The following is a 244,995-nucleotide window of genomic DNA, read 5'->3' as shown; positions in this document are numbered from 1 at the left end:
CATAGTTCCCAACAATCATGAGAGCCATCTACCGGTGACTCTGGTTCGCTTTCCTCTAAAAGTAGCTGTGAACCCTGTCTTGTAGATTGCCTATTGGACAATGACCTGGAGCACCCTATCTGGAGCTGGTCACACTTGGAGCTTTTGGGATTGCCTTAATGGGTCTGTATGACCACAAGGTCCATGGCTGCCTGGGTAGGGAGTCAAGGGCATCTGGAGCCTAGAACAATGTCCTAGATGGCTTTCAAGAAGGAGAAAGGCAAGGAGCATGGGAAACAAGTCCCTGTAATTCCCATAGTTGAGGTTGACTTGGCACCTGAGAAGGATACCTTTGAACCAACCGGGGAGCACATTGCCCCCCTGGGTGACCTGTCTGAGCTTGTGAAGGTGGGCCTACCAGGGAGTCATTTTGCAAAGCTCAGAGAGATTGCCCAACTCTAGAGGGCTTTGAGGAGACAAGCAGAGATCACCTGATATATTTGGAGAATGACCTCCTATATACTGAGCCTAAGGCTTCAGGATCTGGGCCATCCCATCTACTGGTGGTCAACCAGTAAAACAGGGCCTCCCTACTGGATTTGGCTCATGACACTCCTAGTAGGGCATCTGGGGCAAGGCAAGACCTTCGTAAGGCTTGTAGTCCACTTCTATTGGCTGCAGGTGAAGAAGGCCTCAGATGCATTTTTTAGGTCCTGTCCCACCTGCCAGCCCAATTGGAAGCCATGGAAAACCCTCACGGCTGCGGTGGCTCCATTACCTTTCATGGGTGTTCTTTTTGAGAGGGTAGGCATCAACATTGTGAGACCCCTTGGACCTCAAGACAGGTTTATGCAACAGATTCATTCTGCCGTCAGTGGATCATGCCACTCGCTACCCAGTGGCAATTCCTGTGTTCGATGGCTGCACCTGTGGTGGCCAGGGTCCTTATGGGAATGTTTTTATCTGTGTGGGGTTCCCCAAAGAGGTAGTTTCAGACAAACAACTTACTTAATGTCAGCATACTTGAAGCTCATGTGGGATGAGTGTGGGGTAACTTAGAAATTCTCCACACCCTATCAACCCCAAATCAACGGTCTTCAGGAGAGATTCAATAAGACCTTGGAAGGCAAGATAATAGACCTACCTGAGCCCATGAGGTGTAAGTGAGACATCCTCCCTCCATGTCTTCTCTTTGCCTACAGGAAGGTGTCACAGAGTGAGTAGGGTTTAGCTCTTATGAACTCCTCAATGACCAGCTTTTCAGGGGACCTCTAGCCTTGTAAAAGAAGAGCAATAGCAAGATCCAAGGAAACCCCCTCAGGATGTGGACACTACATCCTGGACTTCTGCAACCAGATGCACTGCTTCTGCAAAAAAGGTGAAAAGAAACCTTGAGGCCAGTCAAGAAGTTATGAAACTCTGGTATGAATAGAAGGCCAGTCTGGTAGTTTCAGCCTGGTGAGAAACTGTGGGTTATGGAGCCTATGGAACTCGTGTTTGCTGGATAGGCCCGTATGAGGTGAAGGAGCGGATGGGGGAGTCCATCTACCCAAAGAAACCCCTTAAAGGTGCTCCATGTGAACCTCCTCAACCCCCACTTTGAGAGTTCCGAAATGAGCATGCTTCTGGTAATGGATGAAATAGTGGAAGAGGATATTGAGACTCTCCCTAACCTCCTGTCTGCCCAGGAACAGGATGGGTCAGTGGTCGGTCTCAACCTCTCCTCTATACTGACCCCAAAGCAGCAGAGTGACTGTCGCTAATTACTGGGACAGATTGCTTCTCTGTTCAGCTCGCACCCATGCTCTCACACACCTGTGCAACCATGGCATAGATACTGGACACATCAGGCAAACAATGACAAGAACCTCTGTAGGGACCTATATTGCTTTTAACATTGAATGAATCTCAAACATTAATAAGAAAGATGCCAGAAAATAAGCTACACATTATTATCAAAACATATATATTTTATTAATCTTTTTTGTTTTCTAAGAAAAGTGTTTTTAAGGACATTTATAGGACTGTGCTTATCATTTTGGTTTCACAAGAGAATTCATTGCTTTTACATACATTTTTTTCCCCTTTTTTTAAACATTCATATACAAAAAAGGCGTGCCCTCTCATAAAAGTTAATCCTAAACAATCATACACACATACTTACAAACCAATCATACTGTTTCTATTGGTTTAAAAAGACATACCTATCTACATAAACAACAGGGTCTAATTCATACAGAACATGGGACTAACATTAATGGCAACTCTAAGGTGTGCTATATAAGATGGTATTGGGACAATTCCTCTAGTTAAGTTGGAATTCACTAGTTTGTGTCCAAAACAATAGGTGTTGAGCCGACGTACGTTTTGGTGAGTGTCACCTTCCTCAGGGCCATAGACAATATATACATATACATAAACACAACATAGGTAATATTAAAGAGATCGAGGGCGCAATACAATTTTCTGAAAATAGAGAGAAAAAAACATTTATGAGTTCCAACATCTCTTCGCATTTTTACCTTTTTGACAATGTAGCTAATTGGCATCTACAAAATACATGAGTACATTTTCTTAATAAAGAGGGGCTCATAGTTGGCCATGGACATGAGGATGGCCATGGTCTAAAGGAGTTCAAGTCGAGAGCAACCAGTGTGAGGAGAGTAAAAGAGGAGCAAAATAAACAAGTTCCCAATCATAAAGTGCACCCTGTGTTTTGGCATTTTATTTACAGAAAACATGCAGTGCTGATAAGTTAAATTAAAGTGCAGTTGTGTCACCAAGACATACGGAAAAACGTATACCTATGGTATAGACGGTCTCAGCATGAATTGTATTGAGGGGCGGATGCTGGGCGTTCTTTTTGAGGCATAAGCTGAGAAAAAACATGGATTGTATGTAATTATTTATATAGTTCCCAAGTGGGGTTCGTGGTGAAATTTTACTATATTTGTCGCGTTTGTTACCTTGATTTTAAAGATGAAAACTCTTAGTTTTCTAAAGTGGCGATCCGTATGGATAGGAACCTCTATCGTTCTCTGTATAGGAATAAGTGCAGGAACTAATAAATAAATGCAGTTTTACCCGCTGACCGAGGAATTATTGGTAAGTCTACGACTTAAGGAGTACCTGGTTATTTAGAAATAGCTTTTCAGTGTTTAAAATTTGCCAGCCTTTCCTTTTTCCCGTTTTCCTATAATGAGATAACAGAGATTTCAATATAGCATGTGGTTATCTCTTGACATGCTGCGTTGGAAATTGCACGCCTACCCCTGCTGAGTAACCTAGTATTTTATTTTCGGGGCCATTGTATTTAATTATTTATTTACGGTGATTGCCCGCCCTGACTGCTTTTGACCAACTTAGAAAAGGTTGTGTGCCGTGAGGTCACGGTGAGTGGGCTTGTTTTATAATTATCATCATAAAAAAACGGCTAACGATACGATTGCATGCAGTTATGACGAGTAGGCAGCCCAATTCGATTTCATGTCTTACCTAATATTGAAGGTCTGGCGCCGTAATCAGGGATTCCAACGACTCAGCCTGGTATGGAACATATTTGCAACGTATTGTAGGGATATCCAATGTGACCTAAAATAAAAATTTCGGGAATGAAGCACAACGCTGGAAGTAACTGTACAAATTTCGACCTGGGTATCAGGTTCGAAAAACCAAGGGGTTGACTTTTCGCGCTTTTTAAAAAAATTTTAGAGTGTGCCGGTATAAGGCTCTACTTTGCTTAGAGATTGCTTTTGCTAAGCCCAGTTTTATTGGCAGAGGTGCGAGCTAGCGGGAGCAGGGCGAGGTTTCGATATCTTCTTACCTTGTGTACAGGTAGATGTAGTCGTAACCGGGGTTTCTTTAGGAAAAAATCCTTGAGTGGGGGATAGCTGCCTCGAGGGTCAGTTTTAAAAGCAAGCCTATAATTGCGAGCAGGTGGGTGCTCATAACCATAAAGGTAGGACTCATATTGTGCATGTATTGCGAAATCGCTAGACATAGATGACGGACTTGAGGTATTCATAACAAAAACGCGGTTGCCATATTGGAATGGGTTTTAATGGCATAATTTTAAACTGAGAAATCCGACGAAAAGTGGGGTACTATGTGGAAACAATTCGGGATATTATAATGAACTGTATTCTACAGGCACAGATTTTGTGGAAGTTTGCAGTATGGTAAAAACAGAATCCCACCACTCCTATGTAATATAGGGTGTGTATATGAAATGATAGCTCACGTTTTATGGAGAAGTCATGCTTTTCTTTACAGTGTCACTATCCAGGATATTTCTTCGTTGTGTCCAAAACGGACTGTGTCCAAAAAGTGAATCCAAAAGGTCTCTCGTTTTTTGCGGAAAATCGTCGCATCTTTTCCTGGGGGTGTGTGGACCCGTTCTAGAATCTGCCATCGCAGATCTTTCTCATTGTGACCATATTGGATGCAATGTGGTACCATGGGGGCATTTGTTTTTTTGGTTCTAATTGCAGATTTGTGTTCAGAGAATCTCGTGCGGAATTCTCTGTACGTCTCACCTATATATCCTATGTCACACGGACATTTGTTAAGGTATATGGTGTTTGTAGTTCTGCAGTTGGTCATTTCTTTTAAGCTTCCTTGTTTTTGGCCATAACTCCATTTCTCTCCTGGGATTATCTGGTCACATGCATGGCAATTGCCACATTTGTGGTTGCCTTTTGGTAGTGGGTTTCCATCTATGGTTTTCTGTTTGTTTCTTTCCTTATTTTTCCACCTACTGTGGACCAGTTTATCACGGAGATTTTGATTTCTCCTGAAGGCCAAAATCGGTTTGCTTAATTTGTTTTCCTGGTCATTGATGTTCAGAATTTTCCAATTGCTATGGATCACCTTCCTGATCTTATTGTTCATGGTGGAGTGGTTTAAGACACATACAAGTTTTTGTTCCTGGGGTTTTGGGGTTGGATTTAATAGCATATCCCTGTTGAAGTATTTCGCTCTTTTCATGGAATTTCGTATGAGGCGTTTGGGATATCCTCTTGCTAATAACCTTTCTGTTAGTTGGTTGGCATGTGTCATGAAGTCTTTAATAGATGTGCAATTTCTTTTAATTCGTAAGAATTCCCCGAAAGGAATGGAGTCCTTTTGGCAATTGGGATAATAGCTGCCATGTTCCAGAATGGTGTTCTTGGCTGTCGGTTTCCGATATAGGTCGACTGTCAGTTCTCCTTCAGTGTGTCTTATCCAAATGTCTAGGAATTCCACTTTGTCTGGTGAAAAGTTGTGGGTGAATTTCAGATTCTCGTCCGCCAGGTTGAGCCATTCAATGAATTCTCTTAAAAGATCTTCTGTTCCCGACCAGATGAAAAAAATACTGTCTATAAAACGATGGGGAGGAATTTGCTGTATCTACAAGATATGGTGCAACTGCACTGTAAGAGTGATTGTTTTTGTGCAGCACCACAAAAACAATCACAAGAATTGTTTTCCTCCTTCTTTGTGTGCTGCAGAAAGCAGCACACAAAGAAAAAGGGGAAAAATTGGAGAACTAAAGATATTTCTCCTCGTTGTGCATCCCTTGCACCTCCCCTGGGGAGGCATAGTAATCTGGCACATTCCCAGGTTTATGAAACCTTGTTAGTCTGGGAGTACATCAGGTTCCATGGATGTTGCATCAGACTTTCCACAGCAAAACCCATGCAGAGTAATGAGAAAAAGGAACTGTATTTACAATGTCACAAAAAGCCATGCAGGGTAACTTTACGTGGCCTTGTAAATATGGACAGGCACTGCGCCACATCCACACTGGCAGCACAATGGGCTTGTGAATATTTCCCTTTGAATGCATGCATATTCCAGCCATGGGTTGCATTGGTGTAGTGTTACATAGATGGGATACTGTTTCCAGAGAGGGAACATTTTCTTCATGATCTGTGTGCCTGTAGTAATATAAAGAAACTGTTTCCTCACTTCAGTGGTTAACCTCTCATGTAAAATTATTATACTTGTAGCTGTTTAGAACTAATTTGATTACCAGAAAGGTTAATTTAGCGTTCCAACTCTTAAGGTCATCAACTTGAGTATCGATATATTTGATAATAGTAATGTTTGGTTATTTACCAGACTTAGATATGGAAAAAACAGGCACAAAGAGGAATACAAATAATGTTATTAGTATTAATATCTCCTTCAGACCAAACTCATAGAGTGCTGTGGAGCAAGTATAAGAGTACACATACTTTTTGCCATGTCTCATAAATTCTCCAGATAGATGTTTTCAAAAATGAAGAGATGTTGTAAACCTAAAATGGCACACCTGAACTGCACTCAGCATTCACAATTTTTTGCCTTTTAGCCTTGAAAGAAATACATTTTGAAACACTTTGCGAGAAATGTGTCTTTTGAAATTGTAAACTATTTGTGTATTTTAAGTTTTATTCAATAATATTTAATTTGAAAAACATTGAAAATAGATATAGATTACTCAAGCAGGTCGATTTCCAATTCCATTTGAAGTTCAACCAATTGTTTGGCTAGATTTAGATCACAGAAATGGGAAGTTGTGGTCAGGATTAAGTTTGGAATGAGTAAGTTTCATAACTATCTACGGGGACAATTCTGATGATGGTGAGACTGCCACCGAATGCCCGTCGTGGCGGTCCCACCGCCATCGGATCCATGTAATCTGCCCTTCATATTATCATGTCGGGCAGATGGTTGGCGGTCATAAAGACCAACCGAAATGCATCTAGTGGGCACCTTGAGCCTGCTTGTGCATTGGTGGGGAATTATATCCCTACAAGAGTGGTGGTGCTTTCCATGTACCGCCATAGGGATTATGATGTCCCTATCCGCTCACCGTTCTATGGAGGGGTAACCAACCATGGAAAGGGAGGAGGAAAGGGACTTTGGTGGCCCGTAGTGGGCCCCCATGCCCCCGGCCCTAAACTGTGGGCCTGGAGCCTGCTACATGGTGCAGGTATTTGTCAGGTGTCCCCATTTTGAATTGCAGCGGGTGCGGTTGCCAGCAGCACCCGGTGCAATGCAAAAGATAGGCATTGCAACTGCAGTGGTTGCAGTCACATCCTAATGCCTCTGTTGGGACTGCCGACAGCCTGTTGGGATGTCCCATTTCCGAGAGGGAGGCGGGTGGACATAAGTCAGCCTGCCATCCTAATCAGCCTCTAAATTATTCTTAACAAATGTTTTTAAAACTAAAAGTTTCAAAACATTTTTTTTATAGTAATTGTCTTGTACTTTTAGCCTAATACTGTTCCTTTAAGCTGAGCAAATATTTACTGTTCTGTATTTTTTTTTTTTTTTTTTAAGGTCCGGCATCGGTACAGAAATAAAAAAACAGGTTGAAATAATTCACGTCCACCATTGTAACAGTAAGTTTGAAGATTTTGGGTTAGTGTGGAATTGTATCAAAGCAACACTTCTTTCTGGTACCTTCATGAGATTTATGAGGGCCCACTCATGCCATAAAAATGACAACTTAGAAAACCATGGTAGATGGGCACTTCCACCAACAATTCTGTCCTGCTCGTGATGCTAGCTGAATGTATTTCCTAGTCTGATTGATATTTGTCATGGCGCAATGCATTACACTTCTACAGTCACGATGTCATTTGCCAGAGACTTTAATGGTGAACAGCAGGCAAGGGCTTTGTTGTGTTCGTATTTTTTTTTAATGTTGTCCATTTGCACCCCTTTACAAACTTCCTGATTTCCTTAATTTGTAATGCCCCTTTACATTTTTGTTTCGGCCAAAGGAGTGAGCATGGGAAGCAGTGCGCCACCTCCACTGTACTTTTATGTTTTGTCCTCGGGGAATTGGGTTTCTTGGGCCTATAAATGGCTTGGGGCCAGATCACGCACCCCTTCCCCTGAAAAAATAACATGGCACCAAGGATGGGGTCCCTGAGGGCCTGTAAAAGGCTCGGGAAAAAGGGCACGCAACAAAGGGGTTTGTAACTGTCACCTGAATCCCCGGATAGCATTATAGGACATTAACACCTGTTCCTTGTTATGTATTTTTTATATTACATGATTGTTAATCGATTTTAGTGGATGTTAGAAGGATTTAGAGCATTTGTTTGAGACTTCAAATATATTTACACTGTTTTAATAAATGAGTGTTTTTGTTCGGAATAACTTTCAAATATTTAAAATGTGTTTTATTCTATAATGTGTTTTTATTATAAAACACATTTTGAATGCAAAATGCATTGTAAGGGAACTAAAATAAAGCTTTCTAAAATGTATTTTTGCTTTGTAGTACATTGACAGTATAAAGTAGATTATAATGAGACACATATAAAGAAAGAACATTAAATGCAATGTGGGGCGATGTAACTTTATGCTGACAGGGCCATATGCTCTATGTGGGTTTTTCTAAACACTGTGGCATTTGCTTGCATCCAGGATGGGCCTGCAAAAGTGAGCTTGTCAGGTGTGCTGAATAATGGTCTAAGAGCAGGACTGTCCTTGTGAAAGGTTATTACTTTTATCAACACTGAAAGAAATACAAAATGCTGTGTTTAACTTGTTTATTTGTTTAGGGAAACCAAATATCCTACAAATGTATTTATCACTGTGGAGTATGGGAAATTATTCATGGTTAGACATTGTTTCTGTAAAATATAAGCTTTGAACCCACTGGCAAACATTCAAGTATAGGGGCAGAACTAGAAGGGGGAATTGTTGTTTTACCTGCTCGCCGGACGCCTTGAAGGGGACTTGCTGAGCCTGCCAGACACCTTGAGCCTGCTGCCGGTCTCCTGTTGCCGGTCTCCCTCCCGCCGCCGCAGCTTCCAGCCATCAGCGTGGTGGCAGGGAGGAGGGGGACTACAGGTCCCGGGAGCATACGAGGCGGAAGCTGGTACCGCCCATCCTGCGCCCGGAGGCGCTATAAGCCAAGCAGACCCCCCGCATCGCGGGATCGCACGCGGGACTGTGAGCGGGCCACGCCGGGCTAAGCCCGGGCAAAGGGCGGGCCCTCTGTGGTCCTCCGTGGCCACCCTTTTAAGCAGCAGCTGTCAGTAAGGTGAGCCCAAAGTACACTATGGGGAAACAAAACACTAGTACTATCACTCAGGCCTCTGAAGGTCTTAGTGTCCTCCCGCCCACCTTCGAAAGTATGCTGGAAAATGCCTTCAATTTGGTCACTACCGAAATTGCAAATACAGAAAGGAGAATGTCAATGGGTCTTACAAGCTCGTACTTAGAGCACGAGCAAATCCCTTCAAACAATGCTTTGCCGCTTTCCCCTGTGGTGACAATTATAAAACTCACTTCGCTGGCCAATTTACCTGTAGTTCAATCTGGGGGGAGTAGCTCTATTACCATCACTGATTCACAGCAAGATCCCGTTGTCCTAGCAGCTACCCCTTCTTCGACCCTGAGCAACAAGACTGTTGGAGAAAAAAGGAAAAGAGGCCCTTTGAAGCAAACTTTAAATAAGAGGAAACAACCCCCACGTAATAAGGGTCAACCCACCCCTCAGAGCATGTGGACTAGAGGGAAAACATTATCTGGAGGCGGAACTGATAATGAGTCTCTGCATTTAGCTGAGGGCAACATTGTTACAGTCCTCCCTAAAGAAGGACACAACTCGGCGTGTACACAGACTGAGCCCATAACTGAGAACGTCACTCAGGATAAGCGGAATGGGAATTTCATTGAGACTATTGTTGACACAATTTTTAAACAAGTAAAAAGTGAAATGGACAAACAGTTTAATTTAATTTTTAAAAGACTAGATAGACTGGAAAATCTGATAATAAAGGAAGAGGTAAAAAGGAAAGGGGTGATTAGTCTTGACCAGTTGAGAGGAGAACGACTCTTGAAAGATATGGAGGCTACTAATAACTGTATTATGAGGGGCAGGCCCATTATTATTAGTAGTACACCAGGAACCAACGTTGCACCTAAGGATGTTATCGCAGGAAATACCCAACCTGTTACATCGTTGCAGCCTACCCTGCCTGTAGCAGTCGGACCGCCTTGTCCCACCACTGTGATTATGGGTCCATCAGAGGGCGGTCCTGGCCCAGCTACCATGAAGTTAGTTAACACTGGTTCAGAGAACGGTCAGGCTGCTGCCATAAGGCCTGAAAAACAGTTAGGGCCAGTTCTTCATTTACCCCCCGACGCCTGTCCTTCCGTTTTAATTTTAGCAGGTGTACCACCACTTAAGGAGGGACAAGTGAGTCCTGGGTACAGCTGAATAACAAGTGCATTGACTGGCTGTCCAAGCATAAAGGGGTTGGGCCAGAAATTTTGAGTGAAATCCTGACAGTACGTCGAGTGTGTTGGGTTGGTCCCTCTTTTAAGAATATCAATGGAGATTGCATTGTAATTAACTTTAGGCACCCCTCAACTGTAAAATGTGTACTAAATAGTAACAACAGCCATTTCAGCCCCTCAACCGTTGTAACCCCATTACTGTTGGGATACTTCTATAGGCCCCCACAGAGATCATTTAGGTCTGCCCCACCACCCTACCTGCTGTATACCAGGTACAGCGCATTATCCGAGTTGGAGAGCCAGGATTGACCGACAGCCAATCTTTCGGATACTGCAGATAGTGATTACCCTAACGCAAGTGACCCTTTGGGAGCATTGATAACTGGTCCCCTTAAAGAGGTGTTGATTTTTAACACTGAGGCAGTACCGCGACCTGACACTAAGATAACTGTTCATGCAACCGCCACCCCTATATTTTCTGACAAACTAACAATCCTGAGCTGGAACATTGCCGGTTTAAAAACAAAAATTAAATCCAGGGACTGGACCGATTGAGTCAGTAACTTTGATATCCTAATGTTCCAGGAAACATGGTGTATTAGCTCTCTGCTCCTCGAGGGTTATAGTTGTGAAAATCACATTGTACCCATCCCGGCTATGGGCCGACCTAGTGGGGGTTTATCTATCTGGGTAAAGATTGCCGCAGGAACCAAAATTGAAACATTGAAGACCAATGATATGAATTTCCAGGCCTTAATTTACACTAGCAGGTTAAAGCTATGTCTAATTAATTTTTATAACAATGACTTCACATCACATCCAAATACAAATTTTATAAGATTGTTTGATTTTATTGATGGCATTATGGATGGTCAAAAGTACGGTAAACTCAATGGTATTTGTTTAGGAGGTGATTTTAATGCTCACATTCATCCCAGAACACCGCCCTGCAAAAGAGGGGAAGAGTTGCTCGATCATTTAGCCACACAGGACTTAGTTAATGTTATGGAGAAGGCAAACATCTCTACAAACAAAGGACCATTGGCCACCCATATTGGGCGTGGATGTTCTACCACAATAGATTATGTTTTTATATCCTCCTTACTTGGGGATTGTTTATTAGAGGCCGACGTGGTTAGCACCGTATACAGTGACCACAATCCAATCTTGTCTACTTTTAAATCCATCAGAAAATCGGTTAACCGGAAAGAAATTGGGGCAAAAAACTTGGTGGTGTCAACAGACAACCTTAGGGTAGTCTGGAAGGGGATAGATAATAAGGGGGTTTTAGCACGTGCCATTAAAATGAACCCTTCGCTTGTGTCCACTTGTCTATCTAGTGACAACTCTGGACATGACATCATCAAGGCTTTTACAGGGTTATGTTCGGCCATTAGAAATGAGATTTATAAACCAGCCTTAGGCCACAACAATAAAAACCCCAGATGGTTCGACACTTCCTGTTCCAAAGCAAACCGTGAATTATGGGCTGCCCTTGTGGTGGAACCAAGGGACCAGTCTCTAGTTAAGAGACTGAGGCTAAGTTACAAACGCACCCTAAAAACACGAACAGAAGAGTTATTAAAAGATCAGTGGGAATCCCTTGCGCGCACGGCTGCATTGGGTGTCGTTGCCGGGTTCTGGGGCGAGGTAAAGAATTTGAGATCAATAGGATCCAACATTACCCCCATAAACTGCAATATAGCAGGGGATATGTGGGTGAACCATTTTTCAAATATTTATGCTGCACCGCATCCAGCAAATGAGACTTTGTACTCCTCCATGGTAATTACCATCTCAATAAAGGAGGTGGAAGACGCAATCTCCCAAAGTGCGGGCAATAAAGCTCCAGGACCCGATGGACTATCCATCGACCAAATTAAATCTGAGCCTGATTTCTGGTCGCCTTTGTTGTGTAACATTTTTAATAATTTATCCCACACCCCAACCTGAGTCACCTGGTCTAATAGTATAATTGTGCCAATCTTTAAGAAAGGTGATAGACTCCAACCTAGCTTTTATCGCCCTATATCTTTAATAGATAACACTCTGAAGATTCTAGGAAGAGTCATTTTTAATAAGATCAGGACCTGGGCAGTGGAAAACATGATTTTACATCCGTGCCAGCTTGGATTCAGAAGCAATGTGGGAACTGTGGAGCAATGCTCGAATCTAAATTTAATATTGGCCAAATACACCATTACCAAAAAAGCCCCATTGTATCTGGGGTTTATGGATTTAAGTTCTGCCTTTGATTTTGTTAATCGTTCCCGTTTATGGACAGTTTTGTTAAATTATGGGTTAGATAAGTCACTTGTTTACTTTTTGGCCCACTTACACAGTGACTTGAAAGCCCGCGTGAGAATAAATAATGACGGTGACGTCTCAGGGGACATTTTAATTGGCAGGGGGGTCAGACAAGGTTGTGTCTTGGCCACCCTGCTTTTTATCTTGTATATAAATGAATTAAGCAATTCCTTATGTAAATTAACAGGTGATGTCCCCAATATTAGTGGTAAACTACTTCCCGCACTTCTTTACGCGGACGATGCGGTCCTTATGGGCCGCACACCCAATGCACTGCGTATTTTAATAACTGGTTTTGTTTCATATATGGCTGACTTGGGGTTATGTACTAATTTTAATAAATCCTTCATAATGTCTTGTGGTCCTAAAAAGCATAACATCCGTCAAATTGTGTCAGGGAATAATGTTTTAAAAAGCACCAGCACTTTTCCTTACTTAGGTTTGATGTTCTCCGATTCTGGATCTTGGCAGCCCCATGTGGCCCAGGGAAGGGATAAAATGGGCAAAGCCATTCATTCTATATCAGCCTCTGTCAACCCAAATGGCTGAGGTAATAATGCCATTGTTGCAAATTTATAGCACTCAATGTTTGCCAACCGGAACCTATGGCGCAGAGGTGTGGGTATACTCAAATAGCACTAATATACAGATCGAAGAGAACAGATTCTGCAGGAAGGCTTTGGGGGCGGTTATCTCAGCCCCAACTTACATTTGTCATAGAATCTTCCATATATAGAGGATTTTATAAGATCCAGGCCCGCCCTATTTTGGCTGAAAATATGGCAGAACCCTGCGGCCTCTTTGACCCAAGAAATCATCATGGACTGCTTAAAATGTGAGCGGGCTAACCATATACCCTGGCTTAGGGCAGTAGGGAGAAGTTTAGTAAGTGTGGAAAAGGGATATTTATTTTCTTTGCCCCAACCATTGATTGTACCCACAGGAATTCAGTAAAAATGGCTTTGTATGACCTATATCGAAAAGATAGAGAAAGGACTGAGCATCTTAAGCCATCTATTATAAAATATATGCCCCTTCTGCAACCATGTGGCAGGCCTAATAACACGCCTCAGGGTTATCTTCGAAAAAAACTGGGGAGATGGAATAGGAGCCTGCTGTTTCGTTTTAGGGACGGAAGCATTAAACACCTACTTTGCTTTCCATTAGGCTATAATAAAAACCTGGGGAATCTGCACTGTCCTTGTAATATAGGTTGTAAACAAAGCCTTTTACTCTTTATGTTCTTCTGTGGTTTTTTATGCAAACTATACCAAAATGTATCTAATCCCACATTTCAGAGAACACTGTCTGATGGATTTAAACTTAGCATGTAGAGATCTATTGATGCTAGGCTCTGACGATGTAATCCTTAGAGTAAGTTGTTTCCTTCAGTCTGCAATTCGCTCCCGTGCTTCAATGAACATGGTCTGATAAAGAGATTTACTGATACATCTTTGCAGTTTGCACTATTGTTTAATAGTTTACATATTGTATATTTGCACTAAGAATTTTTTACCATCTTTTAAACAATTGTTTAATTGTTGAATTACTGTGATGTGTATGTACTTTTATGGATGTTTTTTTATGTCCGAATAAAGATCTTTGACTTGACTTGACTTAAGTATAGGGTCACTGAATACTTATATGGAAGATCAGAGATCCCATTGGAATAATTTCTTTTTTGTTTATGAGAATAATTTTGGCACTGTTTGACAAAACGTCTTGAAACTCATTAAAAAAGGATGTTGATTTTTCATGTTAATTCCTTTGTGATTTATTTTAAGTCAGTTCAGCTTTTTTGGAGACATTTGCATTTTATAAGGAGCTCCGGGTGGTCATTAAGTACTTTAAAAGTTAGGTATGTCTGAATGGCTTGCCCCACCCATAGTACTGAAAATAAAAAAATAGAGCCCTTTGATTATCCGAAGTAGCTTTCTCTTCCACTGGCCAGTTCAGTACTGAGGGAACGCTACCTCTTCCGGGGTACATATTGATTTGATTGGCTGGCGACAACTCAAAGAAAAATATTGCAGCCTCCATTACAGGATTCTGAGACTTGGTCCCCATGTCCTAAAATCATTTAAAGAATATATGTTCAAATATAATATATTGCATTATGCTAGACATTGGGTCTCTAGTTTGCAGAGGTAACTGTACACCCTGTCCAAGTAGGTATTACAATCCTAGTCAGGGTAAGTGGTATACCAGTGGCGGCTCCTTCATAGGGGTGTGGGGGTATCGCCTGACTGCTTTCTCGCAGTGCGAGAAGCAGAAACATAAAATAGTAAAACTACCTTTTAATGTTTCTGCTTCTCGCACTACGAGAAAGCAGAAGTGCCTGGTTGGGGGCGGGTGGGTGGGCGGTCCTGCTCAAGGGTAGGGGTGGGAGTGGCTTTCCCACTGTTCTGGGCACTGACTGTTTGGTCGGCCCCTGGGCCAACCAACCCAGTCATGAGCACGCTCGCTTTTTTTCTATGTAGGCTGCATGCAGCCTTCTTAGTGAAAATGGCCTCCCAACAGGCGTGTGGCTGGGGCGCTCTTCGCTGCGCTGCATGAGTCACAATGCTGACATTGCAGCGTTGGGTAGGGAGGCTGCCTGCCTGCTGGCTGCTGCCTGTTCCTGCAGGAACACGTGGGACCCGGCTGCAAGCACAATTACACCAACCAGGAGCGGAGGCGGCGCGGTAACCAGCGGTAAGGTAGGTAACGTTTTTTAAATAATTTGTATTCCCCACCTGCGAACATCCGCGAGTTCCCTCCCTCCCATGAGCATGCCAGCTGGTCGCGGCTGTGTCTATTAAGTTTTGGGCATTTATGCTTCTCTCGTTACTTTGCTGTGAGGTGGTAGGTAGTTTGCGGGGTATGAATGGAATGGAACTCCAATTCTGGTGACAGTGTGAACTTTTTGTTAGTTCCTATGGTGGAGGAGCATGACACCAAAGCTAAGGGGCACGTCTGGAGAGGATGTGAGTGCAGGGTTTAGGGTACAGCTGCCCTTTGCTCAAGCACACGCTGGCAGTGTGTGTGTGCAAACGTCGTGAAACTCTACATCAGCCCTCATGCAACATGCTGGACCGAATATGTGTGTGTAAGCCCATGTATGTGGCTGTCCAGGGCACTGTGTGTGGAAGTGCACGTGGGGCAACATCTGTGGGGCTCTGGACACTCATGCGCATGACTGTGCAGGGCACTGAGTGTGTGGGAGTACAGGGACACATTCTTTTCTGGCCTGCGCACTCATACACAGGAGGCGATCACAGATACACAGGGATAAACATGTGTGCGTCCGGGGAACACCTGATTGCTCTTAGACGCAGCAGTGTGTGTCTGAAGTGACTCCATTGTACTATCCAGGGCAAACATACCGTGGCTTGGCAATGCATGTGTGATTGTGCAGGACCATATGTGTGTGCAGTGCAACAAAATTGCTTCCCTCATACACAGGGATGGACTTCACCTGTAGCGCGCCCCTGTCCTGCTCATGGAAGTATTGCAGTTCAGTTTGACGCACACAATTCCCCAGTTTAAAGTGTGAAAACCGTACTTATTTTTTTTTCATTCTTTGCTTCCAAGAGTGCTCTGCATTTCCGGGTTGGCATTTTGAGTTCACTAGAAATTCCAGTTACTTTCATTTGCCCTACTTCTCGAATATTTTCCTAACTTATTTACTTTTTAATTACATGAAGTGCCCACACAAAAAAATATAGCAATGAGATGTCAGAGATAATACACATGCTAAAGCTTGGTTAGGTAGTGCACTTCTTGACTCAAGTGATATTCTTTCGAGGCATAGCTTACTTTTAACTGGTGCTGAGGCACTGAAAAAATCTGGCCTCGCTATGTGAGTATTTTTTAAGTTCAGAATTTTTTTTATTGATAGAAACAAGGGTGTCAATACATAGTTGACAATATTAAATGCATGTTATTACAAAAGAAATTGCTGCAATAAAATTATATGAATCGGACTCAAGAATAAAAATAGAAAGAATAAAACAGTAAAAGTGAATCATGGAAAGTATTGGAATAGTAAATATTTTAGGAACATTTAGGGGGTTCAAGGGGCCTTTGAGACATCTTGTTGAGTTGGTTGTAGCTGGAAAGATCGGCTGTCACTTGTGTCAAGGTATATTGTAACAGGTGATGACAAATCCAGTTGTTTTGTTGCCATTTATAAAGGGTATACAAAGGAGGTGTCCAACCTGTGATTATGGCAGACAGCATACCACCATGCCTTGTAAGAGATTTTAGAAAAGTCTTTCCAATTTGCTGTGATTTGCTGGAATGCGCCCGCTAATAGCAAATCAATAATTTTAACATTAAGCGTAACATTCTCCCAGCAAGATGAGAGACTTCCCAAGAAAACATGAGTAGAGGAAAAAGAAAGTTTAGTTCCAAAAATCAGGCTGATTTGGGATCATACTTATTTCTAGAAATTATATACAATAGGACAGGAAAATAACATATGAAATAATTCAGCATTGGTGGAGGAGTATGTCCAACAAGCATCTGGTACAGTCCTAATTTTTTTGCTTAAAGAACTCAGTGTTAATAAAAGTCTATTATAAACAAAAAACAGCGTTCATGTAATATTAGTTGCTCTGGATGATTTACGAATCTTGGTCCATAAGTTGTTCCATAAAGACACTGGCCAAGATAACACAAAGTCTCGTTTGCATGCCTCTTTTATTATGGATGTCTGCCTGACAGTGTCATTACCATGTACATAACTATATATGGTGGAAGCTTTGGGTGTAGTTTTTAACAAGGTGTGAAGTTGCGAAGAAGGGTCTGGAATGGTGGAAACAGTAAGTGTAGCAGACAATTGGGTGTATGTATCCATCACAGCTTTCTTAAGTAGAATGTATTTATGAATAAATGAGGCAGGCAAATTGAATAACTGACTAAGTAAGGAGAAAAGTATAAAACCTTGCCTTTTGGACGACCAGAGCACCGTGTGGAGGCTCTACCCTTCTGGACTTCGTCGCTGGATTTCATTGCGGAAAACTCTACACCTTGCAGGACCAGCTGCGCGGGTCCCGCTGCGCCTCCAGCTACCGAGAGGCTCGTGTGGGGAGCTGGTAACTTCCTGGACCTTCTGCACCCCGGCAGGGCTGCGAGCAGCCTAGCAGGGACTCCATTGCCCAGGAGTCCCTGCGTGTCACACCTGTGGCCGCTCTCCCTGCCGGCCACGCCCCCTGGCTGAATAAAAGAGCACAAGTCCCATTTGCCTGTGGGAAACCTTGCCTTTTGGACGACCAGAGCACCGTGTGGAGGCTCTACCCTTCTGGACTTCGTCGCTGGATTTCATCGCGGAAAACTCTACACCTTGCAGGACCAGCTGCGCGGGTCCCGCTGCGCCTCCAGCTACCGAGAGGCTCGTGTGGGGAGCTGGTAACTTCCTGGATCTTCTGCACCCCGGCAGGGCTGCGAGCAGCCTAGCAGGGACTCCATTGCCCAGGAGTCCCTGCGTGTCACACCTGTGGCCGCTCTCCCTGCCGGCCACGCCCCCTGGCTGAATAAAAGAGCACAAGTCCCATTTGCCTGTGGGAAACCTTGCCTTTTGGACAACCAGAGCACCGTGTGGAGGCTCTACCCTTCTGGACTTCGTCGCTGGATTTCATCGCGGAAAACTCTACACCTTGCAGGACCCGCTGCGCGGGTCCCGCTGCGCCTCCAGCTACCGAGAGGCTCGTGTGGGGAGCTGGTAACTTCCTGGACCTCCTGCACCCCGGCAGGGCTGTGAGCAGCCTAGCAGGGACTCCATTGCCCAGGATTCCCTGCGTGTCACACCTGTGGCCGCTCTCCCTGCCGGCCACGCCCCCTGGCTGAATAAAAGAGCACAAGTCCCATTTGCCTGTGGGAAACCTTGCCTTTTGGACGACCAGAGCACCGTGTGGAGGCTCTACCCTTCTGGACTTCGTCGCTGGATTTCATCGCGGAAAACTCTACACCTTGCAGGACCAGCTGCGCGGGTCCCGCTGCGCCTCCAGCTACCGAGAGGCTCGTGTGGGGAGCTGGTAACTTCCTGGACCTTCTGCACCCCGGCAGGGCTGTGAGCAGCCTAGCAGGGACTCCATTGCCCAGGAGTCCCTGCGTGTCACACCTGTGGCCGCTCTCCCTGCCGGCCACGCCCCCTGGCTGAATAAAAGAGCACAAGTCTCATTTGCCTGTGGGAAACCTTGCCTTTTGGACGACCAGAGCACCGTGTGGAGGCTCTACCCTTCTGGACTTCGTCGCTGGATTTCATCGCGGAAAACTCTACACCTTGCAGGACCAGCTGCGCGGGTCCCGCTGCGCCTCCAGCTACCGAAAGGCTCGTGTGGGGAGCTGGTAACTTCCTGGACCTTCTGCACCCCGGCAGGGCTGCGAGCAGCCTAGCAGGGACTCCATTGCCCAGGAGTCCCTGCGTGTCACACCTGTGGCCGCTCTCCCTGCCAGCCACGCCCACTGCCCTTCCCTAGCTCTATATCACAGTTAGGAGTTACCGCTGCGCGGTAGCGAGCGGGAGCGACCGGGGCGAAGACCGGGCAAAGAGCGGGCCGTTTGAGGCCGTTCGAGGTCTGAGAGGACTGGACTGGGCCATCCCTCTTGGTTTTAACCCTCGGACTCTCTTGGGACCATTCACCATGTCATCACGTGAGTACAAAGAGAGGGCTGCTAAATCCAAACTGAAAAATGGCACCTTAGATGATTTTATTACCAGGACTCACTCAGCCATAGATACAGAGATTGCGAAAATGCAACGTCGAGTTTCCATTGAACTGGATGCTGCAAGGAGACTCTCACAGGAGTTAGCTGCGGCCAAAAAATCCTCACTAGGGTCCATAGCTCTTGCTAAAACCCCTGACCGTTTAATTGGCCCACCTCTTACCCTGATTGAAACAATGGCAGATATTCACCAGCCATCAGCACCCACTATATCCATACCGAAGGAGGATTTACCATCAGAATCCTCTAACTCTTTAAAAATGACTATGGTTGGGTCAATAGGGGAAATGAAGGAGTGCAACGGAGGCACCCCGGAAATGGCGCTAAAATCAACATCTATAGAGCAGATTGGAGGAATCTCTAACATTAAACAGCAAGGGCCACATACGAAAAGGAAGCGTAATAACCAAACAGCATACGCTAGGAAAAAGGCAAAGATTGCGAAGGCTCAGTTATCTACTAAGCCACCATCTCCGCCCCCAGTGATTAATAAGCAGCCTTTTGATTTGCCACCAGAAGTTGATGTAGACTCGCTGACGATAACTCACGATAATAATAATCTCGTCATAGAGAATGAAACTAGTGGGGTACCATTCTGCGTTATAAAATGGAAAGATGTTGAATTTCTGACCGTGGTATGGGAAACACTTAAAAAACTTTTAAATCCCTTTGAAGATAGATTATCTCAGATAGGATCCCAGCTTTCGAACATGTAAAAAAGCTTTTCAAATTTGGGGAAAAAACCATCCCATAAGGAAGATAAAGATCTCATGGCTAGTCTTGAGAAGATTACAAAAAGTCTGCTGAACCCCCTGATGGAAAAAACCCAAATTATAAATCCAAAATTAGATCAATTGGAGTTTTTAACATCCAAGAACACCGCCCTACTGGAGAGTCTGGTAGGTAATAACAAACAATCCGTTATTACTGGTGGTTACACTAATAGTAATAACAGCAGTTTAGGGAAAAAGGGCCCCAAGAACAACCAGATACATTTACAGCAACCTAAACCGGAAAAATCTACAGATCCTAACGGTATCACCCCTTGTATAGCACCAGCTCCTTTAATTAAAATTAAGCAGGTGACCACAGCAGGCCCTAAGTCTAGCAACTCTTTGGCGGTGACTACACCGGTTAACACAGCTGCCCCGACCTTGCCTAACACTGAAGGGAAAGAAACTCCAGCTAGTAAACCTCTGGTCCCTAGTAAAACCCCCTTACAAGGTAAACAGATTTATGTAAACATACCCCTGGAGTCTACCCCATATATGGCAATCCTGACAGGTGTTCCATTAATCCCAGAGAATAAATATGAGAAAAGCGAGGACCTCTTAAACAAAACAAAATTCTGGCTAAATACCAATAGGCCTTTAACCGAGGACACTGCTACGAAAATCTTAAGTGTGCGGAGGGTCCCCTGGGTTGGGCCAAGTAAAAAAGACCTGGAGGGTGATTGCATCCTGATTAACTTCAGAGACAACTGGGTTAAGGATATCATTTGCAGTAAGGCGAGGTTTGGTAGGGTGGGGGATATTCAGTGTGTGGGTCTTGAATATTTTTATCCCAACCTCTACCAGACTACCCCAAACCGAAATCCCTATCATCGTGGTTATAGTACAAATGGCAAACAGCACATGGGCTGGGCACACAACATGAATATGAATCAAGGCCCGCAAAATTATTATACTCCTTGGCATGAGACAGCTCGCTTTATGGGGCCACCAAGTATGGGCCCCTTCACACAAGTCCCTTATAACCCACGAAGACCAAGGTTTCAGGGCGCAGATTATCCTGGTTGGTTCCCAAATAATAACAATAATATCCCACTGAGGAATCGTTTTGACCCTTTAATGGGTATGGATGGGGTAGACTGACTACCATCCGGGACTGAAGGCATTGCCCCAAGTATCTTGAATGTGGGAAAGAATGAAGACTTAGGGACACGCATCAATGATGATTCAGTGTTGGTGACTCTTGAATGTGACAATGTGAATACTGGACCTCCTCAGCCAGGGACTCCTGTCACACCTGTGGGAAACATCTCCATCTCCATGGGCTATGAGAGGAATAGGTCATTATTGCCTGAACAAAGCACCTCCGCCACAAGAGATGCTTTGGGAAGCATCCATGGAATACAAGGGCCATCATCACCATCATTATTATTATCCTTACTATCCTGGAACATTTCCGGAATAGCGAGTAGACTGGAAGATGAGGCATGGCTGGTCTTTGTGGAAGCTCATGGAATCCTGTGTTTACAGGAGATATGGTCTAGGACCACTTGTGACATCGAGGGTTTTTTCAGTCATTTACTGTTCCGGCGGTTCCATCTACATCGGGGAGGGCAAAAGGTGGAATAATGACAGCATTGTCTACAAAACTACAGGAACTGAAAACCTCGAAATTGGTGGAGACAGACTGGTACCAAGTGCTGTTATTAGAACATCTCTACCCAGATCCGGTTCTATTAATTAATTGGTATTATAACATCTTCAACGAACATGACATCTCGATAATCCAAAGTTTGGAGGATGCATTGGGTAAAGCACGCAACAGGCACCCTACATCGTCTCTCATTTGGGTCGGCGACTTCAACTGTACGTTGTGCAGTTTTGGAGGCTCAAATGTGTGTGGACTAGAGGACTTGAATGCCCAGCCTCTGACCCACTTTAGACATACACCTCAGGGGGATGCTTTGAATAATATTATTATCACAAATGATTTGCGTGTAGTAGACCCTTGGTCTGCCCCAGATACCCTGCATATACCAACCTTTCAGGGTACGAGGGGGGAGATGAGCACAATTGATTTTGTTTTGGTATCTAGTACCTTTTTCAAGTATGTTGATAAGTTGGAGGTGGTGGCAAATCCTGCAAGTGATCATAACCCCTTAATGCTGTTATTGTGTGTGCCACCAAAAGAATCACCAAGGATCTGGGAACAGCCAATTAAGTATAATAAGAATCAGGGTGTCACATTGAAATGGGGGAAGGTAAATGTGACAAAACTGGAGGAAGACATTGTTGTTAATTGTGAAACGGAAATAGAATTATGTCTAGCCCCAGGATCTGACCCCCATCAGGTTATTGAAAGCTTCGAGAAGTTGTGTGGTCATGCAGCAAAGCACCTTAGAAAACCCAAGGGGAAGGGAGGCCAAAAGGCCTTTAGATGGTTTGACTCTGTGTGTTCTGCTACACACCGATCGTTAAAACTAGCCCTGCGCCAAAAGCCAAGAAACAAAGAGCTTGTAAGGACTAGCAGAAAGGCTTACTGGGATGCTATTGCAAAAAGAAAGCAAGACTTAAAAGTCAGTGCTTGGGATGATCTCGAAAAGGCTGCAGAACTAAAAGATAGTAGGCTCTTTTGGGAGGTCATAAATTGTCCTCTCTTCAAGAGCGACAATAAAGAATCTATAGTTGTGCAGGTTACCGCTGATCAATGGGTTCAACATTTTACTAAGATTTTTAACCCCAATTCTATCTCAATAATGGCAAGTACCGAAGGGACAGGGGATCTGGTGGCACCTCCCTCGGCTTTGACCCTCAGCTCTTCACTTACACTGATTGAGATTGAGGAAGCCTTAGGGAAAGGAGCATCACTAAAAGCCCCAGATGCTGTCCCCCTGGACCTTTTTAAGTCCAATATCAGTCTGTGGGCACCCATCTTACTGAATGTCTTCAAGGCTGTTGTGGTTGGGCGTATTCCTGGTACATGGAAGGAGGCAACTGTAGTGCCGATTTTTAAGAAGGGCAATAGGTCTGACCCACGCTGCTACCGCCCGATTTCCTTAATAGATGCCTCTTGTAAGATTCTGGGTAGGGTAATCCTGGCGAGATTAGAAAGTTGGGCAGATTCCACAGGTTTCATAGTTAACTCTCAGTATGGTTTTAGACGTGGAAAGGGGACAAACGAGCAGTGCCTTAATTTGGCACTAATTTTAGGCAAGTACATGAAGGCAAAAAAATCCTCTGTCCATCTTGCCTTCATGGACTTGACGAGTGCTTTTGACACTGTTTGCAGACATAAGTTGTGGCGGATGATGGATGATATGGGCTTTGAGGAACCTTTAGTCACATTGCTCAGCAGGTTACATGAAGTAACAACTGTATCTATTAGATTTGGTTCTGGAGGGGAAATAACAAAACCAATACCTTCAACTGAAGGTGTGCATCAAGGGTGCATCCTGGCGCCTTTTCTTTTTCTGGTTTACACAAATGGATTAGAACAGTACCTATTAAACCAGGGTTGTGACTTCCCAAAAATCAATGGTAAAAGTATTCCCATGCTTTCTTATGCAGATGATACTGTCCTCATGACATTGACAGGAAATAGCATGCAAGTGTGTCTAGATGCTTTCAATACATTCATGCTTGATCTTGACCTAAAGGTGAATTTTGAGAAATCTTTTGTAATGTCTTGTGGCCCTAAAGGGTCAACTATTAGGAAATTTGTGGTCAACAATCGCATAATTGGAAAAGCGGGAAACTTTAACTACCTTGGTAATTTGTTTGACAGCAAACTAAGTTGGACACCAGTCCTGAAGGTTCGAGCCCAGAACATGACAAGGGCGATAGAAGGTATATTTCGTTTCTGTAGTAAACTAGGGCAAAAACATATTATGCACCTCAGAACCCTTTACACCTCAAAATGTTTATCAGTAGCCACTTATGGGGCAGGGGTGTGGGGGACCGAAATACCATCCGTGATCCAGGTGGTGGAAAATAATTTTATAAAAAGGGTCCTATCAGTTCCTAAAGGTTCCTCAAATATTTTCTGCCACAAAGAAATCGGTATGGCCTGTGTTTCTGATATAATTTGCTTGTCCCCTCTACTGTTATGGGGTAAAATTTGGAAATCTGAAGACCTGCAACTTACCAAAGACATTATTACCGATTGCATGGCTTTAGAAAACTCAAAACAGATTCCCTGGTTGACTTATGTCTATAATATGTTGAAAAAGATTGGACTGGGGTCATATTATGACAATCCGTAAAGAATTGAGGGAAACTATAAGGCGGATATAAAAGCAAGGTATTGGAAAACACTGAACCCACCGCATATAGTCAATGTTACTGACAATACTATTGCCTATGCATGTAAACCCCAACCTCAGTTTTATTTAACATTTACCGTTAATGTGCAATGGCGATTCCTTCTAACAAGGTTTAGGCTGGAGATTCTGCACTTCTTGCTTGCATTCCCGAAACAAGGGGGTTGGTGTGAGAGGCTGCCCCCTTGCCCTTGTAATAATAGGGATAGTCAAAGCACTTTACATTTGGTTCTTTTTTGCTCCCTATATAAGGAGCCAAGACTCCGGTTTATCAAACCAATCCTGAAGGGGAGGCAACCTTGCACTTATGAAGAAGGGTACGAATATCTGTCATCATTATCCTCCGTAGAAATCTGCTGTTCCATGTTAAATTTTATTAGAATCTCACTAAAGATTAGGAAGACTTATGGGTAGTATTACATGTATAAAATTTTTCCTGTTGAAAATCATGTCTTGTATATTCTTTTATGGTCATTATTATGTCTTTCTAATGTCTTTCTTAAATTCTGGAAAAATCGTGCTTTTTAAATCAGAACTTTTTAATCCTATGAGGCATGATGAATTGTATGTTCAATACTTTTATGATTCATTTTATGTATCAAATAAAGTTTTTGAAATGAAATGAATAGCTGATGGATCCATAATAATCCTCTCTGACGTCAAGTCTTCCAGTAGAATGGTTTATTTTGGATGAGCAGGTTTTTGTTGTGCCAAATTGTAGAATTAAGGAAGGAATCTATAGTATTATGAGTAGAGAGAGATACTGGTAACAGGAGTTTAGAGGTCAGTTTGATTATGGGAGTGGATAAGGCCTGTGGTGTACGTGAGAAGGAAAGCTATTCATCAAAGGAAAAGGGAGACAAAAAAAGATGATCTATTGTAGTCCATAAAGAACAGTCTTCTTTGGGATCACGCAACCAAAGAGAGGCTTGCCGTAAAAGGAAAATCGGGAAAGTTAACTCCACCTTCCGTTTTAGGGCAGATTAATTTAAATAGAGACATTTGGGATTTCTTGTCATTCCATAGGAAGGAAGAAAGGATGGAATTAATCTTCCTAAAATATTTAGTAGGAATAGGGACCTGGATATTAGAAATAGTATATATAATTATAGACGACAGTATCATCTTTATAGTGTCCAATGGCTAAAGAGGATGCCATTTAGTAGTTAGGTCTGAGATGTTTTGTGTGAATTTATTCATGCATAGTGATACTATGTCAGAAATTGAAGAAGTAACATGTAATCCTAGATACTTAATATGGATAGGACTCTTTATGAAATTGAAAGCACTAAAATCTGATTTAAGTTATGTGAGTATTGAGAAGAAGCAATACCCCGAAGTATGGCCCTCACAGTTCTACCAGTCGCAAGGCCAGCAATCCTACCCTTGCAGCTTTTATTAGATATTCCCTTGATTATATTTTGGCCTAAATGCATGCATTGTAGCCAAACTTAAACAAAGACTGACAAAAATCAGTTATGCAGTGTTGTTGTTGGGCATGGCTTTGGTAATCTAGAAATACATGGATACCCATCTCCCAATATCTAGGATGTGGGTCCTTAATTTGAAATGTACGTGTTAGAAATGGGATTTCTGGTTGGCTAAGGATTGCACCAAAGCCAGGCAGAAACCACCACTCTAGTCAGGCAAAGGAGTTACACGCCAAGATAACCCCTGCCCCCCCCCCCTTGGTAGCTTGGGACGAGCAGTCAGGCTTATCCCGGAGGCAATGTGTAAAGCGTTTGTGCAACACACACACACACAGCAGCAACACACTAGGCACACCACAAAAAGGAACTCCACACAGAGAAGTGTGGCTCACCGGTTAGAGGAGGCAGTCCCTGATGCAGAGGTCAGACCCGGGACCAGGGTTCAATCCCCGACGCGGCAGGGCCTTAAGCTCAAAATGTCCATGGACTCGATAATTCTCGCTTCGGTGCCTACTCGAATTGTGGGTTCACACTCTGCAACTCTGGGCAATAGCTTGCTTAATCTCCACTATGGCCCCACCGCGATGGGATGCCTGGTTTTCACCTTGGGGATGCCCAGTAGGGGTAATCTCGCAGGGAAAGGCCAGGATGGGTTCCCAAAGCAAGCGCCTTGAGACCTTACGGTGAAAGGCGCTATATAAGAATGTATGATTCACGATTTTTTTTACACAAGGTTATATATAAAAATAGCCTTTGTATTACCATAAACACATTAGATCATAATAATGCAGATACACTGTGCCAACTGGCACTGGGCAGTATTTAGAGGGGATTATTTACACCAGACAGGGCCACGTGGGCCACTGTCAGAGACTGGCCTTCCGTGGGGCTCAAACACCCTTTGTCCAATATTCAGGGCACAGAGCCAAAAGCAACAAAGCTAAATGGCCAAGCCTAACCATGGCAGCTGCCCACTACTTGATGGGCAGCTGTGGAATGACTGGGGCGAAGGAGTGCGCCTAACTCCTGAGGCCAAAGCACAGGTCCCCTCACAAGGAAGAACCTAAATGGTGCAGCTGCCCACTACTTGCTGGGAAGCTGGAAAACACTCAAATGGGGCAGGGGCTCTGAGTGGCCCTGGACAGGAATGCGCCAAACGTTGGAGCCTTCTAGGCTCGGAAATCAACAGGTTGGAGCCAGCACGGGTTCTAAGTTCCTTGTACCAAGCCCCTCATGGGGACTCTAGAAATATGGGGCAAAGTGTGGGAGCCACTCAGGCTCTGTAAATCCACAAGCTGCGCCTGGGAGTCATCTAGTCTCTGATACTCATGGGGCCAAACTGTGGGAATGGATAGGGGCCCCGCTGGACCCTCTCAACCAGTGTACTCCTTGTGGGAGCGGCCCACTGCTAAGTGGGGCCGCTCGAGACACACAAACTGGGCCAACCGTCGGAGCAGCCCTCTGGAAAGCGGGGCTGCTCGGGATAGAGGCACTGGTGGGGTGCTAGACCTCAGTCCTCCCTCCAGCCAGCTTTTACTCACCGGCTCTCTTCGGTGGGGAACTCCTCTCTCCACCCGGTCCCTCTCCTGGGGCCGGGATCTCCCTGAGGGGGCTGTCTCCTTTCCTCCCGATGTCAGCTTCCCCGTGACCTGGCAGCAGCTTTGCGCTGCTTCTCACCAGGCACCACGGGCCGTCCCTGGCTCTCGGGGGCCCATGGTGTGGACGCCAACCTTGTCCACAGCGCCGGGACTTCCTGCCTCCACTCCATGTCACAGTGAAGTGGCAGTTGGAGTCCTGGTTGGCAGGCAACCCTCCGGCTTCTTCCTGGCAGCGCGTGGGGCCGGCACTCCAGCCGCGATCAGGCCACCATGGCCGACATCCTTGAGGACGCTTCCTCGGTTGGCGGGCACTCCCGGCGGGAGCACCAATCACAGCGCAGCTCCCCTCTGACGTCAGTGGAGAGTCAGCGCGGTGCTCCTGGGACTCCTGGGCTGGCAGAGGTGAAGCGGGGCAAACAAGGGGTAGGCTCCCTCTTGGATCGTAGTATATAGCGGGGTGGGCACCCGCTCAGGTTAAAGGCGAAAATCCGGGCAAAGTCACGGGGTAGGCACACAAGCAAGTATAATATTTAGGAAAGGCACAAGAGGGGCAGGCTTCCTCTGAAGACAACATCCCTGGCAGGGTGGTCACCGGCTAAGGGTTTCAAAACTGGCACAAGGTCTCTGCCGGGGTGAGCACCCGCTAGGGATATAAAACAAAGCACCATGCTGGGTAGGCACCCGCTAGATCAGGGAACCCAGGCAGGGGGATACCCATGCCAGAGATTCCCTCTGGTACGCAATTGCAGCTCTGTGCTGCAGTTCCAAGCAGAAGCGCTCCCTAGGAGGAAAAATAAAGCGCTCCCAGCACCAAAGTCCACGCTTCTCCCAGCAATTAGGATAAAGCGCTCCCCAGGAACTTTAGAGGCAAAGTCCAGGGAAAGTCTTTCAGCATGCAGGGGGGCAAAGGCTGGGCCCAGGAGCCAGCTCACAGGGCCCTCCAGCAGGGAGGCAGTCCCCAGTGGCGGTACCTCCTGTCGCCCAGCAGCAGCAGCAGGCCCCCCTCAAGTCAGGATCTAGAGAGAACATTTTTCATGAGGTCACAGCTCCTTTTTATACACAGTCTCCTTTGTCTCCTAGCACAGGGTTAAGGGAAAACCAGATGCAACTGGTTTTGGAGTACTTTGTTTTGCTCAGCCCTTCTCCCTATTCACAGGCCAGGCTAGGGACATCAGGGGGCGGAGCCAGCATTGTGGAGGGAAGGCACAGCCCTATTCAGGTCGCAGGTGCACTCCTCCCTGTCATCAGCATGAAAATCTCCCCATTCACCACCGGGCAGACCCATCCTGACTCCTGGAGCCAGGCATACCAGCCAGCTTCAGCCAATCACAAGCCAGACAGTCAATTCACATTCACGGCACAGACATACCAACTTCTAGTAGTGGCACTTTTACACTAGACACATTAAATCTGCACACACCGTTGCACAGCATTTAATCTCATGAGTTCGTACATGCCAAACTCGCCCCTGCGCTCCCCACACATCAGGAACTACCATGGACACATATATTCCCCATGCATTCCTATGGGACGGCAGGCCAATCTCACCACACGCACTCAGACTGCGCACGCACTTTACCCTGGGACACAGGGTTAAAGTGTGCAGAAGCCAAAAACAACTAGCATAAGGTCACAAGTAAAAGCAAAAAGTTTAGGGGTGAACCTGCCAGAAGTGCCAAGTCCACCAGTATGAATTAAGGAGTGTAATGTCAAAAAAAGAAATAGTCAATTCCTGTCCGTACCCTCTTGAAAATAGTATCTTTTAGTGTCGAAATTCCTTGATATGGATGTATGTTTGATTCTATGAATGCCATGCAAAAAAGATATGTACAATTATTTAGAAAATGTATTGTGGAATTAGAAAATAGTGTGCATTACATGAATAATAACACAAAGTATACTTTACAAGCGGAGGCATCAGGAAATCTAAACATGACTGTCACATACAAAGACTGAAGAATTCACCTTGAAGTATCATTTTGACTTGACTAGCGTGGAAGAATAAACCATCTGCCATCATCCGTCCTTTAAATGTCACTCCCAGCCTGCAGCATTCACCAGCCAGATATCATGCCATCTAATAGGCAAGTGGACCCTTTAGCATGGTGCCAGACGGTTAGTGGGACATTAAGTAGCTGATGGGACCCTTTCTCCGAGTGCTGGCGCTTGCGGGTGGAGCAGAATAAACATTTTGAAAGCTGACATAAAATGAACAAAATCAATACCTGATATCTGTCCTTATCCAGGGGACAATAAAACTGTTATAGAACCCCAAAGCCTATTTCCCGAACCTGTGCTTTTTAAGAGTTTGATATTTGTCACCAACTGCCACTGTTAGATACACACTTAAAGTGCTCACCCTCTGGTAGCCTGGCACAGATCAGTTAGGCTTATCAGAACAGGCAATGTATAAAGTATTTTTGCAACACACACACAGTAACACAATGAAAACACCACAAAAATATGCCACATAGGTTCAGAAAAATATATAATATTTTAATGAGAAAATCAAGGCCAAAACAATAAAATGCCAAAATCCTAAAGTAGAACCGGAGTTATGAAATTTTAAAGAATAAACCAAACATAGTGCTCAGAATTGAATAGCGCTTAAAGTTACTTGAGGTCGCACTGGATCAGGGTATATCCAGAGTTTTGGCCAACAGCTATGGAGGGCAGGCACAAGACCCCCACTTGGTAAGCTGAAAAGGTAACTAGGATGTAGCAGGTGTCAGAGTCGAAGACTCAATGAGTCAGTTCTAATTCACGCTTTACAAGGGACGTATAAGTAAACTAAATATACCAATTTGATATAAACCAATGTCACTATGTTTAGAGGAGAAACACTTGCCCTTTAGCACAGTCAGCGGTGATAAAGTGCTCAGAGTCCAATGGCCAACAAAGGATACAGTAAAAAGTTGTAGTAATCAGGAAACATGTTGGGGGGAAACAACTCTAAGGATGACAGGTCTAACACGTGTCCTCCCAGGTGAAAGTTGCAGGGAATTCCCATCACTAAGGTGGAAAAATCTAGCTAGACCGTCAGAATTAGACTGGTCCACCCCTGATATGTTTTCAATCCTGAAGTCTACACCTATAGGTAAATGAACCACCTCAACATTTTTGGATTGTCACTCCTAATTTGCAGGGGCCACCTGAGGGGCCTGTGGTCAGTCTAAATCAGGAAGTGAGTGCCAAACATATATCACCTCAACTGCTTCAGTGCACAGACCACAGCAAAAGCTTCTCTTTCTATAGCACTCCCCCTCTGGCTCCTAGGGAATAACCTCATGGAGATGAAGGCCACTGGTTGGTCCATCCCTGTTCATTGAGTTGTGATAAAACTGTCCCTATGCCATGACATCTATTTGAATGATAAACTCCTTGGAGACATCCGAGGCCCTGAGAGGACTGTGTACATGATCTGCTTCAGGGAGTCAAATGCCGTTTGGCATTCCTCTGTCCAAATCACATTTCTGGGCTGCTTCTTAGAAGTCAGCTTTGGTACGGGAGGCACAATGGTTCCATAGACAAATCTTCTGTAGTACCCAGTGAAGCCCAAGAATGCTCTGACCTTAGTCTGGGCTTTGAGGGGCTCCCATGCCATGATAGTCTCTGTCTTGACCTGGAGGTGCTGCACCATAACCAAGCCCAGCAGGTGTCCCAAGTACAGCACATACCCCTTTTCTCTCTGGCACATTCTGGCATTGATAGTTAGCCCTACCTGTTGCAGAGCCTGAAGTACTTCCTGGAGTTTAAAATGTGGTATTTCCAAATGCTACTGAAGACAGCTATGTCATCCAGGTAAGCAGCTGAGAAGGGCTCCATTCCAGCAAGGACTTAGTTCACCAAACTCTGACAGGTGGAGGGGGAATTTTTTAGCCCAAAGGACATCACATGGAATTGGCAGTGTCCCTCTGGAGTGGAGAAGCCTGACCATACCTTGGCACTTTCTGCTAGGTTGATCTGCCAGCATCCTGATGAAAGCTTGAAGGTACTTACGTACTGGGCAGCCCCTAACCTGTCAAAAACTAGGCCTGGGTGGAAAATTCCGTTCCGCTCTCGGAATTTGCGGATTTAGGATAATTTCACGTTCCGCGGAAAACAGGGAATTGCCAATAGTACGCGATCCGCGGCTTCGCAGAATTTTCTGCTTGCTCTCGCTTTCAAAATGCTTGTTCATGAGATATTTCCCCCCGAACACGCAAACAGAGTTCGCGAACACGAAAAAAGTACTGCAAACGGGCCGAACAAGCAATTCCGCGTGTTCGCAGAACTTTTGCATGCTCGCGGAGATTTTTTACTGTGTCCCGGAGCTTTACGTAGCGCGATTACGCAAATTCCACCCACCCCTATCAAAAACCTTGGTATGTGATGAGCATCTGTCTTTGTCATTGAGTTTAGCCCTCTACAGTCCATACAAAACCTCTATACAGGTGTGGTGCCTGGTGGGGCAGCTTTTGGTACCAGAGCCACAGGACTGGGTCAGTGGCTACTGGAGGGTTCTATCACACCCAACTCCAGAATGTTAGAGTTTTCACTCTTAAATCTGGCCCTCAACCTGTAATTTTTCTTCTTGACAGGGAGATTTCCCCATGTGTCCACATCATGGGTACACCAGTGGGTAGTTCCAGGAATAAGGCAGAACAGAGAGGAGTACTGCCCCAAATCTTGGTGGCAGTTACTCTGCTGTTCAGGAGGTAGACTGGGTGAAAGGATTACTCCCCCCACAGACCCATCCTTCTCCTTAAAGTCTAAGAGGTCAGGGAGAGGTTCACTCTCTTCCTCCTCTTCTACATCCTGGTGAGCACAGACCTCTCAAAGTTTAATGCAATTGATATGAAGCACCCTGGGGGTTCTTACATGAGTATATGTGATTCAGGGTGAGTGAGAATGATGAAGTGGGGACAAGAGTGACTGCAAGTCAGAGTGAGTGAGTAGCTGTGAGTTAATCAGTATAAGAATTAGTGACATATGAGCATAAGATTGAGTGCAGGAGACTGAGAATGAATGATCTCAAGTGGGTGACAATGGTTGAGTAGAGTAAGTAGGTGAGAATAAGCGTGTTAGTGAATGTAAATTATTATGAGTGAAAATATGGTATACTTGGGAGTAGGGGTGGGAGATAAAATACGCTTCTCCGGTGGAGTTGTGCAGAGTTTTGTTCACATCACACTTCACTTGGAGCTTGGAGTTCTAGAAAAACTAGTTCTGGGTGGTGAACTCTGCTCCGTGTAGCGCAATGGAGCTTTTTTCAAGCTTGTGCTCTCCAACAGTAAGTTGGCGAGCATGAGCTCCTGCTCAGGTCGAATTTCTACCCGATAAGCTGGAAAATCAGCTTGAACTGCAGTTCACCGACAACTCCGCCGCTTGCGGAACTCTGCAGTTTTTTTCTCACTTTGCAGAGTTCCACATGGCGTAAATCCGCAAACTCCTCCCAGGCCTAAGAAAACCTTTGCCAACTGCCACGTGCTGGAGTTTTTTCATGCAGGCAGCTCACCAATGTTAAGTTGACCAGCAAGAAAATCGAACCCTACCAGCGAGATTTATCAATGTGGGCAGTCACGGCAGGCCGCTACAATGCACGTTGAGAATGCTGCCGTTCACGTACAAAATCTACTTGAGCAACAAAAAGAAGCAGCGCTATCTGGCATGCTGTATGGTGTCATTGGGACTGATTTTACAGTGGAAAAGAAGCTACTGGTGCTAAAAATAGACATGAGGAATGATGCAGAACTCTGCGGAATCTTGCAGAGTTTTTGTGTAACTCTGGACATCCATGCAGTGTTGGCATCTTACTGGCAATTTTTAACAGACAGGAACATGGCATACTTGAGATAATACTTGATACATGGGACAACCATGGCAAAAGTCTGGCACAGGCGTACAGGAGGTAATTTTTGTAATGGGACACTCCAGCAAAATGCTTTTGCTATTATGCTGGAGGTGATTCTTGCAATAAAGGATGGCAGCTGTGGCAAAGAGAAGGGGGTCAGCCATTACAAAATGCTAGCCGTACCACACTAGAGGTAAATTTTGACATAAGGGTCACCCATTAACATGGATAACATTAACAGCAAAATTCCAGGATTGGCATTTTATGTGTACATTTTGGCATAAGGGGGTACTTATGGCTTATAGGGGACACTCATGAAAATACTGGCCCTCGCACAATGGTGTTTTTTTGTCAGATGGGAGCATCCATAGCACATTTTGAAAGAATGGGGGTCAATTCCTGTAGTACGTCAGATTTCAATGGCTTGGCATATCAAGAAAGGACTTGTATTATTAACAAGTGCCCTTCCATAGCCCATGGCTTTTCAGCAGATTTATGTGAAACATTTGCTTTAAAATGACCTATTTACCAAATTTTTTCCATATTTGTTTGTGCATTTACCCCCTTATCCCCAAACCGCTTCAAAGATGCTCTGGTTCATTCGGTTTGCACAGTATAGTTTACAGCAAGTACTTTCCAAGGTTATGTCAGACTATAATATAGGTGGATCCAAAGGAGACATTTTTGTTATATTTTCCAATTAATGACACAGAGATATAATATGATAACTCCAGTGACGAAAGTAATTGTGATACCATGTGTGTTTTGGTCAAGTCACACCATTTCCTGAGAAGTTTCAGGATCAAAGGTCATATGCTGTCACTTCCTTTGATGCCAATTAGGTCAAATGGTATGTGATGTCACTTCCAATACCCTAGGCATGTTGGTGAATTGATGTCAATGTTTATGGGGTGTGGATGTTTAACTTTATTTCTAGAACTTTGCTGAAGGTTTTGCGGCAATAAATATTGTTGAATAATACAGAATGTAAGTGTGTCCCAATTAGAAGTGAATTACCTCTCACTGGCATAAGCATGACTTAAAGGATGTATGCCATTTTGCACGTCTAAAGAATGTGTATAGTGTGTTTTACTAAAGCATGGAGGGTTGTCCATAGAGCCCGGCAGAAGATGTCTTTTCAGTGGCAAATAAATTCCTGTCAACCATTATACTTAAAATTGAGGATTACGTGAAGTCTTTAAAAGGGTTAATCCCTTTAAGGTGAGTACCAAATTAGCCACAGTTGTAGTGTGTTAAATTCCACAAACCCTGTGGAACCCTGTAACAAGGATTGAACGATGTCAGCAGTGATGTCATAAATGACATCATTTAACATGTCATGAGTGATATAAGATGGGAATCCCTGCCTGACTTGAGACCCCCAGACAGCCGACTTGGACGCTGTCTCGGGGAATCCTCCCTCGCTGCCGCCATTAACAGCAAGCGAGTTAGCTCCCCCCACTTTGCCAGCCACGCCCCCTTCCTTTCCTCCTCCTCCTCTTGACGACCCTATAAAACTATGTGCATTGGCCAGAGGCGCAGCGGACGGGCGCAGCGGGCGCGCCGATTGCGCGCCGAAGGCGCACCTAAGGCAAGCCCGTCTGCGCCCGTCCTCGACTGTCCGGGGCTAGGGGCGCGTCACTCTGCCCAATTTACCATCTACTCCCCCGCCCAACTACGCTGCCTTCGGGGCCCATGGCCTTTACCTGCCTCTACCTGCTCTTGTATTTCGTCTCTTGGCCTGTCTCCGGCTGCTCCTCTCGCCATCCCTCCTCCCCAACACACTCCCCCTCATCCCTCTAGAGGCAATGTTCTCCCTGTTACCTCTAAACCCTATCGGCACATTATTTAAACACCCGGTCTGCAGTAGCCCATGCGCACAAACTTTCGTTACTGCTGGACCTTTATGCCCCAGATCTTCTTTTTTTAACGGAAACCTGGTTCTGTGATGACTCCCTCCCTGCTTTACTGGCCACATTACCAGCCCCATATTACGCCCTACGCGCAGACCGCCAAAATGGCAGAGCTGGGGGCGGGGTGGCGGTCATCGCCCGAACCGACCTCCCCTTCCAAACTCTGTCTCTGCCAGATATCGCCACCACGGAGTATCTAGTTATCCGCACCACATCCATTACGCCCCCTCTCACTTGCATACTCACCTATCGTCCCCCTCAATCCCCTTTATTGTTTCTCCCTGATTTTTTGGAAGTCCTGGCCACTATCACAGTTAACAACTCCTTTTTTGCTCTTGGGTGATTTTAATTTTTGGCCCTCTGACCCAGCTGAATGCCCATCCTCTAAAGAATTTTCAGACACCCTTCAATCTCTTAACTTTACACCTCATATCCACTTTCCCACCCATATCAAAGGTCACATCCTAGACCAGATCTGGTCCCTGAACTGTCCCGTAGAGTGCCTTTCCATCTCGCCCTGTACATGGTCAGACCATCACCTGATCTCATTTGCCCTTCCCATACACCCCCCGGTCAAGCCCCCAATCCCCCAAAAACATCTGGGTTCGCGCTTGGGGACGAGTAGATCCTGAAAATCTATCCTCTCTACTCACCACCTCCCTCCCCTCCCTACAAGGTCTATCCACCCTCTCCCAGGTCACGGCCATTGAACAGTGGCTCTCCTCAGGCTGCGACTCTATTGCCCCCCTGAAACGGGTCACATCCAAATGAGAGAAGAACGCCAATCAGTGGTTCAACGAAGAACTCAAAGCCATTAAACTAGCGGTATGTCGAGCGAAGCGGGCCTGGAGGAGAAACTATTGCCCCTCTTTGCGATTAGAGTTCATTAACATCCTGACCCAATACAAAAGGGACATCCTGGAGGCTAAAACCACCTATTTCTCCTCCAAAATCCTCTCAGCCGAGAACCAATCGAAGGAAATTTTCTCGATTGTACACAACCCGGCGTTTTCGGACAGAACCTCTCTAAAGCCCGCCCCTTCCCAGGAACTCTGTCACTCCCTCAATAACTTTTTCATCCAGAAAATAGCCACCATTAAAGCTAACATCCCTCCTCCCTCCCCTACTTTTGTGGATCCCCAGTGTCCCCCCCCAAGGGACAACTCACCACCCTCCCCCCTCTGACTAAGGAATTTCTGACTTCCATAATTCCACTTGTCAAATCCGGCTCCCTGTTAGATCCCTGCCCTGCTCATATTCTTCGTCACATCTTTACCACCTGTGCAGACCCCCCCCCCTTCACCTCCTCAATAGCTCTCTTTCCCAGGGCGTGGTACCTAATCCACTCAAATCCGCAGTCATTGTTCCCATCTTGAAAAAGCCGGGCGCGGACCCCTCAATCCCCGCCAATTTTCGTCCCATCTCCCTCCTGCCGTTCCTGGTGAAAGTGCTCGAGCGCCATGTCACCTGCGCTCTGAGCTCTTTTGTGGAGAAGTACGGGGCTCTCGCCACCCGCCAGGCCGGGTTTCGCCCCGCACACTCTACGGAGTCCGTAGTCCTCTCGGTCCTTGATAACCTCAGGGAGGGAATGGACACCAACCAACCCCAGGCCTTGGTCCTCCTCGATCTCTCAGCCGCTTTTGACACGGTGGATCATACCATCTTGCTTTCCCGTGTCAAGGCGGCGGGGATCGGGGGTACCGCGTTGGTCTGGTTATCCTCCTTCCTGAGGGACCGCACCCAGGCAGTTCGTCTGGGTGACTTTACTGCGGACTTTTGGAAAGTTCAGTGCGGGGTTCCCCAAGGCTCCTCCCTATCCCCTCTTTTGTTTAATCTTTACATTGCCCCTCTTATCTTTTCACTGCAGCAAATGGAGTTCACTGTATTTAATTATGCAGACGACCTCCAGCTTGTCTTCAATCTGTCCTCTTCCCCTGCTTCTGTCCTTAATTTCCAATCTATCATGATTCATATCCGGGACTGGATGAACCACAACCATCTGAAACTCAACCCAGACAAGACCGAGCTGGTGTTGACGGGTGGTTCATCCAGCCCCTGGTCTCCTTTATTTTGGCCCCCCTCCCTAGGCTCTCCACCTGTTCCCTCTACCTCAGTCAAAACATTAGGCATTAAACTCAACTCTCAACTCACCCTTCACTCCCAGGTTAGCTCTGTGGTTTCTTCTTCCTTCCTTTCACTGCGCACTATACGCAAGGTGTCCCGTTTTTTTTCATTTGATGCTCTGAAATTGATCACCTTGGCTATGGTCGTCTCCCGCCTGGATTATGGCAAGGCCCTATATGCAGGTATACCTGCATATAGTCTTCGGCGTCTGCAGCAGATCCAAAACCAGGCGGCGCGCCTGGTGTTCAAGCTCCCAAAGTTTCACCACATCACTCCCCTCCTAAAATCTTTACATTGGCTCCCTGTTCATGCCCGTGTCCAGTTTAAGCTTGCTTCCATCACCTTTCAAGCACGACTGGGCACGGCACCAGCTTTCACCTCATCTGAGATCACCCCCTATGTTCCCTCCAGGGAACTGCGTTCATCTACTCAGTCCCTTCTCACAGTCCCACGGTTCCGGAGAAAGAAATGGGGAGGCTCGAAATTTGCGACCCTTGCCCCGCTCCTCTGGAACTCTCTGCCTCTCGAGCTCAGAGCCTTAACCCTGTACCCGCAATTTCGGAAGCAGCTTAAAGCTCATCTGTTCACCAAATCCTTCAATTAATCCATTAGCAGCTTGTTTTTCCTTACTCAGCCCCAGCTACTTCGCCCAGATTTCTGTTAGTAGTAGCGCCATGAAACCGCTGGTGTACATGCGCTTTATAAATAATTTTAAATTCAAATTCAAATTCAAGTCTAAAGTCGTGCATGGCATGGGTGCAGGTTATAGTTAGCTAAATAAATTATAACTGGTGAATTTAATTTTTGGGGTTTTAATACTTTCGTTTTTATCTTATTTGTGCATTATATATATACATATATATATATATATATATACATATTACATCATTCATGACATGATCAGTGACATCAATGATGACATCACTGATGACATCATCCAGTGAATGTGGTTTGGTTTGTTATTTAAATATGCATATATAGCAATCTGCATTTAAGAATCAGTGGATATATACCCATCTTGAGGGAGGATTTAGTATCAGTGTGATTGACTGTTAACTTGACTAATTTATAGTGTCTCACTAAATATATTGGATAGTGACTACCCTGTGTGAATATCGGTATTACTTTGTCAGTTGTTGTGTAAACTGCTGCACCAGTTAGTTACTAGCTATGTGATAGTCTATATTAGTTATTGATTAGTTAACTGACTATTTGTGTAGGAGAGTGAATGTGTGTGTGGTTCGGTGGGGGATCTGTGACTGCCCAAAGATATCTGAAAAGTAATGCAATAGATATATGACATTAACACTGTTATTATAATAGTTGTTTGGGTGAGTGAATATCTTTATGGGTGTGGTGATGAGCAAATATATTTCTCAATGGTACATGTCCAACAAAGTAGAAAAAATAAAAGGCAGTGTATGTGACGGTTGTATGTAAATAAGTATATATAAGTCTCATTGATTGCATGAGTGACTGTATAGATACATGTATATTTGTAATAGTGATTCTATAACACACTAAGTATGAGTTACTATCTATATGAATAAATGAAGTGCTATTTGTATAAGTGTGTAGCTGAGTAAATGTAAATATGATGCAAAAGTGAGTAGGATGACTGCATAACTGAATAGAATGTGTGCTGGTATGTACTGTCAACATAGGTGTATAAGTATATTTGATAGTGTTCTATTGATCATTGACAACATGTATGAGTGAATCTATAGGTAATTGATTAGATGTGTGTGTAGATCTAGGAATCACTGAGTGGGTTTTTAGATACTTGTATTGTCGTGTCAATGGATTCAAATATGGTACTCTGTATTTTACAGTGAGTGATGAAAGGTTATACTATTGTATGATGAGGTGTATCTGATTGTCACATGGATGATGTCATCAGTGATGTCATTTGAGATGTCATCAGTGATGTCACTAACCATGTCATGAATGATGTAATATGTGACATCATCACCAGCGGATTGCGGGCGCGAGAGTTACAGTTAGTACAACTAACTATAATGGATGAATTTCAATGGTTTTGTATGAGTGAAATGTCCAGCTACCTATAACACCCCTGAAACATATGGTTTTTTCAGTGAATTTCACAGTTTTTTAAATGCTAATTCCTAACCATAACCTGCCTGAAACCTATGATTTTTTCAGTGAATTTCAAAGTTTTTTTAATGATAATTCCTAATTATAATGTTCATTAATTATATTTCTTGTTTTCTATCTTTTTTAATTATCATCCCGTTCTCAACGTAGGAAAAACAGCAAATATTACCACTCTTAAATTTATTCCTTCCTCCAAGAAAATCGCTACAAACCGGAACCACAACTAATGTTAATAATATACAAACTAGGCGTTCTCATAGAAAAAAAACACCACTTCCCATACTTTCAACAACAAACCAAATCTACAATGCTACCTAACAAACAGGCGATAGTTCCATTTACCACTAACAAATTAATATCAACATTTAACTAGTGTAAGGACTTTGACTATGTACTGTGTGAATTACATCCAACTCACACCCATATCTGAAGACAAATATGTAATAGAGGTACTAATTATACATTTCCAACACCCAACAAAATCACAACACCTAGTGCCACCACCACTACAACCACCCCTCCTGACCCCTCCCCCTCTACTACCTCAGAGGCAGCGCAAAACAGGACAACGGACCTTTCCAAAATAATATAACCCCTCAACAGCACACTAGCTCAATGTTCAGAGATGTGGCAATCAACTATGTATAAGGGAAGGAACTCGCACATCAATGCTATACACAACTCACTATACAAACCAAAAACTTTTCCGTGTGTAGATATACTATTGATACGTGTAGCGTACTGCACAGTGGATGCAACTATATTATCTCAGACTCTGGGGAATATCTCAGTCATGTAGCAGTGTTGTCTCCCCCCCCTTGAAGCAGAAGTGGAGCGTGTTGGTCCAATGTACGCAACTCCAGCGTAAGAGCATAAATAATTAGCCTGCGCCTTGGGGGTGGTTCACTTCTGCAAAGCGGAAAGACTCTCCCACAGCGAAGATCCTCACTCTGCCACGTGGCTGCCGCCATGACCACGTGCCTCCTCGATATAGGCCCATTTCAAACTCAGCGCCATAGCACCGCAGACTTATGTCTGTATCGACTACTGCCTTTGATATACACTGTGGACAGCGGGGTTCACAACTTGAATTCAGCTTTGAATCTACACTACGGACAGCATTGAAGTTAGCCTTGATTTATTTAAGGCAGAGACAATTGTAATCTATGTCCTCAGATTTTGTTAAAGGATGCGATAAAAAACATTCTTCAATGTCTGCGCTGACTACTGCCTTCGATCTACATTGTGAGGGCTCACAATTCAGGTGGAATGGCGATTGCACATGACGCATTCCAGTAGGCAAGAGACATTGTACCAGTGTGACCCACACGAACCACAAATCATCGCAGGACATGCACACGCTGAGTTCTTCAGGTACCACCAACTCACTGCACCACAAGTCATCTCCCGTGGCCTTATTAAGGCAGAATTCACTAGGTAAAAAACATTGCTCCCAGTGCAGCCAGTCCGAACCGCGCATCATTGCAGGTTATGTACACGCTCAGTACCAAAGATTCTACTAACTCAGTGCACCATAATTCATCGCCAAGTGGCCGTATTCCAGCAGAATTCAACAGATAAAAGATATTGGTCCGAATGCGGCCCCCCTGAACCACGCATTATCACAGGGTACCTACAAGCTCAATGCCAAAGATACTGCACCATAAATCATTGCAAAGAAGAGTGAACAGTTTTATGTCAGCAATGAGGCATACTATTACTTTTAAATTGAATTTATGCAGAATTCAATCCACATTACCCCAATTACTGTGCCTCCCCTCAGACCACGCATCATCGCAGGGTACGTACACGCTAAGCGCTAAAGGTACTACTAACTCAGTGCACCAAAAATCATTGCCACGTGGCCTTACTAAGGCAGAATTCACAAGACAAAAATCATTACTATCAGTACGGCCTGCCCGGACCACGCATCATCGCAGGCTCCACAGAACCTTGTTGTTTCAGGTGCCACTAACTCAGTGAATCACTTATCATCACTGGCTGCACACACGCTAAATTTCCAATACTGTGCAGCTCTACTCAACCCAACCTGGCCTTGGGATATTGCTAACCGCTGCCTCCTGCCTACACTGTGGTCATCAGAGCCCACAATTAAATAGACTGTTGATTTGTTATTTGCAGAGTACAATACCAAACTAAGTATAAAATCTATCAAACCTATACAAGGTCCCTTTAGTATGCTTCCTTCAAAAACTTCTTTTATATCACTTATAGATTTAGTTGCAAGTGCAGGCTGCAAGTGCAAAGGCACACTTAATGACAGTCTACACTGCGGACAGCACAGGTCACAATTTGAACTATAAAGTCACTTAAAAATACATATTTCGACAATGTATTCCATACATGTTTCATCTGTTGTTTCAATCGTGATTACACATGATGCAGTCCAGCCTAAGATCTACACTGAGGACAGCAGGGTTTACAACTTTAATTCAGCTTTGCATCTACACTACAGACAGTAGGGAATTCAGCCTTGATTTACTTAAGGCAGAGACAATTTTACTGTATGTATTCAGATTTTGTTAATATAAGTGAAAAAAAGCATTCTTCTATAACTGTGCTAACTACTGCCTTCCATGTACACTGCAGACAATAGGGTTCACAACTTGAATTCAAGTTTTGTATCTATACTACAGACAGCATTGAATTCAGCCTCGATTTATTTAAGGCAGAGACAAAAAATACTCCCATGGCACTGCTAGTATGCGCAAGCACCTTCAATCCCTGCATCCTGTGAGCTATGCTCACAAAGCATGTAGAAGACTGCGCCAAAATGTACCTCCACCACCATCAATACCAAGTACCTCTGGGGCATCACCTTCAACATCGCCACCAGACATAGGTCCCCATTATGAGAAAGTTAGAATGCACTGCGTGAAGTGCAATAATATAATTTGTTATGGGGAGCAATCAGTAGACCTAGTTTGCAGAGCAATTGATAACCATCGATGGTAGGTTTTTTCCCCTCAAAGTTCATGCAGTCCAGTATGCAACAGTCAATGCTTTGAGGGCAGCCCATTCAGACCACGCATCATCGCAGGGTGAGCACACGTTAAACACCAGACGTACCACTAACTCAGTACACCATAAATAATCGCCAAGTGGCCTTATTAGGGCAAAAATCAGTATTCAAAAGGCATTCTTACCAGTGCGGTCTGCCTGAACCACGCATCATCACAGGCTCCACACAAACCTCCCCTACCTCAGTGCACCACAACTCATGAACCCTTTATGATGGAATCTTCTGTGTATTATTTCACATATAGTGCTCCTACCTTTGTACAGGAGAAGTCGTAAACCATTAACGATTGACTATCTGTGTATGATATCCTGATTACTGTTCTACTTGGTACCAACAGCAACGTAATAAAATGGAGTTCAGCACACGTGCCCGTACCCACTTCAACTATCTATCTGTGTCTGTGTATTTATTTAGTTTTTAAAATGCTGCTCCTGTGCCCTACCAAATTATTTTGTGCTGTAAATATCGTATGCAACCATCTTACATCTGCCAACAACAAAAACATTGATTATATAACTTTCTCTCGCTCACTCTACAAATACGAAGGTACAAACTGGATCATTACAATGCTCAAACAAAGTGTATAGTAAATTTATAATTGTGTGCTATTGCTCGATTTTGTTTTTTAGCATATTTATGTAATGCAAAGTTGACCCAAAACTATATCAGCAATTTACATGAGCACCGTATTTACAGTTCATTTTCAGCCATGCATAGATCAGGTCATTGCTCTACAATAACAGGATGTGGTCACGACTCCGAGCCTCAAACACTGATTTCCATCACCAAGTTCAACAGTATACCTGAATGATCACATACGCTGCCCTTCATGTGCCAAAACGTACAACCTAAAGCTTTCATAGCCCTGTATTACCTCAGCTACAACACTCCACTGCTTGTACAACAAACATTCATATTCGCAGAAATGCGTCATGTCCACCATCTTTTATGTGTGCAACTATGGATTAATCTAGGATTAGTGATTCCCGTACCTTCCATGTTGGCCATGTTGTGGGATTTTACAAACATAATGACACATTTACATGTAAGACCCGGGTGACTGCAGCACTACAACACAGACCCACAAATCAGTTGATTTCTCCTATTGCTCACGACGGAACGACAGCCATAGCTCCGGAGTCATCGTTCACAGGCTTGCACAGCACTGCCACACGTCAGTCCAGCCCACTCCGCTTACGCTTCCAGGAAAACGCAACATTGCTACATGGCCCAGATTTCCATTGTAGTGATTTCTTAGTACCAGGTCTAGTTGTCAGAACAGCACACACACACACCCTCATGGCTGGTATACACACACCACACCCATCCAGCACATGCATCACAACACACGTGACCCTACCAATACAAAAGATGGGGACCACATGCTCTATGCCGTTTTATAGTTTCCCCCATCGCAAGAGCTGTGATGGCCCGTCCTGGTGGTTCGGACCCCGCATGTAGGCCCGAACAAGCAAACAGGGGGCACACCACCACATGTGTTGCCTCTTTGGTCACTGAGTTAGTGGTACCGCAAGGACTGATTGGTGAGGAACCTGAGATGAAGATAGGTGCACGAGTATGTCCTTTGTTATAGTGATATCAAGACTCAGTACCAAATGTGAGACTTCTTGGTGGCAGAGCGGGACTGCATGATGTGGAACGTACCCTGTCCGCGAAAAAAGGTGAGCAGTGAGGCCTGGGTTCGCAGAGGAGGGAGTAGATGGGGTGTAGCAGACTGGTTACAAAAAGGCGACGCACCGATTTAGGCGTACTCAGTCCTATATACTGTATCTTATTGCATTTGTATTTTTGTTTCCTATAGTAGGAAAGTTTTTATAGTTGGTCAAAAGTCCGTCGCTCGTGATGATTGAAACCACATGGATCACTGCGCACCACTTGTTTTCTATCACCAGATGGAAAACATTACTAATCTACTAATTCTTCTTAAATCGAAGCTCATTAAACTAGTTTGAACTGTACAAATAGTTGTATTTTTAATGTGGGAGGGAAGGTGTGTGAAAGGGCGATGTTATTCTACTCCACATTAAGATAGTAACAATTACCAGTCATAACATCTTTCTTCCTACTATCTTTTTGTTGTAGAGCTTCGAGGTGCACTATGTCCCGGCACATTGTGGAAGACACACCGGTGACAGAAAGGTGAGCTGCAAATATTAATTTCAGTCAATCTCTCACTTCCTTTCTCCTTTGATAAAGAAATGAAACACAATCGTATCTTCCTTTTTATCTAACAGGTTGTGTTTCACAAATTGGCGTTCCCCCCACACCTATAAAGCTCAACGTTTGAGCATTCTGCGATTATGCATGGCCATAGTACCAACGGATAAGAAGGCTGCTTCGACACGTGGCGGACCTTCTTTGAATCACGCCAATGGCACAAGGTGAGCAAAGAAGCTTGTTTCAGAAGCAACGAGAAGTTACCTGTGGGCGAAGAGACTGTATAGTGTGCAGCAAGTTGAATGCGTATGAATGTACAATTACCTCCGGGCAGTGGGAGTGCATAGGGTGCAACAGTCTGGGTGTGCAAGAAAGGACTTTCACCTCTAGACACTGGGAGTCAATTAAGTGCAACAGACTGGGTACGCAGTAATGACAACTCATCGCTATGCAGTGGTAGTGCATGGTTATAATAATCTGGGAGAAAAAGAGCACACAGACACCTCCTTCCAGTGGAAGTTGATATAATACAGTATCCTGAGTGTCCAAAGGCATAAAGCAGAAATATATGTGTGCAGTTGTATGTTCTCTGCTATTGCTAACTCAATACTATCTTTCAGATCACTAAACTTGAGGGTGCACTATGAACCGACACATGCTTGGACACACACCGGAGGCAAAAAGGTGAGCTACAAAGATTTTCTCCAGTACCAACACTACCTCTCCTGCTCCATCTATTACATTCTCTCTCTCACACTTTCAATGTCATTTTTTCTCTCTTTCTCTCTCTCCCTCTCTCTCACATTGTTTCTCTTTCTCTTTTCAAGTTATGGACACTGCTGTCCACTCTGCACATAAATCAAGGCTGAATTTAATACAGTCTGCAGTATAGAACCAAAGCAGACTTCAAGTTGCGAGCTCTGCTGAAAACAATGTTTCCAAAAGGTAAGCAGAGCGGCCTAGATGCACAATGCCTCCAATTAAACTCGCTGCAAATAAACAATATTGTCCTGCATAATGGCGTGATCTCTCTCACCTAATTCTGTCTCATCTCTGAATCATTTTAAAGACCTGCTAGACCATACTGTAGATCTGACCCACAAGGCACTTTCCTACAGACACCTTTTCAGCACGGGCCTATGAGAGGGGTGGGATGTATCAGGCACACTGCACACTTGCGAATAAGCAATATTTCCAAGTGTTATGTAAATTTGTGATCTTTAACCTCATTCAGTCACATCTCTGTCTCATTTTAAATACCATCTATACCATAAGATAGCACTAAGCCTACAAGCAGCCCTGCACTACAGACTCCTGTTGAGGGTGATACTTGTGGGAGGGGTAGGGTACACTTCCCTGAGTGTGAGAAAAAACGATCTTGAATTTTGGAAAGATGCAATCTCTCACCTCAGTCAATCACATCGATTTAATTTTATAGACTTATTTTCATTTTTGTTTTGCAGGTTAAATACGCTCTTACCATTGGAGTCCATCTCACATTTTGTTCATTATACTATTATGTTAAAGTTACGTTTCTATTTATTTGTTTTTGTTTTAATAAAAGTTAATTTAAAAAAGTGTATACATCTTCTTTTTCTGACAATATTTCACTATTATTTAGTGTGATAATCATATGCTTGGAGAAGATTTAGGAATTAAAAAGTAGAAATGATGTTTATAACTAGAAGTCTAATACTAGAGGCTAACTCTTTACCTGCTCTTTACCAGAGTCTGTAGCTGCGATTAACGGTTCCTATGGAAAATTTTAAAAGTCCAGCACACTTGCTGTTTGGATTAGCAACATTGTATGGTGAACTTGTGACCTGTGTGCTCAGTTAAGTGTTCCATGAGTTTTTACTATGGTAGTAGGCAGTAAGCAGTTTGTGGGTAGGGTTGAAAGGTACTGGCTGTACAGAAGCCTTTATATTTACCCAGGATCCTCTACATAACAGAGGGGAAAGCAAACTGAGAAGACAGAACACTATGTATATTACGAGCAAAAGAAGTACACAACTCTTCGAATTAACTTCAAGAGAAGGCTCGAGGAATAGCCACTGATGTTACAAAGCCCCATGTACAATTTGCCTACTCTGTACTCAACATAGGGCAATTATTTATCGATCTAAATCAGACACTGTTGCTTCATGATTCACAGTGTGCACTTCAATAAAATACTTTTTGCCTGCCAAAGACAGAAAGACAGCGGAGCCTTCTTGATGTCAGCTCCAGACCCGTAATAACTCTAATCGTAAGGTTCCCCTTCTATCAGTTTAGCGAAATGTGTGCAAACTGATTGGCACCCACCATCACAGTGCTAGTTCCAAAGGAACTTGACAATATACTCAAAAGCACAGGTGCACCACACAATATCAACAATAAAGCAAATTCCAATTCAAATGATAATCTGAGAAACGTTCCTCAATTTTGATTTCTTCATTCCATGTGTAGTAGAAAAGACAGTACAGCCTACGCGTTGCGTCCCAACTTGGGACTTCTTCAGGGCTGTGTTAAATACAAACATATAAACATACATTTAAAAGAATGTCCAACACTATACAAAGCATTGTGACAAGCATACAGATAAAAACACTGATAGAGAATCAGATATAGTTCAAAAAGCAGTACATACAGGAGCTATGTATTTCAGGAGTCACATGTAGGAATGGCTAATTCATATACTATTCCATGAAGTCACTTGAAAAATGGCCAATTTATCGATGCCTGACTTCCTTTTTACCCACGGTTAGCGGCGGTGACTCTCGGGGGCATTAACGAAGGGTGGGCCCCCTCGAAATCCAAATAAAAGTCAGAAGCGAGGTAGGCACTTGCTAGGGCGCCATACACGGGGTAGCACCCAAAACATAAAAATAAAGTGCACTCGAAGCACTCGGGTCATACAAAGGGCAGGAGCGCTAACCCCCTGGGGTAACCACAGCGCTCTGCCAGAAAATGAAAATAAAGCGCTCCAGTGCGCAGAGAGAGACCCAGAGGCATCTCAAAACAATGCCAGCACTCCCAAGGTGCTGGGACAGCCCCCCAAGTCCCTAGGGCTACAAGCAGCCCAGCAAAACGGTTCCAGTAGTCCTGGAGGGATTAAGGTGGAGCAGAAAGCAGCTCCCAAGAAAAAGGAAAGTCCTCCAGTCTCCAAGTCCATCAGGCATCCAGGGGCTGGGCAGGGCCCAGGGGGGCAAGCCTTCCCCTGAGCCCAAGCAGCAGCAGCACCCCCTGGCAGGATTCAAGTCAGAAACAAGAACATTTTAGAAGGAGACACAGCCCCTTTTTATACAGAGAAATCCTTGGTCTAGCAAGGTGCCGGCAGTATGAGAACCAGCTAGAACTGGTATTGGGAATTCCTTTCACTGGCCAGGCTAGGGACATCAGATGCACCCAGGGGGTGGAGCCAGCCTTGTGTGTGGAAAACCCAGCCCTATTTAGGACCCTCAAACCAGACAGTCAATCCACAAGCAGGCCCAGGCTCACTCCTGTAGCCAGGCTCCAGCCAATCACACGCCAGACACAAATTATCCAAATATGCCAACTTCTAAAAGTGGCTCTTCTACACTAGACACAATCATGCCGCATATACCATTCCGCAGCATTCAATCTCACGAGTTCGCACAAACCAAACTCGACCCTGTACTCCCCATACATCAGGAACTACCATGGTCATACATATTCCCTATTCATTCCTATGGGAGGGCAGGTCACTCACCACACATACACAGAGAGCTCACGCACTTTACACTGTACCACAGTGAAAAAGTGCGCAGAGGCCTAAAATCACCAACACCAGTCACAGAAACAGGCTAGGAAAAAGCAAAAAGTTTCAGGGTGAACCTGCCAAAAAGGGCCAGGTCCAACACAACCCCCTTCCAGCCAAAACGCAGGGTAGACCAATCACTCCACTGATGGGCTTCCCTGCTTTGGGGCGACAAAACACGGACACGGGCCCGCACGGCAGGGACACCCTCCGGTTTTTCGCCACTCTGAACCCACATGTTTACCTCCAAACCAGAACTCTCTGACCCAACTAGGATACCCCACTGGTACTCTCTAGTCATCCACGGCCAGGATCAGGCCCTAGGCCATCCAAATGTCACAGGTCCTGACCAATCCACAGAGTGGGGGGCAGTAACCCCTGGCACACAATAGCCATTCTCCACTCTCCCTTTCAGTGTAGCTACAACTACCACTGATCCTTCAACCTAGGGACCATACCCTCAGGCTGACCAGAGGTAACGGGCAAGAATGCCCCACCCTACCTCTACTTCTATATTTCCGCACCCTCACAGTGAAGCACTCACCAGAACACAATTCTCCTACCAGATCAGGACCTCACTCCATCACTGGTCTACCACCTGGAAACTATTTCACTTCTGAGGTACAAAGCACACAGCACAGTTCCTCTTCAAGCAGGTGGAGGGACACAGCACACAGCAAAGTCCCCTTTCAAGCAAGTGGGGGACACAGCACACAGCAAAGTCCCCTTTCCTCTACCTTAGTGGAAACAACAAACTGCAGGTGAGCCCCAGATCACACAGCAAGGGCAGCCTCCTCAGTCTCTTCAGCTGATCCACTTTGGTAGAGATTCCTCTCGACCTGGAAGCTTCCTAATATCCCAACCTAGGATCTAAACCCTCAGGTTGCACCGGGGTCAGAAGTACACAGTCCCTCTGCACCCCCTTCCAGAGTTCTGCACCCTCCACTTAGGAGCGGTACTCCTCAACACCAGGACCGCTGGAGTTCTGGTTACAGACACTCCCCGTCCTCTAGACACAGGAGGATCCTCCTCAAATGACCTGTAAGTACAGCCTAGGCCCCTGACCTGGCGCTCCCTTAGGGAACCATCCAGGCCCTGAGATAGGGTTTCGGGCCAACGTGGGACACACTCACTCTGCCTCCAATGAGACAGGACGTGAGCCCCTACACCCCTACCATCCTACTGGGACCTAGCTGGGTTACACATGAACCTCTTACCCTACACAAGATCATCAGATACACAAGCCACTACTTTTAGAATCACTCCCAAATGCCTCTGCAAGACATCTAGCACACCACCAGACGTCCACCTTCTTATCCAGTGACTCTGCAGGACCTCCTGCACACCACCAGAGGTACACCTCCTGTGCAAGCTCCTAAAAAAAAGAACTCACACCAACTCCTCCAGTTCAACACACCACTCATCCACACACACCCCTCCAGACTGGTGAGACAGTTCCTCACTGCCCCTGACTCTCAACCTATACCTCTCTTACTGAGCACCAGGCACCATACTCTGGGAACTGGGAATGGGACTTCACGCACTGGACACATTTTAGCTGCCACCACTGGATCCTACTATCCTGGGGAATCCAGACACACACACTGCACTCAGGGGATAACCACCCTCCAGAGCAAGCCATTTCTCCTCCACACTCCCTCTCTTCCATCTACCCACACAGGGACAGGAACAGGGATTGGCACTGGACCCAGCAAGGGATTCCAAATGTATGGGAACCTCCCCCTCTACTGGCGTCCCGCCCAGTCATTCTCTCTCATCTGCCACTAAACATAAAGCGCAGGAACACCATCGGAAAATGACACTCTTGAGGAAAAACAAAATCATAAACAATAATCCCATACATATGACTATCTAGAATGCAGATTTTTGTAATGTAGCCAGTTGTCGCTGTGGCACAGCGCAAACACAAGTCCTAATCCTCACCGCTGTCCAACAATGTTAGAACTGGCTATTTCTGGCTGGCTAGGACTGACGCCAAAGCCAGGCAGAAACCACCATTCTAGTCAAGGCAAGGGAGTCACACGCCTAGATAACCCCTGCTCACCCCCTTGGTAGCTTGGCACGAGCAGGCAGGCTTATCCCGGAAACAATGTGTAAAGTATTTGCGCACGCACACAACAGCAACAACATCCTAGGCACACCACAAAAGGAACTCCACACAAGGTTATATAAAAATAACTTTTGTATTGTCAAAACACATCAGATAGTAATCACACAATATACATTGTGCTAACTGGCACAGGCAATATTCACAAGGGATTATTTACACCAGGTGAGGGCCACATGGGCCACTGTCAGAATCAGCACTTAGTAGAAATAGCACTTCTAGAACACAGAATATAGGATATAAAATCACTGTAGCACAAATTAGCAAATATAGCACACAATCAGTAACCACTGGTAACAGATAAGTACCACCTACGCAACCCTAACCACCTTAGGAGAATGTTTCGCAGGGAACCAGGACCTCACTAGGACCACCTGTACTAGAAAGAACAACCACCTAAGTATCACAATACAATTAGGGGTATCAGCAAGAACACATTACACATGATGCATCACAACATTCAGAGGTGTAGGGAAGGAAAACACATGATGCATAAAACACATTCAGCGGTGTAAGAACAAGGCACATGATGCCATAAAAAACACATTCAGAGGTGCAGGGAAGGAAGACACTTGATGCATAAACCAACACATTCAGAGGTGTAAGAACAAGGAAGACACATGATGCATAAAAACATTCAGAGGTGCCAGACCACAACTCAATAGCGCAAAAACACATGATGCCTAAAAATATGCAGAGGTATAAGATCAAGGGGCGTAAACATATTAAATGCATTACATTTCCTAGCACCACATCACATTGCGCAAAACTCACATTAGGCAATTACCATCATAAACATAACAGGTAACCACATTGCTTACTGAAACTTGGCTGGGGGAGTCCTCCAATCCTGACATTGCGATTGCTATTCCACCTGAATATATGATTCATAGACACGATAGATTGAATGAAAGAGGTGGTGGGGTGGCTATTGTGGTCCAGAGATCTGCCTCATGTGTGGTTGTCACTACGGAGACTATTCCTGGGTGCGAATCCTTGGCCTTCTCTTTAGCCCTTTCTCTACATCAATCCTTCTCCGGGCTCCTGATCTACAGACCACCAGTTCAGCTGGGGTCTTTTTATGAGGAGCTGCAGGTGCTGGCCTCGGCGCTTTGTCTGAAGACAGAACACTGTATTGTGCTTGGGGATTTTAATATTCATATTGATGTGGGGATGGACGGTGACACGATTAAAATCATGGATGTCACCGCCCCTCTGGGCCTTATCCCCTACCTGGCTGCTCTGACTCATAATAAGGGCCACACTCTTGATCAGATGTTCTCCACCATTCCACTTGAGATGGACAGTCCTGTTCCTGTCCTTTGGTCGGACCATTTTCTGATAAGGGTTCAGATTTTGGGTACTAGTAAGTCACCCTGCGCAATGGCGACTTATCCTAGGCAAACTGGTCGGGCATATCATCGGGTGACCCCTGAAAGTCTGGCTCAGGCCTACTTGGATCATCCCTGTCCTCTATCAGGAGACCTAGAGAGGGATCTTGAGCGGCTGCAGGAGTGGTTGGTGGAACGGTTAGATGAATTAGCTCCTGAGATTGTTCCGCGGATAACCTCTAGACGGACTTCTGCTCCTTGGTTTACTGAGGCTTTGGCGCTGTCCCGGCGCAACTGTAAGGTGGCAGAAAGGCTCTGGCGCCAGAAGTATGATCCTGGGGCCAAGGCTGCTTATAGGGCTGCCATTAAGGTTTATCATGCGGACATTCTGATTGAAAAGAAGAAGTACTTCTCTGCAAGAATTGAGACTGCTTCAAGTTCTTGCAGGGACATTTTCACTATTGTAAAGGAGTTTACTATTCCTAAAGCAAATGCGTCGCATCATGAGTTCTCTGAGCCATGGGTGACTTCGCTAGCTAGCTTTTTCACCACTAAGATCAGGTGCATTCAAGACTCTTTTTCCCCCTTGGGCCCGAGTGATGTCAACATCCCGGGAGACCAGTTGCATTTGATAGCTGGATCTGGACCCTTTCTCTCGCAGTTTCCATCCCTTTCTGACTCTGCTTCTCAGTATTTCCTGATGAAGCTTAAGTCTGGTTCACCCTCTGACCCTTGCCCTGCTAAATTTTTGGCTAGGGTAGCGGAGGTTCTGAACCCACTGATGAATCCCATTCTGAACCAGTCATTGACTAGTGGTGTGGTTCCTGCGGTTTGGAAGCAGGCGATGGTTGTTCCACTCCTTAAAAAACCTGGTCTTGACCCCGAGCTACATGCCAATTATAGGCAAATCTCCCTCCTGCCTGCTCTTGCAAAGATAGTGGAAAAGCATGTACATACTGTGCTTTCTACTTTCCTTGAAACCCATGGCCTGCTGCACTCTACCCAGTCAGGTTTTCGGTCTAATCTTAGTACCGAGACGGTGCTGTTGGAGGTCAATGAGGCTATCAAGGAAGTGCTGGATGCAGGAGGAAGAGCCATGTTGGTAATGTTAGACCTGTCGGTGGCCTTCGACACTGTCCCTCATGAGGGTCTCCTCTGCAGGCTCCATGAGATCGGTCTGAGAGGGGCGGTGTTGAGCTGGTTCCGATCTTATCTAGCCGGTCGCCGGCAGGTGGTCTGGGCCCCCCCCATACTCGGCCGAAGTACCGCCTCTGGAGGTCGGAGTCCCGCAAGGCTCGGTGCTGAGCCCGACTCTTTTTAATATCTTTATGACCCCTCTGGCGGTGTTGGCAAAGTCTTTTGGGGCTCAGATCGTGTCATACGCCAATGACACCCAGCTCCTTTTCACTTGCGGGAAGGGGGCTGAGTTTGACGGAGAGAGCATCCGTGGGTGTCTTGGGGCTATTTTCAATTGGTTTCAGCGCAACAGCCTCAAGTGCAACCCCAATAAATCGAAGGTGCTTTTCTTCGGGTGTCAGTCCGACCCGAGATGGCAGGATTGGTGGCCGGTGAACATGTTCCCCCCTGCCTCATCCTCCTTGGTGGCCAAGAACTTGGGGGTCAAGATTGACAATGGCTTGACACTTAAGTCCCAGATCCTTGGACTAACTGGCATATGATATGGCATCCTCAAAATGTTGCGTAAGTTCCTTCCCCTGCTCCCTTTGGCGCATAGGAAGACTACGGTCCAGGCTCTTATTGGATCAAGGCTGGATTATTTGAATGTCTTATACCTAGGTCTTCCCGAATACTTACTTCAAAGACTCCAGGTGGTCTAAAACTCTGCGGCACGGGCCATCTTTGGCCTACACCGCCGTGCGAGTGCCTCGGATCTTTTACACTCCCTACATTGGCTGCCTATTCGGAAGCGAATTGTTTTTAAAGCACTTACGCTGGCTCATAAGGCACTCCGTGCTGTGGGAGCTGAATATATTCAAAAACGTCTTGCTTTCTATAAACCATCAAGATCCTTAAGATCGGAATCTCTCGGCCTTGCCTTTGTCCCTGCTGTTCGGAAAGCAAGGGTGGGGGACGTTCTTTTAAACGTCTGGCGCCCCAGCTGTGGAATACCCTTCCTCTGTCACTCCGCAGTACCTCAAATCTTCTAGCCTTTAGAAAGGGTCTGAAGACGTGGCTTTATGGACAGTAATCTGTTTGCCCTTTTTCTTCTTTTTGCCTGCCCTTTGTAGTATGCTGTGGGTGAGAAAGCACCGGGACACTCCTCAGAGTAGCCGAGCGCTATATAAGTCACTCATAACATTAACATTAACATTGACACCACCTTAGCAATTACTATCAAAAACATAGAAATCACATTGCGCAGAAATCACATACCAGCCCCCTGGCCAACTGGCCATCCAACAAGGGGACTCATAAACCCTGTGTCCAGAATGTCAGGGCGCGCTACCAATGCAGCGCCAGTCAGGGGTGCGCCACCGGCGCAAAACCTAAACGTTGCAGGTGCCCACTACTTGCTGGGCACCTGGGAACAGTCACAATGCCTAAACGTTGCAGCTGGCACTAAGTGCTGCGCAGCTGTAGAAGGCCTGGCACCATTGTGCCATCTCTGTCCCACACAGGGACTCACTCACATTGCGCGTAAATGGTGCAGCTGCCCACTAATTGCTGGGCAGCTGAGGATCAAAACTGTGACAGGGTCCTCACTGACCCTAGAACAGAACTGCGCCCCATCGTTGGAGCCACACAGGCTCTGACACAACACTGCACAGAATGTTGGAGCCACACAGGCTCTGAAACTATGTGTCCCCAGGGGCCCTCTAGGAAAGGACAATGGCCCCCTAAATCACGCTGGAGCCTCAGGGGCTCTGAAGGGCCCTTGAGCCTTTCAGGCTCCTAAAACAAATATTTATTTATTTATTTATTTATTTTGTATAGCGCAAACAGCTACCCAACAAAGGGTTTCCCGGCGCTTGTGATTCAGTGAAGAGTAATTGGACAGCTGACTTAGACGTTGAACAGCCAGGTTTTTATGGCTTTTCTAAATCTGATGTAATTAACATATGAGCGCAGATATGGCCATCTGGGCTCGGAAAACACCTAGCCCACGGGAGCACTCTGACCCCCTCGAACTCTGGAGCCCTCTGCAGTCTGAAATTACTGGTGGGGCCAGGGCAACCATCTAGCTCCTTGAATAAAGGTGCCACCATCGTTGGAGGGCCACGGCTCTGGGGGAACACGGGCCCCCCGGGACCCTCCCCGGGGCCCCTGAGCTCTTCTGTCACGTTGGAGCGGCCCACTTAGCAAACGGGGCTGCTTTGACACTGTCCTTCTCTAGTGCCGCAGTCGGCACGAACAAGCAACATCTAGGGAGTCCCCCCAGCCCTCCTCAACTTACTGGGCTGTTCCCAGGGGACTCCTCAGAATGAACGCGGCAGGGGCAGTCGTCACGCTTCACCCGGTCCCCATCTCGTGACCGGGACTTGGGAAGCAGAGCCCTACAGCTCCGGGCTGACTCCTCCTTTCTGCTGGCGGCCCCGGGGCTCTCCCCATTTCACGGGAGCCCCGGGCCGCGGTAGGACATTCCTCTTTTCTTCCGGGGGCTCGAGGAGGCGGGGTGGGCTCACGACCTCCTCTCTCTTCTTCTCGGGGCGCCGGCCAATCCCAGCGCGGCGGCGGGCGGAACTTCCTTTCCAAACCAGAAGTCCCGCCCAGCGTCAGGCACTACGGTGCCTGACTTCCTTTTTACCCGCGGTTTGCGGCGGTGACTCTCGGGGGCATTAACGAGGGTGGGCACCCTCGAAATCCAAATAAAAGGCAGAAGCGAGGTAGGCACTCGCTAGGGTGCCATACACAGGGTAGCACCCAAAATATATAAATAAAGTGCACACGAAGCACTCGGGGTCATACAAAGGGCAGGAGCACTTCCCCATTGGGGTAACCACAGCGCTCTGCCAGAAAATGAAAATAAAGCGCTCCAGTGCGCAGAGAGAGACCCAGGGGCATCTCAAAACAACGCCAGCACTCCCAAGGTGCTGGGACAGCCCCCCCAAGTCCCTAGGGCTACAAGCAGCCCAGCAAAATGGTTCCAGCAGTCCTGGAGGGATTAAGGTGGAGCAGAAAGCAGCTCCCAAAAAAAGGAAAGTCCTCCAGCCTCCAAGTCCATCAGGCAACCAGGGGCTGCTTGGGCCCAGGGAGGCAAGCCTTCCCCTGAGCCCAAGCAGCAGCACGCCCTTGGCAGGATTCAAGTCAGAAACAAGAACATTTTAGAAGGAGACACAGCCCCTTTTTATACAGAGAAATCCTTTGTTTAGCAGGGTGCAGGCAGTGTGAGAACTAGCTAGAACTGGTTATAGGGAATTCCTTTCACTGGCCAGGCTAGGGACATCAGACGCACCCCAGGGGGTGGAGCCAGCCTTGTGTGGGGAAAACCCAGCCCTATTCAGGACCCTCAAACCAGACAGTCAATCCACAAGCAGGCCCAGGCTCACTCCTGGAGCCAGGCTCCAGCCAATCACACGCCAGACACAAATTACCCAAATATGCCAACTTCTAAAAGTGGCACTTCTACACTAGACACAATCATGCAGCATATACCATTGCACAGCATTCAATCTCATGAGTTCGTGCATATCAAACTCGACCCTGCACTCCCCACACATCAGGAACTACCATGGTCATACATATTCCCCATTCATTCCTATGGGAGGGCAGGTCACTCACCACACATACACAGAGAACTCACGCACTTTACACTGTACCACAGTGAAAAAGTGCGCAGAGGCCTAAAATCACCAACATCAGGTCACAGAAACAGGCTAGGAAAAAGCAAAAAGTTTCAGGGTGAACCTCCCAAAAAGGGCCAGGTCCAACAACATTTATGGTCTCTCCTAAGTCAAGTTAGGGGACAGAATTAGGTAGGCAAATAGGATAGCAGAGCAGGGAAACTGGAAGGGAGGGAAGATAACAAGGTAAGATTTAGGAAAACGAGTGGGAAAGGAGGGAAAAGGAGCAAGACAGAAGGGAGATGGATTCATGTGTAAGTGAAGGCCTCACCAGACTTAGTGTAAGCTGGTTTCCCAAACAGAAAAACTGCATTTAAGAAACATGTCAAATGTTGAAAGAAGGAAAAAGTATGGAAATCAAATCCTGAAAGAGAGCTATTCTGCTAATCCTCAACCACACATCAAAGTTTGTAAATTAAGGAGGTGGAAAAGAAGGGGGGAGGAGAGAGAGGGGAGAGTAGTGCTCACCAAAACAAAAACTAAGAAAGTCATAATCAACCAGCTAGCATAGACCTACTGATTTATAAATGGTATGTCATGTCTATAGATAGTAGAGACTGAAGTGAGGCGCGCTATCCCTCGATCTTGACTCTTCAAAATAAATCTTAAAGAAAAAGAGAGGGCAAATTACCCATGTTAGAAAACATATAATAAATCCTATGTGTTCATGATGAGCAAGTTCATGCCACCAATAAAATATCCTTACATACAAAGAAAAGGTCAAGTTTTCTCAAGCGAGGCATATATACTGGAAGCAATTCATGGGCAGGTAGAATTATAGAGGATGATTGCTGAAATGTTGCTTCACAAGAGGTCTGGGGTGTTTGTAAAATCCCAATCTATAAGAGATATATATATATGATACAATCATGCATATGTCCAATAGTGTAAACTATTGTTGACAGTCCACCATTCAAGCATGAAAGACATTTTACAGCCTTACACTTACATTACAAATCAAGAATCTAGATGCAAGTGCCAAGTGGACTGGGATATGGATCCAGCGGTGGTGTCACCGGAACACCAAGACAAAAGGACGGCGTATAAAAATTCTAATACAAAAGGAAAGAATGACCAATGGTAACCGGAAGAAAATAGGAATTATATCTTGAGTATAAGGGCTCATGAAATTATCCTCCCCATGGGCCTATAATATACCCCATAAGACACTCAGTCAAGAAATTACGATCCCAGTGCCTCCAATCGACCAATACCCAAAGTAGAGCCATGACTACCGGGGGAACTAAGAAATTTTTAACCAGACGCAATCTTACCTAGAGGCAATTTTATCCTTATATCACCTTATCCATAAGGAGGAAATTGCCCCATCCGGCATAGTCACAAGGCTCTATTAAGTGCAAGAAAGGGGGAAAGGATGCTCAACATTAGTGAATTAATCCGGATGTGTGAATAAAAAGTTATTCAGGCCGCATATCGTCTTATGTTATTAAGTATAGTTAATATTAGTGAGTTTACCTGGCTATGCAAAAAAAGTTATTCAGGCCGCATATCGTCCTACATTATTAAATCTAGCCAAAGGCATATTTAAGAATAAAGAATAATAAATATCAAGTCTTGGTAAAAGGGAGCAGGTCTTCCTCCCTTCTATATTAGTCTGGCTAGGTAATTCCTGTCCCAATACCCAAAAAAATAGCATGCTAATCACTATGCCTACAACTCCCAGTAAGTAAAGCCTACCCTAGTCCCCTAATCCTTTCTTATCGTAATATAGTAGTCACGGCCCAACAAAGCAGTCAACCACGGACGTCAGAAGTAGCGGGGTCCGTTCAGCAACAGAAATAGGCAGTGAAACGCTGGAGTTTAAATAGAGCGCCTAAGTGACAATCATAGAAAACACCTGTGAAGGAAATTGGATTTCAGAAGTCACTTGACTTTGTCAGTGACAGTGGTGGCCATATTGAAATGTTACGAGTAGTACATATTAATTGCAAACAAATATATGTGCTACGATCGTTTGTGGAGAAAAGTAAACGTAGGTAACACAAGATTAGAATAAAAGTATAAGGAAGAAAATAAGACGATAATAGTCGTCCAATGTAGATACATGTTTGAAAGTTCAAGGTCGTGCGTAGCTGTTCACAAATCTCCACTGACTAGGTCACGTGATTTTAGAGAAAAGAAGAGCGGCCATCTTAAAATGTCCGAAGAGAAAGTCTGAGTCTATTGTATAAGATATAGACCAGAAGGGAATACACTTATCCCAAAATAGAGCAAATAAGTACATGCAATAAGTAAACAGAAATCTTGTGGCAAGCTCAATGATCAAGGAATGCTTAATCCGAATAAATCGTAAAGCATTCCAGATATCTCGGACCATTGGCAGTGAGTCTGTTCCAAATATGAGGGTCAAAATTGGTCCCCGAATTGCGTAAATAAACTTTTTGTGAAGGTACACCCAACCGCTACCTGTGACGCCGTATAAGCACCTATCTAATTTGAGATTAGTAGAAAAGAGAGGTCATGTGGTATATCAAGGGTCAGAAAAGAGTACAGCAAGTGAGATTTTAAGTATCTTGAAATGATATGTAGACCTAAATGTTAAAATTGGATTAGGGGAGGCAAAATAGCAAAAAAAGAGATTGAACAGAAAAAAAACAGAAAAAGTCTTTGCAAATGTCTGTTGGGTAGAGCATGACAGTGTTAGTTTTATACTGAGTGGAGGTGAACGGAGAAAATTATACAAACATTTGACATAGTCATGTTGGATTGAGAGGAACAAATATGATAATACACACATTAATAGCCATATTATAGGCATGTGAAAGGGGACATGGAAGGTCATATTATAGGAACATTTATACAGGTCAACCACAGCAACATAGGCAATCTGTACAAACAAATTACATTTATATTAGAACATTGGAATGTTGGGAGCTCCATTGAAAACAATGGAGTGCTCTGGGCTTATAATGGCTGGTATAAGCTTGGAGCTCCAACATTCCAATGTTTCTTTGTTCACTGCTCTGGCTGTGAACAAAGGCTTCAGGGAACCTGAAGGGATTCCAATCCCCTCACGCTCCCAAAAGGCTTTGTTTTTTTGTTAGAACATTCTGTCCTCTAGTGACAGAATGTTCTAATAGCCTTATAGCCCTTTGTAGATGGGCTATACCACTATTAAAGTCCCTCTCCCTTGTTAAAGGCCCTCGCCTTCGGCTCGGGGCCTTTAACGCTGGAGAGGGCCTTTAATAGCTGGTATAGCCCTCTACGGCGGGCTATAATAAAACAACTATCATCACTAAAAAGATTCTAAACAAAAGAAAAGCATCAACATGGAGATTGTCGTCAAAGCAATAGGAGGAAGGTGATGGAAATTGATAGACACAACTCAATTAGAGTGAGCGCAGAAGCAAGCATAGTCAGATTCATTTTATATTTTTGTTGCTGATGAGATATTTCCTGCCGAGATTATCCCAGCTCTTCCAACATCAGGTACAAATAATCTCAGCAAAAGGGAAATCTGGCAGAATTGTTACATGGGTAAACATGTCTTGATTAAAGCACTTATGATAAAAAATAATGCATTTCATCGTCATTAATATGACCTAGTTCAACACTCCGTAATTTACAAATACACCCAGCTTCCTTCTTTCTTAATGTAAGTTCCCTGTTTCCACCCCTTGGGTCGGCAGGTACATGGTCTATACCCATAAACCAAATGTCCTTATCCATTGTATGTTTTTCCTGCATATGGAATGTCAATGGGTACTTAACCGCATCGCTGCAGCGGTTATTTTTCCGATGTGCGGCTTTTTTCAAAAAGCTGCGTTAGATGACTAGCTCAGCTCGTCATTCGCACACGACCACCGTGGCTGATGACGAGCTGAGCTCGTCATCAGCAACGAAGGGGTTAAAGTCCCCATTCCGTCGTGCTCTTACATGCTCTTGTATTCTTAATTTTAAAGCTCTTTTCGTGCTTCCAACACACATTTTATCACAGGGACAGCCTAAAATGTATACTACATATTTGGTGTTACAGTTAATCAATTGGTTAATGTGGTGTCTACGTCTGGTGTTGAAGCAGAAGTCTTTAGTTTTATCCCTCCCTATTTGGCACATGTTACATCCTCTACATGTATGAAATCCTTTGGTCTTAGGAGTCAACCAACAAGTTTTTTTCTCAGTCATAACATAACTGGGACATAACATGTTCCTAAGGTTTTGTCCGCTTCTGTTTGTCACCTTAGGTTTTGAGGACAGGGTATTCTGCAGTCTCGGTATGTCTGTGAGTGGGTGCCAATGCTTCCTGAGCGTATTATAGACCTTACTGCTCTCATCAGTGAATTGTGTCATAAAAGCAATTGGGGCTTTCTTGGATTTCCTTTGTAGGTTTGAGGTTAGAGTGGCCTCTCTTGTCACCTTAAATACCCTTTCATGTGCCATATTGAGAGTTTCAACTGAATACCCTCTCTGCATAAAACGTTCCTCAGTTTCCCTGATGTTACTTAGAAATGCCTCTTCAGTGCTGCAGTTACGTCGCATCCGAACCATTTCCCCATAAGGAATATTGTCAATTACATGATGAGGATGCAAACTTTAAAAATGCAGGGTACTGTTACACGCAGTCGTTTTTCTATGTGTTCGACTATGTATGTTGTTGTTTTCAAATTTGTATGAATATATATATATATATATATATATATATATATATATATATATATATAAATATATATATATATTCTTTATGTTCCGCACCTTCGATTCTCCGGGCCTGTGATAGGTGGTCCGTCTAGCAGGTGGAGCACGCCGGTTGTTTTAGATTACTGATATAGGCAAGAAAATTGCACTCTGAGAGAAATACTGGAACTTAGATGATTATTTCGAGTTACGCATTTCGACTGACAGGCAGTTTTGGTCACACATCAAAATGTTACCGGCCTCACTCTTTCATAGAAGTAACAAACATATAAAATTACTACTCCAAATAGTGAAGGAGTTTAGCCATTCTAATGTGGCAGATATTTTGTAATGTACATAGTGCCCTAGTCACTGTTCATACAGTCAGCATTTGGTAAATACCAAGTGGTTTCTGTGTACATAATGCAAATACAAAAAACACAAACATATGTCACAAAGTGTGTGTTGGCACATTCTATAAACACCCATAATTGTTCCAATGTTTCATAGTTCAAAAAGTTCTATTCATATTGTCAACATAATAATGTAAAAAGGGGTGTTGGAACAAGTCTGTTTTTCAAATGGTGGTCTCGCCAAGTGGCATAATTATCGACTCATAAATGTGGGTTACCAGGTAGTCATGTATGCTGAGTCGGATATTCCCATAGGTAATAATACCAGCAGGTGTACCCATACTGCTCACGTTGTGTTGAGAACCAAACATGTGATCATGTATAACAGGTTTGCTCGTAGGCTAGTTACAGCAATTGGTATACTCACCAAGTGAGTGAAGAGTCTCTAGGTGGCTGCCGAGAGCATGGATAAGACTGCTTCCTCCTGTGGTTTTGCGTTGTAGTTTGGAACAAATCTTGTTGTTAAGGATTTTGATTTGGACATCTAGGAAGTCAATAAAATTTGTACTCATGTGATAGGTTAACTTTAGATTGTAATAATTAGTATTCAGTTTTTTTAGGAATGTCTCTGCATTGACTTCATTGCGCTTCCACTTAATAAACAAGTCGTCTATGTACCGTAACCATTTAATGAGCTTCCCACCAGAGGTAGATGGTGTCATGTCTTTCAATATTTCTTCTTCCCATGCTCCCAGAAAAAGATTAGCAAAGCAAGTACCAAGGCTGTTCCCAGGGTTTGTTTGTACAGAGTCCCAATGAATGAAAATATATTATTTTGTAGGCTGTAGTATATCATCTCAAGTAGCATGTTAATGTGTTCAAGATACCTGATCTGTCTGAGCTTCAAAAAATGTTGACATGCTCTGATACCCAGTGAATGTTCAATGATAGTGTACAATGAATTTACATCCATGGTTATTAAGAGGTACTCGTCACTCCACACTATGTTTTCCAACTTCATTAGGAAATCTTTTGTACTTCTTACATATGAAGGAAGGCTAATGACTTAATCATGCAAAAAATGGTACACATATTTAGAAATGTTTTCTGACACTCCCTATGGAGGAGACACTAGGTCTTCCTGGGGTATTGGTGATGTCTTTATGGATTTGCGGGAGGAGATAAAAACTAGGGAGTTTGGGATAGTCTCTTTTAAGATAGCAAAATTCTTCCCATTGCAGGATGCCATTTTCTTGCCACCCCTTCAACTTCTCCCATATGCATGCAAAGCTTCCATTATACGCTTCATGGTTTATATTCTCATAAAATCTTTTATCTTCCAATTGTCTCAAGGCTCCTTTGATGTACACATTCCTGTCCCACAGGACAATGTTACTGCCCTTATCAGCAGGGCGAATCACAATGTTAGTATCCTATGCTAAGGACTTGATCACCTGTCTTTGTTTAAATGTAAGGTTGGGGGCATGATTCTTCCCAGAACGTTTTTTCTGTCGAAGTTTCATAAGATCTTTTATTACAGTCTCGAGATTGGGGATAAAAGTGGAGTTAGGCTTGAAATTCGTGATTACAGATTGATCCGTTACTCTGTTCATAGAACCCAGTTGTGTGCCCTGGTCTAATTATGTTTCCCGTAGGAGGTCATGTAGGATAGAAAGGGTTTCCGTGTCTCCTACTTTCAGGATGGAGCTTGGATCTATATTAGTAGTGATGTCAGGATCTATGGTGTTCTCTAGGTTCTGCACCCCCATATTCTTTAAACTAAACCTTTTCTTGAGTTTTTGTTTTCTGATGAATTTATATAGGTCTATCCTAGTTTCTGGATAGTTCATGCTGTTAGAGGTGCAGAAGTACATAAGTGGTGCAATTATTAATTGTACAGCAGGTGCATTGTCATCACAGCACACAAAAGGTGCTAAGAAGCATACATGCAGATAGCCCAATGCCTCGCAATCATTTAGTAGCATTCCATCCCATCGTTTTTGGAACAGGGCCAACGCTTATTTTCATGAGGGTGGCTCTAATGTGGTGGCATGGAGGGCAAAAAAAATGATTGCTGCTAGCTACACTATTTGTAAGCATTTCTCCAATCACCTTCTGCGTGTTTTATGTAAGTGGCTAATGGTATGCTCAGATGTGGGCCCCATACTCGCTGTCCCATCTGAATCAAACTGTACTCAACAGACAAGGCTAAACAGGTCGAAACGGGTCTTAGGGCCTTATTATGACATTCGGAATCCTCCTGCCGGCCGCCAGTGCCTCATCTAGAGGACTGCCAAAACTGTTCTCACAGCCCCCGTGGTGGGCAGTGGCAAGGCAGCACTGCAACGGGGCGGCGGTCTGTAAGCCTCATTGGAGAGCCTTACATGTAGACTACCGTAGTGACAGTGCCATCTGCAAGTTCCTGCATGGTGCAGCATGCACCATGTGGTGCATGCTGCACAGTGCAATAACTGGAGTGCATAAATACATGGGGGCACAACATGTAACTTCCTGATTGCACCCCCAGGCTTTGGAGTGGCAGGAGCCACTGTTAAGTCCCCCTTTGTTGCCTCTCCACCACCTTTTTCTTGGTGGTGAGCCACATCAAAATATGCTTGGCAGTGCTGACTGTGGCACCACCAGCACTTTTTTCCTAGGGAAAGTCTGCCGGCCGAGCGGGATCTTTGATCCCGGTAGTGCTGGCGCTCAGGTGGTTTTCTGACCGCTGCAGTTGTAATACTGCAGGCAGTCCCACAGTGCGGCGGTCATTGGACCACCACAACAACTATGGTAGTCCAATGGATGGCCGAAGTCATATTAAGGGCCTTAGGTTGGTTGTGCTCTAGTTCAGACCTGCCCTGGCATTTCGGGCTGGGCTGTTCCTATTGGAGCACAAGCACAACTGATTTATATATGACCTGGCTTAATCTGAGGCAGCATTATAGATTGGAATGCTATCCAGAGTGATTGCCAGTGGCTAAACTATTTGCAAGCATTCAAGCCATAAGGTTTGTGTGTCTGACAGTGATACCAGGGTCCAGGAGTGGGAGGTCTGTCACAAAGTGAGAAACTGCAAGAGTGAGAATATGGAGCATGGAGGTACTGGTAGTGGATTAAAGAGGTATGAGGTCAATCTAAAATAAATAGCCTTGATTTTGAGCGTGCCAAAGTTTAATTTCATCTAACACCTGGGCAGGACTGAGAACCAAAAGCAGCCCGGGCAAATTTAGTCAGATCAGCTCTTGTATAGTGTGTAGCGAGAGAGCGCAGTGAGAGGGCATGACCTTGCAAGAAGGGTTTGGGGGATGGGGGGAGGGGGTACTTCATAGAGGACAGATTGGAAAATATGTCAACAATGGGGCATTTTATAGTGTATTTTCATTATATATTCAAATGTATTACCTTTAAAGGCATAGTAAATGTAGTCTGTATCTTGGTGTAGCAGGAGAAAAGCAAACTTTGAGGACGACAGTAAGAAAGAGGGAGAGTGACATCTCTCCAAATTCTGCAACTTTTTGTGAGAGTCTGTCCGCATATTTAGGCATAAATCTGGTGATTTTAAACATGATGAGCGTGATTTACAATAGGGGTGGGTGGGAAATTCTGTTCCGCTCGCGGAACTTGCAAAATTTTGGCATTTTCGCGGTCCATGCGGAACGTGAAAATGACGAAACTTCCGCGATCCGCGGCGGAACAGAATTCAGGGGATATTATGTATTATTAAACCTCAATAGGAAGCACTTGCAGGAGCCCGAGTGTCCACTCTTCATAAAATAAATGTCATCCTTTCAACTTGTGTCACATCTGTGTCTTATATAAAGAGATGATATGTAGGTAAACGTTATAATGCTGCCGTGTTAGTGTTGGTTAAGGCAACGATCTGACGAATAGCGCAAAAATTGAAGGGAAAGGAGGACAGTCTTCCTCAGCAGGAGAAAAGCGTTCTTTGAAATGTAAATTGAAAATTGTACGGCATAAAATAGCAGGTGAAACTTGCTTTTACTGAACCCATGGTCTATCGACACTTCTTGCAAACTTTATGTTCTCTTTCGGATAAAATGCAGTCCAACAACATTGTGACACTAACAAAGAGAAGGGTTTAGAACCATTTAATGGGGACTAATATATCCAAGAAGAACAATAAATGCACTTCTATTTGTTCAGGTCAGAAGAGTTTTGTGACCAATAATACTGCTGATCGGAGTTTGTGCAGCGCGCAGTTGTTATCATAAAATTACTCTGGTGTTTGAAGTGAACTGTGATAAACTGTTGGAACGTTTAAAAATGATTTAAAAAGTCCGCTATCGTTTAAGTTTCTTCACCTATAGTTCTAAATTAATAACGTGCGTTCAGCTACTTAAGTCAATTTGTAGTTTTACATTTCTGGCGCATATGGTTGGGCGAAGGGGCAGCAGCACATACCACAGAGACATATATTTTTGGGAGTGAAAAAGGCCGCTTTACGTAAAGCAGGTGCCCAACACATGTAACCCTAGGCCCTATAAACTATGATCCTCGCTATGCATTAAATCACCTACGATTACAAACCCTCCCCCACCCCTAAAGTCCCGTCCTTACATCCTATCCTATCAGTATCTAAATCCTACGTTAATCCTACATTAATCCACAATTGAAAATGGTAACCTGCAAGTCGTGAAGGCAGGCCTCTGAGGACAGACACCACATGGCCCGATCACACACCGCTTCTGCATAATTTGAAGTTCCCAGGAGACTCTGTGCTCGCATCGAAAATCGTGAGCACCATCTGATGAGACCATTCCACAAAGCTTGATTCTATAGCAGATCGAAGGCCCCTGTTTGGTTTACTTCAAATGTCTGCGTCAATTTAAGGGAAATTACAGCTTAACAATTGCTGCTATGCTTGAGTATTTATATTCTGCTTGCCCACCTGCTGTCACTTTAACACTGCCCACTGAATCACATCCCTTGAAATCACTTTTCTGCCTCTCTGCCTCCACCCCTCCCTCTCTTCCTTTCCATCTGTCTCTACCTCGATCTTGATCCTACTGACTATATAAACAAGAGTCAAGAGGCATGTATTTATAACGGGTGCAGCTGCCGTTTCGCGGAATTTTGCGGGAGGTTCCTTCGCGAATTCCGCCCACCCCTATTTAATATTTTCGTAAATTCGAGTCTGTAAAAATACTCCGTCATAAATACAGGTACACAACATATGAATCTGCCCTCTTCTTCCCCAATCACAGACATCCCTATTAGTACGTCAGAAGTAGCAACCACACATCGTTTTAATTATGAGTCTCAGGAGGGTTCCTGCTTAGCTACCTCAATAAGGCCTTGAAGGCAGGTCCCTCAATCACTGATCCTCCGCCTGCCCTCCGTTGTTTCCCCTATCCCTGTGGGATGGGTGTCAATTTTGGTTTTCAATTTCGGTACCATATATATTGCCGCAGGCGTACTTCATTTCACCGGCACTCACACAAGACATATCACACTTTCACCATAGAAAGTACACAATACGGGCGTCCCGGATTCAAGGTTTCAGGCATGCTTTTAAAATATTGACATTTGGACAGGCGTCTTAAGGTCTTTTGTCAAGCTTTTAGATGCAAAAATATATATTGCAACTGAACCAGTGAGCATGAAGTCAGCATCCCCGTATAGGCCCCACACCCAGCACACACATAAATGCATGTTTCTGTTTTACTATATAGTGCCAATGTTTGTTTGTTAATATAGATAAACTTTGGAACTTACTCCTCTCAAATTTACACTTCAAAACATCTTTACTTCAGTTGCACCACCAGCTAAAAGACCTGGTCATATTGAAAAGCATTTGTCAATTAGTAGATCACTAGCACTGGGTGTCATTCTCACCTGCATTTGAAACAGTGCCTGGAGTCCTTGGGTGATAGTGTTTGCATCACATAAAAGCCAAGTGGTGAAGGAAATTAAATACATTGCTATACTTTGCTACTACAGTGGTCCAAAAATAGCCTTAAAACTGCTGCAACTCTCCCTACATGGTTATGCCAGGTCACTACCCTACTTCCCATTTCTAAAATAACTGTTATCTTTTGGTGCAATAAACTGAACAATTGACAAGGCGTCCTAGCGAAGTTTTTCAGTTTAATCTGTAACCATTCAATGACTGGAATACATTTTCTAATGAGAGCAAATTAATGGTCGGTTAAAAAAATTATATATTAACTCTCGGCCTTGAGCCTTATCTGGAATACGTTAACAACACATGGTAGCAGATGGTGTTGACTGGATTTAGACTGGGCCCGAGTAGGTGGCTGTTATTTTTTTCCGTTGGGTCAAATTAATTCAGAAACCATATATATATGCCCCCGCGAAGAAGTTTCGCCACAGGCCGCACTTCATTTTATGTTTTTTTGCAAGTTGTAGCTGCTCATCCAAAGGATATACCCTTTCCTGACTTTAAATAAACAGAGTTTGTTAAATGCAGGCCTGCACTATTTCCTTTACGTATGCTCCCTTCTGTAGATATCTGCTTGTTTAAATCTTCCTGTCGCCATCGTGATAGTCTTCTCTTTTGTTGTGATCCTGTTGATTTGGACTTTGTTGTAGCAAGTATTTTTTATTTGATTTTAATTGTTATATGCATTTCTTGTTATGTGAATGTATTATGTATTTATTGATACTCTTTTATGATCGTTTTTAAAGGTCAAATAAAGAATGAAGAAAAAAAGAGAACAACATTTACTTATACCTAGCATGATTTTGGTCTTGAAAAGATGACAGACATGAAGAAGCATGACATTCAAGTCAACAGTTGACAAGTTTGGAAGAGAAATTTAGGGGGGACAATGGGGTTATTTAATTTTAAAAAGTCGCATTTTGCTAACCATATTAAAAATTAAATTGTAATCGTAGTATGTTTGTTGTATAGTGGTCCAGACATTCTCGTGCCATTTCCAAGTGCTGAAAATATCCGATGTTACTATTATATAATTTAATGTTACCAACCTTTGAAGGTTGGAATGCTGAATGGGTTTTGATGGGATTTGAACTTGTGAAAGTTTAATAACTGTAGATAGCAGCAGAAATTGTGAAATCACTGAACCAACCTGCAAAATAATTGGATCAATTTTTTATCGAAGAGTAGGTAAACTAAGTGAAAGAACGACACAAGTTGAAGGTAGGAGCTATGTTTATTAGGTCCAACGTCCTCCAGGGCCCTGCAGCAACTGCCACCGGTAGGACACTCCATTTTAGAGTGGAACACCACAAGGACTCAGCTCAAGGACATTCCAAGCAGATCCCAACACAAAGCATAACACATTAGAGAAAATAAATAAACAATTGAAGCCTATCAGCTCTCAACTTTTTCCATAGATTTTGTTAGTAGATCACCAAAGACTGTTTTTCTTTCCAATTTGCAATCACTTACATTACTGGGTTATGCTTGTGTAAATAGACGTAGCAGTACCAGAATGCAAAGAAAAACTTCAATTGGATGTAGTCAAACAAGCCTGAGAGCAGTTTGCCACTCATGTGTTTATGCTTCGAAAAGAGTTATGAAAAGTGCCAATTAACTACAAATAGAGTACATAAGAACTTGAAATAATGTGGCCGCTTGGCGGAAATGCTTGTGCAAACGTTATTGTAAGCCAAATAAAAATTAACATCAGAAACTGAAGAACCTTTTACAGACGGCTAGCAAAGCACAATTTGGGTAACTAGACATAATATCGACTACATAATATCGAATGGACAAAATATCGAGGTTAAAATATCGACATTAACAAAATATCGACTTTAAAAATATCGTAGGAAAAAATATCGACTTAAAAAATGACAAAAAAATATTGTTTACAAAAATATCGACTCAAAAATATCGACCAGACAAAATATCGATAAATAGTCAAAGTAAAAAATATCGAGAATAAGTGGAAAAAATGTTTAAAAAAAATAATAATTATTAATATAAATAAAAATTGTAGTTAATGTTTAGGAGTGGGTTGTGGGTTTATAGGGGAATAGGGTGGGAAGTAATTTAATAATAATTAATAATTAATATATGTTGGTTAATTATTTTTAATTAGTTTTTAATTGGTAATTAATTAATATTAATTAGTTAATTATTTAATTAATTGTTTGCATATTTTGTTAGTTAATTAATTGGTAATTAATTAATTTAATTTAGTTAATTACATTAATTGGAGTAATTTTATTATTATCTATAATTTTTTGTTAATGTTAATTAATTAATTGGAAATAAACAATATTAATTAATTAATTATATTAATTACAGCTAATGTGCTAATATATTTACTTTTGTGTTATAGTTAATTATTATTTAATTGTTAATTAAATATTAATCTTTAATGTTGTGTAAAGGAGTATTTTTAGGGTTCAGGGTCAGTTTGCAGTTTGTGGCTTAATGGGTTTTTTAAGGGTTCAGGGTCAGTTTTTATTTCTTGGGTAAAGGTGTATTTTTTGGGTTCAGGGTCAGTTTTCAGTTTGTGGGTTAAGGTGTTTTTAAAGAGTTCAGGGTCAGTTTTCAGTTCTTGGGTAAAGGGGTATTTATAGGGTTCAGGGTCAGTTTTCAGTTCTTGGGTCAAGGTGTATTTTTTGGGTTCAGGGTCAGTTTTCAGTTTGTGGGTAAAGGGGTATTTATAGGGTTCAGGGTCAGTTTTCAGTTCTTGGGTAAAGGGGTATTTTTTGGGTTGAGGGTCAGTTTTCAGTTTGTGGGTTAAGGAGTTTTTTAAGGGTTCAGGGTCAGTTTTAGTTCTTGGGTAAAGGTGTATTTTTTGGGATCAGGGTCAGTTTTCAGTTTGTGGGTAAAGGGGTATTTATAGGGTTCAGGGTCAGTTTTCAGTTTGTGGGTAAAGGGGTATTTATAGGGTTCAGGGTCAGTTCTAAGTTTGTGGGTAAAGGGGTATTTATAGGGTTCAGGGTCAGTGTTCAGTTCTTGGGTAAAGGGGTATTTTTGGGTTGAGGGTCAGTTTTCAGTTTGTGGGTTAAGGGGTTTTTTAAGGGTTCAGGGTCAGTTTTCAGTTCTTGGGTAAAGGTGTATTTTTTGGGATCAGGGTCAGTTTTCAGTTTGTGAGTAAAGGTTTTTTTAAAGGGTTCAGGGTCAGTTTTCAGTTTGTGGGTAAAGGGGTATTTATAGGGTTCAGGGTCAGTTTTCAGTTCTTGGGTAAAGGGGTATTTTTTGGGTTGAGGGTCAGTTTTCAGTTTGTGGGTTAAGGGGTTTTTTAAGTGTTCAGGGTCAGTTTTCAGTTCTTGGGTAAAGGTGTATTTTTTGGGATCAGGGTCAGTTTTCAGTTTGTGGGTAAAGGGGTATTTATAGGGTTCAGGGTCAGTTTTCAGTTTGTGGATAAAGGGGTATTTGTAGGGTTCTGGGTCAGTTTTCAGTTCTTGGGTAAAGGGGTATGCTTTGGGGTTCAGGGTCAGTTTTTAGTTTTTGGGTTAAGGGGTATTTTTATGGTTCTGGGTCAGTTTTCAGTTTTTGGGTAAAGGGGTATTTTTTGGGTTCTGGGTCAGTTTGGGGTTTTTGGGTGAAGGGGTATTTTTAGTGTTCAGGGACAGTTTGGGGGTTTTGTGGTACAGGTGTACAGGGTAAAAAAAAACAAAAAAACATTAAAGCTATTACATGAAATTACATAAAATGATTACATTACAATATTAAGTTTTAGATTTATCTACAAAATATATGTATTACCACCTTCACAAAAAGTAGCTAGACTGGAGTTGGAATAGTAATTATTAATTGGTTAGCGTCCAGCACCATCACTGATATTAGCTACACTGGAGTTGGATTAGTATTTAATCATTGGTCAGTGTCCACCACATTTACTGATATTAGCTTGACTGGAGTAGCAATAGGACATATTAAATTGGTCAGTGTCTAGCACATTTGCATACATTTTTACATTACTGTCTTATAATATTACAAAATAATGCAACATGGATGTTTAAAAAAACTGTATTAACCATTTTTGAAATTTTTATTGTGTACTACAATACAATCACAAACAAAAATAACATAACATTATTTTGACATTTAGTATTCGCAGAATAACACATTATCATTTATATACATGTTGTCAATTATATAAAAAAAATTAGTTAACAACATTATTTCAGTAAATATAAAATATTTCCATCATTAACTTTGAGTTACAAGTATTTATATTGAAATAAATAAAAAACACTTTTTTTTAGATTTCTTCCATTAATATTTAATAATGTTAATATTAAATATTAATATTATTAAATATATATTTGTAACATTTATAATTTTAACAAGTAACATGACTAATATTACATTTGTTCAAGAAATTGAAATACAAATTAAAACATTTGTTGTTACATATTTCAGACAATGTTGTTTTTAAATGAAGCATATCAATATATTATGTTGTAAACTTTATAACAGTATAGGGGAACAATATGTTTAATAATAATATCTGGTATTGCCTAAATATTATTTATGCAATTATATACTTTTTTAATAGTTAGAAATTATTATAAAACATTTTGTAATATTTAATAAAAATAATAACAAATTTAATTATTATTATTATTATTAATTAATAAACATAATCATTCTTTTATTATTTGCAGAAATACATACATTCAGAGATAAAAAAAACATTATTTATGGGCATTGTTTATATATTAAATGGTTATAATTTTGATATTAATAACAATAAATAAGTTATATTCTTTATTATTATTAATTATTACCATAAACAATTATAATGTTTACTTAAAAAGAAACACAAACTTATTCCTATAAATGTACACAATAACAACATATGTACATCTTTTTTTCAAAGTCTTACATAATTTTTTTATATTATTAATATATAATAATTATTATATATTAATTTATATTAAATATATTTATATTTCTTAAATGTTCAATTATAATGAGTCTAGTGTATTAATATGTAAAATTATAAATGTGTATGTATTATATTTTTAAACTATAACATTGTATTGTCTATGATACTTTTACAAAAATGGTTTAAGGGGACTACTTTTTTACCGCGTAAGGTTATTGCGCTCCATTCAGGACTGGAGAAGCTCGCGGTTGGGAGTTGCTTCGCGTGGAGAGAGGTAAGGTTATTTTTACATACAAATTATAAGTAAGTGGTCATGTTTGAGGGTATAATCGAACTTTGTAGTGTTTTTTGGTGTATGTATGAATTGTTTAAGTAGCGTTTAGGTGAAATGTCGTCGTTATAGATGCGTTGTGAATGTTTTAGTTCTAGTGTTATTTTAAGTGTTCGGAAATGTCTTCTTACATCGTTACTGTTAATTGTGAGTGTATTTACAAATGTTATGGGCTATTTGTGGGTGGGTTTCGTTATGTCTGTTATTTTACAGGTTCCAGTTCCTCGCATGAAAACTACATGGAAGGAAGCGTGTTTTTTTCCGGAGAAACTAATGTTTGACTTATTATGGTTATATTTTGACATTTATCTCCTATTTCTCGTGTTTGCCAGGAGCGGTTTTTACACTTTTTCAACATTTTTCGGGTTTTTGGAGGGTTTCGAATTGGATTGATACATTGATATGCGTGACCGTTTTTAAAAAGTTGTGTGTATATCACTTTAAATACTAAAGTGTCCACACTACTGTTTTCGGGATTTCCTGGAGCGTTTTTTTAATTTTTTAACTTAATTTTCGGTTTTTTGAGGGTTTCCCATATTGGAATTGTCCTATATTGGATTGGATTGTATGGATTGCATTTTGCTTGATTGCGTCTTTTTCATCTAAAAAAATTGTAAGTATTTAATTTACAATTTTTATTGGGTGGGAAATGTCGATTTTTATGTAATGTGTATGTGTGATGTAATTATAAACATTGCATATTTGTTAAGAAATAATGTTCCAAATTTTGATAAGTTTGTTAAACAAATATGCATTATTTATAATTGATTACAAATGTTTATGAAATGTAATTTTACCATTATTGTAAGAAGACATTAGTATATTTTGTTGACATTTTTATAGTAGACTTTTAGCTATTATTGACAGGTATTCTAATCCTCTAGTTGTAGGGTATAGTGTGACTTGACTTTGTAGTAGTCGGAACATTTGTTTAGTTTGTTTAGTGAGTTTTGGACCAATTTGGGACACAGATTGTTCCACTCTTAGTTCCTGATAGCTTTGTTCTTTTTTCAAAGCTTCTAGAAGGTTATGGAATGTGGGTTTGCCTCTGCTTGTGGTTGCTTGGAAAGCATTATGCCACCCTTCTACACTGTTGTTTGTTTTAGCCTCTTGGTTTAAAGTACTAAGATAGACATTCCACCAAGGGATTTGGAATTTGGGTTGGCGTCGATGTCCAGATCTGTGCAACCTTCCCACCCAAGTATCTTCGAAATAGTCTAGTAATGGGGTTAGTTTATCTTCATTCCTTTTGTAATATGTGCTGTCAATTAATAAATTGTAGTGTTCCGCTACATCTGTAACAGGAACGTAGGCCATTTTTTTACTTGATAGGCAAAGGTGCTATCTGTTGAGTATAGTATACTTAAAGTTGATTTTTGGAGATGCCTCCATATGCTCTGATTAAAATGATAATAGCAACCCTGGATTGCTGTGTGGGGAAATGTTCTCAAAATGCTATTAATCATAGCTAATTCGAAATCAATAATTATTTTTTCTTGAAAATAATTATTGATTTCAGTTTTGAGAACATTTAATATTTCTGTATAAGTGTTTTGCTGTTTGTTGGGTAGCAAACAGTAAATGAAAGGTATGTTAGAGTTAAGGTATAAACCGTGGATGGAATACAGTTGATAAAAAGGTTTTGGGCATGGTTTAAATGTTCCATCCATCATCCATTGGGGACACTGTTGGATTTTTCTTAAATTACTTGCAGTTGCAAACATAATGATTCTGTTTGTACTGCTTTCATTGTCAAAAAGGATAAATTTGTCTTTATTGTGTGTGATGGCCATTTCTGGTGAAATAATAATTTCCTCAAAAGTGGTTGGGTTGGGTTGTGCTAGTGAGTCTTTTAGTGCGTGCAATTGTGCGTTTCAGGGAGTCAATAGAGGGTAGTTGACCTGAAGCATGGGCTGGGACTTTTACCAGTTCTTCTTTAAGGATTTTTGTTGTTGGTTTATCACTTTGTGTGCTAGCAGTTTTAATACTTTCTAAAGCATCTCTTATTTCAATTTCTGTGACATTTGGGGGATGATTGTGTTCCCTGGTAAATAACACATTAGTTTCCTCAGTAGTAGCCCTCCCATAACATTTGTTGGAGTAATATTTGGTACACTTCCAAAAAACTTTTCTACCACTTTGTCTTTCCTGATTATACACATAACCCATATAACATAATAGTAATTTATTTTTCTGTGACATAACAAATTCTGCACCTTCTGTCATTTTGATTTACTTGTTCTAGGAAAGAGTAGAAAGAAACAAAATCAAAACACATATATTTCACTTTGTGGTGCAAACATCAATAATGATGTATTTATACTTATAGTTACTAAAAGTAGTAATCACAAACGCAGAACTGTATTTTGAAGGATTTTCTTGTATGTATTTCTTTAATAACTGTTGGTATGAAAATATAGAAATGCCAAGTTAATGTTTACACATAACAAACGTTTTTCCTACGAAAAAGCAGTTGTCAATTTTGCTTAGTTGTACATTTGATGTAAACATTACATATACTTACTTGTTTAAATAGTAGACTTGTAGTAATTGGTGGAGTACATCAAGGTAGTAAAGTTCAGATCTGTAGAGAAGATAGAAGAAATAAATGAAAATTATTATAATTAATATTTTGAACCGTTGGGAAATGGGAAAAATTTTAAAGTATACTAACTTCAAAATAAGTCGTTTTCTTTGCTGTAGGCAGAATAGCTGTATGATGTATTCAGAATATCTGTAGAGGAAATATAAAATATATAACATGTTGTTAAGAACATAGTTTGCATTATTTTCAGAAGTTTTAGACAAATTACAAGTATACTTACATTTTTTACAAAGGGTAGTCTTGTCTTTTGGTATAGTTTGTGTTGGATGTTTTTATAGGATCTGTAGAATAGATGTATGATGTATTCAGAATATCTGTAGAGGAAATTAAAAATATATAACATGGTGTTAAGAATATAGTTAGCGTTTTTTTCTGAAGTTTTAGACAAATTACAAGTATACTTACATTTTTTACAAGGGTAGTCTTGTCTTTTGGTATAGTTGATGTTGGATGTTTTATATGATCTGTAGGGAAGATGTAATATGCAAGATATGTTGCTTAGAAATTTGCATTTTTAAAATTGGGTGTTTCATAACAAAAACATCTATACTTACATGTTTAATTAGTGTAGTTTTATCCTTTTTTGTGTAGAAATAGGAAAATCTCAGTATATCTGTAAATATAATGTTTAAAATAAAGAAATAATCTTGTGAAATAGTGTTTAAAAACAGCAGTTGGTGTATAACAGATCATTAATATATACTTACAATCTGATTTTCCATGTGAAGAAATATGACCATGTATTAGGAATTGTTTTGGAGTAGTTTCTATCAGAAATGTAGGAAGAGATTAAAATAAAATAGGTGCAAGAGTTAGGAGATGTAAGTAAAATAGTACACTTCTAATTTAGATTTCTAAATAATGCACTGTTACTTACTTGAATAATTAGCTAGTGAGCTGGATCTTTAAAGATGTTTCTTCAGGAACAAAATCTTCAGAGTGTTGGCATCTACTTTCCATAGAGTTAGCAGCAACAAATGGTAGAATGCATGTATCCCTTTTATAGTATGTGTGTTTTGTGTGCTTTGATTTGATTGGTTGTAGGATGTAATGAAGCATTGTATAGGCTAGTGTGAACTTTTTTTGGTTATTTGGTGTGTTTGTTGATGTGAGAATGGTGGTATGTGTGATTGCTGCATTAAAGCAGGTTAGTTGTTAAATGAAATAGATTTTTAAGTGAAAATAAGTAATGAAAAAGTTTGTTAAATGCAAAGAATATTTAGAAAATGATATAACGCATGTAATAGAATGTATAGCAAATGTTGATAAATAGGAATTTTATAAAAGTAACAGGTATTATATGTAAAATGTATTTTGTATAGAGCAATGACTTTTATTGATGATTAATATGGTATTTTAGACATGAAAGGGTACAAAAATGAACTCGATATTTTTTTTAAAACGATATTTTAGTAGTCTATATTTTTGTAGTCGATATTTTTGTAGTGTTAGGGCTAATTTCATGAACAACGATATTTTTGTAGTCGATATTTATTAAGGCGATATTTATGTACTCGATATTGTAAATACTCGATATTTTTTACTCGATATTTTTGTACTTTGTGTAATAAGTATAGAAAGTCGATATTTTTGTCGTCGATAATTTGTCAACGATATTTTAGCAAGTCGATAATGTGACCGTCGATAATATTTCAGTGGTCCCACAATTTGAAATGGACTCATGGAATGTCAGATCTGAAAGCCTACCACGCCAATATGTTGACAGAACAGAAAGGCAAATAGAAATACTGGAGTACTCTGTATTTCAGATCGGAGCTGTGGACTTTGCAAAAGAAAGTAACAGATTTAGAGGGAAGACAATGTAGGGATAAAGTATGTCTTTATGGATTCCTCGAAAATGAGGAAAAGGAGGATGTCATCAGTTTTTTCTCTGCTTTTTTTGCTGTCATTTCTCAAACAAAAATTTAGACCTTAATTAAATTTTCAAAGAACCCACAAGCTTGGCCCAAAATGGAATGGCATGAAACACACTCCAAAACCTATGATAATGGGTCTGCTCTAACACCAGCTAGCATGCCTGATCATACAGGGTGACAAGAAACATTGCCCTTTTTCCTTCAAATACCACACAATCATAAAAACCACTGACTTTCTTACGAAACCAGCATAATCATAAAAAAATGACTGTCCCAGCAAACTCTATTTACACGGAAGAGACCCTGGTATGGCTGATTAGATCCGGCACTCATGTTAGTGACTATAAAGAACTCTGGAGGTCTTTGACCCACAAGAGCTGAAGAATGTTTTGGAAAACCTGAACCAGCCCAGATGGATCAGATACCTGTCAACAAGTATGAGCAGTCACTAAGCCTTGCTACAGCTCCTGACAGACTCATTACATGCATGAATAAATCAGTCATAGTTTTCTTGATGACAAGGCTCTCTGCTCAGGATCGTGAACAAGAACAACCTCTTCCACGAGATAGGGATACATCCAGATCACCTCTCAAAACAATAACTGCCCATAGAAAAACCTTAAACTCAAATATGGCAAAGAGAGGATGTCAAAAACATCCCCCCTTCTTTAACTCTTTAAATAGTGGATCTACAAATGTAGTGAAGCTCATTAATCACAACATCAGAAGATAATCCAGCCCATACAACGCTTGAGCAGAATGTGGGCTGTGACTGGTTCAACCATTTCTGTGCCTTTCTATGTCTCACAATGTGTTCATTGTTGCACTTTTTTTTATATATGACGCATAGAAATACCAGACTCTCCATATTCTCTCTAAACATCAATGGATTGACAAATTACATCAGAAGAAAAAAGATTATTAGCTCTCTAGCCTGGTAAAACCATCCATAGATCTCACACAGAAGACCCAGCTGTCATTTGTAGAGTCAAATAAACTGAAGAGAGTATGGGCAGGAAAAGTGATCTCCGCCTGTTGCTGTCAACCTAAGGACAATGCCTCTGCCACTGGGTAACAACTGCACAGAAAAAATTGGCTGGCTATACTTTTACACAAATGCCTTGCTGACAAAGACACAGAAAGACCTGGTGGGAAGATGTGTATTTGCCAAGGAGCCCCAAGATGGCGGAGTGAGGGTCCGTGCCGGTTGATTCACCCGTGAGCTCTGCTCTCCTTTCCCTTCCAGAGCGTACGAAAAGGGAGAAACTCAATGGGATAGCTTAGGCACTGAACCGAGCATACTCTGATTCTGACTGACTCCCTACACCTGGGAAAAAAGAGAGCTTTGTTGGTGGTTCCCGTTTACTACAAGCCGATGCTTTTGCTCTCTGATGCTGCCTGGCAGCTACGGCAGCTATTACGATAAAGGATCGTCAACTCCGCGCTCGGCTGGTTTGGTTCTACGCTCAGCCGCCGAGTGACTGCCGGTACACAGTGGCTGCGAAAGATGTCTCCAAAAAACCCGAATCCACTACCGCCACGCCAAACAAGGAACAGCAAGCAGGCGGTGGTGGCGGCGGCAGCGGCAACGGCAGTGGCGGCCCCTCCTGTAATCCCAGCCGTTACAGCCGTTACTGGTAGCATTTCCTCGGCAGTAACAACAACGCCCATCACGGCAGTGGCTTCTCTCCCGACGACTATGCAAGCGCTTATCGGGGACACTTCAATGGAGAACAACGAGGACTTTGCTACACCGGGGGAAAAGAAAACTCCGACCACAACGGCTAAACAGGTACTGAGGCCGCCTATTTTATCAGCTGGGGTACAGATCAAGAGCTTGATCTCTAAAACAGATAAAACCGGGCTAAAATCGTCAGGCAAAGCAGGGGGGGCAGCACGAGAGGCTGCTGTACAACATCAGCAAAAAGTATTTTCAAATCCCAGTGCAGCACAACAGGGGGGGAATTCAGTAATGACCGCAAGCTGCCAAGATACCGACCATAACGCCAAAATTGATACTGGTGTAGAAAAATCTTCTACTGATCCCTCAAATGCACAATCTGTGTTATTGGAGGCTAACAATGTTGACAATAATGATGAAACTGTACAACCATTGGCAAAGGGAAGTAATCCCTCTTTAGTCATAGCTTACCAATCACGGCAGGATTTCCCAAATGCCACAAAGCCAGCCTCTTGCGACCTTATACCAAACAATTTAGAGGGGATACCAGAAGTTCAGCTGGAGGACAATGAATGCGAAATACAAAATGAAGCAGAAGCACATACTATGACTTCAATGGGCATTGAGCTAGACTCCTATGAGGATTATGAGGCAGAAACAGAGACTGAAGATGACATCTCTGCCATTCAATCAATGGGTGGGAACACCTTTAAGACTAAACTTAAGGGCAAACAAAAGGCAAAGAAAAGCAATAAGGCTGGTGCTATCTCTAAACGGCTAAAGCAAAAGGCAAGCAATAACCTAGCCTTAAGGAAGAATATCCCAGAGAAAAGCCCGCTTAGAAAGTGGATCGAAGCAAAAGGCCTGGTCAAAACTATGACGTTAAGGTTATCAGGAGCGAGCCCAACAGACTCTATACCAATAACGATCTCCCCTGATAAGAGTATATTGACAGATCCGGACAATACACCCTTGGCGGACTGGATAGAAAGACCTTCACTTCAAGAGCAGGACAACGGGCCACCTGATAACCCGGAGCTAGTGCCAACGCATGAAGACAGCGCTATACATTCAGCCACTCAACTATCTGACCATGTAATAGCTAGTCCTCCTTTTTCAACGGAGTTACCCTCTGGCTCGGTCACAGTCTCTCCTATAGCGGATTCAGGAAGGGAGGGAGCTACTACCTCCTCTTTGGATGAAATACTCACGATACTAAGTAAGCAATTGAGCAACCAACGGGCGGAAGCGCAGGAATACTATCTTCAACTCCGGGAGGACAATAACAAGATGCAATCCTCTCTACTGGACCTTACAACTAAAATTGGGGGGGGTATCACAAGAAACCACGGAACTACAGCAACGAGTGGTACAGGTGGAGGAGTCAAACACCAAAATGGCAGGAACAATTGAAAAGCACGACGATCAGCTGAAGGTACTACAGCTAAAGGTCGAGGACCTGGAGAACAGGCAAAGGCGATCTAACTTAAGACTTTTCGGTATTCCGGAGAGATCAGAGGGGTCAGACCCCAGAGCCTACATCGTAGGGGTGCTTCAGAAGGCCTTTCCCGACTTGGCAGATTGGGATTGGGACTCGCAAATCCAGCGGGCCCATCGTCTGCCTCTGTTTCAGAGGAATAGAGAAAGCCAGTTCCCACGTCCCTTTCTAATCTATTTCGGCAACTTTCTTCTACGCCAAGCGGTTTGGCAGAGAGCCCGCCCCAACTCTCCAATAGCCATAGGAGAGTTTTCGTTCTTTGCACGATCTGATCTCAGTAGGGACACTATGGATAGGAGGTGGCAGCTCCGTAAACTGATGGATCCTATTAAGGCCTGCGGAGGGCAGGTGTTCCTCCAAGAACCTGCTCGTCTTAAGGTTGTGAGAAACGGGCGAACTCATATCTTTAACGACGTCAAGGAAGCAGAGACTTATCTATCTAGCATCAGCTCTAGCCAGAGCCAGAGCTAGACTTAAAATGAAACCAGTACTAGCACTAAGGGTGACGACTAAGCTACGTAAAGGGAAGTTGGGGAGCACAAAATACACAAAGAAGGAGGAGCCAAAGGCGGACAAGAAAAAAAGAAAAAAAAAGTGGAAGAAAGGGAAAAAAAAGAAAAAAGGGGGGTAAGAACAGGAGAAAGGAATAGCAAGAACTATGTCTCTTTTTTTTTTTGTACGCACAAAGACGCTTGCTGAAAAAAGGGGAGGGGGGCAGGAGTCTCTCAGGGTGGTCCACCATACGAGCTGCCTCACCAACGGCAGCTACCACTGGAGGGTGGTTCTTCCCCGGCTGGGGTGAGAGCCAGGGGGGTGGGAGGGGGATGGGGCCCCATCTCCGCAGATTGGGGGCAAGGGGAGGTACGGGGGGTGAAAAATCAACAAAAACTGTTTGCTGGCTGACAAAGGAAAATATCTTGAAGCATTTGATGAAGATTGTAAATCATTGCTTATGGAATGGATTATTGATTTTTTTAGATGCTCGACAGTTCAAGACCTATTATCTGACCATGCGAGGGGGGGCTCAATATTTCCACTAACATTTAAATGCATGTAATAAAATGTTTAGCCTGGAACGTAGCAGGGCTTAATAGCAAAAACAAAAGATCTCTGGTATCAGAAGAGTTAAAACTACATAATCCCCACTTTTGCTTTCTATCAGAAACACACATCATATGGAAAGAAAGGAAACTATTAAGTCAAATGGGGTATGACACTCTGGTATGTTCTACTCTCGGGACCCCCACTAGAGGGGTTGCTATACTTAAAGATAAGCGATTTAGGGCCGAAGTCATGCGAACCGCCCACGACAAGGACGGTAGATGGGCTATTGCGCAAATCAACTATTTAAATATCAAATATGTTTTATGTGTGGTCTACGGTTCAAATTTAGATGAACCAAGACATTTTGATCAATTAAATATGAAACTTTTGGACTGGGAGGGGTAAATCATTATAATGGGGGACTTTAATTGCATCATGGATTATAAAATTGACACAACCGCATGCTCATCATAGGATGCACAAGACTAGGATATCTATATTGGACTTATGTCAGACACATAATATCAGAGATGCTTGGAGATATCTGTACCCAAATATACCAGGGTACACATATTACTCAGCACCCCACAAGATGTGCACTAGATTAGACATGGCTTTAGCTAGCGACAAACTACTACAGGCTGGTTCCATGATTCTTTGGCCCGAATAACATCTGATCATAATGCACTAATAATGACATTTGACACACTAAATATCAGGACACCTCCCAGACCATTCACTTTTCCTAGACACTTAATTTCAGACCTAACCTACGTGACACAGCTTAAAGCCCATCTTAGCGAATTTATAAATATTAATAAAAACTCAACTGGGTGTTGCATGGTATGGGACTCCTGCAAGGCAAGCATTAGGGGCTTCACACAGGCTTATGTGTATAGGCAAAATGCAGAACAGAAGCAACATAAGATCACACTATGAGCAAATATAACCAAACAAGAAGAACTACTAGTTAAAGCTTTACAGCTCAACCTCCCAACAACTATAGAATTCAACTTAAAACTCAGCGCACTAAAAACTGACATAAAATCTAACTTCATTCGGAAAAGTAGCGCAAGTATCCATAAATTTAAAATTGCGCAATATGAGGGGGGGGGACAAAATTGGTAGAATCTTAGCCTATAAAGTTGCAGAAGATAGAGCAGATACTTTAATTTCTAATATCCGAGGGCAAGGGAACATATTATATAATCAGCCACAAGACACACTGGACCAATTTGCCGAATATAATGGAAACTTATATACCCCAGATAGCCCTGTAGATCAAGACCTAGTTCGGGAATATGTTAGTGATTATTTACCAAACATAGAGAACTTATTAGGCTTGGGTTCACTGTCTAACGAAATATCACCGACTGAACTACATCAGGCTATTAATTCCCTACCTTCCGGAAAAGCGGCAGGAGAGGATGCGATACCCTTGGAACTTTACAAAATCTGTAGATCAGAATTAGAACAGTTATTGCTGGAAGTCATGCAATCAATTGGACAAATGGAACGGCTCCCAAATCTTGGAACAGGACAAAAATAATCTTTTTAAATAAAGGTAAGCCCAAGGAGGAGAGAGGGTCATATCGTCCCATTTCGCTGATAAATACTGACGCGAAAATATTTGCTAAAATCATGGCACTTAGATGAGCCCCATTTATGCCCAAAATAGTTAACTCGCAACAACACGGGTTCATACGACACGGATACAACGACACATGTAAATATGGCTATTACAGCGTTCGATGTCGCGGAGACTGAGTCCAACCCACTCGGCATGATCTTATTAGATGCTGAAAAAGCCTTTGACCGAGTGGGGTGGGACTATCTCTGGAGCGTGCTGTCCAAAATGGGTTTTCGGGGGAACTTTTTGAAGGGTATAAAAGCACTTTATGACAAACCTACCGCCTGTATTAGTTATGGGGGCCTGACTTCAATAGAATTTCCCATTTTGCGTGGGACCCGTCAAGGATGCCCCCTTTCACCCCTCTTATTTGCCCTCTCATTAGAACCATTATTGCTAGCTCTTCACTCTCAAAACCTGATTGTGCCTTTCAGCTCCGGCTTACAGGAGCTGAAAATGACAGCCTATGCGGATGACAGCGCTGTATACACCACCGACGTCGCCAAAGCACTGAAAGGAATATTCATAGAGGCTGGGAAATTCGGGAAGGTGTCAGGCTACAAACTTAACCGACAGAAGACACAAGTTATAGCTAATTACTCCCCCACCGTGGCTATCCCCAAGATCTGTAAAGAGGCAACCTATTTAGGGGTTAAATTAACGGCCAGACTACAAGAAATCAATAATATAAACTATAATGATTTGACAAAAAAAACTACTCTTCTACTGAAAAAATTGAATAAATTACCCCTGAATCTGATGAGCAGAATCAATCTTATCAAGATGAAAGTCTTACCAAAGTTTGTTTACTTATTTCGATCTATTCCACTTGCACTAAATAATAAATTCTTTCAGCATCTAGACGGGCTCTTGAGTAGCTTTATATGGAGTTACAAAAAGGACAGAAGATTGTTAAAAATGCTAAAAAATAATACAAATAAAGGAGGGCTGAATTTCCCAGACTTTAAACTATATTTCTGGTCCGCGTTTTTTACACGTCTACGCTCCCTACTGCATGGAGACAGAGTTCTTTTTTTCCATTTTTTTTATGTTGAAACAAGACTCACAATTTTTTCTACTCAGAGTTAATGACCGAACTACTACAAGAGGGTGAGATTTAAGACTGCTAGAGACATTGTTAGGATCTGGCTTAATGTATTAAAATATTGTAAAACAACCTTTTTTCACCCGAAATTACCGTTGTGGGGCAATCCAGGTCTCCCGGCTATTTTCACGGATGCTATCACTTATAACTGGGCGTCTCTTGGGATTAAGACATTGGAGGATCTGTATGGCTTACAAGGGTTTCTAGATTTTAACACGCTCAAACAGCTATATGACTTACCGGAAGCCACAAGATATAAACATCTGCAAATGCAGGACTATTTGATCAATAAGAAAAAGATTCAAAACATCACGGAATGTGACATATGGACTTGTCTTTATTAAAAAAAAACAAATCAGTTATTAGCGAAGCCTATAAAATACTCAGTATGTTTAAAACGAATGATGGTGATAAACTGGCCGCGAAATGGAGCACTCAACTAAATCTAAATATTACTTCTAATCAGATTGAGCAATCCCTGGCTAACATAAATAGCCTTGTACGATCATCCGGCCTTCGGCTACAACAATTTAGAACGACCTGCATGCTCTATTACACACCCGAAAGAATATCTAGATGGTCCCCCAATGCCTTATTTAGCAATCGTACTAAATGCCCTAAATGCTCAACTGATGCAGTTAATCTTGAGCATATGCTGTATTCATGCCCCAAACTTAAGACCTTTTGGGGGGATATACAGTATGTTCTCAGATTAAAAAACATTTTGTTCTCTACAATCACGGCTGCCTCGGTCTTATTAGATCTTAATTTTTCTTCACCCCCACAATCAGCCCTAGCCACTATACTCATCTCTTGTGCCAAATTAACCTTGGCTAGGGCCTGGATAGATCCGGAACCACCGACGGTTTGGAAGTGGTGGACATTAGTCACAGAGATACATGCCATGGAGCTAGCCCTAGCAAATCTTAGGGGAACACGCTCACTGATAAAATTTAATAGAAACTGGGGTATTTTTTTAGAGTAAAAACCTACTCAAACGCTGTATAATTGTTAAGTTTTTCTTGTTTCTTTTCTTTCTGTAAAGAAGAATACGTTTATAGACTGATTTTGTAACAGGAACTCTCTTTATTGACTCCTTATATCAAATTATTTGGTCTGGATTATATATACTTTAAACGTCTTTCTGTATATCTATGAAACCATCTATGTATTCTTTTTGTCTTCTTTTTCTGTCAGCCGGCTAACAATAAAAAAAAAATGTTAAAAAAAAAAAAATATATGTGTATTTGCCAAATTAAGTATCTAAAACCACTCACTGATAATATGCTCACTTTATGCCGCCATCGTCACAAAATTGCCTTTCTTTTTGTGACTCAACAAATACTTAACAGAATTTTGCAGACAGTCAGTATTTTTGGCAGAGACTGGAATCTGACAAACACACCAGATAATGGTCTGCCCTCCCATCTGTGAAGTAATAATGACAGCGGCATACTCAAAGAGCTTATGACTGATCACTTCCTTGTCAAGCCAAAGAGACTTTTTTATCCCAAGGAGAGCTGTGATACATTTCGGTCCCCTGCATGGAATGGAAACGAGAATAGAATTCTTCCTCATACACTCTGCTATTTTCCAGGCATTTTTCACCTTCGAAATAGGAAGACTCAGTGGACTAAAGCAGCCACTGCAGGGGCCTGTGTTCGACCTCATGGTCACAGGTTCAAATCCCGGCGGGTCCACTCAGCCTTTCATCCACCAGAGGTCGATAAAATGAGTACCATTAAGTTGGGTAACAATAAACATCTGTTATTCAGTGCCAGGACACCTACGGGTAATTGTGCGCTTTACAGATACAGCTGTTATGTTATGTTATGTTATCATTATCCAATTTGGCTCACTCCCGATTTTAAGGTCAAGACATCAAGTATATAGATATTAGCTGGCAAAAGAAAATGTAAAGGGAGTAAATTGGTTCATGGAATACCTAGATCTCAATTAATACTCTGTGTCTCCTCCCAACAATCATTATGGAGCACTGGAAAGAGTATCTGAGTGGCATAATGCTGAGTGATTGCACCACATCTCACAAGCAGGCAGTCGAAAAATGAATTGTACCTCAAAAGATAATACAGCAACTTCAAGCCACATACAGTCAAAAATAAGATACCCAATTCCTGCTCAATATTGTTGCCAGAAAATATTAATTCAATACTATATTCACATGACAGACTAAAAAAACATTACAATGCATAAGGAGGAGACAATATGGTGAAAACAAAGGCCAATTACTGGTGATGCAGCTTAAACAGAGAAAAGGTTGAGCAGTTATTCCAGGAATCTATAACACACAAAACAACTTGCGTATCTTCTCACTGGTCATTCCTAAAGAATTTGCCTCGTTCTAATCTTCTTTATATATACTACAGAGGCCCCCACTGATGTGAATTTAGAAACTACGTTCATGAGCAAACTCACAATACAATACCAATTGTGGCATTGCTGGAGCAATTCTGATGAAAGGATAACTGTCTCTCTACATGCTGAAAAAGCATTTGATAGGGCAGAATGTGACTATGATTTTGCTGAACCTGGTGAAGAAGGGGTCTAATAGGTGTTTGGGGGCATTGGCGGGGTCTTACACTCACTAGATGAGTCCAAAGTATGACAGGTCCTCCTGGAGGGTGACTGTGATGCGATCAGGTGTTCCCACAAGTGGTATTTGAGGCTGCTGAGGATGATGAAGCCCTATAGTTGAGTGTCAGGGAGGGCGATTAAGTCTGCAACTGACTTTGGAAGTTGACTCAGAATCTGGGGGTCAGTAGATGAGGATGTCACTCATGGTGTAGTTGCCAGTATTGTGGAGTTTGACGATCAGATCGTCCATGATGCTGTTGGTGCTAGTTGAGGTGGTAATGTAACTGCAACAAATGATGGACGGAATGCTGAATGATTCAAATATTCTACCCCAGTCAAGAGATGATGGTTAAATCAACTTTTCTTTTGTCCACTACACCACCCCAGTTTGGACCCAGCCATATGCAAAGCAGTCTTGACCCTGTGGCTCATGGAAACAGTCCAGACCGCAATGCCAATCCAGGTCCTGCCTGGATCAGAAACAAGCATCCTGGGACCTGTTTCAGGGTATGTCACCCTTCATCAGCCAGGCTAGCTTGAATCCAGTGGCACAGTGAGCATGGGACCCACCCATCCCACTTAGGGCAAAAAGTGTAACTGCAACAAACGATGGACAGAATACTGAATTAATCGAACATGTTTACCCAGTCAAGAGATCTAGGTTAGATCTATTGTTCTTTTGCCCACTACGCCACCGCAGTTTGGACCCAATCATTTGCAAATCAGTCTTGACCTTGTGCCTCAGGGTAACAGTCCAGACTGAACTGCCAAGCCAGGTCCTCCCTGGAATGGAAACAAGCAACCTGAGACTGGTTTCAGGGTATGTCACCCTTCACCAGCCAGTCAGTGGAGTAGAGCACTGGATATGTTTTTTGAAGAGGATGGCGAGTCCTCCTCTTGGTCTATTTGTTCTGTCCTATTTAATGACATTGTATATGGGGGATAGCTGTGGAAATGTCTGGAGCCAATATGGGAGTCATCAGGTTTGCAAGGAGGAGCAGGTCCAGTGTGTGGTTGTGTTGCAGGTCCAAGATTTCAGTGGAATGGTTGGTGATGGAGAGGGTTTGGGGAGGAGTCAGGATAGGTACGGGTGAGGGTAGGATGAGATTAGGGTGAGGTGAGTGTTAGTGAGGGTGATGTGTGTGTTATGTGCAGTGCTTGCAGTGGTAGTGTTAGAGCTGGCATCTTTAGCAAGATATTCCTGTATCTTTTGCTTCTGACCTGTTTTTGATTGTGTGCTGCATTTCATTTTTGTTGGTTTTAAAACTCTGGGCACTTTTCCATTGATTATCAGTGCTAAAGTGCAAGTGCTCCCTATGTAAATTGTGACTGTTATTGGATATCGATGATTGGCATATATGATTTACTGGTAAGTCCCTAGTAAAGTGCACTGAGTGTGACCAGGTCATGTAATTCAAATGCTACTAGAGGGACCGGCAGCATTGATTTTGCCACCCACATGCGTAGCCCTGCAAACATGTCTCAGGCCTAACACTGCAGTGTCTGTGAGTGCAGTTTTAAATTGCCATGTTGACTTGGCAAATGTACCCACTTGCCAGGCCCAAACCTTTTTGTTTTTACATGTAAGATACCCCTAAGTTAGGCTTAACGTAACTCCACGGCAGTGTGCAGTGTATGTGAATGAAAGGACATGTACTGCCGTGTTTTCCATGTCCTAATAGTGAAATACTGCCAATTTAGTGTTTCACTATTGCAATTATTATCGCTACCATCGGTTATCATTGGAACTGCCTTATGACCTCTTACAGGTGTAACTTCCAATTGGGAAGACCCAAATGCTCAAGCATTGTATGGGCTGGATTATCTTCTGCTGTTGTGATAATGTGCCCTACCATGTTTGTAGGTCCACTATTTACAGAGATAAATATGGGGTGAGGGTTTTAACCTCTTCTCTTTGCCATATTTGAGTCTAAGGATAGATATTTGGAGTTTAGGGTCCCTGAGCTTTCAATTTAAAAATACATTTTTTAGTGAAGTTGCTTTTTAAATTGCCTGTTTGAAAACGCCTCTGTTAGAAAGTGGGCCTTTTCTTGCTGTACCATTCTCTGTCTCTGCCTGCCGTGGAATCCACGTATGGTTTAGACTGACAGTTGGGCTGTTTGTGCATTGACTCTACACAGTCACACAAATGGAGCTGAGGTGTGCCCTGCATATCTTATTGGCACTTAAACAGGCTGATGGGCCTTCCTGAGCTTGAGTGGTGAGAGGAGTTGTCACTGACACCTGAATAGGGCTGTGCCTGCTGTCACGCAATGCTGTCTCCACCCCCTGTAGTGGGTCTGGAGCCAGGTCAGGGAAAGGCAGGGTATTGTGCACTACAAAGACTTTCCTGGCAGAAACGGGTAAAAGTACTGAAGCTGTGACACCATAAGTTCTGAACACTCCCGGACTAAGAGGACATTTTGTCAAGAAGAAGAGCTTTAGAAGCTGTCAGGAGGGACTACCACTTTAATGTGTGCTTTGCTTTGTTTGCCTGCTGCTTGCTGCTTCTGTCTTGGACAGTGAAAGGACTGGACTTTACTTTCTATTTCCAATGCCAAGGTTCTCCAAGGCCTTTTGTGTGCTTGCCTCCTGTTAAGTCTCAAGGCCATCAAAGACTTCATCTTCACCACCTGAACTCCTCCACTGGGAGTTCTGACCTACCAAGTGGTGCCAATTCCAGTTCTGGGCCCTTGGAGATGGTATGGCTGCTAAAGAACCAAGTAAATTCATGCTTACTCTCAGCACCTGCTTTTCCAGATGCAGCACTGCAATGCAGTTGAAAAACCAATGCAGCGTCATGGTGTGGATAACGAATCGATGCAGCACCTGCTGCATGGCTAAACAATCTCAGCAGCCCAAGCATCTTGTCACTGACATCCATGGCGCATGCTCTAATTCCGACGCCAGCCCTGCTGTGCAGATTAGGAAATCAACTTATCGCCTACTTTGCAGCTGGAAAATCGACACAATGCATATTCCTCCACAACCGCATAGACCCAACTCATCTGGATTTTCAACGCATCATCCCTGAGCACCAAGTTCTTTATCAATGTGGCCAAGCAATAAGGAACTGAGGCCGTCTTTCTGGAGATCGATGCATCATCTCCCCCCACAGTAAAGAATCGATGCATTACCTCCCCTCACAGAAAAGGAATTGATGCATCACCTCTCCTGTGCTGCAGTAAGAAATCAACGCATCTCCCCCTCCACCCACCCCGGCAGTAAGGAATTGACGCATCACTTCCCCTGGGGTGAAGGAATTGGTGTATCACTTTGCTTTTCCAGCACTTCACCTCCCCTGCACCTATTTTTGTCTTCGTTTTTGATACATTCCTATAGTTTCTTATGGACGGAACTATTTTCAAAAGTGCTATTTTTACTTGTGTATGTTGGATTTTTGTCATTTTAGTCTTGTTTTATTCAAATAAATATTGATTATTACTTTAAACTGATGTGGTGTCTTTTTGCAGTGTTTTCATTGGGTTACTATCTGTGTTTGTACAAATACTTTATACATTGCCTCTAAGATAAGCCTGAATGCTCATGTCATGCTACCAAGGAGCTGAGCAAGGGTTGTCTTAGCTGTGTGACTCCCTTACCCTGACTAGAATAAGGATCCCTGTTCAGACAGGGTGTGCAAATGACTGCCAACTAGAGACCCCCATTTCTAACAGGTAGCATAAGGGTGTGTTAGGGTGCAAGGGAAGTATCTGGACACAGCACCTTTGACAGCGGCCAGTGAGGCTCAGCAGCAGCACTGGGAGGTGCATCCACAGTTCATGTTGAGGTGAGTAGCTGAGGAGTAGTGGCAATGGGTAGTTGGATAACCAGGAGTCCTGTCTCTGGGCATTGGCGGGTCATGGATGGGTGCAGACGGACTTGCCTTTGCGCTAAGGCTGCTATTAAGTGAGAATCAGTCAAAGGGAAATCCCTGGGTGCACACTCAAGTATGGACTAATATACTTCCGTACCTATCTCAAGGGATGCCTTTCACCGTTGTATGTCGGCAACAGCAGCATGGTTGCGAGCCAACGCGTTGCAATTCAATGGGTCAAAAACGGAGGTACTTTACTGCTCCTTGGACCGAACTCCTCGTACATTACCGGCTGACTTTTGGCCAACGTCCATCCCGGGTTTGGTGGAGGCTGCAGAATCAGCTCGCAATTTGGGAGTTCTATTTGAACCCAATTTGCAGCTTGATGCTTCCGTAAATAAAACGGCAGCGACGTGTATAGGCATTCTCCGTGCCCTACGGAAAATCTTGCCACTTCTTCCTCGGGGCTCCAGAGCAGAAGTAGTGCATAGTTCCATCCTCAGTAGGTTAGACTACTGTAACGCACTACTTCTGGGTGCCCCGAAGACTCTGGTCCTCAAACTCCAAAGGATCCAGAATATGGCCGCTAAATTGGCCTTGTCTCGACCGCGATCGGCCTCTTCATCGGCAGCTCTGGCCGACCTTCATTGGCTTCCAGTCCAGCAGAGAATTGCATTTAAAGCTCTATGTCTTGTTTTTAGGGCCCTGCATGGATTGGGACCAATACCCCTTTAGAATCTCTTCTCCTGGTATCAGGCAGCCAGACCTCTGAGATCCTCTTCGGCGTTCCTGGTAAGGGTCCCCAGGATAAATAGAGTGAGGATGGGTGGTCGTGCCTTTAGTTTTATGGCCGCCACGCTGTGGAATACTCTACCTCTGGCACTGAGGAGTTGCCATGATCTGCCTATGTTTAAAAAGGACCTTAAGACCCACTTGTTCCCCAGAGTAATGTAGCTTATTTAACAGATGTATGGATAGGTCTCAGCGCCAGGATACCCTTTGGGTGACAGCTGCGCTCAACAAGCAATAAATACAATACAATACAATACTATCTGTCTAAGCATACAATCTTCTAATTTGGAGAACTCAACTAGTAAAGAATAAAAAAGGGATTTAAATTTCCACACTAAAATTCGAACGTTCACAGTCTTTTTAATTAAAACATAAAAGAATTTACACCAATTGACAAATTAAAATTTCAAAGAAAAATCTTTGAAAGAAATGTTTGTAAAACAAAAAGCAAGTAATCATAACAGTTCATTTCAGTTCATCACATACATTCTAAAATTGAAATGAAGTATTACACATCCTAGTCATCTAAGGTAAAAAGAAATTTACAGATAAAAATTACAGTTAGTCACAATAAGGAACCTACACAACCCCCAACAGAATGTGGTTAGCTGATGTCTTTACCACCATTAATTACTGGATCCAGAGGTCATAAATTGATCAAGGAGTGACGGCAAGAGTACCACTTATATGTGCATATCAGTTGCTCACTAGACCTTTCTTGGATTCAATATAAAAAAAATGTGTTGACGCGTTTCGGTGCAAGGAACACAAAGTACTGTGGCACCTTCCTCAGGACTGCCATTTCTTTGGGGTCACCGGCTTCAAAGAATATTGCTTGACACCCTTTCTGTGGATATATGGGGAAAAGCAAGGTATAACTATTTTTGCAAAGTTCATGGTACACAGACATAATCTAGTCTTCTTACTGTACAATTGTATTCTTTCCACAAGTACTATAGTTCTACACATTCTTGTTTGTACATAGATATTCATTTTCTGCCTCCTATAAGATCTTAAGGGGTCATTCATTTGTTACATACGTTAAGTCGTGCTTAATACGGAGGTTCAATTTTCCCGATTCGATCATATTAGCAACCTTCCTATGAGTCATATGAATTAACTCAGACAAGCATTTCTTGGTATCATTTCCCTCCGTTTCCATTTTAGTGTGGAAATAGGGGGGGATTAGGGGCTAAAGGATCCGCTGAGGGCTCTGTTAAATCTATTCCCGCCCTTCACTCCATTCCCCTTAACTCTTGTCCATTATTCAAGTTCTTACCGTGAGGGTTTAAGGCAGGGCACCAATAATGGTGTGGTGTATTGATTCTGGTCCTGGCTGCAGGAAATGGGTTACCGGTCTTCATAAATAGGAGCATAGATGGTATACTCAATATCTTTGTTTTCTGAGAACCATCCCTATCATGCATATAAGCGTCAGATTTATTTACCTTTTTAATATAAAGGGGGAACTGTGACGGAAGGCCTCTTCTCCTCCTTATTTGTCAGTAATACCACCTCAGCTTTCCTTATGCCAGCTGTTTGAAAGTCTAATGTAGGCAAGAACACATAACACTATTTAGGACTAATACCACCCTCTTTTTTATGCCATTCTTCCATCTTAGGTTTTCTTTCATGCTATTAAGTGAGAGCAGGAGGGGAAAGAGCTTAGGAAAGTGGGTGGTCTATGCGAGTGGCAGAAAGTAGACAGGGATCATGAGAAAGGAGGTTGAAAAGGCTGCAGTGGTAGAAGAAGGGCACAAAGGAAAACACAAGAAGAAAAAGGAAGGGGCGCAGGAGAGCACTTAAGAGGGCTAAACTCGAAAATGGGCTGAGACGAAAAGAGGCCAAAAGAAAACAAGGATTGAGTGAGAAAGGTAGAGAGAAAAGTTAAAGAATGAAATGCAAAAACAAAGAAGTGTGGCAAAGAATAAATGAGAGAAAGTGATACATGCCCAGAAAAGTAGCAGAGAATGAGTGAAAAAAGCTTAAAAATCTGCAGAATGAGTGAGAAATAATGGGAAACGCACAAGAAAGTGTCAGAGAACGAGAAATTACCAGAGAAGCAGCAAAGACAGACTGAGAAATTCACAAATAAGGCAAGGAATGAATGAGAAAGAATGAGATATGCATTGAAAACGGCAAGGAAAGGTTGAGGAATGCCCAAGAAAGCAGCAGAAAATAAGAGAGAAAGGAAACCGCAAAGCCCAGAAAGCAGCAAAGGGAGTCATAAATGCTGAAACAGGCGAGGGGTAAACAAATGAATGAGAAAGAATGAGAATTGCACAGAGAGTTGGCAAAGAACGACTGAGAAATGCACAAAAGAACTGCAAGGAATAAGGGAGAGAGAATGAGGGATACGCAAAAAGTGACAAAGAAAGGGTGAGAAATGCACAAGAGCGCAGAAGAACAAGAAGGAAGCGAAAGGTCAAGAAGAAGGAGAGAAAAGTTTGAGGCAGGGAGCCTAGTGACAGTGCTGACAGGGTCGAAAGAGCTGGATCTGGTCGTAGGACCTGGCACAGGTAAGGTCGTAGGTGCAAGACTGTGCCCAGGAGAAGTCCCAGACAATATATAGGAGAGTGCTACCTGAGGATAAGGAACTAGCCCTGTCATAAGTGCATTCATTGAAGCATGGTCCCAGGCTCACAGTCTTTATGAGCCAAACTAGATTCTGGAATCTGCAATCTCCTATTTTGCAGAATGCCACATTGTCAATTAGCACAACTACTGAATTGGTCTTCGAGAGAAAACAAAAAGCATTCTAATTATTAGCCAAATACTGACCGAATATTCTTTAAAATTCTTCCTAGACTTTACAATGAATTCCATCTAAATCATTATAAACAATAGTATTATATGCAACTTAGATCTTGCTTACTTAGTAAATTGGGGAAACAGCCCTTCTCTTACCTGGTGATATGGGACTGCTCTAGGAAACTGATATCAAGCATTTATTTGACTTTGCTCAAACTACTCTGGGGCATATTAGCAAGGAATAGCAATATTTATCGCAAAATGCGCTTAGCACACTTTTTTTTTATTGCTGCCTATCACTGGATATGTTAGCGGAGAAAACATGCTATTAGCAACGTTTTTCTCCATTGTGCTAAAATATTCAGCGATAGCGGCGAAATGCGTGAATACTGCTGGAAGTCCAGCAATATTTATGCATTAACGCCAATGGGGACTTAACCTGACAACCCACCTACATTGAATAAACAGGTAAGTCATGTTTTAGCAGGCATTAGATTATGGCGATAATCACGCTTAGCGCAATTTTTTTTATCGCTTTGCCTGCCTTGCTAATAGGCGATAGCTGTGTTAGCGACTGCTTTCAGTCGCTAACAATTTGGGCACACCCACTTTGCATGTCATTAGCGATAAATATCGCTGACATGCATAGCAGGCCCCAAACCGTTCGTAATCGCCTAAAAGTTGTCGCTAACAGCAGTTAGCGACAGCTTGCTGATAGGGCGATAAAAATATCGCCGCTTTAGTGGCAAAAAGTTCTGCCAAAACGGCGATATGGCCCTTGTTAGCATGCCCTTCTATTCGGAACCGACAGCCAGAGTTCTTTACACTAGTGTTAGCAGAGACTCCAAAAACAATACTCAGAAGAAATCTGGCAGAAACTACTGGCCACAAATGATACAGCGCTCAGAAAGTTCTGGTTGAAATTCAGCTACATTAAAATCATACAAGATTGGCATTCACTCCACTTGCTGGAGAGGTCAATCAGACGGGGTGGCTTCGCCTATTCTGCTGAAGTGCTTAGGACGAGCTCTTACTGGAGCTTCATCTAGACCCAAATAAAATCAGCAAGCAAGGTTCGATTTACCCTATCAGTCGAATTAGCCAATCTTCATGAAACACTATGCATAAAAAGTGTTGCCTCGATTGTACACTAGCAGTGGATAAACTCTGGGGCATATTTAAAAGAGGAGTTGCGTCGCTCTTGCAAGCACGACGTAATTCCAAAATGTGATTTATGAAGCTAAGCAAGGGCCCGCTTGCGTAGCCCTGAGTGGCTTCATATATCAGGAGTAACGCAATGCAGCGCAAATCGCTGCAGTACATTATTCTGCCCTGGGAAGGTGATCCATGGGTGTTGCGTGGGTTTTCCCATTCAACTTCCATGATTTTTAACACATTCTGTAGCCCACATTCAAAGGGAAATATGCCTCAGGGGATTGTTTTTGTGCAGGATTGTACCCCTTCCTGTGCAAAAACAATCCTCTTTACAACGCAGGGTGCCTGCATTGGCGCTAGGTAGCCAAAATGGTGCTAGCGCATGGACAAATGCAGGAAGGTGCCGTAGTTTAATAAACAACACATTACTACCCTTTCCATGTCACACAGCGCAGTAAGGAGAGTAGCTGTGCTGCGTGACTTTACAGTAAATATGCCCCTCTTTGTCCTTAGACGATGGAAATCCCTGCTGTCTCCCTCTCCATAAGAATGATGCGAGACCATGGCACAAGTGGTAGTTCATGAGCGTCTGATTTACAAACTGGACGATCAACTAACCTCCTTCAAGGATATTAGGAGACCATATATTTGCATCTGAATCTTAAATCTTAAAATCCTATGGTTGAATTACTGATTTCTCGCTAAATTATCGGACTATTGGAATTGAGTGTGAAGGGAGTGGGGATGGGTCAAAAAGTCTTGAACAAGTCTTCTTTTTTCTTTACTTATCTTTATCTTCTTTGCATACTCTTATTTCCAGACGAGCTACTATTAAACTCACAGATGCAGTCTTTATATATACCACTTTGATTTATCTCTGTAGTTCATCAGACAATAACGTTTAGCGATTTGTGCCATAACTTGGAAGCACAAAATTCTGTTATGATTATGATCATATGTATTTTTCGGGTTCACTATGGAGATCACGCTCTCTTTGGAATTCCTGAAAATCAAATAACAAAGTTAACACAACTCTGCTTTTAAAGGGGATGTGCTGTCTGCTCAGCCATTCTCTCTATGTACACATGTCAAATTATGACAAAAGTGAACCTGTTCTGGGTGTAGCAGTAAGTAAACATGATACTGGCAGCACTTTTCAAGCACAGACAACACCCTTTCCTTGAAAGGCTATTACGAGTTTAGAGAAAGTAGCTAGTTCTTCTATTATTTGTTGACTCTACTAAAAATATTTGTGACTGCTCCCACCAGGGGAGTATTTCTTTGATTACGACTTCCTGCCTTGTTAAAAAATTCTTCCGCCCATGCAAACCCCTTCTCGCACAGGTTCCGGAAATAATACGTTTGCAAGTAAGATCCACCGCTTGGATTTTCACATGGTGAATTTCGGCATGTGAAACTTTCTGAGATTTACCAGGTGATAAATCCTGCTGAATACTTTTGGTGCGCTAAACACCAAAGATCTCCATGTTATGCCTCGTTTTCAGGGCTAAACTCATACTAGCCGGCATTTACCACATCTGATAAAAAATTATCCCCAAAGTATCCTTATTATTGGGTGCAATTATAGAAGCATATAAACTCATATTCCATTCCTTGGTGGTTAATATCATCGGTGCTGTGAGAAATTGGATTGTTGGTTGATTGGGGTGTGAGCCCTGGTCAAGCAGCAGCCAGGATCCATTGCAGGGTGAACCACAAGATGTCCCTAAAATAACCTGTGCTTAAGCCTGGGTAGCTTGGTACACAAGCAGCCAGGCATAACTTGGAGGCAATGTGTACATTATTTATGCAGCAAACAAATGGTAATAAAGTGAAAACGCAACACAATAAAATTTCGAAATCAAATTAGATACATTGATTATAGTTTAATACATTGACACAAAAATGACAAAAATCCAATAATTAAAACCATAGATATTGATTTTTAACCCGTTGGACGCTCACGACGATCTCAGCTCATCATGAGGCACAGTGGAGCTTGCTCATGATGAGCTGAGCTCATCATAACCGCCGCGGAACGTCCACGCGGGGATAATTCCCCACCTGTGCGGGGCGTTCCATTGAGTGGGCGGAGTCATGATGACCTCAGCTCGTTATGAGCACAGCTCCACTGTGCAGGGTGACGAGCTGAGCTCGTCACGAGCACCACGGCGCCGTGCGCGGTCCCCTTCCCCCCGAACCGTGGGGGAATTAGCCCCGCAGGGAAGGGGTTAAATAATTATGTGAAAATAGAGCCAAAAAGCACAAAGCATCAAAAAGGGATATCTTGTTGGTAAAAAGTCAAAATTTCTGACCAACCGCAATGAAGCTCAGAACGGCTACAGGGACGAGGCTTAGCCCACTGAGCAAAAGTACCTTGGTCCGGGTTGCATCAACGTCAAAGATCCTGTAGATGATGAGGATGCAGAGTTCAGACAAAGCGATGCACTGGTTAAAACTCCATGCAACAGCAGTGATGCACTGGTCCTAGTCACCCAGAGTGGACAATGCATCAGCTCTGATTAGAGTAGATAGTAAGTTTATTTGCATGATTAATTAAAACCATTTCAATAACATTCACATTAAAAAAGTGGAATGACAATCAAAAGTGTGAGATAGTGATACTTAAAAAATGTATTCCGTAATGCATTATGTGCCATTATTAAAGTCACAACTTCCAGTCATTAGGAACATGTAAAAGTGAAATAGTTAAGAGTGATTCAGTAGACCAGAAGACTGGCATTTGTCGACTAACAGTGTCTAGAATTGACTTTTCCTTCTCCACCTATACCAAATTTAAAACACAAACCTTATAGTTAAGATATAGTATAATGTAGCCACTGAATCATAAAAACAGCATTAGGTGGCTAACCAATTGGCAATTATCAACGCATTCGTGCTAGTCATAAATGGCACGATAAATGCAATAAGCTCAAAGTAGTTGAGTACAATAATTAGGTTAGCAATCCAATCAGAGTAAGTGGCTAGCAACTTAAATACTTTACAACAAGTTTGTATGCAAGTTAGACAACAATTAAAATTATAAATTACTTGTTGCCTATGATGAGATCTCATTATACTTTCTGCGTTAGAACTAACATTATTTAAAAGGACAATAGACCCAACTTTTTAGAAGGCTGGTAGCTTAGAGCATCTTTAAATTCGTGGCAGTCTCAAATGATTTATGACCAAGACTCAATGTGCACCCTGGCCTCAGTGATCAGACAAAACAGCATTAAGAAGGTAGTTGCTTAAGTTATTGTTAGCATGGTTACGGCAGGCCCCAGTTATTAAAAAAACAATTTCCCTATGTCTGGTAGAGGACAGTGAGTAAGTGCAGAAAATAAGTGTTTATTCGGTACTTAGTGAGTTAACATTTTTATAACGACCCTCTTGGGTGGCTCCGGACGCCAGGCGGCGGGTCGTAGGATGCATACGTTGCTGAAGTGCTGTTGGGATATTGAGGCCTGTTTTGACATGACATCCTTTACTTCCACCAATTACTTGCCGAGCCCTTCAGGTGTGTCTTTGCTGTTTAGTCTCTTTTCAGGTGTTTTCAGGAATCTCACCAGGCATCAATTTCACAGTACGTCCTCGCCAGAGAAACACGCTCTTACCACCTGCCTGCATGTTCGTATTCAGTCAGTCAGTCAATTATCTTTATTCGATTATTAAAAATCATAAAAGAACGAGCATTTTTACATAGCAACATTTCATCAGAACACAAGTTAATACATAGTTATAACAGACAATCAATGTTTAAAAACACTAAAATCGCAATATACAAAATGAGTCATACGAAAATGTTAAGAATATTAAAAAGAGACTTTTGAGAGAAAAGGCGTTTAAAATCAGTGAAATAAAAAGGGAAGTCAATATTCAGGAGTAAGGTGCCTAATTCTTGTGTGGTGCTTATTTATATGTGCTCCTGCAACTAAAAAACTAGCAACATGAAAGGCTACTCTTGCATTGGGAAGGAGTTGCAGGAACATCAGGGCTGGTTTTACCTGAATAAAACCTAGATTGCGCAGAATTGGAAGCAAATATCTTTTTCTAATCTCAGTATAATGACCGCAGAACATGGTAAAGTGAATCCTGTCCTGGGTGGAAAAGTGATCGGAATCACATGGTTCAGCATTATCAGGTCTATTCCAAATTTTAAAATTGCCCAGAATGAAGTGGATCAAATCAAAACGGAATCTCGTTAGAAGGAAACGATGGTATGGTTTAGTTACCAGGAAAAGGTATGGTTCCATTCCTGGGACAGATGTCAACAAACAGTGTTTCCTAACCATGGTTTTTTTTAACTCTATGGCTTCCCTCTCCATAACATATAAGTTTGTCAGGGTATTTTTTACTATTTTAAGATCTTCCTGTCTTATCAAATCTGGAGATGAGAAAAGCTCCGGTCGGCCGGCTAAAGTTAGCTGCGTTTGTACGTATTTTACCCACGGGATGTTTTGGGCTCTGTCCAGGGCTAGACAATCTTTTAAGATAATGTGATTTAATGTAAGCTCCTGGTTAAGCCAAGTTTTCATCCATCCGATGACTGGGGCTAGTTTTAAAATGTCAGTTATATAGCCCAATCCTAGCTCTGTGTGTAATGCATAGGTGGGAGTCGATTGGGGGACAGAATGCAGGGTTCTCAGAAATTTGTTTTCTACTTTCTGGATTTTGTCATGATTAGTGTACCCCCAAATAACAGAGCCGTACTGGGCAACAGACAAACATTTTGCTTTATAGACCTTAATAATGCTTTCCATGGGACGGGCACCTAGTTTTTTAGCAAAGCCAAGCAACCCTGCTGCCGCTCTTGCAACAGCGTTGCTTTTAACAGAATTCTGGGGGCCCCAAGTGCCCTTTTCATCGAAGGTCACCCCTAAATATGGAAAAGATGGGACTCTCCTGACCTCTTTCCCAGCACAAAAAATGTTTTCAACTTTCTTTTCCTGCCGGCAGCTCCTGCAATCATTACGTGAGATTTCTCTGTATTGGTTTTCATGTCCAACGAGGTCATGAAGTCCCCAAAAGATGAAAGGAGTTTATTTAGTGCCACTCCGGAGCATGCCAAAAGAACTGCATCGTCCGCGTACAGGAGGACAGGTATCTTTGTCTCACCTGCACACGGAATATCAGTGTGGGATGCTGCCAAGACTACCTCAAGATCGTTTATGTAGAGAGTAAAGAGGAGGGGGGCAAGGATGCACCCTTGCCTAACCCCCTCTCTGACTTAAAGTGGCAAGTGCATCTTCCTTCCCTAGTCACTCTGACCAAGGTCATAAGGTCCCTATGTAGCTCATCCAGGTATCCAACCAAAGGGGGGTCGATGCCCATGGTCGAAAGGATCCTCCACAGCTTTGACCTGTTGACCAGGTCAAAGGCTGAGGAGAGGTCCATAAAGGCCATGTACAGAGAACCCCCCTTGGCGATTACGTATTTGTTTATGATTAGTTCTAGGTTTAGGCACTGGTCTAAGGTTCCTCTTTTGGCTCTAAAGCCGTATTGTGCGTTTGATAGGACACCCTTCCCTTCTAAAAGCTGAGTCAGTCTTCCTAAAAGGACTCTTCCCATGATTTTAACACTAGAATCAATGAGAGAAATTGGCCTATAACAGGCCGGATCTGTCCTCTGTCCTTTTTTAAAGATCGGTACTATCGTGGACTTGGCCCAGCTAGTAGGAAAAATGAGATCCCTTGTAGCATTAAAAATGTTTGTGAGAATCTTGGTGCTTAGTTCAGGGGCACTCTTGAAGAAATCTGCGGGGACCCCATCGGGCCCCGGTGCCTTTTTATAGAGTGTGTCATTAATTGCTTTTTTCACCTCCTCTAAACTAAAGGGAGAGATGGTAGTTGTTGATTGTGTGAGTGGCATCTCGCAGTCTGAGGTGGTATCAGTACAGCTATATATGTTACTGAAATGTGTCACCCACTGTTCGTCTGGTATAATGCAATCTGCTCTCTGATTCTCTAGTCCCGCGAAGTATGGGTGGTTTATTATTGCCCAGAATTTGGCGCTATCTCTCTGTATATCAGGCAATAATAAATCACTCCAGGCCTCCTTTTTTATCTCGGATTTCCTCACCCTGATAGCGTGACTGTATTGTTTCCTCAGTGATGCTATCTGCTCTTTATCTCTGGGTTTGTTTTTTAGAGCCTTTAGGAGGATTGAGTGAGCCTTGGAGCAGTTTGAGTCAAACCATCTGGGGCCCCTGAGCCTATTAGGCTTTGTCTTTACGGTCAGGTCTAAATTGACCTGACGGCAAATAACATTGAAAGCCTCTATCATGGTAGTACCAGAATTCTTATTATCCAAACAAATGGCAACCTCCCCCTCAACTTTAGCCAGAGTTTCCTGTTAAAAGGTGATTGGGGTTACTTGATCCCATTTCAGTCTACGATTCTGATCTCTCTGGACTAATTCTGTCGCGCATAAAGCATCAATCTCCCTTTTTCCCAAGACTCCCTGTGATATGGTCTCTAGAATCACAGGGTTGTGATCGCTAAAAACTGTGGTTTCTACCTTATAGTTAATAACTTCAGGCAGAATACTAGAAGATAAAAAATTATAATCTATAATTGTGCCTGTGTCATTGCCCACATATGTCGGTAACCTCGGGCCTGTGGAGCAACTACATGATTCATAAAGGTTAAAAGTAGCTAAGAGCAATTCCAAAGCCTCTCCGCGTGATGTGTGTTCAAAATGCGGTGGAGAGGAATAGGGGGAAGATTCCTCGTATTCCACGTGGCAATTCGCATGGCATGGGTGGATGTTAAAGTCTCCCATAAGGATCACCTCATACCCATGGGCACTATTCTCACTGTGGGTGGACAGGAATTTCTCTAGAGTTACCAAATGCTCGTTTGGGGTTTGACTGACGGGGGAATTATAAAAATTAACAAGTAATATGGGGTGGGAGTTTGATGTTGTTAGTTCAACCGCTAAACAATTTTTTGAGTTAGATTTATTATGTCTTGGCTTTCCTTGAATATCTAGTGAGATATATATAGCCAAGCCCCCCTTTGCCCTTCCTGCTTTACTAGGATCTGCAGGTACAATAAAGTGGGAAAAGCAGTCCAGAACCAGTCTGTCTGACGTTTCCCAGGTTTCTTGAAAGGCAAGGACGTCGTAGGATCTGATTATGTCCAGCCAGTTCTTGTTGTTATATTTGGCTCTGAGACCAGCGATATTCCAGCTCATAATTCTGCAGACCCTAATACCTGCAGAATTCCGAACTGATGAACTAAGAGCAGGCTGAGGACCCTCACCATTACTATCTTGTCTAGGGGAGAGTCAATCGTTTTGATCCATGAAGGATAACGGGGCATAGCGATTGAATAGTTGAAGGGGTTGTGCAACAGGATTATGCTGTACTGAGTGATAATGGGCTGCTGCATTATACCTTGGGTCCTGGCCCCATCTGAGGTTCGAATCCCAATTGCTGTCCCACCCTGGCGCAGGGGTCCTTGGATAGGTAACTTTCTGCTGTTCACCGTAGAAAAACTTTAGGGTTAAGGGAACAACAGTACCCCGTCTGCGTTGGGGAGGGAATAAGTTAGCAAGAATGTTGGGAAGGACGTCTTGACTTGAGAAACTCACTGCCACACAGTCCCCTTTAAACTTTTTCGGCCGGTTTCCCAACCAGGGGACCCTAGTTGCTGACTTGATTACACTTGCCAGATAGTGCTTTCCCCCTGGTGCTAGCCGCATGTTACTGGTTAGCCAGTGTAAGGCCTTGCTTGTGAGAGAAGTGGGGCTTTCCACTGTTCCCCCTTCCAGGTGAGGGACATTTGCTAGAACTAAAACCACTGGTGTGGCTTCAACTATGAATTGTAGGGGGTCCGTTGAGTGAGCTTGTACTGGGGGGATATTGACCGAAGGGGTTCTGTCTGTTGGAATGTTAACTGATAAAGGACCCTCATTATTAACAGTCAATGTTGGTGGGTGAGATGGTGAGTTCTCCTCAGGCTGCTGGTTTCCTACGCCTTCACCTACAGCCTCTCCAACAACATTTCCCCCTGTGTTATTTCTCAAATTTGTAACTAGCGTAGTTATATTTTCTACCCCACCTGCAACCATAGTATGAAGTCCACTCAACTTCTTGACCTCCGCTTGCAGTTTATCAATTTTTGATATTAGAGGTTTAATAATAGCGTTGATTTTTAACTCAAGGAAATCGGCAATTTTTTCAAAAAAAGCATCCTCAAAAGTGTGATTTGATTTATCCTCAACACTATTCACTTGCTTAGGTTTTGGGGTAATAGCCCTCTTCCGTCTTGTCCCTGATCGTAACCCACCCCGCTTTGGTGGATTTTTGGTGCATAGTGTTCTTGGCCTGGCGGCATGCCCTATAGGCGACTGCTCGTCCGATGAAACGCGAGTCTGTTTCTCCTGTTCGGAGTCAATGTCAATGTCAGTGTCGCCCTCAGCCTCTGCATTGGGTCCCTCAGAGGCCGGGGCTACGTTAACAGATGAGCCTGTTGTTCCTTGAGAAATAGGGCCGCTAGTAATGGCCACGCAATGAGCTTCTTGCAGTATGGTGTCATCAATCAAAATAGATGCGGAAGGGGACAGACATCGTAAATCAGGGGATTGGCTCAACCCCAGAGACTCTCTTCTCTGCATGTTTATTTTTTTAACAGTCTGAACAAGGTAATTGTCAATAGTGTTTTGCGGGACTTCCTCAGGTTTTTTAGGCATGTTTACAAAATACACGCAAACTCAGTGTTGTGCAAACAAAATGGCAGGTAGCAAATTCTTAAAGCAGTAATTCTTACTTGGAGAATGGGTAACGCAAGTATTTCCTGCAGCGTTTCTGGCCCTGACCCTGCCTCCTCCTGCCGATGAGGGCCGTAGATGGCCTGCCCTTTGCCCGGGCTTAGCCCCGGGCGTCCCGCGACGCGGGGGTTCTTCTCAATTTATGGCGCCTGCTGGCGCTTTCTGGCGTGTGTGTCGTCACCTAGCACGCGCCGCCGCGAGGCCTGCCGGGTGTTGTGGTCCCCGGAGCGGCGGCGCGGAGTCTGATGGCTTTGTGACTCTTGGCGGTGGCGGCTGGAACGGCTGCTGCTTTTAGCGCCCTTATCTGACTCTCGGCGGTGGCGGCGGTATGTGATTCTCCCCCGCTCTGCCGGGGTTCTTCTCAATTTATGGCGCCTGCTGGCGCTTTCTGGCGCATGTGTCGTCACCTAGCACGCGCCGCCGCGAGGCCCGCCGGGTGCTGTGGTCCCCGGAGCGGCGGCGCGGAGTCTTATGGCTTCGTGACTCTTGGCGGTGGCGGCTGGAACGGCTGCTGCTTTTAGCGCCCTTATCTGACTCTCGGCGGTGGCCGCGATATGTGATTCTCCCCCGCTCTGCCTGGGTTCTTCTCAATTTATGGCGCCTGCTGGCGCTTTCTGGCGCGTGTGTCGTCACCTAGCACGCGCCGCCGCGAGGCCCGCCGGCTGCTGTGGTCCCCGGAGCGGCGGCGCGGAGTCTGATGGCTTCGTGACTCTTGGCGGTGGCGGCTGGAACGGCTGCTGCTTTTAGCGCCCTTATCTGACTCTCAGCGGTGGCGGCGGCACGCGACTCTCCCCGTGTTCGTATTCTTGCATGGTTCAAGAGTGGCCTTAGTGGTGCTCTGCGTTCGCTCATATGTTCTTTGGATATGCATAGCAGGTGGATAAAGTCTTCGATTTCTTCCCCGCACAGACGGTAGTGGAATGATGTCAAGGCAAGGCAAGGGACGCATCCATGACGGTAAGTGGAATACAGAGGGTAGGATGCAAAGGCGGTACCATAGGCATTTCTCTTCGGTGGATTTGGTGAAGCCAGTACATGAATAGATCTAGGGAGCTGCCTTGGAGTAGCTATGTAGAGTGAACCATCCATGCACCCTGTCTGCCAGTAATGCTTCGTTCTCTACCAGGGAAATTCTTTTGACAGTTTTGTTAACAAGCTTTGTAAAGCTTGTTGTCTGTCCCTGAGGTCTCCCAGGAACCCCGCAGGCCTAATTAATCTAGAGAATCTTTCAGATAGGCACTTGCTGCACCTTTCTCTTTCGTGGAAGTTTTTCCTGAATCACTTCGACCAGTGGAGAGAAGCTTCAGCCAACAATTTTAATTCTTCAGTTTCTTTGCGCCACTGCTGTTGCTGTACCTCTCCTGTTCAGTGCTTCCTTGTGGGCAGTGAAGGATCCTTTACTACCTATAATGACTCCTAGATATTTGTATTCTTGGACGGTTTCCAGCTGTTGTCTTGTCAGGTACCTGCAATGAGCTCCTTTTCCCCTATGCTGGTTCAAGTGCATTACTTTTGATTTATCCAGATTTATACTCAATCTGTTTTCGACTGAATAGCTTTGGGTAGCATCTAATAGGTGTTGGAGGTCTACCGGTGTTCGGGTGATGAGAAAAAGGTTGTCCGCAAATAATAGATTAGAAAGGGCGAGCTCCCCCATTTTTTGTATTTGTCATGCCCAATTGACAGGTCTGCCATGAAGAGATTAAACAGGGTTGAGGCTAATACGCAGCCCTGTTTCAACCCAATTATGGTTGGAATCCTTCTTGAAAGGTAATCTCTGGTCCCTAGTTTCACTTGAACCCATGTGTCTGTATGCAGAAGTATTAGCTGCTTGGGGGGAGGGAGGGGGGTATTCCATTTAGTGGGTTTGTGGCACAATTAGTTTCTATCAATACGGCAAAAGCCGGGCTGTAATCGATAAAGCAGACATGCAGTGGCATGTAGCTGCTACTGTAAAGTTGATCAGCAGGGAGAGAGTAAGAATGTTGGTGGTAATTTCCATATGCCTGCTAAACTCTGTTTTGTTAAGAGGGATAACTGCATTTTCTATTGAGCAGGATGTCAGTACCTCTAGTATGAGGCTGGCATAATATTTGGTCACATTATCTTTTAGGGCTACCAATCTGTAGTTTTTGGCCCCATTCCGGTCACCCTTTTTGCAGATTGGGGAGATTATTGAACCTCTCCAAGAGGCTGAAATTGTCTCTGTTTGAAGAATCAGTTCACAAACCGGTTTCAGGGCTTCCGCCCAGGAGTCATTGTCTAGCTTAAACAAGATCAGAGGGATTCTGTTAGGGCCTGGAGCGCCCTCTCTTCTGCCCATGGCTATCCTCATGGAAATTTGAATGGCACAGATTATGATTGTAGAGGATACCTGATTGTTATGTGTTTCATAAGTTCTCGATTCCTTCGATTGACCTGTTGTAATTTCTGCATTAGTGTTTCTGCAGGATTTGTTGTTAAAGTGATACTAGAGAAAATTTGCCCAGGCCTCTTTTGTCAGGAGTGAGCTGATCCCATGAGCTGTAGGGTATTGTAACTTATTGATCGTGTGCCAGAATCGTGAGCTGTTGTTACTCTTTATGTCGTACAGAAGCCTGACCCATAGACTCTCTTCTAAGATGGCAAAGTACTTTTTCCACGTTTCTTTTAGTTGCCTCAGATCCCTTAGGATATTAACATATGGACTGTGTCTATGAAGTCTCCGTATTGGTTGATTTATAGCTTTCATAAGGTGCCAGATTCGCACATTCTGTGAGGTGGAGGGACTCCTGTGTTGTGGTTCTGCTGTTCTCCGTAGACGTGGCTCTTTTTTTTTGCTTTGTGGTCTTCCCCTAATGCCTCTGTAAGGCTTTCCCTTCCAGTGAATGCATCTGGTCCTGTCATTTGATTGTCCTGCAGGAGAATTTTTGCCAAGGCCAGCATTCTTTCTGGTTCATGAATTTTGTATTTGAGCCTTGTATTGTTTACTGTATGTATGGAGCTAGGCTTGTCTGATGGCTGTTTTGAGATTGCAACCTGCTTGGCCATCATGATCTCTTGTGGGAGATCATCACTTTTGTTCTTTATATTCCTAGGTGATAATCTGCTATTTTGGAGAACAGTGGGAGCGATACAAAAGTGTAGTCTATTGTTGCGCTGGTTTCTGCAGTGTAGAATGCGGCAGCTGGGTTACGATCTCCTGCAAACTGGCCTTTTAGTACACAATGTATATGTTCAAGATCCCTAGTAGTTTCTTGGCTAGCGTAGTTTGCCTACCCCAATTGTTACCATCCCGTGGCGGAATATGCCATGCAAATCGGTGTCCTCGCAGTGAGTTATCCTCGTCTTTTGTACCCAGCATATGGAGCTTAAAATCACCAGTTATTATAAAATTGGAGGTTTGCTCCCCCATTATCAATCTGGTTAGATCCTCTCCCAGCTGGTTGATGCCCTTGGCCTTATCTCGTGGACGTAAATATACATCAACAAATACCAGCTGTAGTTCTTCATTGGTGGCTTGTACTGTCACTTTAAGAGCTTGTGTTGCCTTAGACAATGCTAACTTGAAGGCCAGCTCTTTCACTGCAAATCTGCTCTTTATGGAGGAATATTTTGCAAGTCCTCCTTTAAAGTGACCAAATTTGTCTCTTTTTCAGTAGCTGGAAGATGATGTAGCTTGAAGCCATGTGAGTGGAATGGTTGGTGTAGCCAGGTCTCTTGTAAAAGGATAAGGTCAAATATGTAAATATTGCAGTAACTTCCAGTCTGATTTCTTTTTTCCCATACCGTTTATGTTCCAGGAACATAACTATATGATATTGTTGGCTGATGATGAGGATTTCTTTCTATGTCAGGGGTTATGGCTTCAAGTATTTATTGTGCTAGCTAGCCAACCCCAGTCCTGAAGTTCTGGTTGCAGATTAACTAGCCCCCTGGTAGGTTAATTCCTCCTTGCGCCTTGGGGATGTGCGGCATGAACCCTTAATACGGAGTTTGGCCTTGTCATGGCATGCTCATGGCGGTGTTCAAGATTGTCCTTATGTCTAGCTAGCAGAGATTGTGATAGGGTATCAGTTTGATTCCTGAAACACTCAGGGGCCCATTAGGATGGCGGGAGATTTGCCCCCGCCAGGCTGGCGGTAGCCACCGCCGGCCTGGCGGGGGCAATCCACCCGCCATCCTCACCTGAATTTCCCCCGCCATATTAGTATGGCGGGGGAGGGGGACCGCAGTGCACGGAAAGACCATCCAATGCTTTTCCGCCCCGGTCGCCTTTCGGCTGGGACGGAAGAGAATTAATATGGTGGTGGTGTCTATTAGACACCGCCAGCCATATTACAATGGGCTTGGTTAGATGCCTTTCCATGGCGGCGATGCCGCCACGGATCGGCATGCGGTCTTCACTCTGGGGCCCCCTGCTGGCCCAGACACAGCGCGGTGCCTGCCGCTTCGTGTATGCAAATGCATACATGCATTTTTAGCATTGTGGCGGGCGGTGCAGAAAGCACCGCCCACCACACAGTTAAAAATGAGGGATTCCTCGGATGGCCTCATTGCTGTAGCCTCACCCCCTGAGGTGAAGGTGGCCTTGATGCCCTGACTTATTACTTTCCACCTCCACCAGAAAGTTCTCCTCTTGAGTTTGTTCATTTTCCATGCTTGTTCTGATCTCTGGAGCCTCCGCGACTGGTTAGTCAATAGCAGCCTCTGCGGATAGAGGGGAGATAGCCTGGAGTGCAGCCAGTTTGGTTTTACTTACTTTCCTTATGCCCGTCAAGAGATCTTCCATCACAGATGGTAGTGTTGATAGCTTCTCTACAATTGCAACACATGTGCTGATTGCTTGTGTGAGCTGCATTTCAGTTTGGTCCCGTCTGATTAGATTATTAAGGTCAGCCAGTTTAGCGTCAATATTTGAGACAGAAATGGATAATGTATTTAGAAGTGATAGATGAATGTCCAATTTGTCAGACTGATATTGCAACCCATTGACTGACAGTTGCATGGTATTCAATAACTAGACCCTGTCATTACACTACATAACAGTTCTTGGGACTGACCTTTTACCTAGTTACGGTAATGCCTAATTGACATGGGATTTTCTCTGCAAACTAGCCTCATTCATTATGCATGAGATTTCTTGGAATCACTGCAGGACACAGCAGGACAACATCTCCTGCAGAATAACTATGTACAAGGGTCATTCCTTCCGTCATGCTAGTCCGACATGACACAGCAAGGAATATCCCCATTGTATATAAACACCATATTTTGCTGAGGTAGTCGGAGGAGAAAAGGACTTCCATGCGGACACACTGACGCAAGACACTGAGGTTCCTGCACGCAGACACTCCAGCTCACAGTGGTCTGACATCCCTTGCGAGGTGTTCATCTCGATACAAAGACGGGGTCCCACAGTCTCTCACTTCAGGTAATGGGGGTTGGCTTTATCCCAGAGGGATTCTTCGCTATTACACCCACATACATACTAGGTACACTTAGGTACATCAAGTTATGATTGCATTGTAGAGGTACACATTTTATTGTCATGTATTTTTATACTTGCCTGTATTCATGGTTTTAGCACTATGGTAAAACTCTACTATACTTTTACTCTGTTGGTGCTTATGAGCATTTATATCTGTTTAAGTCTTATGGTTGTTTCAGCACATCTATGTTACATTAGAAAAATGCTGGTTCAATCAATGCTTATTGTAAAACGTCCCCACCGTTTATTCTGTGTATCTCTGAGACAAAGTGAGCATGAGTGACTGAGCGAAAGTATCGCACTGTTTCCACAATCCTGAGGGATAAGGGTTGACATGTTCGCTAGTTGCCTAGAACTAGACTCTACTTGGTAAGAGGGGTTTCTAGTGGCACTGTGAGCTAGCTGGTATACAGGCTAACATACCGGGTAGGGGTGTCTAGAATCAGTCTGGACACCAGTCCTACAGTGTATGCTGTCTAAACATGCAGATTCTATATAGGTTTATAAGAACTACATGACAATATGCTGTCGGTCCCATTCGGTGTGTCCTGATAAGTGATACATTTCGGCGTCTCGCTTTATTTTCTACAGGGATAAGTTTGGCCATGCAAAGTATATGTGGCTTCCAGCTCTTCCCATTCCTGTGTTGTGAGATAGGAAGTGTCACAGTTCATTTCCGGTGGTTCGGGCCTAACCTGTGTTAGGTCATAATCAGGGGCATCACTATGAGGGTCTTCACTTGGAGGTTGAGAGGTTACAGGGAGAGACTCTACAATTCTGCTTCCAAGGACAGTTTACTTTCATTCTGAATGTGGGCAGGAAGTGTTTACCAGTGCTATCTCTGAGCAAGATGCCTCACTGATGATTGCTCCCTTTACATGAGAGTTTGTTTCTGCCACTACTGAAAGTGTCAGGGTTACACAGGACATAGGTGGCACTTCCCCACTTATTTTTGTGCTCACTGTGCTGGAGTCTGCCAGTGCTTCGGGACTGTTGTGAGCACCTCTCCCACTATAGGGTGGAGCGCATTGAAGGTGGGTTCCTCTCCAGTTTGCATGGCACACCGATCTTCCTTTCCTTATATCCCATGTCTGGGTTGCTTATTGAAAACGTCTCCTCTTTGGTATTGACCTCCTCCTTGAATGTCACCTTGACAATAGTTGCACTAAAGACCTCTGTCACTGTTTGACTCACTTGCCTTGTGGGCTTTGCTGAACTACATTGACAGCCATTGCCCATTTCTTCTATTTCCATTCTTTTACTCTCGTCGTTCGTGCTCGTGCTCATAAGACTTCCACAAACTGTGTTGCACTGCTCCACAATCTCTGATTGTAATGGAGATGGGAGGCCATTTATCCCATTGTTGCGTGAGCAAAGCACTGCCCCTGCATCTTTTATAAAGGAGAACTTTGTGTATATTTTTGGTTGGGGCCCTGAGATTGTCGCAGTTTGGAAGACTACCAGGCTTAAATGAAGGTGTGAGGTTAACGGGCCTTCCTCTGCCTATGTTCTCTTGTTTTTCACCTTGCTCTCCTCTTTGCAGTTCCCTTTATTCATTTTTGTTGAGGTCTGTTGCCTTTCTCTTCCAGGTCGCATGTTGGACTAACTAGAGCTTGATCTTTGAGATTCCCTTTGATTCCCTTTGAGGTGCCTCAGTTATCTCAGTTGCCTCTCATGTTCTCTGATCCTCTCACTTCCTCTTCTTCTTTCTGGAACCTAAACAGCCAGCGCTGCTTGTGCACTGGTTAGGTTGATATTAGTGCTCTCTGTGTTTTTTGCCTAGGACATGCTATCTGTTTGTTGCTGATTAGATGGCTGCACTTATTCCAGGATCCAGAGTTGTGTATTTGGGTTGTTTCATGGATTTTGAGTGTTCCTTAAGTACTCTTTATGTGCTTTTGACTCCCCCCGGAATTCCAGGTCCTGGAAATGTTGTTAAAAGTGTTACAAGGTAATGCTCTCCTGCTGCCGAGTACTATTTCTTGTACTTATTCCCTCCTTCACCCTCAGTCAGTCCTCTAGGGCAGTTTTTCTCGGTGCCCAAGACCTGGGGAGGATTTGTTGTAAGTTTGTTGTAAGATGTTGTTATTGTTATATGTAATGTGAACAACAAGGACCCCCTGTTCAGAATAAATGATTCCTAAGGCAGGGAAATACACTGTCTGCATATCATGGCATAATCTTAGCAAGAAAAGGGGGAAGGTAAATACATAAAGGAACCACAAAATCAATAAAATATAAAATGCTCAGTTTCATTTAATAACTGTTCATATTAAAACCAAACATCATAAACACTAATATGACATAAAATAAGACAAAACTAAAAAAAGCAAATTATACAATTTCAATACAATATAATCACATAATATTAAAAAAACAAAGTAGTGGCAATCAATGCTTTCTGACGCGCGTTTCGGCGTTACAAGAGACGCCTTCTTCAGGAGCCACGATTTCTGTCTGAAACGAATAGTTAAAAATATAGAAACAAAATCAATTACATGAACTAAAAAAATTATTTTTTACTGTCAATGTGTCATATACAACATAATTAATTCAAATCAACTAAAACAATTTATACAACAAATTCAAAACAAGTTCCTAAATAGCACTCCTTCCCTACTTGCTGTAGCAATATAATAATTGCCAAACAAGGTACAAAGCTAATATTTATATATTTGAGCAGTTGTTAATTATCTAAACTAAGATGGATAGGAACCCAGTGGAATGATCCACCTAAAAGGCCAGGTCTATTCAGTCACTCATAAAGATAACTGCTTGGTGATTATAGATATTATCAAATGGATTCTAGATATATCTAAATATAATCATATAATGCGAGAGAGATATACTTACTATAAAAATTTCCACTCAATGTCTATAGTAAACGCATATTCCCTTAACCAATAGTATTCCAGAGATGTAAGATTATGTCATTTATTGACTGTGGATAAAAGAGGATAAATGTTAAACATCGTATTTAGTAACACCACCATGTTACAATACGTCCCGGTTGTCAAAAAACAATTGTCTAAATAACTGACACAGACTAATGTGTTTCAACAACCAGTAATGTCATTAATACTGTATTAATATTCGATGGTCTTGCTAATCTCAGTTTAGGAGTAAGATGCAGGTATATCCAGTAGGGGGCTTTAACGAGAATCACCGGTATATTATAATATATTATTATATGTTCTCATTTTAAATCTATTTTGTAGACAGAGAAAAACCTTTTAGATAGACCCCTAAAGGATTGCATGTTTTAAACTTCATTGGTGATCTTTGTGTTTAGTGCCAAATGAATATCCTTATTTATTAATTATAGACACATAGTGACATTCTTTATATATAAATCTTAAACCATAAAATAAGAGACTAGTAAATATTTCAATTAAACAAACTAACTTCTGTTTAGCTTCTGGCTTAGGGCTTATTAAAGACAACAACTTACCTAATACTAACGTAAGGGCGATCAATGCACTGTAGTATTCAAACTAAAAACAACGCTTTCCCTTTCTCACGCTCGATTTCTATGTTGCCATTATATGAGGTCATGAAAAAGAGGGGAGAGAGACACAAGGCGTAAGCCCCATAGTTTGCAAATATGCTTCTGTTGGTGCATACAGTTTTTACAAGATGATACAGTTCATGTCGGTCAATGAGTGAGTTAAACTTACATGTAAATGTAGTTGTATTAGCCACAGCTAGCAACCAAGCCAAATTTGGAAGAACTAGTTGCTCGTAAATATGGTTATAAATCTCCTGTGTCTGTTTCAAATATCTGTGTCACTTTCTTGTTTACTTGGCACTCGATAGGCTTCTACATAAAAAGACACAATTCGCGATATTCAGAAAAGGGACCCGCTTAATATACCGAAGTTAAATCTCTGAGCAAAACGGTTAATGGAATTCAGAAAGTCTTCCTTACCAGTAAAAATATTGAAGGCTGCATAAAGCAATGCCACGACGTTGCAATAGATAGTTACTGTTGCACCTTCATGTTTAAAATTCACTCGATAAGATTCTGAATAAAAAACATAATTTACAATATTCAGAAGCAGGAATCGCTGTAATGTTGTATATGCGTCCCCACACAGTGCTCAGAGACTCCAATGTTGTATAGGCTGTTTTATTTAAACACAAGTACAACTATTGTACACATAGAGCGCCGAGCGTCTAACCAGCTACTGCTCCGGTCGCTAACTGCCGTTCCGTGCTTTCGCGCCTTTCTCATCCGCCTCCCTGCGCATGCACGTGTGCCTCGCTCCGTCTATGGCGTGACGCGTCATCGCGTTCACGCTCGTAGACTAGAGCGCAACACCACATATCTCCCCCCTTTGACACACTGAAATTTAAACAATACTAGAGTCCTTCTCTAATGTCCACTCATGTCATAGTCTTTATATTTTGAAGGCAGGGTGACAGTTCTGCCCATGCAGGTATGCCTTACCAGGTTACTCTCCTCACCGTCGCTTCCGCAAGGAAGACTCTCAGTGTCTCTCTGATCTCCTCTCTTGGAGTTCTGGACTTTTTGGTTCCGTCCAGAGGTGTCAGGGAACAACACCCAAAGTCCCCGGAGTTCCACCTGCCTTGGTGCGCAAATGAACAGAAACACGGGCTTCTCGATGGTGGCGTCAAAGACCAAAGGTTTATTACTGCAGGGACACAGAAGTCACAGAATCTACACACGGGCAGAGACTAGGAGCCTGTTCGATTTGTACATTGAGGGTTGCTCCTTATATACTAAAAATTGTGCTTCAGGCAAATATTTCACATGCTAGTACATTCCTAAACCTTTGTGTCTTAAACAATAAATATTTGGCGTTACACAGGAACTGTCGATAATATCTGATGCCAAACATCACAAAGAGGGGTTCCCACTAGTCCATCACAATCCCTTGTCAATATTGCATTCAAGAGCCGGACCGCCTCATCGTAAAGTTCGTTACCTCCCCCTAATAAAGGCCCAGAAGGAAAGGAGCAGAGCCAGGTGCAGGAGATAGAGAAGCGGAATAAGAGATGTTTGTGGGTTGTAAATGGGCAAGGCTACCGGCTTCGGCCGCCTAATCATGATCGGAACAATGGACACGAGAACCAGTTCAGGTGGGCTGGCCTCGGGCAGAGGAGGTAGCCTTTGTCGATTCATGCAGCTACAGCGTGATCTGGTTTAAGGCACACGTGTCATGAAAGAGGTGAAACTCCGGCTAAGGCTACGTGTCCTTAATCGAAATGAAGTGATCAGAGGTTATTGCATATGTGAGGGCAAGAAAACACAAAATGGCGGACATGATCTAAGATGGATGCCGTGGGTAGATCAGAAATGTGTTCATAACAGGAGTGCTCTTGTTCGTATCGTAGCGAAAACACCAGGATATGCTAAATGGATCATTTGCGGTTCGCTGATACTAATATTATGTATTTCCGACAAACTTGAAAACACGGGTTCAAATCGTCACGGAACCTCAGACCCTCCTTTTGCCCTTACATAGGCAATTACTCAGTCTATATCAGAGTCTAGTTCTATACTCATCAGGTCAGTGACATGTTGTTGTATCATCATCCTTTCTCGTGCCTTTTCTCCAAACGCGGGTGGTTTTCTGAGACAAGTTGCAGCGCAAAGACTACACAGAGCGGGACCACACTGGATAATCAGGCAGCATGAGAACAGGAATACTAAGATGACACCGATGACCATTAGAACCTTCCATCCCCACACTGAGATCAGAGTCCAAAACCACTCCATAAAGGACCAGTTTCCCTTGTCTACATGTATAGAGTCGGAAATCTTGTGTAGCTTAGAGATCGCCTCATAGACTGTTGGAGCATTATTAGGAATAAAGACACAGCAGCTCGATTGGATCATTCTGCATACCCCACCTCGATCTGCAAGTATAACATCTAGAACCATACGGTTCTGCAATGTCATGAGTCTATCCGCCTGGAGCTCAGCTGTTAGATTGCTAAGGGCACCAGCAGTTTCAGTAATAGTAGATTCAACTACCCGTGTTAGCTGACGTATGTTTCTACTATTGGCCATAGGCCCCCAAAACGGAAGGAAGCCTTTGAAGAAGTCTCCAGCTTCCTGACCAGCAGTATCTTCCTTACTGAAGACACCTCTCGCTATTCTGGTTCTGTGGTAATCAGATGAAGCAGTGTATGTTGGAGGCAACAATCGAGCAATATAGCATGAACCTGAAAAGTCAGCAGGCAACCATGTATAAGCTCGGTCTCGACAAATGAAATAGGTACCCCTAGCAGTAAGGAAGGCAGGGGAAGAGTTAGCCGGAAACACATAAGTCTCAACGCACTCACTCCTCCCTAGCTGAGCTCTCGGATTTCTCCCATTACCTTGCAAACAGACCTGACCTCGGTGAGGTACGACCCAGATTGGAGTTGAGCTTTTACGCTTGCTTTCTCCTAAACTAAGGCGATACTCTGAAGTATTCCAACTTAAATACACTCGTAGTTCGTCTCTAGGGTATGATGGAGTATTATTGACATCCTTGATCATGTCAATAATTCCCTGGACTAAAGCTTTGTTGGCAGAGTTATATTTAGTGGAACGTGGTGGACGCGGAGGATAGGTTTCAAGGGCATAAGCAAAGATGGTTTGAAGGGCCTGAAATGATCCATTGTAGCTGAAAGGCAAAACCAGATAGGGAATACCTTTATCCATAGTGTGGGGTATCAAGCCACACACCCAGCAGTCTGTAGTGTTAACTTCCAGTTGGTGTTGGTGCAAGAGCTGTACAAAAGTGTTGTTAATGAACTCTGTACGTCGGGCTTGCTCATGTTCAGGAAACGAGTGAAAAGAGTGTATAGAAGAAACAGTAGAAGTAGCACCACAAGGGGAGGTACTGTAGTAACTGGCACAAAAATCAGATTTATACTAAAGACGATTCCACCCACCAGTGTTGCTAAAATAATCAAAAATGTAACGGCACATTGCATCAAAAAGCATTTGCTACGAAGAATTCTGTACAGTCTGTTTCTGCGAACATAAATCACATTTTCTCGTTGCAGCGCAGGAAGCTCCATCTTCTACAATCCGCTCGCGACCACTGATGATGTGTACGTAGATGAAAATGCCTCTGTCAGCCCTGGGAGTTCCCAGAACCAACAGAAAGATCGACCTTGTGTCAGACCCCTGCAAATTCAAACTAGGCACACAGCCACGACCCTACGGCTACCCAGACGGCAAGGCAATTAAAAAAACAAACAATAGCAAACTTCCTGGCTGAAGGCAAATGTTCAATATCAAATGTTCAATATATCAAAATCACAATATGCAGTTGCCTGCTTTATTTGTCCGTTTTACGTTTTCTCAAATTGTATTTCTGTTTCGCAGGTATCGTCTGATCGGAAAATAGTGTATCATTAGCAGCTGTTGTAGTGTTTAAGTTCGCAGATAGCAAAGTGTCTTCTGATGCTGGAGACAAATGTTCAGTGTTCAAAAGAGTCTTTTCAGAAGGAGAGTCAGATTTTGGAGTATCAGTAATCAATTCGGCATCGCTGAAAGGAATAAACTTTGGTGTGCTGTCAGTTTCGGAGGCACCAATTCCCTTTTTCACCCAGTCGTCGTAAGGTAGTGGCAAGGGTACACGCTTTACATGTGACGCGTGTACCCAGTGTTTGCGGCCAGCTACACGGACTGCTGTCCTCGTTGTCAGTAGGACCTGGAAGGGGCCGACGTAGCGGGGCTGAAGATTCTTTGTCCTTGCAAAATTTCTGACCACCACTTGGTCGCCGGGTTTCAGTTGATGCCCTGGACTCTCCGGAGGCTTTGGCAGTGCATCGAAAACCTGTTGATGAATAAGACTCAATTTAGCAGTCAAGTCGTAAAGGTAGTCTATCAACATAGGATATTCCAGCTGTCTGAACTCCCTTGGTCTTGGCACCCCCCAAATATTGGCAGGACGACCAAATACAATCTCGTAAGGGCTAAGCCCCACTCGAGAATGTACAGTCGCTCTTGTGGATAACAGAGCCAAAGGAAGTGCGTCTGGCCAAGCCAAACCTGTGGATGCTTGTATCTTAGCTATCTTCAGCTTGAGGGTGCCATTATAACCCTCCACTAGACCAGCTGACTGAGGATGGTTCGCACTATGAAATTTTTGTTTCAAACCTAGGCCTGCACATACACTCTGCATAACTTTCCCTATAAACTCACTTCCGTTATCTGACCATACAATCCGTGGCATTCCATACCTAGGGAAATATTCTTTGAGAAGAATTTTGGCAGTTGATAAGGCAGTATTGTCCTTCAGTGGGTATGCTTCTATCCACCTGGAAAAAGCACAAACCACCACCAAGACGTATTTCAAATTATTACAGCGTTCCATGTGAATGAAGTCTAACTGAATCACTTCAAAGGGACAGGAAGGAGGAGCGAAATGACCAGCTGGAGTTGGAGTTCCCTTGCCAGGGTTATGCATCAAGCACACCATACAATTTTTCACCACTCTCTCTGCACACTTACTGATCCCATCATTCTTCCAGACCGGAGCCAACATCTTACAGATACCTTTAGAACTTATATGCGCTACTCCGTGCGCCATTGTCACTACTGCAAGCACATACGCATCCGGCAACATCCAACGTTGCTGCTCTGTCAAATCAATCCAACATCCATTCGAGTCCAACTTGCCCGTACTCTCTCTCCATACACGTTTCTCTTCCTCAGTTGCTTCTCTCTGAATCTCCTTCACACTTTCCATTGTATCTTCACACATCCCAGACTCAGCGATCCATCTTGCAGACGTTGCAACATACATTCTACTCATCACGTCTCTAGCTGTCTGTTTAGCAATTTCATCAGCAAAAGCATTCCCACGTCCAACATCATCCGTGATTGCTTTATGAGCACTGCACTTTACAATTGCAACTTCAGTCGGCAAGGTTAGAGATTCCAACAAGTCGTAAACTAGCTGACCATGTTGAATCTTAGTCCCATGGGACGTAATGAAACCTCTTTCTCTCCACAACCGGCCAAAACTATGGGCCACGCCAAATGCGTACTGACTATCTGTGAACACATTCACTCTCTTTCCCTCAGCTAAAACACATGCTCTCGTTAGAGCTATTAATTCTGCAGCTTGGGCAGAATTCTGACTCACTCTTGCAGTCTCCACAATCGTCTTCAACGTCGTCACCGCGTAAGCAGCAGTCACATCACCATTCTCCAATTTAAAACATGACCCGTCCACATACAGCGTACCATCCGGATCGGGTAACGGAGTATCTTTCAAATCGATGCGTCCTTTTGTCTCTTCCTCCGTTTTAAAACAGCAGTCATGTGGCTCAGAATCACTCGACTCTTGATCAGTCGGCAACAGCGTTGCTGGATTCAATACATTACACCTTTTGATCTGAATATGACTCGCTAGTAGTGTCAGTTCGTAACCAGATAATCTCGCACTGGTAAGGTGTTGTGTCTTCGTTCGGTTCATGAGTGTATCCACTGCATGAGGAACCATGACCACTAGCATGTTGTTCATCACCAAACCAGCAGATTGCCGAATGGAAGCCGCAGCTGCCGCTGTAGCCCTCAAACAACTAGGCAACGCTCTAGCTACCGGGTCTAATGTTGATGAGAAATACGCACAAGGGCGTTGTTTATCACCAAACTTCTGTGTCAGGACACTCAACGCGCAACCTTCTCTCTCGTGAACGTAGAGCGTGAATGGTTTACTGTAATCAGGTGTACCCAATACAGGAGCTGAACACAAGGCTTTTCGTAATTCAGTAAAACTCTCTTGACATTCATCAGACCATGGCACCGGACTCGGAACATTTTTCCCAGTCAAAGCTACCAATGGTTTCGCTAAAAGAGAAAAATTTGGAATCCACTGCCTACAGTAGGAGGTAATACCTAAAAAGGCACGTACTTCTCTCTGTGTGCGTGGAACACTCATTTGCGTAATTGCTTTTATTCTTTCTGGGGTCAACTTCCTTCCCTCCTTTGACAAGAGATGACCTAGGTAGGTCAGTTCTTGGCAGCAGTATTGCATCTTGGAAGGTGACACCTTGTGATTCAAATCAGACAAATGATGCAACAATGATACTGTAGCTGCTTTGCAAGTTTCCTTGTCATCGGCAGCCACTAAAAGATCGTCTACATACTGTACTAGGGCAGAACCTGGAGGAAGGACAAAAGAATCTAGCTGGCTTTTTAATGCTTGACTATAAATAGATGGACTTTCACAGTAGCCCTGTGGAGCGCGTTTAAATCTGAAGCTTCGACCTCCTAGACAGAAGCCAAAAATATCCCTGCTTTCCTCGGCTATCGGAATGCTGAAAAAGGCATTCTTCAAGTCGATGACTGAGAACCAATTGGCTGTAGCAGGAATCAATGTTAACAATGCAGTAATGTCTGGAACCACAGGAAACTGCGGAACCACAATCTTATTAACTTCTCTAAGGTCTATGACAAACCTATATACTGGAGGTTTCGTAGGATCAGTTCGTTTCAGAATTGGCAATACAGGACTATTACAAACATTTCCTCGAGTTTCTTCAACCACACCTTTCTTAATCAAATCTTGCACAATCAATAAAAGTGCACGTTCTCCTTCACTCGATATTTTATATTGAGGAATTCCGGGAAATTTTACATTTGCTTTCAAAGTTACTACATACGGTGGTATTTCTAAAAGGCCTACATCATTAGGACCAGTCGCCCAAAGAGAATCAGGGAGTGAGCGCAGCTCTGGCGGGAGTACGTCCATTGACAAGTACATCGGAGAAGTGAGTCTTTTACCCAAAGTAAGCTGTACCCCTTCCGGAGAACAGTACAATGTCGCATATAGTCGTTTTAACAAATCTAAACCAAGCAGATTTTCATTACAACCTGTCGTCAAAATCAAGGGTGCTTTCAATTGGCATGGTCCAACAGAAATAGACAAAGGACCAGATATCGGGTTGTAAACAGGGGCGCCTGAAAAACCTACGGAAACATTTGTTGAGCCAGACAAAGGTGCGCCAGGGAGTTTCGCATGAATGATAGAACTTTTTGCGGCACCAGTATCCAACAGAAACGGTTCGACTACACCTGATGTTGCTACTGCGACATAAGGCCCACTCTGATCCACTGGAACTGATACTACTCCCTCTCTCTGTCCATGGCTGTCCTAGTACCCATTTTGCTGAAATCCCTCATCAACTTCACAATAATCCTCAACAAGATATTGCTGAGATCTATTCTGTTGAGCTGACTGTACGTTTCGTTGATCAAAGTGATTAGAGGGACGGTCATTCGTTTGCGGAGGCATAGCACCTCGCCCTCGACCTCTAGAATTCTGCGCAAAACCACCACGACCTCTCTGAGCTGCTGCTGCATTATTTTGCGCTAAGATCGGACATTCATTCTTGTAGTGACCCTCTTTCTTACAGTACGCACACTGATTCCACTGATATTGAGGCCTGGTTGAACTATAATCTGTCCTCTGATACAAATTCTGTTGCATATTAGTCTGATTCGTGCGAGGCGGATACGCCTGCTGTAAAAGAACTTTAGTCTTTAAATCTTTCGTTTTCTTCTCTGATTTCTCCTTTTCCTCTTTATCCCTATTTTCGTAGTACTGTGCAGTCGCAAGTATTTGCGCAGTTGTGGAAACAGCCCACGCACTCTCTGAATCCTTTAATTTATTGCATAATTCAGGTAACAAATTATGCACAAACTTATCGACAAACAATCTCTGTCCTCCTTCAGTGCTCATATCCTGACCACTATGGTCTACAAAAGTCTCTTCGAACCTCGTGAAGAAGTCGGAGACACTTTCATCTTTCTTTTGCTTGCATGCGGATAATTTATCCCAATTAACACGCAACGCAGGCATCAGGGTCTCCATTAAGTCAATTATTCTACCTGGAAGATTAGCAATTAGGGGTTCGGGTTTTGCACCACCCGTTTGCTGACCATCCGCTGCAGTGATAGCTGCCCAATCACCACCTAAGGCTGCTTGATGATCCTCTCTACGAATTTTAGCCCACACTGGTTGTGGAACTACATTGCCAAATAACATATCGATGTCTGCTAAGTTCATTATACAAGCTTCAACTGTCTGTGTCAATTCCTTGTAATATCCGGCTGGATTCTTACGCGGATCTGGTAAGGCCTGTTTCACTGCTAGCACTTCAGCTCGCTTCCATGGAATGTGTATCCACACTCGTTGGAACTGTGCTGGAGCAGCTGCAATACCTGCATTATCATCACGTTGTATTGCTTCGCGCCAGATTGGAGGAACCTCCCTCATAGGATATTGGCGACTTGGCTTCATTTTACCTTTCTCTAAATCTCTCGGCGAACGAAGAGATGGATCATTCCTAAAACTCAAAATAAGTTCCATCGCTTCTTTTATATTATCACCCACTATCATTCCTGCAGCAAACTCTTTTTGAATTTTAATTAAATCCTCCAAGTCTGATTCAACGTCATCTTCCTCTATTTCCTCACGTAACAACGAGCACATCTCATCAAAGACGTATCGTTGCGTTGGTTCCTTCCACTGCATAAACGTGTCTAGTACATCTCTCGTACTGTATCTTCTAACTTTCGTAATCCATTTGAGAGCCGTGGAATCTAAAACTCCCCGTTCTTCTGTACTTGGTAGCTGACTACGTCTCTGAACTGAATCAGAAGTAGGAGTCTTAATTAAAGATTTATATAAAGGAGACAGAATATTAGCAACAGAATCAGTTATTTTTCGACGTACAGAAAGTGGAGTTAATACACTTGCAGACGTAGAGAACACAGTAGAGGTAGGAACAGATTGCGAAGCAGTAGGAGTATCGATGAAAATAGTTTGTGAAGTAGTAGGTGTAAGCGAGACAGATACAGGTATAGAAGTCGGCAACCCAGGAAGAGGAGGAGCCGTAGGAATATTCACATTAACCACAGGAGGTACAGGAACTAGATTCTGAGGAACAAGAACACCAGGTTGTCCAGCAACCGGCAATTGAACATTCGGTACAAGTTGAGCCGTAGCACCTTGTGCGTACGGTGGAGGTGAACGTAACAGATAAGACAACAGAGGATCGTTTTCGGGATCCTCCAGTATCTTAGCTGTTTTCGATGGCAAGGCAGGGTAGCACTTGTCAATCGCTAAATTATGCTCTCTAATTGCTACATCTATAGCCTTTTCGCACTCATTATCTTGCAGTTGTTTAGTTGCTTGCTCTAGAGTTAGCTCTTCTTTCTCTTTTTGTTCTTTCTTCAACCTTTTCATTTCTCTCTGTTTAGATTCTTTTCGCCAATAACGGAAAGAATCAAACATTGCCGGCCGGGCTTTCTTACTAAACAATTTCGCTTCTAAATTATCAAGGATCTCGGGTTCAAAACTACCATGTAGTGGCCAACTAAAGACACCATCCTTCTTACAGTAACGGACCCACACCTCGTTATAGGATATAGGACCCACTCCAAATTTGCAATATAGGTCATAAAGGGGAGTCCCAATTGGAGGAACCAGACAAGAATCCTCCAATCGTGAGTCATGGTTGCAACCGAAACAAGACAACATTTTCCGACTTACCATTTTCAGTCTGGAACACAAAACAAACAAAACACGAAACAGATATGTGCACTTGAACCAAGAACTTAGGCCTACCAAAACCAAACTAATGTATCGATACCCAAACTGAACCAAATAGATTATCGTAACCAGAACAACTAGTGATAATCTTACGAAACCAAACCAAACCAAGAACCGATCAAGGATTTTCAACAATCCTCACAAAGTAACCAGCTAGCTATCACTAAATACTTAACTGAGGCACTGAAGACGTCACCAAGGAGAAACCCGTCACGTTTCGCTGTACTAAGGACTGCACCTCGGGTCCAAGACAGGGCGACGGTCAAGGCAACGGCCCACTGCAGCCGTCCTGAACGGGAACCCTCGTGGAAGAGAACTTCAGGGCCACTTTTGCGATATGCCGGGATCGATGAAGTGGGGCGCCTCCCTCGGAAATCTTCACACGAAGCTCCTCGAACTCTTCAGGCTTTTGGACCGGTACCGAATGACGTCGCCCCACGTTGGGCGCCAATTGGAGTTCTGGACTTTTTGGTTCCGTCCAGAGGTGTCAGGGAACAACACCCAAAGACCCCGGAGTTCCACCTGCCTTGGTGCGCAAATGAACAGAAACACGGGCTTCTCGATGGTGGCGTCAAAGACCAAAGGTTTATTACTGCAGGGACACAGAAGTCACAGAATCTACACACGGGCAGAGACTAGGAGCCTGTTCGATTTGTACATTGAGGGTTGCTCCTTATATACTAAAAATTGTGCTTCAGGCAAATATTTCACATGCTAGTACATTCCTAAACCTTTGTGTCTTAAACAATAAATATTTGGCGTTACACAGGAACTGTCGATAATATCTGATGCCAAACATCACAAAGAGGGGTTCCCACTAGTCCATCACAATCCCTTGTCAATATTGCATTCAAGAGCCGGACCGCCTCATCGTAAAGTTCGTTACCTCCCCCTAATAAAGGCCCAGAAGGAAAGGAGCAGAGCCAGGTGCAGGAGATAGAGAAGCGGGATAAGAGATGTTTGTGGGTTGTAAATGGGCAAGGCTACCGGCTTCGGCCGCCTAATCATGATCGGAACAATGGACACGAGAACCAGTTCAGGTGGGCTGGCCTCGGGCAGAGGAGGTAGCCTTTGTCGATTCATGCAGCTACAGCGTGATCTGGTTTAAGGCACACGTGTCATGAAAGAGGTGAAACTCCGGCTAAGGCTACGTGTCCTTAATCGAAATGAAGTGATCAGAGGTTATTGCATATGTGAGGGCAAGAAAACACAAAATGGCGGACATGATCTAAGATGGATGCCGTGGGTAGATCAGAAATGTGTTCATAACAGGAGTGCTCTTGTTCGTATCGTAGCGAAAACACCAGGATATGCTAAATGGATCATTTGCGGTTCGCTGATACTAATATTATGTATTTCCGACAAACTTGAAAACACGGGTTCAAATCGTCACGGAACCTCACTCTCTCCTTCAGTAGCTGGGATGGAGTGGCTTCCCGCTATCTATGCTGTCTGTACTTCTCCTTCTCCCCTTCATCTCTCTCCACTAAGGTTTCTCTCTTGACTTCCCCGCTTATGGATGTCTCTTCATCTCCTCCGATACGTATCTCCTCTTCCTCAGGTTTGGGCCACCGTACGATCTTGTTGACTCTCGCCATGCAGTCTTGGGACCACACCTTGCCATCGCTGAGTAGGGCAGCTCTGCCTCGCACCTCCTTGACTTGTAAGGGTTGGCTATACTTGCTCTCTCCTTTCTTTTGCAGGGTGGGAAGTTTGACTCTGACCCATTCTCCCTCCTCCAGCGCGATCTCTTTGGTGTTGTGCCGCCTGTCGTAATGAGCTGCATACACTTTTTGAGCCTTTTCCAGGTTGTGCTGCACCACTGCTGGGGACCATTTGCTGGTTACTGTTTTTTCTCTCCACACCACATTGTCCCGGGTGAACGGGAATCGGCCTCTCAGGATTTGGAATGGGCTATATCCTATCACAGTTGGGGTGATCCTGTACGCCCATAACATGCTCTGCACTTCTGCTTCCCAGTCTTTCCCTTGCATGATGGCCGCTTGTATTGAGCCCATTAGTACGCGGTTAAACCGCTCTACTTGGCCGTTACACGCTGGGTGGTAGATTGCTGTGTGTTTCGATTTGATTCCGTTCCTCTTCATGAATCTGGTCCATTTGTCTGAGACGAACTGGGGTCCGTTGTCGCTAAGTATAGTTTTCGGTATTCCTTCCCTCAAGAACAGGGAAGTTAAGAACTTCAATACAGTTTCGGTGTCCATGGATTCTTGCACGTCTACCTCCGGCCACTTGGAGTACTTGTCAATGACTACACACAAGTATTTATTTATTCCTCTGTTGTCAAGCACCGGTCCCAGGAGGTCAACTGCTATGTCTTCCCACGGGTTCTGGGGGCTCCCGAATTTCCCTAGCGCCGGTCTGAGAGGTCGGAGTATTTTATCAGCTCCTTGGCACTGCTCACATTCTCTCACCTGCCTCTCTATTTGGTTATCCATGTCTGGCCACCAATACATTTGTTTCACCCGGGCTTTGGTCTTTACGATGCCTAGATGTCCTTCATGCAGTTGTTTCAATAATGCCGGTATAAGGGTTTCTGGTGGTATGACTCTCTCACCTCTGTACAGGAAGACTCCAGAGTCGCTCAGCGATAGTTCTTCACGAATTTCATAGAACTTCCTCATCTCCGCTTTGAGCCTCTGTTTGTCCGGCCACCCTGACGTGAGGTGTTGCTTGACTTCAGACTTCTCTAGGTCTTGCTCATATGCTGCTGCCCATTCTTGCCTGCTTATCTTCATCTCATTGTCGGCCATGTCCGCCACCATCTCGTCCATGTCCGGTGCGGCTGCTGGAGCATCTTCCATGGCAGAAGCTCTACTGAGGTAGTCTGCCACCCTGTTCTGTGTTCCCGGCAGGTATTCAACATCATAAGTATAGTCCAGTAATTTGAGCGTCCTTTTTGCAATGCGTGGAGTAGCGGTTTCATGGCCCGAAGACGTTAGGACCTTGACCAATGGCTTGTGATCAGTTTGGAGTTTGAACCTGGTGCCCCAGATGAATTGCCTGAATTTGCTCATTGCCCACGTGACCGCCAGCATTTCTTTCTCAATGACGCTATATCTTTGTTCCGTGGGAGACAAAGCTCGTGAAGCAAAACTGACAGTCTCGACTGAGCCATCCTCCCTTTCTTGTGCTAGCACAGCTCCAAGGCCTTTGTCACTGGCATCCGTGGTTAAGATGGTGCTGCCTGAGGGGTCATAGCCCTGCAAGGGTACTGCCTCACTGATGTCTTTCTTCACGGTTTCAAATTCACTTTGTGCTTCTGTATCCCATTCGAATTTTGACTTGTCCCTGATGAGCAGGCGCATCCTGTGTGTTTTGGTCGCAAAGTGTCTCACAAATTTACTATAGTACTCGGCCATTCCGAGAAACGACCGTACCTCTTCTTTGGTTCTCGGGGCTCTGGCTTCCTTGATGGCTCTCACGTTCTGTCCTTTGGGGGATATGCCGTGACTCCCAATCTCGTGTCCCAAGTAAGTGACCGATGACATCCCTATTTTGCATTTGCTCCATTCCGCCATGAGGCCCTTGTCTTGCAGTACGGTGAGCACCTTGGTCAGTTTTCCGTCGTGATCTTCCAGGTTGGATCCCATTACCAGGATGTCATCCTGGAAATACTGGACTCCTGGTATATCTTTGAATAGGCGATGCATCAACTTTTGGAAGACCGCAGCTGCAGATGCCAGGCCAAATGGCATACGGCGGAACTGATAGCACCCAAAGGGTGTGATGAATGAGGTGTATTTTCTGCTTGTTGGATGCAGGTCAATTTGGTGGTACGCCGACGTGAGATCAATAGTGGAGAAGCAGGTGACTCCTTTGGTTCTCGCTAACATTTCCTCAATTCTAGGCAGAGGGAACTTTTCCACAATGAGACACTTATTGAGTTCGCGGAGGTCCACACATAAACGGACCATGCCATTGGGCTTCTTGGCCACGACTAAGGGGGCCAACCACTCTGAACTGTCTATGGGCTCAATAATGCCCTGTCTTTCCAGTCTCTGGAGTTCTTGTTGCACGGCCTCCCTTGTGGATATGGGGATATTCCTGACCTTGTGGGACACAGGTTTCGCCCCTTCTTTGAGCAATATCTTGTGGACGAACTTGTCCAGTTTCCCTACTGTTCCATCAAAGACCTTGGGGTAGGTTTGTTTCCACTCCTCACCATTTGTTGTTCGAAGTTCTTCTGTTAGAAGGATTTGTTCCTTGCCGCCAGGATCCAATTTGATTCCTAAATCTCCAGCATCTCTCCAGCCGAGTACAGAGGGGCCTCTTTCTGCTACATATAACTTGCAGGTTGCCGATCTACCTCTAAATTCAAACTTCAAAGATCGGAAGCCTAGTATAGGAATGGTGTTTTCGGTGTAGGAGATGGGACGAATGTCCGGTGGACGTAGATTTGGTCCTACTACGGGTACAAAGTCTCCTTCCCATATAGACCGCTGCACTATTGTCCAGGGAGATCCGGAGTCAACGGCAACATGCACTTTCACTCCACCAATGAACATGTCCGTGCGTGGCTTGTCCGTGCGTTTTCCAGTTACCTCCAGTACTTGACCGTCTACACACAGGACCATGTCGCCGTCTTCCAGATCATCCTCTGTTCCGACTTCTGACGGTGCTGACTCAACGCACTTTACTGTGGACCTCTTCCCCTTTTTGCGGCATACTTTCTCAAAATGGCAGACCAGGCCGCAGAACGCGCATCTGGCGCGAAACGCCGGGCAACGTTTGTCCTGTGCCGAGTGGGCTGTGCTCCCGCACCTGTAACATGAAAACTTGCTGTCTGTGGAAGGTCGTCCCATTTGCTTCCCTGTCCATCTAGGTTCCTGCTTCTGGTCTCCGTATGATCCTTTTTGTTTGTGTGTGGTTGAGGCCTCGTCGATCTTGTTGACCATCTGCTTCTGCGTGCTTTCTCGTTTGGCCGCATCTGCGCAGCGCTTTGACATCTCGGCCTTCTTCACCATGGCTATGACGTCCTTAAGCGATGTCTCGCTCTGTGCCCATAGTTTGTCCTGGACTGATTTATTGGTAGTGTGCATAACTATCTGGTCTTTTATATACTCATCTTGCAGTGTTCCATATTTGCATGTGATGGCCAGACGCCGTAATGCTGCTACGTAGTCATCTATTGATTCCCCCGCTTCCTGTTTCCTTTGCTGGAAATTGTAACGGTCTATGGATACACACACGGCTGGTCGAAAGTGGTTATCTAGGTCTTCCAGCGCGTTCTTGAAGACGTCATCTTCTGTCGCGTCGCGTTCCTTGGGCACTATGTTGGCAAACACCCTCACCCCCTCCGGACCCAGGTTGTGGAGCAACAACCTCTTTTTTCGAGCTGGGGCGTATGGCTCTCCATTCTCGTCCTCTAGCGCCTCTATGTAATTTCTGAAGTACTCCCTCCAGTCTTCCCACTTCATCTGGGGTTCGCCTGGTCTGGGTAGGAAGGGGATGGGAGCCATCAATGCGGAGGACTAGTTAGCCATCTTGGGTTCATTCTTGGGTGCTTCTGCTTGGGCCCTGGGGCTGTTGGGTGCACTGGGGGCTTCCGCTCCACCTGCGGTGTCTCTTTGGCTTCTGGGGCTGCCTGGGGTGTTATCCACTGTTCCCCGAGGGAGGTTGGGGGACTGCTCACCCTCCTCTGGATTCTGGACTGTTCCTTTAGTTGCCAGTGTACTGGCTAAGAGACCCCTCGCCTCCGGGACAGCACTGACCTGTGAGGTGGTCTGCGACTGGTTCCTCTGCCGCGTGGTGGGGAAAAATGGCAGTCCTCAGGCTCTGGTGCCGGTGGTGCGCTGCTGCCACGCTCTATGCTGTGATGTTGGCACTGCTACACGTGCACTGTTCTCTTGGCATGGGATGGTCTTCTGTTGTTCAGGATGTCGACTCCCAGTCTGGCTGTGTGTGGACAGTGGGGTGATCCCAGTCCTCGTCGCCACTGTAATGTTGTATATGCGTCCCCACACAGTGCTCAGACACTCCAATGTTGTATAGGCTGTTTTATTTAAACACAAGTACAACTATTGTACACATAGAGCGCCGAGCGTCTAACCAGCTACTGCTCCGGTCGCTAACTGCCGTTCCGTGCTTTCGCGCCTTTCTCATCCGCCTCCCTGCGCATGCGCATGTGCCTCGCTCCGTCTACGGCGTGACGCGTCATCGCGTTCACGCTCGTAGACTAGAGCGCAACACCACAATCGCGTGATTAACTAAAATTAAGGAGACTCAGAGATGAGCAGAACGATTGACCAAGTGATCAAAGCTGTCCTTACAAATAAAGAGAACCCGGTGCTGCATATATGAAAGCCCCGGTGCTGCAAAAGATAGCAGCTGGCGTCCCGTGGCCGTTGGGAATAGTATCACCTGTTGCATTTACGGGCCCGCCTTTATACGTAAAACTTAGATGTCACATGGGGGCTTCACGTAAAGTATTCACACGTATTTTTAAAGGTATCCGCTTCTGAAACCAAAGTGCGGTGAAAAACGGGGAATCATTTCTTTCTGAAGTAAGGTTAGGAAGATAGATAAACTTGTAGGCTTCCAGTAGTACGGAAGCTGTGTGCGGGAACGGTAAGAGAACTAATATAATATACTCAATCCTCTTCATAGTAAGGCAATTAAATAGCCAGTAACAAACGGATATTTAAGGTACATCCAAAACATATTTTAGGGCACATCCAAAATACATTTATCATGTTTATTTATTATGAATTGATTCTCAAAGAGCCATTGTTGATAAATGAAGGCCATACATGAATTTCCAAATGGACTCTAGTATTAAATAGTTAGTTCCCTGCTCCAAGTAGTCGTAACCGCTAGATAAATACTCGGCTCATGAACGGGAGAAGGAGGAAGCACATATAATGGATAGTAGCTGGATGTACAATAGATGGATACTAAAAAAAAATATATATAAGGGATGATTTTTTTAAAATACTAGAAAACGATACCCAGATAAATGTATTTAATATATACCACGCTTCCTGGGAACTACTTAATAGGCCTTGTTGTTTATAAAAAACGGATTATGAGATACAATTCTAAATAGTCTCATACTACTAATTCTACACCTGCTTAGTAGAATCAAGACAGTCTACCGGGCAATTGCTTACACTAATGACCATCATATAATGAATAACCTATTAATAGAACAAGTCAGATATTGGGGAAATAAATGAAAACTCCATGGAGGAATAGCTACATTATAGCATTCTCCCACGGAATTTCACTGTTTAATCCTTTTTTAAAGGTATTCAGAACAAAAATCCAGTAGACTTACCTTTTCTTTCTAATGGCACACCCACCTTTACTATCGGGTGTCCTTATTTTCTCCAAGATGCGCCAATGGAAGTCGTCTGGTTTGTGATCTTTTTCAAGAAAATGTTTCACTAAAGGCGCTGTCAACTTGCCCGGTCTAACAGCAGATCTATGCTCGGTCAAGCTCACTTGAATAGACCTGCAGGTTTCGCCAACATAGCCTAAGCCACATAGGCATTGAATAAAATAAACCACGTTAGTAGTTTTACAGTTCCACATGTCATTCGCTTTTGCCACAAAACCATTGTGGGAGAACTCCTCGCCACCAAGAATATTTTTACACGATTTACATAAGGAACATTTAACTGTTCCACGTATCGGAAGTTTACTTACTAGAGATCTCTGCATGGAACGTGTGTCAGACTGTTTAGTGCTAAATCTGGAATGAACAATCTTATTTTCTGCATTTCTATTTCTCTTGTGTGCAAAGAGCGGTTTCACTAATACTGTATTGGAGGTCAGGTTACAGTTAAGAATATGCCAATTGGCATTAATGATATGTCTTACACGCTCATTCATTGTGGAGTGTGTGGTTACCCAAACAAGCTGATCTTTTGCTGGTTGTTCCTTTGGAGCTAATAAGGCATCGCAGTCAAAAAAGCGCGCTATTTTGTAGGAGTTTCTTATAAGCCTATGTGGATTTCCACGATCTAAAAACTTTTTCCGCATTATAGATGCCTGCCTATCGTAATCCACAAGGTTGGTGCAATTTCTATGAACTCTTAAAAATTGAGAAAATGGTGTACTTTCACGCTGGCTCTTGGGGTGGAAACTGCTGAAATGTAGCAATGTATTAAGTGCCGTGGGTTTCACGAACAAATCCACATCCAATTTATTGTTATTTTCTCGTATCAACAAATCCAAGAATTCAACTTGATCTACACTATACTGGGCAGTGAACTTGAGGTTGTCATCAGTCAGATTGATCCACTCAAGGAACTCCAAAAGGGAGTCTTTCCCATTGGTCCAGATAAAAAAGATGTCATCTATGTATCTGGACCAATGGGAAATGGATTCAAAGAAGGGTGCCACTTCATTATCAACAAATTTGTCCTCAAACGAGGACATATAGATATTAGCTATAGATGGGGCAACTGATGCCCCCATGCTAACTCCCTTAAGTTGGCGGTATAGTAACTCACCAAACTCAAAAATGTTTTCCGTTAAAACAATAAACAAGCAGTCAATGAGGAATTTCTTAGGGCAGGCTATCTTATGTTTGTCAATTGAAGCAGTCAGTGGCCCTAATGGCTTCATCAAGGGGGATGTTACTGTACAAGGACTCAATATCCATTGTAACCAATATATCTCTTTCAGGTACAAATTCCAGATTCTCAACTATATTAATCATATGGCCTGTATCTTTAACATATGGTTTAATCATAGGTATGTGCGGTCTTAAATACTTGTCCACAAATTTGGAGAGAGGTTCTGTAGGTGTACCGATGGTAGACACAATAGGTCTGTAAGGAGGATTACTGGTACTTTTGTGACCATAAATACACACAGTCTTGTTTTTATTGCTAATCAAAAATTCATGCTCTTTGATGTTAATGTCGCCATTCATTAAGGCCTCATTAGTTAAATGATGAATCTTTTTTATGATGTTATTGACAGGATTGGAATTAATTCTAAGGTAGGTGGAACTGTCATTTAACATAGTGATCATATTATGCTCATAATTAGAGTTAAGAACAACGATACCTCCTCCCTTATCACATCCTTTGATAGTCAGTTTTTTTATTTTCCGATAGTTCTTTTAGGGCTAGTGATTCTTCCTTATCTAGATTATACAAAGGTTTAGGGATGAACCGTAGAGTCTTTTCTAATTTCTGAAGGACCACTAGCTCGAAAGCAGCCACTTCAGGACCCAACTGGTCCAGACCTGGACTAAAAGTAGAGGGTAACATTATTTCTCTTTGTCTCATTTGTTCATGGTCAGTATGTTCTTTGTCCTGAAAAAACTATTTTAATCTGATCTTTCTAAAGAATGATATAATGTCCTTATATAGTTCAAAGGTATTTACATGTGCTTGTGGCACAAATGAGAGACCCTTAGACAAAAAAGCTTCACTGTGATTATCAAGTTCAATAGATGATAAATTAAAAATAGGAATTACATTCCTTGACCCCAATACTGCCTGTTCCGAGTTTCCCTTACAAATTGTGGTTCTTGCTGTTGATGTTGCTGCTGATGTTCCTGATGTTGTACCTGATGTTGTTGCTGATTCATTTGGAAATTTCCCCTGGTCTGCCCTTGACCCTGAAATCTCACTCTGGGACAACCTCGTCGGGGCCCTCTGTTGGATAAAAAAGGGCGCCGTTGTGGTCCAGAACCGGCATAGGAATTGAACCCTCCATCTGATTCATTGTAATTGCCATTAGAACCCTCACCTTCAGAGTCTGATGTATCTGTAAAATTGTTAACTCTCTGTTGGGCATTCCTAGATTCATCTATTTAGTGATTCTGTTGATAAAAATCTTTACTTAAATGGGGATATGCTATTTCCTCAGTGTAGAATCTCTTATCCTTGTTAAGCTTGTCCGTCTTCCGTTTATTGAGGTAATTACTGAAAGATTCTAATTCTTTGCTTTATTCTTCTATTTTTTTCATTGCTTCATCTACCCCATTGAGTTGTTTAAGCTTCTCTTCTAAATCATCAATTTCATTCTTAATAGCTACTGCTAGTTCTTTAGATGTCTCAACGATCAAGATCATCAGATCGCGAGAACATCTATTTGCTATAAGACTCAATTTCTCCAGAAACGGTCTGTGATGTACAAAGAGGCCAGGTATATTTCGTACTCGTAACCCATTGGGAATGATGCCCGTTTTGAGGTAAGATAACATAAACTCACTGTGGGCTTCCATCCGAATGAGTTTCTTCTTTAATTCTTTGAGTTTCTTACCTTCATTACCTCTGGTGTTAGAGTTGGTGTTACTGGAAGAGGCCGTGGTACCAACCAAAGTGGCAAAATCCTCGTTGGTAAAACCAAACGTTCTCATAATGAATGAAATGAAATGAAAGCGGGATTTATATAGCGCATGGCTGCCAGAGAGCGTCCCAGCGCTGAGATTGCAAATACAACTGAGGGGAAGGGGGGGAGGGGGGGGCAAAGGCCATAACTAGAGAGGCAAAAAGACGGAATGAGGAAGGAAATAATAAACCTAAATCTCAACTGCTCAAATATTTGACAATGTAATAAGAACACAATGGCAATGAGAACGGCCCTGCACAGACAAGCTGTGGGAAATATAATGTGAACAACAAGGACCCCCTGTTCAGAATAAATGATTCCTAAGGCAGGGAAATACACTGTGTGCATATCATGGCATAATCTTAGCAAGAAAAGGGGGAAGGTAAATACATAAAGCAACCACAAAATCAATAAAATATAAAATGCTCCGTTTCATTTAATAAGTTTTCATATTAAAACCAAACATCATAAACACTAATATGACATAAAATAAGACAAAAACAAAAAAAAGCAAATTATACAATTTCAATACAATATAATCACATAATATTAAAAAAACAAAGTAGTGGCAATCAATGCTTTCCACAAGTTATTGTTATATGTATGACTGTAGACATGTAGCAGGAGGCAGGGGGTTGAAGTCAATTGATGACAGGCAGGGTATCAGGGGTGGCAGAGCGGCAAGCCATACCACCACCTAGAGTGGATACTATCCCTACTCACTGCACACACCCTCTAGCAGCTGTGGTCCTACTGCCCATTGACACTTCCAGCCTCAAAGCAGCTCTTCCAGCACCACCTAACCTCTCCTTTGATGTAGCACCAAAAGAATGAAGGGAGGGTCATGAGCACGATTTACCAAGTGGCAGCAAGTGTATGAACTTGGGTATCCTTGGTCAGGAATTAAAAATATGTGTGAGAAAAGGGCCTGGTTGGAGCTCAAAAATCTGTCCTCCTTTGGAGCCGACTGCCTTGTTGGATGATCAGCCTGCACTGCCAAGGCGCATGAGTGAGACCCCCCAGGGGTCACTGCTGCAATTTCACATCAACAGTTCTTGACTCATACTGCAGCAAGGTCCCCATGGTCCTGCCTCACCTGCAGGTCTCCGATCCAATGCCAAACCATGCCGTTCAAGTCCAGACCGGAATCCCAACCGCCGAGCTCACCCAGGCACCCTTGAAGGGCACCCTTAAACGGGCAAGCGGAGGCTAATGGTTGAGAAACTTGGAAGCAGGCCATCAGCTTTCCAAAATGCCACAAACATCTCTATGGAGCTGAGTAATCCGATCTCCTCCTTTGCAGCAGTGCATCAGCAGCAGCACATCAACAAGCCAACACGTTAATGGTACAAGGGGTGAACAGGTTGCTGCAATGCAGAGTTTAAGCAATGTCATCAAGGCTTTCCTCGATGAGGATGTGGCGACAATGCTTTACGTAGAGTGTCACGCAGTGGTAGTTCCGAAGATGATGCAGCATCTCTGAACCACGCAACAGCAGCGATGAATCGGCTCTGATCCATGCCACAGGGGCAATGTTCCGGTGCTAATCCGCACAGTAGTGTTGATGCATTGGTTCTGTTCTCTGCAGCGGTGACAATGCATCAGTTCTGTTAGAGCAAGCACCTTAGGCCCACTTCCAAGGGTCCAGGACTAGGGTAGCACCACTTGGCAGGGCAGACACACTGATGGTAGAGTCCAGGTGCAAAAGCAGGATGGTTGGAAGTCTTTTACACCACTTAGACTTCAGGTTCGGAGGCCAGGGAGAGAGTCACTCTCCTCACCATTTGTTACCAACAACATGGTGACATCAGACCTCTCAAAGTGTGGTTTCAGACGGTTAATATGGAGAACCGTTTGGAGGTGTTTCCGGGGTCTTGAAGTCCAACACGTAGGTGGCCTCCCCTACCCTCTTAGAAATCATATGAGGCCCAGTCCAACAGTCTTGGGGGGACCTGGGCTCTACCAGCTCCATCATCCCCACTTAATGACCAGGATGGAATTCCACAGGGAGAGTGTTAGATCTGGCATCATTGGCGTGAGTCTCCCTTCCATTTTGTTGGAATGCCTCCTCTGTTTTTGATATGTTTTTGCTGGTTATATGCTTTGGGCGCTGTGCCACTACTATTCAGTGCCACAGTGCAAGTGCTCCCTATGTTAAATTGATGTACTAATTAGTGATTCCATGACTGGGTTATTTGATTTACTTGTCAGACCCTAGTACAGTGCACCATGTTTGCCCAGGGCTTGTAAATCAAATGCCGCTGGTAGGCTTGCAGCACTGGTTGTGCCACCCACAGAAGCAGCTTCTAAAGTGTGTCTCAGGCCTGCCATTGCAAGGCCTGTGTGCAGTCTGTAATTGCCATGTTGTCTTGGCCAGTGCACCCACTTGCCAGTCCCTAAACCTTTGCTTTGCTTCATATCAGACACCCCTATGGTAGGCCCAAGGGCAAGGTGCATTGTAAGTATAAGGTAGGACATGCCCTGGTGTGGTGTGTGTAGCATGGCCTAATATTGAATTACAGCCATTTTCGTGTTTCACTTTTGCAAGGCTACCTGACCTCCATAGGCCAGAACAAGACAAACCTTTTGCCAAGGAGAAGAACCAAGGAAGCTGCATGAGTTTGAACTGCCACTCTGCCAGTGTGCTGTTTGCTGGGTTGGCCTGCAGTGGTTTCTTCATTGCCAAGGAAAGGAGAAGGAACTTTTTAAGAACGTTCATCATCTTTCAGAATATTACTCCAAGGGCTTGAACTTGTGCTTGCCTCCAGCTGAAGTCTCAGGGACAAAAGACTTCACCTCCAGCTCCCCTCTAAATTTCCTTGCTGGAAATTCTATCTGCAGAAGTCTGCGTGTCGCTGAGAGCTGGAAGCACGACGCAATTAGAAGAAGCGTGACGCCGCCTCAGCTGTGGTCGTCGCATCGCCGAAGAAGGGTGCCGCTGCATCTTCCAGGAAGCGTGTCTTCGTCGAAGCTGCCTGCTGTCGCATCACCGGAGAAGCGCAATGCCATCGAGAGGGTCGCAGTCACATCACCGGAGCAGCGTCTCGCAGGGCCTGTCGCTGCTCCAAAGTACAGAGTTGTCACAAAGCTGCCAGGTTGTGTACGCATCATCATTGCATCGATGCATCAATGGCTCCATCTTCTCGCATCGCACCAGGATTGTCGCATCGCATTGAGGCGCCATCTTGCGCATCGCAACCGGGTTGCAGGTGGAGAACCTACGCATCACCCCCTCACCGGTAAGGATCACGACATATCCCCTACTGTGTGCAAGCATTGAGGCGCAACGCATCACCTCCCCAGAGCACGGAAGCTACACATCTCCCTCTGCGAGCCTTTTGTTTGTTTTGCGTTACGCATCCAGGTACTTTTGTGAGAACTGTCGCATTTTATCACCAACTTGAACTAAGTAACTTTGACCATCTTTAAGTCAATCTTAAGTACAGTATTAGGGATTTTTGTCATTTGTGGCCTTGTTTTAAGTCTATATAAAGAATACTTATTGTCTGCTCGTGCCAAGCTACCAAGGGGGTGAAAAGGGGTTATCTAGGAGTGTAATCCCCTTATCCTGACTTAGAAGCAAGGGTCCCTAGTTGGTCAAAGGTGTATATCATTGCCAACGAGAGACCCCAAGATCTAACAGGGAGCAATGTGGTACTTGCTGTAAGGAATTGTCTCTATAAATACTACACCAAAATGAGGTATAGTGTGCATAGCGTCCAAGTGTCCCCAGAGGTAGGCAGCGGTTAACGTTAGATAGAAACTTGTTCTCTAATAGTGGTAGCTTGGTCAAGCAGTAAGGCAGTATCAGAGGACAGTGTTAAGCATTTGGTGTACACAGTCAACAAATGAATACACACACAAAAGAACTGAACTTTAGGCCAATTGTTTTTGTATAAATATATACTGTTGTTTATTGTTAGAACCAAGCAAGCCTGTCACAGGTAAACATTACATACTTTTCAGTAATAATTTACTGGATATAGAACAGTTTCAAAATGCTATAGAAATTGTACTTTGTTTGATTTATAGGGGAGCATTAGTATGCAACGCTTAGCAAATACAGTACATTGGAATGAATAGGCTTTTTCAGTAAATTACAGGTAAGTTAATTTTACGTAACTTTTTCTAACTCAGTGCTGGATGCCTAGATTCAGCACTGGGATATTTCCTGGAAACAGGTGAGTAAATGTGTTTTTGTTATACGTGCCATTTTTGAAGAATATTTTCAGATTTTAAAACTCCACACTTAGAAACTTTTTGGAGCTGTACATTGAAATGAATAGTCTTTTTCAACAAATTGCAGGTAAGTTACTTTTACGTTACTTTTTCTAACTCAGTGCTGGATGCCTCGATTCAGCTTTTGGAAATTTCCTGCAAACAGTTGAGAAAACACATTTTGGTTAGTTCGATTTTTTTAAGAATATCTTTATTTTTCAAAACTCCTCACTTGGGGCCATATGTAGGTAATCGTGAAATACCGATTCCTTAACACTGAATTTTACAGATTCGGTATTAAGGAATCAGTATATCCGATGTACGTAAACAATCTGTAAAATCTACTGATTTGGTAAAAATCTGTAAAAAATACTGAATCGGTAAAAATATACTGATTCGGAAGCAATCGGTAAAAATATACCAATTCGGAAGCAATCGGTAAAAAAAAATACCAAAACACCAATACCGATTTGGAATTACCGAATCGGTAAATACCGATTCGGTAATTCAAAAATTCGGTTTTTGATGAATCAGCCAATCCTGTGCCTTCCAATTACCTCCTAAACAGGAAGTGGCCACACCTAGGCAGCTGCACTGAACCTGGAGCTGACTGTGAGGCAGGCAGGTGAGCTGAGGATCCAGGAGCAACAGAGCCACACATCCACAAATCCCAAGAAAAAACCTTGGAAATGGCAAGCCAGGAGAGAGAGAAGGAGGGATCAGAAAGGAAAAGGAAGCTGAAGTTCAGCGAGAAGGAGCTGGAGGTACTAATACAAGATGTGAGACAGGACCATGACAAGCTTTTTGGAAATCAGTCCCTCCATGTCCCTGAGTCTCAGAAGAGACAGATCTGGACTGGGATCCAGAGTAAAATTAATGCAATTGGGGTCACCCAGCGTACCATAGAGGACATCAAAAAAAGGTGGTATGACCTCAGGAAGACGGCAAAGGCAAGGATGGCTGAGAGGCAGAGGCAGGCCGGCAAAACTGGTGGAGGAAAGAACACAGCACCTGCACCAACATCACTGGAACTGATGGTAGAGTCCACCCTCCAGCCAGAGAGTGTGAGTGGCGTGGGAGACGCAGACAGCTCTGCCAGAGCTGCCAGGAAACAAGGTAAGATGCATGCCCAGCATGCTGTGCTACCCCCTCCACAACCCCAATCCCCATAGAGGCGTAGGGGCTCCCACTCCACTACATGTCCTACTCCTTACCTGCTTGCATTGTGGGAGATGTAGTCCTAGGGAACAGATGTATAGGACAGTCAGCCTAGCAAATCCAATAGCATATGAAAGAAATTAGTAAGCTAAGGACAGTCACTGTGATCTGTAGGCATGATGTTTAATGCAATTCAACTGCAGCCAGAGAAGTGAGAATATGTTCATTATATCATTACAGGCGAGCCATCTCGCTTTGCTGCAGAGGGGAGCAGACCAAAGGCATTCAGGCCAGAGGGGAGGCAACAGGAGGAAGAGAGTTTGCCTGCAGGGCACACAACCTACGCTTCACTACCACCACCACCACCACCAACTTCTCCTTCCCCAACATCACCACAGCACCAGAGAACGCTGCCATCTCCTCAAACTCAATCCCCAGTGCCACAATCACCAACACCACCACCACCACAATCAGGCAGGAGGCATGCCGTGGCCACCCTCCAGCAGATGGAGGAGTCGGAGTAGGAGGGTACAGGGGGCCAACAGTCCCCAGTCCATGAGGAGGGCAACATGGTGAGGGCTGGGACTCCATCTGAGCACGCCCACACATCATCAAGACACCGCAGGGTAAGGCCAGCCAGTCCTCAAGGCTCGGAACATGGTAAAAGTGTTTTTGCTGGACTGGAAGGCAACACGCTAAAGGTCCAGCGCCTGCAATGGAGAGAGATGCGATAATTGCATAGAGAGGTGGCTCACATTAACAAACACATGTACAGAATTGAAAAGGGCATCAGTGCAATGGGGGACAACATGTCTGAGGGCATGAGAGACATTGTGACATCTGTGGACAAGCTCTGCAGCCAGTTGGAGCAGGACCGTCTTTGTAGGCGCAGGGAGAGACAGAGACTCCAGGCCTATACCAAGGCAGTGAACCGGCTGGCCACTGCTACCTCCCTAATGTGTAGAAGGTCCACTGCCATGCAGGAGGAGATGGCACATTGTAGCAGGGACGAGGCCAGATGCATGGTGTCAATGACCTCTGCACTGGAACTGCTGCAGAATGTGAAGGCAGCCACTATGGAAGCGGGGGGGATAGTGAGGAGGCTACCAGCCGTGGTAGCATTACGCCCTCTCCCACCTAGGGCAGGAGGTGCAGAGAACGCCATAGCGCTGCTCAGGAACATAGCGGCAGCACAGACAGTGTGGCCAGTGAACGTGGACATGCAGCGCGTGGGTGCAAAAAATAGATCCTACTGTCATTTGGGACTCATTTAATGGGTGATGTAACCCATGTCTGTATGGACACTGGTTTAGATCCTGGTGGTGTGCTGATTAAACACCATTACACAAATACAGTAACTGGCTCTGTCTCGTTACTCACTCAGAAATAGTTGCACGTTGTCTCAGCCCGTCTGTGTCTCCCATCCTGTTCTACTGCAACACCAGCTGCGCAGGGCTCTGGCTGGGGATTGTCCTCGCCCTCGTCCTCAGAGTCAGTTAGTTCCACTGCTGTTACTTTTTTTGTGGATAGATTATTTAGCATTGCACATGTAGCAATTATTTTGCAACATTTGATGGGGCTGTACTGACGTGCACCTCCACTTTTGTGGAGGCAACAGAATCTGCTTTTAAACAGTCCAAAGGTGCGCTCCACCATGTTGCGTGTAATCTTATGTGCCACATTGTATCTCCTCTCCCTTGGTGTGGATGGGTTGAGATATGGTGTGTGTAGGTAAGACCGGAGGGCATATGCGCTGTCACCTATATGCAAAAGAAAGTGCCATTCATTTATGTCACCAATAGGTTGAGCCAAGGTATACATCAGGGTGTGTTACATTGATTTACCTAGTAGGTATCCTTCTCTGAATTCACCAGCAGCCAGACGTGTATGGATACCACTGTTCCTGAATATGTGTGAGTCATGGGTACTCCCTGGGAATTTTGCCACAATGTCAGTTATGATGAACTTTGCATCACATATCACCTGCACATTTATAGAGTGAGTGGATTTGCGGTTGCGGTAATTGTATTCTGTTGCTGCAGGTGGGCAGATTGGTATGTGGGTCCGATCTGAGGTTCCGTGACGGTTCCGTGACGACTTGAACCCGTGTTTTCAAGTTTGTCGGAAATACATAAAAATGGTATCAGTGAACCGCAAATGATCCATTTAGTATATCCTAGTGTTTCCGCTACGCTACGAGCAAGAGCACTCCTTCCACTGACACATTTCTGATATATACACGGCATCCATCTTAGATCGTGGCCGCCATTTTGTGTTTCCTTGCCCTCACATATGCAATAGCCTCTGATCACTTCATTCACTCCACTTTGATTAAAGACACGTAGCTTTAGCCGGAGATTCACCTCGTACATGACACGTGCACCTTAAACCAAATCACGCTGTATCTGCATGACTCGACAAAGACTGCCTCCTCTGCCCGAGGCCAGTCCTGCCAAACTGGTCTTCGTGTCCATTGTACCTGATCATGATTAGGCGGCCGGAGCCGGTAGCCTTGCCCATTTACAACCCACAAACATCTCTTATCCCGCTTTTCTATCTTCTGCACCTGGCTCTGCTCCTTTCCTTCTGGGCCTTTATTAGGGGGAGGTAACGAACTTTACGATGAGGCGGTCCGGCTCTTGAATACAATATTGACAAGGGATTGTGATGGACTGGTGGGAACCCCTCTTCGTGATGTTTGGTATCAGATATTATCGACAGTTCCTGTGTAACGCCAAATATTTATTGTTTAGAGACACAAAAGGTTTGGGAATGTACCGACATGTGAAATATTTGCCTAGAGCACAATTTTTGGTATATAAGGAGCAACCCACTTTGTACAAATCGAACAGGCTCCTGGTTACTGCCCGTGTGTAGTATCTATGACTTCTGTGTCCCTGCAGTAATAAACCTTTGGTCTTTGACGCCACCATCGAGAAGCCCGTGTTTCTGTTCATTTGTGCACCAAGGCAGGTGGGACTCCGGGGTCTTTGGGTGTTGTACCCTGACACCTCTGGACGGAACAAAAAAGTCCAGAACTCCAATTGGCGCCCAACGTGGGGCGACGTCATTCGGTACCGGTCCAAAAGCCTGAGAGTTCGAGAAGCTTCGTGTGAAGATTCCTGAGGGAGGCGCCCCACTTCATCGATCCCGGCATATCGCAAAAGTGGCCCTGAAGTTCTCTTCCACGAGGGTTCCCGTTCAGGACGGCTGCAGTGGGCCGTTGCCTTGACCGTCGCCCTGTCTTGGACCCGAAGTGGTGCAGTCCTTAGTACGGCGAAACGTGACGGGTTTCTCCTTGGTGACGTCTTCAGTGACTCAGTTAAGTATTTAGTAATAGCTAGCTGGTTACTTTTGTGAGGATTGTTAAAAATCCTTGATCGGTTCTTGGTTTGGTTTGGTTTTGCCAGATTATCATTGGTTGATCTAATTACGATAATCTATTTGGTTTAGTTTTGGGTATCGATACATCAGTTCGTTTTTTTGTAGGCCTAAGTTCTTGGTTCAAGTGCACAATTTGTTTCGTGTTTGTTTGTTTTGTGTTCCGGACTGAAAATGGTAAGTCGGAAAATGTTGTCTTGTTTTAGTTGCAACAGTGACTCACAATTAGAGGACTCTTGTCTGGTTCCTCCGATTGGGACTCCCCTATATGATTTATACTGTAAGTATGGTGTGGGTCCTATAACTTATAATGAGATATGGGTCCGTTATTGTAAGAAGGATGGTGTCCTTAGTTGGCCACTGCATGGTAGTTTTGAACAAGAGATTCTCGACAACTTAGAAGCGAAATTGTTTAGGAAGAAAGCCCGGCCGGCAATGTTTGACTCTTTTCGTTATTGGCGGAAAGAATCCAAACAGAGAGAAATGAAAAGGTTGAAGAAAGAGCAAAAAGAACAAGAAGAGTTAACTCTAGAGCAAGCGACTAAACAGTTGCAGGCTAACGAGTGTGAGAAGGCCATAGATGTAGCCATTAGAGAGCATAACTTAGCGATTGACAAGTGCTATCCTGCCTTGCCATCGAAAATGGCTAAGATACTGGAGGATTCCGAAAACGATCCTCTGCTATCTTATCTGTTACGGTCACCTCCACCGTATGCACAAGGTGCTACGGCTCCACTCATCCCGAATGTTCAATTGCCGGTTGCTGGACAACCTGGTGTTCCTGCTCCTGTTCCTCAGACTCAAGTTCCTATACTTCCTGTGGTGAATGTAAATGTTCCTACAGCTCCTCCTCTTCCCGCACTGCCAGCTCCTATACCTACCACTGTACCTACTGGTCCTCAAACTATTTTCCTCGATACTCCTACTGTTTCGTCATCTATTCCTACCTCTACTGCATTCTCTATGTCTGCGAGTGTACTAACTCCACTTTCTGTTCGTCGAAGAATCACTGATTCCGTTACTAATATGCTGTCTCCTATATATAAAACCTTGATTAAGACTCCTACTCCTGACTCTGTTCAGAGACGGAGTCAGCTTCCAAGTACTGAGGAACGGGGAGTTTTAGACTCCACGGCTCTCAGATGGATTTCGAAGGGTAGAAGATATAGTACGAGAGATGTGTTAGAGACATTTATGCAATGGGGAGAGCCAACGCAACGGTACGTCTTTGATGAGATGTGCTCGTTGTTACGTGAAGAGATAGAAGAAGACGATGTCGAATCAGATTTGGAAGATTTAATTAAAGTTCAAAAGGAGTTTGCTGCTGGAATGATAGTGGGTGAGAATATAAAGCAAGCGATGGAACTCATTTTAAGTTTTAGGAGTGATCCATCTCTTCGTTCACCGAGAGATTTAGAAAAAGGTAAAGTGAAGCCAAGTCGCCAATATCCTATGAGGGAGGTTCCTCCAATTTGGCGCGAAGCAGTACAATGTGATGATAATGCAGGAATTGCAGCTGCTCCAGCACAGTTCCAAAGAGTATGGATACATATTCCATGGAAGCGAGCAGAAGTGTTAGCAGTGAAACAGGCCTTGCCAGATCCACGTAAGAATCCAGCTGGATATTACAAGGAATTGACACAGACAGTTGAGGCTTGTATAATGAACTTAGCCGACATTGATATGTTGTTTGGTAATGTAGTTCCGCAACCAGTGTGGGCTAAAATTCGTAGAGAGGATCATCAGGCTGCTTTAGGTGGTGATTGGGCAGCTATCACTGCAGCAGATGCTCAACAAATAGGTGGTGCGAAACCCGAACCTTTGATTGCTAATCTGCCAGGTAGAATAATTGATTTAATGAAGACTCTGATGCCAGCATTGCGTGTTAATTGGGACAAGTTGTCAGCGTGTAGACAGAAGAAAGACGAAAGCGTCTCGGACTTCTTCACGAGGTTCGAAGAGACTTTTGTAGATCATAGTGGTCAGGATATGAGCACAGAAGGGGGACAAAGACTCTTTGTCGATAAATTTGTGCATAATTTGTTACCTGAATTATGCAATAAATTGAAAGACTCAGAAAGTGCGTGGGCTGTGTCTACGACAGCGCAAATACTTGCGACTGCACAGTACTACGAAAATAGGGATAAAGAGGAAAAGGAGAAATCAGAGAAGAAAACGAAAGATTTAAAAACTAAAGTTCTTTTGCAGCAGGCGTATCCGCCTCGTACGAATCAGACTAATACACAGCAAAACTCATATCAAAGGACAGATTATAGTACATCAAGGCCTCAATATCAGTGGAATCAGTGCGCGTACTGTAAGAAAGAGGGTCACTATAAAAATGAATGTCCGATCTTAGCGCAAAATAATGCAGCAGCAGCTCAGAGAGGTCGTGGTGGTTTTATGCAGAATTCTAGAGGACGAGGACGAGGTGCTATGCCTCCACAAACGAATGATCGTCCCTCCAATCACTTTGATCAACGAAATGGACAATCTGCTCAGCAAAATAGATCTCAACAATATCTTGTTGAAGACTATTGTGAAGTAGATGAGGATTCTCAACAAAATGGGTACTAGGACAGCCATGGACAGAGAAAGGGAGTAGTATCAGTTCCAGTGGATCAGAGTGGGCCTTATGTCGCAGTAGCAACATCAGGTGTAGTCGAACCGTTTCTGTTGGATACTGGTGCCGCGAAAAGTTCTATCATGCATGCGAAACTCCCTGGCGCACCTTTGTCTGGCTCAACAAATGTTTCCGTAGGTTTTTCAGGCGCCCCTGTGTACAACCCGATATCTGGTCCTTTGTCTATTTCTGTTGGACCGTGTCACTTAAAAGCACCCCTGATTTTGACGACAGGTTGTAATGAAAATCTGCTTGGTTTAGATTTGTTAAAACGACTATATGCGACATTGTACTGTTCTCCGGAAGGAGTACAGCTTACTTTGGGTAAAAGACTCACCTCTCCGATGTACTTGTCAATGGACGCACTCCCGCCGGAGCTACGTTCACTCCCTGATTCTCTTTGGGCGACTGGTCCCAACGATGTAGGTCTACTAGAAATTCCACCGTATGTAGTAACTTTGAAAGCGAATGTAAAATTTCCAAGAATTCCTCAATATAAAATCTCGAGTGAAGGAGAACGTGCACTTTTACTAATTGTGCAAGATTTGATTAAGAAAGGTGTGGTTGAAGAAACGCGAGGAAATGTCTGTAACAGTCCTGTATTGCCGATCTTGAAACAAACTGATCCTACAAAGCCTCCAGTTTATAGGTTTGTCATAGACCTTAGAGAAGTTAATAAGATTGTAATTCCGCAGTTTCCTGTAGTGCCAGACATTACTGCCTTGTTAACATTGATTCCTGCCACAGCTACGTGGTTCTCAGTTATAGACCTTAAGAATGCCTTTTTCAGCATTCCGATAGCTGAAGAAAGTAGGGATATTTTCGGCTTCTGTTTAGGAGGTCGCAGTTTCAGATTTAAACGCGCTCCACAAGGCTATTGTGAAAGTCCATCCATTTACAGTCAAGCTTTAAAAAGTCAGCTAGATTCTTTTGTCCTTCCTCCAGGTTCTGCCCTAGTACAGTACGTAGACGATCTTTTAGTGGCTGCCGATGACAAGGAAACTTGCAAAGCAGCTACAATTTCACTATTGCATCATTTGTCTAATTTGAATCATAAGGTGTCACCTTCCAAAATGCAATATTGCTGCCAAGAAGTAACCTACCTAGGTCACCTCTTATCAAAGGAGGGAAGGAAGTTGACCCCAGAGAGAATAAAAGCAATTACGCAGATGAGTGTTCCACGCACACAGAGAGAAGTACGTGCCTTTCTAGGTATTACCTCTTACTGTAGGCAGTGGATTCCAAATTTTTCACTTTTAGCGAAACCATTGGTAGCTTTGACTGGGAAAAATGTTCCGAGTCCGGTGCCATGGTCTGATGAATGTCAAGAGAGTTTTATTGAGTTACGAAAAGCACTGTGTTCAGCTCCTGTATTGGGTACACCTGATTATAGCAAGCCATTCACGCTCTACGTTCACGAAAGAGAAGGTTGCGCGTTGAGTGTTCTGACACAGAAGTTTGGTGATAAACAACGCCCTTGTGCGTATTTCTCATCAACATTAGATCCGGTAGCTAGAGCATTGCCTAGTTGTTTGAGGGCTACAGCGGCAGCTGCAGCTTCCATTCGACAATCTGCTGGTTTGGTGATGAACAATATGCTAGTGGTCATGGTTCCTCATGCAGTGGATACACTCATGAACCGAACGAAGACACAACACCTTACTAGTGCGAGATTATCTGGTTACGAGCTGACGTTATTAGCGAGTCATATTCAGATCAAAAGATGCAATGTATTGAATCCAGCAACATTGTTGCCGACTGATCAAGAGTCGAGTGGTTCTGAGCCACATGACTGCTATTTCAAAACGGAGGAAGAGACAAAAGGTCGCATCGACTTGAGGGATACTCCCCTATCCGACCCGGATGGTACGCTGTATGTGGACGGGTCATGTTTTAAATTGGAGAATGGTGATGTGACTGCTGCCTACGCGGTAACGACTTTGAAGACGATTGTGGAGACTGCAAGAGTGAGTCAGAATTCTGCCCAAGCAGCAGAATTAATAGCTCTTACGAGAGCGTGTGTTTTAGCTGAGGGAAAGAGAGTGAATGTGTTTACAGATAGTCAGTACGCATTTGGCGTGGCCCATAGTTTTGGCCGGTTGTGGAGAGAAAGGGGTTTCATTACGTCCCATGGGACTAAGATTCAACATGGTCAGCTAGTTAACGACTTGTTGGAATCTCTAACCTTACCGACTGAAGTTGCGATTGTGAAGTGCAGTGCTCATAAAGCGATCACGGATGATGTTGGTCGGGGAAATGCCTTTGCTGATGAAACCGCTAAACAAACAGCTAGAGACATGATGAGTAGAATGTATGTTGCTACGTCTGCAAGATGGATTGCTGAGTCTGGAATGTGTGAGGACACTATGGAAAGTGTGAAAGAGATTCAGAAAGAAGCGACTGAGGAAGAGAAACGTGTATGGAGAGAAAGTACGGGCAAATTGGACTCGAATGGATGTTGGATCGATTTGACAGAACAGCAGCGTTGGATGTTGCCTGATGCGTATGTGCTTGCAGTAGTGACGATGGCGCATGGAGTGGCGCACATAAGTTCTAAAGGGATATGTAAAATGTTAGCTCCGGTCTGGAAGAATGAGGGAATCAGTAAGTGTGCAGAGAGAGTGGTGAAAAATTGTATGGTGTGCTTGATGCATAATCCTGGCAAGGGAACTCCAACTCCAGCTGGTCATTTTGCTCCTCCTTCCTGTCCCTTTGAAGTGATTCAGTTAGACTTCATTCACATGGAACGCTGCAACAATTTAAAATACGTCCTGGTGGTAGTTTGTGCTTTTTCCAGGTGGATAGAAGCATACCCACTAAAGGACAACACTGCTCTATCTACTGCCAAAATTCTTCTAAAAGAATTTTTCCCTAGGTACGGAATGCCACGGATTGTATGGTCAGATAACGGAAGTGAGTTTATAGGGAAAGTTATGCAGAGTGTGTGTGCTGGTCTAGGATTGAAACAAAAATTCCATAGTGCAAACCATCCCCAGTCTGCTGGTTTAGTCGAGGGTTACAATGGCACCCTCAAGCTTAAAATAGCCAAAATACAAGCATCCACAGGTTTGGCTTGGCCAGACGCACTTCCTTTGGCTTTGTTATCAACGAGAGCAACAGTGCATTCTAGAATAGGGCTTTCTCCATATGAGATTGTGTTTGGCCGCCCAGCAAATATCTGGGGTGTGCCAAGGCCTAAAAGGTTTTGCTCCATTGAATATCCTATGTTGATAGACTACCTTTACGACTTGACTGCTAAATTAAGTCTTATTCATCAACAGGTCTTTGATGCTTTGCCAAAACCTCCGGAGAGTCCAGGGCATCAGCTGAAACCCGGCGACCACGTGGTGGTCAGAAATTTTGCGAGGACAAAGAATCTTCAGCCTCGCTACATCGGCCCCTTCCAGGTCCTGTTGGCGACGAGGACAGCTGTACGTGTTGCTGGCCGCAAGCACTGGATCCACGCTTCTCACGTAAAGCGTGTTCCACTGCCGCTGCCCTACGACGACTGGGTGAAGAAGGGAATTGGTGCCTCCGAATCTGAAATAACTCCGAAATTTGTCCCTTTCAGCGATGCCGATTTGATTACTGACACTTTGAAACTTGACTCTCCTTCTGAAAAGACTGCTTTGAACATTGAACATTTGTCTCCAGCATCAAAAGAAACTTTGCTATCTGCGAACTTAAACTCTACAACAGCTGCTAGTGATACACTATTTTCCGATCAGACAATACCAGCGAAGAAGAGATACAACCTTAGAAGCCATAAAACGGACAAATAAAGCAGGCAACTGCATATTGTGATTTTGATATATATATATATTGAACTTTTGCTTTTCAGCCAGGAAGTTTGCTATTGTTTATTGTTTTTTAAAATTGCCTTGCCGTCTGGGTAGCCGTAGGGTCGTGGCTGTGTGCCTAGTTTGAATTTGCAGGGGTCTGACACAAGGTCGATCTTTCTGTTAGTTCTGGGAACTCCCAGGGCTGACAGAGGCATTTTCATCTACGTACACATCATCAGTGGTCGCGAGCGGATTGTAGAAGATGGAACTTCCTGCGCTGCAACGAGAAAATGTGATCTACGTTCGCAGAAACAGACTTAATAGAATTCTTCACAGCAAATGTTTCTTGATGCAATGTGCCATTACATTTTTGATTGTTTTAGCAACATTGGTGGGTGGAATTGTCTTTAGCATAAATTTGATTTTTGTGCCAGTTTCTACAGTGCCTCCCCTTGATCCAGCTATTTCTACTGTTTCTTCTATACACTCTTTTCACTCATTTCCAGAACATGAGCAAGCTCGACGCTCAGAATTCAATAATAACACTTTTGTGCAGCTCTTGCACCAACACCAACTGGTGGTTAACACTACAGACTGCTGGGTGTGTGGCTTGATACCTCACACTATGGATAAAGGTATTCCCTATTTGGTTTTGCCTTACAGCTATAATGGATCATTTCAGGCCTTCCAAACCATCTTTGCTTATGCCCTTGAAACCTATCCTCCACGTCCACCACGTTCCACTAAATATAACTCTGCCAACAAAGCCTTAGTCCAGGGAATTATTGACATGGTCAAGGACGTCAATAATACTCCATCTTACCCTAGAGACGAATTGCGAGTATATTTAAGTTGGAATACTTCAGAGTATCGCCTTAGTTTAGGAGAAAGCAAGCGTAAAAGCTCAACTCCAATCTGGGTCGTACCTCACCGAGGTCAGGTCTGTTTGCAAGGTAATGGGAGAAATCCGAGAGCTCAGCTAGGGAGAAGTGAGTGCGTAGAGACTTATGTGTTTCCGGCTAACTCTTCCCCTGCCTTCCTCACTGCTAGGGGTACCTACTTCATTTGTCGAGACAGAGCTTATACATGGTTGCCTGCCGACTTCTCAGGATCATGTTATATTGCTCGATTGTTACCTCCGACATACACTGCTTCACCGGATTACCACAGAACAAGAGTAGCTAGAGGTGTTTTCAGCAAGGAAGATACCGCTGGTCAGGAAGCTGGAGACTTCTTCAAAGGCTTCCTTCCGTTCTGGGGGCCTATGGCCAATAGTAGAAACATACGTCAGCTAACACGGGTAGTCGAATCTACTATTACCGAAACTGCTGGTGCCCTTAGCAATCTGACAGCTGAGCTTCAGGCGGATAGACTCATGACATTGCAGAACCGTATGGTTCTAGATGTTATACTTGCAGATCGAGGTGGGGTATGCAGAATGATCCAATCGAGCTGCTGTGTCTTTATTCCTAATAATGCTCCGACAGTTTACGAGGCGATCTCTAAGTTGCACAAGATTTCGGACTCAATACATGTAGACAAGGGAAACTGGTCCTTCATGGAGTGGGTTTGGACTCTGATCTCAGCGTGGGGATGGAAGGTTCTAATGGTCATTGGTGTCATCTTAGTATTCCTATTCTCATGTTGTCTGATTATCCAGTGTGGTCCTGCTCTGTGTAGTCTTTGTGCTGCAACTTGTCTCGGAAAACCACCTGCGTTTGGAGAAAAGACACGAGAAAGGATGATGATACAACAGCATGTCACTGACCTGATGAGCATAGAACTAGATTCAGACATAGATTGAGTAATTGCCTATGTAAGGGCAAAAGGAGGGTCTGAGGTTCCGTGACGGTTCCGTGACGACTTGAACCCGTGTTTTCAAGTTTGTCGGAAATACATAAAAATGGTATCAGTGAACCGCAAATGATCCATTTAGTATATCCTAGTGTTTCCGCTACGCTACGAGCAAGAGCACTCCTTCCACTGACACATTTCTGATATATACACGGCATCCATCTTAGATCGTGGCCGCCATTTTGTGTTTCCTTGCCCTCACATATGCAATAGCCTCTGATCACTTCATTCACTCCACTTTGATTAAAGACACGTAGCTTTAGCCGGAGATTCACCTCGTACATGACACGTGCACCTTAAACCAAATCACGCTGTATCTGCATGACTCGACAAAGACTGCCTCCTCTGCCCGAGGCCAGTCCTGCCAAACTGGTCTTCGTGTCCATTGTACCTGATCATGATTAGGCGGCCGGAGCCGGTAGCCTTGCCCATTTACAACCCACAAACATCTCTTATCCCGCTTTTCTATCTTCTGCACCTGGCTCTGCTCCTTTCCTTCTGGGCCTTTATTAGGGGGAGGTAACGAACTTTACGATGAGGCGGTCCGGCTCTTGAATACAATATTGACAAGGGATTGTGATGGACTGGTGGGAACCCCTCTTCGTGATGTTTGGTATCAGATATTATCGACAGTTCCTGTGTAACGCCAAATATTTATTGTTTAGAGACACAAAAGGTTTGGGAATGTACCGACATGTGAAATATTTGCCTAGAGCACAATTTTTGGTATATAAGGAGCAACCCACTTTGTACAAATCGAACAGGCTCCTGGTTACTGCCCGTGTGTAGTATCTATGACTTCTGTGTCCCTGCAGTAATAAACCTTTGGTCTTTGACGCCACCATCGAGAAGCCCGTGTTTCTGTTCATTTGTGCACCAAGTCAGGTGGGACTCCGGGGTCTTTGGGTGTTGTACCCTGACACCTCTGGACGGAACAAAAAAGTCCAAAACTCCAGATCGACGCAGCCTATTACGTGTGGGAACTGTGCCAGTTGGTAGAAATCCAGCTTGGTCTTCTGCAGCTCTGCCTGTGTACAGGGGAAGGTTATGTAATGATGCATTTGGTCCATCATGGCGCCCAGGAAGGTGTTGAAAAATCTGGATAGGCAGCTCTGTGATACATCACCTACTGCGGCTATCACACCCTGGTAACTTCCTGAGGCCAGGAGGTGCAGGCAACAGAGCACCTGTATATGGGTGGGTATTGCGTGCGCCCTTGGTGTCTGATGATCAAGATATGGTTTTGGGTCCCATATGAGGTCAAGGATGGTGTGTGGGTGCAGCCTGTACCTCTCATGGATTTCTGGTTCAGGCAATTGGAACAATGTGACACGCAGTCTGTACACATGCTCTTCGGGTCTCCAAAACCTTACTCCTGCTGCTCTCAAACGTAGCCGCCTTGCTATGAGGTAGAGGCCTGCCATTGTGTTCACACTGTTGCATTTTGGGGCTGTTTGTATGCACTACACCTGATTACCACCTGCTCAGGATCGCTGGTAAATACTGATTCGTTAATACCGATTTTGGTCAAATTCGGTATTACCAAATTTTTCTACATCGCATTTCGGAATTATTACCGAATCGTTATTTACCAATTCGGTATTGTTTGCTTCGATGTTCACTGATCGGTAAATAAGGAATCAGTAACGATTTACCGATTCGTTATTACCGATGGCATTCGGTAATACGTACATCGCACAGGGCTAAATACCGGTCAGTAAAGCCTAAATTTACCGAATTTCGGCTTTACCGACCGATATTTACCCACCTACATATGGCCCTAAGTCATTTTTTGGAGGGAAAATTGTCAATGTTATCCTATGGAGGAAAAACAGGTTATCGGTTTGCAGGTAAGTAAACGACTTTGGGAGTTAAGGTTCTGGGGTTAGACTCAGGGGTCTCCCAGGGTCAGTGATGCACTGGAATTGCACCCTCTGCGGCACTAGGGCGGCCGGGTGCTTAGTGTTGAGGCCCAATGTTATCCTATAGAGGATAGGGGGTCTCCGGTTGGTGGCTGCCAACAAGCAGGCCACGAGGTTGTGGGAGCAAAGCTCCTAGGGTTTAGCTCAGGTTAAGCTGGGGAAATGTAGGGGCGTTACAAGTAGGTAAAAGGGAGGGACCAATGGGTCCCCTCCCTGAGGTGGGTACATCCCCTATTCTGCCACTCTCCAGTGGGAGGGGGCTGGAGCCTGTCCCTGGTTGGCTGCGACCCCCATCCTCAAGATGGTGCGGACTAGAGATTGTGCTTCACCTCACCTCCCCCAACTGAGGGGTGGAGATGGCAGAGGTGGGCACACCTCTCTTCCTCACTTGTTTTTCCCGCCAATTTTCCCACTCAAAGTGGAGGGTAGAACTGGGGGGACCAGTTGCTGAAAGCAGCAAATGGTCTGGAGAGACTCACAAAGTCGGCATGCCTTTGAAGCTTCTCCTTCGTGAACCCTGCCCATCCTGGGGGAGGAGGCTTGGCACCTCGTTCCAGGATGCGAATTGTTTCAGGCCCCCGAGGGCAGCAGCTCTCCACCCAGGGATCCAGAAACATGTCTGGTGGTGGCAGCCTAAGCAGCCACTCAGTCAGGTCACTAGAAGTTGGTTGAGTTTCAGGGGGCATCTCTAACATGCCCTCTGTTGTGCATTGTACATTAAATCCCACACTGGCATCAGTGTGGGTTTAATGTGCTAAGAAGTTTGATACCAAACTTCCCAGTCTTCAGTGTAGCAATTATGGTATTGTGGAGTTCGTAATGATAAAGTCCCAGCACCATATACTCTTAATGTCAGCACTACACTTACAGTGCCCAGGAATGGACTTGGGCACTGTAGGGGTACAGTGCTCATGGACCTGGAACCTCACCACTGGCTTGGGGCACCCAGCTAGAGGGGTGACTGATGTATGCCTGGGCAGTATTTTGTGGGAATGGCACACAGGAATGTGTGCCATGTCGACACTTTTTTTCTGCACCAAGACACACAGCCTGCAAAGGCAGTGTGTGAGTGTCAGGGTACAGGGCCTCTAAGGGTGGCCTGGGTACCTGTGGTACCATTTACTAGGGGCTGACATGTGGCCAGAGATGCAAATTGGGTTTAGGCTTCAACACATTTTTTAGGGAAGGAACATAGGCCCTGAGTACTTGATTAGTAGGAGCCCAGGGCACACTCAGTCAAAGAACATCAGCAATTCAGCATAAGGTGGGGACATACCATGCAAGAAAGAGGGCACTTTTTCACATTTGTCACTTCTTCATTAACTCCTGGCTAGCCTCCAAATTCTCAGAATACTTCTTCCAAAACTTGACAATCTAGTTCTGGAGGGCTAGCATGTAGCAAACCACATCATGTTGAGGTTTCCTGGGAGCTTGTTCCACCTCTCCCTAAACAGGCTGAGAAGTCCCCTTACAGATTGTCCATAAGGAACCTCACATGGGCTTAATCCAACCTCCTTCTGTGGCACCTCCCTGTGAACAAAGAGCAGGCATGGCAAGAGGATGTCCCACCTCTGCCTCATAGGCTCAGGCAGGCCCTTGATCATGCCCTTTGGGGTCTTGATGAATCTCTCAACAAGCCCATTGGTTTGTGGATGGTAGGGTGTGGAAAACCTATAAGTAATGCCACACCTTCCACATTGACTGCATCTAGCAGTCATAACGTTTGTGCCCCTGTTGGATACCACTTCTTTGGCGAAACCCTCTCTGGTAAAAATCCCCATCCGGGCCCTAGCCAGTACTCAGTTCTCAGAGGTATAGCCTAAGGGGAACTGTTGCCAGAGGCTGGCTGGTGATCCATGGGCCCTACAATGTTGATAGCCACCCTTTCAAAGGGGGTTTCAATGGCAGGCAAGGGATTTAGGGGAGCTTTAAGCTTTTGCCATGCCTTCCCGCTGGCCTGACAGGTCAAGCAATTCCTACAGAAAGTATCAGAGGAAATCTTCATTCGTGGCCAGTAAAGGTGGGGGACAAGCCTGGAAAAGGTATTGTCCTGGCCCAGATGTCCTGTGAAGGGTATTTCATGACCCAGCTCCAGTAGGAAGGTCCTGTAGCAATGGGGGACTACCAGTGCCCTTGTGGCCCCATGCATAGGTGCCTTAGCATCATTATTTAGGAGGCCATCCATCCTAAAAGATGTGGTGATTTTCAGAGGCATCACCAGCTGCCTGCCCTGTTGCCTCATACCCTTCAGGGTAGGGCAGTCCTGCTGTGCCTTGCAGAACTCCTCCCTGGCAGCTCATCCTTTTGCTTATAATCCAGCAAGTTGAGGCAGGTCATCAAGGAAGGCAATGTCCTCTCCAGTGGGCTTGTCTGCAAACTCCTCTGGTTCCCAATCCACCTCATCTGGGAGACATTCAGAGGCTGGTTTCATAGGCCCCTTGCCCTTTCCTCTGTTGGCTGTTGTCTGGGCCACTTATAAAGGTTCCAGCCTTCCATGATTCCCTTCCTCCTGGACAGCCATGGACCTGATGGTTGGACTAATCTAATCAGCCAACCCTAACATGTCAAGGTGTGACCTGAGCTCCATTTCCTTCCTGGTTGTGTGTTCAAGATCACTCTCTTGCATACATTCCACTGGTGCAGCAGGGCTGACAGCAACTCTCAGGAGACCTGAGATCTGTCCCACATTCAAGCAGAACAAGAGCCACAGAGTAGTGGCCCTCCCGGTTGTCAGCTACTACAACCTGATGGAATGCATTGGGAATGATCTGCTCTGGGACCACCAGCTGATTGCATACTGTAGTCACACTGGCATCTGTGTCCCTCAGAGTCCCAACACCCTGACCATTGATGATAACCCACTGGCTATAGCTTGTAGTTTCGGAAGGCATGTAGACTATGACCACCATCTCAACGTCACCCAGGAACACCACCACCAGCAACCGGTTGCACGCAGAAGCTGGAATAAGATCACAGCCGACCAACTCACGACCTCCCTGAGCATGAACCCTCCCACCAGCACACCGAACCCAAGCCAGGCGGCCACCAACCTCACCAAGTGGATCAGCGACTGCGCTGACGACCTCGCCCCCCTGAGGACCCCGCCTAGCAGACCCGGCAGCAAGAAAGCCCCATGGTTCACCGACGAACTCAAGAACTCCAAGAAGAACTGCCGAGCCCTCGAGAGAACCTGGCGCAGAGACCCAACTCCGGACAACATGGCTGCCCTCAAGCTCGCCACCCGAAAGCACCACCAACTCATCCGCGCCACCAAGAAAACCGCATTCAAGGAACGACTGGACAACAACGCACACAACAGCAAGGAACTCTTCAACATCGTCAAAGAGCTCTCCAACCCCAACGCCGGAAACAACGACATCACCCCTTCGCAAGACCTCTGCAACTCCCTCGCCTCCTACTTCCACAACAAGATCGCGGACATACACAACAGCTTCAGCACTCAACCGACGCACGCCACGACCGAACCCCCGCCCCCCACCATCACCCTCCGCGCCTGGACTCCGATCAACACCGAAGACACCATCCGCACGATGAACTCCATCCACTCCGGATCTCCGACCGACCCCTGCCCTCACCACGTCTTCAACAAGGCCGACGCTGTCATCGCACCCCACCTGCGGGACATCATCAACACCTCCTTCGACACCGCCATCTTCCCGGAGAGCTGGAAGCACGCCAAACTCAGCGCCCTACTCAAGAAGCCATCAGCCGACCCCACCGACCTCAAGAACTACCGCCCCATCTCGCTGCTCCCGTTTCCTGCAAAAGTCATTGAGAAGACCGTCAACAAGCAGCTGGCCGCCTTCCTCGAGACAAACGGATCCCTCGACCCCTCGCAGTCTGGCTTCCGGGCAAACCACAGCACCAAGACCGCCCTGATCGCAGCCACCGATGACATCCCTGCCCTGCTCGACAATGGAGAAACAGCGGCCCTCATCCTCCTAGACCTCTCCGCGGCCTTCGACACTGTCTGCCACCGTACCCTAGTACAGCGCCTCAGCAACGTCGGAGTCCAGGAGAAGGCACTGGAGTGGATCATCTCCTTCTTTGCCGGGAGAACACAGAGAGTCCGCCTCCCTCCGTTCAGATCGGAAGCCACCGAAGTCATCTGCGGCGTCCCTCAAGGCTCCTCGCTCAGTCCAACCCTCTTCAACGTCTACATGGGCCCCCTCCCAGACATCGCACGCCAGCACAACCTCAACATCATCTCCTACGCCGACGACACCTAGCTGATCCTCTCCCTCACCAACGACCCTGCCACCGCCAGAGACAACCTACACGAAGGGATGAAAGAGGTAGCCGAATGGATGAAGAACAGCCGCCTGAAACTGAACTCAGACAAGATGGAAGTCCTCATCCTGGGATCCACACCCTCCACCTGGGACGACTCCTGGTGACCCCCCGCCCTGGGCAGCGCACCCCAACCTACAGACCACGCACGCAACCTGGGCTTCATCCTGGACTCCTCCCTCTCCATGACCAGACAAGTCAACGCCGTCTCCTCGTCGTGCTTCAACATCCTGTATTTGCTACATAAGATCTTCCGGTGGATCCCCACCGAGACCAGGAAGACGGTCACCCAGGCCCTCGTCACCAGCCGTCTGGACTACGGCAACTCCCTCTACGCCGGAACCACCGCCAAGCTCCAGAAGAGACTTCAGTGGATCCAGAACGCCTCAGCACATCTCATCCTGGACATCCCCCGGCGCAGCCACATCTCCGGACACCTGAGAGACCTGCACTGGCTCCCGGTCAACAAGAGAATCACCTTCCGACTCCTCACCCACGCACACAAAGCCCTACACAACCAAGGCCCGAGATACCTCAACAGCCGCCTCAACTTCTACGCTCCCAAACGCCAGCTTCGATCAACCGGCCACGCCCTCGCCGCCGTCCCCCGCATCCGAAGAGCCACCACAGGAGGACAGTCCTTCTCCTACCTCGCTGCCAAGACATGGAACTCCCTCCCGACCCACCTCCGCCGGACCCAGGACCACCTCGCCTTCAGGAAGCAACTCAAGACCTGGCTGTTCGAGCAGTAGCGGACCCCCCCTCCCTAGCGCCTTGAGACCCTTTGGGTGTGTAGTGCGCTATATAAATGCTGTGATTGATTGATTGATTGATAGAGTAACCTCACTGACTTCTCAATCTCTGACCGGGACAAATGCCTCCCTGTGCACTATACTATCCAACCTTGATGTCTCTCTAGTGGGAGGCTATGCCCTCTTAGAGCACTTGGGATCACCCTTGAATTGCCCCTACTCCTAACACTCGTAGCACTTGGTGGGCTTGTTCTGATTTTTATCAGAGAAGCCTTTTTTCTGGTGGCCAGTTTGGGACTTGGACCCTTTCCCTTTGGAACCAATTTGGGGCCTTGAGAGAACTCCTTCTTTTTAACGACCCCTTCTTCTTCTGGTGACAACCCTGACCACCCTTTTAGGAGTCCCTCTCAGATGATTTCTTTAACACTCTGGTGGTGACTCAGAGGTCCGCCTCCTCAGCAAGCTTCCTGGGTTCAGTTAGCTTGCTATTAACAAGGTGTTGGCAATCTCGGTATAAAAATAGCCAGCATGTACTCCCTCCAAAATAGGTTAAACAGCCCAATATAATCTACCTTGCTGCCCTTTACGCAGCCCTTCAGTGCCTTACTGGAATAATGTTGGAAATCTACCCAGGTCTGGTTGGGATGTTTGTGGCTGCCTCTGAATTGCTGTCTGTATGTCTCAGGGCCTGCTCCTGTTAAATATCCCCCTATATGTTCCTTGTTATGGGAGACACTAGTTTCATCTTTAGATGGAGACCCCTTTAAGGTTTGCTCCAGTCTGCTCGCTCCCCTTTTCCTTACTGGTGGACCCTGGTCTCTCATCACTGCTATTTTCCCATTCCCTAAGATAATTACTCCTGAGACAATGGTATTGGTGGGGGTCGGGGGGGTTGTTATTTCCTCAAGGTTAACCAGAGAACCAATTTGGTAGCCTTTTCGGGTACTTTCAATCCCTTTTGCTTGCAGAGTTTCAGCAGATCAGGCGTGCTGAGAGTGTCAATGTTGCAGGGGTCCATATTTATGGTACGAAAAGGAGGTCAGGGCAATTACATTTAGAAAAGGGGGAATAAACCAGCCAACTAAAAAGAAAAAAAGGAAGTGTTTAAAAAGGGGTAACTCTGATGTCAAATGATTTATCTCGGATTATTGAGTAAAACAAATCACTGTATGGTACTGCACAAACACAAGTCCTGAACCACGCCACTGAACACCAACGTGAGATATTAGATTGCTGGTTGACTGGGGTGTGAGGCCTGGTGAAGCAACATCCACAATCCCTTGCCGGGTGAACCACAAAAAGTCACTAAATTAACCTGTGCTTAACCATGGTTAGCTTGGCACGCAAGCAGTCAGGTTTCACTTAGAGGCAATATGTAAAGTATTTATAGACCCACAAATGGCTACGGGGACCAGACTTGGTCCACTGAGCAAAAGTACGTCAGTTCGGGTTGTGTCAACATTGAAGATCCTGTTGACAATGAGGATGCAGAGTCCAGACAAGGCAATAAAACGGTGTTGATCTACGCAGGCGGCTTCTTGTTTGTAAAGCAGCAATGAAGCATTGTCTCTAATGAGCAGGTTGCTGTGATGTGGAGTTTCAGTGTTGTTGTCGAGGCTGTTCCTGAATTGCATTGCAGGGACGCTGCTTTAAGTAGAGCGCCACGCAGTGGTGGTTCCAAAAGCAAGGCGGCATCTCCGGTCCATGCCACAGCACAAATGTTGTGATATATATATATGTTCTGTTCTCCACAGCGGTGTTGATGCGTTGGTTCTTTTAGAGCAAGCACCTTAGGCCCACTCCAAAGGGTCCAGGGCTGGGATGGTACCACTTGGCAGGGCAGACTCACAGATGTCAGAGTCCTGGTGAAAAAGCAGGATACTTGGAAATCTTTTATGTCCTTGAGACATGAGATCATAAGGCCAGTCAACTAGCCCTTGGAGTCACTCTGGGTTCTGGGACAAGAGATGCAGGTCTAGTCCTTCTCACACAGGCAAGGAGGGCAGCAGACAGCAACTCAGCACAACAAGGCAGCAGTTCTTCCAGAGAACTAGTCCAGCAGGGTGACAGTCCTTCAGCAGCTCAGCAGTCCTTGTTCTTGGAAGAGTAGTCACTGGTCCAGATGTGGTAGGCTCTGAGGTCCAGTTCTTATGCCCAGTGGTGCCTCTGAAGTGTGGAGACTTCAAAGAAGGGCCTTTGAAGAGCATAGAGGTCCTTCCTTTCTGCCCTGGACCTAAACTCACTACAGACTGATTTGCATATGGCTGAGTCTGAACTGGGGTGGTGAAGTGAGCTAAAGAACAATGATGCTTTCAACCCAGATCTGTGACTGGGAGTGAGTGTCTGAAAAATGTCAGTGCTTCGTCTGTCACCTCCTTGTGTTTGCCCTAAGTTGTCAGGGTATGCCCAGACGTGGGTCCCTTGCCCACTTTGCCACTGGATTCAAGCTAGCCTGACTGATGAGGGGTGTTCCCCGAAGCCAGTCCCAGGATGCTTGTTTCCAGTCCAGGGAAGAATTGGCTTTATGATTTGGGCTGGACTGTTTCCATGAGGGACAGGGTCAAGACAGATTTGAATATGGCTAGGTCTGAACTGGGGTGGCCAAGTGAGCTTAAGAACGATGATGGATTCAACCCAGATCTGTGACTAGGGCTGAGTGTCTGAAAAGTTTCAGCGCTCCGTCCATCATCTCCTTGTGTTTGCTTTGTTAAGCCTATGAAGAAGCCTGGGTGGACCATGTAGATACTTTAGGGAGCCATGCAAAATTCAGGATTTTTGGAAACCTGTTTAGATCTGACATCTGTTTAATATGAGCATATCTATGAAGTGAAGATACCATATATTCTGTAATGTTGTTTCTAATGGGTATAATCTGAGGAGGTGGTCAGTGCCTATTTTACTGTCTTTGACTTTATCTCCTGATGTGAGCTTGCATTCTCTGCCTTTAGTTGTAGGTCAGTGTTGTGGCTTACAAGGTTGCTCATTTGTTGATGGATCATGTGATAACAGCAGCTTTCCTCCTCTGTGAACTCCCATATAGCCATGCACCAGGTTATTCAGAAGTTTGTGGGACGCCGGTAAAATTCAATTTGTGGGAACCCATTTTTATTTCTCTCCCAAAATGTTTTCAAGCATCCATAACAAATTTTAATTGAATAGACATTGCAGTGGCACTCGTCAAAAGTTGAGATCATTTAAAAAACCTTTCCATAGGGTTAGAATTTGTCTTTGGGTACTTCCTGAAGCATGAATGACAAATGTTACTTTTTAAACCAGTGCAGGTGAGCAACAATAATCCAAGTAAAATATGTTTTTTATACATTTGGGAGAGGGGCTCCCTCTCGTGAGGTTTGGAAAAAATGGGAAATTTGGCCTTTCAAAGCATACTGCACCAGTAAAGTTGCTTAGAGTACAACAGGATTTAAACAGGATTTTACGCAGTAGTTTCTCCCTAATAGCTTTTTAAAGAAACTGCATATTTATGAGGCAAAGACCCAAAAGGGAACGATTTAAATTGTATTTAAAAATTGGGTGATTTTATAACACGTTGGTATCTGTGAAAGTGGGGATAAGCTTGGACTGATTGAGCCACATGTTGAGCGACAATTTAAGTGAAGTATTCCCTGACGAGTAATTGACGCTGACCCAGCCCTGTCAGCTTTCAGAGACACCACCTGTACTAAATCCTTACACTGAATTATCAACTAGTATGTTTGCATTAAGAATGGGAAGTAGTTGGTGTCGGTCCTGTCACAAAATTAGCCTAACACTTGAAGACACTTTTAGTCCAGCATGAAATCACTTTATGGAGTCTACCAAGTTGTAAAAGGAGTGCAGCCATTGCAGACCCTTTTACACCACAAGTATACCGGTTTGTAGAATGCACCCATGAGTAGCAGAAGTCCCAAAACCTTGCAATTACATTTAAGCTGGCGTAAGATAATGATTAGATTTTACAAAGCAATCCAGATTAGTGCCTTACACTCAACTATTGCATTCAGGCACTGCTGGTAATGGAAGAAGGTACTACAGGATCCGATGAGTTAGAGGTCACTTTGTTGCAGCAGAAAGAGAGTGCAATTGAGAGTGGGGCAGTCATAGCAACAAGTTCAAATGTGACAGAAAATGTGTTCTCACTTATTTAAATGATCATTAATGGGCTGCATTATGAAGCATTGTATGCTGTTGAGACACGTGCTGCAGAGATCCTTATGTGCCCAGTAATTTTGAGTTGATAAAAATAGTAAGATAACTCTAGTCGTTAATGCATTTGTTGGATATTTTTGTGTTTTCTCTAGTGGCAGATATTGCATAGAGTTTTAATGTGCCTGCTGCACAGTACATCACATACAGATCAGAGTTGTATTTTATGTAAATAGCTCATTGGGTTACTGCTTTTGTAACACAGCTCCTTTTATTATCCTGCAATTCATAAGTTACTATCCTTCTAATATAGCACAGTGAGCAATAAACCAGCATCGAAGAGTTACATGCAACCTGTAAGGCATAGATTTAGTACCCTTATTATGTTTTTCAATCATTCCAAATTCTACAGTTGCAAAAGAGGCTTCATTTTCGTAGTTATAAAGCCTTGTTAATATAGAAAACCCAACCACTGCCCACCAAGCTGTTGTGCCTTTATTTCGCTCCATTGCCTTTGCATCTTTGAGTTAGGCTCTGGGTAGCTCCTAGCCATCCAACAAAATGAGTGATGTTGCCCTTTTTAAGTAAAACCTTTATATTGGGCCGAACTTCAAGTGAAAATAAGAAATACCCCTCACTCCACAAAGGTTGCTGCTCCGCACAGAAAGCAGACAATGTGGAAGCGCTGCTGAATGTGTATTGAGGTTGGCAGATTATACGGAGACACATTTAGCATATTTCACTAGGGCCTGTTCAGATTCAGCTTATTAACAGTTGCAGAATACAAGATGTGCCTGGATCCCCCTCATTTACATCACTGCATACAGATATATCACATAACAATAAACATACACTTAAAACAATCCAACCCTGTGGGCTATGCCAATTCTTGTTAGCAGTCTCACATAAATGTGTAACAACAATGACAACACAGTGACTAGTTAGAGTTTAAAATGTTTCAATTCTGAAAAAAGAGAATTTGATTTAAGGTCTGTTTATGAGGTAGTGGTCTTCGGAGTGTCCTAGTCATTTGAGTTCTCCGCTTACCTCTCCTTTACTGTGAAATCTCTCACTCATTTAAACTTATATGCCCTTTTCCTTTTTACATCTTTTTAAAATTCTCCATCTTCATAACCTCTTCCCTGGACCCCCTCCAACTGTCCATGCATAACATTCCTCATACACATCCCAATAAAGTTGCCAAACACATGTCTTGTTTCTTGTGGTAAGTGTTGGCCGCAATTTCTTCTGTTAACATGTATGACATACTTGCATCATCACTTTTATGCATTACAGTAATTAAGTCATAAATAAATATGACAGGGTCATCAACCCACATCACAAGGGTCTTAAATCATGTTGACAGGCTTGTAAATTGCCAGAGTAATGGGTCATTAATTATTCTATTTACCAGGTCATAAATCATTTTGAGAGGCTTGCAAATATTGTGACAGGTCATAACTCATGACAGGTGTCAAGCCATAATTAAATTTTTTACATTTCACAATCACTTTCTGTTATCTGCTTGCAATGCTTGTGACGCCCCTTAGTTTGTTCAGGCCATCATACATGCTGTTTTATGCGGTCATAAAGTTCCCCTTTGGCCTCCCCCTCCCTCTCAACAATCTCATAAGGCCCGGTACAACAGTCTTGGGGGGACCAGGACTCCACAGGCTCCATCATCCACACTTTATGACCAGGATGGAATTCCACAGGGGTAGCCATCTGGTTCTTGCCACTTCTTCATTACCTCCTGGCTAGCCTTCAAATTCTCGGAAGACTTCTTCCAAAGCTTAGTCATCTGGCTCCGGAAGTCTAGCATGTAGCTAACCACATCATGGCGAGGTTTCATGAGGCTGAGAAGACCCTCACATGGGCTTAATCCAACCTCCTTCTGTGGCACTTCCTTTTGAACAAAGAGCAGGCATGGCAGAAGGACATCCCACTTCTGCCTCATAGACTCAGGCAGGCCCTCGATCATGCCCATGAGGGTATTGATGAATCTCTCAATAAGCCCATTGGTATGTGTATCGTAGGGTGTGGAAAACCTATAAGTAATGCCACACTCCTTCCACAATGACTGTATCGAGCAGTTATAAGGTTTGTGCCCCTGTTGGATAGCACTTCTTTTTCTGAAACCCACTCTGGTAAAAATTCGCACCAGGGCCCTAGGCAGTACGGGTGCAGTTCAAGTTTTCAGATGTATGGCCTCTGGGTATCTTGTGGCATGGTCGGACTGGACCAGGATACACTTGTTGTCAGAGGCTGGCTGGGGATCCATGGGCACTACAATGTTGATGGCAACCATTACTAAGGGGGTTTCAATGGCAGGCAAGGGATTTAGGGAACTTTCAGCTTCTGCCCTTTCTTCCCACTGACCTGGTAGGTTCAAGCAAGAGCTACAGAAAGTATCTGAGGAAGTCTTTATCTGTGGCCAGTAAAAGTGGCGGACAATCCAGGAAAAGGTCTTGTCCTGGCCCAGATTTCCTCTGAGGGATATTTCATGAGCCAGTTCTAGTAGGAAGGCACTGTAGCATTGGGGAACTACTAATGCCCTTGTGCCCAATGCATAGGTGCCTTAGCATTATTATATAGGAGGCCACCCTCTCATTAGATGTGGTGATTTCTAGAGGCCTCACCAGCTGCATGGTCTTTGGCCTGTTGCCTCATGCACTTCAGGGTTGGCACTCCTGATGTGCCTTGCGGAACTCCTCCCTGGTGGCCATTCCTTTTGCTTGCAATCCAGCAAGTTGAAGCAGGTCACCATGGGAGGCATTGTCCTCTCCAGTGTGCATGGGGGCAACACCTTCTGGTTCCCAATCCACCTAATTTGAGAGGCATTCAAAATCTGGTTTCCTACACACCTTGCCTTTCCTACTGTTGGCAGATTTCTGGACCATTTTTGAAGGCTCCAGCCTTCCTTGATTACCTTCCTGGGCAGCCATGGACCTGATGGTTCCGCAAATCCACTCAGCCAACCCTAACATTTCAGGTTGTGACCTGAGCTCCATTTCCTTCAAGGTTTTGTTTTCAAGATCACTCCCTGGCAAACAATCCATAGGTGTGGCAGGGCTGACATCATCTTTCAGAAGACCTGAGATCCCCCTCCACTCAAATAGAACAGGAGCCACAGGGCGTCGACCCTCTCAGTTGTCAGATATTACAACCTGATGGAATGTATTGGGTATGATCTGCTCCGGGGCCACCAGCTGATCCCTACTGCAGTCATACTGGCACCTGTGTCCCTCAGAAACCCAACACCCTGCCCATTGATGATGATCCACTGGCTATAGTTTGCAGTTTGGGAAGGCATGTAGGCGTTGGGCCACATCTCCACATCACCCAGGAACACTAGAGTAACCTCATTGACTTCTCCCTCTCTGACTGGGACAAATGTATCCCCGTGCACTATACTAGCCAACCTTGGTGTCTCTCCAGTGGGAGCCTATGCCCTCTTAGAGCACTTGGGATCACCCTTGTAATGCCCATACTCTTAACACTCGTAGCACTTGGTGGGTTTGTTCTGTTTTTTATTACAGAAGCCTTTTTTCTGGTGGCCAGTGGCCAGTTGGGAACTGTACCCTTTCCCTTGAGAACCATTTTGCGGCGTTGAGAGAACAATTTCTTTTTATCTACCCTCGTTTTTTTCTGATGACAACCCTGACCACCATTTTGGGAGTCCTTCCCAGATGCCTATTTTAACACTCTTGTGCTAACTCAGAGGTCTGCCTCTTCAGCAAGCTTCCTGGAGTCAGTCAGCTTGGTATTAACCAGGTGTTGGTACAGCTCTGAAAAAAAATATCAAGCATGTGTTCCTTCAGAAATAGGTTAAACAGCCCAATATAATGTACCTTGCTGCCATTCATCCAGCCCTTCAGTGCATTACTAGAATAATGTTGGAAATCCACCCAGGTCCGGTTGGGATGTGGGTGGCTTCCTATAAATTTCTGTCTTTATCACTCAGGGATCAGCTCAAATTTATTGACAAGAATGGAGTATAATGTGTATGGTCCTCTGCCCCTAGTGTTAGGAGTGTGTCCCTTCGCACCATGGGCAAGTACCTCCAGAAGTTTGCCTACCCCAGTTCTCCCCAGGAACTTTGTGCACCCTTAGAGCCACTTCATATGCTGAGAATCTCTGCACATGACACTGCAGCAGATACTTGCAGATGCGACCCCTTCCTTCTCCATTGGACACTGCAGGTATGCTAACACCATTAGTACTGGACTCCACCTCCTCGGCCTTGATGTCGAGCTCTTAGAGTTTGAGTTCATGTCCCAACTTTTTCTCCTCCATGCTTAGTAGGGCCAGCTCCAGTTTGAGTTCCCTTTCCTCATTGCTGTCCTCCATCTCCTATGGGGTCAGACCTCTGGCAGACACACTGCTCACTGCTCCATCCTGGGCATTTGGGGCATCCATGCCATCTACCGAGGTCAAGTTGGACTTTCCTGGTAGCTCAGGACCCTAGTCATCCTTCTCCTCCTCCTCTGATTGTGCTTCCACCTCCTCCTCATTGTCAGCCACCTCATCCTTCTCTTAGGTGCCCTGCCATCTCTGCACTTCCTCAAAAGCAGTCAAGATAGATAGGTATATATGGTTTTATTGTACAATTACTTACAATCATTGCAATTAATTACACTGAGAAAGGAAAAAAGGAAAAATTCCCCAAAATATCAGATATAAAAACATCTTTCACTGTAGAACTCTATTTCTTGTCTGATCAACGATATTAAAATCTCAAGTTAAAAGAAGGCACCTGCTCTCATACCCATGGTATCATTCTCCACAGTGCTCAGATTTCATCAAAATTGTCACTGCTGTCATAAATTTCATAAAATGGGCAGCCAATTTTGCCAAATCTCCTCTCATGTACTCTTTTTGTGCCTCTTGGTAGTTCCGCACATTTAAAATGCGCCAGACAGGGCAGAGCCAAACCTTTCTCAGGGCAGTTAATTGCTTACAGATGCACAGCACATGGATTAATGATTCCTCCCCTTTTCCACAGAGGCAGCACTTCTTATTTTTATCTTCCTGATACCTCTGACCATACTTGTATGCCATCAATGGGACTAAACCAAAATGTAGCCTCATTAACTGGTGCTTCAATATTGGGTTAAGGGGGGATGTGAGGTAATGTGGCAGATCCCCGCAATCATAAAGTTTTGAGACCCAACTACCATGATTTAATTTTTTCACTGCTCAAGCGTCGCATTCCACCAATAATAGTTTTGCTTGCTTGAATACTACTTTTGCTGCTACTGCGGTTGTCGGAGAGGTTGTCCAGATTTCTAGGGCGTCCAGTACCTCTACAGTGTGCAGTAGAAATTTGTGCCAATTTGTCTCTGGGTTGTGTATTGATGACCAGAGATTAAAGTGTGACCCGGGTCTTTTTGGCCTTCAGACAGTAAGCTATAAACGTGGCTTTTAGTAGCCAGTCCTGTGATATCAACTTGAATTCCATACAGATTTGGGCATGACAAGCAGAAGTTGGCAGCAAGAACACTCTCCAATAGCAGGCTGACTGTGGTCTGTCCAGCCAGGTAGATAATTTACCTTTAAAAGGCATTGCACCATAGGCACTGTTGGTAAAAAATGTTGGGCCCTATTCACAGAACTAACTTAAGACAAAATCCTAACCTTACTACCATTTACTCATTTTGGAATTCACAGAAGGCACTTACTCATTGATGAGTAAGTGCCTTCTGTAAATACCAAAATGAGTAAGTGCCTTCTGCAGCCGCGGCTGGTAGTGGGAGTACCGGCCGGGCGGTGACGTGGGGAGGGGGAGGGGCAGGAAGGGGGGTAGTAATGTATGGATTATGGACCTTAGCAGGTAAGTAAACATATAAATAAATAAAATGAATTTTGTTGCAAGCACTGCATCACCAAATGCGATGCAGTGCACGCAACACAATTCATTTTATATATTTATATGTTTACTCACCTGCTAAGGTCCATAATCCATACATTACTACCCCCCACCCTGCCCCTCCCCCTCCCCACGTCACCGCCCGCAGGTACTCCCACTACCGGCCGCGGCTGGCCTTCTGTGAATACCAAAATGGTAGTAAGTTTATGATTTTGTCTTAAGTTAGTTCTGTGAATCGGACCCGTTGTGCCCATTACCTTGAGGAGGGTGAATAAATATGGTGTAATCATGCATTTTCTTACTCTTCAAAATGCCCCTCTAGGTAGTTCACTACCCCCTGCTGGGCGATAATATGTGCAGCTAGTCGTCCTCTGTCGTCAAGCCAGACTCCCAGATACTTCTATGTAGTTACTTCCACAATGGGTGTAACCTCAATATGTCAAAATGCTTTCCTGGCATGTTGTCTAGTGACTATCATCACCTTGTTTTTACTGTATTTATTTTTAGCCAGTTTACCTTGCAGTACGATGTCAAAGCTGTCAACTGCCTCTGAAGCCCCACCGGAGTTTGATCTAGCAATATTTTGCCATCCGCGTACTGCATAGATTGAATTTTGGTTCAGGAGTATTTAGGAGGAAATGCTCTCTCATGAGCTAAATGCTCTGGAGCGTCTGCCAATTAAAAGTTAAAAAGTATTGGATCCAAAATGCACCCTGTTTTAGTCCCTTGTTGTTTTAAAATTTTTAGGTAGTAGCCCATCCAGAGGTGACTTTTACTCTCAACCAAGTGTCTGAATACAAGATGACGAGCCCTTTCAGTAAAGTTTGGGGAATGCTCTAGTTGTTTAATTTTTTCCACAGTCTTGGGCGGGATACAGTGTCAAATGCAGTTTGGAAGTCAATGTATTGCAAATACAGGGCTCTCCCTTTTTAGGTCGAGCGTAGCGATGGACCTTTTGTTGGGGTGTCTGGGGGAATGTGAGACAGCGATCGCCCACGCGCCTCACTGTCTCAGATTCCTCCTCGAGGGCGCGCACATTGCCGTGCATATCCCCTGCCTGCCATTCTCATGCTCTCGCAATCACACACAGGCAAAGTCACGCATGCGCACACACATGCCCACGCACACACACGCACCCCCTGCCCCCGCATCCCCGCACCCCCGCACCCACCCCCACATGCAGGGCTTACAATCACACACAAACGCGCACACACACACACACACCCCCAACCCCACTCACCGTGCACACGCAAGGCTTCCATCACTGGGGGGGCGGGCACCGGCAATGTGCCCCGACGCCCGCCCCTCACCGGGTCTGTTATACTCCTCTCGTCCTGTTGCTCCCTGTGTCCAGACTCGGCAGTCCGCTCCGTTGTTTCTCCTCCCCTTCCTTCCTTCGTGCGTGTAACGCCTCTCTTTCTCCTGCCCGGAAATCTGATTTGCGTGCCAGGCCTCGTTTTGTTTTGTTGCTGGCTTGTCCTATGTGTTCTTTGCCGGTCGTTTATTTTGCAGACTGGATTTGTAGAAGACTGGGCAGGGTCGGAATTGTTGTGTATGATCCGACAGAAGTGATTGTTTCATAATCCGTGGAGTAAAACGTCTTGTTTTTAATGGTGACTACATCGCCTGCAATCCTGGTCTCTAGTGGACACTTTACCCACTACGAAACTAGGATATTTTCGCTCAAATGCCTGCTTCCCATTTGACACGCTCTTGTGATCTCTGGCAAATAATAGTATTCTTTTCTGCCATTTGTTTAATTGGTTGCTAAGTGTCATTGCTTTCATCAGCCTGCACGCCATTGTTAAGCGCCCAGCTACGAACGTGGAAGTGCCTTGAGTCGCACCAAGTTGTACTTGCCATCCCAGCAACGCTCCCTTTGGTGTTTGTCGTTCTTTCCCACCTTATTAGTGGCTTAAATAATATTATGTTGATTATTTCAATGATTTAAAAGGTGTGTAGTCGGGTGGAGTGAGAGGGGTTAACTGAGACGTGTAGATGAGCCGGGGGAAACCCAAGCGCCGGAAGTGAGTATATGGCAGCTTTTTGTTTATTCCAGAACAGAGGGCCGTAAAACACCACTGTTGGAAGAGGATCGAGAGTAGCATTAACGAAATGTCCTTCACAGAAATGATTACAGTTGTAATATGTGAATTTAGAAGTGTTGATGGAAACACAACTTTGGCGTTTCCATGAACTATGCAGTGCGCAGGTACAACCATCTCGGCCTCTCTACCAGGCTCCCGGTGACAGGAGGAGTTGGGGACTGAGCTGAGTATTATTGAAAACACAGCACTCTGTAGTTGGTCGGATGCCTGAATTGTGCATATGTGCTACTATCTCGATTTGCCCCCTGCAGCTGCATTGACTACTTACTAGCATGTCAGACTGCACATCAAACTTCCGAGTGCCACCAGTACATGTAACATTCTGCATGGCACTCACACATATGGCCCACTATGCATGGCACCGATACATGGTTCACTTTCTGCGTGCTAACCATGCAAAGTTTGTATTCTGCATGGCAGTCATTCACAGGTTGCAAGCTTGACGGCCCCTTCATATAGGTTACATTCTGTACAGCACTTATACACAGGTCCCATTCTTCATGACACCAATACCTCTGAGGTTCTTCGATGTTAACATTCACAAGGGGTATGCCTGCACTGTTAAACAGTACATATTAAACCTATGCAATTTCTGTAACAAAAGGGCATTTGTTTTTATATGAAAGATTGTAATTAAAGAGCCCCATTCCGTCACATTTCTTTTCTTGGCAATATATTTAGTTTTATAATGGAAAATTGGTTAAGTGATAATGGTATTAAATCGTGTTTCTACAATTGAAAAAAATGGTTGGCCAGTCTTTTGATTTTGTCTGGTGCTGAATGTTTTTTATTAAAAAAATCTTGTGCAAGTTACAAGTCATAAATTAGACATAGCAGTAAAAGGTGTTCGTAAACAATATGATGCAGGGAAAAGAGAGAGCCCATACCGCATTAAAGATGACACATTATTATAAAAATTGCATCACAGATTCTAGTGTCTGGTGGAAATTCGAAGGTAGTACACCAACAACTGAATAGATCTCACCGCGGGATCTATGCCAACAGCCCCACTGAGTGGCCTATCAGTTCGCTCCTCTGTAATTGCGTGTTGGGTAGCATAGCTGTTACAACCTATTATGTTTCAAAGAAGAAATTCATTACAGCTGTTGAGTTCTTTTGGGTAATAACTTCTGTCTACAGTCATGTATTATAGACAACTTTTCTGATACTGACCTGGGACTGTTAATGAATTTGTCTGCCCACTTCATTGAAATGAAATAGGTCTCGCATTTACAAGGGTTGGATCTATTGGCATTGTAAATGGCAATGCTTTTTATTTATGTTAATTAGCAAAACAGATAAATAAAAAGCATTGTCGTTTACAATGCCAATAGCTTAAACTTTCGCAAATGCGAGACCTATTGCATTGCAAATGCTTGTTTTGATAATGTCTTCTCTATCATATGGGATATGAAGATCAGGTTATCTGCATTGTGGCTGCCCATTTGGAAACCTGTGTGTGTGTAGGGGATCAACTTTTGCTCCTTCACCCAGGTTGTCAATTCTTGATGTAGAATGCTGGCATAGCAATGGGCAAGGCGGGGGCACCCGCCAATGTACCATCAAACATAAAAATGTGCAAGATTTGACATGACTTTCACAGTCCCTCCGCTCATGTTCCTAACAGGTAGGCGTATAAGAACCCAAAAAACCCTCCCATTCCCAATCTAAAAATCTTTTCCTGGAACATACGTGGGCGAAATAACGACAAAGCTAAAAAGGCATCAATACACCACTGAGGGGCTTCGATGTTATTGAGCTACAAGAAACCTGTTCCCTGCAATCAATACCCTGGCTGGATTTTACAGCTTATGAATCAAATGCAATAGCCTCTCAAGTAGGCCGCCACACCTCGGAGGGATGTCAATTTATGTGAAAAACAACTTGGCAGCACAAGTCACACTAATGAGCGAAGGTCACGGTGATTACGTATTTCTTAAAATATTAATTCAAAGACCAGGCAAAACAAGCCTGGAAACAATAACAGTGATCCTAGGCTGAATTTATCTTCATCTGGCCTGGAAAAACCCAAAAAACACTCCCACCCCCAATCGAAAACAAGGGTGCCATGATTATGGCCAATTTTTGCACTGCTCCTTTGTATTCCCATGCTGGGATGCAATTTGGGCCAGGTGCACCACCTGCCCGCATTTCTTTGATGATGTGTGCTACTTGGGACGGTGTTAGTTTGGCAGTTTCTCTGTCTCCCTTATGGTATTGTATTGTATTGTAATTGCATTTATATAGTGCTCACTACCCCTGACGAGGCGTCAAAGCGCTCTTTCCGCGAGTAGCCCGCTACTCCGGGACCCATAAAGAATCAGTGTTGAATTAGTATAGTGAAATATGAAAGTAATTAAAGTGGTCGAAATGTTAGTCAGGTATTTGGATTTGGAAGGATAGTGGAAGAATAGAAGAGGACATTTTTTATTTTATTTATATAGCAAGTGCTACCCCTGATACGATGTTGAAGCGCAGTTTTTTGGTCGGGGTTCGGGCAGTAGCACACTACTCCGGAAACCCATAAAGGATTAGTGGGGAATTAGTATGGGGAAATATGAAAGTAATTTGAGTGGTGGGTATTAGTCAGTTATTTGGAGTGAGAAGGATAGCGGAGGGATAGAAGGGGGAGAAAGGTTTGTATTCATTTGGTGCTTGTTACCCCTGGAGGGGTGTTGAAGTGCCCTTCAGGCGAGTAGCACGCTACTCGGGAACCCATAAAAGGATTAGTGTTGAAAATTAGTATAGTGAAATATGAAGTAATTTGATTGGTGGATATGTTACTCAGTTATTTGAATAGAGAAGGGTAGCGGGAGGATAGAAGAGGGAAAGAGGTTTGTATTTAAATAGCGCTTGCTACCCCTGATGGGGTTTGAAGTGCTTTTTTTGGTGAGTAGCACGCTACTCTGCAACCCATAAGGATTAATGTTGAATTAGTAGAGTGAAATATGAAAGTAATTTGAGTGGTGGCTATATTAGTCAGTTATTTGGATTGAGAAGGGTTGGGGAGGGGTAGAAAAGGGAAAAAGTTTGCATTTATATAGCGCTTGTAACCCTGAAGGTGTGTTGAAGCGCTTTATTGGCGAGTAGAACGCTACTCCGGAACCCATAAAGGATTAGTGTTGAAAATTAATATAGAGTAACATGAAAGTAGTTTGAATGGTGGATGTGTTATTCAGTTTATAGAGAAAGGTAGCGGAGGGATAGAAGAGGGAACAAGGTTTTCATTTATATAATGCTTGCTTAACTCTGAGGTGTTGAAGCGCTTTTTTGGCGAGTAGCACGCTACTCTGGGACCCATAAAGGATTAGTGGTGAATTAGTATAGTGGAAAATGAAATTTGAGAAGTGAACATGTCTTTTATTTTGACTGAAAAGGATAGTGGAGCGATAGGAGAGTGAGGATTGTTTTTTTTTTAGGTCATAGCAGTAGGAGGAGGCTTTTGGATGAGTAAAAAGGGGTTGTGGACGGGAAGAGTCAGAGTGAAGAGTTTAGAAAAGTTTGTTTTGGAGATCAGTATAGTAAAAGAGGTGTCAGATGATGCAAGGAGGGGTAGAGTAAGGGAGAGTCTAGAAAGGGTTATAGATGTGTAGGGTGAGAAATAGGGTAGTGCATTGGAAAGAGTAGTAGAAAGACGTTTGAGATGAGTCAGAAAGTTGGGTTAGAAGATATATTGAGAGAAGAATAGGGTGAGAAATAAGGTGATGCATTGGATATGCTAAATTAGGAGAGAGTGATAAATATATAGATCCATAAGTACATTGAAGGTACATGGATGCATATAGGAGGTAGGTATATGTAGGTTAAAGATATTGATAGAGGTACAGGATGAGAAATAGGATAGTGCATTGGATATGCTTTTGAGGAGGAAAGTAACACACATACAGATCCAAGTACATGTAAGGTACATAGATGCACAATAGAAGAAGTACATGTAGACCAAAGATGCATGAGATAAACTCCGGTTTTCAAGTGTTATTGAACTTTAATTTTTTTAAACAGAATTATTCTACATTTTTATATAACGCAATATACAAAGATAGGTACATAACTATATGCTGTAAATTTCTGTTTGCGTATGGTGCTTATGTGGGGAAGAGCCAATTCTTGAGCAGTTTTCTGAAGACAAGGTGGCTGTCCGTGGCGCTTATGTTGAGGGGTAAAGAGTTCCATAGTTTGGCTGCTTGAACAGAGAAGGATATGCCACCCATGGTTTTTTTCTTGCAGTTTGGACAGAACAAGGGAGATGGTAGCTTGGACCATGTGTGGAAATCCCAAATGAGGGAAAATTAATCTCAGAGTTTTTATAGTGACAAAGCTTGATCTTGCTAGGTTTTCCACTTGGCAGTTCGGGCTGGACTGTTCCCATGACTAAAGTAGGACAGGACCCAGGCTAGAGCAGTCCCCTTTATGCCGGCTTCATAGAGTCTTTGTTTCAGAGTGTCATTGTCAACCATGTCAAAGGCAGCTGAGAGGTCCAAGAGGAGAAGCGCAGCAACCCCGTTGCGGCCTACTGAAAGTATGTTATTCTCTTCAATGAATTATGACATCAGGGTTAACGCTGCTCTTTCTTTTAGTTTGCCCAGGAAAGGTCCATTTGCAATGGGTCAGTAGTTGTCAGATTTCCAAGGGGCCAAGTTTGTTTTCTTCAGTAAAGGGAGTATGCATGACTTTTTGAGTTCTTCTGGAAATAGTCTGGTAGTTAAGGAATCGTTGATGATTCTTTTGACTGGAGTGGCAGCAGAGGTTGTTAAAAGAATTGTCTTGAAAGTTTGTGATGGGCACGGGTCACAAGGACTGCCATCAGGCTTATTTGCTTTGACCAGGTCCATAAATTCATTGTGTGAGATGTGTGGGAAGGAACGGAGAGGCTGGGTTATAGTATTCTTGGATTGTTGTTTTGTACAAGGGTTAGTTCTGGTGCTTTGTCTCTCTTTTCAGTATGAGTCCAATGTGTCTGCTTTGTCCGTGCAATGATTTGCCAGTTTGTCTATGAAATATTGAGTAACAGGATGAGTTCCTTCTAGGAAATTTAGCTTGCGAAATTCATTGAGTATTTTAAAGAATTCTTTATTTGCACATTTAGCATTTTGAATTCTATCTGATTAGTGACTTTCTTTGCTTTTTTGATAGCCGACTTGTATAATCAGTTAATTTGCTGTAGGTGAAGTTTTTCTTGTTTGGCGTTTGTTTTGAGCCAGGTACTTTGCAGCTTTCTAATTCGTTTTTTTATGTCTTTTATCTCTATGTTTCTCCAAGGCGCTTTTTTTCTTTTGTTCTGTTGTGTGGTTTCGAGTGGTATCAGGATGTCAAAAGCTTTCTGTAGCCACTCATATCGTTTTTAAACAGAATGTATTGTTTAGAGATTTGTACTGGATGTTAGTTGTGTTTCTAAGTGTTCCAAATTGAGTTTGTTCCACGGCTGATAGGTGAATGGTTGTAATGTAGTTTTAGGTGGGTTTCATAGTGTTGTTTTATTTTGGAAAGCAAGCAAGTGGTGGTCTCACCATGTGACTGGAGTTATATTTTGAAAGTTAACTAGTTCGATATTAGCAAAAATGACATCTAGGATATGTCCAGCCATGTGTGTCGGTTTGTGGACAATTTGATGCAGGTTTACTGCGTCTAGGCCAGTGATTATTGTTTTGGGATGGGTCATATTCGGTTTGTCAAACCAAATGTAGAGGTTACCCAGAACACATAGGTTGGAGTGTATTGTTATCAGGTTTGAAACTGCGTCAAGAAGTGCATCTGGGAATGTCAACTTGCTAGGTGGAGGTTTGTAAAGGAGCAGGAATTTACAGGAGGAAGACAGTGTAGGATTGCATCTGGTGAGAAGAGCCTCACAATTCTTTATTGTGATGTTGTCAACTTTAGTGATATGTAATGTTTGCCTGAACACAACAGCTAGACCACCTCCTTTTTTGCCTATACGATTTTGGGTGATCGTTCGATAGCCTAGAGGAACAGCTGCATGCAAGACTGGAGCAGTATCAACTTCCAACCATGATTCAGTTACGAATAGTATGTCTGGTTTTGCATCAGTGAGAAGGTTGTAGATGTGATGTTTGTTTTTAGAGAGGGATCAAGCATGTATTAGACAGTATAGTGAATGGGCTTTGGTGATAGTGAGACTATGTTTTGTAGAAGAGTGATTAGTATTGTGTGGTTTGTAGCAGGTGTATTTTTAGTGCTGGTATTAGCTGTTTTAGGATAGCAATCTGTGGTTTTATTGCTAGTATTAGCTGTGTTAGGATAGCTGTTCTGTATCATGTTCCTCATCCAGCATGCTAAGAAGGTATTTTGATGGGTCTGCATGTTAAGGTGGTGGAGACGGTGTTTGAGAGTGAGTTGGTGTGGTGTGTTGTTTTCGTGGAGTAAAATTGTTGTGCAGTAGACATGGGGAAGCAAAGTTATGTGGTATGGTACATCGCTTATATTGTTTGCGTGTGTTTAGGGCAGACGGTGTATGAGTCAGGGGTGGTGGTGCAGCATTTGGGTCATATAGTAAGGTTCTAAATTGTCCAATGGAAGAGAGGCACTTGGAAGAGAGTTGCTGTGTTTCTGTATCTGTGTTAGATGTGGTAGAAGAGAGAAAGATTGGTGTTTGTTTGTTTCCTTTTGAGGTATATTGAAAAGAGGTGCTGGTGTATTTGTTTCATGTGATGGATTTGTTTGTATAGTATTGTTTGTGAGAGGAGGTTGTGACTGGAGGTGGAGGGGATGGTGATGTGTTTATGAGTAGAGTGTACGTTTTGTGTAGGAGGGAATGAAGTAGAGGTAAGAGTGTTTGTCTTAGACTAGTTTGTTGCAAGAGTTAAAAAGTATGCTGTTGCAAAGTGTATATGTTGTGTGTTTGTCTTATTATGGTAGAAGGAAGAGGAGAAGGTATTATTATGTTAGAAAGAAGCATCTTATGGTGCTTTAGGTTCTTTAGTTCGTTTTCTCTTTTCCTCGTGTTGCTTCTCACACCTTCATCACTGGGGGATTCCACTGAAAGTGCTTGAATGTAAGTTTCCCAGACAGTAGGTGCAATGTTTGTTACCACTGGCAATGTGTTTGGCTTGAAGCATCTATTCATCCAGGTCCAAAACTTCCTTTGATATTTTGATTTTAAAATTTCTTATGTGTTTTCCGAACGTTTGTCTTCAATCTTCCTCTTATAGGTGTATATAGCTTTTCTGTATTCCTGATGAGTTGCCTTGTCCTTCGCACATAGTTTTCTATTTTCACATTTGTCTTTGGTGATCCTGTGCATCATGTTGTTTAAGTTGTGTTTTGTGTTCACAATTTTTTTTTTTTATTCAGTGAGACTATGGTCTTTTGATAAGGATTTATCTATTCCTGGCTTTGCCACTGTGATTATGGTTTCACTGAGTTCTTCTACGGTTGGTTCACATGCATTTGTGATCATTGGATCATTTCACTCTTGATTTAGATTGTCCAAACACCACTCCACTCTTTCATCAAGCATCACTTTGTTTTCATGGTCCACATTACTTTTTTTACTTGTCCTAGCTTATCTTCGTTACCAATCATGTAGGTTTTTGACGAGAATGCCATAAAGATGGTATTTCACAAGAAATCATTGTATGGTTGCTAGCCAAGGCTGGTGTTACTTCAAACATTTGAATTGTGTGAAAATGTGCTATCGACACCCAGATGTAATCCAAAGTGGCTATTCTAAAGCATGAGGAATTTCGCTGCGGTGCTGGGGGCAGGAGGGGCCGCGCAGCACCCCCATGCTCGTGACGGAACCACTCCATCACAAGCCACGGGCGCGCTGTGCTGGTGACAAAGTGGTTCCGTCTCGACCCAGCCGCCGCGCCTGCGCTGCGTCAATTCCACGCCTGCGCTGAGCGTTCTATTGAGCGGGCGGGGACGTGACGGAACCACTCCGTCACAAGCACAGCGCGCCCGTGGCTTGTGATGGAGTGGTTCCGTCACGAGCATGGGGGTGCTGCGCGGCCCACCTCCCCCCAGCACCGCAGCGAAATTACCGCCAAGGGGTTAAGATGGATAATCCTAATTGGTTCAAATGAGCTGCTAGTCTTATTCAATGGTTTGATACTGACTTCATATCTCGGGTGTGAAACAGGTTTAATCATTCAGAGTCACAAAGGGGGTATTTGAGTCTGCCTGCATAAGGTGTAATTTCAAATCTCCTATTATTATCCACAAGTCACCAGGGAACTGAGATGAGAGTTCTGTTATGACTGTAGCATACTACTTATCTTTGCTTCCTGTTTTTCCCTTGCCCAATGAAGATAAATGTTATTGTTACCAGGCTTGTTTTGCCTGTTTTTTTCATCAATATTTTCAGAAATATGTACTCACCATGAACTTTGCTCAGTTGTGTGACTTGTGCTGCCAAGTTGTTTTAAACATAAATTGACACCCTTCCGAGGTGGGGCCACCTACGTGAGAGACTATTGCATTTGATTTGTAGTTGGAAATCTGGCCAGGGTATTGATTGCACGGCCCAGGTTTCTTGTAGTGCAATAATGTCGACGTTGGTGTATCAATGCCGTTTTGTCTTTGTCATTACTTAGACTACGTATGTTCCAGGAACGGATTTTCAGATGAGGGGTGGGAGTGTTTTTTGGGTTATTATATGCCTGGCTGTTAGGATCATGAGCCGAGGGCTTGTGAAAGCCATTTCAAATCTTGTGAATTCTTCTGTTTGATGGTACATTAGGGGGTGCCCCCGTCTATCCCCATTGTAATTTGTAAGGATCCTTCTCTCAATGGCGTATCTGTTGGCACTTCTCTGGTGCCATGGAAGATGGATCTTGCTATGTACCTTGTTACATATGAATTAGGAATTTTTGTAAATGTCCTGTTTGAGGATAATTACTATTCCCCCTCCTTTGCTTACAACCTGCATTAGGGACTTCATGATAGGATCGGACACTGGACATAGAGGTGCCTTTGATACAGGAGCACCTTTTTCTGGATTCTCACTGAGAATTTAAACAAATTAAAAAGAAGAAGAGATAAAAAATTCGAAAGTTATAAATTATGACTGTTTATATGGCTATTGTCCGAAATTAATGACATCGAGTGTTTAAACAACTGATCCCTATTTCTATACATTAGGCAATCTTAACTCAAGTTGGATGCCATTGGGGAGATTTTTGATAACACTTGTGAAAGTTCCAATTAAATCATTATACATTTTTCTGGTAAGAAATGCTAACTTTCTGATTCAAAAAGTACCTACCGGGGTTTTGTTACAATGGCTTTCCTTTAGCTAACCCACCATATATAAAGAAAGGGGACGCTGTATTTTGCACGAGAAGAGGCTCACCTTGCTGAGGAGTTCTGAGGGCAGTTCCGCCCACACGGCTTGCCGCTCCCGCTCCGCGGGAGCCGCTGCGCACAGGAGTGCGTGTGTCACCACCAGCACCTGGTCACTGGAAGCAGAGGCAGGGGTAAGAGGAAAGGCGTGGGCTGCGAGTGTGTAGGGACTCCGTTATCCAGGAGTCCCTGCGTAGACCACGGATTAACATCCGGTCCGCTCTCCCCGCCGGCCCTCCCCCCGCCCACCTGACAGTTAAAGGGCGCTTTCACCACCATTCCCGTGGGACGCTGTATTTTGCACGAGAAGAGGCTCACCTTGCTGAGGAGTTCTGAGGGCAGTTCCGCCCACACGGCTTGCCGCTCCCGCTCCGCGGGAGCCGCTGCGCACAGGAGTGCGTGTGTCACCACCAGCACCTGGTCACTGGAAGCAGAGGCAGGGGTAAGAGGAAAGGCGTGGGCTGCGAGTGTGTAGGGACTCCGTTATCCAGGAGTCCCTGCGTAGACCACGGATTAACATCCGGTCCGCTCTCCCCGCCGGCCCTCCCCCCGCCCACCTGACAGTTAAAGGGCGCTTTCACCACCATTCCCGTGGGACGCTGTATTTTGCACGAGAAGAGGCTCACCTTGCTGAGGAGTTCTGAGGGCAGTTCTGCCCACACGGCTTGCCGCTCCCGCTCCGCGGGAGCCGCTGCGCACAGGAGTGCGTGTGTCACCACCAGCACCTGGTCACTGGAAGCAGAGGCAGGGGTAAGAGGAAAGGCGTGGGCTGCGAGTGTGTAGGGACTCCGTTATCCAGGAGTCCCTGCGTAGACCACGGATTAACATCCGGTCCGCTCTCCCCGCCGGCCCTCCCCCCGCCCACCTGACAGTTAAAGGGCGCTTTCACCACCATTCCCGTGGGACGCTGTATTTTGCACGAGAAGAGGCTCACCTTGCTGAGGAGTTCTGAGGGCAGTTCCGCCCACACGGCTTGCCGCTCCCGCTCCGCGGGAGCCGCTGCGCACAGGAGTGCGTGTGTCACCACCAGCACCTGGTCACTGGAAGCAGAGGCAGGGGTAAGAGGAAAGGCGTGGGCTGCGAGTGTGTAGGGACTCCGTTATCCAGGAGTCCCTGCGTAGACCACGGATTAACATCCGGTCCGCCCTCCCCCCGCCCCTTCCGCCCCACACGGCCACTATATTTTGGCTCGACTCTCCCGCAGCGCGGGACGCAGCACGGGCGAAGACAGGGCTAAGACTGGGCCGTTTGAGGCCGTTAGAGGACGGTAGAGGACTGGACTGGCCCACCCCCTATCGTTTTTTTCCTTTAGATTTTCATCTACTTGCTCCACACGAAATGAGTACTAGAGCAACTCGGAGTAAGACCTCCAAGGCTGCCCCACAAAAGAGCGGCCCTATGGATGACTTTATCACCCGCACTAACATTGCTATTGATAATGAAATATCTAAATTGCAAACCCGGGTCTCCTTAGAACTAGATGCTGCTAGACGCCTGTCGCAAGTGATAGCGCACTCAAAAAAATCCTCTCTAGGCCACATAGCCACTGCGGTTACGCCAGAACGCCCTATCGTCCCTAAAGGCATAGTCACTCAGGCTGTTGTTCACCAGATCTCATCTAACTCCATCCCCTCCCCATTGCTAGAGCAACATACTAACGTAGAAGAAGCCAATCCCTTACCTGCGGCTACACTTTGTGCCCAGACTACGATCCCTAACCCCCAGTTACCCTCAAACCTTACTACTAGCAAACCACCTAAAAGGAAGCGTCGAGCAGGCACTGCTTATGCTCGTAAAAAGGCGAAAATTGTGCCTCCCCAAAACTTAAACTTAACGAGAGACCTATTACCTAACGTGCCATCAAATGTCTCCCAAGGAGAAAGTATGGGGTCACAAACACCTAGGGAGGGTGGTATAGTGGTTCCAGAAGCTATCCCAACGAGTATGGTCCAAGAGACTGAGGGCTTGCAGACCGAAGGGTTGGGCAATAATGATAGGGCATTTATAGAACTAGTTTGGACAACTTTAAAGAAACTTCTTTCCCCTCTCGATCTAAGACTCTCGAGAATAGAGAATAACTTGCTCGAGATGGAAAAAAGTATTATCGCTCTGGCAACTCTCGGCTTGAAAACTCTTGAAAATCAGGGGCAGCTTGCCCCGGACATCACACGTCCACTTTCTGCAACCCAATTGCAGGATGCTCCTCCTCGTCACCCTGCCATACCATGTCAGGGTAACCCGCCCCCAGCACCACCCCCTTCCCGACCGATACCCAAGCCAAGGTCGGTGGCAGTGAATCAAATCCCTCCTGCCACCAAACCCAAAGCTTCCCAACGACCCACAGAGCCGAATTCATGTAAGCCCAAATCTGACGTCCAGCCCAAACCCGCCGCTGGTACTGCACAAGACCCCCCAGCGAAGGAGAATTTCAAAGGGGGATATATTGATCTTCCCCCTGAGGCCAACGACTATGTGGTGGTTCTAACTGGCGTCCCTCAGATTGGTGTAGACCAATATGAGAACCACTGGTCATTAAAAAATAAAATAATGTATTGGCTAAACAATAATAGACCTATTCCCAATGGCCAGAAAAGCAGAGTACTGATGGTCCGCAGAACTCGCTGGGTGGGCCCCACAAAGAAATCTAGCCCAGGGGATTGTATTGTGGTGACCTTCGAGGACCCGCATACGGCACAATTTATCTGCTCCTGGCCTGGTCCTGAAGGGTCCCCCGTAATACCTAGACCCCTGTCCTTTTTTTACCCACCCCGCCTCCAGCATACCCGAGTGGATAATTGGTCTATAGTTCAGCACCAACCCTGGAAAAGCCATCCTAAGGTCCACAATCAATTCCAGCCACTTTGGAATGGTTTTCCCACTTCAAATAGATATGGTGGCCTGGAGGAGGTGGATTGACTTTTTAGCCAACGTTTCCGGCACAACTCCGATAAATCTTTTGACTTGTTTGCCGGAAGCCCACTAGAGCATGTACCCCTGGATTCCGTAGTGGGCCTAGTGGGATGTACCAATGGTCTGGATATTAAGGTAGGGTTGTTACCCTTTGGCACTTCCGCCTCTCATACTTCGGAAGGTAACACAGTTCCATCTTTTACGACTCCCCAACCACTGAGCCCAGGGAGTGCTGCAGAGGTGAATGGGGTTGATCCATCCAAGACTCCTCCTTTGCAGTATTCCAAATCTAGACCAAATGTCCACGGAGATGTTGTATTTGAAGCTGCTCCGCCCATTCTTGCTCCTCTACAGCATGCCTCTGATCCAGCGGTAATAAAGGTTCTGAGTTGGAATGTGGCTGGGCTCGATCGTAACCTTAATGATCCAGATTGGACTGCATTCCTAGAACCATACAACATCTGCCTCTTTCAGGAAACTTGGTGCCAAGAACCAAAGCACAGAGTGGGGTTCACGACCTATTTTGTCCCAGCCGTACAGCTTCCTGGATCCAAAGGTCGTCCATCAGGCGGTCTATTGATCTGGATCAGTATCGCCCTAAGGCTAGGTGTCATCCAAAGGTCTACTAAATCCCTTGACCTACAATGGCTATCATTGCTTTGCAAAGGAGGGAGGTCCTTTGAAATATTCAACATCTATTTGAGGGGCACTAATGGTGGGTCTTCACGATTATCATCTACAGGCCTAAGCAACGAGTTAGCCTCTTGTAACATTGATTCTTATGTCCTGCTGGCGGGTGATTTTAACTGTTGCTTTGAGCCATTGTCTAGGGACGACATTCTGGATACCTTCGAAGAGGACTCCAAGAGAGGTATCCCCATTCTAACTATTGATCCGATCCCCAAATGGACTCAAAGTGCAATAGAACTCAATGCCCTTTGCCTGGAACACAACCTAAGATCAGTCAACGGTCGCTCCAAATCGGACCCCAATGGAGCCCATACTTATAACAGAATTGGACGGACCTCAAGAATTGATTTTATTATGCTTAATTTTAATTTGTGGGCTTTCCACCAAGACATGGAGGTCATTGCATCTAGCGATAGTGACCATAACCCACTCTCAATTTTGATCACTAGCCCATGGAAAGAGGGGACCTTTGCTAGCTCAGAGCATAAGTGGAAAACCTCCCGCGAAATCGTTCCCACTAACTGTAGTAGGCGCTTGAAGTGGGCAAGAGTCTCGGCGGACGAAGAGAGGCTATCACAAGCGGCGTCTATTTTGCTAGAGGCTGATTCTGGGCTGGATGCATTGACCCCCACAGACGGAAGGACCTTGCCCCTGTTTGTAAAGACAATAGAGGCTTTGAGTGATCTTTTCCTTATTTCCCAGACAAGCTCCAAGGTTGTCCGTAATGGAGCTCACTCGTCCAAGTCAACATGGTACTCTTCAAAATGCCGAGAAGCAAAGGGGGCCCTTATCTCGGCAGTAAAAAACGAGGATCCCGACAAAGTAAGGGCTGCAAGGAAGATCTACAAAAAAACCATAACAGCAGCAAAAGAAGCATACGATCTAAACTTCTGGCGGGATCTGGCCGAAGCAAGTAAAAAGAAAAATGCCAAGGAGTTTTGGGACCTACTAAGAGCCAGGGAAAAGCCTATTGATCACCAAATAACCTGCAACATCTCCGGTGCCGCATGGTTTGACCACTTCTCCAAGCTGTATTCGATCCCACTGGGGGTTGGTGATCATATTTTGGCTCCTTTTCTTCGTCCTACAATAGTTCCTGTGAGCAGTGGTGGCCTTTTTTCCAAGCAGGAGGTAGAACTGGCAATTAAGGGCATTGTTTCCAACAAAGCTGCAGGCCCCGACGGAATCCCGGGCGATCTGCTAAAAGCCTACCCGGCGTGGTGGAGCAGATTGATCACTTCCCTTCTAAATGAGGCCCTGCTAGGAGGCGTTTTTCCTGACTCCTGGAGGGGAGCGGAAGTGGTCCCCATCTTTAAGAAAGGCTCCAGAGACGACCCGGCGAATTACCGCCCTATCAGCCTGCTGGACTCTACCCAAAAAGTGGCGGGCAAAGTTGTCCTAAATAGGATATTACAGTGGGCAGAAGAAAATCAGATCCTGTCCAACCTTCAAGCAGGTTTCCGGAAGGGGACTGGCACTATTGAACAGACATTTCGCCTCCTTATTCTCTACTGGAAAGTGGTGGTGCTGGGAGGGGGGAGTTTGTATTTGGTCTTTATCGACTTACGTACAGCTTTTGATCTGGTCCCGCGAGCATCACTCTGGAACACTCTCAATGAGTTAGGCTTACCACCATATCTACTAGCCTTACTGAGAAAATTCCACGATAGCAATTTTGCCCAAATTAGATGGGGTTCACAAGGCGAAAAAACATCCCGCATCCCGGTCAACAGGGGCGTCCGCCAGGGTTGTGTACTCGCCCCCACTCTGTTTTCTCTTTATGTTAACGGAGTGGTGGAGCACCTTTTACGAGATCCATCTGATGCTCCGACCCTGGCGGGGAAAAAAATCCCAACGCTCCTGTTTGCGGATGACACCCTTCTAATTTCTAAGACACCAGTGGGTATCCAAAAATTGCTATCCAGTTTTAAATCTTTCTGTGATGACAAAGGGCTGGCCATTAATATAGCAAAGACCAAATTTCTTGTGCTTAATCCCCCAAAAAAAGCAATCGCTACCCCTGTCCTTGACTCTGTGCACCTAGAGAGAGTCAAGGAATTCGACTACTTGGGTATTCGGTTATCCGATTCCATGAGTTGGAGGTCACATCATCAGAAGGTGTTTCTTGCTCACAAGAGGGTAGCTGGAGCCCTGCTCAAACAACAGCGAGCTTCGCCACTGAAACCCATTGGGGCTGTTCTAGACATTTATAGGGCAAGGGTTGTAAGCGCAGCACTATACGGCGCGGAACTGTGGGGCTTACAGAAGATTGATACTCTTGCCTCCCTCGATAACAACTTTCATAAAGACCTCTTGAGGCTGCCCCACAGTACCCCTACAATTCCTATTATGCTTGATGCCGGTTCACGCCCAATATGTGATCAAGCAAAACTACGCCCGCTTTTATTATGGTCTAGAATCTGGAATGTCCCAGAACTCAAAAGCTATGCAGAGGCCCTGGACGATCTTTTGTCCCATACAGGATGCCATAAGATCGCGTGGCTTAGAGATATTAAATCCCTCCTCTACAAATTGGGGTTAGGAGATTATTGGGTTAGTAAAACCTCACCCCCAAAACAAGTAATAAAAAAAGCCTTCTGGTCGTGGTTAGACAATGAAATGCTGTGCAACCCTAATCATTGCAAAACTGTTGTCCAGTTTCTGTTAATCAAAGACCTTCCTTTCAGGGAACCCTATCTGGACTCCATTCATAACTCTGGAGACAGAGCACTGTATATAAAATTCAGGTTAGGTGTTCTCCCTCTCTGCCAATTTACCTCATCCTGGAAACCGCCCCTGCAGACGGTGCCATATTGTCCATTTTGCGAATCCAGGGTCGAATCTGTTGCTCATATGCTGTTTGAATGTAACATCTACGTTGCACCCAGGAAGATGTGGTTAAAACCGCTATGTAGGACCCTGGGAACAAGATCGCATGTAGAAGCCCAACGCATATTGTGCACTGACTCAAGACCCTTCTTCGCCTGCTGTTTGGCAAAATTTTTAGGCTGGGCCTGGCGGTTACGAACTGCAAAAAAACTGTTGTTACAGTAGTAAGCTTTTATCTCTTCTTGTTCCCTGCATAAAGAATCCCATATGACTATTTAGATTGTTTTTATCGCATAATATGTAAAAATTGCACTGCACTGTATGCGTCAAATATTGTTTTTTAATTGTTGTAAAATGCAGCTTTTATGATATGTTTTTATATCGAAATAAAGCTTATTCATTCATTCAAAGAAAGGATATGAGAAGTTCTGAAAAATCTCCTTTCTATTACATTTGCTGTGTAGTATGAACTATAATGGACATAATAACAACAGTAACAGTGATGGAATGTGTACATGTTCATCTCTTAATAACTTTACTCTACTTTGTAGAATGATTTGTAAATAATGTATAAAGTGTATTTGTGTAGGAATTATGAAATTACTGTTGGAAAAAGGCTTTTGTAAGAAATTTGTTTTACTTGTATATAGTGAATAGAAAAAAACTTTTTTGTAATTAATATGTATATATGCTATTTGTAGCCCTGAAGAAGTCCGTGAAGGACGAAACGCGTTGGCTATGGCTGCGGTTTTAATTGAAGATAACTAAAGAGTGAATTACAAACAACTCCACTGAATTGCTGTCTTCATCTATCAGACTAATAACAAGTTGTTTTGTCGATTTTTTTTAAAATACTGATTGTACTTACAAAAAGTAGTGTGCTGGACCATGGTGTATCATACTTTTTCAAGTTCCGTTGGTGATCTCTTGAGTATCCTCCACACTGGGAAGCCAGTTCTCAACTTAGAAAAATATTTGTGCTATGAGCTGCTCTGCAATTAAGTATTTTCTACCTTTACTTGGGCATATCTCTTTCCTTTGTCCCATAGCTGTCAAGGACCAGTAAAGCGCACTGATTCAATGAATGTTCAGTTATGAAGAAGGAACAAGTTGTAGTGAAAGGAACAATGTATTTGTGATGTATCATCGTTTCACTATGAAACACGGAGCGAGGGATTCGAGGAGCTGATGGTTGGTGCAGAGATCTGATAGATGGGGTGTTAATAAACAGTCTCCTTCATAACAAAGAATTGCCTGGTGTGGACCGTTTATATTTCATTACACTAGCGACGATCGCGGGACCAAGACAGTCTGACTCACCTCAAGATCATGGTTGTGGAGGTTTGAGTACAGCACCGAGCTGCGTTGATGAACAGCTGTTGGAGAAGTGGTGTGTCTGTGCTGGACACACAGAGTTGGATTCCCAGGTGTTGCGCAATTCCCTGGAAGTTCCCAGTTCATGGAGGGAATTACTGCTGTAGAGGAGAGCAGTTGGAAGAGCGCACAGCTGGTGAAATGCATTTTAGGGCTGTGCGTTTCACCAAGCCATCTGACGTGGCTGGTGCGTCATTAAAGCACGAGGACAAAGCTGAGCACCTATAGAAATCCACCTGAGTGTTTTGTGATAGCGGAAGAGTAAAATAAGAGCAACCAACATTGGAAACATGTTGAAGGGTTTGCGTGATCATGTTGGTGGCCATTTTTTTTTCGGGAAAGAGATGGATCAGGATTAAAGAACTTTGGGCGGATCCTAATCTGCAGCATCATTGGTGTTGACAACAAGAAAGGACAGGCACACCTTGATGCTTGTCAGAATAAAAAATTAGCTAGCATTCGCGCCAAGAAATTTCAATTCTATTCAGGACATGGAGGCGAGGATTATGCTTCTCTTTCTATTTTATTGCCACTCACAGCAGCCAATTAAAATGTTTTTTATGAAAAAAACACTGCACCCCATGATGCGTTGTTATACATCACTTGTTGTATGACTCTATAAGAGCCACCATAATCATTACATGAGCATATTTCTTTGCTCAAGCGTTTTAGTCCCAAGGATAATAAAAGTACAAACAACATCATCCAACATGGAAGAAACCAAACTGGAACAATAACATCTTCTTAACCAGAAGTACTGCTACCATCTTCTTCTCGGAACCTGTAAGGAAGGAGATACAAGAAGCCAGTGATATCTGCTTAAAACAGAATATTCAATACATACCGGTGGGTAAGCATTACAATTATTTGTAATATAACCGGGTGGGATAATCCTCACCTCCATGTCCTTAATAGAATGCTAGCTAATTTTTTATTCTATTACAGGACTGGAGGATTCGGATTATGCTTGTTTAACACTTATCAAATACAACTGAAGCAATATCACCCACCGGTTTATAATACAACTGTTTAAAAGTTGATTCAGAAGACCAGTCAGCAGCTCGCATGATATCCTGAACGGTAGAATCCAACATGGTTTTGGAGGCCATAGCTCTACACACAGAATGCGCTCCATACATTTGGATATCAATACCCGCCTCTTGCATGATTGACCTTAACCATCTGGCTGTAGTAGCCGCAGGCACGGGTTTATAGGGTTTCTGCAGTGCAATTAACAATTGAGCCACACCATCAGGTCATATAGATCTTGTACATTCTTCATAAGCCTTTAGACATTGAACTACACATCGATTTGCATTACCAGGAAAAGCATGGCACTCAACACTTCTTGACAAAGTCTTAGTTCTAGCAGTAATGTTAACCCTTTCGATGCTGATGACGAGCTCAGCTCGTCATCACCCACGGGTGTCGTGTGCTGATGACGAGCTGAGCTCGTCATGGTGCCACTAAAATCGCATTTTCCAGCACAGGGGGGGAAAACGCCCAGCAGCCATGTGGTTAAAGGAAACTCCTTCCAGAGTAAATACTCTACCTGTAAGATACAGGGCTTTCACATCGGAAGACCGCCAACAGGCAGATAGGCATAAAGGCATAAAGGCAGATAGGCATAAAAGCATAGCTAACTTTCAGAATAGTTGTCATTATGCGGCCATTTGTCAAATAAGGAAAGAACTAGAGATACATCCCACAGCAAGGAAACTTTGGTTTAGGTGGGTTTGCTACCCTAATACCTTTTAATTACTTACAAATTACTGGATGCATACCTACCAGCTTGCTGTCTATCTGAGAATGACCAGCTGAAATGGCTGAACGAAAATTGTTACCGAACGGTACACCAGACCTTCCGGCCCTTTTTACGACAAAAAATGTACAACATGGGGTAGGTCAGCCCCCACGGGATCCACATGTTGTTCCATGCACCAACGTACCGAGCCTTTCCAGGCCGAAGAATATTGTTTCCTGGTGGAGGGAGCCCAGGCTTGGTTAATGAAAGCCTCAGCTTTGTCCAAAAATCCCAGCATTTCCCATCTTTGCCTGAAAGCCTTCAGGCCATCAGGGACAACTGCCCGATAACATCATCGGTTGCATTTTTCCTTGAGGGCCCTGGAGCATCGTTGAGGATGACAGAATCATCCTAGGGGAGTCAGAGCTCATCTCCAATAATATTGGGAACCAAGGCCTTGACTTCCACGTGGGGGTTACTAAAATCACTTCTGCCAGATGGCGAGACACTTGGAAATCTATATGAACGGGGGAAAGGCATAATTCAGGCCCTTGGACAAGTCCTGGGAAAACGTATCCGTCGCCAGCTGAAGAACTTCTCCAACTGTCGATTCAGTCTGGACACAAATAGGTGAGGAGGAAATATAGATATTAACAGATAGGTGTCTTTCAGGTCCAGCCAGACTATCCAGTCTCCTTCTTTCAGAAGATCCACCAAAAGATGGATGCCCTCCATGTTGAAGTGCTTGTAGGCCATGAACTGGTTGAACTCTTTCAAATTCAATACTAACCTGTGACCTCCGCCCTTCTTCTGCATTAAGAAAATATTGCTACAAAAACAGCGAGGGCCCTCGTTGCAATGCGCTATCGCGTGTTTCTGCAGCAATTTGTCTACAAGTGCGATGCACACGCTAACCTTCCAATGAGGTAAAAACCTCAGCGCGAGTCGCATGTTTCTAAAACTGATGCATATGAAATATTAGCGCGGTATCCATAAATACACAGCAACTGGGAATGTATCAGCCTCATGCATAATCAATAACAATATACATTAAGTTAGTCAAATAACAGAACATGCATTTAAATAAGCATTTCGTCACATAACTGATAAATAAAACTTTGGCCACTTAACTTCCTGTGTGAGCAGCAAAGACAGAGGCTTATGTAATGGTTATGGTGGCTCCTATAGGGTCATACAGGAAGTGATGTTTAACAAAGCATCATGGGATATGTAGTGTTTTTTGCATACAAAAACGTTTTGATTGGCTGCTGTGACGGGCAATAAAATAGAAAGAGAAGCATAATCGGAAACCTCCGGTCCTGTAATAGAATTGGTGGCAGGCACACCTGTTTCTTGTGTGAGAAATGGATTCTTAGGTATTTGAATTGACAGAAGTGGAGTGAGAAGCACATTCTCAGACTTGTCTGGTTCGTTGACAAGCACAACAGTCATCTGTTGAAACCTCATTACACAACTGGCCAGAAGTTTGTGTCTGGTACTAGCTCTACTGCTATATATTGAGACCGTATGACATTTGGGGCAGAGGTTTAGTCTAGCATATGGGATTAATTTGTTGCAACCTCATGTATATTATCTAAACCTAGGCAGAGTTCGCGGAGTTCCGTGGAATGCAGCAAAGTGAAAAAAACTCTGCCGCGCTCTGCAAAGCTCCGCAAAGCTCCGCAAGAGGCGGAGTGCATTAGATAAATGCTGTTTGCAATGATTTTCAGTGCCAGATGCTTGTCCGCACTTTGCAATCATTGCAAACGGCACCATGCACAGTGCAAGGGGGCGCTGCTTCCTTTCTGCCACTCAAGTCATTTTTTACTCGAGCAGCAGCTTTCTCAACGCGAACTGAAAATGTCTCAACGTGAGCGGGCACGAGCATATGCGACCACTCGCAAGGAGAAATCTGACCACCCGCGTTGAGAAATCTCGCCAGGAGGTTGATTTTCCATGCTTGCGATCGCCAACTTGATGTTGACGATCGCAAATGAGGGAAAATCTCGCCGGGAGGTGGATTTTCCTAGCTCACGCTCACCAACTTGATGAAGCGGAGCTAAAAATTATGGTAAATAATACATATAATTAAAAGAAACATAGTTAAAAATATTTAGAAATGTTTAAAAATAACAACTAATACATATAGGGGCAATTCCAATTCATTAAAATTCCCTACGAGTAGTCGTACGGAGCATTTTTCCCATACGAATCGTACACCTTTAACGTCCCCGTACGTATGTGAAAGTACGATCCGAACCCAAAGCAGATCTCCGTACGAATCGTACGAAAGACCATACGACTTAAAAATCTGTACAAATCATATTCGGAACATGCAGTACGCGATGTCCGAATGGATTGAAGCAGCTTTTTCCGACCCAGCAAGTACGATTTGTTACGACAACACTCCGTACGACTCTTTTTCTACGGGAGCTGAAAACGTCCGTAAAAGCATATTTTGACTCGAACCACGTATGAAACGGACCCCCCGGGTACACGAGTACACCCCATTATTGCAGGGGTACGGTGCATAGGGGTATGGTGCATCAAGGTACGGTGCGTAGGGGTACGGTGCATCGGGGTACGGTGCATAGGTATACGGTGCATAGGTGTACGGTGCGTAGGGGTACAGTGCATAGGTGCATGGTGTGTAGGGGTACAGAGCATAGGGGTACGTTGCGTACCCCCATGATTGCGGGGGTACGGTGTGTATGTGAATATGTGGCTCTCCGTACGAATTGCTCATACAATGTTTTCTGTACAAATTGCGTTCTCGTTCCCCGGTCCGGATCATGCTTGTAGGGTCGTACAGCATGTTTACAATTCATACGGTTCACCCTGAGGGTCCTATCGTACGGATTTTCCCTTGCTTTTCGTATGGATCGCAAAGATTCAGACGTATTTTTTTCCTACGGATCGTACTACGCGATTCAGACGGATTTGTACGATTCGTATGGAAACGGCTACAAATTCGAATCGTCGTTCGGATTGGTTTCCCGGATCGGAATCGGCCCCATAATGTTAAAATAAATTAAACATATACATATAAAATATACTTTTCCAGTTCTGTTTCCATTTGTTTTTTGGATGTAGAAGTATTTGTAGCCAACAACATCTTAGGCACTAGACTATACAGGAAACCAAGTGCTGGCAATAAAATACTACATTCTAATAGCCAGCACCCTGCACACCTGATTCATCAAGAGGATCTGCAGAACAGATGTCGAATGTGCGGCTGCACAGGAAGCCTGCAGGCTGCGTTTCCTTGATAGGGGTTATTCCAATGTTAGCCTAGTCAAGGCCATCCAGCGATCAAATTCTATAAGCAGGCAGGAGGCCCTTGTCCCCAGGGTGAGAAACATCATTACAGATAGCCAGCAAGGAGGAGAGCATGCAACCACTTGCCCACGAGTTATTTTAACTTTTAACTGTCAGCATGGGGCATTGAGGAAAATACTGTATAAGAACTGGAATCTGGTTCAAAGTGATCCAGTAATTGGACACAAACTCAACAGCAAACCAGAACTTACCTTCCGCAGATGTCCATCCATGGCAAGGGCTTTAGTTAGTTGTACCCGTGAGCCTACAACCTCCACCACTTGGGGGGCACTCAGGAAGGGATTTAAGACCTATCCACAATGTAAAGCCTGCCGCTTCGGCAGCAACAGGACCCATTTTAAAAGCCCCTTCCGTGAACGACCAACAGCTATCTCTAAGTGGTTGACCTGCAAATCTGAATTTGTCATTTATGTGTTGGAGTGTCCGTGTGGTCTACAATATGTAGGCAATACTAAACTGCCTGCCCACAAACGGATACTCCAACACATACGTGCAATCTCGGGCCACGACCAAAACTATCCGGTCGCCAGGCATTTTCAGGATAAACATCAAGGCATACCTGACCAGCTCCGGTATTTTCTAATTGATGCAGTAGAAGTTTCAAGAAGAGGAGGGGACCGTGAGGCGAAACTCCGTCTTCTTGAAACTAGATATATACTGGAGCTTAACACAAAGAATCCCAACGGGTTGAATGATAGGGAAGATCTTTATACCTGTATTTGAAGGATTTTCTGAGTATGCCCCTGCACACCTGCCCGGTTAGTTACCTATAGCTTTGATCTCACTAAAGGAGCTAGATGAATGTTGATATCATGTTTGTGAAATGTGGTGCTCTATCTGATCATATTTTTTAACGATTCATGAAAAAGAAAAGAAAAAATTGTTTTTATACAAGAAACCACTGCACTTACAATTGGCTGTTTTTCACTTGCACTTTACATTGTATATATTTTTTATCACTTAACTTGCACTAAATATGATTCAGCAGGCATTGTGGCAGGCCCACTTGGCCTCTATTTTTGAACAATTGTTATTGTTTTTGACTAAGGACAAAGAGGGATACAATAGTTTATCCAGCGTGTTACTTTAGTACTGTTAAATATTGAACCATTTTACAAAGCGCAATAACATGGTGACTCAATATCGGTTAAAAATGCTTTTTTTGAGAGTTTGCATAGACACATTTATTTGTGGTGCACTATCAGATAATGAAAAATATTGATATTGTGCTAATGACATGTTACCGGTAATTTTTCAATCAAAAATTCTGGGATCCTTTAAACATAGTCACATGTTTTAAGGAAGCTTTGTTTTGTTTGCTAGTTCAATAATATCATTTGGTATTTTGCCATCTGTACGTAAACGACGCTGCTCAATTATGTTAAAGTATCTTTTCTATGTCCTTTATGAATTACTATGCACTGTCACTTTAAAAACTTTGCTCCTTGACGAGCAGTTTGTCATGTGATCAAGCCTTCTCGAAGGCGAAACGCGTCATGGCGGCAGCGCTGGCTCTATTCAAATAAACATCGTTGCACCAGCACTTTTTGGGTCGACTCCTCGTCATTTCTGGGATCCAGCAGAGGTCTTCTGTTTGATGGGTGACGATCTACGTAATAAAATATCCTATATATACTTACTTAATAATATTCATAAATAATTATTTTAATAACTTAGAAATTGTTACAAACACTTTATAAATTATAAATACATATATACACATGCAAAAATAATATAAAAACAAATATAAAAAATATATATAACAAATTAAAAAACTACAATATTTTTAATCTTTTTAAAATAAATTATTCACAACATTAACTAAAATAATACAGAAGAATATTGGATAGCAGAGGAAATTAAATTACTATTCCAACTCCAAAGAGTGCAACAGTGGAGAAAGTGTGGGAAAGTGTAGGGGTAAAAATAACTGTTCCAACTCCTGAGAGTTCAACAATAAGGAAAGTGTTGGCTAGTGTAGGGATAAAAATAAAATCACTATTCCCAGTCCAGAGAGTGCAACAGTAGGGAAAGTTTTGGATAGCGCAGGAGTAAAAATTCCTATTTCAACTCCAGAGAGTGCAGCATTAGGGAAAGTGTTTGATAGCTTAGGGGTAAAACTTACTATTCCCACTCCAGAGAGTGCAACAGTAGGGAAAGTGTTGGATAGCAAAATGGTTAAAATTACTATTCCCACTCCAGTGAGTGCAACAGTAGGGAAAGTGTTGCATATGGTAGGGGTAAAAATTACTATTTACACTCCAGAGAGTGCAACAGTAGGAAAAGTGTTGGATAGAATAGGGGTTATAATTGCTATTCCAACTCCAGAGTGTGCAACAGTAGGGAAAATATTGAATAGCGGAGGAGTAAACATTCCTATTCCAACTCCAGAGCGTGCAACAATAGGGAAAGTGTTTGATAGCTTAGGGGTAAAAATTACTATTCCCACTTCAGAGAGTGCAACAGTAGGGAAAGTGTTCGATAGCAAAAGGGTTAAAATTACTACTTCCACCCCAGTGAGTGCAACAGTAGGGAAAGTGTTGGATGACGTAGGGGTAAGAATTACTATTCCCACTCCAGAAAGTGCAACAGTAGGGAAAGTGTTGGATAGCGTAGGAGTTAAAAATAATATACTTATCAATTAATTAATTTTTTAATTAAATAATGAGTTAATAATAAATTAACAGTACATTAATTATAAATACGAATAAAATAAAATTAATAATTACTTTAATGACATTAAATTAATTCCCAACCTATTCTCCAATAAACCCCCAAACCACTCCGCATAAACATTAACATTATTAATATAATTATCAATTAATCTATTAATAAAAATGATTTACCAATTAATATTTAATTAACAATAAATTAATTGTCAAGACCAATAAGTAATAATTAATAAAAATGTGTTGCCAATTAAGAATTCATTAACAATAAAATAATTATCAATACCAATAAATAGTAATTAATAATTACTTAATTATAATGAATTACTTCCCACCCTATTATCCTATAAAAACACAACCCACTCCCAAACGAAATGAACACAATATATTTATCAATTAATCAATTCATAACATTATTTACCAATTAACAGTTAAACAATAAGTTAATTATCAATACCCCCAAAAATGTTTCAATTAATTTATTATAATTAATTTACTTCCCACCCTATTCCGCTATAAACCCACAACCCCAATAAAAAATCAACACAATTAAGATGATTATCAAATAATAAACATTAATTACCAATGAATAAATAATTAACAATAAATTAATTATCAATCTCAATAAATAAACATTTATCATTACTTAATTTCAAATAAATTACTTCCCGCTCTATTTCCCTATAAACCCACAACCCGCTAGGGTACTAAATTTGCTAAATTTAATTACAAATTATTAATAATTTCTAAAAATTAGGATTTAATTTACTATAATTAAATTACTTCCCACCCTTTTCCACCTATATACCCACAACCCGCTACGATACTAAAAAGCAAAATTGACTTAAAAAAAATTACCAAGTTCTAAACATTTAATACATATTTAAAAAAAAATAGAAAACATAACAAAACTTGTGAAACACATACATATAAAATACATAGTAAAATACATAACACTAACATAAACATCGATATTATGAACATAGATATTTTTGCTACCGATATTACTAACTTTGATATTAACAAAAATTATATTTCTTACCTTCAGGTCGATATTCTGGTCACCGATATTCTTGATGTCGATATTCTGTCCCCTCGATATTTAAAACTCGATATTTATGTAGGTCAAAATAAAAAGTAAATATTATGTCTGTGCACCAATGAAATGAGGTCAACTTTGGATGGGGCTAATTATCTTACCACTCTGGACTTAGCCTCCGCATATCATCAGGTGACTTTGGATAAAACATCTCAAGACTTGACTGCGTTTATAACCCAGATGGGGGCTTTCAAGGTATTGCAGGTGCCATTTGGGTTGGTCTCTGCTGCTTCAGTTTTCCACAGAATCATGAATAATATTGTCAAAGAGATTGGTGGAGTCCGGTGTTATCAGGATGATGTGTTGATGTATGGGCATACAATTTAAGAACAATGATGACAGGGTTGTGAAGGTGTTAGGCTACTAAAGGCAGGTTTAACCTTGCTACGTGATAAATGCAAGTTTGGTGTGACAGAGGTCGACTAACTAGAGCATCACAAATCCTGCTCTGATATTAGTCCAAAAAAAGAGTTAGTTAACACTATAACTCAGTTGAAAGAATTGTGTTCTAAGGGGTGTATGATGATACATCTCACACCTTTTCATTGCGTGCGTTTGCCACGCGTCTATTACCCCGCATAGTACATTACCTCGTCAGCTGTTACACCGAGAGCTGTAGCAACTATTGGACAGAACATCACAACGCAGACCCTGAAATCGCACGCCGTAACAACGCGTTTTTATGTCCAAAGAGATCGAATAAAAGGTTGTAATATATAAAGCTTTGAAAAAAACAATGGTAGTGTTTGCAATTTGTTCTACAAACCCAATTTCTGCAACAATTATCTGCAGTGGGAGTTTTCACTGCCATCCAGTTCATTACAGCAGCAGGAATTCCTCTGGCAGAGATTTCTATGATGGAAATGACTTTCATGCCTGTATTACAATGGGGTCGCAAACCCCCAGGCGAATAACCCGCCTGCTAATTACCGTAATTATAGGGTGCGCAGTTTGCACCCCCTATAGGCGTAAATTGAAGTGTGTACCTGAAACCAATTTAATGCCTCGATTGTAATTGTGGTGTAATGGAGGAAAAGACTGCACCATTCTTCCCCCGGAAAATTTTATGTCAGCACACTTCTACAGCAGGTCCTTTGCTTGACCATGCGGGAGGCGGGTCCACGCACCCATCTGTGGTTGCCATGTTATGTTTGGGATGTGTCCATTTATCTGTCTGGCGGTACCGGGAAGGGAGCGGGTACTATGTACATACAGTATGTGACATTCTTCTGAAGGTGTTTAACACCCGCCTCCCATCCCTGCTCGGGCGCCTGGGCCTTTCGCTGATCACAGAAAGTTCACTGAGTCCAACAGACCCTGCTGTGTCCAAGGGGAGATGAGCACTCAAACAGGTAGGCTCGAAAGGTGATAGGTCATGGAATTTCAGATACAGCTCCTGCCTGATATCCGGGACAGGAGAGCTGACAAGCTTGCAATAGGGATTGGGGGGCAGTGTGAGTGTAGGTGAGAATAGAGACTAAGGGGTCCATTAGGATGACGGGCGGACTTTGCCCGCCCGTCATCCCATCGTAAATCGGGATCGCCTGCCATAAGGGCGGGGGTATCGGTGGTGCCATTAGGTTGTGCCCGCCACAGTGGCGGGCACATCCTGTATTCTCAGCATTGTGGTGGGTGGTGCTCTCTGCACCGCCCGCCACAATGCTGAAAATGCACTTTAACATTGTCATTTGCAAAGCGGCAGGCACCGCGCGGTGCCTGCCGCTTTGCAAATGACAATGAAGGGGGGTACCACAGATACCCCCCATGTGCACCCCCCACCTGAACTTCATTCTGGGGGCCCCCAGGGGGCCCCCAGAGGGAAGACCGCATGCCTTTCCATGGCGGCATCACCGCCGCGGAAAGGCACTGCACACCACACATCATAATATGTCTGGCGGTGTCTATTAGACACCGCCACCATATTATTCCTTTTCCGCCCCAGCCGCAAGGCGACCGGGGCGGAAAAGTGGCGGGCGCTGTTTCCTTTCGTTGCGGTCCCCCCTGCCATTGTAATGTGGTGGGGGGGGAAAGGGTGGCGGGCGGGCATTTCTGTTGGGCGGATCGCCACCGCCACCATGGCGGTGGTGATCCGCCCAACATCGTAATGGAGCCCTAGGATGGGAAAGGACACATGGTGGGAAGGGAGGGTGCGGAGGAGAGCAGGAGGGCAGTGAAGAAGAGAAAGAGGGAGAGAGCAGACTAAACAAGCAATAGCAAAGCCAACAGGTTTTGTATTCTGGACCTATTTCCTTTGTCAGTGCTGTTTACTGATGCTGCTGCTGTAAACAAGTCATGATGATGCTCCACCCAGCCACCCATCCATCATGCATCCATTCACCCATCCATCCATCCACCCATCCACCATGCATCCATCCAACATCCACCCATCCATCAATCCACCCATTCATCATGCATCCACCACCCAGCCACTCATCCATCCATCCATCCACCCATCCATCATGCATCCATCCACCCATCCATCCATCATGCACCCATCCATCCACCCATCCATCATGCATCCATCCACCCATCCATCATGCACCCACCACCCAGACCCATTCATCATGCATCCACCACCCAACCACCCATCCATCCACCCATCCATCATGCATCCATCCACCCATCCATCCACCCATCCACCATGCACCCACCCATCCATCATTCATCCAACCACCCATCCATCCACATTTTTGGTCATCAATGCATCAATCCACCCATCCATCCACCCATCCATCAGGCATCCATCCACCCATCCATCCATCATCCATCCATCCAGCCACTCATCATGCATCCATCCAGTCACCCATCATGCATCCAAACTCATTTTTCGTCACCCACCCACCCATTCATCCATCCACCCACAGTAAACGATGCAGATGCATAGATGAATGATGCGGCTTATTCTTGTTGAATGTTGCATATCTGTAGGAGACACATATCTGAATACTTATCTGAGTCGCAGGTGGTACCGGTTTGATCCAGTACTCATATACAGAAGCAGATTGCGTATATTTACGGTTGATGTCTATGCAAGTGTTACCATAACGTGAACAGTGGAGGATCTGTCATTGCATTCCGATTTTCAATGACGATTTTGTATAAATATTGGAAGGGTAAAAAGCAAATTCACACAGTAAAATCTGATTTCATCAGTCTTTCCCCTGCACCTGCAATATTTCTGGTTCGGTGTGCTGCGTGCTCTGTCGTAAGTTAAAAGGTTTTGTTTGTGATATATTTTATAAGAAGCAATGTATTTACTACGAGAAAAATCCCAAAAATCACACTTGCATTCATCGCTAGCGATGTAATCGCCAGCTATGTATATGTAATTGCGCCATTGTAGCATGCGTTCCGAAAGCAGGCAATGTAAACACGCCCGCGATGTAAAAGTCGCATTGCGATTGCACTGCGAAGTAATCCATTCGTTGTAACGGGTGTTTCCCGTTCTAAGGAGGAGTTAGCATCTTCTTGGGGTATGGCTGAATTTTGCAGCAAATTTGTAAATAATTTTGCAGACAAATCTGATCATCTCGGAAGTTTGTTGTGGAAAAAAGGGGAGTTTGTATGGGATGATGTGTGTAAGGAAGAATTTGCTAGAGTAAAAAGTGAGCTGAAAAGTGCTCCTGATCTTCACGCTTTTGTACCAGGTGATGACACATTCATTGTCACTAACGCAAGAAATAAAGTATTGGGCACTCTGCTCATTCATAAGAGAGATGGTTCGGAAAATCGTATTGCCTGTGCTTTAAGGTGCCTTAGAGGTGCTTAGGTAAATTACTCGGTGATTGAAAAGGTAGCACCTGCATTTTTTGGGTCATTGAGCAAATTCAGGAAGTTTGTGTGGGGGACCTCTGTCTTAGTTAGGTCTGATCACAAACCTTTGAAGGAAATCTTTGAAAAAAAGGGTTGGATTAAATTTTCCCAAGAATAAGATGTGTTGTTTCAGTGCAGGAGTTTGATTTTTCCATAGAGTACATTCCTAACAAATGTAACAGCAAATTGTCTTTCAAATCTGGTTGACATGGTGGACACACAAGTACATAAGGATGATATGGATGTCTTGTGGGAGCAAGAAGTGAACGTGTGTGAGATCACTATGGGTGTAATTAAGGAAGAAGAGTGTAAGGAGGAGTTATGGAAGGATTCAGATTTACTTAAGATGATGGACCTGATTTTGCTGGACAAATTAGACAAGCTTGAGAAACCTTGATCTGTTTTAAGAGATAAACTACCTGTCAGTAATGGGATGTTGACAAGGGGCACAAGGTTAAATATTCCAGGGGGTTTAAGGAGCAACATCATTCAAATGGCTCATAATGGTCACATGGGGATCTCAAAGACAGAAGAGTGCATTAGGCAAGATTTTTGATGGCCAAGTTTAGATCTTATGGTGGAATGTGTTGTGCATGACTGCATACCATGTTCATTGAATGACAAAATAATCAAGACAAGACAATCACAGATGGTATGCAGACAATTACCTACATGTCCTTGGAAAGAAGCGGCTATAGATATTATTGGTCCACTTCATGGGGAACTTCAGACACCATATTTGATTGTACTTTTAGATTTGTACTCCAGGTGGGTTGAAGTGAGTTGTCTGCATGATATCTCTTCTCAAAGTGTGATTACTTTATTGGATAACGTGTTCAAACGAGAACGTTTTCCAAGTTACATCTTTTTGGACAATGGTCTGTAGTTTTGTTCACAGGAAATGGAGCAATATTTGGAAGGTAGTGGTATTTGCAATAAGAAATAATCTCTTTATCGTCCTGAAACAAATGGGGCAATTAAGAGACTAAATCAAACTTTGAAAGAAGGGATACAGTTAGCATGGGTGAACAATGTGGACTGGAGAACAGGGTTACAAAACAGAATCACTGCACACAGAATGTCCCCTCATACCACCACTGGTAAGATTCCGTTTGAGTTGTTCAAAGTGTGAACTCCCAAGACTAAACTTTGCCTGGGGTGGATAACGGATCAGACTGTGGAGAGAGAAGGCAATCAATTTTTAACAGAAAAGAAAGAGTTATTTTGATGCCCATAAGTGTGCTAAAAAGGTTGAGTTTACTTTGGGAGAAAGAGTTTAGATTAAGGCACATGTGGGCTGTCAAGATTGGTCAAAATTCACCAAGGTGAAAGAAGTGGTGAAATTATTCAAAAATGCAGTAAAAGCTAATGATGGAAGAATCTGGAATCACAGTTGTGTGGTTTGTGTGCAAGGTGTAAATAATAGAGTAATGGAGGCTCGCTCATTCTCTGGTGCTCCATCACAGTTGGAATGTCTTGAGGTTAACAGGAGAAGCGAGAAGATAAGCAAAACACCAGCATATCTTTTTGACTATGTTAGAAAGTAAAATTAAGTTCACAACAGTGTTCATTGTTACTTTTTCCCTGAGGAGGTGAATCTTGGGGCATATTATCAATGGGGTTTATCTCCGGCGGAGATAAAATTATCTCCCTATTACTAAGCTGTCGCTAACACCAGTTAGTGACAGCTAGTAGGAGATAGCGACCATCTTGGGCCCCGCTTTGCATGTCAGCGATATTTATCACTAATGACATGCAAAGTGGGCGTGCCAAGATGTTAGCGACTGGAAACAGTCGCTAACATCGCTATCTCCTATTACCAACTTTTGGAGATATTCGCGCTAAGCACGATTATCTCCAAAAGCTAACACCTGCCCCTGAGCAGTTCTTAGCCATGTTATCCAATGGTAGGTGGATAACATGGCTAAGAGCATTAGCTCGGTAATGCATGAATATCGCTGACTTTTCAGCGAGATTCATGCATTGCGGCCGATTTTTATCGCATTTGCGATAAACCTTGGTAATACCAAGGTATATCTGCGATAAAAATCGCAGCAGGTCGGTGATAAATTTTTGTCTCTAACCAAGCAATAGCGATAATTATCGCTATTGCTTGGTAATATGCCCCCTTGTGTTTTTGATGTCACTTTGTTTTTAATGTTCTTGCTATTTTCATATGAACAAAGAGGGTATTGGGGTTAACCAAAGTTATTGTTAAATATAAGAGGGAAGAAGAGTGATGTATCATAGTTCCACTATGGAACACAGAGCGGGGGATTCGAGGAGCTGACAGTTGGTGCAGAGAGCTGATTGCATAGGGTATTTGTTAATAAACAGTCTCCTGCATAACAAAGAATTGCCTGGTGTGGATCGTTCATACTTCATTACAGCATTGCCTGCGACTGAGTGGGTGGGAGAATTTGCGCAAGGTAATTCACTGAGAATGTCTGAAGAATTGATGCCTAGGGTCACGTCAATCAAAACCATTGACTATTAGACCATGGGATATGGGGCTCATGAAAAAAACTTTGCAGACATCCGTGCTCTTGCATCACTTTATGCAATGTATTCTCACAACGTTCTCATATATTTTATTTCTGCACGTTAAGTGGACCCCATAATGTGAACAAACACACAGATTATACTGTAAACAATACAGTATTAGTTAAAATACCAGTTACAATGGTAAAAAACCTTAAACAACATTATATATCTTGCAAATATCTAATGCTGTCCTCCGATTAGTTCTAACACACAGAACTTGTCTTCCATCAGAAGTATTCAAAATAAACATTCTATTAAACGTTGGCTCAAGAACAGCAATGCTGGACAAAAAATTAGCACATGCCTCAAGTCTTGTGGAGCTGATTGTTACAATGAACACATACCATTATGGCCATTATTAAAATCCCTTTTAATACAGTTAAAATTTCAGTATAAATCATTATTTATTGAAATGCATAGAAATCTGTGCAACTAGAGATCATTAAATAATTGCGGACAAGGTTGCATTGTGTTAAAATTAGCATTTATGCATATCTCCTCAAGGTGAACTTCCAAACTTCTAGGAATCTCACCAAGTTCAATGTCTGTTTTTTTTGTCAGGAACCACCTCAGTTTTGAACGAAACGTGCAAGATTGGAATGAAATCTCCAGTTCCGGGTGGATACTTCTTGAAAAATGAGTGGAAGTCATCTTTTTGTGCCATCTCTTCCAGTACAGCTACTGGCAATCAGATGGACAAGTGCCTGCGACATAAGATGATCTACCTAATGGGAGATTCCACTCTGCGCCAGTGGATAGAGTACTTTGGAAGCATGATGAAGAGTAGGTTGTCATTTATGCTTGTGAGAAGCAGAAATCTCTTTGGGATAATCTTAGATCTCACAATTCCTTTGTTTATTCTCAGAACTCAAATTGGTGGGTGTGCAGTAGGGTGAAGTGATTCTCTATATTTACTCTAAGCCTGATCATTTGTGTTAACATTTCCTGTATGTGTCTTGTGTTAATGTTTGTCCTCATTCCACAGACACAGGGTGAGGTGGGATTACTTTCCCAAGCTCCACTTCTTCATGGGGATATCCACTGATCTGGTAAAGTTAAACATCTACTGGAATATATTGGCAAGAGAAATTGACTAATGATTCAGAATTGTTTTAACACATAATAGTTCACAATTGGTTATGTGCTAGAAAGGAAATAAGGACGAGATCTAGACAAAACCCCAAGGTAGCTGATAGGAGATCATGTCAAAGGTCAAACCTGTGATCTCCTCCAATTAAGCCATGTGGATATAGGAAGAAAGGAATCTTTCATGTTGAGTTTGAGCTTAATAGCGGGATCCTTAGAGTAGCATGCAGTCATCCATGAAGCTCCCGGTACATGGGACCTCTCAAGCTAGAAACTCTTGCACTGGGCAGACTCTCCTTTTGGTGGGTGGCACTACCTAAACCAGGAGAGGGGTCATAGTACCATCCTGTAGTAGCCAGATCCCTCTGAATAGAACCACATTTTCACAGAATGTTCTCTGACTAGGAGGGTGGTTGCTGGGCATACTGTGTGCTCACAAGATAAAAGTGCCGCAATTCTGCAGGAAAGGTGAAAGAGACTCTCTTTGAAGCAAGAAAGAAAATACCCTTTGCCCTTGGAAAAGACCCACTTCCCAGGCCAAACTAGAAGCAGAGATTGCCCAATTCCTAACCCATGTAGTATGCCGCTAGGAAAGGATCTTCAACACTAAGGCTTAGTTAGGAGAAAACATACAAACTCTCCCTGGTTTTTGGGAACATTTCCATCAACCTACACCTGAGTCGCTCTAATGGCAGCTTAATCCTACCAGTAGATCATGATGGGTGATCAGATTTCCAAGGTCTGTCTTTTAGGATGAACTAAGCCCAAAAATGCAAAAAGCTGTTCTTAGGTTACTATGGACGGGACAAATATAAACAGAAGGATGCGTTTACCTTTTAAGGTGCTAGAAGGAAATACATGTAAAAAGGTTTCAGCAATGGGACCTAACGATCATGGGCATAACTTGATCAGTATGATTGGGTGGGAGTAAGCTTACGAATTCCTAACAATCATGCTGGGATATCTTGTTTAAAACATTATATGAGAAGCAGGATATGCAGAGGTCTTAATGGGTAGTGGAAAGAGAGAGGAGTGTGGATTTTTTGGGGCACCGAAAACACGAAGGTTTTCAAACTAATCAACATTTTTTTAAGGATAGCAAAACATAGATGAGAGAGTGTGTGCTTTTATCAGTTTGGGCCTATAAAAATTCCAGGTGAAATCTGATAGGCACTTCTCATTACCCGAATGAAAGAACTTGTACTCAACAATTTACTACAGGATACATTTTTTAGAGGGGTGTAATTCCCCAAACTACCCCTTGAAGGTACGCCCCTGCTAGCGATTGAAGGAATAAAACAAAACTACAACACAGCTCTTCATACCAAAGAAAATCAATTCCAGAATCTCTAGAATTTAATTTACAACTGACCTCATGAACTGACAGTACATAGATAAAACAGTCATGGGGCGTGGCTTAACAAAACGGCCGGCTAGACGCGTTTTCGTCCAGCTCCTGCCCCACCGCTTCCATAATCCTGAATAATCCTGGCACAATAATGTTTTTGACACTGCTCCTGAGGTGAGAAGCCCCCCTGGACCTCCGCGGTGCCAGAGCTGCGTGGAAATCCTTGCCCGCGACTGTGGGAATCCCGGCCCGCCGGGGGGACCCGCCAGAACCTACAGCCTGAAAATGGCGGCCGAGGTGAGGTGCGCCGTCGTGACAGAAGAAGCCCTGGAGGTTGGCGGTGTTCCCGTGTGAGGGGGCGGGGTGGAGAGCGGACCCCAGCAGGGGAGTGCAGGTAATCGACAGCGGCGAGGTGCGGCCGGTGGGCGGATCGCCGCGGACCCTCGGCGACTGCACCTACGTGAGGCCAGTAAGGAGCGGCCTGCTGGCGTCCCGGCTGCGTCTGCCTGGGGGCGCCAGGGGGACCCACAGCGGGACCGGTGCCCGCTGAGACCGGGCTGCCTGGGTACCGTTTCCTCCCACCCCCTGGGGGACAGTTGGACCCTGTGACGCTTCAGCGGCGGGGGAATTATAGACTGTTGGCCCATGGAGAGGGGTGATTGGGAGAGCTAGGCCTATGGGCGGCTGGTGTGGTGTGACCCACTGGCGCCGCGCCTCCTGGTGCATAGAGGCAGCGCGGAGACCCGCACGCTAGACTGGACATATTGAGGCCTGACCCTCCCGCCCCTCCTTGCAGTACGGTGCCCTGGAGGCCCCGATTTGGTGATGGGGTGGACCTGCAGTGTACAGATGCGTGGCTGACACGTGGACGAGACTTTGGGGCCTGGAGGTGAGATCCCCGCAGGGCCGGGGTGTGGAGAGCAGCGTCTATGCAGGCAATATTATCCTGACAAGCGCTGGGGCTCCCTGGCTGACATACCGCAAGGGTGCAGGTGTGTGGTAGCGTGACTTCCACTGACGGGACCCAGAAGCGGCGCGACGGCTGGCCTGGACTGCATTGACAGTAACTTGTGGCCAGAACCGACAGGATTTGCGTGGCTACCACCGGGGCCTGGCCGAGACTCACGAGGCGGTCACAGCTGTGGTTGCGCTAGATAACCACACCCCCCCTGCGACGTGCCCTGTGAGGCACCCTCGAGCGGTCGCGCTATTATGGGGAAAGACCGGCAGACAAGGGGAGACCAGGCGAATAAGATTGTGCAGTACACGGTCCCAGGCCCCACATCGGCAAAACGCCCCAGAGTAGACCGGGAGATGGAGACCCACCAAGATGCAGTAGCCCAGGACAAAGCCGATATCTTAGCAGCAATTCGCGACTCCAGGGTGGCGCTGGAAACCAAAATGGACGGGATGGCCATGGACATCAACCATCTGCACCTGGACCTCAGAAAGGTGGCGGACAGAGTTACCACCACGGAGGGAGACCTGAGCGCATTGCAATCCGAAGTCTGTCCGCTGAGGGAGACGATCACAGCTCTCCAGGATCATCCGGCCTGGTTGGAGGTCCGGGCGGAGGATGGAGAAGGGCAGTCTTGGAGGAACAATCTTCGCTTCCTGGGATTTACGGAGCAGACAGAAGGGCCGACGGCGGACCTATTCCCAGAGGCCTGGATTGGCAAGGTTTTTCTGGATCTGTGACTATCCAAATTGTTTGCAGTGGAGAGGGCTCACAGCACCCTGGGGCCGCCGCCGAAGCCGGGAACCCCGCCTAGGGCCATAATAGCCTGGTTCTTCAATTTTAGGGACCGGGACTTGATCCTTCAACATATTCGCAAAACAGACCCGCCCAGATTTGACAACCATGACATCCATATTTTCCCAGATTATGCGAGGAAGGTACAGGATCTCCGGAATGACTTTCTGCGGGTTAAACGAGGGATGCGAAGCTAGAATATTAAATATAGCCTGCTCTTCCCAGCCAGGCTCCGAGTGCAACACGGCGACAGAGTAGAGACGTCGGAGTGGGCGGTGGCGGAGCCAGCGGCGTGTAGAGGGAGATCAACCCCCGGGAGAACGTGCTCTCGCAGGGTGGGCGTATCACAGTGGGTCCGGATGGCACTCTCCGGGCGGACTGGAGGCGATCCCGACCCAGAACCAGTTCTCCCCATTGTGTTTGGTGCAGGAAACACAGTCGGATTCGGGAGGTGCCCCCAGCCCGACTGTTGAACCTGCAAATGACTGGTGGACCCGGTTGTCAGAGCGAGAAACATGGGGTCTTAGACACTGTGAGTATCTTTATTCTTTTACCCGGGGGGAACTGTACAGGCCTGAGTGATTTATAGAAGAGGCCGACCTCCTGTGGACTGAGGGGACAAAGGGAGGAGGGGGGCTGTAAACCTGTTTATTACAGCGGCTACACTATAGTGCCAAGTATAAAATGAACTGGCCGGCTGTAGAGTGCTGAGACGGCCGGCTAGGCCACTGGTTGGGCAGGGCTGCGCGGTACCAGTCAGTCGGCTGAACATCCAAGCAAGGGGAGAGGGACTCTTCTGGACTTGTGAACATACAATTGTTGTTTTTTCTATTAATTGATTGCAAGTTGAGGGGGGTGGTCTAGGGGGGTGGGTGGAGCTCTGGGGCATGGTTCGGAGTCTTCTGACTAGGACTGAGTTAGGAGATGCAGTACTACCGCCTGTGGGTTGGGGGTGTTGGGGTTCCTTGTTTTGGTTGTATGGGGGATGCTGCCGGGCCTAATCGTAACCTTGTTATGGGATGTATAAGTTGTCTGCTTCTTTGAGGGTCACATTACACTGTGGTGGGGGATCACTTGTATGCTAGCTGGGTGCTGCGATATCATGGACTGCTGACTCATGACAGGTGATACACAAAGGTACAAATTGGTAACGTGGAATGTCAGGGGGCTCAATAACATGATTAAGCGAATTAGGGTGGCCACCTACCTCCGGCGCTATGGGGTCAGCATTGCATTGCTACAGGAGATGCACCTTTGAGGAGACTGTCTCAAGTATGTCCAGCATACATGGCGGGGGCAGTTTTTTGCCACATCTTACTCCGGGTTCGCCAGGGGTGCATTAATATGGGTGGCGCCGGGAGTCCCTTTCAAGGCCATGCACACTAAACTGGATCCGGAGGTCAGGTTTGTGATAGTGGTGGGGACATTAGATGTGCGTAGTGTATGCTTGGTGAATGTTTATGCTCCGAACAGTGATGACTGGCACTGCGGGTGCTGGGACAGTTAGGCCTGGACCCAGACACGGAGCTACTTGTTGCAGGGTTGCAGAGGACTTCAACTGTGCCCTTGATGGGGAACTAGATAGATACCCCCCAAAATTAGATGCCAAACCTAGGATGAGGGGAGCGATGAACCAGATGCTCCAGAGTTATGGCCTGTTGGATGCATGGAGGCACTGCAACCCAGCTCATCTGGTGTACTTGTGCTACACGCCTGCTGCCAATACCCATAGCAGATTGGACTACTTCTTTCTCCAGGGAACAGCAACGTGTTGAGTAGCGGAGATCCAATATTTGGCTCGCTACCTGTCCGACCACTCCCGCTCCTACTCAAGTATAAGGTAGACAGACCACGGCCCAAGATCCCGCTCTGGAGGCTCAATATGGAGGCCTTGGATATAGGCCCTACCTATAAGGATGCTATTTTGCAGGGGCTCGAGACGTATCTGGAGGTGACTGGGGCTCGGCTAGCACCAGGGTGACTGAATGGGATGCTATGAAAGTGGTAATTCGAGGGAATTGTTTGTCCACGGAGGTAGGGGTAAAAAGGGTGTTGAAACAGAATCTCCGACAGTATGAGGACTGTCTGGCAGTGATGGAAAAAGACTTTCCCACAGACAAGGAGAGGCTGCCTGAATAGACGGCCACATGCCAGCAGCTGGGGGACACGTGGGCCGCACTCTGCAAATGTAATAGAAGGGCCAGCAGGTGGCGATGGTACTCGGAGGGCGACAAGGCTGGAAGGCTGCTGGCACATGTAATTTGGGCAGAAACTCAACCCCACCTTATTCTGGCACTGAAGAATGAGGTGGGCCAGATGGTGTATACTCAACAGGCGATTAATGATGTATTTCGGTCCCATCTATGTAAAATATACTCAGAGTCTCAGCCTTCTGCGGGCCCTGAGGGCGTGGAAACATATCTTGAGGGGGCGCAGCTGCCCTGTGTGGACGCGGACAGTCAGGAGGAATTGGGGTGGCCCCTCCGGGAGGAGGAATTACGAGCCGCGATCACCCACCTGCAGACAGCAAAATCCCCAGGGATGGACGGATTAACTGCCGAACTCTATAAAGAGTTCAAGGGGGTTTTGGTCCCGAAACTCATTGAAATTGCAATGGAGGCCTACGACCGAGGCTCGCTCCCAGATTCCATGCGGGCAGCAACGATAGTTATGATCCCCAAGCCGGGCAAAGATCCTCTTCTTCCCGGATCGTATAGGCCTATATCCATGCTGAATGTGGATTTGAAAATTATCAGCCAGGTGCTGGCCAGTAGACTCCTCCCCTACCTTAGGCGACTGGTCCACGAGGACCAGTCGGGTTTTATTCTGGGCAGGAATACATTGCGGAACATTCTCGCCTGGCCCACGTCATGCAAGCCTTAGGGGGACGGGCCCAGCAAAACACACTAGTATTTCTTGATATCGAACAAGCGTTCTACTCGATCTGTTGGGCCTATTTCTGGAAGGTGCTTTTGAAACTGGGATTGGAGGAGGGGTTTCCAAAGTGGATACAGCTGCTTTATACTCGGCTAGTGGCCAGGGTCTGCACGGGACGATACGTGTTGGACGAAATACCCATAACCAGAGAGACGCGTCATGGGTGCCCTCTCTCTCCCTTACTCTTTGCCCTGGCAATGGAACCGCTGGCATGTCATCTCCGCACGGTACTTGAGGGTCAGGGCATTCAAGTGGGGGATATGGAGCACGTGGTGTCCCCGTATGCGGACGATGCGTTGATTTATTTGAATCAGCCGACGCAGTTGTTGCCGACCTTGATGACAGCACTGTCATGGTTTGCAGCCGCTACTGGTCTTGCGGTTTATAAAGCAAAATCTCCGCTCTGCACGATTGGAGAGCAGTCCGAATGGGAGGGTGTCCAACTCCCGGATATGGGTCTCCCATGCGTAGACGATATGCTTCGCTATCCGGGGATCTGGATTGGACGGAACTAGGCCACCTTCTTCCAGCACAACATGGGTAGGATAATCTGGGGTCTGCGGGGGAGTATCACACTCTAGAACCCCCTTAAGCTCTCCTTGATGGGAAAGATTGCCTTAATCAAAATGGTGGTCTTCCCACGCTGTCTGTACACAATGCAAGGGTCCTTTTATGAACTGCTGCACCAGGTCTTTCAAGAACTGGATTCCCTGTTAGTCTTCCTATTGTGGAACGGGAAATGGTGTAGGGTGAGTCTAGAGGTCCTGAAGCGTAGATGGGGCGCAGGGGGTTTAAGGAACTTTATTACTTTGCGTCACAACTGCAACATGCTATTGCATGGCTGGATACGGACCACTCTTGGGAGAGGTCCTTGTTGGCAGGTACTTACGGGAGCGTGCAGTTGGGAGCACAGCTATGGCAGGTGGGGGGGCAACGAGACCATGGCCCCCGCTAGTGTGGTTGGTGGCCATGATATGGGATCGAGTGGTACGGCACCTAATTCACAACAGGCCGTTCGCCCCAACATGGATCTCTGGCTGATGCCACCCTTTACCCAGATAGAACAGGTCATGTCAACAGACAGGTGGAAGGAGGGAGGCTGCCTGATGCTAGCTGACCTTTATCCAGATGATAAATTTATCACTTATCAGGAGGCGGTGACCTCCTTCGAGCTGGGACCGGGGCAATTTCTCCAATACGCTAATATAGCGGCAACAGCGCGGCAACTCTGGCCCTTGTTTCTGGAGGCTCCTCTGCACACTCGCACTCTGGTCACCATGTTGGCAATGGCGGGGGGCCGTAAGTTTGTGACTCACCTCCACAGGACATTAAGGGAAGATAAAAAGTTGTGGGCCCTGGCGGTAGACGATAAATGGCAGCAGGCGTATCCGCATGAAATTACCCCCCGTGAGTGGGAAAAAATACACGAAAGTGTGCGGAAGGTATCAGTGAGCAACCGCTTCAAGCAAATCCAATATAATATTATACACATCACTTACCTCTCACCCAAGTGGCTCCAGGCCATTGATAGTACCAGAGATTCCCGCTGCCCGAGATGTCGCAGTGCACGGGCGGATTTTATACCCATGGTGTGGGCGTGTCCCGTGCTCCAGTCATACTGGGTGTCGGTTTTGGAGGTTCTGGCGAGGGTGACGGAGTGGATAATAGACCTGGACCCACGTGCTTGCCTCCTGGGCTTGATCCCCTGGGATCCCAAACGAAAAGTAAGGAGGCGATTCCAAATGGTAGGCCTAGTCACAGCCCTCTGTCATATTGCAATGCATTGGTTGTCCCCACGGGGCCCGATGATGCTGAAATGGAGGGCGGACCTGCAGCAGTGGGCACTGGCAGAGGAAGGGCACATGCGGAATACTAGGAGGGATGGCAAACTACCTGAGGTCTTACTGGCTTGGGGGCAATGCTTCCAGAGTTTGTGGGAGTTTGTGGGACAGGACGTCCAATTGACACAGGGCAGTTCGGAGTCAGTTTCTGGAGTCAGTGGGCGTTTCTGGCACCGTCTTGCACTGGTTTCGATCCTTCCTTACGGATAGGTCATTCCAGGTGGCGATCCCGCCCGGTAAGTCGTCATCCTACCCGTTAGACCAGGGAGTCCCACAGGGGTCATCACTGAGTCCCACCCTTTTCAATCTGTATGTGAGACCGTTGGCTGCGGTCATCAAGCGGTGGGGCCTGACCATGGTCTCTTACGCAGATGACATGCAGCTGGCGGTCACACTGAGTGGGGACTCAGACCTGGAGGGTCCCAGGTTCTGTGATGGTCTGCGGGAAGTGGCTAACTGGATGAACTCCAACTGTCTCCAGTTAAACACCAAGAAGACGGAGATTATGGTGGTTGGTAAACAGGTGGCTTTGTGGGGTGACAAATGGTGGCCTTCGGAGTTGGGTGTGACTCGCTTCCCAGCGGCAGAGATAAAAAACCTGGGGGTGTGGCTTGATCCTTCGCTGAGTTTCATCTGTCATACCAAGAAGGTGGGGGCTTCTTGCTATGGCATCATCAGAGGACTTCGACCCATCCTCAAATTCTTTGATGCACCCACAAGACAGCTGGTGGTCTAAGCATCAGTGCTGTCCAGGCTGGACTATGCCAGCTCCCTACTGGCGGGGGTTAACCAGTCAGAATTTCTGCGGCTCCAGCGGGTTCAAAACGCTGCGGCCCGACTGGTGACAGGTCTGCCTAGGCGGTGCTCGGTGTCCAATGCCCTGCGCTCTCTCTACTGGCTCCCTGTGCAGCAGAGGATGAGATTCAAGGTTCTCTGCCTTGCATTTAAAATCCTCAAGGGTACTTCCCCACAAATCTTGGAGAAACTGCTGATCCCCTATGTCCCCTCTCGCACTCTTAGATTGCTAGGCCAGAACTTAGCAGTGGTCCCGCGTTTTAAGTTGAGCAGAATTGGTGGCCGCTCCTTTCGAGTCCTGGCAGCGAGCTGGTGGAATTCTCTTCCTCCACAAATCCGGGCCATCGATGAGCTCCTTCAGTTTAGACGGGCTATCAAGACCTTTTTATTTGTTTAGCTCATCTGTTGTGTCTACCTTCTCAAAGCGCCAGGACGCCCCTTTGCTGGGGCAGCTGTGTGCGGTACAAATAAAAATAACATAACATAACATAACAGTACCCATTGGGCAGGGGAGGCTCCAGTTCACGAAGAAGTGACACACAGTGACCCACCATAGGGAGTACGTGATTCTTACCCTATCTTTTGTTTCTTTTATGGACCCGGCAGCAGGGGAGGGGGTGGGTATGGGGGGGAACATGGTTGGGGGTGGGGGGGAGTTCTCATACAGTTGTCTAATGTTTCAACGGAAATGTAACTGCAAATGTGGTAGACGAAGGAACCTCCGCCATCATCGTCATCGTTATACAGCCTGCCAATTGTTGTTGTTGATATACGGACCTCTTTCGAAAAGGCGGCTACGCTGTATGTTTGTACCTTGCTTACTTTATTGTGCTGGAGATGTAAACCTAATAAAGAAATTTACAAAAAAAAAAGATAAAACAGTCACACAAATGATAAAAAGTCAACCTCATCAGTCATCTCAGGTCTTCTTTCCCATTCGCCGAGTAGGTGGAGCCAGCACAATCCCGGCTGGCAGCCCATATGCATACTAAATAATACCCCAAATGAAATCACAATACCACTCATAGGCATTTCCATCAAACCATTTTTATCTGATAAGATAATTTATAATGAACTTTTAAGACCCCCATCAATGGTAGGAGTGAATTCCTGCTTCTAACAGAAGATATGATCCTCTAGGTTTGGTTCCTGCATTTCATGAGTGAATTACATTGTTCAGATGGCAGAATGTATGCTCATCTGGAATCTACTGCTTGAGCTGCTGTCATTTGTTTTCACTATATCCTCTGTGCACTCGACCTGTAACTGCATGGTCTCTTGCTGAGCCAACACTGAGTTGGTGCTCAGAGTTAGGTCCTGAATTATTTTCTTCACGTTGTGCGTGTGCAGGGCATTGGCAGATTGCAGAATTTGAGAACCTTGATTTGGTGGGTCTGGGCATTTTAAGTGAACTTCATTGGTCCAAGGTTACATTTGATTGGACGCTGTATAATGGACATGTTGCTTACTGCACTTGTGAATATCATGTAAAGTTATTACATGATATTAATGTTGTCCTCACCTGCCTTGCAGGAACACTTCTCTAAGTCTTGTATCACCTTAGACCTTTCTGTGGGTATATTTTCTGCAATGAATCTAGCACCTTTCCACCAGGCACGAGATAGCATTCAATCATAGTTACATAGCACAAATCCAGGTTTTGCTAATTGAAATAAAATTTTGCCATAGCTTGTCCACCTGCTTGTCCTAAAGTGAATGTGAAAAGAACAGATGATGGACGGAATGATGAACAAATGAAACATTATCCTCTAGTAAAAGATCTGGGTTAAGTCTATTGTTTTTTTTTGCTCTCCATGCTGTTCGAGTTTTAACCCAGCCATATGCAAATCAGTCTTGACCCTGCTCCTCACGAGAACTGTCCGGCCCAAACTGCCAGCCCAAGTCCTCTCTGAACCAGAAACAAGCATCCTGGGTCCTGTTTCGGGGTATCACTCCTCATCAGCCAGGCTAGCTTGAATCTGGTGTCATAGGAAGCAAGGGAAATGAAATTAAATGAAATGAAATGATGATTTATAAAGCGCGTGGCTACCCGGGGGCGTCCCAGCGCTGGAGAATGTGCTAGCGGGAACAATGGGTTTTAAGGGAACAGCCAAGTTTTCAAAAGTTTTCAGAAGGATAGGAGGTTGGCTTCCCTGCGGATGGCAAGAGGCAGGGCGTTCTAAAGCTTAGGAGCGATGTAAGAAAAGAGACGGCCCACTGTGCGCGCCTTCTAATTCTAGGCGTGAAGGCTAAATGTAAGAGGTCAGACCGGAGGTTTCTATTGGCTTTGTATGGTCTTATCATGTCTTTAAGAATAGGGGGACCTTGTCATGAAGGATCTTGTGAGAGGTGCACAAGGATTTAAAATGGACTCTCTCCTGTATTGGTAGCCAGTGGAGAGATCTTAAGGCGGGTTTAGCTGAGCACCGGTATTTTGTGCCTGTGAGAAGCCTGACTGTCGAGTTCTGAATGACCTGGAGTTTGGCAATGACTGTTTTGGGAGCACCCAAATATAAGGCATTGCCATTATCCAGTCTGGAAAGAATAAGCCCCTGGATGAGAAGTTTCCTGGAGTCAGGAGGTAGGAGGGGGAGCATTTTGCGTGTTGTTCGGAGGAGACCAAAACAGACACCCGCCATTTTCCTAGCTTGGGTCCTTAATGTGAGGTCGTGGCTGAGCCATATTCCCAGTCTTTTTATGTCTTCTCTAGGAATAGGTGCTGGTCCCATGCAGGGTGGCCACATGGTCTCGGGTGAAAAGTTAGATTGGTTGCCTAATACCAGAATCTCTGTTTTTCCACTGTTCAGTTTGAGGTGGGAATTGGTCATCCAAACAGTGATGTCTTTAAGACAGGAACATAGGTTTTCAGCGGAACGATCCAGAGATTCATAAATATGATCAGCTGGGTATCCTCTCCGTAGGTGACTAGTTTGATCCCATAGGGGGTAACTATTTTCTCCAGGGGGGACATGTAAACATTGAAAAGTGTGTGGCTCAGAGAAGAGCCCTGGGGAACTCCACAGTGCAGCGGAGTAGGTTGGGATTTAATGTTGCCCTCAAGAACTTGGAAGGTTCTGTACTGAAGGAAGGATTTCAGCCAGGACAGGGCAGTACTGGCGACTCCCACTCCCCTGAGCCGGTGAACCAAGGTGTTGTGGTTCACCGTGTCAAAGGCTGCGCTCAGATCGAGGAGGATCACAGCTATGGATCCTCCTGAGTCGAGGATCTTTCTTGCCTCTTCCATGATTGCAAGCAAAACGGTTTCCGTGCTCTGGCCGGGGCGGAAGCCCGTCTGTGAGGAGTGGAGTGAGTCACAGGATTCGAGAAAGGCGGAGAGCTGGCATTTGACAAATTTTTCTACCACCTTACTGATCCTAGGCAGAAGGGAGATGGGACGGTAATTACTTAGATCTGTTGGATCCAGTTGGGGCTTTTTTAGAAGTGCTTTTACTATGGCCCTCTTCCAATTAAGGGGAACAGTGCCCTATGCTAAGGAGGCATTAATGAGGTTGATGGTGAGTGAGACCAATTTTAATATATTTATGGGAAGAAGAGTTTCCTCCAAGATTGGAGAGAATGATTCTAGGCTAGGGTCTTTATGCTGAGAAGCAGAGGGACATGGTTCTGGAGGTGGATGGGAATTGCTGGGCGGGAGGAATTTGAGGATATTTTGAATTTTGTTAGCAAAAAATTCAGCCAGTTCATTGGAGCGATGACTGGAGGGATCAAGGGGAAGGGGAGGGTCAGGAATTTTCAAGAGTTGTTTTACAATACGGAAAGTTCGCCTGGATAAGCTGGTGGAGGATCTAATTTTTTCTTCAAAGAAGGCAACCTGACTTGTTTTAAGGGCCGTTTTATAGGCTAAAATAGATTGTCGGTATTCTATTTTTTTTTGAGGTAGCATATTCTTTTCTCCATGCTCTTTCTGAAATTTTACATTGTTTTTTTAGGAGGCAAAGTTCATGGGTGAACCAGGGGGATTTGGTCTTTCTAACTTGTTTTGGGGCAGCTTTTCTGGGGAGAACTATGACCAGTGAGTCCTCTATCCCTGCGGAGAACTTCATGTCTGCTACTGAAGGATCGGGATTGTGTGGAGGATGGGCGAGTTCCAGTTGTTGTCTCCATTCTTCCAATGCAAGTTTTGACCAAGGTCGTTAGAAGGTGCTGGGAGCTGGTCTGGGGAGAGGGGTGGCGGGTATGTGCCAGCTGAATGGGACTAACAAGTGATCTGACAGGGGCACGGGTACCGGCTATGACATTATTAGTTCAGAGCGAGTCGAAAAGATATGATCAAGAAGGTATCCTTTCATATGTGTGGGTTGACAATTCATAAGATGAAGCTGGTAGGTTGAGAGGTCAAGTGCTAGTTCACTCGCCACTTTGTCTACGGGGTTATCAAATTGGAGGTTCAGGTCTCCTAAGATTGTGAAGTTGGGTAAGGTGCTGGCCAGGGAGAGGGCGGTCTCCATGAGTGTTGTACAGAATTGCCCATTTGCTCCCAGGGGCGGTATATAAAGAGCCCAGATAGTGACTTCAGTGGGGAGAATTGAATAGTGAAGAGAACATTTTCACAATCTGAGGTGGGGCTATCAAGAATACTGCAGGTCAGGTGATTTTTATATATAATTGCTATTCCTCCCCCTTGCCATTAGGTCTATCGAGGCATTGAATCAGGTAGCCCTTGGGCGAAGCCTGAACAACGTCTGATTCGGCATCTGGGGAGAGCCAGGTTTCTGTTAAGAACAGAACCTCAAGGCAGTAGTCCTGTAGGAGCATGGAAATCTCCACAGCATGTTTAGGCAGGGACCTACAATTCAGCAGGGCCATCCCGATTTGATTACATGTTGGGAGACGAGGATCTGATAGTGAGAATTTGCAAGGGACCCAAGTCTGGGCATATCCTTCCCACGGTGACAAATGCAAAAGGAACAGATGTTGAATGGAATGCTGAACAAATCGAACATTTAACCCAAGTCACATATATGGGTTAAATCCATGGGCCCTCATTTATGAAAAGTGACGCATCGCTGCGTGAAAACAGCGATGCGTCACTTTTCACTGCGCACTCCGTGCGACACCAATGATGCGTCATATTTAATGTATGACGCATCATGGCGCAAGGAGTTACAGATACGTCAGTATTTCTGACGCATCTGTAAGCGCAAAAGTGACGAATTGCTGGAGTGTGTCACAAAAGTGACGCAACTCCAGCAATGCATCCTTTCACATGGGGAAAGCCCCATGTGAAAGGGCTTGCGTCAGTCTTACGCCTGCTGTGAGGCAGGCGCAAGATTTTGACGCAACAGCATCCTAAAAGTGACGCAGTGAAATCTCATAGATTTCACTGCGTCACTATTACGAGGCTTTTTGCGGGGGAACGCCCCCTCTGCATAAATTATACCTGACGCAGTTATAATGTGGAGCAGGGGTTTAAAAAGTGACGCATCTACCTAGATGCGTCACTTTTTAAATATGGCGCAACAAGGCGCATTTTGTACGCCGCTGGTGCGTCACAAAAAGTGACGCACCGGCGGCGCAAAACTGACGCACGGCCCCATAAATAAGGGCCATTGTGTTTTATTCTCGCCACGCAAATACAGTTCGGACGCAGACAAATGCAAATCAGTCTTGACTCAGCTCTCCGTTGGGAACAGTCCTGCTCAAACTGCCAGGCCAACTCCTCTCTAGACTGGAACCAAGCATCCTGGGACTAAGCCTGGGCAGAGTTCATGGAGTTCCGCTGTGCAGAACGCCACGAAGTGACAACAAAAACTCTGCTGCGCTACGCTTAGTTCCTGCAAGCGGCGGAGTGCATTAGGGTAATGCCGCTCGCAGTGAATTTGAGCACCATGTGTTTGTACAATGCTGTAGAATCATTGCAAACTGTACAATGTGCAGCGCTAGAGGGCACAGTTTCCTTTCTGCTGTTCAAGTAGATTTTCTACTCGAGCAGCAGCATTCTCAATGTGAACTGGAGGTTTCTCAACTTGATTGGTCGTGAACTGCTGTGACCCCTCCCATTCAGAAATCAGACCACCTGCGTTCAGAAAACTCGCCAGGAGTTTGATTTTCCTCACCCATGCGTGCCAACTAGACCTTGGCGAGCGCAAGCAAGGAAAAATCTTGTTGGGCGGTGGATTTTCCTCACTCGCGCTCACCAACTTGACGTTGAAGAGCAGGGGGAAGGAAAAAAACTCTGCTTTGCTTCACAGCGTGGAGTTTTTAGGAACTCTGCGTGCTCCCCGGAGTATGCAAAACTCTGCAAACTCCGTGAACGGAGTGGAGCTCACTGCCCAGGCTTACCTTGGACCAGTTTGGGTTTTCGCCCCTCATCAGCCAGACTAGCTTAGATCCGGTGTCATAGTGAGCTCAGGACCCATGTCATGGCATACCCTTCTCACTTGACCCTGCTCTCCACTGGAACAGTCCAGCCCAAACTGCCAGGTCAATTCCTCTCTGGACCAGAAACAAGCATCCATTGGACCAGTTTTGGGTATCACCATTCATCAGCCAGGCTAGCTTGAAACCTGTGGTGTAGCAAGCGCGGGACCCATGTCTGGCCATACCCTTCCCCCTTAGGGTGAAAATGCAATAGAAAAAGATGATGTACGGCATGTTGACCATTGTGAAACATTCACCCCCAGTCACAGATATGTGTTTAATCCATTGTAATTTTGCTTGACCCTGTTGCCTAAGGGAACAGTCCAGCCTGAACTGCCAGGCAAAGTGCTTCCTAGACTGGAATACAAGCATCCTGGGACCGGTTTCATGGCTACAGAAGAACTTTTACCAAACGTCCTTCGGCCTCTAAGCTGTCAAGATTTGACCATTCTGTAAAAACATCATCCTCATTACATCCTCAAAAAGACCTCACTAGCCTCTGCAAACCCGCAAGTATCACTAACCCAGTTGCTCTTCAGTCACTTTTCGCCACACTCATAGAGAAGCCTCCCTCCTTCTAACTGCAGACTCTTGTTAAAAGATTTCAGCTAATGAATATTTGTAATCTGGATTGCAGTATTGTACAGCTTCTTTCCACCAATGATATTTTATCTCTAATGCTATTTTGATGCTCAATGAACTTTCATTGGAACACTCTCTTCTTGATTTAGTGCCTTGCGGAAATTGGGTTGTTGTTTGGGGAGTGTGAACCCTTCTTAAGTAACATCAACAATCGCTGTCAGGGTGAACAACAAAAAGGTTAAATTAACCTGTGCTTAATTCTATGGTAACTTGGCATGAACATAATCAGTCTTAACATAAAGGCAATGTGAAACTTATTTTTGCAGCACACAAACAGTAATAAAGTGGAGCCAATATTGAAAAATATAGTAAAATGTAATACATTAAATGACAACAAAATGACAAAATCCAATGTATAGAAATGAAATTGTGCTAATTCAAAGTTTTAAGTAAATATAGTACCTAAAAGCACAAAGTGCCACTCACGGTCATCTGGTCATGCTAGACTGGAGGAAAGTCACAAGTTCAGGCCAACCACAATGAAGTGCCGGCCAGATACAGGGATCAGGTTATAGTATCTTGTGACCATGTGCAGTAGGACCCTTGTGGTCCTAAGAAGACCCGTTACAAAGTTATGTAATCAGTGAGGAGATATTTGGGTGTGTCTAAGTGTGATCCATAGTCTATAACGCAGTACGTTTACTTAACAGTTGCATAACGAAGAATAAAGATGTGTATTACAGAGCACTGTGTATGAGGTAATTGTCTGCATGCTCCAGATCTGGGGTTGTTCAATTACAATGAGTGGTTGATATGTGTCCCAAAGAAACAAGACTGCTCTCCCTGAGAGTTTTCTGAGATCCAGCAAACTGCTTGTGCATACCATGTGGGCCTGAAGAAGCAAGATATAGTTGGCCTACGTGGAATCAAAGCACTGCTCTAGCTCGTACAAGACCCTCAAAGAAGATGAAGGGCCTAAAGAGAAGCACCATCAAAGAGCCTGCCAGCAGCCAACTGGTAAGACCAAAGTAACATGACATGAGTAACAGAGAGCCATCATCAATACAAAACAGAAACACTAAAACACAGACAAAGCAGAGTACTACTGGAAACTCTGGTGAGGCGACTTGAGCACATGAGGGGGTTGTGCTTATGAAGCTATTGGTTCCTGCAGAAATTACCCAAAAGGCAGCCTCAGAAACTCAGCACAACTCAAAAGGTCTTCAAGTAATTGAAGTTCTCAAATGGCTGCAGAAAAGAATGCCAAATATGGTGCAGCCAAGTTCTTGAAACCACCCCCACAATTTGATACTGCCAAGAATATTGGCTCAAGATGGACTGCATGGATTGAAACATTCGATGACTTCATAGATGCTCTAGAAGGAGTAGATGACTAAAAAAGATCATCAAATACTTAAAGAACCTTGCAAGCAATGGTGTGAAATGTGTGACAAAGAAAATATCACAAGATGACAAAATCTTGTACTGTCAAATCATGAAAACGTTGGAAGCCAAGTTCAATCCAATGCTGAATGTCGACTATGAAAGAGACATTTTCAATCAGGCCAAACAACAAGCTGGTGAAACGATCAATGAGTTTGCTGAAAGACTTTGATTACCTCATTAAGCATTGCAAATTCAGTGAATTCAATAATGAAGATGTCATGTGTCTCAGAGTCAATAATAGTAACCTCTCTGATGCATTCAGACGACGCATGCTAAGTGAGACGGTCAGTCTAGGAAATGTATTCATGGCTGCGAGAACTCCGGAATGCGTATATTGACAGGCTGCTAAACTGGAAACTAGAGCAACCCAGAATGAATATGCATTTATCATGAAAAGTAAATAAAATCACAAAGTGGAGGCCCAGAATACAATGGCTCAGAAGAAAAAGAAATTGTGTTTCCGATATAGATTTTCATTCCAACACGAAGATAAATGTCCAACCATTTGACTGACATGCAAAGGCTCTGAGAGAAAAAAAAACATCTCATAACAGTTTGCAAAGCTAAAGAGAAACTAAGTCTGTCACGACAAGAAGAGAAAATAGGCGCCAGAAATTTAAAGAAGCAATCTAGCCAAGCAAATAAGGCTAAATGGCAATATCAATTGAGGCCAGTAGAGAAGTCATTTGTCATCAAAATCATCTTCTAAAAATTCTTCAGCATCATCATCAAGTGGCAGTGAAGAAGATGAGTGTGCAATGGTGATGTCAACCTCTAAAAACATGTACATGTAGGAATCGCTGTTGAAAAGAAGAAAACAAATAAAAGAGAGATCACCTTATGAAATGACCTGACTTATTTGGCCCATGCTCCAAGATCCCGCTAAAGGTGAATGGTTGCCCTAGAACTTTCTTTGTGGACAGTGGAGCATCAATCAATATCATGCTGGCAGAAAAATACAACAAACTGTCTCCGGTACCACGTCTAACGCCATCAAAAACAAAGGTGCTCATGTGGGCTGCTTCTATGCTATTACAAAAAGGGTCATTTGTTGCAACCAATAGGCATAAGAAAACAACAGTACAACCACCAATTCATGTTCTGCATGGTGCTTCATTGAGTATATGTCTACAGCTGGTGACATGGGACTGATATCCTTTAACTACAACCTCAATGCACATTCTGAAATAGTAAGTCAAGTCCCATCATTATTTCATGGACTAGGTAAACTTTAGACAATGAAGGTGCAACTTTACATTAATGAGGACATTCATCCTATTGCTCCGCGACACCTTTGGATTGTTTTTCATTTACTGGAGGCCATTGACAACTGGAAACATTATTAAATCCTGACATCATTGAGTGCACTGCTAGTCTGATGCCATGAATTTCCACCATAGTGGTAGTGCCAAAGAGGACAGTTGAGGTGAGGACGCATTTGTGGTGATATGCGCCAGGCCAACAAAGCAATCGAGAAAGAAAGACATCAGATCCACACATAGCAGATATGATTACACAGCTGAATGGCGCCAAAGTCTTTTTCCTTTTTGATTTTGAACAAAGCATAACGTCAGCTAGAGCGGGAAGTGTAACACAGGTGCATTACTACTTTTTTAACTCATGTTAGTTTGTTCAGATACAAAAGTAGTGGTGGGAGGTAAACTCCGCTCCGCCAGTGGTCTTCACAGAGTTTTGTAACTCCGCACTCCGCTTGGAGGGCGGAGTTTGGTAAAAACTCTGCCAATGGCATTTACCAGCACCCACCACTATTTTATATGATGTATGCACAGTTTTTTAACCTTTACATGTCTGCCTGTTGCCATTTATTAGTGTCCATTATTGTGTATTATGGGAGCTTAGCAAGTTAGTCAGTGCCCCAGTAGCACAAGACACTGTCTGCCTAAAATTAGAGTGGGGGTGACTTGCGCAACTGACAAAACATTATCTAGTCAAAGTTTTACAAGGTATTGCATTTATGCATGTAATCGTGCGCAGTGCACCTCCTCACAAGCAACTACAACCCACAGACTTCCAAAAATCTGCTTCTGCCTTGGTCCGCCCATTACATAGATTGACTTTTCTGCTGCACAATTGGAAATCCAACTAAAAGGACAGACCTAGAAAAGAAAAAAATCCCTTGCTTGTGTTGGGGGCCAGGGTGTGTTATTGTAAACATACCCCTTGCAGCTCTATTGCAGCCCTATATTCTTGAGCATTCTTTTTTCAGCACTGACAGACAGCAATGTGACTTTCGGGCAGACCCCATAAGGATGCAGGCACAAGAGGGGTAAGTAAACAAGGGAATTATGTCTTGTGTGCCAGAGAGTATCGGGCTGTGTTACACAGCCTTGCCATTGCAGATTTTCAAGCACTGTGCCCCCTGATAGTCTCATGGGCTTCGCCGCTGTGTGAAGGAGTGCAGTGTCAATGTGCAGCGGCTACAGTGAAGAGAACTGGTGTATTTGTGGCACGAGGAGGCTAAAGAAGCCCTTCGTTCCCGCAAGGGGCTTGAGGGAGGTTGAGGGTGTTAGAAAAAAGGTAAGGAATAAATAAAATTTTCAAACAGAAATATTCAGTGATGTTTTTTGTTGACATAAAACATGGCTCATGGACGGCTGCGTGCCTGATAAATTTTACATCTAAATTAAGTGTTCAATTTGAGTGGTAAAAACCAATATGTTTCTCTAATGGGCTGTCAAAAATAATGTGCTGCGTTTGTCTTCAAGGGGGTGTGGGAAGGTGTTTTATAAAGTATCTCTCACAAGTGTAGTAATTTCATTTTGCAGAGGATTGGTCTCCACTACATGAATACCTTTAAAGGGGCCATTCAGTGTAGACAAAACACTGTAGGGGTGGGTGAGTGGAGCAACTCTGCTAGCTCTCAGAACTACCTGGAATTCCACTGAGTTTTTAGCAAATTAATGGAATTCCACGTGGTATAACTCCATGAGCTCCATCCACCTCTATACAAAAAAATCCCAGTTTTTGTGTGCTGTTAGCTGCAAAAATCTTTCAGGATGTTATTTGCCAAATAATTCAACCTGTCACCCATGATTTTAATCACAGTGAGGATATATTAGTGTTTGGGGCCACAAAAAAGGAACATGGCAAAGTTCTTACGCAAGTGTGTTGTTTTCTCGCTGATGCAGGTCACACGTTAAATGCAGAAAAGTGGTAATTTCACAAAACCAAACTCAAATACTTTGGGCAGATTTTCTCTGAAGAGTGAATGAAACTTGGCCCTGATAAAGTACAAGCATACTCATCCACCTGCCCCACAAGATGTTACTATGCTGTGCGATCCTTCTTAGGTATTGCCAGCTATTGCTCCAGGTACATTCGTACTTTTGCCATGGTGAGTGCCCTATTGCGTGAGTTAACAAGGAAGAATGTTCCCTTCCAATGGTACTCTGAATGTGATCAAAGTTTCAACAAAATCAAACACACAATTGAAACTGCAACTGATATGCTTATTTTTGACCAAGGTTACGTAATGAGATTGGTGTAGACGCAAGCCTAGTGGTGTTAGGCTCAATTCTTGGATTTCAACATGCTCAGAGACACATTGTAGCCTAAGCCAGGCGAAGTCTATCTCAGACTGAACATGTCTATTCTCGCCCAGAAACAAGAACATGGCTGTAACATGGACTCATGAGCATTTTCATGTATTTCTGTAAGGAAAGCATTTCACCCTTGTGATTTATTGGCATACTGAAGAAAGTGGAATTGATCTCAAGTCAGCTTTTGGGCCCAGCGCTTCATGTCAATCGGTCAACTCCCCATTCCACAACAAGTGAAAGAACTGCCTTCTTGCTGTCTGAGGGAGCCATTGGGACAAGGCTACCACAATGGACAACAAGTCAAATTCTAGACACTGTTAAGATTTGTGTCATGGACATGCAAAAGAAAGATAAAGTCCTAAACAGGTAAGCGCAGATGCGCTAGGGATATGTTTTTTGAAGAAGAGACTGAGTCTTAGCCAAGCAAAAACGGAAATGCAATACTGATACTCTGATGAAGATCCATTGAGAGTCGTGATAAATAAAGGATATATAGCGACCGTTCAATATCCCAGAAAGTCCATTATACGAGACTCAACTAATTTCAAACATTTGCCATAATGTTCTTACGCTCCAGACAAATGAGTGAAACAAGCCAGCCTTACTGCCCAAGTCAAGCATCTGAGCCTACAGCTATGATGCCAGATGACGGGGCAACTCCTTCACCTTGTACGTCTTGATCTGGCAGATTGGTGCAAGCCCCTTGATGACTCGTTGAGGATTTCTAATGTATATATGCACTGAAGAATTGGTCTGAGGGTCCTATTGTTATACCTGGTGCCAGGTTTGAAATGGCAGAAACTTTCTGGAGTTTTCCCCCCACAGATGGTTCTTAAATTTCCTTCCTCTCTACCCTGGCACCAAAGGGTCTGGGGTTACAATAGGCTAGTGTGTGTTGCTTATGAGTGTCCTGAGGCAGCTCCTTTGAAATCTAAGTGGGAAAGGGAACAAGCTCCGGCCCACACATCTTGGCAGGATGATCCACTTGCCAAATCCCAGTCCATTTTTATGTCGATGACTGGGAGGAATACACAAAGATCACTTGTCATGCTAATCACTGTTATGTGACCTAGGACACAAGCTGCAGTGGAGAAAAATGGCAACTTTCTAAAAATTGAATTTTCAGAATTATGACTTAAAACCTGACTTTATCAATGAAGAGGTTTTTATATTACATTTCTTTTGACACCAAACATGATATTTCTACCTGTTCCCAAACAAGTTATCACTTATTAAATGTAATAGGTAACTTAGGGCCAGATGTACAACCATTGTGATTTGCGAGTCGCAAATTGCGATAAATTGCGAGTCGCAATTTGCGAGTCGCAAATCACAATGTACAACAGTGCCTTAGACACTGTTTGCGATTCCAAATTGGGTCGCAAATTGCATTCCTCGTCAATATTAATGAGGCACTCACAATATGCGACCCCACAGGGAAGGGCTGGCCCTCCCAGGTATGGTGGCCTGCTGGGCTCAGCAGACTTCCATGTCTGGGACAGCTTTTAAATAAAGCAGTTTTTTTTAAACACAGTCCATTTTCCTCAACGGAAAACCAGATGCATTTAAAAAGAAAAATGAAACGTTTTTGTTTCATTTTTTAAGGGCAGGTAGTGGTCCCTGGGACCACTGCCTGCCCCTAAAATATATTTTCCCCTGCATTCACAAAGGGGATGGAGTGCCCTGGGGACCCCTTCCTTTTTTAGAGTGCTTTACCACCCTTCTGAGGTAGGTGGTAAACTGCAACTGTTTTGCGACTTCAATTGCGGTCACAGAAAAAAGTCCTACATAGGGCTCAGACTCACTAATAGGAAGGGACACCCTCGGAACGCCTCTTCCTAATAGCAAGTCGCTAATCATATTTAGCGAGTCGCAAATAAATTGCAACTCGCTAAATAGAGTTAGTGGATGGCCCTTTTGTATTTTGCATGTGCAAACAGGTCGCAAACCTGTTTGCGCATGCAAAATAGGGTTGTACATCTGGCCCTTAATGTTATCTATCGTATGGGAAAGGGAGGTCTCACAGTATTGAGAAAATAATTAAAGAGGTTTTCACAACCAGGACAAGCAAAACTTACAGGTCAATGTCACACTTATTAAATACAATGCACCCTGTCCTATAAGCTGTTTAGGGCCTACCTTAAGGGTGACTTATATGTATTAAAAAGGGTGTTTAAGATCTGGCAAGGGCTTTATTTTGCCAAGTCGAATTAGGAAGTTTATAACTGCAGACAGGCTGAATTGGCAAACCTGAGTAATATTTTAAAATACTACTTAAATGGGTGGCACAAAAAGTGCTGCAAGCCCACTAGTAGCTCTTAAGTTACAGGTCCTAGGTACATGTACATGTATTTAGCGTAAAGCTTAGTTGGCCTTGGATCTACCATATTATCCATATACTTCATACCCATGGTGAATCGAAGGTGTATATTATATGTATGTTTATAAGCACAACCACCTAATACTCAATAACCGTGTATTGTGCAATGTCCTGCTGATTCCGGGTCACCTATGTTTGTTATCTATATATTATATTTCTCCTTTATACATATTGACACATTTCAAATGCTTGTATACTACATCATCTGCTTATGTTTTATACTGTATACTGTAAAAAGCTCTGATACCCTCGTGGGTCACGTTCGCGCTATATAAAACTTTATAAATAAATAAATAACATGTTGTAACACTTTGCTAGGAACTTATAAGTAAATTAAATCTGCCAATTAGGTGTTAGTCAATTTTGCCATGTTTTAGGGAACGATCACGAGTACTTAAGTCGTGATCAACAGTGGTAAAGTGCACAGTGTCCTAACGCCAACAAAATTAATTTCAACAAACAGAAGGGGGTAGGTCAAATGTTTGTGAGAAGGGGACCCTAAGGCTGAATAGTCTCACATACTTTCAGAAATCAAAGGATTTTTCATTACTACCCAACTCAAAGCAGGTCCAAGGAGTGCACGCTAGCCATATTTGGGTGAAGCAGCTTTAGGCAAATAACTATGTGCAACTATTAACCAGTAGATAGCATGAATTAAGTTCCTCCACATTGTTGTAAGGAGTTCTTCGTTACATACGCAGATGTATGTAACAATACAGGAAGCCTCTCAAAGATAGTAGCCAACACAGATCAAATACGGCCTGCCCCTTTGGTACCAGAGACTATTATGTTATCTAACTCAAAGTTACTAATGCAGAAGATTAGGTTTTGGGCCAGTATCGACTCTGCATAAACCTTTATAGGGTACTAGCAGCCCACCCCAACGTTGTCCGGGGGCAATGAGGCTTCAGGGCCAACCGCTCGCCCAGGCCCCCGCCCGCCCCGACATTGTCCGTGTCCCGGAGCCACCTCCCGCCCCCGGCCCCCTCCCGCCCGACATTTTACGTGTTGCTCTGCGTTACCTGAGCCGGCCCTCCTGACTTCACCGCCGCTCGTCACCACTTCTCCCCGCCTGCCCGCAGCTCCCCCTCATCATCACGAACGTCGCAGCCAGCGCTACGTCGCGGCCGGCGCTACTTCCAGGGGACTACTTTTTTTTAAGTTACATTTTTAAATTTACGTTTAATTTTTATTTTATATAGCCTATGTCCATCTGCACACCCTGAAATTTTCAATGATGTATCTGGTGTGTGTATTGGCGCTGTGGTTCCCGAGTTTACCTGGCTCAAAAGTTTGTGTTCTCTCTTTATGATAGTAGTATAGATTTCCATGCAAACACCACTGAGGTTTTTCTGCTGTGTTTCTTTTCTTGACATTCCACATCAACACTCCATACAATAAATTCTGCCACATCTCATTTCACATATTTATTTCAAAACTAATTTTTGTCCGAAATGTTTTTTGGTGCCTTGATTCATGGTTATTTTCTTAATATTATTCTCTACTATATTTCCCATTTTGTGTAGGCCTCAAGTTCTTTGATCTCCATGAAAGTGGGCCACACAAGTCTTTGATGGCTCTGGATATGGGCAGGAACCTAAAAATCCAGTGGAAGAAGCACGGCCACCCCTTTGTAACTGTGAGTTGGTACACTGTTAAGAATCACGCTTACCTGCCTCGCGAGATCGACTTGGTGTCTGGCGATGCACACACCGCCCTTGTTATAACTTTTGGGCAGCATTTCAGGCCCTTCCCAATCGCCATCTTTATCAGGCGTGCTATCAATGTCCGCAAAGCTGTGCTACGTCTCCTGATCAGAAGTCCAGACACGAAGGTCATCGTGAAACTGGAAAATACCAGAGAAAAGAACCCCGATGTAGAACGGTTCAGTGACTTTCATGGCTACCTCCAGAACCTCGCATTGTCTTTCATCTTTCAAGATATGAACGTTGGCATCATCGACGCTTGGGACATGACCACTGCTTATGGTGCGTACAGTGTTCATCCACCCAAGGATGTCATAGCGAGCCAGGTCAATATGTTTCTCACCTACATTTGCTGACAGATCTCCTTAAGGTGGACAGATAGTGTCTAAACCAAGTGCATTTGGAGTGTACATGGACTCGCAGCAGGATGGATTTTTTACTTCCGTTTTAACTATCGTCATGCATGTTCATTATGAGATGGATTTAGCAAACACTATGAGATGTACCATGTAAAAGGTTTTGTGGAAACCTTGTTGCAATTTCTCTGCTGCAATGGCTGATTCAAGTAAACAGTTTTATATTGGCAGTATTTGAGTTTGTCAGTGGTGAAAACAGTCAACATTTAAATTTGGTCTGCAAAATTGTATATTTCAATTTGTATTTGCAACAATGAAAACATCTTTTTATGACCCAATGGAATACTAACACAATGCACAATTAGACATTTTAATACCACTGACATTATTTTACAAATGATAACTTCAAGCGCAACTCACAAATCTACTGATGGGGCCACATATTTTATTGACAGTTTTGACCCCAACCTCAATAAATAATAATATTATTTACTACATTAAAAATCTTTTTTTTTTATACCTTTATTTTTCAGTTTGTGTTGGTGCAAAGGATACATACATGCGAATCCGTTCACTATTAATTACAATATCATTGTCGCAATCAGGAAACAGTCTTTTAACATTGCAATATTGATGTGCCTATCATGGCTGGGATGAATAAATCAGTAATTCAATAACATTGTCTTCCAGAAGTCAGACCTCCCAACATAGTCAAACATTATAGGCCATACATTCTGGACTTGCCATGTCTGTCGAGAGGTACCTGATTCTAAGTGAGCCGAAGGATTGAAGCTCATTGCCCCACTCCCTCCGAACAATACCATGCTCCAGTTGAGAGCTGGAAGCTCGACTCAGACCCTCCACATAGGTACGATATGGGCCCCACATGTCTTTAGGACGGGAAGAACAGCGCATTACGCTGGCATAGATCTCAGTATTAATATTACAGTAAGCCAAGCTGCTCATCCAACCCTGTACTGTAGTGCTGCGGATTTGCGGCGCCAATGTATTGCTACCTCCCGCTTTACAGTAACAGACCGAGTGATGCAAACTGTCTGACCCCTTAGGGGAAGTTAACCGTGTGTCCCAATAAGGCCACTTCTGGAGTTGGAATAAGGGGCAGGTTGATCATTTCCCCTAGAGTGTTGTGTATGCGTTCCCAGTATGACTGTAGCATAGGACATATCCATGTAAGATGTGCAAAGTCAGTCTGAGGTGCTGTGCATTTCTGGCAGTTATGTGGTCTGGATGGATCTATTCTGTGCGCTTTAGTAGGAGTGAAGTAAACTCAAGGTAAACATTTGAAATGAAGAAGCTTGTGCTTGCTGTTGAGTGAGATTTCTTTTGTGACTGCACAGCACTTGGCCCACTGATCATGGGTTATCGAGCGGCCCAAGTCTATCTCCCAGTCATTGCGGACCTTGTTGTTGTTTACAGGCCTCATACTAGCATATGTTTTATACAATTTAGAAATTAGTTGTGCACTATTTGTGCTCTCAATTATCATGGTAAGAGGGGGGAACAACTCTGGTTCGATAGGGAAATTAGGCAGAATGGCGCGCAAAGCGAACATGATGCAACCTAGGACAAATCTATCCAGAAAGCTTTTGTCTTTGAAAAGGGCATTGTCCGCAAGCGAGAAGATGTGGCCCCCGAAATATAAATCGCCAAGATTGGAAATATCGAATGTTGTCAAAGTGCGCTGTACCAGTCGTTCACCTGAGATCAGGAGCCAGTGAGCATTTGGAATGGGTAAGGCAGAAGAATCTAATGTTGTGGCGCCGGTCAACCGTCTCAATTTATCCCATGCCCAACTTGTAGAGGAAACAGTTTGTATGTCATGAGGGTCCCTAGGGACGCCCTTGGGCATGACAGTGGATAACCGCTCCGGCAGAACAAAGTCAGCTTCAGGCTGAAGAAATGGTATCCTGGCGTCTTTATGAAACCGTACATGGGTGAAGCAGCATTGGGCCACCAGATAGTACAGTTGTAAATCTGGGACACCATACCCCTATCTGTCATATGGTAGTGTGAGCACTGACCACCGAACATGTGCCTACTTCCCTCCCCAGACCAATCATGTCAGGAGTGGGCATAATGTCTGAATAAAACCATTTGTGAGGGTTATGGGGATATTGTTTAAAATTTATAAGAATTTGGGAAGTACCTCCATCTTTAGGATCGCCACTTGGCCCGCAATCGATAAAGGCAATCTCAGCCATCTTCCACCTGTGTTTCAAGTGTGCAAATAGCCTTTCCATAGGTTAAGCAGATGATCTGTGCCGTGTCTAGGTGGACATGGATCCCCATATATTTGACCGAGTCCATGCACCATTCAAGTGGACATTCGCACTCCCATGGCTTCGCACTCGAAGTTAAAGGGAAAATTACTGATTTGTGCCAATTGATGCCTAGGCCATAGAAACGGCAGAATCTGAGAATTTCTCTGATGATTGGTTCTAAATTTACCTGGGGTTCCCTGACATAGAGGATCATGTCATCCGCGTAGAGCGAGACCAGGAGAGAGCCAGTGTAGAATTGTAACCCCCGCTGCAAATGTCACTCCTGAAAATATCGAATTAACAGATCCATGGCCAGGATGAACATTAGAGCGGACAGGGAACAGCCCTGGTGGGTACCGCTGAAAAGCTTGAAGGGTCGGCAGAGGGTGCCATTCAAGCAAGTCTCGCCATGGGCTTGCTGTATAAAAATGCGGTGGTAGCAGTAAATACCATGAGCATGCCCATACGGCGCATTACTGAATAAAAAAGGGCCACTCCATGGAGTCGAAGGCCTTCTCCGCTTCTAGAAGGATTGCCGCTGCAGGGACCTCAGGATTAATCCTGTGGAGTACTACAAAGAGTGTTCCTAGATTAAGCGAGGTGGACCAGTGAGGGACGAAGCCAGACTGGGACGGAGATGTTATAAACTCCATTAATTGGGACAGGGGATTAGCGATGACCTTGGCTAAGATTTTATAGTCCAAATTTAGGAGGGACAGAGGTCTGTATGATCCACACAACGTTGGATCTTTACCAGGTTTGGGGAGCAGGATGATAACTGCCTCGCAAAGTGTGGGGGAAGGCATTTGTTTCTCTAGGGCCTCCACGTATACCTCGATCAACTGAGGTGCGAGCAGGTCCTTGTATTCCCTATAGAACTCTCCCGTAAAGCTGTCTAACCCAGGGGCTGAAGGGCTGAGGAGGATGTCGATGGCTCCAAGCACATCCGCAACGGAAATGGGTTCTACTAAAAAATCTTGCATGTGCTTTTCGAGGTTTACCAGTGCGATCTCGGACAGACATTTTTTCTGTGCTGCGTGGTCACTCCCTAATTTAGTGGTGTGTAGTGCCAAGAAATAGTCCAGGAATTCATTACGAATTTCCAATGTGGAGGTGAGAGTTCAATTGGTAGCAGAGTGCACCTCAGTGATGTAGGCTTTGCTGTACGGCGGCCTCAGCATCTGCGTCATTACCCCACCATGCCGTTCACCCTCTCCGTATCGCTGAGATGTCTGATATTTACCTAAATACAATATCTCCCGGTCTGCAGTTTCCTTGTATTCAGCCAGAAGGACCAGGCGGTGTTCCTCCTCAGCAGAGTTTATTGAATGAATAGTAGCACCATCCATTGCCGCAAGGTCTCATTTAATGCGTGATAACGTGTTTCGGAGATCGTTGAGTACCCCAGCATGTTTGGCAATACAAGCCCCCCAGACAACGGCCTTAAAACCCTCCCATAGGGCTGCCCAGGAGTCTACTGAGCCGGTGTTAATTGTGAAGTATTCCTCAGTAGCTTTGCATATTTCTGCCTTAAAGGTCATCATTGAGGGTGTGGCTCAGGAAGCGCCATTGTCGTTTAAATCCCTCGAGGTAAGGGATGTTCAGGTGTAGCAGCACAGAGGAGTAATAGGAGTATGTCAGAGGAAGAGTCTCAAGTGCTCGTAACCAGCCAGGATCATCCTGGGAAATTAGCCAAAAATCTATTCTAGTCCAGGTGTTGTGCTGGCCTGAGTAATGTGTGTTGTCTATAAGAGTAGGATTGCGCTTACACCAAATATCTAGAAGTGAAAACTGTTCACAGAGGTCTAAAAGGGCGAGGCACGCACGTGGTTTAGTGTTGTGAGATGTGGAAGTGCTATCCAACCAGGGGTCCAGGAGCAAGTTGGAATCCCTTCCCACCAATAGTAACTGCGCCTCTAACTTCGCCAGTTGGGCGTTCAAAGTGTGAAACAAGTCTGGGGAATCAGTGTTCGGGGCATACACGCACACCAGGGCAGCGCTGTAACCTATCAGAGACCCCGTGACAATTATGTATATACCCTAGCCATCCCGCACAACAGAACCAAGACTAAAGGGGACCCTTTTATGAATAAGAATGGTCGTACCCCTGACATAGATGCTAAAATTGGCAAAGTATCTATGTGCGCCCCACCTGGCAACAAAGCGTGCCATGTCAGTTCTGGGCAGGTGTGTCTCCTGCAAGTAGGTGATGTCCACATTATGTCTCAGTAGATAGAGGATCACCTGCCTTCTCTTGCAAATGTCATTGAGACCTCTTACGTTCTAGGACACCAGGAACAGGCCAGAGGGGCACTCTATATTACCCAGCCTAGCCATTAGAAGAACGTGTCAAACTTGCCTTCAGAAAGGTAGCAACAAAAAAAAAGAATTTGCGACAGTGAACATTTCTGCAAATAATACAAAATGTATAGGCAATCACTATCAACCCCCCACCCCCTAATCAGCCTCACCCCAACCAGAGCGAGGACAATCCCAAACAAAAGGCAGCACATGAAGTACAAATTGACTTTATACTTAAATGACGATCCCCAAGAACAGTACCCCAGTACGAGCGAGAACAAACCCAAGAGATACACCATGGAGGGTGGTAACGCAAAGGCAATCAACCAGCTATTTGGAACAGCACAACAGGATGCATAACATTATCCCAGAAAAGTCTTACAGCAGCAACGCAGAAGCAGTGTTGCAATGCCAACCAGTGCCGGACCTGGAGAAGAGGTCTGCACTAAGGTCCGAGCCACTATGTGGGGGAGAGGGACCCCCTCTGCCCCCGAGGCCTGATTGTTATTTTGTTTGTAAACCTGGCAAAATTCCTGGACCTCAGTAGGAGTGTCAAAAATGCGAGCCCTGCCTCCCACATCAACTTTTAATCTGGCGGGGGGCAGCATACCTTATTTAAAACCCAGGTTCCTGAGGGTGGCCTTAACCTCATTTTAATTGTGACGGGCATCCTGTACCATTACAGTGAAGTCTGGATAAAAGGACAATTTAGAGCCCTGCCAAACAGCGTCCCCACGCTCTCTAGGAAGACTCAGGGTCAAGTCTCGGTCGCGAAAGTTCATAATACGTGCAATGATGGGTCTGGACAGGAACCCAGGATTTGGCCGAGGCTCCAACGATCTGTGCACTCTCTCTACCACAAAGCCGGAGGTGAATGACTCCTTGCCAAACAGATCAGATAGCAGAGTTTAAACAAAATGGTCCACGCGGTCAGTGGCGGCAGTCTCTTGAACGCCCAGGATGTGGATGTGGATGTTGCACCGACTGCAAGCTTTGAGGTCTTCATTTTTGCTTGCCACATCTTTGAGGATACGCTCGACACACTCCAATCTTTTTATGGATTGAGCAGTTCCATTCTCAATGTCCGAAATACATGCCTCTGCCACATTGAGTCTTCTGTATATCTATATACCTATATCTTGGCCCCTAAGCTTTCAAGATTTTTGTCAAGCAAATCAAATCCACTGTCTCGCGCCTTGAAGCCAGCCCTCATTTCCTGGAGCATGGAGGTGGACACAAAGGGAGAGTCAGCTGTGTGTTCAGTGCCATGTGCGCCTTCCGCCATGCTGGTGCTATCCAATGGGGCCCTGTCTAAAAGCTTTTCAAAGGGGACTGTCTGTTGTTTGGGGTCTTCACAGCCCATGCTGCAGAGAAGCAGAACAGATCATGAAGTGGGACAGCAGATCTCCAGATATTGCTACGGGATCACTGTGCCAGGCTACCACGCAACCACCAAACAGCAAAGGAGGCAGAGCTAGGGTGTAGGGATCCAAGGGAAGGAGCTGAGTCTGCAAACATGCGGTGGATATGCAATAGTTTGTGTGTGCAGGGGGCAAGAATAAGAAACCAGTGTCTAGCTCCAGTGAGGAAGTTTGTACGGGCCTGCACTAGCCTGTCTGTTGCGGCCTCTCTACAGAGCCGAAGATCACCTGATGAATCAGGAGCCCAGGGTGTATTTTCGCAGTATTCTCTTAGCCAATGTACCAGCTCTGTGACCTGGTGAGTGCTGTCGCAGCCTAGACCAGGCGCACCACGAGGAGGGAGCCCCGCAGAGCAGCGTGCAATTTCTCAGCTACGCATGTCATCCCAGCACCGGTATATGCTGCAGGGGGCCAGCAATTTGGCAGTGGGTATGTTCTCGGGGTTCAGGTGTTAATACCCATGGCCGATCCGGATATGTCCAGAGGCAGTCCGATGCCCTGCTTACGCTGTGTTTTAGGAGCCGAATGGGTGCAGCCTTTCTTCTTCCACTACCGGGCACAGCAGGCGGCAGGCCCTTTCCAGCCTATCCCCCCGTCTTCCGCCTCAACGCGCCGGATGGGCTCCATTTAAACTTGCAGGTGGGCCCTGTCCCCCACCTGTGCCCAGGATTTTAAGGAGCATGAGCAGCCGAGACCCGGAGCAGCCAGACACGGCCGCTCCCATCCCAAGCACTACGGGGTCAGGGGCGAAAGATGCACTGCCACCCTGCTACCACCGGTCACACACCACCATCACGGGCCTGCTTTCCTCAGTCTGCCGCATCTCGGAGTCCTCCGGCCTGCTAGTGCAGTAATGGCGCAGGATTGTGCCTCTGTAGGCCTTGCCTCTCAGCCCCTCCCATAGCCGAATCTCCAGTTCAAGGGCTCCCCAACGACCTGTGCTCAGACCATCTAGGGCAGGATATGCATGTCACGGGGCATTGTTATAGCTGTAATCAATAGATATCGACAATGAGCTGGAGTGCCAGGCGGAGCTTCAATGCCAGGCGGCCAGCATAGTCGCTGGCTTGGCCACGCCCCACCACATAAAAAATTCTTATTGGTAATTACACAGAAACAATTTTGGAAGCTTTTTGTTCATGCAGCTCAACCGCTATCCATGCATAATAATTAAAGTTTGCAAAGAAGTATACCGTTATGGTGATGATAAAGGAATTGGGTCTTATTAAAAGCATGGATGCAACTTAACTAGTAGTCACAGTGAACTGCAATAGTGGCAATAGCCCTTTTGAGTGTTCCACACCAACCCAGACACAATAATGGAATCAGGTATTTGCAATGCATTTGATAGTTGTCCCCGCTAATCAAACATACCAAGGTTTTGTCTCAGTGAACAGACTCTCTAAGCAAGCATGAGACAGTGTTTAGGGTGTTAAAAATCATGAAGGCCTGTATATTAGTTTGTGCACACTGTTCCTTACTATGTGACCAGCATGTGTGTCTGTACCATGGAATGTCACTCTTCTGACACCATTTTGCCTTTTAGCACAACATCAGGCACACCAATCTTATTTGCTATAGACAAGCACACACACACTCTTTCATCAAAAGACTCACTAGATGCCTTTACTATGAATGCCTTTACCACACATGCTTTTACTACGCAGATCCCTTTACCAAGCAAATGCCTTTACAACGCATTTTAATTTAGTATTACTTTTATAATGTACTCCTTACTTTCCTTTACAACTTCCCATCCCTAAACCCTAAAAGAAGTTGTAGACCAACACATGTGTCTTAACCACGCATTTCTTTACCAGGCTAGTCTTTACAAGGATATTTCGTAGGAAAAGTGCTGGACTTTGGAACAGTATAATTTACTATTTCAACTCCAGTCCCCGCAACAATAGGGTAAGCATTTGACTTTAAAGTCCAACATTGCTTTAGCTAAGTGATGTTTCTGTAACAACATGTATTGTATAGGAATGCAGTACAGGCTACGTTCTCTCTAGTAAAGTCTGGGTCTTATGTCCAGTAACCCACCAAAAAATTAAGGTATGTTGTCCACGCTACAGCTGAAGGCGCTCTACCTAGGCCGGGGCTCAGCATGCAACCACAGCCCCCGCCGAGGCTCGCAAGGAAGCACCTTCCATTCATAAAAGCACTTGAGTGCTATTCTTGGCTGGAGGTCCTCCTCGCTATTAACAGCCCACCCCACACAGGCAGGGAAGGAGGAGGGGTTCCTTATCCAGCTTGCTCGCTCTGGCCCTGTGGTCTCCCGTCTCGTATTTGCGAATCCCCTGCCCAAACTGCCTGGGACACTTCTTGGAAGGCAGAAGACAAAGGTCATCTCATCATTAATATCCTTCTATTATTATACCAAGAGCACCCCCTATCCCCATGTGGGGGTTGTGAAATGTAAAGGAGATGGGGTGTGGGTGAAAAAAGAGGTTGCAGAGAGTCGTGAGGATGCTGGAACACAAATGACATAACATGAACCTAAGCTGGCTGCGCTACAGATGTTTTTCAATGCACTGGTGGTGCAAACGCACTTGCCGAACACCTACAATTTTCACACCATGAGGTGGGGAGAGCAAGCTACATAAAGACGTACCTGATCACACGTTCATGGATGAGAGAAGTTGTGTAGCATGGCCTTCTGTAACTTTTATAGAGGAGGTGACTTAAAAAGATATAAACTTCTTCTTCCTACCATAGTCAGTACTGATGTTGTTCAGATAAAAGTCATCCTAAAGTTACACCTTTAGAGCGGAATAGACTATACCAGACTACACCTGCTCCACTTCCCCCCACCCTGAGCCAGGCAAAAACCTCAGGCAGTTCTAAAAATTACTCAGACTCCCCCCATCCAGACCCCTAAAACTGGCCGCCAGCCCTAAAAACAACCTCCTTCCCCCACAACCCAGCCCCAGACCCACTTACAAAGCCTTCCTCTTCCCATCCATCGTATTCCTCTCCCCGCCCATCCGCTCTGCAACTAGACAGCTGACTGCCTTAACCATGCATATGTGGTTAAGAGGTATGTGTGGTTAAAGCATATGTGTGGTTTAGTATACAGCAGGTACTGGGCACACGTGTGGTAAAGACAAAATTGGTAGTACAGTGGTTTGAGACAAAACAGTGGACACCGGAAAAGGCAGTATAAGAAACTTTGTATAGGTCTTTTATTCTTTCTGTATTAACAAACACCAGCAGACACGTGTTTCATCAACGGGGAAGCACCTGTGACTCATCAGGGCTGTGATTCAGAAAAGGGGGTGGTGATGAACAGAGTGTCTGAATTAAGCAGACCACTCTTACCCAGTCCAAAGATCAGGGCTTGATCCATCACCGTTTTTTAGCTCACTGCAGCCATCCCAGCTCAGAACTTGGCTATATGCAAATTAGTCTTACCCTGGCCCAGTGCATCATGGGAACAGGGCAGACCAAACTAGGCATCAGGGCTGTGAGCGGCGTGTGATCAGTTCAAGAGTCCGGAAATGGAGTGTTTGTCAAGACGATGTGGTGATCGACATCGGTGATGGGATATGCAAAGTTTTGAAGCTGCGATGCAGTCCGGTGCGACTGATGCAGGCTGTCGTAGAATGTCGAGGTTGCTCTGGGCCGTAATCTTGCAGAATAATCCTGAGAGATTAGGATTATTCTGACAGATTACAACTGATGAGTCACGGGTACTTCCCTGTTGATGAAACACGTGTCGGTTGGCCTTTGTTAATACAGAAAGAATAAAAGACCTATATAAAGTTTCTTATACTGCCTTTTCAGGTGTCCACTGTTTTGTCTCAAACCACTGTACTACCAATTTTGTCTTTACCACACGTGTGCCCAGTACCAGCTGTATATTTTGTATGGTGTTCAGGCATCCTTTGTCTGACCATTTCTAAGAGGCTTCAGGGTTTTCTTCTATACTGGCAGCACCGTCCAAACGCAACTCACAACTTGTCCATCACCACAAACTACTAGTGCACTGCATGAGCGCCCCATACTGTACAAACCTAAACCCTTAGCCGAACCCTCAATCATATGTGTTGTAGGAGAGTAGGGTCTGCTATCCTATGGTCACCCCAAATTTTTGCTTTTTGCTTCACTGGTTTATGACTTAATGTGGCTGTGGGCCTACTAATCAGACCCACAGCCTGCTGTTCTCTCTCTTAATTACTGCCAATGCACTCTAGGTGCATTTCGAATTGGAACTGGTTCACCTTATTGGCCCCTGTAACAGTGTACCCTAGGTACCCAGGGCATAGGTGCATCCAAGGCCTACCAGGGGCTGCAGCATGTATTGTGCCACCCCTGGCCTGGCCTCCATATTTGAAACAACTGGCTGATCACTCAGCTGGGGTAAGTTGGTGTAATCACCTCTTACTTAGATATAATATCCCTATATCTAACCTTAACTGGACACATATGTTCTTATCAGCCACTCCTATGGAAGGCTTCATCAATCCTGGAGGCAGAGTGCTTGGAAATATGTGAGATGGTGCTCTAGCATGAGCTGAGCCTGTCTGCAGCTGTCGGGAACCACTCCCTTAGCTGTTCCGGGATATTGCCATACCATATACTCTTAAGTGCATTATAAACCTCGCGGTTATATGCTAACTTTGGTTTGGCTTTATCAAAACATGTCGAGTAAGGTGTCATATGATTTGGAATACTATCCCCTCGACAGTTCTGTTGACGGGGATAGCATTCCACCCTTCTAGAGGGACACGACATGTGTGTAGCCTTAACCCCGGTTAAAGTTAACCAGAGCCTCAGCATCACAAAATGGACGCTGCCACCACAGACACAAGTCTGACCTCCTGCTGCTGGGAGTCCTTCCAGCGAGGGAGGCTTGGACAAAGGGTTTCCTGCCTTGGAAGGTGCGAGCACCAACCCAGACAGGATTTTGTGTATTGGGTAGGACAGGGCTGAATAGAAACAGACATGACCGGGGCACACAAGGTGTCCCCGTGCATAAGCCAGTCCAAACCGGTCCTGGGACTTTCCAGACCCAGGGCTGGCGAGGAGCTGGACAAAGAAAAGGGGGTGTAACCGCCCCCCTTCCTGGTCCCACCCAGAGGAGGGACCTAGCAGGTGATCCACCCCTCAGATTGGGAATAAGAGTGGGAGCAGTGCCATAGCACCTCAGATCATCCTGAATCAACTTTAAACGAAGAAGACGACTGGACTTCGACATTCTGCTGCACAGAAGACTGAAGAGCATCTCCCTTGTGGCCTAGGAGTGGCCACCCTGTGAACACAGGTACCCACCAGCAACACGATGTCTGCTTTGCCGCCGCCTCCCGCCGGAGCCGAAGCCCAGAGCCTGAAAAGACCCAGACTTCCAGACTTCTCACCGCCCGATCCACAGTCCCTGCAAAGAAGGGACCAGTGGAGGCACCGAGAGACGTGGGACCGGACCTCTTGGAAGACACCCGAAAAGCTGACTGCGCAGCATCAGAGGCACCCTCGACGATGTGCTTTGGGGACTGAGAACCCCTACCACCGAGCAGCTCATGCACCGAAGGTCAGCCCCCCAGCATCTCCACGATCTGCGTGGGGCCCTTTTGTATTGTGCCCCTTGACGCGCCATCCCGGCCACTAGCCACGTGGTCAGCGGCCATCTTGGCGACGAAACCGACAAACTACACTGCGGGTCTGGTTGCTCCAGACTTGCCCTCGCTCCTGCAAAAGGGAGCACCCGCTCTGACCTTGCTGGTTCGAGTGATAAGCCTTTTTTGATTCCTGCGTGGCTTGCATCAGCCAAGGCCTGTTTGCTTCAATCAAGTTGCCCACACCGCCAACAGCGAGAAGCCTGCGTGGGACAGCTCGTGATTGACTCCTGGACGTCCTCGACCCCTCGTGTCCACGTGGCTGCAGAGAGAAGCTACACCTCATCGCCTGTTTGCACCCGACATCGCCTGGTTCCAATCTGGTTCCACGGTAGTCACTGGCTAGTGACTTTGAACATTAAAGCCTCTGCTTTCAGGTCTTCACAACTTCATATCCCCCCTTGGATCCACCGGAACTCTTCACATCGAGCCGCCTGCAGCATCTTCAGCTCCAAGCACCATCGACCAGCATGACGAAACCCAACACTACTTCGACCCTATGCACCCGCGTCCTGTGGGTGAGGTAACTCAGCAACGCCGGTGTTCCCACACTGGTACACACCTCTAGTGTCTGTGTCTTAAGTTTCAGCTTTCTAGGTCACTCGGAAGGTTCCTAACTAACTAACTTTATAACTTTTACGCACCATAGACATTGCATTGGTGAGTGTGTGCACTTTAAACACTGCACCCGAGTCCCGCGGGCCTTTCCCGACTTAGTCACTGCTAGTCCCGATCAGCTCCAGCGATTCCCAAGGCCCTAGGAATATTTCCTTTTCGTTTGGTATCTCTTATACCACTTTCTTAGTATATGGTTAGGTGGCCCCTAGGGCTCATCCATATTGTGCAACCTTTGTGTATTTTAAACTGTGTTTTGTTTAACGCTTGTGTTTCTGTGCTCATAAAGAGTTCAGGGGATATTTGTAGTTAATAAATATATATATATTTTCAATATATATCTGTGTGGTGTCCTTTCATTTGGTATTCAAGGGGGTCGTGTACGGTAATACAGCTGGCTTCACATGCCTTTCAGCGTTTAGCCTAAGACTGCTTTGTCCACGTTACCACTAGGATAACTGGTCTATAAGTTTGACTTACAACCGATCATCATAAGGGTTGCTTGGCATGGTACAAGGTGATCACTAGAACTAGTGAGCATCATATACCAGGCCAACATCTCACATTGGTGAGCAGCGGATTGGGATCTGAGCTTGCTGTTTGTTTTACCATTACAATCTTTGAGATTATCATTTGAAAGATCATACAGGTACCTGCTAGGTACATATAAAACAAGACTAGTATACTTAATTTCTACTGAACTTAGTTGTTGTAGAGGATAGGGAGTAGCACACCCTGACTACAACTACTAGATAGGTTTAGTAGGTAAACACCAGTGTAGGTAGATTGCAACATATCCACCCACACTAGAGCAATGTCTGGAGCAGAGGGTTCCACTGGGAATGTCTCTGTTGAGAGTGACCCTCCAAAGACACCATCCAGATTTGCTATATTTTCCTTTAAGGAACTAAGGCAGCTTTGTGCCTTAATGGGTCTGAAGACAGGGCCATCCCCTACTACAGACCACCTTAGAGAGATCTTAGAGCAGTCTGAGACTCTAAAGACCTCTAAAGCAGACCCCACAGGGAATGCTGAAGGAGGCTCTCCTTCTGAAGATGACAACACTGATGCCCCTGTCCCTATGGTCCAGGTAGATGAGGATGACCAAGTCACTGGAGCTCCTCAAATAGATGTGGAGGAGGAAGAAGAAGAGGAGACAGAGGGGGGGGGGAGCAGTGATTCTGATGATGGCAGAAATAGCCAGGTGCTAGTCAGCAGGCTTAACCAGGCTAACTTAAGTGTATTTGGGACGGAAGCAAGGCTGACTTTGCCCAGACACCCAAGTGGACTTAACCAGGGGCGTAGGAGGAGGAGGAATCACTCATGTTACTCCAATACCTCCCAGGCTTCTAGAGTTTCTCATGGTCACTCCAGAAGGGAGATGACTAGCCCTCAGAGAAGGGAGCATGAGGCCAAAATGAGAGAGGCTTAACTTAGGATCCAGAGACCAGAATTAGAAGTTGCCCTGGCCCAAGAGAAACTTGCTAGAGCAAGACAGCCTAGAGAGAGTGGGGTAATATAACCCACTGGTGGCAGCATTATCCACAAGGATAAAGACAGGTCTTTTGATAACAGAAACCTGAGTAAGATTGTGCCTCCCTACAAAGCTGGGGATGATATCCACAAATGGATGACTGCACTTGAGAGAGCCTGCAAGGTACAGCAGATCCCTCAGGAGCAGTGGGCAGCAATCTTGTGGCTCTCCTTTGAAGGTAGAGGCTGAGACAGACTCCTCACAGTTAGTGATGGGGATTCTAAAAACTACCTGGTCCTGAAGAGTGCTCTGATTGATGGGTTAGGCTTAACCACTGAACAGTACAGGTTAATGTTCAGAGACACTCAGAAGACACAGACTCAGGACTGGTCTGAATTTGTTGAGTGTGCCACTAAGGCTCTGGAGGGATGGTTGCTGGGAAGCAAGGTTACAGACTATGAAGGATTGTACAATTTGCTTATGAGAGAACAAATTTTGAACAATTGTCAGAACCAGCAGTTGCATCAACATTTGGTTGACTCAGATTTGACCTCTCCCCAAGAATTGGGAAAGAGGGCAGATAAATGGGTTAGAACCAGAGTTAAGCAAAAGAACCAGAACCAGAACCAGGGTGGTGACCAGAAGAAAACAGACCAGAAGGGTGGGGAGCAGAAAGCTAAAGACCAGAGTCTTCAACAGGGCCCCAAACTAATACAGAGGGTGGGTCCCAAACTTCCAAGAAGAAGAAGAAAGAAGGTCAAAGAAAACCCTGGTGTTGTACTTGTAAAAACACCTCTCACTGGACAAGTGAGTGTAAAAAGGGTGGAGCCCCCAACACTGTAGCCCCTAAGGCACCTGCACCCACTAGTACAGCTGGCAGTGTTGGTCCACAAACCAAGGGGGTAGTGGGTATCACCTTAGGAACTGAAGGAGATTCTGACCTAGTCAGAACCTTTACACAGGGTGTTCTGATTTGTGAGGGGGACATAGATTTGACCCCTACCATAAGTCCCAGTAATCTGGGCAAATTCAGACAGACGCCTTTGATTAACAACAAAGTGGCTCAAGCATACAGGGATACATGTGGACCCTGGACAATACATGCCAGGTGATAATTACCTGGTGACCAATGCCAGCAATGTCACCACTACCCATAGTGTGGCAATTGTTAACTTTTCCTGGGGAGGGGTAACTGGCCTAAAAAGAGTTGTGGTTAGTGCTGATCTCCCAGTTGAATGTTTGTTGGGCAATGACCTGGAGAGCTCTCTATGGTCAGAAGTTGAGTACAGGACTCTTGCAGAGATGTTAGGGATATCATCACATGTCCTTGCTGTGACCAGGTCACAGGCCAAAAAGTGCCTCTCTGAACCTCAGGTCTTGGATCCTGGAACAATGGACCAAGCACCTTCCAAGAAGAAGAACAGGAGGGTAAAGGCTGTGCCTTCCCAACTGCCTACAAGTGAGGATCAGGCTTCACAGGAAGCTGGTCTTGAGACCCCTGAAGGAACTGTCTCTGAAGAACTTGAACCTGATCAGGTTGAGTTTCTGGGGACAGGGGGACCTTCTAGGGCAGACTTGGGGCAGGCTCAGTTAACCTGTCCTTCTCTTGAACCCCTCAGACAGCAGGCTGCTGCTGAGGCTGCTGGGAATGCTCAAGGTGCCCATAAAGTATATTGGGATGATGGACTCCTTCATTCAGAGGGTAGAGACCCCAAGCCTGGTGAAACCAGGAGGTTGGTTATACCTCTGCAATTTAGGGGCTTCCTACTTACCTTGGCCCATGATATTCCTTTAGCAGGACACCTAGGCCAGAATAAGACTTGGGACAGGCTTGTCCCTCACTTTCACTGGCCTCACATGTCTGAAGACACCAAGGAGTTTTGTCGCTCCTGTGTAACCTACCAAGCCAGTGGTAAAGCAGGTAGCACGACAAAGGCCCCCCCCTGATACCACTAACTGTGGTGGGGGTTCCCTTTGGAAGAGTGGGGATTGATATTGTAGGTCCAATGGATCCCCCTACAGCATCTGGGCACAGATTCATACTGGTGGTGGTGGACCATGCCACCAGGTACCCAGAGGCAATTCCACTTAGGACCACAACAGCTCCTGTTGTGGCCAGGGCCTTACTTGGAGTTTTCTCCAGAGTGGGGTTTCCTAAGGAGGTAATATCTGACAGAGGTGCCAACTTCATGTCAGGATATTTGACAGCTATGTGGAAGGAATGTGGTGTCAACTACAAGTTCACCACTCCTTACCATCCAAATTGTAATGGGCTTGTTGAACGATTTAACAAGACCCTAAAGGGTATGATTAAAGGATTACCAGAAAAGCTCAGGCGGAGATGGGACATCCTTCTACCCTGACTTTTGTTTGCTTACAGAGAGGTCCCTCAAAAGGGGGTTGGCTTCTTCAGCCCCTTTGAATTGTTGTTTGGGCACCCTGTAAGAGGACCCCTATGTCTAGTGAAGGAAGGATGGGAGTTACCTCTCAAAAACCTAAACAGGACATAGTGGACTATGTACTTGGTCTCCGCTCCAGGATAGCTGAGTATATGGAAAAGGCATCCAAAAACCTTGAGGCTAGCCAAGAACTACAGAAAGCTTGGCATGACCAAAAGGCTGTCTTGGTTGAGTACCAGACAGGACAGAAGGTATGGGTGTTGGAGCCAGTGGCCCCAGCAGCACTCCAAGACAAATGGTCTGGACCCCATACAATTCTGGAGAAAAAGGGAGAGGTTACCTACTTGGTGGACCTAGGAACTCCCAGGAGCCCCCCACAGGGTGCTCCATGTCAACAGACTAAAGGCATATGTCAATAGGGAAGACATGGGCTTGCTCATGGCTACAGATGAGGGACAGGAGGAAGAGAGTGACCCTCTCCCAGACCTGCTTACTCAGAACCCTGAGGATGGCTCAGTTGATGGTGTGGTCTTAGATGGCAGCCTCACTGAACATCAGCAACATGACTGTAGACAAGTTTTGCAGGCATACAGGCATATGTTCTCCTTGACACCCAGTCAGACTAACTGGTGTACCCATGTGGTGGACACTGGTGACAGTCTTCCTATAAAAAGCAAGATTTACAGGCAACCTGACCACGTCAGGGACTGTATAAAGACTGAGGTGCAAAAGATGCTGGAATTAGGTATCATTGAGCCTTCAGAGAGCCCCTGGGCTAGCCCAGTGGTTCTGGTCCCCAACCCTCACACCAAAGATGGCAAGAGAGAGATGAGGTTCTATGTGGATTACAGAGGACTCAATGCTGTCACCAGGACAGATGCACACCCTATTCCAAGGGCAGATGAGCTCATTGACAAGTTGGCTTCTGCCAAAT

General features: G+C 44.6%; 1 protein-coding gene across 1 annotated transcript; it reads left to right on the top strand.

Annotated features, from left to right (window-relative positions):
• Nucleotides 1–1,592: 1,592 nt before the first annotated feature.
• LOC147663249 (NXPE family member 1-like) lies at nt 1,593–228,625 on the top strand. The gene is made up of 4 exons (XM_086950586.1): nt 1,593–1,678; nt 7,288–7,349; nt 202,345–202,566; nt 227,419–228,625. The coding sequence occupies exons 1-4, from the start codon at nt 1,593–1,595 to the stop codon at nt 227,952–227,954; spliced, it is 906 nt and encodes a 301-aa protein (XP_086806712.1). The 3' UTR covers nt 227,955–228,625.
• The last annotated feature ends 16,370 nt before the right edge of the window (nt 228,626–244,995 follow it).

The sequence above is a fragment of the Lissotriton vulgaris genome, unplaced genomic scaffold (genome assembly GCF_964263255.1).
Source record: "Lissotriton vulgaris unplaced genomic scaffold, aLisVul1.2 SCAFFOLD_1107, whole genome shotgun sequence".
NCBI classification, from domain to species: domain Eukaryota; kingdom Metazoa; phylum Chordata; class Amphibia; order Caudata; family Salamandridae; genus Lissotriton; species Lissotriton vulgaris.
This window is presented reverse-complemented; position numbering and strand designations above follow the sequence as displayed.

Bases quoted from the DNA above. Each gene is read 5' to 3' on its own strand.
- LOC147663249 (XM_086950586.1), top strand. From the start codon at position 1,593: ATGAGCATGCTTCTGGTAATGGATGAAATAGTGGAAGAGGATATTGAG. The intron at 1,679-7,287 runs GTCAGTGGTCGG...TTTTTTTTTAAG, and splicing joins TCTGCCCAGGAACAGGATGG to GTCCGGCATCGGTACAGAAA. The intron at 202,567-227,418 runs GTAGGTTGTCAT...CATTTTGTGTAG, and splicing joins CTTTGGAAGCATGATGAAGA to GCCTCAAGTTCTTTGATCTC.